The sequence below is a fragment of the Panthera onca genome, chromosome F1 (assembly GCF_046562875.1).
Source record: "Panthera onca isolate mPanOnc1 chromosome F1, mPanOnc1 haplotype 2, whole genome shotgun sequence".
Lineage (NCBI taxonomy): Eukaryota > Metazoa > Chordata > Mammalia > Carnivora > Felidae > Panthera > Panthera onca.
Genome location: NC_138355.1, coordinates 62,924,475 through 63,212,832, shown reverse-complemented (window position 1 = coordinate 63,212,832; position 288,358 = coordinate 62,924,475). Strand labels below are relative to the sequence as shown.

The 288,358-nt window shown below is 49.1% G+C and overlaps 1 protein-coding gene and 3 long non-coding RNA genes across 10 annotated transcripts; 2 read left to right on the top strand and 2 right to left on the bottom strand.

The window, feature by feature from the left end:
• Positions 1–102,275: 102,275 nt before the first annotated feature.
• On the bottom strand, positions 102,276–264,147 carry LMX1A (LIM homeobox transcription factor 1 alpha). Of its 2 annotated transcripts, none has more exons than XM_060644438.3 (9): positions 263,799–264,147; positions 262,947–263,044; positions 260,415–260,601; positions 153,025–153,257; positions 114,935–115,107; positions 112,072–112,149; positions 110,427–110,496; positions 107,618–107,788; positions 102,276–105,980 (listed from the first exon to the last, which is right to left on the bottom strand). In XM_060644438.3, the coding sequence occupies exons 2-9, from the start codon at positions 263,020–263,022 to the stop codon at positions 105,820–105,822; spliced, it is 1,149 nt and encodes a 382-aa protein (XP_060500421.1). In that variant the 5' UTR covers positions 263,023–263,044; positions 263,799–264,147; the 3' UTR covers positions 102,276–105,819. The 2 variants fall into 2 exon arrangements, with proteins under 2 accessions (XP_060500421.1, XP_060500420.2); XM_060644437.3 differs by lacking the exon at positions 263,799–264,147 and adding an exon at positions 263,539–263,752.
• On the top strand, positions 120,131–132,013 carry LOC144614881 (uncharacterized). Its single transcript, XR_013553138.2, has 2 exons — positions 120,131–120,726; positions 131,718–132,013. It is a non-coding gene; the product is annotated as an uncharacterized LOC144614881 (long non-coding RNA).
• Positions 153,201–160,214, top strand: LOC132686580 (uncharacterized). Its single transcript, XR_009613780.3, has 3 exons — positions 153,201–153,432; positions 153,783–153,999; positions 159,259–160,214. It is a non-coding gene; the product is annotated as an uncharacterized LOC132686580 (long non-coding RNA).
• Positions 264,148–264,953: 806 nt separating the features above from the next.
• On the bottom strand, positions 264,954–282,153 carry LOC132686577 (uncharacterized). 6 transcript variants are annotated; one of them, XR_009613779.3, is made up of 8 exons: positions 281,996–282,153; positions 277,703–277,807; positions 276,303–276,474; positions 276,159–276,211; positions 272,921–273,094; positions 269,591–269,745; positions 269,246–269,334; positions 264,954–267,781 (listed from the first exon to the last, which is right to left on the bottom strand). It is a non-coding gene; the product is annotated as an uncharacterized LOC132686577 (long non-coding RNA). The 6 variants fall into 6 exon arrangements; XR_009613776.3 differs by lacking the exon at positions 269,591–269,745 and having other exon boundaries at positions 264,954–267,366; positions 267,516–267,781; positions 269,246–269,513; XR_009613775.3 differs by lacking the exon at positions 269,591–269,745 and having other exon boundaries at positions 264,954–267,366; positions 267,672–267,781; positions 269,246–269,513.
• Between the last annotated feature and the right edge of the window lie 6,205 nt (positions 282,154–288,358).

The window sequence follows — 288,358 nt, the reverse complement described above, 5'->3', positions numbered from 1 at the left end:
GGCTGGCCGCCTTCAGATCACCCAGGTTTGTCCCCAGGTGCAGGGGCTCATCCCGGGCCTGCCTGCATTCAGAGCGGCCTCCTTTACGGTGTAACGGAGGAAAAGCGCACTCTGAACCGCCCCCCCACCCAGCATGTCGGGGGTGGGGGGATCCACAGAGGTATCCAGCCTGTGTGCGCGGAATCTTACAGGTTTGTAGAAGTTCGGGTGCTGGGCGGCGGGGGGGGAGGGTTGGGGGCGGGGACCTCTTCCATCAGAGGAGTGCTGATTTCTACCTCCTTTCCATGTGGGACTTTCAGATCAAATTTAAAGAAATAGTTCTGAAAGTAGGAAGGAAGATGGAGAGACACCCAATGAGGACTGGATACGGCATCGTTGCCCCAAAGGGCAGAGTGCCCCCGCCCCCCTCCCCCCCCTCAGTGGGCAGGTGCACTTCCCCTTACAGCTGCAGGAGGCGAGTCGTGAGGCATTCGGGACAGAGCTAGGGAAGGACTCAGGGCAAGCAGGGAGGCCGTCACCCCTACTCTGGATGGATCTGCCCCGGCCAGCCTCCAGCCGTGCACCGTGAGCGTCTCTCCGGGGACCCGCGTGTCCTCCCCACCGGCAGGGGCTCTGGTGTGCAGAGGAAGGAACAGAGAGGCTCGTGTCCTTGGGTGCCCTCCTGCCAGCACCTGCCGCCTCTGCGGAGGGAGGCCGGGACTGAGCCGTGAGCAGCCAAGGCTCCCAGCGTGCAGGGCACGCTTGTATCCCCAGGAACATCTGTCACGGCCATAACACGTTTAGGCTGGTGGCTCTGTTTACACAACCCCAAGCAACGAGTTTGACTAAGATCTTCACTAAAAGACGGATGGGGTAGGGCAGCGAGGGGACATTGCTTAAATAGCGAATTGGAGCCAGCCTTAAACAGGTACCTTGAGACTTTTGATAGCTTAAGCCACAAGGTTAATCTGTAATGCTTCTAGGGCCTCCCTATGACGTTGGGTGACAGTAAAAAGCAGACAAAAAATGAGTAGAGCCCATTCTTGATGAAGGCAGTTCTTTAAGGATGCAGAAAGTATACTGGATTAACAACGGAAAAAGACACAGATACTGGTGGTCAGCACCCTGGCACGTATAAAACCTTCCCCATCTTCACTAACACGGTCTTCGACTGGCACAGTGATAATTTTTATGGGCCATTATTCTATTACCACCACCGTCATCATTATCCTTATTCTCACTAATATTTTGCAGTGGCCCTCCGCCCTCCCGTCTGCAACAGTCATGCAAGAGCTTTAAAAGCAAATAGACAAGCGAGATTCTGGGGTTGGCCCCACAACCACTGAGTTAAAGTCCCGGAGAGCAGAGCCCAGGACGTAGGACTTTTAAAAAGTGCCCCCCGAGACGCGAATGTGCCAGCTAGGCTGAGAACCCCTGTTCTGGGCACGCAGAGAAACATGCTACGTGATAGCACTTTACCAGCTTTACTGCCTAGGAAAAAAAAAAAAAAGAAAAGATTCCTCCTTCCTTCCTTGGTTTTGTGGCTCCAGTGAGGCGGTTCCCAAACCTGGCTGCACTTTAGAACCGCCGGGGGAGCCTTAAAAAGCGATCGCTGCTCGGGCCCCACCCCGATCCAATTAAGCCAGAATCTCTGGGGGTGGGAATTGGCATCAGCAGTTTTTGAAAGCCCCCTGGATGATTCTGATATGTGGCCAGGATTTCAAACCACTGCTCCAGAGTTTCTCAACCATGGCAGCACATTGGAATCGCCTGGGAACTTAAAAAAATTTTTTTAAAAAGTAGTGAGGCCTGGGTCCCCTCTCCGAGGAGGCTGATTTCACTGGTCTTCTGGGAGGTCTGGAGATCAGGAGCCTTCAGGAGTGGCTCCAGGTGATAAAAGCGTGCAGGCAAGTTTGAGACCACTGGGAGAGCAAACGAGAGAGAGAGAGAGGGAGAGAGAGAGAGAGTGGGGGGCGGGGGGGGGGGAGAATTGCAGCAGTATAATATGATGAGAAAATGCTGAACTGGTTTTATTTTTATTTATTTATTTTTGAGAGAGAGAGAGAGAGAGCACAAGCGGGGGAGGGGGAGAGAGAGAGGGAGACACCGAATCCGAAGCAGGCTCCAGGCTCCGAGCCATCAGCACAGAGCCCGATGCGGGGCTCAAACTCACGAACCGCGAGATCATGACCTGAGCCGAAGTCAGACACGCAACCAACTGAGCCACCAGGTGCTCCTGAACTGTTTTTAAACTGAAGCTGTTCCGTGACATTGGAGAATGTGCCATTGCTTCGTTAAGCTTGGCTCATGCCTGGGTTGGTGGCACGTGACATGTCCATCTGTCACACCTGCACCAGACACATCTACTCCAGTATGGTGGTGGCTGGAGAATCTTCCCAAATGATGTTTCTGCCTACCTATCCCATAGCCCTCACTCTTTACTCACAGGTTTCCGGTTCTACTCAGGATGGTCATGTGTCCCCCCCTCCCAAGAAACCATGCTTCCCAGAACCCCCAGAGGTGGCCATGTAACAGCTCTGGTCAGGAAGAAGTAAGCAGAAGTTGCTAGGACTTTTTGGGCTTGTCTCTTCCTCCCTCACACTCTCTAGAGTGCGGACGCGAGGCTTCAAGTGAAGCAGGCTTGAAGCAAAAATCAAAAGCAAAGCCACGAGCCCGGGATGGCGAAGCAGAAAGACCGAAGGAACCTAGGACATTGATGCCTTCATGGAGCCACAGCATCTGGTCGAGATTGCTTACCTCATGACTTCATGTAAAAGTGAAATATAAGCCGAAATCTGATGAAGCCATTAATCAGATTTTTCTTCATGCAGCCAAACAGCATCCTCAAATAGAAAAAGCCCAGGACATAGTCTGTTCCTAACGTTGTCACTGTTTCCCACTATGACAATGCCATTAGTGAGGGCTCGGTGTCCACTCTCTGTCTAGGTGATAAGCTGCTGGTGTCTACTCACAGTGGGCAGTTCTACTCTCTGAAGGAAACAAGCTCTTTCCATTGGTCTAGCCCTCCATATTCAGTATGTCAGGGATATTGCCCCCCATGATGCAAGATGGCTGCTGAAGCCTCATACAGCACATGTCTTCACATAAAAATGTTCCAATGTAGAAAAGGATGAGAGCACTCTTGCCATGTATCAGGGTGAAAAATACATTCTAGAAGTCTCCAGCAGACTTCCTCTTAGGTTCCATTAGCCCTAATTGGGTTGCTTGCACAGTCCTAAATCAATTGTTGACAAAGCAGCATGGGACCACAAGGATTGGCTTAGACCAGGAAGAGCCCACCAACTGAGCACACGACTGCTCTAAACCTGAGCCAACTTAGGGTTCTTTCAGCAGAGAAGAGGAAAGTGGCTGTTTGGTAGGCAAGCAACACAGGGTCTGCCGAAAGGGGCCAACCTGGTGACAAGGGGGAGGAAGGATGTTAGAGGCAGAATAGGAATACATGAAAGACAGTGTTATGCGTAGGGAGCAGTAAACTATTCACTACTACCTAGATATGAAGTCATAAAAAAATCCCCAAAAAAGGGGATCGTGGAAATTTGGCCGAAGACATTATATAGAACTCATTGATTGCACGTGACAATAAGAGGTTCTTTACTGATTATCAAGCATTTCCAGTGTGCTGTCCCCGAGTGGGAAGGAAGGGATTTTTCAGGATATCTGGCATTTTGTGCTCAGGAAGGCATCAATACCAAAGATAAAGTATTCTTGGTAAGAAGCGAAGCTCACCAAAATGTGTATCAGCAGCTCAGCAGCTTCTACGGGGTCACAGCTCACTGATTAGAGCCATGACTCCCCTCTGCCCCCAAGCCCAAGCCCAAACCCCTTCCCTTCCTGGCCTTCCATGACCTAATGGAATCCTTCCTCAGCCTTGGACAGATCCTCTTAAAACCGAACTTATAAAAATACTTTTTCCCCCAAATAATCACTTTGATTAGCCATGGTCGCGTTACTTCTGGGAATCCATTCTAAATAAACAATCCAAAATAAGAAAAGAATGCTTGTCCCAAAGGTGTTTATTGTAATGTTTTTATGACCATGAAAAATTACAAAGATGCCCCCCTTAGGATGATGGTCCACGGAATTAATATATAACTGTGGAGTGAAGCTTAGCATTAACGATAAGCATTTAACTATTAACATCTAACTATTCAGAAGCACAGAAGGATATCTGAGGTCCAAGGTGAAGCTAAACAGAACATGATCGTGAGAAAGATTGAGATGGCCAGGACTTCTCCACCTGCTGCCACGGATGAGGCAGGTGGGAGAGACCAGCACTCACACGCACTACTCTGCGGGGCTGGGGTGACGAAGTGCCAGGGACTGGGTGGCTTTAAGGGACAGACACTTATTTCTTGCGGTGCTGAAGATGGAAAGTCAGGCTCAGGGAGCCAGCGTGGTTGGGAGCTGGTGAGAGCCCTCCACCAGCAGCAGACAGCCAGCCTCTGAGGTGTCCTCAAGTGGCAGAAGGGCTGTGGGAATTCTCTGGGGTCCTTTTTGTAAGGACACCGATCCCGTTCAAGAGGACTCCACCCCCATGACCTAAACCACTCCCCAGAGGCCCCCCCACCCCAGTACCATCAGTTAGGTCTCAACGTATGAATTCTGGAGGGGACACAAAACATTCAGCCCATGACAGCGCCATTCAAATTCCAGAATGTGACCCATACAATTAACTCCTTGTGATCAGAGAAAAAAGGGGGAAGGAAAGGAAGAGATGAGGGAGGAGCCCAAAGCAACCTATAACAAGGAGGGAGTTCACTTCCTCAATTCCTATTTTTCTTCCGTCTTAAACAGCTAATGTTATATAATAATATTAGCATTTCCAAGCACTTCTGGGAGTTCACTTTTGTTGATCTAATAACAAGGTATATCAAAGTCATACCTAGTATCCTAGAATGGGCAGCCTCTGTGAAGCTGGAAAATTCTAGAACCAATAGACACTATTAACAGTGTGCTCACTTCAGAAAGCCCATTTGAAGTGATTATGAGTCTCGGTAGCAACATCCATGATTTAGACTCAATGAGTTTGAGCAAAAGAACGCTCTCTCAATTGCAGTCCTATGCCATTGAAACTAAAATACCTTAGATCAGGAGATGCATCTCGATTTCAGAGATGTTAACATGTGAAAAAAAAAAGTGCATCTTACCGTCAATGAAATGGGGGACAAATGTTAGTTTTTACCGAGAGTTTATTACCTACCAATTTTATATACGTTCTTTCTAATACTTACCACATTCATATATGGTGCGTTCTGTTGCTTCCACTTTACACATTAGGAGATTAAACTACAGAGAAATGAAGGAATTTACATATCGAGTCGTAGCATGAGTAGGTGCTAGGATTAGGATAGGATTAGGATCCCAACAGATGTCAGTCTGACATTTGTCATTCTGCCACACTATTTTCAATAATTTGGCAAATACTTTTCCCCGGGGGGAGGAAAAAAAAAAAAAACCCAAAAGAGCTGGTGCAAGGTGCCCTTTTAGATACCTGCTGTACAGCCTGGACCACTAGAGGGGGTTCAAGGTCACCATTTCACAACCCCTAGGAATTAATGGATCTAGGCAATGCTCATCAAAAAGACACATAATCAGAAAAATGTACTCCCCAATGGAAACGCAAAGCACCACTTCTGAAGTAGTCTTAACAACAACAACAACAATAAAATCGCATCCAAATTTGATCTGTCTTCTACCTAAGCACTAAGTTTGGGAAATGTAGGCGACTGAATAGCATATTAACCATCGCTTTCGGAGTGGAAACAGAAAAACGCAGACCATGAGAAAAATCTATAGGATAAACAACTTGGTTTCTTAAATGAATTGCAACGGGGAAAAAAGACATAGGGGGGAACCTGAGAAAGCATTTCAATGGCATCAATCAACCACAGTGCATGCACTTTCTATCTTTATGCAAAACAAACTATGAAAAATATTCTGAGGCGGTTGGAGAAATAAGAACACCAATTAAATGATGATATTAAAAAGTATTCCTTTTTATGTGTGATAATGATATTATACTTATTTTTATAAGAATATATTTGGAGGTAGTCACTAAAGTATTTATATGAAGAGGTTTCAAAATAATCTCAGGGTACAGGGTGATGCAGGAAGTAGATGAGGGACAAAATGAAATAAGATGGGCTGTGAATTCATGGCCATAGGAGGCTTATTACTATTCTCTTCGCTTCTGTATATTATTATTTAAAACTATTTTTGCCCAAGGGCCCTACTTTAAAATAAGTCACTTGATTTGCTTGAGCAACTACGTCCAATATTTTCACCCCCCTCCTCAATTATGACTGACCTTCGACTTCTTTCTCACCCAATCTCTGTCGCCTTAGAACTCCCATCATCTGACCCTGGTTACTGCCATCATTTTTCCTGTTGGGTCGCAGAAGCCTCTTATCATGCCTGTCAAGAGATTTTTAAGAATTCTTCAAAACTCCGGTAGAGTTGATCAGCGTGTTTGAACAGGAAGCTGCCGATCTCACCACCTGCCATGTCCACCACTTCTGGTCTCCATCCTGGGCCGCCATGTCTAACCTCTCACCCAGGACCTGAGCTGGAATCCAACGGCCCGTATCTGGAAGTGCTTAATGAGGCGATCCTTACAACCAACCCGATTGGGTCAATTCACGCTTCCTGCAGAACGGAGGCTCAGCCCGGACCAGGGGGATCCCTGGTCCACCAAGGCGAGTCACAGAGACTGGGAAGCCCCAACATCCTTGTGAAATCCCTGCGCTCTCGCAGACATACTGGCAGGGCTGCTGGGGACAGAGCGAGGCAGATTCCTCCAAACTCAGACAACCATGTCTGTCCCGCTTTAGGGAGTTGCTGTTACACATGCCGTCACATACTCCTTAGGACTGTTCTGCCAGGGTTTCGCCTGGTCAAGGAAAGACCCGCTAGTCCATCCGTAAAAGAGCCTGGCAGATGTCACTCACTCTCAGACTTCACAGCACATGACGTGTGGAGCTCATCTTTGGGTTCCAGGCTGGGAGGTACTTCCTTTCTGAGAGCATCATCATGGCCCCAGGGATTTGGGGGAGGTCAGCCAACTGGATCCTTGGGACCAGTCACGTCCTACCCCTAACCTAGTCCAGTGTTGGCCTAAGCAATAGATCTGTGGCCCTTCTTATGCTGCCGCTCACCCGAGAGACCTGGTGCGCAGGGGACAGGGTGTTTGTGGACCAGAAGCCCAGGGCTTAGACTAGGTCTGGAGCTGGAGAGCCCTCCAGGGAGACACTGGGTTGCCATCCAAGTGCACCAGTATCACTGGAGGGTTCATGGAATAGGAATATCCATGTCCTGGGTAACTGTGACTACAGAGTGCCCCCCCTCCGCCCCCCTCCTCCAGCCAGAATACACTGACCTCTCAGTAAGGGGACAGTCACCTGGATCTCTGCCTCAGAGCGGAAGCTACAAAAGTGGCTTTCAACAAGGCTCATCTTTGTTCCCATTGACCCCCTATCCTGCTAGGATCACCGTGGCAGGGTTTCCCACGGCCCGGACCAACCTCGTGGCCATGCTTCCGCAGGTCAAATCTCGCTACAAAGCCATCGTGAATATGCTCCTGGGAAGCCACTTACGTTGGGACTGAGTTCAGCTGTGAGCAAGGTCTCTCAACTCGCACTGATGACATTTGGGGCCACATAGATCCTAGCTGTGGAGGCCTGTCCATATACTGGTTGTGAGCTCTTCTGGCCCCTACCTACAAGATGCCAGTAGCTTCCCTCCAGTCGTTATAACCAAAAACATCTCCTGATATTCCCACGCGTCCCCTGAGGTGGCCACAATTGAAAACCAATGAGCCGTGAATGGCACAAAATCCCAAATAACAGTAGCTAAAATGAGGCAGAAATTTGTTTCTCCCTCCCGCGAGCGCCGTCCCAAAGTAAGCCATCTAACAAAGAGGCCACCAGGAGCTGCCTCTCTGAGGATCACATCAGCCACACGTGGGTTCCCGTTCAGGGTCCAAAGCGCAGCCACCACGTCCAGCTTCGAGCCACAGGAAGGGCAGAGAGTGGAGCGCCAACGTCCCTCTACCTTCAGAGACACGTCCCAGAAGTGACACACGGCACGTGCATGCCACGGGCCAGAGGGAGTCACTTGACTACAAGGAAAGCCAGAAATGTAGTTTGTGTTTGGGGCGGTCACGAACCCAGAGGTTGGGGTTGCAGGAAGGGAAGAGTAGGTGTTGGGGAGAGTGAGCTGCCTCCACTGCACCACGATGAGAACAAGCTGTATCAGATCATCTGCCCCAAACCTCTGGTCCACCTGCTGGGTCCACCCAGGCATATGGACGCCTAGAGCCTCCTCCCTTCCCACCGCCAGCCTCCACCAGACCTTCAGCCAGCCCCCCGTCTCCCGCCCCCTGTGACCCTCTTGCTTTCCTCGCATCCTTTTCAAATGACATCTCGCCTGGATTACACGTTAATGACAGGTCACTTTGAAAACACAGATACAACAGAAGAAGACAAGGACCCCTATTCACACTATGTTGAGGTCATGGCTGTAAAGTGTTAGTATGTATCTGTAATAAGTGCCACACCCCGTGTCAGGTGCTCACCTGTCCCACCTGATTCCATTCTTTTTTTTTTAAGTTTATTTTATTTATTTTGAGGGAGACAAAGAGAGAGACAACTGAGGAGGGGCAGAGAGAGAGAGAGAGAGAGGGAGAGAGAGAATCCCAAGCAGGCTCCACACCATCAGCGTAGAGCCAAAAACAGGGCTCGAACCCACGAGCCATGAGATCGTGACCTGAGCCGAAGTCAAGAGTCAGCCACTCAACCCCCTGAGCCACCCAGGAGCCCCTCACCTGATTAATTCTTATAACAAGCCCACCACTGTTTCTGCAGTCCATAGAGGTGACCCTCGTCTGTGATTCCCCAACAGGGTGAGGAAATCGCTGAGCCAGAACTTGAACGCCGAAAACGGGCTCCCAACCTCTTGCTCTTACGCCCTTCATTCCACCTTTATAATCTGCATCCAGCCATCTACTGCACATGCACATGATTTTGTAAGACTGTCCTTTTCAGATGATACATTGGGAACATCTTTCCATGTCTTTACATGTTCCCTAAAAATAGTGTGGTACACTGGATGAGAGCAAGTTTGGGACTCAAGTCAACAGGGACTGGAGACCCTGTGTAGCCAGAGTCTAACCAGGGTGCCGAGGCTCTCGACACTTTAGTTTTCTTGTCTGTGAGATTGAGATAATATTCGTGTCTGATTACTGGCTTGTTAGAAAGATGGCCCTGACACCATTGAAAATGACTTCATAATAATCGTAGCAGCTAATAGTTATTAAGTAGCTGTCAGGCATCATCAAAAGCACCTCAGGGACGCCTGGATGGCTCAGTCGGTTGAGCATCTGACTCTTAATTTCAGTTCAGGTCCCGATGTCATGATTCGTGGGACTGAGCTCCACATCAGGCTCTGTGCGGACAGCACGGAGCCCGCTTGGGATTGTTTCTCCCTCTCTCTGCCCCTCTCCCTGCTCTCAAAATAAATAAACTTTAATAATAATAAAAAAAAAAGATTCTCTCCCTCTGCCCCTCCAGTCCTCAGAACAAAACAAAAAAAGCCCTTCACCATGTCAGTCATTGTCATTTTTCCATAAAGCCATTTGAAATGTCAGTGTTTCTATTCTACAGAGAGGATGCTCGTTTTAGTTTCCACGCCCATAGCTGGCATCTGTGATAAACCCTAAGGACCCTCCTGGTATGCTTGGGATGTGCTGGATTCTAGAACCCCAAGGCTCCAAAGAGGCTGCCTTAGCCCCAAAGTGGCCACTGCCTGGATGTCAGTGGCTCAGTCTCAGGCTACAGGTGCCTGCCGGCTCCACCTGCCTGGTGAGTCAGTCCTTCTGCAGGCTGACGCCCGGGCGCTCGCCCACCTCCTGCCTAGGGCCACATCCGAAGCGACACCCGCCCTGGCAGGCTGGCTGATTTGGTGACCTTCGTGTCTGAGTGTGACTGCCCACACTCTCTGCCACCCTTTTAGAGAAAACGCGACGCCCACCCTTTTGGCGACGGAAGTCCAGAAATCACACGCCGGACGGCCTCTGACCGTGGCCTTCGTCCTTGTCTTCCGTAACGCGGCAGCTCGTCTCCCAACGGGAGAATGGGGGAAGGAGACGCAAATGACTGAGAGAGAGTTTGCCAGCTGCGGTGGTTGGAAGGCAGGAGGGCAGAGAGCCTTTGAAGGGAGCAGGAGGGAGTTTGCAAGGGGGGTCGAGGAAACCAGCCCCTGGGCTTCTCCTTTACTGTCACACCGCTGCCACACTCACAACACTTCTGACCCCAGATGTGGGGCTTTTCCCCACACCAAGCAATTCTTAGCTGGGTGTCCTACAATCTAATATAATTCGGACACTACTCAGGGTTACTGCAGTCTCCACAGGTCACGGGCTCAGTCCCACGAGACCGTCCTCACCTCAGACTCCAGGGCAAATAGTAGGTCCCCAGGTTACCCACAGCCTGGACGATGGGGTGGGGCCGGGCTTCTAAGCATGGCTCAGTCTTTCCGGTGACCAGCTCCCCCCACCAGTCACCTCGTTAGACAAAAGCACTACTACCCCCCAGGAAATTCTAAGGGACTGTAGGAACGTCAGGAACTCGGGACAGTCCAGATATTACAACAAAAGATACCCCGAGAGCTCTTATCACTTAGGAAATTGCGAGGATTTTAGGGAGCTCTGTGCAGGAACTGGGGGCAGAAGCCAACATATGTTTTTTTCTATGATGTCACAGGGAGGAGGCTGGGGCTGCAGACAACTCGGGCAGTCTCCCAGGTTTGCCTTCAGGTCCACCCGCCCTGCTCCTAGCTGGTTTCTGATTTTGTTCTGGAACGGCTCCGGGGGAGCTGCAGTTTTGCGTGTGGCCACTAGATGGAGACTTCACCTTTTAGACGGAGACCCTTTGCCCAGCGTGCCCGGGTGACAGGCACGCCCACCGGGAGGCTGGGAGAGAAGTCCTCCCACGTTCTGGGAACTTGGCCCATCACAGAGCAGAGCCCGGGGGCACACTGCCCGCCCCGCAATGGCTCAACTCAGTCATTTTTGCTCAGTTTAAATTTTGCCAGAAAGGTCCAGCCTGTCACCTATTTTTTTTCAATCCCTGCTGGATTCTATCTCTGGGATCTTTTTCCTTTCCAGACCAATCCCCCCTCTGTTTTTATTATTGTTTTTACTAAGTTTGATTTCATATTTAAAGACTAATTAGGAAGAAAAAGACCTGTCAAAAAAGTCATCTGGAGGAGCAAGTTGCCTGCCTTCTGACCTCATACTAAGATTTCCTGTTTTTCTTGGGGCGCCTGGGTGGCTCAGTTGGTTAAGCATCCAACTTTGCCTCAGGTCATGATCTCACAGGTCCTGAGTTCGAGCCCCAAATCGGGCTCTGTGCTGAAAGCTCAGAGCGTGGAGCCTGCTTTGGATTCTGTGTCTCCTTCTCTCTCTGCCCACCGTCCCCGCTTGTGCGCTCTCTCTCCCTCAAATATAAATAAACCTTAAACAACATTTTTTAAAGACTTCCTGTGTTTTCGTTCTCAGGAGCAGACGCCTGGTCTCCAGAGTCTGTCAGTAAGAGAGACATCACAGTGACTTCACACACACACACACACACACACACACACACTGTCACTCACAGACATACATGCTCACACACTTCTACACGTGCACACATGCATACGTGCGCATACAAACGCACGCTGCCCCTCCACTCTTGCGCTCACCCACACACGCCTTCTATGAACACATTTGCAGATACACACACACCCACACATATTCTCACTCACATGTGTGTTCAGCCACACCTACACTCATGGTCACGCACACACATATAGACCCAAACACTCTCATACAAACATCCACAAGCCCTCACATGCCCTTCCGTGTACACACACTAACCCTACACCTGTGCACACACACTCACATGCATAGACACACACTTATCACTCACACTTAGGTACACATCCCAAGTAAGAAAACCGGAAATACGAGAACACTTTTCTGCATCCCCGGTCATACCTGGCATTGCACTGGTTATCAAGTAAAAGGAAAAGCAAAAAAAAAAACAAAGAAACGCAACACATTTGAAGCCGGAAGAAAAAATTTTTTAAATGATTGACTCCTTTCTGGATAAAGTAATTTTTGAAAGAGCACACACTGGTTCATTTATTGTCCACCAACACTTTGTTAGAAATGTCCCAAACTGGACAACATCGATCCAAAGCAAGTACCAGAAGTCAAAATGAAATGCATGCCAGCCTGGCTGTTGCTCTAGGTAAACTGTCCAAAACAGAAACGGCATGACCTTGAGACTGGCCTTCCCATTCCTACATCCTGAAGGAAGACATCCATGCCTAGAGAAACCCAACAGCACTGGTCACTGAACAGAGAGCCCTGGGGCAGGGAGCGTGCCTCGACTATCCCTCTGTATCCCTAGTCCTAGCAGAGCACCTGACTCTCTGTGTTCTTAGTTGGGATACAAATGTAGGAGTGGATATGAGTGCACGAGTGAGTGCGTGCTCGAGAAGCACTAGCCAAAGAAGAGAACGTGGCCCAAAGTCACTCCAGCTAAGAGGGCACACTTGAATTCAATCCTAGCCTGTCTTTAACGTATATCTTCTCTCTAGTACAACCATTGCCATTTGATGCTGACAACCAAAGGTAGACTATAGACAAGTCCCAGGGTCAAATGTCCCTGCAGTACGGTCCGGGACTCTGCTGTTGTCCTCACAAACACCAGCTCTAACTCCACCCCCCACCCCACGTACATAATTCTGGGTCAGGGTCACTCTCGGTTCGGGCAATCTGGGGAGTGCACCAGCCATTCCGGTAGGCGTGGTTGTGTTTTCTTAATTTAAATACTTTTTTCTTACACATTTAAGCTACAAATTCCAGTTTCTGACATCTTAAAGTATCACTTATTAGACTTTTAAACCATCTTTTTAACTCTTTTTATATACTTTACTTAGATTTTTCTTTAGAAACACAGAGATACTTTTTTGGGGGGGAGGTTATCCCAAGACCTAAACATTTGGGTAGAGATTTCTTGAAGGCATATTCTCTTTTCGAAGAATATATTCTCCTTTCAGAGCCAGAGACTACTCAGTGTCTTTATCAGGAAGTGAATGATGGCACAGAATCGGCTGTTATTTCAGTGACCGTTGACAGAGAGGCTGGAAACTCCCTCACTTGTTTGTTCTAGAGTCTTCCTTCCACTCAGCCCGACGAAAAACGGAACGAACTGTTTTGTAATCGTCCAGCGCCGCTCCTACCTGCTCATGATGGCTCTTGTCGTGGAACAGGAGGGATCTGTCCTTGCGGAACGATTTCTCTCCCATTCGCACTGAGGAAGAGTTTGGGCTTGATTCCGCACACGCAAATGGCTCCTGGCTCTTAAAATTAGAAAGGAACCTTGAATGATCTATATCCCAATGGAGGCCCAGAACACGCCCCTGCTGTGTTTTGTGTCCCCTGAAGCAAGCAGCCTTGCCTGTGTTCAGTCTGTGAGTGACCAGGATAAGCTTTATCCCAAAGGAGGACTTTTGCCCACGAATAAGCCCTACAGTGACTGCCCTGACCGCTCTGGCCATTATTTCGAGCTTTTAGTGGAAATGGAGTGGACTCCACCCAAGAGTTCCACGAAAGCGGCTGTCAACAACACGAGGTCCCTTGCGCGCTTTGTGGCTGGAGGTGGGGCTGGCGTTTCTCTTGTCTGCCCTCCCCTGTCCCCACCCCGAACCCTGCCGTGGGACACCACAGGCTTTGCCTGGCTGCCGTGCAGTTACCCGGTCTGTGACTATCTCCCCGGCGGACCTTGAGCTCATGAAAGTGAGATGAGGCCTTACCCGGGGAGTCGTTCCGCAAATGTTGCTGAGTACAAAGCTGGGACCAGACACTATGGCAGAGACTGTACTAAGACCGGAGCTGCTCAGACGGGCCTTTGCCTTCAGCAAATAGCCCGTCACAGTTCAGGGTCTCGAGTGCCAGGACTTCGGGACGCAGGGTGCAGGGTACTCTCGGGATGGCCGAGGATGTACCCACAGTGGGTGCCTCCTGGAGGCGGCGACATCTAATTCAAGTCTTCAAAGACCTGCAGGAGCTAGGCCCGGCTCCCTGCATGCCTGAGGAAGGAAGGGTAGGACGAAGGGGGAGGGAGAAGCCAGTGGAAAGAAGGAAAGACAACCCTGAAGATGCAGGGCCGCCTGGTCCCAGGCCCATGCCCCCCCCCCCCCGCGAATCCCTGAGCACCTGTGAACGAGGCCAAGTCACCAGCCCCAGAGAGGGGGCCCTGCCCTGGCTGGCTCCCGGCCAGTTCCGTCTCTGCGCCCAGCTCTGTCTCCACCAATGGGCATTCCGTGTCATTATTTATGGCTTTTAGAAAGTGTCCTCTCTCTTTTCCACCCTTTCTTTTAACCCCAACAGCTTCCAGAAGACTTGCCAGAAGCAGGCCTTGCAGGGCCAGCTGAGACAGGGGCGGCTGGTGGCCGGGAGCGTGGCCGGCGCCGCGGTCCCCGCAGGTGCGGTCCTGCCTCCACGTGATCTTGGCGCCGCGCGCAAAGCGCTGTCACGACTCGGTGGCCGAGGTGATTAATTAGCGGCGTGGCTGTGCGGGGACGCGTGCTGGCCTCCGCCCCGGCCCCCACGACAGCAGGGGTCAATATGCAGTGTCACTCCTTTCCCTCTCGCTCCCTCCAAAGCCTAATTGGCTGTGACACGTGGGCCAGCTGTTGTGAGAGGCGGCGCGCGGCGGGCGTCTCGAGGACAGAGGCAGGTGACGCGCTTGGGCCGAATGTGCGTGCTCGCAGCCGGCGACCACAGCTTTGTTCCTCCGCGGCTGGGCCCGCTGGAGGCTGTGGGCGTTAGCATCCTGCTTCTTCCTTGTCGCCTTCCTCCTCCTGGTCGCAGCCAGGAGGCCGGCGCAGAGAAGGGGGGTTCATGGGGGACATCAGGAAGCGCCCTTGGCCCCAGCAACGGGAACTCTCCTCCTGGACTGAAGCCATTGTGGGAGGAGGGGGAAGAAGGAAGAGGCAGTTTGGGACATCAGGAGGGGGAGACACTGGGGTTGGGAGGGGGTCTGTACCTCCAGGAACCCGATTGAGCACGAGAGAGAGAGAGAGAGAGAGAGAGAGAGAGAGAGAGGCTCCAGGACAGGGGCACAGCCCAGCTTGTGGGGAAGGTGCAAAGGGCTCTGCAGGTTGTGGGACACACGTCATTCCAGAAGGAACACACTTTTCTTTAAAGAATGGCTTCCTCCCTGCCCCCAGGGGTGTCCCCACACCCACTGTGATGGTGAGTTTCTAACGCAAGTATCAGGGCGGCTGCCTGTCCCTGAGGAGGGAGCAGAGGGGAGAGACTTCGCCTGTAGGGCATCCCTACGGGGTGCCAGGAAGGGGGTGACACTTGCCCCTGGAGTGGGGGCGAGCTCCTGGGCCTCTCCGGATCCTGCTCCTCGGAGCTGAGCTAGCTGGGGAACCGAATGGTTGGTTCGTTTGTCTTATTCACTCAACAACCTTCATGGAACCCGCCTCTGCCGGGCACCCGGGGCAGAGCTGGGGCAACACGGCGAGGCTGGAAACAAGACAGGGGTAGCCTGTCCCAACCAGGTGGGGAGGTGGCAGGGAGAGCCAGGCACAGGTGGCCTCCGGGCTCCCATCCCAGGCTGGAGGCAGGAGAAACCCAGGGGGACTTCCTGGACTGAGTGTCGGAGGCCACAGGCGTTAGGCGCTTTCCCAAGCTTACGCCTGGGCGGGCCCGTGTCGCCAGTGCTGGGGCACCCCAGCAATCCTCTGCCCCCCACTTCTCATCTGCAGCAAGGCCAGAAGCAGAAAGCCCCACTGGGCAGACGGAGGAGGCTTTTCCCCTGCAAGTAAACAGGCTGAACCCTTTTCCGGGCCGAGGGCCGCCTACACCCACAAGTGGGAGGTCGGAGGGGGTGAGTGAAGGGGCCCGAGGTGTCCCGGCCGCGGGCAGTGAGAGCCTCCTTTGGGAGGGAGGGCGGCGCAGCCCCTGTGCCTGCACAGTCTGAGCAGCTGTGACCCCCCCCCTGCAGTCCCTGCCTGTCACCCCGCTGCTCGTTAGCCCCCCGCCAGGCTGCCGCTCGGGCAGATGAGGAAGTGCGGCTGTGTCCTCGGCTCCAGGACCACCCCACAGTCACCTTGTCCCTTCGTCCTGAGTCCTCCGGCCGTCCGGGGAGGACACAGGGCTGGAGAAAGTAGGACCTCGGCCTGATCCTCGGCTCCCGGGCGCCCAGCATTCTGACTTCCCCGCTCCCCGCGGTAGGAGCACACATCACCAGGCCCTGCTGTGCCCGGCACCTGTCCCTGCGTGCCTGGCTCAGGGAGGGTCATTGCCTGCGTGCGGGGTCGGGGCGGGGGGGCCAGGAGGGGCATGTCTCCTTGATGAGGAGCAAGTGGAAGGAGCAAGTGCTCCTTCCGTTAAGCAGGACAGATGAGATCGGTGTGACAAGGAACAGAGCTGTGCAGCCAGACATTCGCTCAGCCTCCCGTGTGCTCCTAACCGGAGCCGCCCGGACCACCGGGAGGGGGGTCCCCACAGCCTGCTGGACTGTGACATTGCAGCAGAGCACGCGGTGGGAACAGGACAGAGGGCCGGAGGGTGGGGGCTGGAGTCCGTGTGGGAGGGGCTGCGACAGGGAGGGTGCCCCGGATGGTGGGGCCGGGGGATCCCGGACAGCCGGCCGCTCAGGGGGGGCTTTTCCTGACCTGCCGCGCCTCCACTCCCAGTGCTCTGTGTGCTCTTCTGTTCTCACTAACCAGGGCCACCCAGGGCTTCGCAGAGCTGGGACTGGCCTCACTACGCCTCCGTGTGACCGTCACAGGGACCTTCCTCCACTCCCTCGGCCGCAACCGGCTCTCTTACAGAAGGAGTTTTCATTTCGCCACAGAACAGGTTTTTTTTTTTTCCTTTTAAGGCTTGTGGTCAACCTGTTTGTCTTGGGAACTTTGCATCCAGACGGCCCAGGTTGCTTCTGAAACACCAAGGGGAAATAGTCAGTCATGGTCTGTGTCCAAGTCTGCATGATCAGGAAATAGGCTTTACCGATTTCCCGTCACCCCAGCCCTGGTATCGACACCACCCCAGACTGACGTTTTGATGTAACGAGCTAAGCGGTAGTTTTGGTCTCTGAAGGGCCTGGGCTTCTCACGTCCCGGGCTCAGGATGCTCGTGGCTTCCCCCTGTCCCGCCAAGTGCAGAGCCCAGCATCCTGCGAAGGTGCCGGTAGAATAGCACAGCTTTCTCTGAGCCCTCAAGGTCACCCAGTGGAAATGTGAGGACAGCGCATCAAAGGGGCGTCAGGTGCCACTTTGTGAAAGAGAAGGCGGTACCTGGCGCCCGGGTGGAGTCGGGTCTCCCACTACCTGGCAAGGTCAGCGCCTCGAGCCTTGCCACTCCGAGCCGTGCTGGCCACTGGAGGCAGCGGTCTGTCTGGGTACATCTTTTTATTCACTCCAGCTTGCCTGCCTGCCTGCCTTTCCGAATTTGGCACTTGGCTGGCTCTCGTGGCCCTCCGAGGCAGCTTTTCCTAGAATGTGTTCAGTGAAAATCTAGATCCTTAGGACCCTTAATGTAAAATAATAATAATAATAATAATAATAATAGTATATAGCCGAGTGCGTTCTAATTCTATAGTCATGCGAGTTTGGGAAATGGGACTATGGTATTCCTCTCCCACATTGACCCATTCGACGTTCTGAGAAGTCCTGCCACGAGGAAAACCTGTTTAATTTTACTTGATGTATGTAACTGCCCCAATTTATTTTATCACAGAAGCCCCCTTTGTATCTAACACCTATTAGCGTCTCACGGAACTTGGGTTTTCTAGAATGCACTTGAAGTAAATGTGGCTGGACTAAAGGATCCTCAGTGGTCGCGTGAGGTGTATGATTTTCGCAGGCGACTCTTGGAGAGGCAAAGCCTTCTTGAACCAGAGGAATAATTCCTTCATGACAACCAGTGGGGAGGCAGATGGTGCCTCTGAAATCACATCACGTGGGTGACCTCCTACTCTATGTGGCCAACCAACACAGAGAGCTCCGGGAAGCACGGGGTTGTATAACGTTGGGCATCTCTTCAAAACTCAAAAGCATACCTCTTTAGTGACAGGAGGCAGAAGGTCGAAGCACATCCCCTCGAATAATACTTATCTCATGCAATTTATTTAGGGGGGAAAAATCCATGTGCACGCAGGAAAAGGCAATCAAGCAGAGGGGGACAGGAGAGACCCCTTCCTCTTAATCCAGATTCGCTCTCCAGCATGTACCTTTTTAACCAAAGCGAACGCTGTGCGTGAACAAAAAGAGGTAGGAAATAGTTGTTAAATGAACGGTGCACATCAGTTCTTCCATCTCGCTGCTGAAAATGAAATAGTGAGATCAAATTGCATCAAAAGATTGTTTTTCATCCGTTTTTTTCATTTAACAAGGACTTACTGGGTACATCCCGTGTGCAAGATACTCACGCACCAAGAAGAAAGAGGGTCGAGGTGGAGAAGGGGTCCATTTTGCCCTCGAGGAGTTAGTACATTGCAGGGGAGTTAACACACAGACTCTGAAATCAGAGTCATGGGATCACTTGGCTTTAAACAGAAGGTCCCTTCCAGGCTGTACAGTCCCAACCCATCATGTGGACACCTGAGGAAACTGAGGCTGAAAGAGATTGAGGGATGCAATTAGGGCCACACACCTTTGTGGTGGCAGCTAAAGCGAATACGTTGTCCTCCTGAGCTCAGCGAGACTCTTCCTTCTGTTCCAGCAAGAGCTTGGCAGAGCCCCAAAGAGCAGTGAAAGCGCTAGGGGCGGGGGTGCAGAGGACAGGCCCCCGAGAAAGGAAGCATTTAGGCCAGGACTTTAAAAGTGTGTAGGATTGTGACAGCCTGGGGACGGCATTGAGGATGGGAAGGGGTTCCAGGAGGATGGAACAGCCAACAAAGATTTAGAAATGAAAAGGTATAGAGTGGGCTTGGATAAAAGAGTACGGTTCTTGGTCAGATACTCGCTAGAGAGAGAATATTGCCACGGAATCGACCCTGAAAAACAGGGGAGAGTCAAGACCCTGGAAGGCCCAAAGACTCAGACCATGGGCTGGCTTCGGTCAGCGTGATGTGGTCTGAGCCAAGCACGGGAGCTTTGGAGGCCGTTACGTTGTCCAGGCGGCAGGCGGAAGGTGAGGGTGAGAGCAGCGTAGCCAGGAACAGGGATAGATGGCAGAGCTACAGGATCTATCAGGGGAAGCATCTGGAGTGAGAGCACCCTGAAGGAAACACGTCCAGACCAGGAGCGATATTCGCCAGGGGGTGGTCCCCGGAGTAGAGGACCCGGGTGATGCAGTCTGCTTTCCATCAAAACTTTTATCGGGGGGGCGCCTGGGTGGCTCAGTGGGTTAAGCGACTGACTTCGGCTCAGGTCATGATCTCATGGTTGGTGATTTCGAGCCCCGTGTTGGGCTCTGTGCTGACAGCTCGGGGCCTGGAGCCCGCTTTGGATTCTGTGTCTCCCTCTCTCTCTGCCCCTCTCCAGCTCACATTCTGTCACTCTGTCTCTCTCAAAAATAAATAATAAAAACATTAAAAAAAAACCCATTTTATTAGCAAGTTAGATGTCACCACTGTGTCTCTCATAATAGCTATAGTCTTGTGCTCAGCAAGGGACGATTGTTATTAACCACATGGAAAGGAACACTGGGTACTGACTTGCTCTGCCCATGGGAAGCATCACAGTGAGGACTTCACATTTTCTCTCTTGAATTCATATTCTTTCTCTTCAAATCGAACAGGTGTCTACGCACACACACTAAGCTGCTGAGAAATGTTTCATACTGTGGAACATCTTGGTGCTCAAACCACATCTGATCAATACTTCCATTTTATGCAACTTTTTTTTTGGCATATTTTGCAACACCGTTTTGCCCGGAAGCAGGGAGATTTGCAAATGAATGTTCCAAACAGTCGTCCAAACTGAGCGTTTGGATCATCTCGTGTCTGAATATAAACAGATAACCTGAGTTGAATGAGCTGACTCTCGACGCTCCCAAATATTCAGACATTTGTCACTGTAAGGTCCAGGTGTTCATGTATTTTTACCTGGCGTACGAAACAGATATCTGGTATTATGATGACCCGGGCTCAGAACTGGGTCGCGGTTTAGGTCCTGAGCTGGGTGCTCCCTGCCGCATCCCTTCTCGTGATGCCTGCCTTTCCTGCGCTGTGCTGTTCCAGAAGAGCACACACGCTCTCTCCCAGAGAGGTCTTCATCCGAATGCCAGCAAGGCTGTGAAAACACCTTCCTTCCCCGGGACCACGGGGTCCGCCGCCGCGTCCGGGACTGGGAAGGAGAGCTGAAGGACCCAGCCTTATGTTCAAAGCAGAAGATCAACGAGCTCGTTCTCGCAAATTAAGGATAAATGAAAGGAGGGCGAAAACAAAGCAGGGGGAAAGAGGGAAATGAGGAGACAAGGAGAAAAGAAGGAGAGGGGTGCAGAATCTGTCCGCTCTGTGCTGCAAAGAACTGGGGAAACACATACCCTGTCCCGGCTGTTTGCGGGAATAAAGCAATCACGTGTGTATATCACAGTAGTAATTAAAACCTCTCAGTCAGATGCTATAGAGAGATTAGTTGTCACATTGTGTTAAAGGAATCCTTGCCTTATTCCCTAGAAGGGGACGGACTGCCTGCCGTCCTGTCATCTGTTCCTGTGCTAGAGTAACCCTCAGCCAGAATGCCTCACTGGCAGATTCTGTGCGCAGCGCCTTTGCAGTGGGGAGTGTTCTGTCTGCTAAAGAAGAGAAAAAATGGGCCTCATCTAGGTGCCCAGCGACCCCAACCTTGAGCCCCAACAGCCGTGCAGTTGACTTTGGCTAAGACCCTACAGGCTACTTAGAGACACTCACTTTTCCAGTCTTCCTTTTCAAGAAGGTGAGGCAGAAAGTTCAAGAGGTGACCAGGAAGGACACGCAATGGGGCGACGGGGTGACATCGCAGGAGACACTGCGTCCGGGACTCCGGACCCTGGGCTTCCAGCCCTCCGCTCTGCCAGGCGCTGTGAGACCTCGGCGGAGTCCCTTCACTTCCCGGGCTACAAATGGGACCCAACGGTTCCAAGCCAGCTCTAGTTCCATTCTTCTAACTGAGCAGAATCGATTGTGTGGTCGCTAAGTTGCGAGAAGAGCAGTGAGGTCCTTGGACAGGTGCTCGTTGCCAAATAACCGGTTGCTTCCTTCGATATTCTGTCGGCCCAACAAAAAAGAAAGCCCAGCCAAACCGGCTTTTGGACTGATCTGATTGCTTTTTTGGCTGAATTTATGAGCCAAATAGTTGGTCACTACAGAATGCACACGGACTGCCGGAATCATCTCCCTGGCACCTGTCCTAATCGTGCACATCTTCCACCTGGGGTGATTCTTTAACATTCATTGCGAGCACATCCTCCGTGTATCGTATTCATACAGTGCCTTTATCCGAAAGCCGACAGGGGGGCAAGAAACTTGCCTGCAGTACCATTAAGAGAGTAAAAAGACAGCTCACACAATGGGAGAACATGTTTGCGAATCATGTATCTGATAAGGGGTTTCTATCTGAAATATAGGTGAGGAACTTGAACAACTCAGCAATCAGAAGGCAAGTAATCTAAGTTTAAAAATGGGCAGAGCGTCTAAATGGAGATTACTCCAAAGACAGACACATGAAAACGTGCCTTAAACATCGGGAGCTGCCAGGGAAATGCACATATCAAAACCACAAGGAATTACCTTTACGCCCCCTCGGATGGCTATAATCAAAAAGACAGACACTAGCAAGACTCGATGAGGACATGGAGAATAAGGACCCGGAGGACTGGAGCCCTTGGACACTGCTGCAGGGGTGGGAAATGCTGTGGTTGCTCTGGAAGATACTCCAGCAACACCCCAAAAGGTCCAACAGGGTTACCCTATGACCCAGTGACTTCTGCTCCTTGCTATATTTCCGTTAGAAATAAGAACATATGTCCACATACAGACAGGTGCAGGCATGTCCACAGCATTATGATTCATAATATGCAAAAAGTGCAAACAGTCCACGTGTGCACCAGTAATGAATGGATAAAGAGAATGGGGCGTATCCATGCAATGGATATTATTCAGTAATAAAAAGGAATAAAGTACTGATACATGCTGCAGCACAGATGATCCTTCAAAGTCCTATGCTGAGCAAAAGGTGCCAGACATAAAAGGGCATATATTGTATGACTCCATATATGTGAAATGTCCAGAACAGGCAAGTTCATAGAGGCAGGGAGTAGACTAGTGGGTGCCTGTGGCTGGGAGGCAGGAACGGGGGATGGAGGAGCGGCTGCTGGAGGGCATGGGTCTTTGAGGAGCAGCGATGAAAATGCTTTAAAATGGATCGTAAAGGCGCCTGGGTGGCTCGGTAGGTTAAGCGTCCGACTTGGGCTCGGGTCACGATCTCATGATTCGTGGATTCGAGCCCCACATCAGGTCCTGTGCCGACAGCACGGAGACTGATTGGGATTCTCCCCCTCCCTCTCTCTCTACCCCTGTCCTTCTTGTGTGCTCTCTCTCTCTCTCTCTCTCTCTACAAATCAATAAACTTTAAAGAATAAATAAATAAATACATACCTACAATGGATTGTAGCAATGGTCGTACAACTCTGTGAGTACACTGAAAACCATTGCACTATACATTTTAAATCAGTGAATTGTGTGGTATGTTTATTTCAATAAATCTGCTTTTTTAAAAAAAAAAGAAAAGAAAATTGTTCTCTTTACCTTCTCATGCTTCAGAACCTCACCCAGCACCTTGCCCCTCAAAAATGCTAATCTGTACAAATTGGATTGATGATGACAATAACAATAAAAATCCTACTTCCTTTAGGTTCGAACTTCGCTTCCAGGAAGTGGCTACCCTGTAGGAGAAAAATAAAAAGTTGAGTCCAACCGCTGAGGTGTTAGGGGCACATGACATGAAGAGTCTCCATCTACACAGTTCGGTACAAATCCCACAACCCTGTGGTGATGCAGGCTGGCTCAGCGTGCATACTTCATGGTGGGAAGGTGGACTGTGGTGTCCCTCCAGGATCAGTGGTTTTCTTGACCCTTCACTGTCCTCCTGCCAACTCATCACCTGTAAAACTGACTTCCCCGTAATTCAAGGTGTGATCCTAACACATGTTCAGAAACTAGATCCCATCTGGTGACTAGATATGATTAGACTCCATAGCTACAAATTATGGCCGGGGGCGGGGGGCGGGGGCGGGGGAAGAGGGCTAATGGTTCCAAACCATCTGGTTTTCCTTTCTTCCACAGGAATCAAGCTTCAGAGGGCTGCCTAGCAGCTAGGTGTAGCCATAGGATTAAGTTCCGGCCAGTGGAAAGGAAGTGATACATGCCACTTCCGGGGAACCTTAAAAAGATTGGGCATATGCTGTCCTGCCCCTCCTTTTTAAAATTCTGTTTGAGACAGGTGAGCCCTGGAACAAACATCTTTGCCCACAGAGAAATGACAGCTTTTAAGGGGGCATTGCTATCTATCTCATTTCTATCTAATTGAAGCCAGTGGGCTTTTTGGGTCTCTTGGTTGTAACAACTCAGACCGTACTCTAACTAGCAGAATTAGAATAATAAATGTGCACATGACCGATGAGTAAACCGAATGCTAGTTTGTCATTCCCGCTATCGTATGCCTCCCCAAATGGGAATATATAATTCATTCCACCAAGCATCCTCTTCTGATTGAATAGCATGGGAAACTGAATCAGAAGCTCTGTTATCAGACACATTAGGAATGGTAGTTGTTTGTTAATCTAAATGAGTTGGTTAAAGTGGGAGATCATTTTAAATGATACAAACGTATATTAAACACTGTATTTTAATATATATGGAATACTTCCTGGAAGTCTCCTAAAAAGAAAAGGGTGGGCTCTTCATCATGAGGCTGGAGGGTTGGAGCTCCAGGAGCTATATTGAACCATGAGGATATGGTCACTTTCCAAGGACAGTGGAGCAGAAAACTGGAAGGAGCCTGGATCTCCAGCAATCTCTTGAAATTATCATTGGAATCTGGACTGCTCGTCCCCAGACTTCTGTTCCATGAATGATACTGTGGGCATCAGTCTACACGTTTTATGGAAGGAATGGAAAGTATTGGTCAACCCCATACGTCGATTAAGGGGTAATCAATTAAGAGCATTTACAAAGTAATCAGAGTCTGGAATGAGCAGAGGTTTAGAACAAAGCTACGTAGACATCTTTACAAGACACATCATTTGAGTTAAAGAAAAGCATTAGTGTCTTTATCCCATGGCGAGTATATCTCTTTTGTGACTAGAACCACTGGCTGTATCATTTCTTAATTCCTCTGGTGGTACTAAAAATTGTTGACAATTTTTAAATTTCCAATCCCCGTTTTTTAAGGTACTCAAAGTCCAATGTAAACTAGGAGGTAACATACAATAAAATGGAAGAGTTTGAAGTTGAACTAGTTTTTTTAGTCTCAAATAATTCTGGGGACATTTCCCATATACTGGCTATAGCCGTAGCCTTGGTTTCATCAGCCAATACCCAGAACTGGCTGAAATAGAGTTACTGCAAAAGAATATGCCATCGACTCTGCTTGCCCACGGTCATTGCCAAAGTGGAGTGTATGTAGCTTACACAGGGCCATGTTGGAAGGGATCTGAAGTGCATTATCAGACCCCCGCATTACTTTTCAAGAAAAATTCCACCCGAGCTACTCTGGGACATCGTATAGAATCATTTTGAAAGATGTGCCAGGAAAGGTGAGCAAATGATTAAATAGCTAAATGAGTGCTTATCTGTATTATCCCTTAAAATAATTTAAAATAAGAAATGAAACTGAAGTCATGGGAATAATACAATAATTATGAAGTAAAATAGTCTCTATTATTTACTCGTATCCCTTCGTAAACTCAGAAGATCCTTACCAAGGGCTTCTGATTTACTATATTAAGAGCAGGATGTGGCCGTGACCACTACCTGACCACCGGAGGTTGGTGTCCCCTTTCCGTGGTTTACATTTGTTGCCGGGAAGTGGCTCCCAGCCGGGACTCTGTGCCCCAGCTCCCGTGCATCTGATGGACCGGTCCCAGCCCATGCGATGTAAGTGATGTGTTGCTTCCAAGCCAAGGTTGTTAATATCCAGAGTGCCTTCTCCATTTCTCTTTCCTTCCACGTTGATTTTGGACACTCACTTGAAGGTGGTGGCATCACAGGATGCAAAGAGCCTGAGTCCCCAGGTCACCACTTGGAAAACCTCCCAACAAGAACTACCCAACCGGGAACACTGGGATGGATTTTTCATGTTGTTACCTCACTGAGTTTTGGGGGTGTTTTGCCACAGCAATTAAACTGCCTTGACTAATAGTGAATACATAGGATTGGGAATTAGAAAATCCTCCTTCATAGAGGCAACCAGTCCCCTTATTATGATCTTATGCTATTGTTATGTAACTTGGTTAGAAGACGTTGGGGATTTGTGAGAACTTCTCATGGGGATTCTTTTTTGCTTTTTAAATAATTTTTTTTTAAGTTTATTATTTATTTTGGAAAGAGAGAGGGAGAGAACATGCAAGGGGAGGTGGGGGGGGACAGGAGATCCGAAGCAGGCTCTGCGCTAACAGCACAAAGCTCGATTCAGGGCTTGAACCCACAAACTGTGAGATCATGACCTGAGCCAAAGTCAGACTCTCCGCTGACTGAGCCACCCGGGCGCCCCTCCCTGGAGGTTCTAAGAACCTTTGTCACACAACACACTCTCACCAAAGATGAGAACAACCCCAAATTAAGTGCATTTTGGCAAGCATTTCGTGCATATATTTGCAATGAACGTCTCTTATAGGCAATCGCCTGGTGGACTGAGTGGTATATTGGGGAAGAGAGCCAATGAGACCATGGTGCCCATAACCGTCTTTACTAAGAACGCTCCACAAGGTCTGGAAAATTTAGTGCCGATGGTTTGGGTATCCAGGCCTTCGGATACGTCTGAACCATAAAAAGCTGTGCCACCAGGCCGGGTGTGACACGGTCCACAGCCCCAGAAGCAGTGGAGGTCCAGCAGTCAAGGAACGTGGACTGAGAGTTGGGTGCCTGGAATACAGGCGCCACCTGTCATGCCCGCCTCTCTCTGGAATTTCTGACGGTCTTGAACCCCCAGATTCGTGACCTGGAACAAAAGTTTCACAGAACCTTCACCAAGACCACATGCAACTCAGGAAAGTATTTCCTGTTCTATTTCCTTTTATAAAAGGCTGATGGGAAGCCAATAAACTTTTCACAACCCACTAAGGAACTGGAACTCTCAGTTTCAAAACTGTCCCGTCTCATCTGTTACCCCTCTGCCTTCAAGCACCCTCTCCCGTTGTGATTTCTCCTTAAAGAAAGCCTGCACTTAAGAAGGTCATGTTCATTTCCCTCCTAGTGAGAATTTGCGTCCAATTTTTACTTTCACAGGAAATACTTGTATCTTTAGCCTCAGAGTGGAGAGAAATCCCTGATCTCTCTCTCTCTCTCTCTCTCTCTCTTTTTAATGGCTGAGTTGACAGATAAGTCCAGAAAGGCTAAGTTCTTGGCAAAGCTGTTTGCAGAGTGGGGATCAGAACCCAGGGTCTCGCGATCTGGGGTCCTTCCTTAGTGATTACTCGGCCGCTTCTCTGAACGACCCACTGTGCCCTCTCGTAATCAGCTTTAAGATTAACAAGATGTGAGGTGAGAATTTGGTGGAGACAGGGTATCGAGTATCTAGAAGACCCTCAAACCGCAGGGACGTATGCATGTATGAATGTACGCCTGCCGGCATTTTTGATGATCGAATAAGATATTTCATTTACGAGAATCAATTCCTTCCTATAGTTCTCTGTATTTAGGTTGTGGTGGTGTCAAAATAAAAACAACGTAAAATTTACCATCTTAACCATTGTTGAGTGCACGGTTCAGTGCTGTTAGTTATGTTTATGCTGCTGTGCAGTCTTCACTACCATATATCCAAAGAACGCTTTGTATCTTACAAAACTGAAACTGTGTACCTGGTAAACGATAACTCTGAATCCCTCCCCCCTCCCCTCAGTCCCAGGCAGCCACCCTCTGCTTTCTGTCTCTACCTCAAATTGCATTTGCAGGTGACTTTTTACATCCAGGCCACCCAGCCACAGCCGTGGAGCCGGCTGGCAGGCTAGCCGAGGGGGGGGGGGGGTTCCGCGGAGATGCGCACAGCCTTCCCATTAAATGTCACGTCTGAGCTCAGCAGGTGGCGCAGTCCGACGTCAGTTGCCACTGAAGCAGCCTCTGAGATGATGAGAACCGTTAACCTAGGAAAAGCCAGAGCCCGTGTGGAAGGTAGGAGAGGACAGCGAGCAGGCAGACGCTGATGTGACCACGGAAGCCGCGTCTCTGCGGACAGGCAGAGGCAGACACCGTGACTGACAGCAATAAAGACAGAGCAGCTGGCACGCCATTAATAATCACGGGCTCCCGGGAATTCATCCCCCCCCCACCACAGACGAGGACAAACAGTGCAGGCTGTCATCAGCGTGTGCTAGGAACACCCTTCAGTCACCCTGGAGGCGTGACTTCATGCCCCTCACCTTTTCAACTTGCTTTTCTAGGTGCCTGTGACATTTATTTCCTGACCTCAGGGTGACATCTCATAAAAGCAAAATTATCTCAACCCAGCACTTTCTAAGCCATCGGGCTTAATCCATGTAAATCATTACTGTAAATGACAACGGCTGTCATGGGCAGAGCCTGATGTTGTCCCACCTCTCCTATTTGTCCCAAGCAAAATTTGTTTCTTTTCTATCACGAGCTTAATCTCCTTTGTTAATGGTAAACTCACCTGTAGACAATGCAAGCAATCGACAAAGTCATTCTAGGAGCCAGAGAGAGTGGGGACAATGGTGAATACAAAGGGAGAAAAGACAGCCCAGGACGTGGAATCATCAGCATAATAGTACTTGTAACAAAGGCTACATTTAAGCACTAATAGATGGCCAGGTGGATGTCTCCACCCAAGGAACCAACATGAAATATACAAGAAAAAAAAAAAACCCAAAACCCAACAACAACAGGGTATCCTTCTCAGCACGTCTCACCAAGAAGAAACTCTCAAAGTGGCCAGTTCACAGAAGCAACAACCTCTTTCTTGAGGAGCCTCTGGGGGCATGAACTGCCAGTTGCACCAACTAAGCAAGCCCGCTGCTGGATACAAAGAATCTGGAAACAGGAGCGAGGCATTCAGGCGCCTGCTCTCAGGAGCAGTGAGCTTTGAAAAAGACATAAACTGTCTGGGCCTTTTTTTTTTTTTCACTTTGGCAAAAATGTATATAATCCACCAGCCCCGCCCTTCCTCACAGGAGTTGAGGACAAAATGAAACACTGTAAATAACATTGCCTGAAACATAGGTAGTAAAGGCAAAGTATATCTATGTGGGTGCCCATACGTGTACGTAGTCACATGTGGCATGCACGCACGTGCACACACACACACACACACACACACACAGGCAAAGCGTTTTTATTAGTTTCGTTATTAAGAATTCTTCCACAGGGCTTATGGGAACCTCCGTCCGCCCTTCTGCCCCAGGGATATTCACTATAATGCTAGGAAATAAATGCAAGTCGCAGCAAGTCCAATGCTGTTTGTGGGACGTCGAGGCCACTGGAGCGAAGGACGATGCATGAGGAAGGTAACCACTTCGCAAGGCATGCGTTAGGGTGGGTATTTCTGAATCGGCAAAGTTATACAGAAAGGTTGTTCTGAAACGTGCGATGTGTGCTGTAAATTCCCAGAGTCCAGCAGAGGGTCCTGGAATCACGTTTGACACAGCCACAGCGAAAAATGCCTCGTCGCTTGCCTGGGTGGTGGGGGCCAGGCGGTCTCGAGCAGTTGGCTGATTCTTCTGGATTTAAATATTTGAGATTACAAAGTGGGTCTAAGCTTCTGAAGGGATCATGAGCTCCATTTTTCTCTTAGGCTCTTAGCTAAGAAGCCCCCTTCAGAGACTGGAGCAGGTGCTGGGATGGGAGAAAGGAAGATGGTTTTAAAATTTAAGGTTTAAAAAACGATAAACGAGAAATAAGTGGCATAGAAAGAATTTAGAAAAGTAAATACCAGGAATCTCTTATAGTTGCCTGTAGAAGACAAATGGGAAATTTACCATTCGCTTAAATTGTTCTGTACCCTAAGTTTTTCCACTTGAGTCATTTAGGGAACAGGTGTTATGCCCAGAATTTGTGACCCCCAAAGACCACCAGGGAACCAAAACCAATGCAAAAGCAAAGAGCCTTTATTCAAGCTAGCTCGAGCTCAATCCCCTACCTGCACCGACGCAGCGGTGAGATGCCGGAGAGAGAAAGCGAGTTTCAAAAGCACAAAGGTTTTATAGGGATCTAGGGGCAGTTGGCGGGGTAATGGTCGTGGCCTTAGCCGATTGGCTGGGGAAGGGTCAGGGTCCCGTTGTGCAGGTCATGGCCTTAGCCGATTGGCTGGGGAAGGGTCAGAGTCCCGTTGCGCAGGTTGCCGGGCATGGTTTGAACCGGAAGTTTGAACGGGTGAGCGGGAAGTTACTCAAGGGGAGGAGGCGTGGTCTGAGGTTTGAACAGGAATTTCTGTGGTTTTCCCGGAAAGGGGGCCATGTTGGGGACGTAGTCACTCAAGATGGAGGACACAGAACAAAGTGGAGTCGGCCGGCCTAGGTCCGCTCTTTCACAGGGTTATGCAAGATGTCACGAAGGAAGACACAAGGTCATTGAGGAGGAGGGACTCTTAGTTGCAAGCCGAACAGGTGATAAGCCTTCCCAGGGTTCCCAGTAAGCAATGATTTACGGAGGAGAAATAATCTAGAGCAAGAGGTAGATTGGGCCTATATTTGTGCTACAGACCCACCGAATTCAGTAAAATGTAAGTATCCAATTACTCAGTCAATATTTATTGGATAATAAACTTTGTGAAGTTCTCTGCGAGGCAGTTGTGAGACTCAGATATGAATTTAACTCGGTCCTCATGCTCCTGTAACTTACACCCCCCACCCCCCCCATATCAATAACAGAATTTTGTAGGTCTTTAGAGATTACAAAGTTGTTCCTGATCTATTGGACCCCGGACATCTATATCTAACTGCCTATTCTGCATCGACATTAGATATATATTAGGCATCACTGTCTTCACATATCCAAAATTAAACTGCTTACGTTTCCCCCAAAAAGCGTTCCACTTTAGTCTTCCACATCTTCGTTAATGACAACTTTGCCCTTCTGATTGGTCAGGTCAAAACCTTGGAGTCATTCTTGACTCCCTTCTTATTAGCAACATAAGCAATTCCTATTGGGTTTACCTTCAAAATCTATGCAGATTCTGACCTCCATTGTTACCATGTTGGTACAGACCACGATCCTCTCTCACCTGAACAACTACATAGTCTCCATGCTTCACTCTTAAGCTTATGTGATCTATTCTCAACAGCTAGCTTGAGTAGACAGAGTGCTTCCTTTAAAAAGTAAGCCAAATCATGCCCCTCTTCTGCTTGATCCCCTCCAATGGCTTCCATTTTGCTCAGAGTAAAAGCCTAATCCTTTGATTGTCCCCTTTTCTCCTTCCTGTATCCTCATTTACCCTCTTTCCTTTGCTTCCAGGACCATGTCTCTGTTCCAGATACACAGATCTTGCTACTCTTCAAACACACTAGAAATATTCCTGTCCCAGGCCCTTTGCACTCCCTTCTCTCCATGCCTTAAACGTGCTCCCCTAGGTATCTGTACAATTTCCCCTATGGCTTCACGTGCTTCCTCAAATCTCATTCTATTTAAAATTTCAACCTGCAACCCTTACTCTGCTTTGTTTTTTTCCATAGCTCTTATCATCTTCCCACATGGTATGTAATTTACATATTTGTTAAGTTTGCTATTTATTATTTTCTGCTCCCTAGTAGAATGGAAGCACCATGAGGCCTGAGACTTTTTGTCTGTTTTGCTCATTGAGATATCCAGGCACCCGACACATAGGACGGACTCCAAAAATGGTCACAGAATACACTCTGTATGAGTGACCATACTTCATTGAGAGCTTCCTTTCACATGGACATCTTATAATTCTCACTACAAGCTACAAGAAAGGTCATGTTATCGTCCATGATTTACAAATAAGAGAACTCAATGTTAGAGAGGCTGAGTCCTCAGCTCTACGCCATTAGACGCTAGGGCCTATCCTCTTGGCCATTATGATAGAGTTGGGTTGGGACACAGGATGCTGGGACAGCATGCTAAAAAGGACTAGATTGTAATCTTGCCTCCATCCTCTCACAAGCCTTTCTTCCCTCTGTGTGTGTGTGTGTGTCTTCTCTTCTTATAAGGACACCAGTCACTAGATTCAAGGCCCGCCCTCATGCACTATGACCCCTTCTCACCTGGTTGCATCTGCAAAGACCCCATTTTGAGGTTCTGAGTAGACATGAATCTTGGAGGGACGCTATTCAACCCACTCAGAATGCCTTGACACAAAATCCTACGTCTCAGGGTTGGATCAACCTCATAAAAACATTTCATGAACTTCTCATCACGTACTTGAAACTTTCCTACAGCATCGCCATCAAAACTTGGTCTGTTCTCTATTGGATTATTTCTAGGAGCAGGGTGGCAAGCTGCCCTGTGTTGGCCATAAAGCTCTATTAGCGATCTGTTTACATAATTCTGTCTATGCCAAATAGACAGAAGAATGGCCCACCAAATATGTGCCCATCCCAATTTCTGGAAATTAGGAATATATATGGCAAAAAGGACTTTGCAGAAGTGATTATGTTTAAAATAAGCTTTAGGAATCATCTCTCTTGGCACAGGGAGATTGTACTTGATTAGGCAGCGGGGCACAGCCTAATAATCACCAAGGTACTTTTCTGTCGGCATCAGGGGGACCACAGAATGGTCAGAGAGATGTAACATTGTTGGCTTTACAGATGGAAGAAGGCAGCCATGAGCCAAGAAATGCAGCTGTCCTCTTGAAGCTGGACAAGGCAAGGAAATAGATTCTCCCCTGGAGCCTCCAGAAGGAACCTGGCCCTGTCAACACCTCAATTTTAGTCCAGTGGCCGATGAAACTATAAGATAATAAACTTGTATTGCTCAAGCCACTAGGTTCGGGGTAATTTGTTACAGCAGCGATAGGAGACTGATACAGAGGGGGAACCAACATTCCTACTTCTTCCGTCGGCTCTAGATGTGCTTCCAGAGGAACCAAAACACCTCTGCTTCTTCCTTCCCTGTGGCAGATATTCAGCTATCTGAAGACACATCTCAAATCCACCCTAAATCTTTAGTTTGCTAGTTGAATAGTGTCAGCGTCTCCTCGTATGACGATTTGCAGACCCCCTCATCGTTGTATCTACGCTATCGTTGTATCTACTCTATATTCTTGCGCTCACCCTCACCCAAAAACAGTTGGTGCCTTGACCACACACTGTACTCCAGCACAGAATACAGCCTCTAAAAATGCTCTACTGAGGGTTTGCTGGAGGGGAGGTGGGTGGGGGGATGGGTTAAATGGGCGATGGGCGTTCAGGAGGGCACTTGTTGGGATGAGCACCGCGTGTCGTATGTAACAGGTGAGTCACCGGGTTCTACTCCTGAAGCCTAGACGACACTGTATGTTAACTGATTTGAATTTAAAAACAATTTTTTTTATGTTTATTTATATTTGAGAGAGAGAGAGAGAGAGAAACAGAGCAGGAGTGGGGGAGGGGCAGAGAGAGAGGGAGACACAGAACCCGAAGCAGGCTCCAGGCTCTGAGCTCTCAGCACAGAGCCTGACACGGGGCTCGAACCCACGAACCACAGGATGATAACCTGAGCCGAAGTCGGGCGCTTAACCAACTGAGCCACCCAGGCGCCCCGTAACTAATTTGAACTTAAATTTTTAAAAAACCATTGAAATCTTATATAAGACATAAAAATAAATACAAAGAAAAATGTTCTAGAGTACTGAGGCCTCTCCCAGAGCACAGCCCTCACCACCTGGCCCAGCCCCGCACGGCGGTATAAACAGCCCCACATGGTTTGGTGGGAGCCTGACTGTTGGGAGGGTGAGAAGAACGGAGCTTTGCAATCAAACTGACCCGAGTTTGAACTCTGACATTTCCACTTTCTGGCTACACGGTCTCCCAAAAATTAATTAGCTTTTCGGTGTCTTGGTTTTGTAACTCAGGTATAAAAAACATATATATATATATACACATTTTTTAATATATATATATAAATATATATATATTTATATATTTTTTAATTATATATATATTTTATAAAATAAATAAATAGATAAATAAATAAATACAATGTGAAATAAATAAATAAAAGGAGATAATACGATTGAAAATACTTTGCAGAAGGAAGGCATTAAAATACGTCGGTTTCCTTTTTTTGCCGAGTCCTGAACATTGTATTTCCATCCATGCAGATCAAGTTTGAATTAGCTTTTGGGGTAACAATATCATATTCCAGGCTCATGGTCAAGAAGTTTACAATCCCCTAAAAGCCTTCATTCTTTTTAAGGCTATGCCTGGTGAGCCACCTTTATCCTATGTTATTTTTATCTTGCGAGGTTTGCTTTTTTGGGGATTTGTATTCTCCCACTCAGCATATTAGTTAGCATGCCAAGTTCAAACCATATATGTTTGTTAAATGCATCGTTAAATGCCTGCAGCAGGGCCCTAAGAAGAAAGGAGACGAGCCTGTTTTGTTACCACTAGTCCTTCATACTTTTATACCTGATCTGCGGCCTCACTTCTTTCTTGTCCGAGTACCCACAAGCCAGCTTTTCAAAGACCACTGATTCCAGGATTCCTCAAAAATTACTGCGGTCTTTCCAGCCCACGCTCGTGTGCACATTCTCTGCACTCTGAGAACGCACGGTTCCTCCCACGAGACTCGCTCGCGTGTAGAGCTTAGTTTCTCCTTTGTCACCTCCAGCGTCTCCAGGGCTAAAATCCCCTCCCATCCATGCTGATGTTGACCTTCAGATCTTCCCCATCGTACAAGTCTTCTTAAAAAAGTATAGAACCTAAATAGGTCTCGAGGAGTTCTGCTTTCTCTGTGACCTGTGACCATTTCAATATTGACCTTCAACAGAGGAACATCATTTCCTTGCTGGTTTTTCTTGCTCAAAATCTAAATGGAAAAAGCAAAACTCTTTCTAGGGACACCTGGGTGGCTCAGTCACGCGTCCGACTGCGGCTCAGGTCATGATCTCACTGTTTGTGGGTGCGAGCCCCAAGTCGGGCTCTGTGCTGACAGCTCAGAGCCTGGAGCCTGCTTCGGATTCTGTGTCTCCGTCTCTCTCTGTCCCTCCCCTGCTCACACTCTCTCTCTCAAAAAAAAAAAAACATTAAAAAAATTTTTTTACTAAAAAAATTGTTTTAAATCCATCTTCCATCATCTGATGCCTTTTGCTTTACTTGGAAATTGCCTCTCTTGCCCCCGGGGGCCAATAGCACGGCGTTCTGTCCACCATGGCTTCTAGGCGCTTATCCCTGGGCCTCATTTATGTCTGAACTTGCAGATACGTTCCCTGAGGACCAGTCAGTGTTTCCTAACATCCTTTTCCTCTTTTCTTCTATCTGAGAATTTTTTTTTTTAAACTTCTGTGTAAATGAATCTTCTGCCTTCTGTGTTAGTTTTTGGAACTTTTTCCTATCTTTTCTCTGAGCTTCTGTTTTCGGGAACTTTTCCAAATCAGATTCCCCAAGTACAAAGTCTAACTCTTCCCTACTCCCTTGGGTGCTGTGAACAGTTAAGTGCCCACAATTTGGAGCATGTAGAGTCAAGACTGGTCCGGGGCGCCTGGGTGGCGCAGTCGGTTAAGCGTCCGACTTCAGCCAGGTCACGATCTCGCGGTCCGTGAGTTCGAGCCCCGCGTCAGGCTCTGGGCTGATGGCTCGGAGCCTGGAGCCTGTTTCCGATTCTGTGTCTCCCTCTCTCTGTGCCCCTCCCCCGTTCATGCTCTGTCTCTCTCTCTCCCAAAAAAAAAAAAAAAAAAAAAAAAAAAACGTTGAAAAAAAAAAAGACTGGTCCTAGCTCTTCAGACATGACCTTGGCCTAACACCTCCCCACTCCCCACCACCTAGGTAACAAGGCAACCTGCTCCCTTCCCACAGAAAGGGCTCTCCATCGCTCCAGAGGGAAGACAGACCCTGGGGGGTGGAAAGCCCAAAAGTGATGCTCCCTCGCCCTTTGCTCTTATAGAGTTCTTTCTTTGAAGCTCAGGGGAGAATATTCCCTGGTCAAAAGCCATGGTCCTCTTCTTTCTCCTCTGCACTTCCTTTAGCTCGGATGCCACCTGCAACAAAACTGAGGAGCCACGAAACCACGGCCAAGATGCTTCGTCTGGAAGCGGACAGACACGAGTTCAAATCCCAGCCACTGCAGCCTTAACTTTCTCATCTGTAAAACGCAGTGAATAACAGAACTTGCCACCAAGAAACAGTAGGAGAATTAATTGAGAGAATGCCTGGAAACCACTTAGCTCGGTGTCTAGAAAATAACGCTGGCGATTAATGTGCGCTGTTATCTTTCACTGGGAACACGTCCCTCCCGTGTAAAGACTCAAGCTCGTGTCTGGCAATTCGGCCAACCTCCACGTCAGGTCAAGCCTCCACGAGGCCCCGGGCAGCCCATGAGAAAACGTTCAGCCGTTAACGTGACAACGGAAGAAAACAAAGAAAGGAACAGACCAGAACATGGTAGATTCTGTGGTCCGTTTACAGACGTGGCCTCCAACGAAAGCTGAGCCTGTAAGACCTGAAGGCCAGAACTCCACTTGGCTTTCTCCATGGAACTCGTAGTTAAGCCATCCAAAACACTCAGCGATTCAGTTATTGACTCAACTGCCCAGGGGCTCCTGGGGTAATATATTGCAGATCCTGGTGGGAAAGGTCCCAGGAGAGCTGGCACGCACGGAGGGGAGGGGACGGCGGGGGGTGTTTTCTGTTTTCTAAATCTCAGCACGCGGGCGAACTCGAGACAAGAGTCCGGTCGAGGAGGACAGCAAACACAGCTTCCCTTTGTCCATCTGTCAGAACTGGCACCAAGTCCTTGGCAACCTTTTGGGACCGTCTGTGCCTGGGGCTGGGTTAACTTGGCCCCGTCCATTTAAGAATGTTTGATTTGATTGCACAGCAAAATGCTTTTGAAAAGCTGCGCTATTATCCCTGAAATAGAAAAATTAAAAAAATTTGAAAAGCACCTTTGAAGTCAGCCGTCCAGATGAAACCTGTGACATCAGAGCGATGGCAGATAAAGGGGGGGTGCAGAACAAGGCAGCCATTGACCGCGGGGCAGGCCAGGCCGATGCCACACTTTACACCCCACCAATATAAGTCAAAGATGAAAGATGTTCTGGGCAGCTCGCCTGACCCCTGTGCCTCTGTTATCTCCAGTTGATTGCACAGTGTTTCGCTCTGAACAATTCCTCACTGTCTACCTGGTGCAGGTGAATCTTAGCAGAACGGGGGCTTGGGCGGCTTGGCCGGGTTACGGGCATGCCATGCATAGCACAGGGGGCCAGAGGAGGGCTTGCTCGAATCAAGCACCGTCTTTATTACTCCTCTTATCCTCTGGATGCTGGGGACAGGGCAGCTAAGTGCAAATCGAGGGCAGCAAAGAAAGCCCAGGGCGTGTGTTGGTGACAGACAGGCAGCCCCCTCTCGGCCGATAGGACATCAGAGACTGAGCACGAGCCCCAGCCTCCACCCCCTGCGTATTTACGCACGACGTCCCAGAACCACGTTAGAGCATGACGGATCTGTACAGACCCGGATGGGGTTCTGGCGTCTCTTAACATATGGCAACTACCCACTGAAAAAGTTCCCCTGCTAAGGACTGTCCGTCAGTTCTCAAACTTGAGCTGCGTCAGACTCAGCTGGGGCACATGTTAAAACACCGATTGCTGGGCCCAGCCCAGAGCGTCTGGGTCAGTGAATTTGCGTCCCTAACAAGTTCCCAGGTGCTGCTGGTGCTGTGGATCCAGGGCCCATACCTCGAGGACCGCTGATGTTTGTGGTAAATATCAGCCCGATGTTCAATACGACCATGACGAATGAGAGTCACTTATTAGTACCCTCCAACGGAAGTCAGGTGCTACACTAAGGGCCGGGGGCACCAAAATGAGTAACAGACTGTAGCTGAATAGCTCAGTCCACTCCAAGCTCTCTCTAGAACCACATGGGATCAAAGAAAGCCTGCTGTTAAATACCTCCTACATTGAATCTCCTTTGCCAATAGAGTATTCGGGGAATCAGCAAGGTGGGTTTGCAATGTTAACAAAAGTAAAGGTACCTTGCGGGCGTCATCAAGAAGAGGTGGAACATGCGGTTTAGGAGGACAAGTTGGCAGAAAAATGGCTTACTCTTTAAAAAAAATAGCATCTGGGGACAGAGGAAGCAGAGGGCTGCATACCTAGAAGATACGCTGCAGAAAGAAAACCCGTGAGACTGAGGGCGAGGCCGTGTGGGCAAAGCTGAAAGCACAGAGAAAGGAGAGTCCTTGTCAATGACACCATTAGGCGGGAGAAATGGAGAATTCTGATTCCATCTTCCGCTGGAGTCTGGCTTAGGCACCCACGGAAGAGAAGAGTCTCTGGGACTTGCAGGCCTTCCTCACTGGCGTCATTTTCCCCTTCTCTTACTGTCTCAGATACTCCACACATCCCTGCGGCTGCTCTCAGGTATCTAGGGCAGTTGAGGCAGGAGAGAAAATCCACTCTCAAAGAGCCAGTGACTTGGCTGCTTGCCGTCTTCCTTGCCTGCACTGGCCTCCACTCATTCATCGAGAAACGGCCTTGAGCAGCTCCTGTGTTCCCAGCAATGCGCTGGGCTTGTGGGGGGGGGGGGGTGGGGTGCAGCAGGCGAGCTCTGCATTCACACGCGTGGGACATCACCTCTGTCTTCAGGGAACTTAAAGAAGACAAGAGAGCGCTCTTAAGAAGTTATTTGCCACTGAGTGACAACTTCAAAAGAGCTGTAAGAGACACTGCAAGGTATAAATGGCTAAATGTCCTGTGAGAAATTCAGCGATGGACAGTCCAGCTGCAGAAGACAGGACAGTCTTCACAGAGAAGCAAGAGGGAAACTCAGAGTGAAGCATGAGGAGATATCTATTATACATTGGGGAGGATAAGGAGACGGTGAAGAAAGAAAGAAGGGGAGGAAAGAAATAAGGGAGGGAGGGAAGGAGGGAGAGAGGAAGGAAGGAAGGAAAGAAGGAAGCAAGGAAGGTAGGAAGGAAGGAAAGAAGGAGGAAGGAGAAGGAGGGAGGAAGGAAGGGGGGAGAGTGAGGGAAGAAGAGAGGAAGAGAGGAAGGAAGGAAGGAAGGAAGGAAGGAGGAAGGAGAGGGAGAGAGGGAGGAAGAGAGGGAGGGAGGTAGGAAGGAAGGAAGGAAAGAAGGAGGAAGGAGAGGGAGGAAGAGAGGAAGGAAGGAAGGAAGGAAGGAAGGAAGGAGAGGGAGAGAGGGAGGAAGAGAGGGAGGGAGGGAGGAAGGAAGGAAGGGGAGGGAGGAAAGAAGGGGGAAGAGGTAGGGAAGAAGAGAGGAAGAGAGGAAGGAAGGAAGGAAGGAAGGAAGGAAGGAAGGAAGGAGAGGGAGAGAGGCAGGAAGAGAGGGAGGGAGGAAGGAAGGAAAGGGAGGGAGGGAGGAAGGAAGGAAGGGGAGGGAGAGAGGAAGGAAGGGGGGAGAGAGGAAAGATGGAAGGAAGGAAGGAAGGAAGGAAGGAAGGAAGAGAGGACAGAGGGAGGGAGGAAAGGAAGGAAGAAGGAAGGAAGAAGAAAGAAGGAAGGAAGGAAGGAAGGAAGGAAGGAAGGAGGAGAGGACAGAGGGAGGGAGGAAAGAAGGAAGGAAGAAGGAAGGAAGGAAAGAAGGAAGGAAGGAAGGAAGGAGGAAGGAAGGAAAGAAGGAAGGAAGGTAAGAAGGGAGGGAGGAAGGGGAGGAAGGAAGGAAGGAAGGAAGGAAGGAGGAGAGGACAGAGGGAGGGAGGAAAGAAGGAAGGAAGAAGAAAGGAAGGAAGGAAGGAAGGAGGAGAGGACAGAGGGAGGGAGGAAAGAAGGAAGGAAGAAGAAAGGAAGGAAGGAGGAAGGAAGGAAGGAAGGAAGGAAGGAGGAAGGAAGGAGGAAAGAAGGAAGGAAGGGAGAGAGGGGAGGAAGGAGGGAAGGAAGAAGTGATAATGTATGTAGTATATTGGGGCGCAGTACATAGCTGATCTTGGTTGAGTCAGAGGGTCTGAACCGCATAGGACATGATGAGAACACACCGAATAAGCACTGAAGGCTGTCCTAAGGAATTCTGACGATGATTTTCCAGATAACGGGAAATCAATCATGCATTTCATTCATCCATTTCCCTAATCCACACTCATGGAACGCATACTGTGTGTGGGCCAAGAACAGGGCTCAACCTCAGGCTCAGAGATCAGGAAGACTGATCCTTGCACTTTACGCATTCACTGTCCAGTAGGGAGACTCCGTGGAGTTGGATGACAACACAAAGCAGCAAATGCGACAAAGGGAGTTTGAACGAGGACAGTGGAGACCAAAGGGGGAAGCAGTGGGCTCTCCTTGGGGACACGTAGAAGAAACGTCACAAAGCTGAACTCCTTGAACTGGGACTTGAAAACGGGTAGACAGCAGGAACAAAGGCAGCGAAAGCCCTGCTCGTTGTTCTCTCTGGTCCCCCAAGGCTGCCTCCCACTTCTCCTCTCTGCCACCGATCACGTGTCACCAGCAAATGACGGAATAACGAAAGGAGGAAAGGTAGGAGGCAGGAAGGGAGAGAAGGGCAGCCAAGGCTACAGGAGGGGAAGACGGCGGAAGGATATTTAGAAGGGGTGACAGAGGGTCTGCAGAACCTCACGATGTGCACATGATGGTTCTAGAATGAGTGCATGCGTGCCCAGCATCGCAGCTCTCAGGTAACATCAGAAAGACATTCTTCCAGAAGACGGTAGATTTCCTTCTTCTTTCCAAGCACACTGTGTGTGACTGAACACCTCCTTGGTTCTCTCTCTACTCAGGGACAGATGTCCCCCAGTCAGAAGAGACACTAGTTGATTGGTCTTTGCTCTGGCTTGAGGGACACCAAAAGTCCCCTCAACCACGCTGCCCTCACCCTCCCAGGCTGGGGTGCTCCCCTCGGGCCTGGCTTCACAATCCCAAACAACAGTCACTCACAGGTCAGGGAAAGATCAGGGCTCGTGGTTTCCACGGGGCCACAGGTAAAAGGCGCATACGTCAGCCCAGAAGCTCTGTCAGCTTTCCTCCTCAGCACATTCGCCAGTGTCCACAAGGCAAAGGGAATGAGCTTTAAAACGCGAGTCCATGAGAAAACGTGTCTTGCTGTGAAAGCCAACTTGGGACCACCCTGCTCGTGAGTAATGAGAAGACTAATTTTTTTCAAAGTCACTAACGTCTCAATGCCCCGCAAACGATCTGTCTGAATAGATCATTTCTCTGAAAAGAAAACTTTCAACGGCCAGAAGATCAAAGGAGTGATTCCAGCTCAGAAGTAGATTTCAACTTTCTTCCCTCACTGGTGCGTTCCACGAAGCATCACTCGGCAGTCTCTTACCACCCGCTCCCCACCCCCTCGCTTCCCCCAAGTGTATAATTCCACCTAAGAGATGAACTGCCCTGGCCTGGGACTTTGAATGAAGGTGACTCGGGGGTTACGTGGCCGAAGCACCCTCCACAAGCCATTTTTCCCGTCATTCCGTTTCTGCCTATTGGCGAGGAGGACCCCCAACATGGCTGCTCCTGCGGTTCTGTGGTTGGATTCCAGGTCACCGCCGTGCCCTGTGTAATTTAGGAACCCCTTTGATTATGCAGGTGAATAGCCCCACTTGTTTCCCCAGCAGATGTTTGGTTGAAGTTCCTTCCCTGTGATTAGGATTTGCTCGGGTCAAAACCAGAGTAACTTGAGAAAGCTGGTGTGGGACTGAAGGGCAGGATGGAGGCCGCAAGATGAATTTTTGAACCCTCCGGACCGCATTTTTGACTATCCAATCCCTGAACCAACCTTATTATTAAGTGTAATTACCAGCCCCAGGCATGAGCTACAGGTCCCCTACTGCAGGTGCCACCAAGTTTAACGCTACTTTTTAATGCCAGTTGGGGGTTAGGAATCACTGGGTGATCATTGCATCAGGGAGGCTCCAGATGCCAAAAGACCTACTACGATCCTGAAGAATGTAAAACATCCATTATTAGGACCGTGACAGCTGAGTAGACCCCGCCCCCACTTCGGAATACTAAAGATGTGCTGAATGCAACACATTCTGTCCAATATTCATTACAGGAAAGTAACGAAGGCTCCCCCTCACCAAACATAAGACCCGTATTGGCTCCAGGCTGGGGAATTCCGTGGTCCTCTCTGGAGGTAGAAGCGGGTGTTGGTTTAGGATGAGTAGGCCCCGTTGCATATCAACCACACTCGTCGGATAAATTGTTGGCAACAGGCCGCTCTTTCAACGGAAGTGTGAAAAGTCTACAAATTTCGGCAGTAGCACATTTTCCCTCAGTAATGCACCTCAGATTTTTCCTTGGAAGCATTCAAAGGGCAGGGGAGAGTGAGAATTTGTGCATGGCGGGGGTGGCGGGGGCGGTTGGGGGTTGGTGGTGAAAAGAATGCAAGGAGCCTGAGAGTGTAGGCTGAGCCAGCACTCCACAAGCAAGACATTTCCTTGAAGATTCATATTTTAGCTTGAACATTCATGGGGCTGTTAGAGCCTACTTCGTATCTGCGTTCCACCTCAAACAATGACTTGTGTCACCGGTAACCCTGTAACTGATGCCCTGGAGGGTCTGCTGTGTTTGTCCTGGAGGCAAATGTGTGTCCCCCAGAGGACCGGCATGCCAGCTGAGAAGTATGGTCACAACGGACACAATGTCTTGCTCAGGAGACAGGCCGCCAGCTCCGTTCTTACTCAGTGAGAGAGACCAGCTCAGAAAAGTTTGACGTATGGAGACCACCGTCCCCTAACAGATATCTTAGGTGGTCTTAGGTGTTTTGAGTCTTGGTCACAGATCACCTAGCCCCATTTTGACTGCCCGGAGGTCCAGATGTAAGAAAGTGGTGTTATCCCTTTATCTCGTTATATCAACCAGAGATTCAGAGGTTCCAGAGGGTGCTGAGAAGTTCTGAAGTGTGTGTGTGTGTGTGTGTGTGCACGCACCTGCACGTGTATGCACGCATCCTAAATATGAAATCTGTCACAGCAGTGAACTGGTGGACCACATGGTGAGAAATCAGCCCAGCACTTGGAGGAACTATGAACCCTGAGCCGAGCAGGGAAGAAATGAGGCCTGGGTAACCGAGGAGGAATGGAGAGCGCCATCTAGAGGCTGGAAATGGCAGTTGGAACATCAAGCTGGGGAGAATGAGGGGGACCAAAGGAGGGTCAACGATCATCTTCCAGGGGCGCCTGGTTGGCTCAGTTGGTTGAGTGTCCCACTCTTGATATCAGCTCAGGTCATGATTTCACAGTTCGTGGGGTGGAGCCCCGCATGGGGCACTGCACTAGTGGCCCGGAGCCTGCCTGGGATTCTCTGTCTCCCTCTGCCCCTCCCCTGCTCACACTCACTCCCTGCCTCAAAATAAATAAATAAGCATTTGCAAAATATATATGTATTTTTTTTTCCAGACTGTTGCAGAGATTGTGCACAGAGTATAGGCAATGAGGGCGCAACCTCCCAAGGAGAAGTAATAACAAAAGAATGTGGGGAAATTTCGGAAAAATTGTATCTCCCGAGTACTTACGAAGTCCAGCGTTGGACTAAGCACCTGGAGAGCCATTATAGGGCCCAACAACCCTAGGAGGTAGATACGATTCTTTTTTTTTTTTTTTTTTTTTTTTTTATTTATTTTTGGGACAGAGAGAGACAGAGCATGAACGGGGGAGGGGCAGAGAGAGAGGGAGACACAGAATCGGAAACAGGCTCCAGGCTCCGAGCCATCAGCCCAGAGCCTGACGCGGGGCTCGAACTCACGGACCGCGAGATCGTGACCTGGCTGAAGTCGGACGCTTAACCGACTGCGCCACCCAGGCGCCCCGATACGATTCTTAATCCCATTTTTTGAGATAAAGCAACCAAGATTTAAGACAAATTAGCTCATTAGCCAAGATTATCCTCCTTCCTTTTTTCTTCCTTCCTTCCTTTCTTCCTTCTCTCCTTCTTCCTTTTCTTTACCTTTCAGGCATCAGTCACTGTCAGAGGCACAAGACAGAATGAAAGAGACAAAGTCTCCAGCCCCTTTAAAAGCTCACATTCTGGTGGGGGGATACCATAGTTTTGTATAGAATATAATACACAGAGGATAATGCCGGGTAAGGAGAGCTATGGATAATAAGTAAGCCTGGGACAGGACTGAGAAGCGATGGTGCTGTGCTGGTAAAGGGGTCTCTTTATTACAGGTGCTCAGAGGTGGCCTCTCCGGTGAGTGGAATTTGAGCAGAGACCTGAATGAAGGGCGGGAGGGAGCCATTCAGATGTCTTTGGAAAGAGGTTCCTGGACAAGGAGAACAAAGACAAAAATGTGCTTGTGAGTCTCAGGAAGACGGGGAAGGCTGTTGTCCCTGGAGCGGAGGACAAGAGGGACGCGGATAGGAGGTGAGGTTGGAGAGTAGCCAGGGCACGTATGCATGGGGGTCTCCTATGCCCTGGTAAGGACCTTGGCATTCAAGCGCGATGAGACTGCCTCGGGTTGCTGGGGCAGAGAAGACTGAAAATCATCAAGAGTGGAAGGCAGTGGGGGTGGCTGGTGCTGGTGGGTCAAGTGGAAAGCTGTGCAGTAGTCAAGGCGTGGGCCCCGAGGGGGTCATGATGGAGGTAGTGAGAACTGGCCAGAGGCGGGTTATATCTGCAGGCGAGGCCAATCGGATTGGGCTTTAGGATACGAGGCAGTCCAGATTTAAACTGAGGCGGGGTAGCGCCTGCCACCCACCCCCTACTCAGCCGCTACCATAGACCTGGTCTGAGGGCATCACCCCCTCAGTTCTGCGTGTGTTGCAAGTACCCCGTGCTCTCTGCTGCCCCCCAGCGGTTACGGGCAGCCCCAGACTCTTTCTGGCCCTTGCCGTGAGCCATGTGCACACCAAGGGCTCATGAAGAAAATGTCACCCTATGGACCTCAGTTCCTTCATCTATTAAATGTCAGGGCTGGGATATTTATCCTCTAAGCTCGCTTTCACTTCTTATTTTCTATGATCTGTGTTATATTTCCCTATAATGTAGGGGGAAAAACCCGGTAAGATTATGGATATCCATGAATTGTTTTCCCTACAGGAGTAGATTTTCTAAGACGTTGCCTAGACAGTTCTTAAGCCCCCCGTTCTATTGCACAGAAAGAATCAAGATGTTCCAGAATTGTTGCATCTTGTGGCAATGTTGGGATTAAAATTACGCATTACTTATTTAATGAAATTGTTCATTACAACCATACAAACCCAGCCCTTTAGAAAACAGTTTGGTGGTTTCTCTGAGAGCTAGACACAGAATGATCATATGACACAGAGTTCCTCCCTGAGGTATACATGGTGAAGAATTGAAAGCAGGAACCTGAGCAGAACTTTTACACAAATATTCACAGAAGCGCTATTCACAATCGCCAAAAGTTGGAGGAATCCAGATGTCCATCAGGGGATGAATGGATAAACCAAATGGGGCTGAAACATCCAATGGAATATTCCTCGGCCATAAAAAAGGTATCAAGTGCTGATAGGCGCTACAACACGGAGAAGCCTCAACGACATTATGCTAAGTGAAAGAAGGCAGTCACACAAGGTCGCACATTGGATGATTCCACTTATGTGGAATATCCCAAATAGATCATCTGTAGACACAGAGAGGAGATTGGTGGTTGCCAAGGACCGAGGGAAGGTGGAAATGGGAAGCCATGCGTAATAGATACTTGATTTTCGGAGTGCTTGGGCGGCCCAGTCGGTTCAGAGTCCCAACTCTTTATCTCACCTCAGGTCATGATCTCCTGGTCGTGGGATTGAGTGCTGCCAGCACAGAGCTGCTTGCGATTGCCTCTCTCCCTTCTCTCTGCCTCTCCCCTGCTCGTTCTCTCTCTCTCTCTCTCAATAAATGAATAAATAAATAAATAAACTTTAAAGAAAGGGTACTGGATTTTCTTTCCAGGTGATGAAAACGTTTCAGAACTGCACAGAGAGGCTGGTGTGGCCCAGCAGCGTGAACGCACCCGAGGCGGCTGAACTGTGCAATTTAAAAATCATTCATTCTATGTTGCGTGAATTTCACCTCCATAAAAATAAATAAATCAGTGCCTTAGTCTCGGGAGCCCCCTTTCAAGGGCCCGGTCGCGAGCGGCTACCGTGTTGGGCAACACGGCCAGAGAACGTTTCCCCCACGGCAGGAAGTTCTGCGAGACGGCACTAATTTAGACACGGCAAGGTTTCCGAGGCTCTTGCGGGGAGATTCCTTCGCCCCCCGGCTCTTTACAGCAGCTCCAAGCGCATCACCGTGTGTCCAGACGCCCACCAGAGGGCAGTCATGTACCCAGAAAGCCGCGTGTAAGGATGGAAATCTACTTTGAGCCTCCGGAACTGAATCAGTGGTCACACAAGTACCTGAAAACCAAACACTGATAAGACGGGTGCCCTGCGAACTCTTCCACTGTCACTTGTCAAATTGTTCGTAACCGGGGAGGGGGGGGGAGGGGATTTTCCTCCTTGATCGTGTGGCGTCTCGGCCCAACGTGAATTTGGTGAGCTTAAGCGGACGCTCTGATGCCCGTGAAAGAAACGAGATGGGCACTACACACTTAAGTGCAGAGGTAACAGGCACACGCGTAAAGCAGAGGGACGCGGACATGTCCAGATATCAGTGGAAAAGCTGAAGTCCTGTGGATAGAAGTTGGCCACCGGTAAATACTCAGGGTAACCAGAACGGTGTCCTTGGGGAGCATTTCAGAGTGATAACCCTCGAACTAAGGCAGCAAGCCGTTGGTGAGCAAGTCGTCCGCTTCCAGGGTAGGAACCCGGCGAAGAATACAAGGAAAACATCTTCAAACCATCGTCCCTTCTGGGACCTCGGCCAGCGTGAGCATTTATATTCTGCTGGTTTGCGGGTTCATATGCATCATCCCACAAAGCAGTTGTAATCAGGGAGTTGAGCAGGGTCAGCGCCGGGCTCCGCTGGCTGTCATTTTGCAAATCTAAATGTGGAAAACCCGTTTGGCAACTTTACACGTTACATAGCATACACAGAATAGCAGAGGACGGGGCTCATCGAGTGTGTCTGCCGTGTGGCGCTTTCCTGAATTTGGAAATGTTTGGGGTTAAAAATACAAAGTCTCGGTTTATATTTGCGATCATTACCTGAGATGACATAGAGTTGGACGCTTACCCGACTGAGCCACCCATTCTCCGAGGGGAAGAGCTGTTTCCGTAAGCCCCTCAGGACCGGGGTGTAAATGTTTATAGTGTTGATTGTTGCTCATGTGGTCACAGAGGGTGGGATCTGCTCCTCCCCTTGCTACCCTCTCTCCCTGTATCTGAGATTGATTTATCAAAATCGGAACATTCCCTCCTAATTCTCCACTCTCCTGATAAGGTGGACAAGGCCAGGCTTTGGCCTTGGGTTAATGGCTGCCAGGGGTATTGCAAAGAGAGAAAAAATTACTAGACCTTGTTCAGTGGAATAGTTTTAAGTGAGGTATCTTGAATTTGTCCTTTTATCTAGTGCCTTATAATCTGTATATTTTTATATGTATACAATGTTATATTTACACACTTACGTTGCTGGTATACCTTTTCTTCAGGTCCCTAACACTCAAGGCCAAAACGTCATTTAAATTCCAAAGGGCCGGGGCACCTGGGTGGCTCAGTTGGTTCAGCATCTGCCGTCGGATCAGGTCATGATCTCACAGCTCGTAAGTTTGAGCCCCACTTCGGGCTCTCTGCTGTCATCATGGAGCCTGCTTCGGATGCTCTGTCTCCCTCTCCCTTTGCTCCTCCCCTGCTTGTGCTCTCTCTCTCTCTGTCCCTCAAAAATAAACATTTTAATTTTTTTTAACATTTATTTATTTTTGAGAGACAGAGCATGAGCAGGGGAGGGGCAGGGAGAGAGGGAGACACAGAATGCGAAGCAGGCTCCAGGCTCTGAGCTGTTAGCACCGAACCCGACGTGGAGCTCGAACCCACAAACCGTGAGATCATGACCTGAGCCAAAGTCGGACGCATAACTGACTGAGCCCCCCAGGTCCCCTCACAACTTTGTTCAAAGAACTGGTGGGTGCCCTGAGAGCCTGAGTTCACATTCTCCCGGAAGGCCAAGGCCAGTAATGACTAGGGCAGGAGTTTGGAAGCCTAGCCCCTTGCCTTGAGGTGGGACAAATTCTACCAGATAAGTTAATCCCTGGGGCTTCTTAGGGTGGGGGCAGGGGCCCGAGGCCTCACCTGAGAGGACACCCTGGCTCGGCTTCTTCCTTCCCTGCCCTATTTCCCGCCCCCTCTCCATCACTCAACCCCCCACCTGCCATCCCGCCTTACTGACTTCTCCAGGGACCACTTCCTTCATAAATCCTCGGCCACAGACCCTCACCTCCGGGTCGGCTTCTGGGGAACCTGACCCGCCACGCTACCAAGAACCCCACTTAACTTTGCTTATGTCAGGATTTCACTTACTTATGCATTCATTCAACAATCCTTTACTGAGTTCCTATTAGGTACCAGCACGTCCTAAACGGACTTGACCATGGATGACTGACCGTTGGCTGGTTTGTCCCACCAAGCGTGAGCGGGAGGGTTTTCTCTCTCATGTCACATCTGTCAGATTTCTGGGAAACTAGAATGCCAAGGAGCCCGCTTCGAGAAGTGCTCACCCTCAGAACTGGATTTTGCACCCATGATTCTCCCCCTCAAACCGCACCGTGGGGCGCATTTCCCTGTATCCACATTATAACTGCTCCCAGGACACCGCGCCCTAAGTAGGAGCTCACACCGTCGTAGTAGGAGATGCTCTGGACACGGGGTCAGAGGCTCTGAGTTCTCACTCATCCTTATGAAGTGAGGGAGAGCAGGACAGAGCAACCTGGTGCTGAAGATGGGACCTAGGTAAACATGGGTAGGATCAATTTTGTGGGATGACGACAATTTTGGCCATCTGGCCATTCTGGGAAAGATTTTCAAATGAGTGTTGGGCAGGGGCACCTGGGTGGCTCAGTCGGTTAAGCGTCCAACTTCAGCTCAGGTCATGATCTCACTGTTCCTGGGTTCGAGCCCTGCATCGAGATCTGTGCTAACAGCCCAGAGCCCGGAGCCTGCTTCAGATTCTGTGTCTCCCTCTCTCTCTCTGCCCTTCCCCAACTTACACACACACTCTCTCTCTCTCTCAAAAATACATAAACATTTAAAAAATAAAATAAAATAAAATTTATATTAAAACAAGAGGGTTGGGTACTAAGGTCTCCCAAGAAGCCCATAGTTCATTGCCAGATGCAGTGTAATCTGTCCCCAAACATCCCTGGGAAGCAGAAAGCATTTGAGAAGCTCACAGTGTTATTTGTAAAGGTACATCTGCCCGGTATCGACACATTGGATCGACTCCTATAACTCAGCCATCAGTCCTGACGGTTGGCACCACAGGGAAAAATGACCCAGGTGTTTTCAGGTTGGACAGATGGGTTGAAAAGAGTCTGCAAGTGGGAGTTCAGGCAGGTGACGTGCTTTCTGCCCCCACCTTTTATCTGCCCACCGTCCTCAAGCATCCTTCGCAAACACCCAACGTGATGGGATTGTGCGAAGACAGGGTCTGTCGAAAACCAAGCTTGGGCAGCGAGGGGCAGAGGAGAGAGGCCTGCTGGCTGCTTCTAGGGTAGATGCAATGCCCACAGTGCCCCGTGCTGCTTCCAGACATTTGGACTCTGTGTGCTCCATTAAGTAAGATGCTAAACAAAACAAAACAAAAAACACAAAACACCTGTTTCTAATTCTCCTAATCGAGAGGACTAAGAAGAAGGAGGTGATTGGAGTCATAGGAATAGTGATGTATGTGTGCGTATCCACATTCTGGTCACATCCTCAAAGGTAAGAAGGTAAATGGAGGAGAATGAAGACGGGGAACAGGTCTTTGGACGTGGTCACGGGCCCCCGGTGGATAGCAGCTTCAGCGAAGTCGAAACCTAACTTCTGGGTCCAGGAGTGTAGGATGATTGTGTGTAAGGCCCCAAAGGATGCCAAATGGGGCAAAAAGTGATCAGCATCAAACGAAGGGTGCAGACGATCAGAGCCTCAGGGATCCAGGACAGGAAGAGGGCGGGAGCAGGAACAGGTGTAGGAAGGGCAGGTCTGTGGCTGTCTATGCGGAAAAATCAAGGCTTGCGGTGGGCCCGCGATTAAGTTGGAGTTTGGTTGCAGGTTTAAAAAACCTTATCCCAGAACGTTGCCTGCCTCACTCATCCGTGAGATCAAACCCTCCAAAATTCTAGCCTTGACTCTTTTTAGCGACAGAGCCTGGAACTGTCCTGTAGACACTTTCGAGACCTGCACCGCAACCCATCAGAAGGGCCTGTTGCTAACTCTCCGATGGCCTCATCTCCTGTCCATCCCATAATGCCTTGCACTCGCCTATGACCCTTCCTCAAAGGTAGTTTTATTTCTTGGGATTAAACTTGAAAGAAAGGAGCTGTAGAATTGAAGATGCTGAATGTATCTTTCACTTCATCAATAGCCCAAAGGCGTGGGTACGTGTGAGGGGAAAGGGCCTGAATCTGTGTCGTTAGTAACGTCGGGCCCTGACACTGGCATGACCATCTACCACAGGACAATTAGGAAATAGCACAACGCATACGACGCTTGGCTAGACGAACAATCCATCGTGGGAAGCCTAATCCACGGCAGGCAGAGACGCAGGACAGGCACCGAGTATCCAAATATCTTCACAAGCTAATCGACGTCCTCCCCACTTGAGGGGTAGGGAGCCCACGTGCTGCAGAGGTCAAAGGTGTGACCTTAGTGCAGTGAGGAGGCTTCGTACCAAAAGTTGGAATGTCCGGGGCCAAGTCCTGACCTTAGCACGTTTTACTTCTGTGGCTTTGAGAAACACAGGGCGTCTGACTTTGGGTTTCCCGTAAGATCAGGGCAGTGAAATACCTGCCTTGCTTCCGACAAAAGGCCGTTTGAGAATTAAATGAGATAAAAATGTGAAAGCAGGTTGGTCTAAACTAGTATACAGGTGGAATATTTTTAAAAATATAATTGGATTTTAATTTTCCGCCGAACAGTGCAAGAGGGGGCAAGAATAATCCTTACCAACAGTTCCCGTTTGTCTCTTCTACCTTGTAAACTTTGCATTTGGTACAATTTCAAACTGCAGACAAGTTCTGAGAAACCACAAAGAACACCCATATGTCATTAACCAAGGTACAGCAGAAGTAGCAACTGGTGGGGCGTCTGGGTGGCTCAGTAAGTTAAGCATCTGACTCTTGGTTGCAGCTCAGATCATGATCTCAGGGTTGTGAGATCAAGACCCCCATCAGGCTCCACGCTGGGCATGGGGTCCACTTAAGATTCTCTTTCTCCCTCTGCCCCTTTCTCCCCTGCTCGCTCTCTCTCTCTCTCTCTCTCTCTCTCTCTCTCAAATTAAAAAAAAAAATAGAAGTAGCCACTGGTAATAATTTGCCCTATTTGCTTTATCATTCTCTGTGTCTCCCTCGTCACAACATATTTCTTTAATCCTAAATACTTTAGTGCACATTTCCCAAGACCAAGAACCTTCTCTTACATCATCGTGGTACAATCACCAAAATCAGCAAATTTAACACTTATATAATGCTATAATTGGACCCACAGTCCCTATTGAAATATTGTCAATTGTTTCGATGCCATCCTTTTTAGCTCTTTTTCCTAATTCCACAATCCAATCCCGGATGAAGCATTGCATTTATTGTCATGATACCCGACCCTCCTTTAATCTGAAAGCGCTCATCGGCTCTCCTTTTTCCTTCATGATTTTGATATTTCTAAGGAGTACAGGCCAGTTATTTTGTAGAAGGTTCTTCATTTTGAATTTGTCTGATGCTTCCTCAGGCTTCGATTCAGCTTATGCAATTTTGAAAGAAATACCACAGAAGAAATGTCGCGTCCTTCTCAGCGCATCATACCGGGAGGCCCATGAGGTGGGTTTGTCTTGATATTGGACATGAAATATTATTCAGGCGTGAGAAACGAAGGGATTCCTGCATTTGCAACCATATGGATGGGGCTTGAGGGCATTATGCTAAGTGAAATAAGCCAGAGAAAGACCCTTACTGCATTGCATCACTTATATGTGCAATCTTAAAGAAGGAGGAGGAGGAGGGGAAGGTGGAGGAAGAGGAGGAAGGGGTCATCAAACTCACGGAAGCAGAGAGTAGAGAAGTCATTGCCACAGACTTATTTCCTTATTTCCTTTCTACTATAAGATGTATAAGGTCTGGGATCTAGGGCATAACATGCTGACTATAGCTCATAACACTGCAAGGTGTAATTGAAATTTGTTAAGAGAATAAAACTTAAATGTTCTCACCAAAAAATAAGCAAATCAGTCAATTGATCAATCAATCAAACAATCAATCAATCAGTGAGGTGTTGGGTGTGTTCATTAACTAGACGGGGTAATCCTTTCACAATGGAAAAATAAAAGGTTCAGCAATAATGATTGATGGCTATAGAGATAAGTTCATTGTCCTAATACAGTTCATATATATGCATATATGTACATATATACATATATGTGTATATATGTATATATGTACATATATACATTGTGTGTATATATACAAATATCATATATATATGTATATATATTATATATATATATATATATATATATATATATAAAATATATATATAACACGAAGTACATATAAAGAAAACTTGAGTTCCATTCAGACCAGTCGCATTCAGTCTCATCTGACCAGGGCTACCAGTCCATTCCAGCCCTCCCCCTTCCCATATTTGCATCTCCTTTTTCTGTCAGTGAGATAGCTGGCTCCCACATACAAAATAGTCACGAATTTATGACTACAACACCCACACAGTAGTTTCACAATTGCTAATTCATGCCCCCGTGAACAACAAATCTACTAAGCAAACCTCAACATTTGTTTATAGTTGTTTGGCGTTAGATTGAAGGCGTATCGTGAAAATCCTGAGGTCCAAAATTCCTTGGACTAGTTTTATTTCCTCCTTCGGTGTGAGTGTGTTTTTCATAAGAAATGTAAATAGACCCATTCGTCTCTGTGTTCCATGTTATGCTCTTTCCCTGTCCTTACCGATCTGGCTTTTCAGAGTAACAAAATACTAACAGGGTTCCAAAAGTTAAGGTTGTTCCAAAAAGGTATTTTCTAAAAAAGGGTCACTTCCTGCACCCCATTCCCACCAGCCTCGGTAAATAACCAGTCTTGCTAGTTTTTGGTCTCTCCTTCCTGTGTTTCTTTCGGCAAAAATGCAGATGCGTGTTTATTTCCTTATCAGGGTTAGTATTCGAATCATTGCTGGCTTACAGAAAAGACACAGTCTATACACAGCAGTCCATCCCACCAGGCTGCTTTTCCTACTGACTCCGAGGAGCCTGTAGGGGTCAGCAGGGGACACAGAGCCAGCTCTCCTGAGCTGAGTGGATATTACAAGTTCACTGCCGTCTGAACCCACATCCATCAACCGGCTGCTAATCCCTCTTGACAGACATCCCAGAAGAAACTTGATGTGCTAACTAGTTCCAGCGTTTAACGAGTATGAAAGCCAAGGTTTGAATTTTAGAGGCTGGAAGGAACGTGATTCATTTCTTCCTTTGACCGATCACGAGAATTCACCAAGAAGGTGGCCAGACTCAGTTGCCGGAATGTTCTTCCCCACCCCACTCCCAGAGGAAAAGCCCACATTTTTATGGTGTCTTCGTCTCTTCCCTGCTAAGGCTGTATTTCGGAGACTCAAGAGCCTCAAGCCCCAAGCCCTTCTTAAGATGCATTCGATATGCCACCCTGCGCAGGTGACAATGGCAGGTCTGTCTGCTCGCCCGTCAGTGGGGCCTCTCAGCCCTACAGGTGAAGAAAAAGGACGCTGGCCCCACCTGAGTGCACCTGCGCTCACCTGAGCAGAGTCAAGAATGTGAACAATTCAAGTATTCTCCAGCCGAGAATCTCAGCTGCGCGGACCGAGAGAAGCTGGATGCACTTTGCTCCTTGGGTATTTCTCCTTTGTCTCGGCTGTTTTTCTTGGCAGAAGGGCAAGTCCGTGCTGGATGGCAGGCGGAGAGCCTCAGATGGCTGCTTTGGCTCAGGCCCGCAGGGCTACAGCAAAGGAGCCTGCTTCAGCTGTTCTGTACAGCCAGGAGCAGTGGGAGCCCACCCGGGGAACAGGGAAACCCTCAGGCTCTGCCAAGTGGGCAGAAGTGAGCAAAGCTTTCTTCCCCATCCCCAAATCTCTGTGTTTTCTCATTAAGTCGGTCTTACCTTCCCCTTTGGGGACACTCGGTGGAGAAGTGTAGAGAGATATGTACCCTCAGGGCAAAGAAAAGATAAATTCCTCCCTTTCTTGATCCCAACTTAAACCCTCTTTGGGTTGACAGCAGCTTTCCTCCGCCCCGGGAGGCAGAGAATCGGACATAACGTGTTGAAAGACGGTAACATATACACTGGTACAATAATGTCCCTCTACTGTGGCTCTTTCACAAAATCTTGGGTTCGGAAGGACTTGAGAGGTCGCCCAGGCCAGTCTCCCACCTCCCCAACAATCCCTCTGCAACTCTTCTGACAGGTGGCCATTGAGTCTCCGTCCGAACACTTCTAGTGATAAGGAACTCCGCACTGCTGAATGGCAGACTCCTACGCATCCTTCAAGACCCCGATCAAATGTCATCTGCTCAGTAAGGCTCCCCCCAACCTACCCAGGCAGATTAGTTACTCCTTAATTTGTGATCCCTCAGCACCTTTCCCCTACACCACTAGGGCATATGGCACTGGAGTGTATCTGTTTTCGTCCATATCTGTCTCTCCTAGGGGTCTCTCAGCTTTCCCAGGGAACAAGCTCTATATTGTTCACCTTTGTGTCCTGAACTCAGTCCAACACCTGACACTTAGACAATGTTCCGATCGTGATTGAACATTTAGATGAACGCGTTCTCCTACGACAGCTCAGACCATGTTTAAATAGCTGTAATTATTTAAAACTCCACCCCGACGTTGTTGACTTCAGGTCTCCTTTTCTGCGTGTTCCACACAATCATCTTTATTCTGCCTCCCAAGCAAAGTGACGAAAGGAGAGTAGAACTTATCAAAGGTCCACTATTTGTTGGACGAGCTTACACAAAGTCCATTTATTCCTCCATTAACTGTCTCCCAAGGGTTGTGGTCCTCAGGACCCCCATAATCTTCTTCTCCCCAGGCTAACTCTCCTGGTCCCTTCCATACTTCCTCAGTGGAGATGGCTGTAGGACCTCAGCTCTCCCTTCACCCTGTTCCAAGTGGGTCTACCTTGGAGAAGCCAAGGAAACCCAGGACCATGCATTTACTTCCATGTCTGCCCTTGGGAGATCTTCTTGGGATGCAATGTCGCACAAGACAGTATGTGAAAGTTGTTCAGTCGGGAAAGAGCAGACATGAAGGCTTAGGAAACAAGGGGAGCACTTCCCTGAGTGCCAGCCATAGCCCTTCAGTCGGACAGTATCTCCTGATTTTCCTTCAAGTCAATCTCAAGGGAAGTCCCCGCTAATGAAACAGGAACCCGATCCCAAAAGTCATCTACGCTCAGGAGACTACTGTCGCACCCTCAGGCCTAGGCTGTTTTGATTTGTGGGTCAATGAATAGCATTTATGTCTGGTCTTGCCTGGATCTATGATCTATTATGATTTTAGTTATTTTCAAGCAGGAAATTTCTCTGCAAAATGCTTCTAGAACATGAATACATCTGTGTACTTAGCGTAGTGGGTCTCATTTTTCTGGAGAACACCAAGAGTAGGTGGGGGGACGTGGGTGGGAAAAGGAAATGACACAGAAAACAAAGGCAAGGGTCCGCAAGTCAAACTTGATTGCCTGGACGCAGTCGTCTCTCTCCAACTCCACCGAAATGCACCCAGACAGTATAGACACCCTTTTGTTCCTATCTCCAAAGACTAATCTCTGAAGATGATATAATTTAGTCTCTGCCTCTTCACAGCTGAAACTATACTGCCCAACCACCCCTTAATCAGGTAACCTGGTTTTCACCAAACCCCAGGATTCCCTCCTCATCAAGTTCTTGTTACTGACATTGGCTTTCAACACATACCCTGCTCACCTCTGTGTTAATAGCCCCTATGCCTTTCTATACCCCCCAAGTGACCCCTTCTGCCTTGGGGCGTGTGCTGAATCCTGTAGAAGCCTCCATTCCAACACTTGATCAAAATGAACCATGTCTGCAAATGTCTCCCCCAATAGTCGTCTCCAAGGAATTTGAGAGCAGGAACTCTATTGGTCCATCTTTGTATTTTCAGGATCCAGCATAACCTTTGACATGTAGAAAACATTCAAAATCAGCACTGATGAGCTTCCAGAAAACATTCAATCAGCACTGATGAACTTCTTTCGTAACAGACCCAAAACTGCTGAGGCAAGTTTGTGATGTTCCCCACTGTCACACCAGTTTCCATATATGTAAGACTCACTAGAGAGTTTGCTAGAAATACAAACCACAGATCTATTGGCTTTATTGGATTGGTACGACCTAGACACTTGCATTTTGAGACAAGCACCCCAGAGGGTTCTGATGCTGGGGTTCTTCACAGCGCACTCTGTTAAGCAGTGACCAACCTAGAGCCTTCTTTCCCACCATGCTCTGGGTTTGGAGTAACTTGCCATCGTGCACTCAGATAATTATTGGTTTGGTAGATCAGTGACAAATTGTAAAGATAGCTGGTATGTAGCAAGGCAAATGTCTTTTTATGAGCTCAGCACAATTAAGTAAATTAATAGCTGGTTAGACGCTATCAGTCAGTATGGGACAAGGTAGGCTACAGTAACAACCACAAAATCCTTGTGACTTTGTGTTACAAAAGTGTACTTTTCACTCGGACTTGTCAGGGGACTTGGTTCATTTGTAGAACAAGATGGAAGGGCCACATCAGGGGCGCCTGGGGGGCTCAGTCGGTTAAGCATCTGACTTTGGCTCAGGTCATGGTCTCGCAATTTGTGGGTTTGTGCCCCGCGTCGGGCTCTGTACTGACAGCTCAGAGCCTGGAGTCTGCTTCGGATTCTCTCTCTCTCTCTCTCTCTCTCTGCCCCTCTCCGCTCACGCTCTGTCTCTCTCTCTCAAAAATAAATAAACATTAAAAAAATTACAAAAAAAAAAAAAAAAGAAACGCCATATCAACATGTACTTCCGGAGTGTCACAGCAGGAAAAAGAAGATGGAAAATCTTGCACCCAAGGCTTCTGCCTGAGACTGATACGTGATCACATTTAATCAGCCAAAACAAGTCCTGTGACCCCACCCAAACTCCATGGGGAGCTATGATCCTGCCACATGTCTGGAAGGAAAGGCAGAACTGGAACATTAATGAATGGCAGTCATGACTACCCAGATATTCACATCCAATATAAAACTGGACGGAGGGTGTCAGAGAGGCGGGCACAAAGTAGACGCTTAATAAATAATTTATTTATCTGATAAAATAATAATAATTTATTTATCTGATAAATAAAATGTGGCACCTGTGTGGGGAATCCAGCATCATTATCCCTCTGCTTGCAAAGCCAGTTGTATTCTATTTTAACATATATTAAAATGCATGCTGTATGTTATTGAGTGGGGGAGAAGTAGATTACAGAACATCTGCTCGGTATGATTATGATCTCATTTAGGCAAAGTTATGGATGTAATATACAAACAAGGCGTAGTTACATGTTACACAAAGAGAAATCAATGCCTGGGAGGGTATTCCGCCAAAAATTACTCGTGGGTTATTTCAGGCTGGCGGGTTTTATGTGACTTTTCAGAAGTTATTTTCCTGTTTTGCGTGATAAATTTTCAGGGAGCGTGACAATCAGAAACAAACGATAAAGCAACTTTTATTTTGAGAAAAGAATACACGGGTTCTCATTATAAGGAAACGAGGCAGACGATACTAATAAAAACATGCATGGGAGAAAGTTAAAAGAAAATAATCTATGTTCTGAAATACGAGCAAATTTCAAAAGTGACCTTACATGATCTAAAGATGTCTGTCCAAGGATGTTCAGGGGAGCACTTATGAGAGTAAAAAATTTGAAACGCCCGTTGGAAAATAAGTACACGAAGCGTGTTGTAGAAAGGACGTGGGGACCGGTTGGAAGGGGCTTCCAATGGCCAAATCTGGGACACTAGGAACATTAAAATGAGTCATGATAGTAATGGGTTATCACCCAGTGAATAAAACAGAGAATCTTCTGAGTTGTATTCATGTCAATATTATCGCATATCACATATTAACACTGGTGGTCACTCCCTCCGCCTTTACTTACACTTGTCTTCTGACCTTCCAGAACACAACCCTCTCCTGGCATTTCTCCGCCTTCATTGGTTCCCCCTCAGGCTTCTTCGCTTTGTTTTCCGCCTCAAACTCTTCACATTGGAGTCTCCAGGTCTCGGTCTTTCATCCGCTTCCCTACTCACATGCTCTGGTCGGGGGAATCTCAAAAAGCCTCACGCTCTAAATCCCATCTGTGTTACTAGCTCCCAAATCTGTATCACCAGAGCCTCACTCTCACTCCCAGACTGGAGGCTGTATATTCAGCACCTTCAGCGGGACGCCCAATGGACAGCTCAAGTCCAGGATGCCCAAAACTGATCATTGATCTTTGCCCCAAAACTCATTCCACACTTGACCTTCGCCCGTTTCAGTTATGTCTTCTGAGTCCCCATGGGTGGCATACACCCAAACCCCGGAGTCCTCCGTGATTCCTCTGCCCCCATCCAGTCTGCCAGAAAATCCCTTTCGTGTTGCTTTCTGACACACCCAGAAACTAGTCGCTTTCTGTCTTTCTTCATGCTGCCACGGGCTGTTTCCTCTGCCTGGAATGCTCAGAGCACCGCAGGACTGAGTCGCTCAACTTCAAGTCCTTGCTCAAACGCCTTTTTCTCAGTGGATTCGTTGGTTACAAATGCAACCCAAACCTTATGCTTTATTCTTTTTTTTTTTTTTTTTTTTTTTGACAGAGAGAGACAGAGCATGAACAGGGGAGGGGCAGAGAGAGAGGGAGACACAGAATCAGAAACAGGCTCCGGGCTCCGAGCCATCAGCCCAGAGCCCGACGCGGGGCTCGAACTCACGGACCGCGAGATCGTGACCTGGCTGAAGTCGGACGCTTAACCGACTGTGCCACCCAGGCGCCCCTATGCTTTATTCTTTGGTGGCACATAGCCCCTTCTTAGGTCCCGTATGATTTTCTTCTTGTGGACTGCCTGGCACAACACTGTGTGAGAAATGGGATGTTAGGGACACCCGGATGGCTCAGTCGGTTGGGCGTCTGACTTCGGCTCAGGTCACGATCTCACAGCTCGTGAGTTCGAGCCCCACGTCGGGCTCTGTGCTGACGGCTCAGAGCCCGGAGCCTGCTTCTCATTCTGTGTCTCCCTCTCTCTCTGTGCCCCTGCCCCGCTCACACTCTGTCTCTCTCTGTCTCTCAAAAATGAATAAATGTTAAAAAAATATTTTTAAATGAAGGAAGAAATGGGATTTTAATTTGTTTAGTCCCTGATTTATTACAAGTGGCACAAAGTAGACATTCAAGAAAATTTGCTGCATGAAAAGCTGACATTAAAAGTTATCCATAATATATCATTCTGGAGCAAGGCCAGCTACAAAACTGTAAAAGCAAAGTGATATTATTTTAGGCAAAAAAACAAAAACAAAAAACAAAACCCAGCGTGTATGCATTAACAGAATATATGTAACTGTATAGAAAAACATATGGCCAAGTGTTTCCAATGGCTTTTCTGCGTGAAGGGATTCTAAGTAATTTCGATCTTATTCTTTTGACCTTTCAGGTTTGCCTTTTAAAAATGTATGCTTATGATAAACTCCTAATGGGAAGGAGATTAGTTGGGGTGAAGTGGTGCTGTTGGGGTTTGGATCCAAACAGACCCAGGCACACCTTCTGGGTCCTACCGGTCGGTCTACCTTAAATGGTTCCCTCACCCGTATTTATAACTCACAGGTTAAATGAGAAACTCATGAAGAGCTTTTGGCCCAGCCCCTTAGTACTAGCTGTTAGCAGACATCTTATTTAATCCTCCCTAGGAGCTCACTAAGCAGGCGGCAGCATCATTCCCATTTTCCAGAGGAAAAGGCAAGTCCAAGGGAGTCAGGCTCGTGTTCCCAATAACAGGTAAATCCTAGATTTTCACCGGACTCTGCCTGATACGAGAGCCCATGCTCACGACGTCGCGCCACACTTGATCTCAAACTCTGTACAAACTCTGGGACTGTCATGATTTGTTTCTTGGGCACGGAAGGGCGAATAAAAATAAGGGCATCTCCTCCCGGCTTTTATCTGTAAGAGTAATGAAGGGGGTGTCTAGAATCATCAAGGACATCGAGGTCCAGGGATGGCGATGGACGTTGCTAACGTGGGTGGCTGGAGTTAGGGCGGACAGCCCCTCCCCGCCTCGCCCACCTGAAGCCAGACCTCACCAAGCGCGTCCCCGCTGCCTGTGCGGTGGGTAGGATCGCGTCCCGCGGCTCCTCTGTCCCCAGGCCAAAGAGCACCGCTTCTAACAGTGTCTTCTAGGACCCTTACCTAAGCCTTCCGTCATTTCCGCAGGAGTCCCTCTATTTCTTATTTAATCTTTAGCCTCCGAAGCCCAAGTAAGGAGCAGTTTCATATAAAGAGTAACTCTCGAATCAGGAAAGAAAGAAAAGCGCACCTGCTCATAGGCAGCTGTGGTGGGATAAGAGGGAGGTGCCTGCCAGCCGCCTCCCCTCAGGCCCTCTCTCCTGGGGAGGGTCGGTGGGCACCAGCCGGCCGGCCAGGGGGAGTGGGAGAAGAAACGAAATCTTAACTTCCAAAGAGCCTGGGGACTAAAGCTGCTGGGAAAAAATGTGATCCTTGCAAAGATAAGACAGGCAGAGAAGGTTCAGTAAAACTGCTAGCTTATCATGAAAACATTTGACTGCGTACTCTGCTTTCTATAACAGCTCGTCCCAACACACGTACACGTTCAAGTTCGTTCTCCCTCTCTCTCTCCTCTCTCTGTCTCTCTCCCCCGTCTCTGTCTCTGTATCCCTCTCTTTCTCACTCTCTGTCTCTCTCTCTCTCCCCCCCTCTGTCTCTCTCCACTCTCTGTCTCTCTTTCCTGTCTCTCTGTGTCTGTCTCCCTCTCTCTCTCCTCTCTGTCTCTTTGTCTGTCTCTCTCCTCTCTCTGTCTCTTTCCTCTCTCCCTCTCTTTCTCTGTCTCTCTGTATCTATCTCTCTCTGCCTCTGACTCTCTCTCCTCTCTTTCTCTGTCTCCTCTCTCTCTGTTTCCCCTCTCTCGATCTCTCTCCCCTCTCTGTCTCTGTCTCTCTCTCTCTGTCACACACGCACACACACACACACACACACAAATACACACAAACATATACAATCAGCTGCTATTAATGTCATCGTAACAACACGTTCGACTCAAGGTATTGGAGACCTGTCTTCCATGCTCTTGGTTCAGCTGAGTACCCATCATGCCTGAGGAACTCTTCATCCACATTTCCCACTACCAGCCCCCACTGCTCCTGCCCCCCGTGGAAAACCACTTGATGATGAAGGCAGAGAGCCGGGTTGAAACCAAATAGAAATCGAGGTGACAGGTCAATGGCTGGTACAAAGCTCCCTGAACTAGAAATCACAGACTCCGGCTCCTCATCTAGAGTGTTGTCCTCTCTCCGGGCCTCCCCGGTCTCTACCCTAAAATAAGGACAACCGTGAAGCTTTGCCAGCCTGAAGGCAGGTGGCTACATCAAGTGGGTGTTTTCGTGAATCCCTTCCGGTCTTACGGTTCACGTATCTGGTCAAAAATCTTTACCAAAGTCCTGTTCTTCAGACAGATGGTGAGTTCTGGAAGGAAAAAAAACGGGGTCAACAAATAAGATAAAGGGTATGAGGGGATGCTCTTCTTGATAGGGTGGTCCGGGAAGCCTACCCTGACATAAGGTCCCTCTTGAGCCACGGAGATCCTGGAGGTGGGAGACATTCCAAGAAGCAGAACAAATACCTCCCCTGAGTTTATGAACTCCCGTCGGCACACATTTCCAGAGGGGCCAGAGGTCCTCCCAAAGTCAGGAGAGTTTCTCTTAGAAACTCTAGAAGCATGAAGCCCTGGCCAGCTCGGTCGTGGAGAGGCCAAGCGTTGAGAACCGGAGAAAGGGAACCCCTCCTGTTCCTCCTCGCTCCTTCCAGGACCAGCTGGAAGGTAGCCACCTGTCTGTGGGCAGGGATTTTCCCAGAGTCGGCTTGAGAGGGGCCCCCTGGTTGCCTCACGTCTCTCACGCACCGAGCCGTGGGACCCGGCCCACCACCCCCTTCCAGCTCTTCAGGGAACCAGCGCTCCTTCCAACGCAACTCGGGAAGGAGACCTCTGCGCTGGTGACTCACCACCTGCTTCAGGGACCACATTCTCGTACCTGTGGGGGACCGTGAAGCTTGTCTCCCTCAGGGGCACTTAAAAGAGCCCTTGGTGTGATCGGAAAGGAATAGATGAGCCAAAACTCGTGCTCCAAAATGCTGCACAGGACTTGCCTAAAGGCACGCCCCGAATTTCTACTAGGTTCTTTTGAATCAGGAAACGGGGAAGTTCCACGTTTAAAAATGCAAATATAGCACAGTGTTGATAACACATTCGAGTGTTCTCTGCTTTTAACACCCACAGTGGGTGGGTGGAATCATGCCCCCCCTCCAAAAATATGTCTATAGCTGAACTCCAGAATTGGTAAATGAACCAAGTGCCTTTTTAAAATTTATTTATTTTGAGAGCGATAGAAACGGCGCTAATGAGGAGGGGCAGAGAGAGAGGGATTCAGAGAGTCCCAAGCAAGCCCTGAGCTGCCAGGACAGAACCCACGAAACCGTGAGATCATGACCTGAACCAACCAAGAGTCGGACGCTTCACTGACTGAGCCCCCCAGGCGCCCCAAAGCAAGTGTCTTTATCAGACAGAAGAGAAGACGACACACAGGAGAGGGCCGTGTTTCACAAGGGTAGAGATACAGTAAAGTGACCACAAACCAATGACGGCTGGAGCCACCAGGAGCCACCAGGGGCACAGAGGTGTCCTCCCCTAGCGCCCTCAGTGCTTTCCTGGACCTCCCCTAGCGCTGCTGCTTTCCTGGACCTCAGGGTTGTGGGACCCGGGACACTTCAGGTTCCATCCGGAAGGGAAAGGATCAGCCGGAAGCTTTGGTGAAGGGGTGAGACAAGCATACCCAGGCAGGGCGCTCGACGTGGCGGAGAGGTCACAGCAGAATATATGGAGGACAGGCGGAGGTGGCTGCCCCGGGACTAGGTGGGGCCACTGAGAGGGCACTTGAGGTGATGGCACCCAAGCCCGTTGCCTACGCTTGATGTTTTAAGCCACCAGCTTCCAGCCCAAGGCTCAAAGGATCAGACTCATCCCCAGAAAGGCACCCGGCTCCCCGCCAGAGAGCACTCATCCCCCCCAGCCTCTTTGGAAAAGGCTCTGGGCCGCGCAGGGTGATTTATGAGACGCCTTCTCAGGCTGCACTTCTCTGAAGCGAAAACCTGAAGAACCATCTGACTTGCGCCCAAAGGCAAACCAGGGCTGTTGGCCTCAGATGAAGAAGTCGCCGGCGACCCTACCCCGGATCAGAAGACAGTTGGCCTGTGATTTGTCGCGGCGAAAAGGCTCCGGGGACTCCGGAGAAGTGTCTGTGCTAGTGAGCTGGCACGCGTCCCGCTCTGAGGGGGAAACAGCACACGCGAGAACCCGGGGCAACCGTCTCGCCCGAATCCCTTTTCTGCGCTGCCCTCGACGGCAGTCATCAAGCAGCCTCCTTGGGAAGCACCTTGAGGACGCAGCGGGCAAGAACGCTTCCTTTGGGGTTTCCGAAACACTCCCCTTTCGTGCTTGTTTTTACCCAGTCATTGCCTCCCTCCTGGCCTCCGGCACCGGAGCCCGCCTCCCGCCCGAGCCAGGTAACCAGAGCCCTGGGTGTGCACAAAGCGCCACTATGCCCGAGCGATGTTATCAGGCGGGCCTGGCCTGCTCCACGCGGGGAGACAGCGGCCGGGCCAGGGTGGCCGGGCCGGCGGCTGAAACAGGACTCCCGCGCTGCCGACCGAGGACAGAGCGGCCTTTGTGAGGGACAAATCACATTTAGGCTTGCTCCTGATTAACGTTGCGGTCATTGGAGCATTCTCTTTCCTGACTTCCAGCACCGAAAGCCTCTATCGGCTTCTGTAGGACGTGGATCGACCCTGGAGTTGACGCTGGCCAGAAAGGATGGGGTGGCTCTATTCGGCTTCGGTCGCGGGGCCGTCAGAACGCTGAGCACACCCGATGCGTGACGCAGAGCAAACCTGGTGGCCCAACCGTAAGACTTGATAGGAAGCTTGATAGAGCAGGGTCAGACCAGACAAGGTTTGGTCATCAGAGAGGGAAAGAGTGCCTTTTACAGGAGACGCTGCAGATTGGGGACGCGATAACCTCGGACATATATTTGCCCCCTTCCAAAGTCAGCTGTGTGGCTTTGGACAAGTGTCTTGACCTGTCCGAACCTCAGTTTTCCTCATCTGTAAAATGGAGATCATCGTGCCGACTTGGTAGAGTTCCCGTGAAGATGGCAGACAGAGAACCAGACAAGCTGGTACATACTCAAACCGTAGTAGCTTCGGTACTAAAAGGATTCCTGCCCCCCAGCTTCCAGAACTGTGAGAGTCAGTCTCGGTAGCCCTATCACACGGATGCATGCACATCTTAAGTTCCTAACAACGCACAGCATAGAATTTGGCACAAATTAGGAGAAGATTAGCAAACAGCCAACAAGGGTATTAAAAGCCAGGCGTTGGATTATCATCACCTTTTTAATTACACTAACCCACCCCCATGTCTCATGAGCAGGTCCAAGGTTAGGTCAACACTGCCACTTGCTTTTACATAGCAAGGGGACCGGTCTCTGAGCTTTCCAGTCTCCTGCCTCCAGCTCAGCCGATGAGCCACACTGGCTCCACACCTCCTCGGCCAGGCCCTCCTGGGGAGGATACGGGGACGCACATGTCACGCCCTCCTCGGGCCATCAGAGATCTCACTTTGTCTTGCAATGAAGACAGGGCAGGACAGCACCATGCGGAAGTGCTCAGCCTGGGGAGACAGTCCTGTTTCAACCCTGGTTCCCCTCCCCGGCTGTGTGACTTGGACCAAATTGGGCCACCTCTATCAACTGGAGTCCCCATCAGTTAAATGACGATAGCAAAGGTACCCACCTCATGAGCAGCTGTGACAACGCAAAGAGCCAGGCGCATAGAGCTCAACAAATGGTTGCTAGATACATGACTTCGGAGGTGGTACTTTAGGCTAGGAAGAAGAGAAAGGTCAAAGAAGGACATAAATGGGGGGCAAGAGACGTTTTGGGGCAGAGTGCTCCCCTAAACCAAACTTCTGCACATTTGGGGAGGAAGACAAGGCTACCTAGAAGCTTGACGAAGTAGTGAAAGCTTCATTATGTTGGAGAAGAGGAAATAGGAATGACATTTACTCAGTGACTCCGTACACAGGCGAGTCCTAGGGGCTTTCCCTCCACTTTAGTGCCTCATGTTCACAGCAACCCTGTTAAATCCATTTGAAAGACAGGAAAACGAAGTTGCAAAGATCCTAAGTAACAATAACAAATAATCGTTGAGCATAAAATGGATGCCAAATGGGGATGTCATCACAAAGCCGGGGTTTTTGACATGGCGCCTGGGAGAGCCTGTTATCAGAGAACATGAAGCTCAGCGGTGGTTTGGGGTTGGGGTTCATCGCAGGTGAGTCTAAGGCCACCTCTCCCACCTAAGTCAGAACGGACGCTCCCGCAGCTTTAGCTTCAATTCTCCTGGTGAGGAAAGTGCCAACGTTCACCGCGCGTGTGGACAGGAAACCCACGATCTACTGATGGCTGGGTTGGATCCTTATGGCTATGAGGACCCCCTTCTTGCAGCAGGATCCATTTGTGACTCTAGGAAATGTTCTCCTGGCTAAAGCTCACTGGTAGATAACGGGTCAGGACTCTGAAGGGAAAATGTCATCCCTCATCAAAGCCCAGCTCAAACAGCACCTCCTCCTTCCAACCTTCAGCTCTCCCAGACCACGATAGCCCAGCGTGGCCAGAGCAGATCAGGGTACCTGAGAGGAAGTATACACCACCAAGGAGAGGTCGAGGAGAGGGAGGGCCTTTTTTAAAAGAAAGAACTGGGGCATCTGGGTGACTCAGTCAGTTAAGCGTCCGACCTTGGTCAAGGTCATGATCTGGCTGTCCGTGAGTTCGAGCCCCACATCGGGCTCTGTGCTGACGGCCCGGAGCCTGGAGCCTGCTTCCGATTCTGTGTCTCCCTCTCTCTCTGCCCCTCCCCTGCTCATGCTCTCTTTCTCTCTCTCTCTCCCTCAAAAATAAATAAATATTTTTTAAAAAAATTTAAAAAGAAGGAACAAAACTTATTCAAGTCTGATTGGAAAGTGAATATTGATTTAAAATGATTTGGAAGCAAATTATAAAATTTGAAAAGCCGGCAAGTATAACAAACAACACAAAATCCAGGAATAAAACCACATTTTTAATGAATTAACTGCCAGATACATCTTTATATCTCCCCTACTTTTTAGCTGCATGCTATTTTGCGTGCATCCGTATTTCGCAGGTGTCCATCCACACATACTATTTTATATGCTTACGTCCATCCGCACTATTTTCTACCAGAAAGAATGAAAAGATGACTTAGTCTTCCTTCTAGCATGGTTAATTAAAATGTGTTTGTTGCTATTGGTGGTTGGGACGCATAAAGCCTTACAAGCACACACGGATGGACTTGTGTAGTACAGCCACAGATTTGTCCCCTACCAACACAGGAACTGGAATTCCGTAAGTCTTGCCTTGTGTAATTCCGTGATACAACATTCTGTGTATAGTGTTTGTGGGAGTCGGTCCGTAACTGCATACATTCCATCATTAAGTACATCTATGACCTGAGAAAAGTTCAGATCAGTCATTCTGATCAGCCATCTACAAATGCCAAATCCTCCACTTACGGTATAATATCTGGAAGAATTTTCCAGAGACTAACTTCTGGCTCCATACATGTCAAACCTTCTTTCTCTCCCATGATCTACGTGCTTCTGGTGCCAAGCATCAGGTGACCCCTGGCCCTGCATCTTTGTTTAACCAATGGATTGGAAGGGGGGTGGGAGGCGTGCTCCTGGGAGCCATTTCTATACCAACTTGGCTAGTAACAGATGAACTCTGCACAGAAGTGACTATGAAAAGCATTAATCCCCCCAAATTTTAACCCCAGCTCAACAGCCCTTTAGCCAAATCTCAAAATTGCTCACAGCCTTTGTGGCCCTGCCCCATCCCAGGGGAAGGAGGATGGAGATAAAGCCAGAATGGAAGAGAAGGTCTTAACCGATTGCTTCTGAAGTATCTTATGCAAGTTTCACAAAAGCTCACGACTGCACGCACACGTTGCTAGGACCTCTCCAAGGGTCTTTCAAGGCAGCCATGGAAGTGGGTGGTCCTGGGAGCTAAGATCAGTTTCTGCTTCTTTCTGTGACCTTTTCTGATGCACCTATCCTATAGTCACTTACCATTTTCCTGCACCTGTGTCCCATCTTTGCCTCTTACTCTCGATGTGATTTCAGTCAAGTCTATTAATCTAGCTGAGCTTCGATTTGAAAATCCGTGAAACGGGTCAAATAGAGAATGGCTTATCTATTCCTGGGGCTCTTGGGAGGATGGTGTGAGGCACTGAATAGGAAGGTTCTCGAAAGTCAGACAACAGTTCCTGTGCCCATGGGAGATTTGGTGACAGAAGTGGTGATGGAGGTGTCCTTTACACTCGTTAGTTAGGACAAAGGGGACAAACAATCCAGTGAGTCCTTGAACTGACCTTGGATTGCCCTCAGAAGAATAATCCAGGTTTAACCAAGCTTACGTATTCTGGTTCTGCTTACATCTCCCACGTTGAACACTCCCTCCTGCCCCCCACACCCTTCCATTCTTGCTGCTGGACTGCTAGGGAGTTCTCCGTCATGCGATCTTTCTCTGGCCTCTGGGTCTCATGCTGTCCCTGTGTCTGGGAGATTCATCCTCACACCCCCACCCTTCACTTCCCCAACTTCTGATAGTCCTTCAGGGTGTCGCTTAGCTGACACTCCCTCCAGAACATGGTCTCTGAAGCCCTAGTCTGGACAAGGTCCAACCCTATCGTCATGTGTCCCCGCAGCATCCTGCCTCTGTCTCCATACTTACACTGGATTCTAATGTACCTGTCTCCTCCACCAGCCTTTGGGCTCCTGAAGACTCACAGCACTTAGCTCAGTGACTGGCAAACATAGGTGTTCAATAGCTATTTGTCAATGAATACGTCCGTGAAAATGGGGGAAAGAGCAGACCCTTCAATCCCTTAGTGGCTTCTGGAAGAGGCAGTGCAAAATCGCAGGGAGGATGGGAGCTTTCTGGGGTTGGTGTCTGGGCAGTTGGCTGGCTCAAGAGCAAAGCAAACTTTCTCCTATCAGATGACAGAGGGTGAAAGAAAGCCTCGCCCCCTGAAGGCACGTCTTCCAGGAGCTTGGGCAGCATTTACTGGAGCCATTGACCCCAGACCCCAAAGGGTTTGCAGAGGTTGTTGGACTAAATGGAGGCATCTCATACAGGTCAGGGACAGCTGCTCTGATAACACAGGACTCTCGAGTGCTGGGTGGCCGCACATAAGGGAGTTGCAGGTGGCTGTAAAGGTGTGTTGTTCACTCAATGGCCTGTCCTGGGGCTACTCTGACCAGGAAGGACTCTTTCTGCTCTGTGAGCACAAGGATGGACATAGAGGGAAGAAATGGATCATTAATCAGAAGACCATGGCCTGAGGCTAGTCTTCTTTCAGCCTCAAAATACATCTTTAAGATTCAGGATGTAGCCCACGAATCAACTTTTTTTCTGGAAGTCTAACCTGTGCTTGAATAATGTCCTGCTCTCCTCTGTAGCCAGAAACAGAGCAGGGGGTCTCTTCTATTATGGATTTGTTTTTTTTTTAATTTTTTGTTTTGTTTTGTTTTCTTAGATACAATGGGGAGGCCACTTTACTCCTAACCATCAATTGTAGTCTGAAATTCCACATGCATTCCTTTAACTTAATTTTCCCTCCCTGTTAAAATACAAACATCCCTGGCAACCTGTGCTCTGAGTCGTATCAGTCACTTACACTTTATATCAGTTGATATAATCTGTTCCTGACCTTATGATTTGCCACCTGAATCAGAAGAGTTGGGAGTACTCTAAAGATGATTTCAAACCCTAAAGTCATCATCCACTCCATCTTGACTTTTCCAAGTGTTTTTACCCCTGCCCCAAACCCTACCTATGTTAAATATTACTCATCCTGTGATACTTTTCAGCATGGATACTATTTTTTTTTTCTCTACATTTTCTACCTCCTTATTTCTCTTCTTTCATTCAATGTCTTCTCTGTTTTTCTCTCTAGTCCATCTACTCTAAGCCTGATGAAACGTCCTTTAACACAGGAGCAGTGTGGTGTATGGTAAATAGCGCAAATGCTTTGAAGCTAGAAGGTCTGGCTTAAAATCGAGCTCCTGTTGCCTAGTAGCTACGTGACTTTGGACAGGTCATTAGTCTTTTTTTGCCCTCCTTTGGAAAATAATGTTATATCAACCTAGAAGGGAGTTGTGAAAATTCAGTGTGGTCTCACCAATATGGTTGGATTGTACCAACACCTTTCTCCTTCCCCCCACCCCCCATCTCCTTCCGGACCCATGGGCATTGCTTAAATATTCAGACTGGAGACATTAACCTGTTTTATGAGCCAATCTTATTTTTTTTCATCTTCATTTTCCTTGGCTTTAATCTTTTTCTACTAATGTTGTTCTCAATTAAGTTGTAATAAGACTGCAACATGGCATCCTGGTCTTGAACATACAGATGCTTTTTCTGATCAATTTGCCAAAGTTGAATGGAAATCCCATAATTTCAGAGCAATGCTTCCAAGAACGGTGTGTTCGGTCTGGCTGTATGCATCAGAATCTCCAGGAATGTATGTTACAACTGCAGATTCTTGGGCCCTCTCCCAGACTCCTAAATAGGGATCTCTGGGAGTGTGGCCTGAAATTCAATGTCTGCCAAAGCACTCCAGGTGCTTCTCACGTCCTCCAAGGTTTGAGAGCAATTGTCCTACGGGGTAAGCTTAGTATATAGACTGACTATTGCAACAAAAAATAGGAAAGCACTCATCAGCCCTTATTAACTATTCACATCAGGAAGACAACCTTTTTCCACCAACCATTGAGACCCAAGGAAATGACTTGCCTCTTTCCACTGTGCATGCTGTCTGACCCTCCAACAGTCTTCATTCCTTCCAAAAAGTTCTCACCACCTAATAATGGACCCACAAAAGTCCCAGAATCTACAGGCAAAAGGAGTAAAACAATTGTGTGTCTGGGTATGTTATGAGAGAAAAAGGGTCAGAAACAGACAGAACCAGAGACACAAACAGAAAGAGAGAGGGTTCTCTCTCATTTCCTTCCGGCCCTCAGTATATTTTCTCCTATTTTCAAATTCATCTAGATGTTAGATGTCTGATATGTTCTTTTCAAATTCCTGAAAATATAACTTCAAGAGATGATCGTCATAATTAAATTCCATTATGGGGAAGGAATTTAGATGACTAATGGCATTTTTTTTTAGCACTGAGATTTGATCTATATGTCCATTTAAGTATCTTGTGTGCTTTCTTATAGTTGGGAACTGTTCTATCAAGTTTCAGGCTTCTACCTGATAAAAGATTGTTGGACCAAGGTAATCATTTAAAACTTTAGCTATTATGTGGCAGAGAAATGAATTTAATGATGCCTCAGGAAGTATTCAGTTGAAAGAGCAGTGGTCTGAATGTCAGCACATTTGAGGTTCCAGCCCAAAGAATGAGCTATGGAAGCCTGGCTGAGTCAGTCACCCCCTTGGGTCTCAGGATCTTCACTGAAAAAATAAGATAGAAAATTTGAGTGCTTCATGCACTGTGCCCTGCAGAGCAGTGTTCTTTGATCTGTTGGTCATTATGCAGGAGAAATGCTGCAGGATAGCTCGTCTCATCTTGGAGGATCTTGACATACACTCTTACAATAACGGCCACGAGAGATTCTAAAGGGAAGAATCCAACTGAACATCTCTCAACCCAGCTTTCCCCGAACCCATTTCATTCCCCATTGAGAAGGTATTTATGCAGCACCAACTTTGTCCCAGGCACTGCTCCAGCAGCTGGGGATTTGACAGGGAACAACACGCAGAGAAACGTCTTCTCACGGGGAGCCTACATCCTAATGGGGGAGACACTGCAAGCAAAGTGAAAAATTAAACTATATGGTATATTAGATGATGAAAAGAATTATGGAATATAATAAATCAGTGAAGACAGTTGGGGTAGAAGGAAAGTGTGAGTGACCAATATTCTTTAAGAAACATTATTATCAAAATCTCCGGACCTGACATTGCACAAGAACATAACCCGGACAACCCTATTTGGGAAGGTGACTGAGGGGTTATCTACTGTTAAGCCCATCTGCTTCCTTATGAATGATCACAGTGGGCATCATGCTTGTAAGTAGGGAGGGGCAGAGATAACCTTCGGCACCATAGCTGTTTGTGTAGTCGATGGCCTGCATGATGTTGCATAGAGTATAATATAATCCCCCCACACTTTGTGTGCCCAGCACCACCACTCTGGCACCACCAAGAGAAACTCCCTAGAAACCATTGCCCTTGCCCTGAGACAGCTGGATAAAACAACTGAGAAGATAGTTCCAGGTCACTGTCTGCATCACAGTGGAATACAGTGAGAGATTAGACAGAGACTCTGGAGGTCTGTAATCTGGTGGCCATTCTGTCTCTAGCTGGTGATCTTTGTCGTCATTCCCCCAGTCTGGGTCTCCACTTTGTTAAAAATGTGGACGTGGGACTCGAGGACCTCCAAAGCTGCTTATTTGGGTGAAATGTTATTTTATATATCTGTATGGGATAGATTTATGCATTCACTTAACAAACATCTATTGCGTTCCCAGTGATTCTTGGCTCTGGAGCCAAGGTAAATAATCCAAGAACGCTTTTTTGAAAAAAAAAAAAACAAAAAAAACCCCTCTCATTTAGTAATGTTTTTGGCTAACGTTTGCTGAGCACTTACTATGTGCCAAGAACTGTTTTGAATGCTTTTCGTATAGAACTTACAAACTTTCGAGGTCAATGCTGTTATTAGCCCCTCTGTGGGAAACAGAACTCCAAGGCAATCCCCAGTGACTCTTGCCTTGTGTGTTACCCTTGGGTCAAATGTGGGTGGGAACCTGAATATGATGAGATGTCACTTCCGTGATTACATTATATGATGAAGGGATTTTTGCTGAGGGAGTCAAAGTCCCTAATCAGGAGGAGTGATGTCAGCAAGATGGAGATATAGGGATTTCCAGTACTTGTCTCTTCATAGAAACATCAATTTGAGCACCATCCATACAGGAAAATCCCTTCACAAGAGCTGAGGATTCCAGGTGAGAGATTACAGCACCTGAGTGGAGCACAGGAATGAGAAAAGACACATTCAAGAGATAAGGAAGACAGTATAGAATTACCTCCATCACTCCTCCCCCAAACCCTGAGAGACAGAGAGACACTCACAGAGAGAGACCCTCCTCACGGGGGAAGGAGAGCGAAATGATCATGCAACTTCACTGTGGTCCATGGGGTCAACTAGGAAACAGTGACCACTGGGTGGGTCTTGTGACTGGGCCATGGAGGCTCTAGGTTGGTCCTGAAACCAGGCAGGCTCCCCGGCCCCAGGCTCCTGACCCACCCCAGCGCTAGACCTGTCTGTCCCTGCAGCCACCAGTTTCAGACCAGCCTTGGGCTCCAGAGGAATCGTGGTCCAGTACTGCCCACGTATACCTTGAGGCCAGGCTGGCTCCCACAGACTCTGGCTCCAGGACTGTTCCAGCCCCAGGCCAACCCTTCCAGACTCAGGCTCAAGTTTCCCTCAAGCCCAGGTTGGCTCCTGTGCTTTCAGACTCAGGCCAGCTCACATAAACTTAGGATCCAGGATCCAGGCCTTGCCTCTATGACCCAGTTGCCAGGCCCACCCCAGTGGTCACTGGTACCCAATTGGCCTCACGGACCCAGGAACCAGAATGGCCCATTCGAGAGCTCCATCAAGAAGCCTGCCTATATGTGCAAGTATAAAATTCACTCTAAAGGTAAGAATATAACAAAATTCAGAATATTCCAATACTTAAATCATGGTATATAAGGCACTTTTAATACTGGTATAAAAGTTAAAGACAAAAATATTAAAAATAACTCTAGATCCAAACATTTGTTAACAGATACAACATGTATAAAACATTTACATCGTACAGCATCTTTTACAGAACTAGAAAAAATAATCTTAAAATTTGTATGGAACCACAAAAGACCCTGAATAACCAAAGCAATCCTGAAAAAGAAAAACAAAATGGGTGGTATCACAATTCTAGTTTTTGAGTTATATTACAAAGTGGTAGTAATTAAAACAGTATGGTACTGGTACAAAACTAGACACATAGATCAATAGAAAAGAACAGAAAAGCCAAAAATAAGCCCACAACTACACGATTAATTAATCTTCAACACAGCAGGAAAAAATATGCAATGGGAGATAGACAATCTCTTCGATAAATGGTGTTGGGAAAACTGGACAGCAGCAGCACGTAAAAGAATGAAACTGGACCAGTTTCTTACACCATACACACACACACACACGCACACACACACACACACACACACAAATTCAAAATGGATCAAAGATGTAAATGTGACGCCTGAAACCATAAAAATGCTAGAAGAGACCACAGGCAGTAATTTCTCTGACATCGGCTGTAGCGACATTTTTCTAGATATGTCTCCTGAGGCAAGGGAAACAAAAACAAAAATAAACCATTGGGACTATGTCAAAATAAAAAGCTTTCGCACAGCAAAGGCAACAATCAACAAAACAAAAAGACAACCTACTGAATGGGAGAAGATATTTGCCAATGACACAGCCAATAAGGGGTTAGTATCCCAAATATATAAAGAACTTATACAACTCAACACACACACACACAAAAGCCAAATAATCCAATCAAAAAATGGGCAGAAGACATGAACAGGAATCTCTCAAAGAAGACATCCAGATGGCCAACAGACACATGAAAAGATGCTCAACATCACTCATCATCAGGGAAATGCAAATCAAAACTACAATGATATATTACTTCACACCTGTCCAAATGGCTAAAATCAAAAACACAAGAAACAACAAGTGTTGGCAAAGATGTGGAAAGGAGGAACTTTTGTGCATTGTTGGTGGAAAGTCAAACTGATGTGGCCACTGTGGAAAACAGTATAGAGATTCCTCAAAAACTTAAAAACAGAATTTCCATATGATCCAGCAATTCCCCTCCCAGGTATTTACCCAGGGAATACAAAAATATCTTAAATCAAAAGGATGTATGCACCCCTCTCTGTTACAGAATTAATTATAATAGCCAAACTGTGGAAGCAGTCCAAGTGTCCATCAATAGATGAATGAATAAAAAAAGTGGGGTGTGTGTATATATATATATATATATATATATATATATATACATATATACACACAATGGAATATCATTCAACCATAAAAAAAAGAATGAAATCTTGTCATTTGCAACAACATGGATGGACCTATAGGGTATCATGTTAAGTGAAATAAGCCAATCAAAGAAAGACAAATGCCAGATGATTTCAGTCCCATGTGGAATTTAAGAAACAAAACAAATGAGCAAAGAAGGAAAGAAGACAGAGAGAGAAACCAAGAAACAGAATCTTACCCATAGAGAACACACTGAGGGTTACCAGAGGGGGGTGTGTGTGGAGGATGGGCGAAAGGGGGGGGAATGAAGGATGCACTTGTGAGGAGCACTGGGTGACATACGGAAGTCCTGAAATACCCTGTTGTCCACCTGAAACTAACATTACACTGTACGTTAACCAACTGGAATTAAATTTTTTTTAAAGCACACCTATCATGAGGAACACTGAGCAATGTATAGACCTGTCGAATCACTATATTGTACACCTGAAAGTAACATAACACTGTACATTAATTATACTAGAATTTCAAAAAAAAATTAAAAATAAACATCTAAACTGTGACATTAGTAACAAAATATACAGGGAGGAGAAGTTAAAGTGTAGAGTGTGTGTATGCAGTTGAAGTGAAGTTGTTATCAACTTAAAATTGACTATTATAACTATAGCATGTTTTATGTAAAACTCATGGTAACTGCAAATCAAATACCTATAGAATATACACAAAAGATAGAGAAAGGAATCAAAGGAAGACAACAAAAGTTGAGGAAAGGAACAAAGGAACTACGAAACAGGCAGAAAAAAATTTTAACAAAATGGCAAGAGGGAATCCTTCCCCATTGATAATGACTTCAAATGTTAATGGATTAAATTCTCCAGCCAAAAGAACAGAGTGGCTGAATGGATTAAAAATAAATAAAACCAAAGCCCAGCCATCGCTGCCTACAAAAAGGCTCACTTCAGCAGTAAGGATGCTCACAGGCTGAAAGTGAAAGGATAGAAAAAGATTCCATGCAAATCGCAGTTAAAAGAGAACAGTGGTAAATATCCTTGTAACAGACAAAATGGACGTAAAGTCAAAAGCTGGGACAAGAGACAAAAAAAGTCACAAATAACGATAAAGGGGTCAACTCATCAAGAGAGCATGTGTGGACCCAACATCAGAGTATCTAAATATATGAAGGAAATATTAACAGCACTGAAGGAAGAAATAGATACACTAGGGACCGAATGGACCTAACAGACATATACATAGGATCTTTAAATCAATCAATCAATCAATCAATCAAACTTACAGAAGCAGAGAGTAGAACAGGAGATACCAGGGACAGGGAGGAGGGGGAATTGAGCCGATGTTGGTCAAAGAATGCAGAGTTGGAATTATATAGGATGCATAAGTCTGAAGATCTAAGGTACAGCCATGACCATAGTTAATAATACTTAGGGAACACTGGAAACACACTGAGGGTAGATTTCAGGTGCTGTCATCACACACTTGTAAAATGGTAACTATGTGAGGAGATGATCTATTAATTAGCTTGACAGAAGTAATCATTTATATTTACATTACGTATTTATATTACGCAATTATGTATATGTATATCAAATCACCATGCTGCATACCTCAAACACAGGCGTGTTTTATTTAAAGGTCATTACTTCAGAAAAAATGCGCTGAAAAGTGTGCAATAGACCATCTTCCAACATGCATGTTTGTTGTGTCAAGGGACAGGAAGGGTCCAGTGCCAGCAACTTCCCACCATGTGAAACTTAGCTATTGTTTAGCTTAGCTATTGTCATTTTTGCATGACTGAACAGGCATCTGAAACCACAGAATAAAACCATTTTATTCTGCCTCGCTCAACTACATTTAGTGAAATTTTGAACACAATTGTTCTCAGACTAAAATAAACTTATGTCAAATATCAAACAAAACAAAACAAGGTCCCTAATCAGTTGACCTTAAGAAAGAGAGATTATACTGGATGAGTTGACCCAGTCAGGTGGGACCTTAAAAGAGACAAGGTACCTCCTGAGGAGATACAAAGCATCGAAGATTTGACGACAGGGAGGTTCTCCATTTCTGCCTTTATGGGTGGACAAGACTCCTTGGTGAGGAATGGTGAACAGCATCTAGAAACTGAGAATAATTTCTGATCAGCAGCCAGTAGGAAGGCAAAGATCTCAGCCCCACAGCCTCAAGAATTTGGATTCTTCCCACAACCTGAATGAGTCTGGAAGCAGATTTGTCCCTAGGCAAGCCTCCAGATGAGAACACAGCCCAGCCAACCCTTGATTTCAGCCTTATGCGACCATGAGCAGAGAAGACAGTCGTACTGTGTTTGGGCTTCTGACCTATAGGACTATGAGCTAATAGATTGGCGTTGTTTTAAGCTGCTAAGTTTGTGCTGACCTGTTGTGCAGCAATGGAAAATGAATATACCCGTTTACAGATTGGAACACTGAGACAGAAATGTAAAGGTCAGGGATCATACAGCCAGCAAGTACCAGGGCCAGGATTATGAACCACAGCTACCTGGCTCCAGACCCTGTGCTCTTCCTTTACACTCTGGCGTTCAGCAGGGAACTATGCCAGTAATCAAGTGCCGACAACACAGTTTACTAAGTACAATAACTGGAATGAACGGTTAAAAAAATAGTAGCGTTCGGCTCTATCAGAGGCATACATCAGCGATGTCCTCTGTGGAGAGCCCGTGGTGAGATAGTCATGAATTTTGCTAGCTGGTGGCTAGACTGTTAGCGGCTTGAAATAGGCCATGATGGGAGTAATTTACCGCGTGGAAATTGGCAAACACTACAGATCAGGAATGGGTCAGCACGTTAACCAGCACACCACCGGATCGGTGACTCCTCAGATGAAGTATAAATGAAGACGGAACATATATCGGATGCTGCTAGAATCCAGAGGCAAGGAAGAACCGTCGTGTGATGGGTCGGCGTAGGACAGCATCGTGACAAGCAAGAGTGTGTGGCTGGTTCACGAAATGCAGCCGAGAGTATGGGCAGAGCGTCTCAGACCAAGGGCAGCGCCGTTTGTAGAGTGGCACAGAGGTGGGAAGGCACGTCCTGTGTGTAAGCTCCCGGAGCAGAGGCCGTGCTGGGCACATCATTCTCCATCATGAGAGGCTGGCATAGCACGGTGTCGTGAGAGCAGAGTGTGCTCTGCGTGGGGGGGGTCTGGATGGATCCCAGCAACCTACCAGATGGGGCGGGGGGTGGGGGGGGGGGTGGCGCACTCACAACTGTCCATCAAGCGTGACCCAGAGGCCCAGGGCACAGTCTACTGGAATGGGAAGGGGGAGATCAGGGCCCCTTCAAAAAAGAGAGTGCTAATATGAACCCAGCTGGGCGCAAAGCTGAAATCAGCTGGTGCTGGGCGAGATATAGCTACTTAATATAACAGGCGTATTTACTGGACAATGGAGGCAAGAACCGCCTTAAGGAGTTTGGTTGAATTTCAGCATTTAGGCCACTAGGAAAAAAAAAAAAAAATGCACAAATTTATCAACATTCACTTGCATACCTTTTCTCAGAGTCCTATATGGTGTCCAAACAACTGTTTGAAAAGAAAGTATCTCGGCCTTTTCACACAGGCATATCGTGTTCTGGGTACAATACAAACGTTTATTGGCATGTGTGTTCCGTGTCCTCTTTGGACCCCACTTTTGTGTCTCTTTGGGGATGTCACATGGCTATGAATGGACCGTCCGTCACCTGGGACCTTCACCCTCACCTCCCACCTCTGGCCTTCTCTGTTGACACTGACCACAGAAATCCACCTGGAGTTCTAACCCACCCAGCCCAGAGACACGAGAGAGTTGATACACCGCGAGCCGGGCTTTGGCCAATGGAGAGAATACGGTGGGGCCACGTTTCCCTTTACTCCCTGCACCCCTCACGGACGGTCTTGAGGGGCACCTCGTAAAGCTCCTCAGGGACTGCCCGGTGGGGTCAAGCAAGCTGTCACCTGCAGGGGTGACCCGCTCACACCTCCTGGGCTTTGCTCTGCCCGTGCTTCGCCCCTGCACCCTGGGCCCTTCTCCTCTGTTAAATCTTTGACTCACCTCTGCTTTGAGATGTGTACTAACCGAATGGGCTGTTATCTTGTGCGTGTAAAGAAGGACACCAACCAGGAACAGACTGTTGAGAAGACTAGGAACCTTTCGTAGTGAAAAGTTTTCTTCTGACCCTCGGACGTCCCAGTTCCCCTAACCCACATAATTGCTAAAGTTTAGCTAGCACATAATACACTCCCCATGGTCCGGAAGAGGTAAAATTTCAGAGTTTGTTCAATCTGGATTTGTCTTTTGTTTTAGTGGGTATAAGACATACTTTGTACGGGAGCTGAGGCACCAATACCAGTGGGAAAAGAGTTACATCACCAATAATAACGCCCGGAAATCTCTAATATAACCAATCTAAGTGAGTCTAAGAATTAGCTATTTTCTTTCGACTGTTGTGGATAACTCACTTTTCTCACTGCCTCAGAAGTATACGCGTTTAACGTTAACGAGCTTTCCTGGTGGGCGGTTTTTCTTTCTTTACGTTCCCTGCACCGTTCGCAGTGCTCTACGTGGATTGTCACTTTTAACATTCACAAAAACTCTGAGGTGAGCACAGTAGTGTCGTCATTACCCGTTTTACACACAAGAAAACTGGGACCCAGAGACATAGAGTAACTCCCTCAAGGCCACACGGCCCATTAACACTACAGGATAGAGGTGGGATTTGGACCCAGCGGAGACTGTCTACAACACCTGTACCCTTAACCCAGTCAGTGCCTGTGCCCCATCTCTGCCCGGTCACGTTCGGATGGGAAAGTGAAAGACTGTACAAATATCTGGCGAGTCGGGGATGTGGTAAAATACCCGTGAATAGAGCTCAGAGCCTTGCTACGGTTGTGCCCACGTGACACCAAATTAGTGGATGAAAGTGGGAAATGAAACCAGAGCGGTGCTGCTTGGTACCCAGATGTTTGATGGTCTTCCTACTGAGTTCATGGAAATCAGTTTGACTTCGTTTTGTTTCTTATTGGCTGCAACAATCAACCAGTTGTCTGCGGCTGCATGAGTACCAATCAAGCCAATTTGAAAAGGCACTAACTGATACGATAAGCCCATTTAGGAATGCTCCTGACCAACCTTTTGGCATTTCAGCCAACTATTTGGCTCAAATAGGATGCAGACAGAGACCAATTACTGTGTATAATCTACTCCAGCTTCTGGTCTAACCTGCTCTCGGGCGATTACTGGAGGGCATAAGTTACACAGAACTGAGAAAGGAATCCATCATGTTATGGCTAAGTCACACAAATCCGAGCATGCCTACTCTGGGAAATCGTGGTTTTCTTTCTTGAGAAACAATAGCCTTTAGAAAATTGATTTCCAGAGCAAATCATGTTCTACTTGTGCAACTAAACTCCCTCTACCCAGGACCATGTACATGTGGGAAGGTCAAGGATCAGATCTTGAGGACATTGGGGAAAATGGACTCTCTCCTATGTGCCAGAGGAAGAGAAGTAAGCCGTCTTACAATCACTTGTTCTTAATCTTTCCAAAGAGCTGAGATCCAAGGACCCGGGACTTCTCTTAGTTCTGAGAATCCCCAATATTTGATCGCTGAGCCCATCACACCACGGATCTAGCGTGAGAGAGGGCCTCGGCTATAAACTTATTTGCTCACTAAAGTATAAAGGAAAGAGTCTAGACTCAGCTACAGGGTTCCTGGCTTAGTCATGTGACAATGAGCAAGCCATGTATGAGCCAGCTTCTTCTCTGCACATAAGAAGTGACAGGAGTGGCAATGAGATAATACATGTGGACTCTGTGCCCAGAAGATGACACACCAAGGTAGGTGGCACTTTGGAGGGTATGGTAGCCTGAAGAGTGACCCCCAAAGACACCCATATCCCAATACCCAGAACCTGTGAACATTACCGTATATGACAAAAGGGACCTTGATGAAGCTTAGGATATTGAGCCGGGGACGTTATCCTGTGTAACCAGGTGGGTCCTCAACGTAATTGCAAGTGTCCTTACAAGGGGGGAGCAAAGAGAAGTTTGATTATCAACGCCGATGTGATGACCAAAGCCAGGGACGGCAGTGATGTGATAAGCCAAGAAATGCCAAGGAATTCTGGCAGCTTTTAGAAGGTGGGTTGAGGCAAGGGTCAGATTGTCTCCTGGAGCCTCCAGAAGAAACCCTCCCTGCCGACCCCTTGATTTTAGCCCCATAAGACTCATTTCAGACTTCTGACATCCGGAACTGTCACAGAATAAGCTTTTCCTAAGCCACTACATTTGTGGGAATTTGTTACAGCAACAACAGGAAACAAACACGGAGCGCTTGTGATCTGGTTGTCTGTTCAAATAAAGGAATTCACAACGAGAGTTAAGGGGAGAGAAAGTTAAGAAAAGCCCTAAGTGCTGCCTGTAATACAGGTGGCCAGACCAACCAACCAACCAGTTATTCATCCGTTGGCCAGCGTGTTTGAGCAGTTGTACGTGTAGACAGTCACTGCGTGAGCGGACAGAAGGACGCATGACTGTTCTAAAGAAGGAACCGGTGTGGGTGGGTGTGAGTGAACAGTAACAACAACATAGGAAACGAAATCTGGCTTCTGACCCATCCCATGGCTTTGGGCGAGTCATGACCTCTCAGGATCCTGGTTGCATCTTCTTTTAAAAGTAAGGGCTGCACTGTAGAGGATGTTTGTATTTTTAAATGTCTGGCTTGCTGCGGGGACTTCGCTGAACACCCATGAGAACACTGTGTGTGTTATTTCCACTTCGGAAGCGAGGAGCCACATCCTAAGTCCACCACACCTGCCGGCACAGGTGCTGGTCTGACGGCAGCTGCCCGGCCCGTGCCACTGCTCTGCAGGGCACCGCGTACTCAGTCCCCACACCCCCCTCACCTTGAACGTCCCATAGCTCTCCCGGCTTTTGCCCAAACTGTTGGTTCCTCTGCCCAAAATGCACTTCCCCAACCTCTGCTTGCTGAAGTCTATCATTTAAAACCCAGTTGAGGGGCACCTGGGTGGCTCAGTTGGTTAAGCGGCCGACTCTTAATTCCCGCGCGGGTCATGATCTCACAGTCTGTGAGTTCACGCCCCGCACCAGGCTCTGCGCCCACAGCGCGGACCCTGCTTCGGACCCCCTGTCTCCTTTTCTCTGCCCCTCCCCGACTGGTGCTGTCACTCTCTTTCTCAAAAATAAATGTTAAAAAAACTTAAATAAATAAATAAATAAATAAATAAATAAAACCCAGTCGAGATGCCATGCTCTCGATCGGGATTAATTCTCCCCATCGCGTCTCATAACAACTTGCTTAAATCTCTTTTACAGAACTTACTTAAGTCTGTTTTGTGGAGAAACATTACGTAGGATGCTTGACCACACTACGAGGTCAGAGGGCGAGTCGCCTTGTACCCTCCCGGCACCAAGCATGGTAGTCCCCGCAGCCCGTGTTCATCACCTCTTGAATTACACGAGCAGCCGTCAGGACCAGGAATCAGGGCGCCTAACGTCTAGACCACCAAATTGCACGACTTCTTCTTTGGATCTTATGCTGCTCAGTGTATTCATGGTCTTTGCCAATCCCTCCCCTGACCCCAAGGCCCATGTGTTATTGATTTCCTTTGGAGGGGTGTGTGTGTGTGTGTGTGTGTGTGTGTGTGTGTGTGATGACTAGGTCAGGGGAGAGTCAAGGGCAGCTTATGGTAAACGGGACTAGAATATATTTATGGGAATGAGGGGATAGCCAATTAAAGACTTATTTTTATACCATTCCAGTTGTGAAACCAAGAACCAGTTCTGCTCCAAATGAGTGTTTTCTGCAGAAGGAATACGGACTCACTGGAAATGCGTGAAATAAGAGCACGCGTTACAATTTTCCACCTCTCCCGTCAGAGTACTGTATACACAGACAGTGGAAAGGGGTGGAGAGGGAGGCGTGTGTCCTTCCAGTAGCCAGAGCATCCCAGGCAACTATCTCCTCCAGTCGGACGAGGAAGAAAATCCCACAGGGGATTCCAGGTGGTAAAATCCTAAGGATTGGGCACAGGTCCTGGGGGCGCCAGGGAGTTCCTTCTTTCATGGGGATCACTAAGACTTCTACTACAGAGGGTGCAGGACACCTCCATCTCTGATCGCACGTACTAAACACCTGGACCTCCCTTCTCATGGAAAATAACCAAAAACTGGCAGGTTATTTTTTAAACATCCTGAAATCCACTCAAGAACGTACAGTAGGGATGTCTCTGAGGTGGAAATCCACGGGGACAATGCAAAGAAAGACCAGCAGAGCCCCGAAGCTGATTTCTCTCTGGAAACATCTACCTCACGAGACAGGGAGAAGAGCAGATGACCTTACAGTCCACGGGTTGGTAAGACTAACAGAAGACCCTGAGTGAAGCTGGAAACCCAGACGGTCGTAGCCTCAACGAAGAGTAAATGAGAAATCCCCCCACCTGGGAAGAGGAAGGAAAATTAATGGTCTCAACCCCGGGATGTGGGTAAAGGGAAAATTCTCCCCTGAAAATGTGCAACCATTAGCCAACCCTCGTGAGTGTTTGAAGTCCAGAGCCATATTACCAGAATTGTCTGAAAAATCTTAAAGCAAAAATTGATTTAGAAAATAAGCCCAGGATGGGATTGTACCCTATCCCCCGGCAAAATATTTATATCCTCTCTGAAGTTACTCATCTCCAACCCAGGTCTCAAATAACCCCCACATACATTCTTTATGCTCTAAAAAATATAAGCTCAGAGTTTAAAAAAAAAATACGCAAAACAAAGTACTGTGAGTGAGAGCCCGTAAGAACAATAATAGATCAATCAAACCTGTCAAGATTTCAGCGGCAGGAATTATCAGGCACGGATTATAAAATAAGTATGCTAAATGTGTTTAAAGACATAAAGTAGGAACTGTAAATGTGAACAAAGCATAAGAAACGCTTAAAATTACCAAGCAGACCGGAAAAGGAATAAAACTGAATTTCTGGACATATAATAACTGAGCATTTTAAATGGCTTTCATTTCCAACAGCATGCTGGGTTACATACCTGAACCAATGCTCCCATTAAATACAACCAATAATGTTAAAAAAATATTTTTAATCCTCTTAAATTGATCCATGAAATGGTAAAAATGTAAGGCATAGTCCAGTCAATATCTCAGTGAAGGAATGAGCCCAGATCAGCGAGCGGAGGCCAAGCCAGTCTCAGGAATTTGAACATCAGTCTTCTCCGCTCTTTCAGGGACTGAGAAAAGTTGAATTTCAAGGCCTTCCCAAGTCAGGTAATCTAACAGAAGATGTCTGAATAAAGTGGGGACCCCAGAGAGCTACACATCAATAAAATATAAACTCAACGGCCTCAAACTCTGGATTTGAATAAAGGTGGGGAGGGGCGCCTGGGTGGCGCAGTCGGTTAAGCGTCCGACTTCAGCCAGGTCACGATCTCGCGGTCCGTGAGTTCGAGCCCGGCATCAGGCTCTGGGCTGATGGCTCGGAGCCTGGAGCCTGTTTCCGATTCTGTGTCTCCCTCTCTCTCTGCCCCGCCCCCGTTCATGCTCTGTCTCTCTCTGTCCCAAAAATAAATAAAAAACGTTAAAAAAAAAAAATAAAAAAAAAAAATAAAGGTGGGGGGAATTATTGCTATGAGCCATCAGAGCTCAAGCTGGCCCTCCTACAACCAAGATGGTTCAAAAAACCTCAGGCTCCAAACTCAAAATGGTTCCAGAGTGACATAGGCAAATGCAAATCCACTCCAAAGAGACCCACCTCTATCTCAGGCATCGAACTTTCAAACACACAGTACCGAAGAAGAGAAAGAGCTTTTACATAAAAATTATTAAACCGGGGAGCCTGGGTGGCTCAGTTGGTTAAGCGTCCGACTTCAGCTCAGGTCATGGTCTCAAGGTTCGTGAGTTCGAGCCCCGCATCGGGCTCTGTGCTGACAGCTCGGAGCCCGGAGCCTGCTTTGGATTCTGTGTCTCCCCCTCTCTCTGCCCCTCACCTGCTCATGCTCTGTCTCTGTCTCAAAAAAAAAAAAAAAAAAAAAAGCAGCAGCAAAAAACAGAATGGTGGTTATCAGGGAATCAGGGGAAGGAGAAGTGAATTCTTGTTCAATGGGCATAAAATCACAGTTACGTGAAATGAATAAGTTCTAGAGATCTGCGGTATACCATAGCGCCTCTAGTTAACAATACAGTGGCGTGCACATAAAAACGTGTTAAAAGGATAGATCTCACGTTAAATTGTTCTGACCACACACGTGTGCATGTGTACACGCGCACCCACAGAGACAAGGAAACTCCTGAAGGTGATAGATACACTTACCACTTTGATTGTGGTGACGATGCGATAGTGTTTACGTGTATCCAAAGTCATCAGACTCATATACACGAAATACGTGCCGCTTTTTGGATAGCGGTTATGGCTCAATAAAACTGTAAAATAATTCAGAGTTTCTGTTCACTGATAGATTTGAAAAAGCGAAAGAAAATCACAAGCTGAGAGAAGATATTTGAAACTAACACAAACAAAAGATTATATCCAGATTAGTAACAGTGCTCTTTAAATCCATAGAAAACAATAACACAATGACTCAACACCCTGCCCAGACGCTTCGCAGAACGAGAAATGGCGGACGAACCCATGAAAATGATGTTTATTATATCAGTAATCAGAGAAATGCCAATTAAAATCACAAGAAGCTTTTTCACCGATCGCCAGTTGTAAAAGGATAAAATAAAATAGCACTCTGAATGAGATCAATGTAAATTATAAAATGTAAATGGCATGCGTAACCGCGTTGGAATGTAAGTTTGCATTAGGAAAACTGAAGCTACGTATTCCCCATATCTTAAAGCTTTCGAGATCTTTGAGTTTCAACCATCGTAAAAAAAATCCACAGTGCGTTGGGACCCAGCAGGTGTGCACATTCACACATATGCACTCATGCACACCCATTTGAATACAACCCACTGTCAAGCCATGCCATTAAAGGAGACGCCGCTCATATCACAGTAACAACCCTGAAACATAAGTAACATTCAGAGTGGGGTGTGTTCGCCCATGGGTGTGTCCAGACAGGTAAAGATAACTCAACAAGTTTGTGTAAACAAGTGTTTCAGAAAACAAAAACTTGTACTTAAAAAGAAACACAATACTCATCTTTCCTAGGCAGGGTATGTTCTAGGACCGTCAACTTTATTTTATCCCAGACGCTGATCAGGAAGTGAGCCACCATCGCCGTTGGCCAAACACTCTTGCACACGCGCACCAAGAAACACACAAAAATGTTCGTGGTAGCGTTGCTTTGTAAGCGCCCCAAACAGACACAAGCTAAATGTGCCTCAAGAGAACGGATGAAAATATCGTGCTGTGTTTTTCTAGCACAGTCTTCTTCGGTGGCAATGGGTAAGCTACGGCTACATGTGACAACAGGGACGACTCCCAGGAGGACGGATGTTGAGGGGCAAAGTCTTAGAAGAAAGCACGCGGACAGTGTCGTATCTCACTGCCTATGCTGAAATATCTCCGAGTAAGCTGTCAATGTCGTCATATCGCCTGTGTTCAATTTAAAGCTCATTGGCCTCAACTACCTTAGATAGTTGAGTTACCGGGAGGTAACTAACCGCAGACAGTGCTACTTACAAAGCTGTAGATGCAGGAGGAGCTAAGGTCCCCGGATGCAATTCTCAAGGAGTTCCCTGCCAACACAGAGAACCTCTGCGGCTCCAATCCTTGCGAGCAGTGGTCTTCCTCCCCACTATATCCTCAGCGCCCGTGGTGCCTGGCCCTTAGCATAGGCTCATTAAATATTCGGTGGAAGAGAGAAAGAAAGGACAGGAGGAAAGAAGGAAAGACAGACAGTACAGATCTGTCCCAGCCTTTTGTATATTTAGGGCCTTAAATCTCTACGCAAAGTCTACAGGGATGCAAATCCCGAGACTGAGTCCAGGCTCCAAGCTTCAGAATCAGGCAAATCAATCGACTCAGCGCTGGGAGTCTACTTTCTCCGCTGTAAAGGAGAACAGGCCAGGTCAGGGGGTGGTGGTGGGGACCAGGCGCCTCAATGCTTGGCAAGTGGCTGGTCACCAACTAAAGCTTCATGTAAATGCTAGTTGGTCCCCCTCATGCCTTGGCCCCGAGGTCTCAGACCTCCCTGTAAACATGTTTCTGGATCATTTGCCCCCGGAGGCCTCTAGGGCCATAAACCTCACCCCCTTCTGCCGGCTGCTGGCTGGACCCCTTGAATGGCAGACAAGTCTTTCTCCTACGATCAGAGATAAGGATACAGAAAGGGTGTTGACAATAAGCTTCACCTGCCTCACGGGAGCAGGCAGGGCTAACTTGCTGAATGAGTGTGAATGAAGACAGTGATGAGGTGTAGACACTTCCTTACCCAGGGGGCAGAGCCAGGTCACTAGGGGGTCCAGGTCACGAAATTGAGAGGGCCCTGGGGGCTGGGGGCTGGGCTGGAATCCAAAGCCATTCTTCTCTTTGGGAGAAAGGCCTTTCACCTGGGCTATTCACTACCGCTTTCCTCTCCCTCCACGCCCCCCAGTCTAAACATTTGGAGGTTCAGGAATGTCACCCAGGCCGAGCCTAGCTGCAGTCGGCAGGCAGCTGGACCCCGGGGGACTCCCGTCTTTCCATCCACAGAGCAGAGTCCGCGTCAGAAGAATCGGGGTGCCTGCAGGAGACGCCCCCGTGCCCTCAGGCGGCCCGCCTGAGACAAAGACGCTAGCCTTGCCTCTCTAGAGTGGTGACAGGGACAGTAGCCCTGCCACTCGTCCCCTCCCCCTCCGCCAGCCAGCTCTGGTCCCAGGTCAGCATAGATGCTTCAGACCTAAAGGGCCAGGAGTGGCAACATGGTTGAGAGGCTTCTAGACCCGAGGGGACGCAGGCTGCAGGGTGGGTGGCACCGGGGGCAACAGCTGTAGCCAGGAGACCCCAGGACTGGGGGATATAGAGCCGCTTGGCAGGTGCAGTGAGCATCGACCACACTGATGGGCCAAAGGGGGGGACAGCGGCGACGGGTGACAATAGGAAGAGAGATGAACCGCGAAAGGCCGCGTGTTCTTGGATGATCACGGTGTGCCCGCTGCTTCATGTGCAGGCCTCCTTTCATTCTTGCAACGCTGCCGGTGTGGGCACTAGGATTATCCACCCGTTCTACTGAGGTACGGGAAGTTTCACGAAGCCACGTGGTCGCAGGGCACACAGAGCCGGTCTTAGGGGCCCAGCGTGTCCGACTCCAAAGTCCACTCCCCTCATCACACTGCTCTCCCGCCCACCGGTGACAGCAGTCCGTCTCCGTGGAGGGTGGTTCTCTGAGCCGAGACTGCAGGGTACCAGGCCCGGAGCTCGTATGGAGCCAAGGGCAGGGCCGCCCCAGAGTAGAGACAGGCTAAGCCCCCTCCTACTGACGGAGGGTAGCGCTTGGAAGCGCCTGCCGCGGGCTGGGAGCCGGCATGCCGATGCGAACGGGACAGGGCACGGTCTCTGAGAGCCCACGACCCGGCCCAACGGGGGCCCCGAGGGCCCATCAGGACAGCAGAGGCCTCGGACGCAGGAAGCAGGGTCGCACACGTCCTGGAGGACGCGCTATCTCATCTGAAACCTGGAGGAAGAGTAAGAGAGCCCGGTGCGCGGGGCTGTGCGTGTGTGCGCACACGCGGAAGGGGTGGTGTCGGAGAAATAACCTGTGCAAACACCTGCCCGTGGAGAGAGTGTGGCAGGCTGGAGGAAGCGGGCGGTCTGGGGCCGAGGGGAAGGGGGGAAGACGAGGCTGTAGATCTTTCGGAACGGCAGCAATGATGTCTACTTCGCCTGCAGAAAGATCACTCTGGCTTTAGGGTACACGTGGGAGAAGGACAGCCTTCCCTCCGCCCCCCGCTGCCAATGCGGAGAACAGCACTGTTATTAGGGGTGCAGGGGTGGGGCTCTGGAGAAGGGTTGGGGGAAGGCTAGGACAGCCTCCCTCCACTGCACTGACTCCCGAAGGCCCTAGAAGCATGCCATCTGGGGAAAGACGGACCAGGCCCTTTGGCTAGTGGCTCATGGGGCAAGAACCCACAACTCGCTTAACGCCAACCCATGCGCCCCTTGACAGAGGTATCCACAGTGGCACCCAGGCAGGGGCCACCCAGGGCCGGCAGGTGCAGAGAACAATCCCAGAGCAGGTAGGAGCAGAGCACGTGCCGGTCAGTGGGGACAACGCGTGGCTCTGTCTCGTGTGTCTTCTCCTCCAACCCATCCTTCCCACTGCTGCCAGAAGCATCGGGTAGAAAACGTTCATGTCTCTGCTCTGCTTAATACTCTTTAACGCAATGGTCGGTAAACTGCTGGGACCGTGGTACCGATCAAGACGGGACAGTCCCTCCAAACTGTGCCTACAAGTGGTTAGCACATTCTTCGCTCCTAACACTCCCATTTCAAAAAAAAAAAAAAAGCCACTTTCACTCAAGAATGTAATAGATGAACCAGTAAAAATGATGAACGGTATTAAATTCCAACCCTTGAGTACGCATCTTTTTGAATCTGGTGTGACGCTTGGGGAAGCGTGCACACGGCATTTCCGCTTCCCGGAGCGTGCTTACGTCACAGGCAGCACCTGTGTGAGTGCTCAAGCTGTGAACTGAGCAATCGCTCTTTTTGCAGAATATCAGCGTTACCTGACGAAAATGGCAAACCGTGGTTAGGCAGATTTCGAACTGGTTAGGCGGTTTCTCAAAAATGAGCAAATCCCTTGGAGCGCCTGGGTGGCTCAGTCGGTTATGCGTCCGACTTCCGCTCAGGTCACAATCTCTCGGTCCGAGAGTTCGAGCCCCGCGTCGGGCTCTGGGCTGATGGCTCAGAGCCTGGAGCCTGCTTCCGATTCTGTGTCTCCCTCTCTCTCTGCCCCTCCCCCGCTCATGCTGTGTCTCTCTCTGTCTCAAAAATAAATAAACGTTAAAAAAAAAATTAAAAAAAAAAAAAAAAAGCAAATCCCACCTGTCACTCTACGGGGAAAATACCTGACAGTTTTGTTGCCAATGACCCAATTCCGGCATTCAAAAGAACGTTCGAATTTTGAAAACTCCCATGCGCTTGTGAACTTGCCAGATCCCCACTGCTTCGAACCTTTTCCGGTGAGATCAGTGGTGATATTAGCAAATACGATTTATTTGATACGGTGCAATGAAATGTGTCGACATTGGGAAGGACTGCCCAGCTCAGAGAATTCATATTTCCCCAAAGGCCAACGAATGATGTCACGCAACTATGGATTAAAAAGATCTATTCAAAGTGCAAGACTGGCCACTGGTTTTTTTTTTATTTTTTAATCTTTTATATAATTCACTGTCAAGTTAGCTAACATACAGTGCACTCGGTGTGCTCTTGGCTTCAGGAGTAGATTCCCGGGATTCATCACCTACATACAACACCCAGCACGCATCCCAGCAAGTGCCCTCCTCAGTGCCCATCACCCATTTTCCCCACCACCCCCGACTCCTTCCACCCTCAGTTTGTTCTCTGTATTTACTTATTTGTTTGTTTTTTAATGTTCATTTATTTTTGAGACAGAGAGAGACGTGTTCAAGCAGGGGAGGGGCAGAGAGAGAGGGAGACACAGAATCCGAAGCACGCTCCAGGCTCTGAGCTGTCAGCCGAGACCAACGAAGGGCTCAAACCCACAAACCGTGAGATCGTGACCTGAGCCAAAGTCAGACGCTTAACCGACTGAGCTACCCAGGCGCCCCTGTTCTCTGTATTTAAAAGTCTCTTGTGGTTTGCTTCCCTTTCTGTTGGTAACTGTTTATATATATTTTTTTCTCTCCCTTCCCCTATCTGACCACTGGATTTTTTAAAATAAACTTTTTTTTTTTGCAACAGTTTTAGATTTAGAGAAGCATTCTATAGTTCAGGGAATTCTCCTATAACCCGTGCCTCGTTTTCCCTATGATCAACTCTCGCCTTAGCTTGGTACCTTTTTGATGATGAATGAACCCATGTTGATACTCTATTGTCAACCGAAGTCCCTACTTTATGGGGTTCCTTAGTTTTTACCTAACGTCCTTTTTCCCACCCAGGATACCACATTGTGTTTAATGCTGGGTCTCCTTCCGCTTCTCTTGCTCCGAGAGTTTTCCACACTCACTTTGTTTTTGGTGACCTTGGCGGTTTTGAAGAGTGTTCCTCAACTAGCATTTGTCTGATGTTTTTGTCCTGATGAGACGGGGGTTATGGTTTTGGGGACAAGAGCACAGAGGTGAAGTGCTGTTTTCATCACATCACATCAAAGGGACGTACTACAGACCTGACGCAGGACTGTTGATGTCGCTTCAGTCACCTGGCTGAGGGAGTGTTGGCCAGGTGCCTCCGCTGTGAAGTCACTTTTTCCTCCCTCCTCGTGCTGTCTCCTGGGAGTCGACCACGATCGGCAGCCCACACTTCACGAGTGGGGAGTTGGGCTTCTCCTGCTTGAGGGCTCGGTATAAATTAGTTGGAATTCTTCACACAGGGGATTTATCCTTTCTTCATTTATTTATTCAATCATTCATCTTTATCATGGTATCTATTTTACACTTTGGGTTATAACCCAATACTTCTTTATGAATTGTTTTTGCTTCGGTCTTTCTAGCCTTGGCCAACTCTTTCAGTTCACTCCTGTGTCCCTTTGATATACCCCCGTGTGTGTGTGTGTGTGTGTGTGTGTGTGTGTGTGTGTTGAGGCCTGTTATGTATATTTCCTGCCCCAATCCTTCTAGAATCAGCCATTTCTCCCAGCAGCCTTTTGATGACCGAATGGTATTAGCAACCAAGATCTAGGTGCTACTTACCGATGGAATTTAACATAACAGAGGACATGATTTTAGAATCAAGCAGCCTTTAAGAAACTACAGCTTATGGGGGTGCTTGGGTGGCTCAGCTGGTTAAGCATCCGACCTCAGCACAGGTCATGATCTCTCAGTCTGTGGGTTCGAGCCTCGCGTCGGGCTCTGTGCTGACAGCTCGGAGCCTGGAGCCTGTTTCCGATTCTGTGTCTCCCTCTCTCTCTGCCCCTCCCCTGTTCATGCTCTGTCTCTCTCTCTGTCAAAAGTGAATAGATGTTTAAAATATTTTTTTTCAAAAAGAAACTACAGCTTGCAGAGTTTTGGTGTAATATGAAAGAAAAATAATCACGTAATAAAAAAAACTATTAAAATACTCCTCCCTGCATGTACTTATTGATGCATCTGCATGAAGCCAGATTTCACACACTGCCACAGACAAGTACCAAAGCAGGTGTGAGAACCCAGCTGTCCTCTGTGAAGTGAGACGTTAAAGAGATGTGCCAGCATGTAAAACAAATACAATGCTAAGTTGTTTTTCTTCTGGAAAATATAGTTATTTCTTTTAAAATGTGATGTTTATGTTAACATGCAATGAGTCTATTATTATTTTTAATGAGTAATAAGGAAATATTTTTAAATTTTCTTTAATTTCTATACAGGAAATCCTAACAGGGAGAGCTCAGATAAACCAAAGTTCATGGGGATCCTCAATAACTGTTAAAAGCGGAATGGGTCTCGGGGCGCCCGGTGGCTCAGTAGGTTAAACGTCGACTCTTGATTTCGGTTCAGGTCATGATCTCATGGTTCGTGGGTTGGAGCCCCACATTGGGCTCTGCGCTGACGGCATGGAGCCTGCTTCGGATTCTCTCTCTCTCCCTCTCTGTCTCTTTCCCATTCATGCTTGCATGTCTGCTTTCTCTCTCTCTCTCTCTCTCTCTCTCAAAATAAATAAACGTCAAAAATTTAAAAAAAAAAAAAGCATAATGAGTCTTGAGAGGAAAGGTTCTAAAGCTGCTGGCCGAGCCACAGGGCACAGCTGCCCTCTCCCTGCAGCCCCTCGCCTCCCCGCACCCTTGTCCATCTCAGCTCCACCCGTCTCATGCTCAAGTTCACAGCATCCACCTTTTCCTTCTCTACAAGCCAACTCCTCTCATGTCCCAAGACCAAATGTCCTTCACGAGTCATTCCTTGATTCCCCGAGTGGATTTAAATTTGTCCTCTCCTAGGATTTAAATTTGTCCCTCCTAGCACCTGGATGGCTCACTGAGTTGAGCATCCGACTTTGGCTCAAGTCACGATCTTGCAGTCCATGAGTTCAAGCCCCATCCTGGGCTCTACGCTGACAGCTCGGAGCCTGGAGCCTGTTTCAGATTCTGTGTCTCCCTCTGTCTCGGTCTCTCTCTCTCTCTTCAAAAACAAGTAAACATTTAAAAATTAAAATAAATAAATCCCCCCCCCCCCGCCGCCCCAATTCTCACTGGGCACAAATTTCTAGTTTGACGTGTCTCATGTAGTGATCGCGATTGTATCCGCTTCTCTCTAGAAGGAGGGCGGAGCTTCTCTGATTCATCATCCTAACCAGGTGCAGATATAATGCCAGGTGCAGATTTGGTGCTCAGGGTGTGTTTGTTGAAAGAATACACGAACAGCTCATCAGTGACACCAACCTCTTCCAGTGACTGACCAGGCCACCCTGCTGGCTTCGTGTCTGAATGACATACATTTACTTCTCCGTTTTCACAGGGGCTAGGTGTTCACCTCTTGGATAATTCACTTAACTCAGCATTTTTCCCTCAATGTCTGTTATACACCAGGCACAGTACTAGGAACTGGGGGTAAGCTATGCACATGTGCAGATCACGTCTAGCAGGAAGTAAGAGTCACCTTTACGTCTCCCCTTAATCTGCTGCCATCGTTAAGGGCAATCCGGGGTCAGTTCACACAGAACAGTCAGCTCCATCCAAAATGTAGTCCTAATACCAGAGCATAAATAGGCCCAGGAGGAAGAAAGTACCCAGTGAGTTCAAAACTTGCAGACAGCTACTCGGCAAGGAAGTGTAGAAAATATGTTGCGCAGGCTGCTGGGCAGATTTGCCCAGAGTCAACTATTTGCCATCATTCCTCCTGAATAATGTTGTACAAACTTGGCTAAGTCCTGGTTTTCTCATTCTCCTGGTGTTTTGTTTCTAGCAAGCATTGGGGTCAAAGGAGGTAGAGAGAGGAAGAGAAAGATGATGTAAGAAATTTTAGAGAACTTGGCGTATACAGGCCCCGGCAAGTAAAATGCAGGTAAATGCTAATAAACCTCGGTTGCCGTGGAACCTCTTGTTCAGACATTTCAAGCTACAACTACAAACGCCTTCTTGCCACTGATTCAGTGTTTGAGGTTCTGTTTTGACCCATATTGTGTAGATATGTGCAGTCCAATGCGATAGCTACACCCCACACGTGGCTGTCGAGCACTTGAAATGTGGCTAACGGGGAGGGGTGCCTGGGTGGCTCAGTCGGTTAAGGGTCCAACTCTTGATTTCAGCTCAGGTCATGATCTCACGGTTCGTGGGGTCGAGCCCCATGTCGGGCTCTGTGCTGGCAGTGGGGAGCCTGCCTGGGATTCTCTCTCCCTCCCTCTCTCTGCCCTTCCCTTACTCGAGTGATGGCTCTCTCTCAAAATTAAATAAACTTATATAGCTAGTGGGCCATGTTGAAAAACAGTTGGGATATACTGGGTTTCATAAAATATATTTTTAAAATTAATATCGCTCATTATTTCTTGCCTGTTTAAACATGGCTAATGGGAAATTTAAAATGACATGCGTGGCTCCCATTGTATTCCTGGTGGGCAGCATGGATCTACGTGGCAGACTCAGTTTACCTTCTGACACTCAAGTTAGCAGGGGACCCGGTGGAGTCATCTCTCTGCCCCACACTGTTCTGTGGTGAGAAACCCCTCCATTGAACTCCAAGTCACTGCCTTTTGCAAAGCGAGGTAATTAGCATAAGATCATTCAGGGTAAGCTCTTGCCCCCTCCTGATAACAATCACGGGGACCTCCCCACCTGAAAGGTGATCTCCCAGCAAATCTCGGGCTGGCCATCAGGCAAGATCTGAGGACAAAGGAGGGGTTGTTGATGGAATGTCCCGATCCCTACAGGAAGGTCAATCCTGAATCCCTCCTTTCTCCTCTCTTCACCCTCCTGCACCTGAGGGGACCTCCATTGTCCCTGCCAAGTTTCCCCCAAAGACCCCTCATCGCTGAGCACGCCCCCACACCCAGCCTCCTGCTACGCCAGCATTCTCGTCTGCAGCCCTGGAGGAAGGACAGGCCCCCGAGGGGCCGCCCTGGAAAACCCCCCTTTGAGTGGCTCTGACACGGACCTGACATCTCACAACAGCTGCTTCAAACCCACTTCTGAGTCCCGTGTTTCTATTTGTCGTAGGTGATCTCCCTGGGCCGAGGAGGGCGGGACGAGGCAGGATTTTCTCCGCGTGGCTATTTTTAAAAGGCATCGCTCTGTTTCCAGTTTCCTTGGGTTCAAAATGTTTGTCACTCCTCCTCCTGCCTGTGGCCAAGTCCTGTTACTTTCACCACCAAGTGATTCCCCCCGGCTCGTCCTCTTTTCTCTCTCTTCCTGTTCCTACCCCCACCGCCCCAGGCCATTTACGTTGCCTCTAGAGCGACTATGATAATTGTCACCATGTCCCATGAAGCTACTGATCTTGCAATTCTACTCCCATACCCGTCTGGCAAGCAGGCATCTTTATCCCCATTTGTTGATGAGGAAACGGAGATGGGGGGAGGGAGTGCGTGGCAGTAAGTGGCAGAATGGTAACTGAGGCGCGTCTGAGTCCAAAGCTTGTGCTCTGTCCCTGCTGGTTTCCCCTTCTCTCTGTGTCCCGCGAGAAGAAAGAACTGAAGCCCTTTCTGTCTTGGCTGTATCTGTTTCTCCAACGGTCGACGTCTACCTGGAGAGGAAAATGTTCAATCCGTAAGATGTTTCAAACATCTAACAGTTGGCGGTGGTAGGACCCAGTTTGCTGATATGTCAGAGTCCTGATTTGTTGGGATCTGTGCTTAGGTCTCTGTTACACTCCCGTCCTTTGTAGACTTATTTGTCTTATGTAGATTGATCATTGTCATATATTTCGTTAAATATACTAAAAGTATCTAATGCTATGCCTTATCACCTTGCTAACCTTTAAACTTCATAAGGAGAGTGTCTCCAGCGTTACAGGATTCCCATAGCAATGCCCCTTTCTAGTAGCTGCTCAGGAAATGATTGCGGAGTAATAACTTCTGATGCCCAGTGGGTAAAGTCCAATCTGTTAAGGAGGCGTCTGAGGTCCTTCCCAGTCAAGAGGGCCCTAATTTAGTGCCCCAACCATTTCCCAGCCCCACCTCCCCATGCCTCTGCTGCTCTAACCACAATGGCTGTCTTGCCCTGAACAGGGTGTTCCGCTCATGCTCGAATTTTTCCCTTTCTGGATCGTTCTTCCCCACCCTGTATTCCTGGAATTATCTCTCAAGGCCCAGATCACATATCACCTCCATCATGGCATCATTCCTAACCCTCCTTCTCCACTCTGCCTCTATGGAACTCTGCATGTGCACCTTCGTTAAAAGCCCAATTGTATCGTAACGATCTATTTACAAACCTTTTCTTACCAGCTAGAATTATACTCTGTGGGGAAATATTATTTCCAGAACCTAGTGTGGGAGAAAAACACACATCTCTAAAATATCATTTTATTTTGTCATCAGAGAATTAAAGGCAAAAGAGTAAAGATCCGAGATGTAGACTAAGTGTCTCGACCAGAAACATAAGGAAGAAAAGCTTTCCCCGTATTAAAAAGGGGGTTCCCAGGGGCGCTTGGGCGGCTCAGTTGGTGAAGCATCCAACTCTTGATTTTGGCTCAGGTCATGATCTCAGGGTTCGTGGGATCGAGGCCGACGTCAGGCTCTGCACTGTCAGCATGGAGCCTGCTTGGGAGGCTCTCTCTCTCCCCATCTCTCTCCGTCCCTCCCCTACTCTATGAATTCTCTCTCTCTCTGTCTCTCTGTCTCTCTCTCTCAAAATAAACAAATAAGCATTTAAAAGGGGTGGGTCCTGACCTGATTAGGAGAAGGAGTAAGGGCAGGCTTACTAGTGATGCGATCAGAAGGCCTGAGAGACAGTACTGCAAGGTGAGTCAGGACCATGACAGCTGTGAAGAGCGAGCCATGGTGTTGACCATGGCTACAAGCACCGTGGGGGAAGGGCAGAGGGCCAACATGTGATGGGCTCCTTCCTCCAACCCCTCTGCCACTTTGGCCCTGCCCAAGACCCTACGCTATAACATGGTCATGGGGTTGAGAGGGAAAGCCAGCCTGGCGGGAGAAGGACCAAAAGTCAACCTTTTTTAATGCTTATTTATTTAGGGAGAGTGAGAGCAAGGAAGGGCAGAGAGAGAGAGAGGGAGAGAGAGAAGTCCCAGGCAGGCTCCACACTCAGCACAGAGCTCGATATGGGACTCAATCCCATGAGCCGTGAGATCGTGACCTGAGTCCAAATGGACACTTAACCAACTGAGCCACTCAGGCGCCCCCAAAATTAGACTTTAGGCTGTCATATAGAATACAAAGAGAGACACGTTTCTTACAAAGCTCTGCTTTCAAACTTAAATTCATACTCACTTCCTTCGTTCACCAATTGGCATAAAGATTGTTCTTAAAAAGTTTGTCTTAAGGGCCCCTGGGTGGCTCATTCAGTCAAGTGTCTGACTTCGGCTCAGGTCATGATATCATAGTTTGTGAGTCTGAGCTCCTCACTGGGCTCTGGGCTGACAGCACGGAGCCCGCTGTAGATCCTCTGTCTTCCTCTCTCTCTGCCCCTCCCCAGCTTGCGCTCTCTCTCTCTCTCAAAAATAAACATTAAAAAAAGTTTGTCTTAAATGTTGAGTAGATGAACAAATAAACAATGTATTTAAAGTTTTTTTTTAACTTTTATTTATTATTGAGAGAGAGAGAGACAGAGCATGAGCATGGGAGGGACAGAGAGAGGAGGAGACACAGAATCCGAAGCAGGCTCCAGGCTCCGAGCTGTCAGCACAGTGCCTGACGCGGGGCTCGAACTCACAAACCGCGAGATCATGACCTGAGCTGAAGTCGGACGCTCAACCCACTGAGCCCGCCCAGGCGCCCCTAAACACTTTATTTAGATTCACCATACAATTGCTGAACTTCTTGTGATACGCGTAGTGGGTTTTTAATTTTGGATTTTTAGGGGAACAAAAAAGAACATCACTTCCTAAGTTTGCTTTCACTTCCGTTGCTTGCTAAGTTTTGTGCCTAACCAGCAAATATTATAAAGGAACCAGTCAAATGGAGATTTCTGTTTTTTTTTTAAAGAAACTCAGCTTTATTGGCAAATCTAATTAAAGGTGGAAGCTTAGATCTGTAGCCACAGAGGATCCCCCTAAGCACAATTTCTTGAATGGAACCGTCTACCAAACTCCACTTCTGTCCCCGTTACCCTCCACGTAGATAGACCAAGAACACTGAAGGCTGCGTCCAGACCACTGAGAGACACTACAGACCCACAGACCCAGCAGAGCTGAGTCCGCATTCTGAGCTCCTTTCCCCGACCCACCAATCCGGCACTTTCTCATTTCCTTTGAGGAGAAGCAAGTCAAGGCTGAGAGAAGAAGCCAGGAGCATCTCTCTAGTGGGAATCTCTTCACAGAAACACGAGGCCAGGGGACGAAGGTTCTCTCTGAAATCCCTGAGTAGCTCGTTCTCGGCGCGGCACGGGATTCGTGATGAATCCGCTCCACTCGGCCTCCCAAATGCCTTAGTCTTCTCCCAGCCCCAGAGAACTGGTCCCCCACTCACACCTGTCTGTTCGAGATGGAAGAGGTGGGCCTGGATCTTCCGGTGTCTTGACGTCCTCTTTCCTCTTCAGGGTACGAGTGAGCTTCCTCGGAGTTCTGCTTCAACCTCCGGTCTTCTGCTGTCGTCCCGCAAAACAGCAGATGGCTGGAAGAAGCAGTCTTCAGATCATAGGACACGCAAAGAGCTGCTCGATGCCCTCCAGCCCCCGCCTCTGCGGCATCCCCAACGCACACATATGACCATTCTCAGGCTCCGTCCACACCGCAGCTTAGAGCTCGAATCAAGAGTAAGTACCTGGGGAGCTAGGGCGGTGACTTCTGGCCAAACCTCCTCGTAAAGGTGTGTGTGTGCATATGTGCGTGTGTGCACGTCCAAACTATGCACATATATATGTGTGTGAATAATGTAAATATATATGCGTGTACATACTCCATACTCAGTATGTATATACCACAGTGTGCATATACTATCTACGGGGTATGTCGGAGAGACTGTAGTGTACTTCTGGAGGCTGGGTAGCTGATCAAATTCCACCGAAATAGGGGCTCCTGGGTGGTTCAGTCAGTTGAGTGTCTGACTCTTGATTTCGGCTCAGGTCATGATCCCAGGGTCATGGGATTGAGCCCTGTGTCAGGCTCATAGAGCCTGCTTGGGATTCTCTCTTTCTCTCCCTCTGCCTCTCCCCCCACCACCCCGCACCTCTCATACACATGCTCGCTCTCTCTCTCTCTCTCTCAAATAAAATTAAAATTAAAACTTAAGAAAATGGACACCCAAATATATAAAATATATATAGGGATAGTCAAAGAAGTGTGTTGAGATCAAGCAGGCAAATCAACAAACCACCTTTATTCACTTCCTTTTTCTTTAAGGGATCAGAGGACACAGCTCTAAAGTGAGTGCTTTTCAGATCACCTATCCATGAATTCCAGAGTCACAGGACAATCATTCCACCTTCTTTCCACCGGGCCTCAGTTGACTCCCACCACCTGGGAGTATACGGCCTGGTCCTTTCCCTCTTTATTTTAGCAGCAGGAGGGGAACAAAATGGGCTTAGATTTCTTCCTAACTGGGATTGTATCAGTGAGGATCAGATTTGGCTGTGAGTCAAAGAAACGCAAAACAACAGTAACTTAAAAAAGAAAGAAGTTTATTTCTGTATTTGTATAGGTAGAGAGAAATTAGGATGTAGATCCTTCAGGGCTAGAATGGCAGCTGGGCTCCCAGAAGTCCTCAGGAATCCAGACTCCTTCCACCTGTCACACCATGTGTCGCCTCCACTCCCTGGTCTATCCTCATGACCTAAGATGGTTGCTCCAGCTCCAGCCATCGCATCCGCATTACAGCCACAGGGAAGAAAGTGACGGAGAAGAGGGAAAGGGCGCATGCCAGTTGTCTTTTAGGGAAGGTTACCTCAAAGATGCCATAGGACACTTCTATTTACCTTGCTGGGCAGAACTTGGTCGAATGAACAAACTTAGTTGCACGGGAGTTGAGAGATACAAGCTTTATTCCAAGCAACCTGGTAGCAGCTACAAATGGAAGGTTCATTTTAGGAGAGAATAAATCATGGGAACGAGCAGCCACAATTGCACCTTGAGATAGGGAGCCTTTGATCTGTATTAGTGACTTACTGGCAACATGCTCCTGTCGCCGACACCTTTTACCATCAAGTTCATCCAATCTCTCTAATCCCACCATTAGTCACTTCGTGCACTGACACCTGAACATGCCTCGTGTCCTTTCGTCGGCACTTTTATCCACCCTGATGCTTTTGTTTAGAATGCCCTCCCTTCTCCTCTCAGCACATATATCAAATCATCTATATAGAAAGTCAATGTCTATGGCCTCAAAGCCCATCTTCGAAGGTTCAACTCAAGCCCCATTTTCTTGGTAGAGCCTCTTCTTCCCCTCCTTTGTCCCAAGGGCCTCTTTTCTGAATGCCCTCCACACATCACCCATGCCAGCCATGTGATACTGGGCATCTACAGGCATCTGTGTTGAGTTCAAGGGCATGCTCTTTACTTTCAACTAGGTCGTAAGCTCCTGGCAGGCAGGAAAAGTGTCGTGACTTCTTTGTACCTCTCCCAGTCCCTGGCCGCGCATGTGCTCTGGACCTCCGTGTACCTTGCCACTTAGAAGTCAGGGTAGGGGAAACAAGCAAAAACTGAGAGCCAAGAGAAATGAATTGGAAAGTCAACTCTGAGCCTAAGTAGCCCTGCAAACTTGAGCTTCCTTTCTCTGCGCTACAGGTTTCTAATCTATAAAATGAAGGAAGTAACAACTATCCAATTTAAACCAGAGGACCCACCCACCCCCCATACACACACACTCTTCCTACAGTGTAAAACACCACAACATTTGTAGTTATATAGCTCCTGCCAGGATTTTTTGACTTTAGTCAAAGACTAAAAGGATTTAGTAAGCAACTAAAACCAAAGCAGGCTAACTTGAGCAAATAAGGGCCTCTACTGGATGAGCAGAGAAGATGGCTCACAGAGCCAGAGAGCGTGTGGAGACCAGTCTTGGCAACAAGTGGGGAGTGGGCAGCTCGGGGGCCAGGCGGCGGGCAGTGCGGTCACCTGGGCAGGTGCCCCTGCAGAAGTGGACTAGCTCTAAACAAGTTTACAGCTTTGCGCCCCTCCCTCAGATTCAAGTCCTGGAAAGGGATATTGGCTTAGCTTTGGTTATGCACCGCTGCTCCGTGCATATAGCAGCCCAAGTCACCTGGTTTGCAGTCCCATAAAATCTGCACGTGATAAAGGAAGATCGAGTCCTCAAAGGGAACCAGGGTGACATGATCAGTGTCATGAACACGTGCTGGGTGGCCAGAAAACAGCAAGTGTCCACCACTGTGCTCAATAGACAAGTGTCAGTTCAATTCTGAAGGCGTTTTGCACGACAAGATACTTGAGGCAACTTCTCAAGACCTTATCAACGGACACCTTGGAGGCCATTGGTTGATCATGTTCTTTCCGGCCACGGCAGTTAGAACAAAACCTTACAGAGACGAGAAACGGAGTTACTCCTTGACCAGGGAGGGCGTTAGGAGAGATGAATAAAGTCAGCTGTGTCCTCACTTGCTCAGAGAAACCTCCTCTGACCTTCCGCACGACGTCACACAGGGCTACGCTCTGCTGTCCCAGCCCTAAGTCTTTGTGGCTCTTGACAAAATGCTAGCTCAGTTCGTTCCCGTTTTTGATTAATGGCTCTCCCCCCCCCCCACCCCCCACTAAACTGTAATCTCCATGAGAGCGGGGTCAACATCTCTTCCTGCCTCTACTTCTGTGACCCACAGCATGGCATATTCTAGGTGCTCAGCAAATACTTGAATGAATTCAGGAACAAGGTGCCGAAAGAGGCAAGTTGGGATTGGTCAGCTGCACAGTTGTTGAGGGGGGGGCCCTCCCCCCACCCCAGATCAGGGGCGGGCTCCACCTTTCCCTTCCCGAACACATGGGGGGCCAGGGCTTGCAGCACAGGTAGAGATGGGTTAGCGAATACACAGGCCACTAGGGGCTGGGCCACCCTAGAGTGCTTTGCTCCCCCCCCAGAATCGTCCTCTGGAGGAGACAAGGCCCATCAGGCCGTGGCGGCAGTAACCCGCTGCTGCTGGGGGAGCAAACCAGTGATCTCACTCCGACCTGGAGTATCCCGTCCCCGCTGTGGTCATCCGCCCAGGCGGGAGCACCGCACGTGAAGCCAGGCTCTGCAGGCCGCCCGTCTACGGGCACCTCCTGGGACAAGATGCTGAGACACTCAGCAGCTCACGGCCTACAGAGACCTTTCCTAATTGTTCCCTTTGATGCTCACGGCGACCAACCTATAAGACAGGCAGGTGTCGCTGGCCCCATTTTATAAGGAATGGAGAGCCAGCGCCTTGCCCCAGGTTGCACATCTAGGGAACCTCAAATACGACATTAAGGCCAGGGACCTCCCATCCGGCACGTGCCCCGCCCACAGGGCCTGTACTTCCAGGATAAATACCTCAAGGAGGCCTTCTTTTGAGCTCACCCCTCCATGTCATTGAACATTATGTCACATGTGCTAAATAAAGGGACTCGAGGCAACAATGTATTGTTGGCTTTTATTCCAGTTGAGTTAGCATCCGGTTTGAACTGAATTTATTTGCGCGTGTGTGTTTGTATTGGGAAGGCAGGGAGGGAGAGAGGAATTCTTAGGATTTCATTGCAGCGCAGTTAAAAATGATGTCTTTGGGTTTGGAATTGACAAATTCATTCCGATTTCTTCTTATTTTTTGATTCATGTCAGGTCAGCTCAAAACTCCGCCATTCAGAAAAGGCTCAGATCCTGGGGCCTCCCTCTCATCTCAGTCCTGAGGTGACGACAGATGGCTGGACAAATCGCCTATGACCTGATGGCTTCTCCTTAGGGTACAGGGTTCATGCTGTGTCCTTGGAATTGGAATTTTATCTGAATGCCTTTCAAACAAACAGGGGCGCCTGGGTGGCTCAGCCGATTGAGCGTCCAACTCCGGCTCAGGTCATGATCTCATGGTTTATGGGTTCGAGCCCCGCATGGGGCTCGCTCCTCTCAGCACAGAGCCCGCTTTGGATCCTCTGTCTCCCATTTCTCTCTGCCCCTTCCCCACTCACTCTCTCTCTCTCTCTCTCCCTCTCTCTCAAAATAAATAAACTTTATGAAAGCAAGAAAATAAAAAAACAAAAAACAAAAAACCTGACCCTCCACAACTCCAAGTCAGGCTATATGGAGACCCACACTGAGGTTTAAAGAAGTTAGGGGAAGAAGTGATTATGCTGACCCCAGGGGTGAAAGGGGTAAACCAGGGTGCTTTCTCCTTTTTCCTCAAACATGGTGGGAGACTCCCTTAGCTTTCCATCAACACCCCGGCCTCTGGCGAGGTAGCCGCCACACATCGGGCGCTCGCTGTGAGCCCCACGCGAGGCTCTGTGCTTGACCTGTGCGACCTCACTTGTCCTCGTCACCTCTGCGAGGGACAAGAACCACGTCTGTGCTGCGGACGAGGAGTCGGGATCTTGGCAGAGTCAAGGAACCTGCCCCGGTCAGGCCGTGCAGCTAGTAGGTGGAGGCCCTGGGATTCAGACCTGGACGGGCCCACTTTTAGCCCGAAGTCGTAAAGAGAAAAGAAGAGAAAACCAATCGGCAGGGCCATCTTGGAAGCCACGAGCCCAGCCTTCATTACACGTGGAAGAGAGGGGCCCTCCTGACCCAGACTCCCTCCCGGGGAGCCAAGTAGAAACTCCTATTGTGTTGGAATGATTATAAAATGGGGGGGGGGCATTTATTGCAGCAGGTGCACTTGCCGGGCTCCCCGCACAGACACCCCACCCAGCTCTGCAGGCTTCCTGAGAAGGCCGAGCACAGACCGATGCTGGAGGATAAGCAGATGTCAAGAAGGCAAACCGTGCTGGGGACCGTCTCGGGCCTGGGCTCGCTCTCTCGGGAAGCTGGAGGTGGAAGCAGGGGCGGCCGGGGGAGGGCACAGTGAGACCGCCTTCCCTGGTGGGCTCCCCCTGCCCACCTTCCAGACCTTCGGCAAGAGGCAGAGCCAGCTTCTCACACGGGGCTGAGTGAGCCGGAGGTGGGGGGGAGAGGGCCTTGCCAGGCGAGCGAGAGAACATGGGGAGAATAATGCCGCACTCGCATTCACAGGGTTGCCTCACCTCTTTTCTCTATGGTCGTAAACCCCACCCATAGATCACACCGAAAACCACCGAGAACTTTTGGGGGAAGCTCCTGTCTGCTTGCTCGGCTCCCCCATCCCGGCCAGGCATCTCCCTTCAGTCCCGTGGGAGATTCTCCCGCCCCATGACACCGCTCTGATTTCCCAGCGAACGTTCTCCCCACGCACAACGCAAACCATTCTGCCTCGGGTGAACTTGCCGATGCCGTCGGAACGCGCCCGGGACCTCCTTCCGCAGCTGTTTGTAAAGACCGAGGTCTCGGCGTCCGTCCTGGCGGGAGGGCGAAGGCTCCCTTCTCCTTAGCTTTGCCGGAGCCCCTTTCCCTGCGTGTTAAGCTGCGCGGTATCACCGTATGCTCTTCCCCAGGCCCCTGTGGACAAAACACCCGCGTCCCCCTGGTTCCCTGCCCTCCGCCCCTGCCCCTGAATCAACGACAGCTCATTGGTAAGAGGTTTTTAATTTCATCTCGGTATGCCATTACGAGCGGAGGAAGGATCTCTAATTGTCTCACTCACATAGGATCTGCTACGTTCTCCGACGGATCTCTACAGAAGCCTGCGGAGTGGTAGGCACCTGCAAGACTTCTACTCGCCAGACTGGTTTGGGGTTCTTGGTGGTTTGCATAAATTACAAACAAGAGCACACACAAAAAAATCACACAACACAGACTCTACCGTAAGGGAGCGTGTTCCCTCTGGCCTTGCAGACAATGAAGGGGACAAGTCTCTGTGGCCGAGGCTCTGAAGACCTAGAACGTCCTCTGGAGCGAGGCCAAGCCCGAACGGCCCCCTCAGGGGAGCCCAGGCTGATCCCAACCCTCCCGCCCCCCGTCTTCCCCATCATCTTGTCTGCTTTCTCAGGAGGCATCCCTGCACAGAAGTAGCGGACCCCTAGCACCGCACCTGGAGAACAGGCTGTGAAGTGTCCCTGTGTACAATGGCAGCTGGGGCTTCTGTGCTCTGAGTCGGAAAAGCGAGACAGAGGGAGGAACCCTGCGTCCTCGCTGGATCCCCGCTGCCTCTAAGAGCTCCAGAAGGCTGATTAAGAAATAGACTCTCTAGAACAGAGGCCAGCAAAGATTTTATGAAAAGAGGCGGACAGAATAGGTAGTAAATATTTTCAGGCTTTCTGGGCCACATACAGTCTGCCACATATTTTCTTTCTTTTTTTAAAGAATCCTTTAAAAATGTAAAAGCCATTCTTAGCTGGCAGGCCATAAAACACAGGCCTGCAGGCCGTAGTCGGCCCAATCCCGACTAGAACACCCTAGAACACTCTAGAACACCCTAGAACACCCTAGAACACTCTAGAACACCACAATGCCCTCTTCCATCTGCTCAGCAGTAGCCTCCTCCCCATGGAAGGACCCTGGCATCCCCCTGAGCTGCCCTGACCTGGTATCTCCAGCCGAGGCTTTGCAGAAGGGACCACATCAGGGAGAGTCACCCTTGGGGTTCAGGCTACGGGCGGCCCCACGGAGCCCCCTTTGCCCAGTGACCGGTCTGGTATTTTAAACAAATATGGGATATTGGTTTCAGCCCTGCTCATGTGTCCTGGGGGTGAATTAAGCCTCAGTGTCCCCCAGTGAGGTAGGTACATACTGTCAGTCTCATCCCACACCCACAGATGCTGAAGTTCAAGAGCAGAACTGACCTTCCTACTGCCTCCCACAGCTACGCGTCAGAATTTAAAAGAAAGCTGAAGAGTCTCGGCTTTACGTTTTCTAAGAACGTGATCAAGGAGTTTTCGGTCCCACCCGAGCCCTGTGATTCGGCCCCAAAGAGAGCAAGAATCCGTGAGAGAATACGGTCAGCCGCACAGAGCTGCTTTCCAGACCCCGTGACGCTCTCGAAAACAGAACTCTGTCGAGCACTCAAAGCTCAGCCGAGCACTCAAAGCTACGGGCCCAGGTGGAGCAGGCCTCTGGCCTCTCTGCCCTGCCGACAAGTCTCTTCGAACTAAAAATAAAGTTTATAAAAGTAAATTATCTCATTTTTATAACTTAAGTGCATCAAGCATTTCCTTAAATATAGTTCACACGGAAAATAAAGTTACTTTTTCTGTACAGTTGGTGCCTGTCATAATTAGGAATAAACTTTGATGATAAAGTATGGAAGGTTACACACTCACACACACATCTATCTGTCCGTCTGTCTGTCTATGGGTATATGGATGGGTAGACGTACGCACCTCTTGACAAGAGCTTCCCCAAAACGGTGGGAAGTTGTTAGGAGTCTCTAGGTACCTAGTTTGCATGAGAATGTCTATATTAAAAGTCCCTGTCCTTAATGAGAAACACGTCTTCATACCTAAGCTAAGACTCTTATTGGAAACATGAAGCTACGCGATCATTGTATATTCAGTCTTTGGAAATGCCGAGCTACATCAGATCGTCATACAACAGCATCCCCGACAGAACTCCCTCCCCACCCCACCTCTTCCCTGGCCTCCCCCTCTCTACAGCCGGCCAACCCCTCACATAGTAGGGTTGGTCCGTGTGGGAGCCCAGCCACAGAACTCGAGGGGAAGACTCAAGAGGTAAAGTAAGAATTCTGCATCGAGTACAGGTGGTCAATGGGGTTTCCCACTCTGGACTGCAGGGGCCCAGCTTCTGAGGTTGCTAGGAAACAGTCACCCAGGTTACTGAGGGAGGTGTCGTCACTATCCAGGTCGTGGAAAAGGGGCTCCGCACCTGAAATGAAGATGAGACGGTCATGAGGGTCCAGAAGCAGGGACTCCCTTCAGCGCTGGGAAGTGTAGCGGAGTGCAGCGAGTATGAGCTGAGCACAGCCGCCCCTCCCCCGCCCCCGTGAGGTTTTCTAGTGGATTCTGAGAACGGGGTGGAGGGAGAGCTATGTGGGAGAGTAGGAGGGAGGTAGTCCCCGTCCACAGAAGATCTCCCATGTCCTTAGGGGGCTCGGGTGGAAAGCACGACGACCGAAAACAGTGTAAACGAGGATGTGACAAAGTGAAAACTGGGTGCGGCATGAGCAAACGCCAGAATGTCTACACAGCAAGGCTGGGGAGCGGGCAGGACATAGCATCGCCAGCCAGAGGGGCTGGGGCAGGGCTCCTAGAGGACTCGGCCCCCAAAATGGTTCTTGGAGGACGACTGGTAAGAAGATAAATGTCAGCGTTGTGGATAAGGCTCAAGAGACCTTGGTGGAAATACAAGTCCCCTCAGACATACCGAGGGCCTGCTGCCTCCCCGAATGTGTCCTGCAGAAGAGACAAGGTTAGGGGCCCGCCCTGGACTAATTGACACCCTGGACAGAGAAGACAGTAGGGCAAACTGTGGAACAGCTCGGAGATCTTTGTGACAAGGACCTAGAGGTACGTCTGTCGGACCCTCCACACGTTTTACCTGCACGGATATATCAATGTACGTGCAAATGAGCGGCGTTGGTCAGGGAGGTCCCTACAGAGGGCCAGGTCTTAATCAGCATCTGCTATATGCAGCACGTGGAAGACAGAATTTTTCTTTGATGAAAGCAGTTGTTTGACAAAATCTGTGGGCTGAGGCACGCCGCTCTCACCCTGTTTTGAAGGCCTGCTGAATAAAACTTTAATTGTAGCTCTCAGTGTAACGGATCACAGATTACACAGGACAGACGCATTCCATAGGCCACTGACCTCCTCTGTCTAAAAGTGTATTTGGCCCTGAGATTGAACTTCAGACCTCCGCTCCAGAGCTCGCCCACTCCATCAGAGTGCCCAGGCCCCAGCTGCTGTCCGCCCAGCAAGCTTGACAGTTGGGGAGGCTAAGCCATCTAAACACCTGGCATTTAAAGCAACCCCAGTTTTGGTGGAGTGGAAGTGGCGGGGGCGGGGGGGGGGGGGGTGGATACTTTTCACTTCCCAAGTCAGGTTATGTTTCAGGAGTTAATTGAGAGCACCTAAGTAGTATCAGTTGCATTAGAAAATTTGCTCTCTGCGCTTTTCTGTATTTTCTTTCTTTGTCTAAAAGTTTGCTTAATTAAGGCCTTCGGCCTACATCACGGCCGGCAGTGCTGGCAAACATGTGGTACCTGGTGTGAAAGGAAAGAAGGGAAATTCGATCACAGCGAACAGGTTTACAATCAAAGTACAACCTCCTACTTTAACAAGAATCTTTGAAAAGGAGAATAAGTGGGAACATCACTGATGACCGTGGGTACTGGTCTTTCTTCTGTAGCCGCTGGTTAGACGACCCAGTGGCATCTTCCGGGCACGTATTCTGCTTGTAGCTTCGTTGGGCATCCGGGAACTGCACACGTGTGTTTGGGAGGGAAGGAGAGACCCACGCCAGCGAGCCGTGAGCGGTCCCTGTGGGGCCGGGGCCCATCTTACCGTATGGGTGCATGTGGTCTCCCGGCATCTGAGGGGGGGTGAGGCCCTGTCGGAAGGGGTCGGAGCTGTAGACGCTCTGCTCGATGGCCAGGAGCTGCTGTGGGGTGGGCAGAGCCGTGTAGGGGTTCATGATCCCTTCCATCCCAGCGTTCCCACCGCCATTTGTTTGAGCTGGGGGACAAAGAAGAAGGCAGATCATGCTCCATGTGCAGCCCAGGACCCCAGGCTGGGCGAGAAAGCCGAGCACATCTTCTGAACTTCATACCCCTCACTGCCCAGCGTTCCCGTCCAGCACTGGCCTTTGCTGCAGCTTCATAAAGAGAAGAGGGTGAGAGGGGCTGGTATCTCTCATCTGCCATCCCGTTATTGCCCCATTACACCATCTTCTCCACCTGCTTGAGCATCCTCACAACATGGCGGCCGGCTTCCTCAGAGCCAGGGATCCGGCAGAGCACAAAGCAGAAACCGCCACATTTTTTGTGACCTAGCCTCAGAAGCCACACCCTCGGTCACCCCTCATCAGTGTCCGAGGGGGACCACACAGGGTGTGAACACCGGGTGGTGACACTCATGGAGGGTCATCTTGGCTAGATCTAGCCATGGCAAGATCATTATACGTCCTGAGTCTTGGCTTCCTCATTAATGAAATGGTCAGGAATGAGGTGACATCAGCAGTTTCCAGCCTGTGCCCTACCAAGAGCTATCAGGACCAACCTTGGAGAGTAAGGGCAGGGAGGTGCAGTTGAACTTGGAGAGCTTCCTTGAAAGAGATCACAAAACAAACACGTCTGATGGTACACACAGGTTTGGCAGCCACTGGAGGTGATGGATCTAAAGATCGTTCCAGAATCACTATACTTGGGGCCCGTCAGTTACGTGGGGTTCATGACACTGGCCCGGCTGACCTCAAGGAGCTGACAGGCAGACTCCATGAGACCGTGTGAATGTGTTTTGGAACAACTTGCTACATTGGTGTATAAAGTTTCAGAGAATAGGGGCCTCACTTCCTGCCTCTACCCTGTGGTCCTCTGAACATGGTTCCATTAACTCTCAGAGACTATTTTCCGCCAGCATCTGCCTACTTAAGTCTGGCCTAGGAGCTGCCCTTTGAATTCTTCCAAGTCCCAAGCACTCTGAGTTTGTGTTCTCATAATGCCTCCGTGCATTCTTCCCCCTTCGAGGGTGTTGGCCTATATGGAGCCAACGTGTGTGGCTCTTCCCAAAGCCCTCTCCTATCTGTGACCCTCTCTGAACTTCCCAGGGGCCCAGGGCAACGCTGCTGACAGGTGCGATTATCCCACCCTGGGGACAGGTGGCCTGAGGCTCCAGGAGACAGAAAGGCTGGTCCGAGATCAAACAGCTTTGGGGGTGGAGCTGGGGCAGTATTCAGGTCTCCTGACCAACTCGCCCCTCCAACCTTCCCCAGTGCCCATGTCCTTGTTTTCCCTCTCTCTGAATATCCATCTTGCCATGAAGACACTGTTTGGCCTAGAAGAGAAGAAGCCAAGAGAACTCTGTGCTGCAAGAGCCCGAGTGTAGACTGAGCCTAGCCCAGGTATTAAGCACGAGGCAAGTCCACGAAAGGACAGGGGGCCCTGTCTGGGGGCCTGAGAACAATCTCACAGCCCACGGCCTACTGACTGTGGTCCACGGGCCAGCACAGTGGGAGTTTGTTAAAAATGCAGAATCTCAGCCCCTACCCAGACTTTAAGAATCAGAATCTGAATTTTATCAAATTTCGAGTGACTTCTGTGCACGTTGGAGGCTGACAATTCCTGTTCTGGGCACAAACAGACCCCTCAGGGAATCCCACCGGGTGGCCATTGGGGGCATATCCCTTTAAGAGTGACACGGGTGTAAGAGTAGTTTTTTTATTATTATTTTTTTTAATTCCCTTGAAGGGTGCCACAGCCTGTCGCTCTTGACTCCCTGCCCAGTCCTCACAACCACCCCATTAAAAACAACAGCAACAAACGAAGGGGCACACAGGCGGGGGGAGGCGGGGCAGTGTGGCCTAGACGAGCTCAGAATCAGAGAAACATACTCCAGTCCCGACCCCCCGCCTGTTCCTCTAGGACCACGTTCAGCCCTGCAGCGCCCTTGTTTGCTCATCAGTGAGATGGGGAGAAAGTACTTCTCTGCCCCCCCGGGTGGGGGTGCTGTCAGACTCAGGTCAGCACGAGAGCACTCTGTGATCTACACACGTGCCCGACGAGGCAGGGGGTTCCTGTTTTTACTATTTCTTTTTTATTTTTTTAACGTTTATTTATTTTTGAGACAGAGAGAGACGACAGAGCATGAACGGGGGAGGGTCAGAGAGAGGGAGACACAGAATCTGAAACAGGCTCCAGGCTCTGAGCTGTCAGCCCAGAGCCCGACACGGGGCTCGAACTCACAGACCGCGAGATCATGACCTGACCCGCAGTCGGCCGCTCAACCAACTGAGCCACCCAGGCGCCCCTGTTTTTACTATTTCATGTTATTCTGGGACGGGGTCAACCACACGGGTGTCCTCTGTCAGCTGATTTGCCAGGAAGGAGAAAGATCTGGGTGCATCCTGGGCTCCGGGGGAGTCCGGCCACAGTCCTGGGGGCTCTGCACACAGTCAGCATCACGGGCCTCAGCCGGGTGCCCTCAACCCTCTCCCAGATCCCCCGGGCTCAGTCCCCAGCGGACAAGCCACTCTCTTTGGTGTGGACAGGGCTTCGCGGAGCCCAGAAGTGGCATTCAAAGAGCCAGGCAGTGGGCAAGGCCTGGACCCTGGAAGGCCCGGCTAGGGGCCCCCCCAACCCGCTCCCCCACCGCTTACCGGAACTCAGCCTCTGGGTGTTCTGCTGGTCCTGCTGTTGCTGCTGCTGTCTCCTGGCCAGCTTCTTCATCTGATAAGGAGAGGGGCGCAGGGTTAGAATCAGGGGATGGGCAGCAGGCCAGCCTTGTGTGCAAAGCAGAGGGACCATGGGACGTCCCGCGCTCTGACTCAGGAAGGGAGCCGAGCTGGAGGAGCCCCAAGTTTGCCCGGGGCCGCTGCGGGCTCTGCACCTGCAGCCCTGGGAAGACAGCGGGCTGGGAAGCTGGTCTTCTAGGCACAGGGACTTCCTCTGAGCTGATAAACCTTGCTGCTCATGCCGTGACAGTTTCACGTGCGGTGTAAGCATGGGGATGCGGGACGCAGCCCGGCTTAGATGTGTGGCAAGAGGCTGCTGACTCACAGGGTGTGACCTGGGATGTGCCCCCAGGCGGTTCCCACCCACTCCCCCACCTGCTGGCCCCCGTGTCTGAGATGCCTCCCAGGAGATCCGTGCCTCCAGGTAAGGAGCTGGTCTCCCAAAGCACCCTGTTAATACTAAGACTTCCCAGAAGGAACATTTTAACCCAAAGCTTCCCAAACTGTGTTCTGGGGGAAGTCAGGGCTCCATGAGACCCTAAGAAAAACAAGCAAACAAAAAGGTCTCTCCTGCAACATTTCTAAAGGCTTAAAACTCCTCTGCTTCCCGAACACATTAGGCTATGGGGTCTCTTAATCCTATTGAAACGTGGAGTCCTTTCAGGATTGAATACACATCAAGTGCCCTATTCTAAAGAATTCAGTTAGGGCAGTGCTATCTTAACCAATCACAATCAGATAATGAGATATTAACGGATCACCTACTATGGATTAGGACCCCAAACATATGGGCCATGGGCCACATGCATTTTTAGGGGCAGAAAACCAATAAATGATCGAGGCAGGGCAGTACAGACCTTGGTAGGATCCAGAGGACAATATGATGGTTGGGGTGTATTTGGGGGGCACTGGGAGAGGTAAGTAAAGGCATTCATCCTACTGTACCAGGGTATCACCTTAGACTTGTGTGCTATGTAGGTTTCTCTTCGCAATTTTAAAAGAACTTCGGTATCTGGGTTAAATAAAGGTGAATGAAAGAATCTGCTTTTGTATTCTGGCAGACGGCTAGCCAGATTCATAGTCATGGCCACCAGGAAAATAAAAACCATTTCACCAGAACAAACGCCCTCTCCTTCCCCTTCTGCAGGGCTGCTGTGGCTGACGTGACTGTGGTCAACAGAATTCATTTAAATTTTTAACTTTATTTTATTTTAGACAAAGCATGAGTGGGCGAGAAGGGCAGGGGGTAGGGGCGAGAGAGAGAGAGAGAGAGAGAGAGAGAGAGGGAGAATCTCAAGCAGGCTCCACACTCAGCACGGAGCCCGACGTGGGGCTCGATCCCACAACCTTGGGATCATGACCTGAGTCAAAATCCAAAGTCAGACGCTCCACCGACTGGGACACCCAGGGGACCCTCAACAGAATTTCTGGTCAGGAGACCTATGAGTTCTGTTTAGAAAATCTGTCCAACAAGCTCTGGTTGGAAAACCCATCTGCAAGTACGAAGTCCTATTGTATTATTTCAGGAAATGAGCCACACAGAGATAGACAGCGGTAAGAAGCAGATTACCTTAGCTCTCTGGTTCTGGAACCACACCTGGACGACACGGACGCTCAGCCCTGTCTCTGCGGCCAGGGTCTCCCTCACCTTGAACATCAGAAATACAGAAACATTGGCATCTCAGAGGAGGAGCTGAACATTCCCTACACGGTGCATAGGGAGGCCGGCCGGCTGCATCTTACATGGTTGCCGGCTAGTGTTTAAGGTCCAGCCTGATCCCAAACGCAAGACCATTGCTTCCCTTCAAGTGGAGAGAGGTCCTTCACCAGGCGAACAAAGAGGGGAATAAATAATTTAGATGTGCATTCCAAGAGGCGTTTCTCAGTTTCTCTTACTCTGGAAATCAGGCCTTCGGACGGTTCTGGAACATTAGCGAAGTTCCATGTGGACTAACCTACTTAAGAAGGATGGAGGGTGAGAATCACTTTATGTAACAAATGGCTCTCTCTTGTTCTCCTCCAATGGAATTCATCGACCTGAATATTTAGTTTGGTCTCTCATAGCTCTAGGGGGGTTTGGGCGTTTCATGGCCATTCATACTCCCGTACCCTGAGTGAGTCAAGAGCCTTCTGGAATCTGGCAGAGCGAAGCAGTCGGCTCTGGCACAGCACACGCGCCATGGCCTCGCAGAAACAGGACAGTCAGGGTCCCTCTAATGACGAGATGGGTTTAAAAGCCGCCCTCCGTGCAGGCACGTGGTGAGATGCGGGCCAGGAGGGAAGAGGCCAAGAGCACAGCCTTCCCAAGAAGGAGCCCGAGAGCCGCTGCCCTGTGGCTTACGTCCTGGGGCGGAGAGGGGACTGAAGGCACAGCCGTGAGCACAGCTCCCTGGGGACCTTGGGAAGGGCTCCCCCTTTCATCACACCACTTGGGCCGAGGCTTAGGAGAAGGGAGATGATGAGACGGGATCTTTAAAGCACATCCTTCTGCTAAGCCAACTAAGAGAGCAGTGGGCCCCAGCCCCACCTCCACCTGCTGAAACCCCATCCGTGTTTCAGAGGCCCGGCTCAAAAAGCCACCTGCTCCACAAAGCCTTGCCTGATTCCCCCGACAGAAGAGACCTTTCCCTTCCCCGGGCTCCCACGGCTCCCGGCTGCCCCTCCGGTATGGTCCTCACCGCTTCCTCCCCGGTGTTAGTTATGTGCACGTGCGTCTCCTCCCCGCCGGCGGCCTACAGCCTAGCCTGCCCGGGGACAAGCACTGGGCACAGGGCCACACAGAGGCTGGGAGTCTAGTACATGGAGGATAAGTAATAAACGAGGGAGGTGATCATTTGTCCTCGGGCAAGCCTACTTTGGGGCTATTTCACTTCCTGCCAGCACCGCCCCTGAAGCCCAGGGAGCCACAAGGACACAGAAGGAAAGTGGTCTGCAGGGACACTTGTCAGAGGTCACACGTCATGGCAGACGATATTACCGTTTCGCAAAGAGCCACCCTCCCTCCGCTGCTCCAATTGGTGGGCCTTCCCCACGCCTCACACGGAGTTAGCCACGTGACTTGCTCTGGCCCACGGGATGTGCGAGGAAGTGGCACGTGTGATCCAAGGGGGTGGGCTTGCCTGGTGGGACGTGGCTCCCGCCATCCTCATGAGAACAGCCTGGTCCCTCAGCCTGGAGCCCCAGAGAGACAGGTGGAGAAGGCCTGACCCTGAGCCCAGCTGGGCCACAGCCAAGCCACCGTCCCGGGGCAGGAAAGCCAGGTCTGCTGGAGCCACTGAGATTTTGTTTGTTATTACAGCAAAAGCTGACTAAGAGGGACACAGGAGAAACAGTGCCAGATTTTCAAAAAATGTATTTCCTCCACGAATTTCAGTAAAACAGTTTTCCTATTTGTACTGCGTACGTAACATAACTGAGCATACAGAAGGCAGTCATTAAATGGTGGGTGCTTAATAAATGGGTGTGGCTCTTTGTGGGAGAGACTGCTTATTGTCTCCAATATCCAATCCCCCCACCCTCCTATTAGCAGGTGGATCCCAAGCTGCGCCAGGGCACGTGGTCACCCAGATAGACTCATCTCCCAGTCCCACTTGCGGGAGGCGCGGTCACGGGATTCAATTTTGGCCGCCACGGGTGAGAGAAAGTGATACAGAGGATCTCGGGGCACGCCTTCAATAGGCAAATGCTTGCCCTCTACACCCTCCTTCTCCACCATGGTGGCTGGAAACGATGGTGACAGCTAACGCGGCCCCTTGGAACCAATGACAGATAATACAGCTCCCTGCCAGTCTCAGACTGCTCACCTCTGGACTGTGACAGACGATGGAAGTGAACTCCCACCTCCTTAAACCACAGACGTTCACGGCAGCCCCATCTGTAACGGCCCCAAACTGGAAACAACTCAAACATCCATCAACAGATGACCGGACAAACCAACCGTGGTACGTCCAGCCACGCGGTGGGATGCCGTTCAGCAGCGGAAATGAACGAACTGAGACGTGGATGAACCCCCAAACCACCACTCCAAGTGGAACATACTAGACCAAAAATAGGTAAATAAATACATTCCACAAACCACTGTGTTTTTACTGCCTTTGTTATAGCCTCTGGGTCTATACCCCCAACTGGTACCTGTTCCTATCCTTCCTGCTGCTCTCCGTGTATTGAGCAAGCAGCCAAGCGAAAAGGGTACACGTGCACACAAGTACAGGGAGGTTCCATCATGGCCCTGGCCACAGCATCAGGGATCTAGAATCTCCAGGAGGGCCGCAGGCTACCTGCACAGGCTCAATCTGAACCGCCTCCCCCACCGCCCTGACCCCCAAGTGCACCCATCAACACCCCAGAGGAGTGAAGGGTACACACAGACCAGGGGGGCCCGGCCCCCTTTCCTCCTTTCTTCCCGCCCCCCACCCCCACCCCCACCCCCGTACCTTCCTGCACGGCTTGGAGGAAACTTCAAATGAGGCTTTGAATGCTCTCCTCTGTTGGGTGGTCAAGATGGTCCTAGGACGTTTGGGGCGCTTATGGTCCTTGCCGTCTTCAGCGGCTCCTTTCCCTGCACCATGGACTGACTTGCAGAGACTTTCTTCATCATCACTTTTGCCTAAAAGCAGCAGAGAACAATGTGTTAAGTTCTTCGAGGCCGCTTCCTGGAGCTGTATGTTATTCTATAACAAGGCGCTTGGGTCCACGTTCCCAGGATGGCTTTGTACGTGAGTGCGATAACCTGCGTGGGGTTGACTCGAAAGGCAGGGGCTAAGGAAAATACTTCTGAAATCCAAAGACAGAAACCACAAAGCCCACCATTTCAGCTCAGAACTTTCTCCCGGAATGGCTCTCCTAGCTCCACACTTCCTAACTGTGCGACTTTGGGCAAGTTACTTAACACTCTCTAACTCAGTTTCCTTATCTACAAAATTGGGATTGAAGAGAACCTACTGCATCGGGATTGGAAGGTCTAAATGGGGTCACCCACAAAACACGCAAAATGCTACTTGGGGGCACCTGGCTGGCTCGCTCAGTAGAGCCTGCGACTCTTAATCTCAGGGTTGTGAGTTTGAGCCCCATGTTGGGCATGGAGGCTACTTTAAAAAAAATACTGCTTGGCATATAATAAATGTCCAATAAGCACTGTTTATTATTTCTTAGATGTCTTTTTTTTTTTTTTTTTAAGTCCGGACCTGGAGAAATTTTGGATAACTTCCTGGACACTGTGTCTGAAATTCGAGCCACTGTCAGGAGACAGAAAATACTACTGTTCCAAAGGCCGTAAGAGGACCAGCGTTCGATTACCTGCGGAATGCACGCAACACGGGTAGATAGAACTGCTCCGGTATAGAATAAGTAATTACCAAAGGAACTGTTTATATTTATGTGGATTCCTTGATGAGCAGTGACCAATACAAAGAGAACTTCGGAAGCAAGTGAAGCCTTCAGCGCGTGTCACGTTCTCTCCCAGGCTACCTCCTGCAGCCCACAGACCTCACACTCCAGAGAAGACGCTTCAGGGTCCGGGAAGTCCCCGTGTGAAGGAGGCATTTTCCTTCTGTCAGCATTAAAAGCCACTGGCAGCTATGCGCTCACGTCACGCAAACAAGAACCTCGTTTCTGTCCGGGTCCTCACACCGCTCAGCTGTCTCCTTTCCTCCAGCAGAGAGCCTCGTCCCAAGGGCTCCGGTCTCCTGACGCTGCTCCCGTTCGGGACCACCCCCCCCCCCCGCCCCGCCCCGTGTGGGAGCTGCACATGCTTGTTCATCCCACCGTCCTCCGTAAAGGATACTCATCTGCACGTGCCATCCCGGTTTCGACTTTTGTGGAATGTTCCAGGACAACGGCCTTTTCCGTCTACGAACATTTAAGCGTACACTTGGAACATGAAGAAGCATTAAGCTTTGAGCCCCTTGAGGGCATGGCCCTTTCAATGTCATTGCACGGGTCTGATGTAGGCACACCTGGGGCTCCATCCAGCTCGGCCCCCCAGTGTAAGCACACGGCGCTATGGGAGTGCCATCACGCGCTGTGCCTCGGTTTCCCCACCTGCACCCCTGCGGCGATAGTGCCCAGCCGTGGGCGACTCAGGGGCAGTGTTGCTGTGGGCAAAGCAACTAACACGGTCCTGGTGCATAGGAAGCTCGACATTGAGGGGAAGGAACGCCCTTTCCTTTCTGCCTCACTCCCCTGGAGAGTACAGGGGAAAGGCCCAGAAAGACTGAAGAAGAAGACACCGCGTGACAAGGAGTGGCTGGCTACTCTGGCATCTTCCCCTCGGAGGTGGCTCTTCCCAGGGCAAATCCAGTCAGCGGACCTCAGCCATCCCTCCATAGCAAGGGGTTTGAGGATCTTTCGAGAAGGAGATTTTCAGAATGGCAAGGAAAAACCAAGCACAGAAGAACTAAAAGCCACAGGCAAATAAAAAGACCCCACAAGAAGAGAGACCATAGGAAAAAAAGAAGCCGCCGACTCCCCACCTTCACCCTTGATGGACCCAACATCCACTGCTCGGAGACCCCGCAGAGGCCAGTTCCTTCCACGAGGCCAATAATTCTGTCTGCTGGTGGATTCCTCAGGGTCAAGAGGGTGCTCCTCTGGTAACAGGGAGGACTTCGGTGAGTTTTCTTTGCAAATGGGCCGACACCCCCACCCCCACCCCCAGGATCATACAGATCTCCTCTAAGTCCAGAGACTAAAAGGGGTTAAGTCTGGAGCAAACGACTGGCAGATCCAGAGTGCGATTGTACAATTCACTACATAGTACACCGGAAACTCCTAGAACACTGTACGTTAACTATACTGGAATCAAAAATAAAAGCTTAGTATTTTAAAAAAAGGGAGTTGGAAAATATAAACCATTTTATCCCAGATTAAAAAAACATCAAATCCAATTTTATAATTTAGAAACCTCCTATCTTATTCCAGTTTTGTCCATAAAGCGGTATTTGCAAACGTCTTCTGGAGCCGGGCTGATTCTCCTGAAGCCATTCCTCACGCAGCCTGACGCAGATGTTTGTTGATAACTGGGAAAACATAACTACTGAACGTGTAAAGTCTAAAGTCATGCTAGATTCCTTGATGATGGCTCATGTCCGCGGCCATCATTTGGGAAAGCAATGCGGTATAGGTAACACATGGGCTCGAGAGTCCCAAAACTCAGGCTTAAACTTGGGTTCTACCAGTTAGGATGTGTGATTTGGCCCAAATTTCTCAAGGCTCCATTTTCTCATCAGGGGAAGTGACAGCGTCACTGGAGTTCCATGAGATGATACGTGTGTAAAAGGTTTAGCGCGGTGTAGAAGGTAACAGGTGTTTGGTAAATCATCATCGCCATCATCATGACCACTACTCCAACATAAGAGAAGTATTCTTGATCGAGACACATGTTTTCTGTTAATAATAGCTGCCTGTTTTCGGGAGTCTGAGTTAAGGGTTTACGAAGCCAGCATTCACTTCTCTCTTGGCAGACGTGACCCCAGCCAACGCTGCGAGTTGGGTTTTGCAGAATGTGAGTGTGTGCTTGCGAGAAGGAAGGTGAAGGGAGGGAGAGCGGTTGGGCTGGTTCCAGAAGGAAGACGTTAACCGCTGAGGTCTGTTCGGAGCCCCAGAGGCAGGGCGGCGGAGGCCCCCCCGCCCCGTGTCGCTGAATCTGTATCTCCGCTTGTCTGGGATACGGGCACCTTCCCCAGGAGCGCTATTCTATCCTGAACAATGGGGAGGGGGAAACAGAACTACCTCCCAGGATCACCCCGGCTGCCCACTTCTGGAGAATGTGGAGAGCACCGATGGTCTCATTCATCCTCCCCACACCCCTGTGAGAGGAGAGACGAAAACATCTGTCTTCAGAAGAGGAAGGAGAGGGGGGCCGGGGGTGAGGGAGGACGAGCAGGAGGGGGAGGACAGAAAGGAGATTAAGATTTGTCTCTGGGGTTTCTATTGCTTTTGTGGGTACACTTTCTCCCTATTTTATTCCTCCTTTCTGCTACTAATTTCTCTCTCTCTCTCTCTCTCTCTGTTCCCTCAGGTCCCACATTTTGCCTTCCGAGAGGCCTTCATGCTCTAGGCCAGGGGCCTACAAACTTTTTTTTTTTTTTTTTTTGGTAAAAGACCAGAGAGTAAATATTTTACTCTTCGAAAGCCTTAAAGTCTCTACTGCAATGACTCAACCTTGCCATGGTAGTGCAAAAGCCACACTACAACAGGTGTGGCTGTGTTCCAATAAAACAGTATTCCAAAAAACAGGCACCAGGCCAGATTAGGCCTGCATGCCACAGTTTGCTGGCCCCTCGTCCAGACCTCTCTTGACCTCCTCCTATTTTCCATCAAAACTGACATACCCTACGTCCCAGTCTTTCGGGTTCTGACTCTGGAAGCACCCAGGTGACACGGAGGAGTCCATGATTAGCAGAGCTTGATGTGTTTGTTCTCTCCCACCGTCAAAAACGTAGATGCACTGAACACAAAATGCCTCCAACCAAACAGTCACCGCTGTGGAATTTCAGGTGTCCTGGCAGATCCGAGCGAGGGAGATTATGAAGACCGAGCACGGAGAGGCCTTTTGGCACCTCTCAAAGTGCCGACAGGTGCCACGACCCAGCTGCCAAGGGGAACTCAGGCCATCGCTAACCACCTCCCCACTTTTATCTGCTGTGTTGTAAATATTGCGGGCAAAACGGTGCCCTCTAACTGTCTTGGGGAATTTCCAGGTTATTCCTGGGATGTTCACGGAGGCTCCCTGCCTCCTCCTGCAGCAAGGCCAGGCCTGTCTGACTCTGACCCCAACTTCTCCATAAAAATACACAATGCCTGGGGCACCTGGGTGGCTCAGTCGGTTAAATGTCTGACTTCGGCTCAGGTCATGATCTCATGGTCTGTGAGTTCGAGCCCCGCGCTGGGCTCTGGGCTGACAACTCAGAGCCTGGAGCCTGCTTCGGATTCTGTGTCTCCCTCTCTCTCTGCCCCTCCCCCGCTCACGCTCTGTCTCTATCAAAAATAAAATGTAAAAAAAAATTTTTTTAAAAACACACAACGCCTGAAATACACCCTTAATCGATTTGTCCGAGAGAAAGAAAAAGTTCTAAGAGAGCTAGGAAATTCCTCCCAGGACCCGCAGGAGCACTGGGGAGTAGAAGACGGAGAGGAACCTTCAAACAGCAAAGCCGTGGGAGGAGAGGCAGGAGGGCCCCTCTCTGTTGCCAGAGGCTCCCACACCCAGATGCAGGCCAGAGCGATCCCTCATAATTTAAGCTGACACCCCTCAGTGGAGATGAAAGGAACACTACTCGCTGTCTCCGACAACAAATGTCAGCATCCCTGGAGGCCATTTAGACACAAACACAGCATAAATCTGACTCCTAGTGGGGAAGGCCAGAGATTAAGTCTCCTCGCACAGCCTAACAGAGTGAAATGAACTTGCTTGGCATAAAGTTTGAACATGTTTCTCAGGGTCTTTCTTTCCCTTTTCTCATAAAAAAAAAAAATCTGGAATGGTTCAGGGCTGTTGCTTCCCCCTTGCCTGGCCCTCCCACTCGTTTATGACATAAGCAATCACAGATGAAAGCACCAGCCATGGTTTATGGCCCCGAGACGGGCTGCCCTACCTGTGGGGCCTCGGAGATTCATTTCAGGTTGTTGGAAAAATCCCAACGGCCCATAAACAGGGAAAGAGATATCTGAGCTTGGCCCGGGAGGTGAGGGTGAGGGAGGGGGGCAGAGACCCTCATGGTAGGGAAGGGAGAGGCAGGAACGGGCCTTAGATGCCTCCCTAGCGATGAGCCTCATAAATGTCCTTCAAGCCGGGGGAGGAGAGGAAGGGTCTGGGACTCGCTGGGGGGGGGGGGGGGGGGAGGGAAGGAAGGGAGGGCGGAATTTATGAAGACAGGGTGTATGAAGACAGGAAGCTATCTCGGTCACTGCCCTGCACTACAGGATTGGAACTGCATTCTCCCCGAACACGGCAACAGTTAACTCCAGATGCCGCAGCATCTAAAATCCAACAGGCAAGAAGGAAAGTCCTCTAGAAAAGTAAAGTCCCTCCAGCTACTGTTTGAAACCGCCTTACACGTGGCTCTTCGAGGAGGTCTCGACTCAGACCCAACTCAGGTTCCTATGAAAGATCTGACTTGGAACTGGTTCATTTCGTCAGGCACTGTAGGGGGACCGTTCTGGGACACGCAGATGATGAAGATTCAGCCTCTGTCTCCCACGGACATTGAAAGGTCAGGTGCATCAGGTGAATATACAAAATATAGTAAGATGTAACTGTGGCCATGAAATAGGACAGCTGGATGCTAGCCTTAATTTCGCTCCTCAGCTGTATCCCCTTGGATGAAATTCCCTACATCTCTAAGACCAAATTTCTTCATCCACAAGATAACATAAGAATCCTTTCCTCGGCATGCAGTCATTTTACAATTGCATTGGTTCATTGTCCCTATCACAACACTATGAGGCAGGAAACGTATATGTATATGTGTGTGTGTGTGTGTGTGTGTATACATATATATATACACGTATATATATATACGTATATATATACGTGTATATATATATACATATTATAGATGAGTAAACTGAGGCCCCAGGCAGAGCATAGCGTTGCCCGAGGGCACACAGTGGGGATGCTCTGTCTGGTGCCCCCACGCCCCCTCTCCCTGCCTAAGCTGCCTCATGGGATTGTGACAAAGATCCAAGGGTGCCTGGTATTTGCAAAATATCAGGTACTGCCCAACCGCAGCCGGCGTCCCTGTTATTAAAGAGTGAGGAAAGAAAGGCTCACGGGCAAGGCTTTCTCTGGGGTGGGTCATCCACCTGGAGCTCCTGCTGGAAAGCCATTCTCTTCAGTCCAAGAGGGACGGAGCCTCCCCTCCCTCCCCACACGTGCCCCACCACTGCGATCCCCACAAAGATCTCCAGTCTTAAGGCGCTAAGCCCTTCCAGAGCAGAGCACACAGAAGCCAAGAGCCCTCCTGAGTCAGGCCGGAGGTAACGTGTCCCAGAAAGGCACCTTTGTTCAGCGATGCCCACGACGGGTGGGGGGCTTCTGTGCCAGGCAGAGGGAGGGGCCAGCCAGGACCCCGGAGGGAGGGACATCTCCACTCCTGGGAATTACCATAGATTTGCATCAGTTTGGGGTCTTTTTACATCTGAATAGGCTTTATGCTAATACCTACCCTGCCTCTTCTCACACACACACACACACACACACACACACACACACACTGCATCCTTTCCTCTGAGTTCCTCCATTGCTTTCCCCGTTTTAATAAAAGCACATTTACATGCCATCCAAACTGTTAAGCACTGGTGCAAACGTTCTCACTGCCTCTATGCATAGATTTGTCGTATATGGAGAGACGAATAACCAGGATATCAGAAGACTCCTCGATACCGACATCACTAAACAAAAGCCATAACTTGTGTAGTTTTGATGTGGCTAGTACCAGAGAGGGGGACTGGAAGCTTCTAACAAGTCAAATCAGGTATTGGGGGCTCAGCGCTCAGCCTCAATAAAAGCTCATTAATCCAGCTGCCCAGTGATTCACTAGGCGAGGGATGTGATACGCATAACACTGTCCTAGGTTAATATTAATAAGGTTGGAGGGCATTTGCTCTGGTTTAGGAACAGACTTAGGTGGATCGAATACTAGATCTCTTTGAAGTAGTCCAATTTTGCTGCATTAATTATCTTCAGGAGGATAAAGTTATCTGAGAAAATGAAATTGTTTAAGTCAGGGTCGGGAGATAAAGGGTTCTCTCTCCAAATTAAAAAGAGAACCAGACAACAATCCTCGAGGCGACTGGGGAGTTGAGTGAGTTGGATGACACTGTAAATGGCCTCATTGTAGCAGGGAATCCTCTCTGGACAAGTTCATTGTGGACTTCATCATACACAGAAGTTGCCTGGATGACCACGGCTGATCTGACTGCCTGTGTGCCCTTGGCAGAGACATCCCGGTGGTGATTAGGCCCTCTGCTGGTTTGAAGAGGCAGGCTGAGGCCAGTACCCACCCAGGTCTGTGCCTTCAGACTCCAGTCCATTCCACAGACCAATGAGAGACTCAAAAGAGCAAAGTGAGGTCAGACACACAGTGTCTACTGACCTCCACCACTCACTGGCTACGTGATCTAAGGTAAAGGACCTAACCCCTCTGAGCCCTACCTTCCTAAGTTGTAAAATCAGGGGAAGAAAGACCTGCCACGCCTCCCTAACAGGGTTGTAAGAACTCAAAAGCAGAAGTAGGTAAAAGCCCTTAAAAAAATTGTAAAATGCTATAAAAATGCAAGATATTTTCAATATTTTCATTTTTACTATGTCTCTTGACTGCTTATGAACCTACTGCATATCCCCACTGTGAAACCCACACTCCCTATATGGGATGTCCCATCATTCCACAACTACATCTGGGTGTGTGCCTACCACACCCGGGCTTTTTTCCAGACACGGGGTGAGGAGGAGTGGACAACAGCAATAAAGTCTCTGCCTTCCTACCTCTATTGGGAGAAGACAGACAATGAATAAAGAAAGAAAACCATAAATCAGTCCACGACCATGTTAAATATGCCAGGAATAAAACAAAAAAGAGCAACAGGCTAGAGAATGACTGGGGAGGGGAGGGAATACTTCTTTTAGTGCCAGAATTCTGTACCAAAAGACTCGAATCTCCTGAGGACACCCTCACCTGTCTTCCATGACAGTTCTTTTCTTTTCCAAAAACCCTGAGCCCGTGTTTGTCTGCCTCAAACATTTTAGATACCCAAGAATATTCAAATTATATATTGCTTTACATTCTCTAACCACTGGAGCTGAAAAGAATACTATAAACTCTTAAGTGCGGATTTTTTGAAACAAGTGCTGCCCTGGGCTAGTAGGAGAATCCTGTCAGGCCATACTTCTGGAAGTAGTATAGCAAAGGGGTGAAAAGCATTGCTTTACATTCAAATATTTTACTCCATCATTTTATCATTTAGCTGGTGCCCTTGACCAAGATGCCGGCATTAAGTCTTGGTCTTCCCATCTATAAAATAGGGTTAAACGCACCTGCCCAAGAGGCTAGGAATAATAAATTAGACCACTGATGTATAGTATTTATGTACTAAGCTTATGGTAAGAACTTGATGCTCGCTAAATAAATATTATCATTAGAATTTTGTGTATCTTCCATAGAGCTAGAATAAGCTTCTAGAAAACAGACACATTGAAATAATCTTCCGATCCTCTGTGACAGGCTGAGCACTCAGGAGATTAACAATTAGTTGTTAAATAGCTCACATCTGATTAATACAGAGCGGACAGAACGAAGCCAAAAGTCACAGTCGCGATGCATGGCACACCGCACAGTCCTGTCTTCCCATTTTTCACAAATCCATTCACCAATGCCAACCAACTTCCTGTGGCTATAGAAATTACTGGAGAATTATTAGTTACCTCCGTACTGGAGGGCTCAGCGGGGATGAAAAGTTCGCCCCTTAAACTACGATCTGAATTTCTCTTTCACACTGATACTGACCCCACAGATGGCCCTCTGTTCCATCAGTACCCACCCAGTATGTTTTCATGAGAAGAGAACAGGCCATTAAAAAAAGAGAAACCCAAAATTATGATAATTAGGGATAAAGGCCGGAAGAAGGGAAACCAAAGAAAAGAAAATGGAAATGTGGACAGAGAGGGGCCAACATTGCAGAGCAGGGACCACAGTATGATTTGTCCTCCAGCCAGTCATCCGGTGACTGGAACATATGGTCCCCAAGGACAGCTGTGGGGAGAAACGGGCACTCGGCCAGGAGGCCCTCGGCCCTCTCGGGTGGGGCTGCCCTTCCTAAGTGAGAGATCTTCAACATTCTCATGGCCACGGTTCTTCGCAGGTGAAAACATAAGATTAGGTGAGGAAACCATATTTTTTGCAGAAAGAACTTGCCCTAAATTAACTATAAATACTACAACTGTGTGCAGTGAACTCCACTATAGCCATTTAGAGAGGATTTATGGTTATCACCCTTAAGTGAAACTGGGTGTCCAGAGGTGATCTTGATGTTGAGGAAATCACTGCTAATAGCACCATCATAAACACTTTGCGTAATGAGCTAGCTTTGACTTTCTTAACATTTTTTAACGTTTGTTTATTTTAGAGAGAGAGAGACATAGAGCATGAGTGGGGGAGGGGCAGAGGGAGAGGGAGACCCAGAATCCAGAGCAGGCTCCAGGCTCTGAGCTGTCCGCACAGAGCCCGACGCGGGGCTCGAACTCAGGAACCGCGAGATCATGACCCGAGCCGAAGTCGGACGCTCAACCAACTGAGTTACCCACGTGCCCGGCTGGGTTTGAGTTTCTAAGGGTAAAAAGTCTTCTGGATACTGTCACTACTGGTAAATTATAAAGTTTATTGTTGAAATAAGGTAAGAGGAAGAATACCGGTGCTCTGAACATAAGACCACCATAATTAAGCTACTTAAGCACAGATTGCTGGGCCTTTCTCTCTGGGACGAGGGGCCTTCTCCCCAGTAGGTCTGGAAGGGGTCTGAGACTTTGCAATTCTAATGATCTCCCAGGTGATGCTGATGTTACTGGTCCAGAAACCACGCTTTGAGAATTACTGACCTAGAACATTCCTCCCTCTCTTTCCCTACCCCTACCCCTGCAGGTATAATACACAGGGAGGACCAGCAATCATAGTACATTTCTTCCCAGTTTTTATCAGGAAAAAATTGACATCCATTGTTGTATAACTTTAAGGTGTACACACGATGATTTAATTTATGTATATTGTGAAATTATCACCTCGATAGGTTCTTCTAACATCTACCTTCTCTATAGATGCAAAAAAAGGAAAGGAAAATACTTTCTCCTTGTGATGAGAACTCTCAGGACTTACTCTCTTAACAACTTCCCATGTACCACACAGCAGTGTTAGCTGTTGTCATCATATGGTTCATTCCAGAAGTTGGTACCATTTGATCACTTACCTTTCAATTCTACTGACCCCCCAACTCTCCCCTCTGGTATCCACCAGTCTGACCTTCTTTTCTATAAGCTTGTGTTTTTGTTTTGTTTTTATTTTTTTTTTAGATCCACCTATGAGATCATACAGTGTTTGTCTTTGTCTGACCCATTTCACTTTGCATAATGCCTTCAGGGTCGAAAACCATGTTGTCACAAATGATAGGACTGCCTGGTTTCCAAGGGCTGAATCATATTCTATTGTGTATATATAGCTCAACCTCTTTGTCCATTCACCCATCAATGGACACTTAGGTTTCCATGTCTTGGCTACTACAAATAATGCTGCTGTGAACACAGAAGTCCAGAGAGCTTTTCAAGATCCTGATTTCAATTCTTTTGGATAAACACCCAAAGATAGAATAACTGGACCATAGGATAGTTCTGTATTTAATTTTTTGAGGAACCTCCAGTCTGCTTTCCATCGCGTCTGCACCAATTTACATTCCCACCAACAGTGCACGAGGATTCCCTTTTCTCCACATCCTCACCAGCATTTGCTATCTTTTGCCCTTTTGATCATGGCCATTGTTACAGAGGTGAGGTGACATCTCACTGTACTTCTGATTTGCATTTCCTCAGTGCTTGGCGATGTTGAGCAACATTTCACGTGCCTGCTGGTCTTTCACAGATCTTCCTTGGAGAAACGTCTATTCAGATCATTTGCCCATTTTTAAATCGGGTTATTTGGGGATTTTTGCTATTGAGTTGTAAGAGTTCTTTATATATCTTGAATATTAACTCCTTATCAGAGATATGGTTTGCAAATACCTCCTCCCATTCCGTAGCTTGCCTTTTCATTTTGTTGATGGTCCCTTTTGGGGGGTGCAGCAGCTTTTTAGTTTGAAGTAGTTCCCTTGTCTATTTTTTATTTCATCGCTTGTGCTGTGGTGTTCTATCCGAAAAATCATTACCAAGACCCATGTCAAAAAGATTTGCTCCCGTTTTCTTCTAGGAGTTTCATGGCTTCAGGTCATGCATTTAAGTCCTCCAATCTATTTTGACTTAATTTTTGTGCGTGGAGTAAAATCTGAGTCCAGTTTGACTCTTACAAATGTGAATATCTAATTATCCCAGCACCACTTACTGAAGAGACTTATCTTTTCTCCGTTAAGTATTCTTGACTTCCTTGTCAAATATTAGTTGACTGGATATGTTTGGGTTTATTTCTGGGTTCTTGATTCTGTTCCATTGGTCTATTTGCCTCAAGCACGATAAACAATCCCAAGCAAAAGCCTGCTTGGCATTCTCTCTCTGCCCCTCCCCTGCCTGCTCTTTTGCTCTCTCTCTCTCTCTCTCTCTCTCTCTCTCTCAAAATAAATAAACTTAAAAAAAAAAAAGATTTTCTAGATATAAAATCATGTCTTCTGCGTATGGAGACAGTTGTATGTCTTCCTTTTCAACTGATACATTTTATTTCGTTTTCTTGCCTGACTGCTCTAGCTAGGACTTCCGGTACTATGTTGAATAGGAATGGTGAGAGTGGGAATCCCTATCTTGTTCCTGATCATAGAGGAAAACTCTCAACTTTTCACCACTGAGTATTATGGTAGCTATGGATTTGTCATATATGGCCTTTACTGTGTTGAGATATGTTTTTATGCCTGATTTGTTAAGAGTTTTTATCATGAATGGATGCTGAATTTTGTTGACTGCTTTTTAAGCATCTACTGAGATGATCCTATCATTTTTTTCATTATATTAATATGGTGTAGCACACTGATTTGCATTTGTGTAACGATCCTTGCATCTCAGGGATAAATCCCATGTAATTATGGTGAATGATCCTTCTAATGTGCTAGTGAATTTGGTTTGCTAGTATTTTACTGAGAATTTCTGCATCTATCTTCATCGGGAACATTGACCTGTGGTCTTTACGTAGTATCCTTTTCTGGTTTTTTTGGTATGAGGATAATGCTGGCCTTGTAAAATGAGTCTGGGAATGTTCCCTTCTTGTCAATTTTTTGGAAGAGTGAGAAGGACTGATGTTAATTCCTAAAATGTTTGGCAAAATTCACCAGGGAAGCCATTTGGTCCTGAGGGGTTTTTTTGTTTGTTTTTTTTGGAAGATTTCTGTTACTGATTCAATCTCCTCACTAGTCATCGATCTAGTCAGATCTATTTCTTCCTGACTCAATCTTGGTAAGTTACATGTTTCTAAGAATTTTTCCTTTTCTTCTTGATTGTCCAGTTTGTTGGCATAGAGTTTTTCACAGTAGTCTCATCATCCTTTGAATTTCTGTACTATTGCTTGTAATGCCTCCATTTTCATTTATAATTTTGTTCATTTGGATTTTTTCTTTTTTCCCTGATTAGTTTAGTTAAGGGGTTGTCAATTTTGTTTGTCTTTTCAAAGAATCAACTGTTAGCGTGGTTTATCTTTTCTGGTTTTTTATTTTTCGTTCTCTATTAATTCTGCTTTAAGCTTTATTATTTCCTTTTTCTGCAAACATTGGACTCAGTCTGTTGTTTTTCTATTTCCTTGAGGCATAGAGTTAGACTGTTTATTTGGGATCTTTCTTACGTAATAGAGGGGTTTATTGCTATGAACTTCCCTCTTGGAGTTGCTTTTGTTGCACCCCATAAGTTCTGAGGTGTTTTTTCCATTTTCCTTTTCTTCAAAAAAAAATATTTCCCCATTAATTTTTTCTTTGACTCATTGGATCTGGATGTCCATTTCTCAGGTCTGGAAAAATCCAGCCATTATTGCTTTAAGCATGCTTCCTGTCCCTTTCTCTTTCTCTTCTCCTTCTGGAATTCCCATAATGAAAACATTGTTTCTTTTCATTGTGTTCTATAATTCCCACAGGGTTTCTTTACTTTTTTTCATTTTTTCTTTTTGCTCCTCTGACTGGGTAATTTCTTTTTTTTTTTTTTTTAATGTTTATTTATTTTTGAGAAAGAGAGACAGAGCATGAGCACGGAAGGGGAAGACAGAGAGGGAGACACAGAATATGAAGCAGGCTCCAGGCTCTGAGCTGTCAGCACAGAACCTGATGCAGGGCTTGAACTCATAAACCTCAAGATCATGACCTGAGCCGAAGTCGGATACTTAACTGGCTGAGCCACCCAGGCGCCCCTGACTGGGTAATTTCTAATGTCCTATCCTCCAGATCACTAATTCTTTCTTCTGCATGGTTGAGTCTACTTTTGAAACTTTCTATTGAATTCTTCAGTTCAGCTATTGTATTTTTCAACTCTCGAAGTATTATTTGGGTTTTTTTATGGTTGCTATTTCCTTGTCAAACTTCTGGTTCTGTTCATGCATTGTTTTCCTAATTTTGTCACATTGTCTCTGTTTTCCTTTTTTTTTTTTTTTTTTAAGTTTAATTATTTTGAGAGAGAGAATCCCAAGCAGGCTCTGTGCTATCAGCATGGATCCCAACGCAGGGCTTAATCCCACAAATGAACCATGAGATCATGACCTGACCTGAAATCAAGAGTCAGATGCCCAACTGACTGAACCACCCAGGGGCCCCTAGTTGTCTGTGTTTTCTTGTAGTTTGCCAAACTTCCTTAAGAGGTTTATTTTGAATTCTTAGTCTGACAGTTTGTAGATCTCTGTTTCCTGAGGGTGTTTGCAGCTTTGTAATTTTCATTTGGTGGTGTCATATTTACTTGTGTGTGTGTGTGTGATCGTTGATTCCTCACATCAATACCTTGTGCATTTGAGAAATGAGGCTCCTCTTCAAGACTTTACAAGTTTGCTCTGGCAGAGACAGTTTTTCACCAGTTAGCTCAGTTTCAGTTTCTGTGTGTATCTAATGGTAATGTCTTTGGACAATTGGAACCCGCTACTATGGTCTATTCTGGGGTGAGGCAATTGTTTGAACTCCAAAAATGGGGGTGTGGGGTGCCACCAGCTGAGAATAGTCGACTGGGACTGCTCATTTGTTTCCCTGCCCACATGAGACTGTAGGCTGGACTTTGCAGTTTCCTGAATTTTCTGGTCAGGCTTATTAAAGTGTTGGGACTGGGTACTATATTCAGCAATAAGCAGAATGATTAATTGGCTTCCCTGCCCTTGTAGGGCAGTGTGAACCTCATTGTTTGCAGGGTCAAATCAATCCTGAGTGCGCACTGAATTACCTGGACAGGCGAGGCCACTGGTTTTGCTGTGAAGATGGGGGAAGCTGCAGGCTATGCTGTTCAAATGCCCCTATGCAGTGCTGTTGGATGATCTATGCAGGTTTCTGTGTTCTCTGGTTGGGTCCCCTGCCATGGCCAAACGTGCTGAAGGCTGTACTGAGCAATGAGTGGGATTGTGAATTATATTCCCTGCCTCGGCACAGCAAGAGAAGCAGCTCTAAAACCAGGAAAGCTCTTTGATTGTTGTCCTAACTCAAGCCGGCCCACACCCCAAGTTCCCTAGCTGAAGAGGGCCACGAGTTTTGCCCTGCAAACGATTTGCTCTGTCTGCCCTTCTCCTGGCTTGAATGTCACTGGGCTGAACAGTTTCCAAGAGTTGTCTCCAAGTCTTCTGGTCACATGGGGCCAGAAGATATTCTCCACAACGCATGGAACTACGTCTCAACCTCCTTGCATGGGTGGGAAGGGGAAGGACCACTCCACGATACTCTGTTTCCCAAACATGCTCTCTGGGAGGATTCAGGAGATACCCTCAGCCTTGGCCATGAATTAATCCCTCCACCTGTGCATAGCCTCCATTCCCAGTAGTGACTTTTGCTCCGGACGTGAGCAGCTCCACCTGCCCACCTCCTGTCTTGAGCACCACTATGCTTCATAGCTTCCAGGAGTAGTCACCTGCCCTTCTGGTCAGATGGGGCTGTGATTCAGCACCTTGCCTGAGTGTGGGCAAACTAGGCTCTAGGGAAAACAAGCTATTCATTTGAGGATCCCAATCAGGAGGACCTACATCCCACCAAGTTCTCTGGTCAGAGTGTGCTCCCAACTTGGTTCTGCAGATGAACAAAACTGATGCCTGGGATTACTACCTGGGCACAGTGGGTATGAACTGTGAGTTATGAACTCCAGAGTAGGAGGCTGGTTGTCCCATCCTGGGTTCTCTTTTCCCACTTGAGGACCCAGTGGCTCAGGGTAGAACTCCCTTCGTGGTGCTGTGCTGTTCAGGGACAGAAGCAATGTGGTCAACATTTAGTCCCTGCTCTTACCCTTCTAATGCAGTCTCGGAAGTGTGCGTGGGGGTGGGGGGGATGGTTTCAGCCTCACTCTGTGTTCTAGAATTCTCCCAGTGGTGTGTTGTCCTTGAATAGATGTTAGTTGTTCTTGTGAGAGGAAGTGAAGTCAGAAACGACCTGTGTTGCCATTTTGGGTTGTCACCCTCTCCATAATGCATTCTTACTTTCAGTCAACAGAGGTCTTCATACGTTTTCAACTAATCTACATCTTCAGAGTGATTCCTTCTAGTTTTGATAATTAGGGGAGAGTAAAATTATATTTAAAAAATAATGGTGTGACTGGATGAAAAGTATACAGTGACCTAAGACTGGCACGAACAGGACAGCCATTGGCATTCATCATCTCCAAGTACCCTACCAAGCACGAGGGCCAGTTCTCTGTCCTTTCTGTCAAGTGTAATGGCTACTAAACACCCAAGCCATGGATACCTAGGCTGGTAAGAGAATGGCGGGCCTCTGAAAGGACTCTGCAGCATGATTCACCTTTCTTTTACCCTCACATCAGGTTGCTCTCTACTCCTCCGTTCGTTATCACCCCTTGGGATTGAGGCAAAGTGCTGAGCAGTGCTTCTGCCTGCAAAACCCAAATGACTCAAACTAACGTCTCTCACAAAACACAAATGTTAGCAAGTGGGCCCATTTCGCGTATTGTCTTAGACCGAGTCTTAAATGAGCCCTCCCTTGCACTGGCTGTTTCCTCTCCACTGACACCAGTGAGAACCAGAGCAAGAGGCTCTCAAGAAGCTCGACAATGGGAAATACCTTACCATCATAGGTACGGCTGAGCTTTGGGGACACGTAGGTGGCGAATGTGCTATCTCAGTGGCTGCAGCTTAACCTTGCTATCAGGTTCTAGGTTAATGTAGCTTCTCTTTATATCATGTGGGTTATTCTACATGATGGATGTGCACCAGAGAAGTTATGCATGGGTCCAATTTCTGTAAAGCTGAATTTTATTCTCCCAATGAAGGCGCTTTTAGACTTATAGGTGCTTTACCTTCAAGGATAAATACTTATTCTTCAATATACAGAGGAGTCCTAATACTTCCATCATTTATGTGTTTACAGGCACTCACAAGGAAGTCAGAAGAAAGGGAAAAAAACCAAAGTATTTCCTCAACCCCCCTCTACTTGGGTCGTGCCTCCAACAGCTGTTATACCTCCTCCATGGCTCCGAGTCACACGTGAAAATCCCACCGCGGTGGCAGCTTCCACCAGATGTCCACAGAAGCTTTATCACCTGTCACTCTGCAGCTTTCCTCTGCTGCAAAGTTGTAGACTTTTTCACCATCCTGATCTGTTCGCATCTCAACGATCCCATCACTGTGTGACGAACGCTCTGTATTAAACCCCATTTTAAATAATGACAGTTGTTTCTACTCTCCTCGTCGGCCCCTGTCTAACACAGTTCTCTAGACTGACAAGGGATGTTACAGGTCTGGCAACTGTGCCTTCATTTGCCAGGTGAGCATCTCCAGACACCCCATTTCACTAGCCATACTTAAACCAAAGTTAGCTCAAATCACCTTCTCACTTCCTTTGTTATTTTTCTTTGACTAGTTTTGAAGGCTTATGCCACAATAGCAGTTAGGTAATGAGACATGACAATTATCACTCCAGGATTCAGACTTTGGGCACCAGATTTGCTGGAAATCAGTACGAACGGTCTATGAACAGTCAGCACCATGGCCAGATCCTAAAGGCCACAGACAAAACTGGAGGCCAGCAAAGACTTTACCGGAAATTTATTCCAGGGATGGGACACAGAAATTGGACAGCTCGTCAGTTTTGCTTAGAGCACCTCTCTTCAATTTGTCTCCAATATCTGTACTGCTTTGTCATACGCACACCAACCAACTAAGAAGACAGGTGTTGCCACACGCGGCAAACCTCTGGGAATTGTTCAAATTGAAATGATCTTTACAACCTGTCCTGGCAATCAGTTACCATAATCCATCAAATATAAGATACTTTAATTATAGAACATGTCATTTTATGGGCCACCAAGAAAAAAAAAAGGTGACAAATTAAACTTTGATACAGCGCTTCCTCACCACATCTCAACTTTGTGAGTCACACCCCAATTTTGCATATGTTAAGATGCAGCCAATAAACATGATCGTGAAATGTGGCCTTTGCTCTGTTTTAGGCTCCTAAGCCTTCCTGAACCGGATAAACCATTTAAGGGTCTGGCCATTCTAGAAAACCCCAAGGCTCAGGACCTCGGGGAGGGCCATCCACCAATGAAAGTTACAGCCATTTCCATTATTAGTCCCAAATACGTCTTTGGTATTTGGGGGAGCTCTCTCTGAAGTGGGCGCAAGAGAGCCTAACACTACATGTGCCTTCCCCAGTAACTATAACGTGGTCTTGGACGAGGCACTTTACTTCAATTCCCTCAACTATGGAGTAAGGGAGTTGTGATAAATGACGCCTTAGATTCCTTTCAATGTGGTCTTCTGAATGAATGGGGAAAATACTAACAAATATGCTGTCTGGTTATGATCACTAAATTAACCAGTGGTTCTCAATAAGAAATCTTTTGTCCCCAGGGTCCTCTGCGAATGTATTAAGGCTCTTTGGTTGGTACAATGACCGATGACCTTCCTGGCATTTAGCAGAAAGAGGCCATAGATGCAAAATACCAAACTGTCTCACCCAAAATGTCAGTAGGGCTCACAGTAAAGTATCCTGACTATGACCTTCTGAGAAAGCATTTACGATGGTGAACAGAAACCTCTGAGCTTATGCTCTGTTTCCATAATGATTCTCCTAATCTTACTATAATTATTTAATGTCAACAGCATAGAAGGCAGACAGCAAGAATGTCACTTGAGGCAATGCCTTAAGGAACACCCCCGCCCCTCCACCATTTGCTATCTAGATGATGATCTGAATCTTAACATTCTCCCGTGAACTTCTCAAGTTTCATTTTTCCTGGTGCTGGAACTGGTCCTATGCACAAGGCAATAACTCCCCGCATGGGCTGACATAAAAGGAACCAACAGGTTTCCTGTTACCCTGTTACATTACTTACAAATCAGCACATAGGGCTCTGACAACTTCCAGCTGCCTCTTGGTAGAGAACATGCTGAGAAGAAGGTAGCTCCAAAGAAATAAAGAAGCCTGATGAACCTTTAGACTGACGACCTCGCATTACAGGTGAGGAAACTGAGTTCCAGACAGGTGAAGGAGCTTGTCCAAAAACATACACCTGGCATTAGCAGCTCCCAATCCAGGCTGTCAGCTTGTTGGCCCAGACTCCAGCGCCACACCAAGTGTCTGTCATAGGTGATGAGAGGGAAGAAATCCTCGACAGTGCCGATCAGACAGGTGAACATCTCACTGTATGTAAAACTTTACTGACCCACTGTGGCCCAGAGAAGGAGCTATGCTTTTTCCCCACCTCTACCTACTTCGGTATTTCCTACGAACAACATCTTTACACAACCACAGTACAACTGTCAACATTAAGAAGTGATATCGTTACAGTACAAATTTGGGTCTTTATTTTGCTACCTGTCCCTAGGGTATGCTTCTTGTGATCCAAGATCCAACCCAAAAACTCACACTGCAACCAGTTGTCGGGTCTCCATCTCCTCCAATCTGGCCAGTTCAACCTTTTCTTTTCACGGGCCCTCATGTTTGAAAAACACAGGCCAATTAGCTTGTACAACACCTACCAATTTGGGCTTGTCTGGGGTTTCCTCGTTATTAGTTTTAAGTTCAACATTTGAGGCAGGAACCACAGCTGTGAACAGGGGAAATTCTTGCTAACTCTATACATTCCATCTATGGGGTTAAATACCAAACTTCAATATTTGTTGATAAAACATTTTTTTCTAAAGCAAATTGTTCCATCTTTCTGGGTCACTAAGTAGAGTTTGTAGACACAGGTTTTTTTTTTTTTATTTGTTTGGTTGGGGGTTTTTTTTGGTATGTTTCTTCATCTTCTAGTAAATCCTGAAGGTACTGTTTTAAACATAAGCAATTGCTTTATACAGCCACTCTGCAAAACACTTTAAGGATCCTGCAGAAAATAAATCTTTAACATCAGCTTATTTTCTGATTAATTCCTTCTTTATACTAAAGGAGGGCTTCAAATGACATACTCTGCTTCATTGAGAGTTCTGGTTAGTTGGGTTCCATGAGCCTACATTTGATGCAAACTTAGAGATACTCTATCTGAATAATCCCTGTTCTCCTACTGAAACTAATCTAATAGCCATTTTCACCTGTTTTGAAAATTATAGATCCTAAAGCTTATATCTTGAGAATTCTAGCCGTCAAGATACTCTAATACAAGCTTCTCCCACTACTGGAAATTTGCCGACACAGACCATCCAGATGCGTTGAGGGCATCACGCTGACCGAGGCCAATATGTCATATGCATAGGACAAACACTCTCAAGAGGGATCTCACAGACAAGGAGAAAGAAAAACCTCCTTCTTCTGTCCTGCTGATCCTTGGGCACATCCAAGGTCAAAGAAAATGAACAGGGTAGTGGAAGGCTCTGTAAAGCCTGCCTCCCTGGACCACGGTGGAGGGAAGGGTGGGGATAGACTCCTGTGCCAGAGCAGCGAAGGGTCTCAGATGAGGGTGTAGAGAGGCCCACGGGAGCCTTGACATTCTGACAAAATGTGCTGCCCCGCCCTGAGACCACCCCATTGGGAGTGACTGTGTCCGGGCTCAAAGACTCAGAGTTCATCAGACAGAAGGAGGCATTTCCATGTGTTTTGTCAACCTAGGAAGAGCACCAGAAAGGGCCAGTGCATGGTTCTTCAGCCTTGTGAAGGGAAAACCAGGTCTCCATGGGTCTCTCTTACGTAGAACACAGACTAGGCTTATGGCAGCCCACAGAACCAGGAGACGCTAGCAAAGGAAGGAGGGGTGGAGGGTGAACACTTCTCTGTGTTTTTTTTTCAGGGGAGGAGGTGGCTGGTGTCATTACCTCATCTCCTTTTGAGGAAACCCTTCCTTCTGCCAAGGTGAGGAGCTTCCTAAGTTGCAGTTCGTTGTTTACAAAGACAATAAGCACAATTCAAATAAACGGACTGTCCCCCGCACATAATTCTAGACAAATTCTCCAGGAAAGTGCTAGAACCAATGTCACCTTCCCTTTGGCACGTTCCACCGTGCAGCGATTGTGTCTGGCGTCCTTTGTCCCTCCTTCAAGAACCTGAATTCCCTCTCGTCACACCCCAGCTGTCAGGTTAGGTAACACCAGCTGTGGTTCCCTACACCACTGTCAAGTGGCCCAACACACAGCTTCGCATCCATACGAAAAGGGCACTATAGCGAGTCAGGAAGGTGTCCTTCGAGTGTCACGATGTCTTGGGCTTCCTCATTCTCCTTTGCCGGTGTACAAATCAGATGTCAGAAAGGACCAGCAGAAGCCCCTGGGGCTTACGTGCAATGAAAAACCCTCTTTATTGAGCACTTACTTTGCGCCATGAACCACGATAAAGACTTTACGTGTATTAGCCCATTACAAGCATCGCAACAGGCCATTTTGCAAGTGAGGGAAGGAAGGTCAAAATGCTTGCCCGAGGTCACCAGCCATCAGGTGGAAGAACAAGAAATTAAACGCACTGCCCATAACCCCCAAAGCCTGCGTTTTAAAACAACGTATTAACCGAATCACTGACTACTCCTGTCCTCATTAATTTCTCTCTTCCCTAAAATCATTTCAACACTTAACATGTACACCCATTCACTGTCGGTTTATCCAAATAACGTATTGCCCACTGATAGATTCAAAATTGTGTCAAAGTCCATCTGACTCCAGAGACAGTGTCTTTTGTATCATTGTGCTCTCTGGGTGAGCAGTCTGAGGCTGAGCACAGAGGACAGGCTCAAGTGTTGCCTGAATGAATGACTTTGGAGGTGATGGTAATAAAGAGGGACTTGTAGAATAGGGGCGTCTGTATGTGTGTCCATCGGTTATTCCACAGAATCTGAGTTGAAAGGAATTATTTCAGAAACAGTTTTGTCCAAGACATATCTGATGCCGATGTCCTTTCATATCGAGCCACTCATAGTGTGGCTAGAGATACAGCAAAAGTATGGACAGACGAAAGTCTAATCTAAGGCAATGGAATGGGGTAAAAGCCACACAATGTCATAGGATTATTCTAGAATGAAAAAAAAAAAAGTTGGGAATCACTACATAAACACTTCAGGGCTTAATTAGGGCCTGGGTCCACACATTCCCTGGTGGAATCAGAACACTCGACAGCTGTCCCAGTATGGGATTTAGATCCGTTTCTGCAGACCATGGTCATTAACAAAGGCAGATGCCCACTGCCCATGCGTGGGCTATAGTCATTATGACTTGTATCTGATGAGCTCTATGGGCTGTTCATACTTCTCAAACTTTACAGATTTCTTTTTTTTTTTTTTTAATGTTTATTCATTTTTGAGAGAAAGAGAGAGACAGAGCGTGAACGGGAGAGGGGCAGAGAGAGAGAGGAAGACAGAATCCAAAGCAGACTCCAGGCTCTGAGCTGTCAGCACAGAGCCCAACATGGGGCTCGAACCCATGAACTGTGAGATCATGACCTGAGCCACGCAGGCACCCCTCAAACTTTACAGATTTCTGCCTCCTATCCTCAGAGGGTCTGATCGAATAGGTCTGAATAGGACCTAGGAATTCACATTTCTAACACATTTCCAGGAGACACTGATGCTGCTGATCCTGGGATACTCTTAGAGAGTCACTGCCCTACTTGATGTTTGTTATTCTTGTTTCATTTATTTGCTTTCCCATAACCACGTGAACTCTGATGACGACATCAGTGAAGACATTGGGGAGAAACCACCTAGTATTAAACCCTCTGTTTTTCTGTGATTCTCAAGTCCCTGTCTGACCTCCCTGTCGAACCCAAGACCGATGGGTTCAACTTCCCACCAGACACCCACATTGTCCACCAAAAACTCCAAACTCAACATGCCCCCCCCCCTCCAGCCCACAGCATCCATTATCTAGATCTCTCTTTTCTGAGCCTCTATCTCTGCTTGTGCTATATCACCATTCATACAGGTTAGAAAGCCCCAAGTCACCTTGACTTCTACTTTTCTTCCTGTATGCAACATCATTTAATTCTAGAACTTAAGCCCCCCAGCGGCAGATGCCTGGCATATTTTGTTCACCACTGTAACCCCAGCACTTAGAACGATGCTGGGAATGATGTAGGAATGGAATCAGTAAATGAAAGAACGAATTCTCCGAAGCCCCTCCTTAATCTGTGCCTGAGTTCAACCTTCATGTCTCCACGGAACACCGCAGCAGCCCCCTGCCCAGCCGCCCCCATCTGCAAGGTCACCCCGACTCTGCTCTACCCGCATTCCTTCTCCGTCAGAAGCACAAATTGAGAAGCTTCACGACTGTGTTTACAAACGTCTGGTCAGACTCCCCTTAACCATCAGAATACATCCAAGTAAGACATGCCAAACCCTTTACACACTGGCATCAATCTTGCCATTTGCACCAGCACCGGGATCTCAGGCCCCCAGAGGAACCATACATCCCAGCCCCTCGTCCCACGCAGAGATACAACCCTACACCTGTATCCCTGCACCCACAAAGCTGTGCCATTCTTCCTAACAACCTACTCATCTGCCTTTCATCGTCTGAAAATGACCTCTTCGGCCAAGACCCAGCAGCAATGTCACATTCATTGTGAAGTACTTTCCCATCTAGTCCCCTGACTCCTCTGCCCCCATATACAGACACACACCCCAAAGGGAATTACTGATCCCATAGCTGGGATCCTAGCACCTTGTCGTCCCTGAAACATACGTGCAGATTATATTTTGCTGTAATTATTTTGTTACAGGAGATTCTTCTCCACCGAGGGACCCGAGTGTTTGTAACCCAGAGGTCTGTTTCCCGTCCTGCCGTACTCACTGGTATCTAACCCAGTGTGACAGGCCCTCAAACGTCTGAGCTCGCCTCGGTTTAATTCAGTTAGCATCAATCAGACAGTAAGGAATAAACCAACAGCCGCGGCCTTAGCGGGACTAATTCTCTGAGGTCTTCGCCAGCCAGGCCAAACTAAAAACTAAAGTAATTACTTGGGCAGATAATTCATGAAAGGAAGAGCATTTGCATTTGAATGATCTGGCCAGGATTTTCTGCTTGTTGATGTTTCTGGAATTTTTCACATAATGCCTTCAATTCTTTGATTCTTTCATGGTGTGGAGAGTAGGCCAGAAAGTTAATCTGTCAATCACTCTCCCATCTGAAACCGGGCAACCTTCAACCGGTTTTGCCGAAAAAGAAAAAAAAAAAAAAAAAAAAATCAATAGGAACCAAGTTTTAGAATGCCTCATGCAGAGTTTGCAGGGTTTGCAAGGTTCAGACTCCGCACCCTGGAGAACTCCTGAACACTGGGCTCGGAGCTCCTGGAGGTCTCTTCCCGCCGTTTAAATAGCCTCACATCTGGCTACTATGTATTCGTGCCCTTAGAATCCTCACCGGTGGGGCAAGACAGACAGACAGGCAGGCAGGCAGGCAGGCAGGCAGGCAGGCAGGCGGGAGAATGCAGCGATCGCCGGCGCACAGCGTGCCCAGAGTCTCTCAAGCAAAACCCTAACGGGACTCAGGGGCACCAAGAGCCAGAAGGAAAGCACAGTGCAGGTGGCACGCATGTCTGTGTGTCTGTCTGTGAGCGCAGGTGCAGAGCTGCAGGAACGGGAGCGAGGAGACGGTAATCTCAGCCCTCCCCCAATCAACAACATGGCCCTCCCTTTTAAAACACACACGAGGGAGCGCGCAGGCACACGCGCACGCACACACGCACACACATGCACAAGCACACAAATCCCCAGCACCTGCTTCAGAAGCCCTGTCTCCGCGGCTGGCCCGGAGGCGCGGCTCCACCAGAAACGACGGGCGGATTTACCGTGGCATTACTTTTAATTAAGTCCGCGGCGCGGGCAGGGGGGGCGGGGGGGGCGCGGGGTGGGCCCTAATCCCGGGGCCCCGCCTGACGTCACCTGGGAACGGGCGGCGCGGGCGGCAGGGACCGCGGCGACCTCGCCGCGACCCGGGCCGCGCCTCCGCCCGCGCGGGGCTTTGCTCCGCGGGAATTAAGGGAAGGAGAAATGTTAGTACACTTTTAATTGGAAACCGAGTTCTTCTTTCAGGGCGGCTTGTTTACTCAGGATCGGGCATTAGAACTCAGGGGAGGCTCTAATTGAAGTGACGGCTTTGGAGATTATGGGGAACATATGGCCCCACCGCCGGGCTTTTTAGCTGCATTTTCTCATCAAACTGCCCGGCCGGGTGTGCGGCGGCGCCCGCCCTCGTCCATCTCCAAAGGGCCTTTGATGAGCGGGCGGGCTGCGCGGTGACTGCGGCCCAGGCTGCGCCCAGGGCTCCTGGCACCGAGTGCCCAACGCGGGCTCCCGCGCGCCCCCGGAACAAAAGCAGTCGGACTGCTGGGCACCTCGCTGGGCTGTAATTCAGGCTGTTGGGAGCTAAGGGCGGGAGGGAGTCGCCAGGGCAACAGGGCGGATTCGACTCCTGCCTCCCTGGCCCGGCGGAACCCATGCACCGAAGGGAAAGGGGAGGAAACTCGGGGGTCGTGGGGCAGAATTCCATTTCTCCCCATCTACCAATCATCAACCCACCCACCCACCCAGCCACCATCTTTCTATGCACCTCGGCAGGCTCCATCCAGCACAGACCACCATCAGGTGATCCCACCCCCACCCCCCACCAGATTCTCTCCTATGTAGAGCTGCGCTTAACTGAATACAATACGCATAGTTAAGTTGGGATTTCCGTTGAGCAATAATTTCATGTTGCATGGTTTATCTAAAATTCAAATTCAGCTGGCTTTTGGCTTGCTAAATCTCACAGCCCTGCTCACTCTAAGGGAACAGCTGCCTTTCGTTTTAATTCCAGAGCCTCTCTGCTTCCGCCATGGGGGGAAAAAACCCTGATTGAGTTGCCCCAACCAACTCTGTCCCCCTGAGCTTCACCTTCTGCAAAGGCGAAAGTAGAATTAAGTCTCGCGGGGTGACTACTTTGAAGAGTAACTCTCAACTGAGCATAGAATGTGATCGATCTATTTGGTTATTGACTGTCTCCCTCCCCCAGGATAGAAGATTCATGAGAGCAGAGCTCATCCCTGCACCTAGAGCAGGCCTGGCTCCAAAGATAGTCCACGCTCCAAAGATTCACCCATTAGCCAGATCTCATACACTTCTATATGACCCCCCTGTACCCCAAACCCAATCCTTACCCAATGCAGATGCTGACCAAATGCCTATGCATGGAACAGATGGTGAGTTGGTTCAAGCCACTATTTACCACCCTTACAGATTCCTAAGAAATTCCTGGACACTTACCTTGAATACCAGCAGGGTCCACTGACCCCATCTCGTAATGCATGCACATGAACTCGAATTCCTGCTCGGAATCACCAAGAAAAAGCCAGCATGCCCCTGGGTCCCGGCATGCAAACCTGGGCGTGGACCACCAGGAATCCAAATGGTTCTCAAATCACATGGTTTTCCATACACTTTTACAGCACCGAATACCAAAGTGCTCAGAAGAAGCTATAGCCTGGTTTGCCACCAAACCTTAGTCAACTAGGGTTTCTCTTAGGGCTGATGCCAATGCACACTTGGTTCCTTCTTCTGCTTGTTACATGGTCTAAAACATCTTCAGATCCATCGTGAAATCTCTGGGTTGGAAATCTAAACGTTGACGGGCTTGGCTGGAATGTCATTGCAAGAAAACCAGTATCTTCCCTGCATTTGCCTCCTCCCCCACCCCCATCTTTACTACACAATAGTAAAGGACATGGAGTTTCTGGTCATTTAGCTCAGGTAGGAGAAGGTCAAAGTCTTAGGCTGAGTCTCCAGGGCCAGAGACTTCACTCCTAACGTTCACCAGGCACACTGCAAAGTCTTGCCATTGTACTCCAAAAGGATCCAATAGAAGGATGGATAGATAGAGGCACAATGTCAACACTATCACTGGAAAAACAAATCTGAGTGCATTTCTCCTGAGAGCGGGGTCATAACAGATGGCAGGACATGGCAGATCAGCGAAGCCGATTAGAAGTTTTGATATTTACTGATTTACTCCCTTGTTGTACTTTTATTCATTGAATTAATGAGGACTGTGGGTGGCACAGCTGATACCTCTCATCTGGACCAAAAGGTCAATTTGTTTTCCTAGAACCATCAGATAGCTGCAGAGCAGAAGAGAAGTTTGATGAACAATTGTAAAAACCAAAACAAAACCAATCGTGTGTGTGTGTGTGTGTGTGTGTGTGTGTGTGTGTGTGCGCACATTTTAAGGTATTTCCGTATTTACATGCCATGCTGTCTTTGGATCCTTCAAAGCCTACGTCCTTATAGGAGATGCCCATGAGAAGTATAGTGATCGTGATTAACTATTAAGGAGGGTCCAGAGTTAGAACAGAAGGTGAACTGTTGACTGATTTGAAAGGGAGTGTAAACTTAGTTCGAATCACCTTGTTTTCATTGCTTTAATTATACGTGAAAAGGTTCTTCAGTTGGGGTCTGTCAGGTAGTAAGTCCCACCAAGTACCTGGAGCATTGCCACAGGCAGCCAGGGAGAGCTGTCAGTGACACATGAGAACAAAACGTGAGGTCTCTTAAAATAGACCTCACATTTTTATCAAGTGGACAGCACAGCATAGTGCTTAATGATGCAGGTTCTGGAGCTGGACTGCCCTAGTGTGAATTCTGTCTCGTTCCGTTACTAGCTATAGGACCTTAAGCAAATTACTAATTTTTCCATGGTCACCTTCCTCAGCTGTACCGTGGGAATAATCATAACATGGCCTCCCACATCAGCTTGATTTGAGGTTATTTCATTTATGTAAAGTGCCTAAAGCAATGCTTTGTGCAGAGCAAGGGCTCAATAATTATTAACATCATCGTCATGCAAAAATCACAACGGTCGACTGTCCATTTGATATTTTTTTCTTACAGGGGTTGTGTAAGAGAAATAAATGCACACAGCACACTATGGTAGCTGAAATATACTCTGAAGCAATTGCACTCATTTTAAATTATGATTTCTACCAAAATAAGGACCCCAAATTAAATTACAGTTGATGGAAAAGAGATAATGCATTGTCTGAGTTTGTACATTGCCTGTAACTTTTCAAGCATGAAAGATAAACTCTACTCAACTCACAATTATAGCAGAGGCTGAGTATCAAGTGTCCTGACTTGGTAATTGGTAGAATTAAGTTCTTATTCTGGCTTATCCCTGACTCAAGTATCCTGTGTCCTTATTTCTCCATCTATAATATGAAGACAAAACAAATACACTGGAAGACAAAGGTTCAGAAAAGAAAAGAAGCACTGAGCCCCAGACTGAAGGCAACAAATAATTCTGATAGTCAATTTCATGGCTGTGATACTAACAAGAGACAAAATTTGATTCTAAAAACAACTTAAAGGGCTCAGGCAATTACAACTTTCTCTTGTCTGCTATCCAGAGATGCCAGATTAAGAAATCAGAAAATGTCCACGAAGACTTTTGTGCTAGTCATGATCCAGGTTTTTCACGTCCCCTTCATAATGCTAACAACAATGAAAGCAGGTGATAGTTACTTCATGTTTACTCTGTGCAGGGCACTGTGCCAAGTCTTTGGGGCCAGATGATCTCCTCAGTGTCTAGTCTTATTCTCAGCACCTAACACAGATGAGTAGATATAGAAGATTAAAACAGAGGGGCGCCTGGGTGGCTCAGTCAGTTAAGAGTCCAACTTTGGCTCAGGTCATGATCTCGCAGTTTGGGAGTTTCAGCCCCGCATCAGGCTCTGTGCTGACAGTTCGGAGCCTGGAGCCTGCTTCGGATTCTGTGTCTCCCTCTCTCTCTGCCCCACCCCCACTGGTGCTCTGTCTCTCTGTCTCTCAAACATGAATAAATGTAAAAAAACAAGCAAACAAACAAAACAAGATTAAAACAGAGCTATTGGCTTGAAATTTGAAGAATTCATACCAATTCTAAAACCTGGGGACAGGTTTCTAAGTAATTGCCCTTAGAAGCAGTATTTTTTGAACTTTGGGCCATGATCCAATGGTGGGTTATGACATTAATAAAGATAAGACTATAATTAAAAAATAAAGAGAATAGAAAATATCATCACGCCAATGTGTTGAAACGTGATTTCATACACACACGCACAAAATGTGTATAACAGGTCATGATAAAAATACGTATATATTTTACCAATCTGTAGCTAGAATTTTCTGGAAAATGCTATTTAGAGGAGTCTTCTGAAAACACTGCTTTTAGGGGCGCCTGGGTGGCGCAGTCGGTTAAGCGTCTGACTTCAGCCAGGTCACGATCTCGCGGTCCGTGAGTTCGAGCCCCGCGTCAGGCTCTGGGCTGATGGCTCGGAGCCTGGAGCCTGTTTCGGATTCTGTGTCTCCCTCTCTCTCTGCCCCTGCCCCGTTCATGCTCTGTCTCTCTCTGTCCCAAAAATAAATAAAAAACGTTGAAAAAAAAATTTTTTTTTAAAATAAAACAAACAAACAAAAAAACACTGCTTTAGAGGAAAACATAAAATATGATTGAAATATTTTTTTAACAACTATACTATTTATCAGAGTATTTTAATACCTGAGTAAGGTTCTTCTTGCTGTTTTTTACAGGCTCGCCCCTTTGTTTCTTAAAGGAAAGAATAACAAAACCAATCTCCAGGCTGTCCCTTTCCCAGCTCTCAGCCTCCTTATATCACTTTATATCTGGGCCTCCCTGCTCCCCAGGCGTTAGGAGGTTGGCTTTGGGACATTTCCCTGACTTGCGTTGTTCTGTGTTCTCGAACTCCTCTGCCCTTCTTTTCCTGCAACTAAAACACAGCATTTAGCAGAGATCCTGAGACAGTGTAGGCATCTGTAAGAAATATCTGTTGGATTAAAGGTTGATAAGGTGACTGCCTGGAAGGACACAAACAGATGACGGTGTCTCACAGAGCAACCACAGCAGGCCTATTCACCAACAGGTAACTGTCAGGTTCAAAGGTCCTTCGTGGAGTCCAAGACTAGCGCTGCAGATGCGAAGAACAATCCATTCCCAAAGCAATTCATTTGAAGACAGGAGACATGCCACCACCCTCGGACCAAGAGGCATGGAGAGAGCCACCCCCCAGGATAGCCACATTCCAGAATACGTCCCATTCAGGAATAAGAAGATACTTGGGCGCCCAAAAGAGCTCAGAGCAGAATCACTCTAAACCTCAGTTCCCCAGTCTATAAAAGAACAGTAGCTGAGTTCAACACATGCTTCCTATTCTTGCTTGAAATCCCTATGAAATCCCAGAGGCGACTGCAAGATGGTTTCCTCCTGGCCTGCACTGACTTTCCAAGATGCAGAACTACCTATAATTTTCAGAGACTGGGGAGCACCTCTGAGACCTGCAGGCCAATGGTGTAACTCAGTCCATCTCTAGCCCATACATCCTAGCCATGCAAAATGACAGACAGACTCTCTGTATGCCCTGACATGGCCCCAGGTCAGCTCTCCAGAAGCATCCAAAACAGAACAGCAAAGACAGAAGACGAGACTTTTGTAAATGATGGATCTTTGATGAAAAATAAGCATATGAGCCATGAGCTACCAAACCCTTGAGCCAGGAGACAACAACAATGCCTGCCATTTACTAAACATGGACCAAGTTTCAGGCCCTTGACCACTTTTCACTGATTCAGAAGGAGAATCCCGGACAGGGGAAGTAATTTTCCCAAGGTCGCACTGCTATGAGTATGGGACAAGACTCAAATGCAGACCTAACTTTAGACCCAAGCCCTCTGCACTACTATAAGGAAAATGACACTCCCTCATACCTCCTGCTCACTTTTTCTTTCAATCTTGCATCCTGAAATTCATGACTATGAACCAACAGGGATAATCCTATAGGACAGTCAGGCATTTTTCCAAACTTGTCAGGTAACCACTGCCTCTCTACGTCCCAAGATACGTTGGAACCAAGATAGGCTCATTAGTTCTGTAACGATTTTTTTTTTTACAGTTTATTTATTTATTTATTTATTTAGAGAGAGAGAGAAAGTTGGGGAGGGACAAAGAGAAGGGGAGAAAGAGAACCCCAAGCAGGCTCCACACTGGCAGCACAGAGACCTATACGGGGCTCAAACTCACAAACCTTGAGATCACGACCTAAGCTGAAACCAAGAGTCAGACGCTTAACCGACTGCACCACCCAGGACCCCCTATAATGAATTTAAAAAAAAATTCCAAGGTTGTGGATGGAAATTAAAACAAGTATCTAAACCTGACTCAGAAAGGAAGGAAAAAGAGATGTATTGCACAATTAGAGTAACAAGAGAAGCATCTAGACTTCCTAAAGTGGCAATAACCCACATCCTAAGGAAAATTGAGAGAGAAGGACCCCCAAACTTCAGTATGTATTCGGAATCTGCATTCCAGATCCTAGTAAGAGTCATATTGGAGACTGGTGCTTCTCTGCTAAGGACCTCAGAGGCTAGTAAGAACAGGACAAAGTTCATTTATTCACACAATAAGCAAATATTTACTGAGCACCTGTTGCATGCCGGGCACTGTGCTGGGGCCAGGGGGGTGTAGACCATGAGGTGAGAAGGGGTAGAAGCCTTCCCAAGCAGTGCGTACTACTGGGTAAACAGAGGCCATGGAATTGCTGTATTTATTTGAAATCTAAAACCTCCTTTGCAGAAAGGCATCCTCATGACGGGGATCTTGGCCCAGGCTTCCTTTGGGAAAATCCCTCTACAAAAGCAGAGCATGGAAAAGAGCCCTGCCTTACCCTGCTGATGGTTGCAATTCTCAGAAAAGGAGGAATGCAGGGCCAGCTACTCTTGGACTTTAGTTCTGATCGAGGAAGTGTTGGTAAGCCAAGAGGAATTAATAATGGTTTGAACTCTGGAAGAACCTAACAGCCAAGGAATCAATTCTGGGCATAATCTAAGATGCATGCTTAGGGGTGCCTGGGTGGCTCCGTCGGTTAAGTGACTTTGGCTCAGGTCACGATCTCGCGGTTCCTGAGTTCAAGCCCCACGTCGGGCTCTGTGCTGACAGCTCAGAGCCTGGAGCCTGCTTCGGATTCTGTATCTCCCTCCCTCTCTGCCCCTCCCCTGCTCACACCCTGTCTCTCTCTCTCAAAAATAAATAAATATTTTAAAAATGTTAATGCACGCTGCTCTTCAGGAAAGAAAGCCTTAAAATGGTAAACAAGTCACAGAACGGACAAGCAAAAAACACAGTTTGAGTCGATGGTGAGGGCCGATAAAAAAAAATGAAACATAAAGATATTGTCAGAGGGAGGGGCAAGAAATGAAATTCTGACTAGACATCAGTGATCCCAAAAATGGGGGAAAAAAGAAAGGCAATATAACGTAAAAATGACATAAAACGAAACACAACCTGGTAACCTGGATTGAATATGGAATGAAATGGATAAAGACATTAGTAGAAAATCTAGTGAAATCAAATAATAGCTTTAGTTTATATAGTTGAGTTAATAGTACTATACCTAGGTTAATTTCTTAGTTCACATGATATATGTATCAAAATGTACACATAAATGTGAAATGTTAACATTCAGGGAAACCATATGAAGGCTATATGGGAACTTCTGTCTTATTTTGCAATTGTTCTATAAATCTAAAATTTTATTGCAAAATTAAGAAAAAATAATGTTTATTTATTTTGAGAGAGAGAGAGAGAGAGAGATCAAGTTGGGGGGAGGGGCAAAGAGAGAGGGAGAGAAGAGAGAATCCCAAGCAGGCTCCAGCATGGAGCTTAGCGTGTCAGCTCAGAACCGGACGCAGGGTTCGAACTCCTGAACCATGAGATCATGACCTGAGCTGAAATTAAGAGTCAGATGCTTAACCAACGGAGCCACCCAGGAGCCCCATCAAAATAAAAAGGTTTTAAAAACTGCTGCACAAGTCACTCTCAGATGACCTCTGATGCTGAAACATGAAGGTAAGAGGGGTAGATAACTAAGAAATGCAACATGGACCAGCCAGGAGCCACGGTTGCCTACAGGCAGCCCCGAAGCCCCCACCACGGTCAAAAAAAGCCAATGAAACCACGGGGACACATCAACAGAACGAATGTGACACCCATGACAAGTAGTAATAACAACACTGTGCTACTTCAGACCACATGTGGAAGATTTCATCCCCTTCTGGGTGGTACATTCTAGAAAGACTGCATATTTTTAGAGAGAACAGTCTTCTAAGTGAGAGTTGGAAGAATGGGAAAGAACGAGACAGAGAAAAGAGATCTTGGACCCTGGGAGTGTGACGCTCTCCATATGCAACTCAAAGGACTGTCCCATGTTAGGGAGACTGGCTGATTTTGTTCCTACAAATTCCATTTTTCTTCTTGGGAGCTTGCTTCCAGGCCCCTGGCACAGCTGGACCAGGATAAAAGAAGCTTTTCTGGCCACACTAGAAAAGAGATCCAGCAGCTAAGTATCTCCAAATTTGGTGTTCCTTTTGGCTGTAAATATGTCGCATGCTCTTGTGTAAGTCAGAACAGTCAGCATCATAAAACCATAGATTCTAGAACCCTAGATTTAAATAGCCCTAGAGGTCACTGGCCTCGTCTTCCGCCCACTGCAATTAAAATGTTGAGACACAAGTCTTTTTCACTTCTCATAAAGGGTCTGGTCGGTACCCCTGCTGGACACCAGAATCTGTTATTTCACCCCCACGTAATGGGCAGAACTCTCCTGTTATCCCTTAGCCTTACTTTCCCAAAACGAAATGCACTGCGTTTCTTTAGCCACCTATTGTTTAACAAGCTCATCGCTGTCCTCCAGACCCTCTCTGGGTTGTCAGTGACGTCCTAAAACGCATCACTTAAAATTAGACCAAATACGCTAAATGTGCCCTAAGGAATGCAGAGCTGGAGCTGCTATTACGTTAGGGACATGGTAGGTCCATTAAGACAGCCTCCCTGGGGGCTCCCGTCTACTTTACGGCCAAGTAAACCCCATGTGGGATTCCATCAAAACAGGCGCCATGCCATACGACTACCAGTGCATTGTGGAACCCAATAGTTAAATTTCATCTTGCCCACTTTGTGCTATTCTGTGAGCGCGTCAAAATCTTTTTGACCGTTGAGAGTGTCAGCTGCCACACCGGCCTTCCCGGCCAGCTTTGTGTCATCTGCACATCGAATAAACCTGCCCTCTGCGTCTTCATCCAAGTCATTGATAAAAACGTTAAAGACGACAGCCCATTTGATCATTCCCTCGACAAATATTTACCAGGCACCTACAGTATGTGGAGCGCTCGGGACAGAAATGAGAGGATGAATTGTATTTGGACCGTGACACCTCCTAAAAATGGCTTGGTCTCTCTAAACCCCTAATGCGAGGAGGACTTCTTTCCCTGAAATGTAATTCAGCTCCTTAGGGACTTACTGATCACTCACTCTTCCGTTGGCCCCACCCTACACTTTGTTTGGGGAACAAAGGAAGTTATACGTACCATCCTGTTGCTCAGAAGCTTGTCCTGTTAGCGAGGCAGGATTTGGCACACAAAACACTTTGTTTTTAATTTTTTTTTTAACGTCTACTTATTTTTGAGAGGCAGAGAGAGAAAGGGCACAAGCAAGGGAGAAGCAGAGAGAGAGGGAGACACAGAATCCGAAGCGGGCTCCAGGCTCCGAGCTGTCAGCACAGAGCCCGACGCGGGGCTCGAACCGACGGACCGTGAGATCATGCATGACTTGAGTCAAAGTCGGACGCTCAACCGACTGAGCCACCCAGGCACTCCGGCACACAAAACACTTTGTGACGTAAGACAGGTAATGTTTATGTAATTGACAAGATGAATGCTACAGAAAATACAGAAACTGGATTCCAACTGCGACTTTGTCATTTTGCTTATAGCAGCAAAACAATGATTTTTCAAGTTGAAAGGGACGGAAGTCCTCTAAAACCACTCTCCTCCCCCACCACACGGATACTCTATACTCGATACTCCTTTCAACAAGTGGGAGTCCTTGAGTAGCCCTGCTCTTTGTTAGCTCTAATAATTACAATGACACCCTAACAGTCCCAACGTGGAGTCCAAATCCCTTGCCTTTACCTTTGCATCTGTAACGTGAGTGCTCAATGCTTTTGTTAAATAATTAACAAAGTTAATTCTCTGCTCTCTGAAGTTAGAAATGGGTCTGATCCACCCATTTGAAGGCAGCAGCTATGCCTTTATGTAGTCTTTACTTTTCTAATTTCTTCACCTGACGTGGTTTTGAGATCACCCCACCCCCACATCATTCTTACCATTCACATTAGGACTCCTTCCCCAGCATAAGGCAAACACTCAGCCTACATCTACTGAATGAATCTGTACACAGATCAACCAGAAAGCTCTACTTTGTCATTATCAGCCTCAAAAGAAAATGCTCAGAACTGAACATATGGCTGAGAGTGGGGTCAGAAAAGTGGGTGTCTTGTAGTTCCCATGCTCTGGAAGTTATACTTCTTTTTTTTTTTTTTTTTAATTTTTTTAATGTTTATTTATTTTTGACAGAGAGAGACAGAGCGTGAGCAGGAGAGTGGCAGAGAGAGAGGGAGACACAGAATCTGAAACAGGCTCCAGGCTCCGAGCTGTCAGCACCAGAGCCCGACGCAGGGCTCGAACTCACGGACCGCGAGATCATGACCTGCGCTGAAGTCAGACGCTCAACCGACTGAGCCACCCAGGCGCCCCTGGAAGTTATACTTCTATTAACGCTGCTCAGACCCAGCTTCTTTTTTTTGTCTTCGCGTGGGGCGTGGGGTGGGGACACGATACCTTAATGCCTCGTACTAAGTCTGGAGCCAATTAAAATCTGTGAGTCTTTAACACAGGGGCCAACTGGATAAATTCATCGTCAAGCCCCACGTACCAAGAAAGGCTCAACCACAGCATTTCTTTCCATGTGAGAAAGAATGGTATGTCCCTTTGGATGTGCCTATCTTTATGAAGTCATGCTGGCATTCTGATCACCATGGCACCTAAGCCCTTTGGGAATTTGAAGATTTTGCAATATTCCGGGAAGGAGGCCTAAGTGGGTGGGCCACAGCAAGACTCCTAAGGGGTAATACCGGGTGAGCTGACCTTTGTATACCGAGTGGAGGCCACGAAGCTTGGTTTAGAATGGGCCCAATTAGCCCAGAGGAGATACTCATTATGTCAGTGGCAGTGTTCCTGAGAAGGAATTGCTTTCAAATGAAAACAAATCCAGGAAAACTTAAGACTGGCAAGCCCAGTAGGAGTGGGGATGTCCTAGTGTTGGCTTACTTAAGGCTGCAAGCAGAGCCAGGCGAGAAGAACCAACTGGAAGGTGCAGGAAGCAAACACACTGCTATGAAGAGCCCAGGCCGGCAGGCATTCGCTAAGGACCAGCATTTACCGCACAGCAGGCTTTTAGTGTGCATGAACTGTCAGTTAGCCATGATTATCACTTTACGGCTGTGGAAACTGAGGCTTAGAGAGGTTCAGAAAGTTGCCCCAAGTCACATCGCTATCCGTGGTGCAGCCAGGGTGAGGCCCCCACCCGCCCCCACACCCCGTGGACTCAAGCGTCTTGCCGCAGTGCTTTTGCTTCATGAGTTTATTCCTTCCCTCACAAAGATGTCGATCGAGCACCCTCAGTGTTCCGGGCCTGTGCTAAGCCCTGGGGACACGGTGGTAAAAAGAGACACATGCTGTCCCTCCCGGGGCTTAGCACTTGGCAAGAACAACAAACAGCCAGACAGGCAACTGCAATAAAGTGGGATCCGTGGCCCCGTAGGAGAAGTTAAGGGTAAACTCACCCGCACGAGGGATTAAGAGTCTTCCTTGGTGAAAGAGCCCCGAGACAGAAGCTGCAAGAATGTGCCAGCAAGACCCCAAAGTGCGGGAGAGAGGCAGAGAGGGAATGAAAATTCAAGGTGTGGGGGTGAGTGCTGGAGACGCTGATGTGCTGGAATCCAGCAAAGTCCAGACGAAGAGTGGGAGGTCTCAGAGGCCCCCTGACAGCCTGAAGAGGTGCATGATGTGAGGTCACAGCCATGCTGAGGGGACTGGAATTGCATTGGGATCAGCGATAGCAAGACGGCAAGAATTTAGTAAGGCCATGCGGCTCTCGTAGATTTGGAGGGGTCCGGGGGGGGGGGGGGGGCAAGCCAGACAAATGCTGCCCTGGGGGAACACGTGCTCAGCCTCGACACTTTTAGTTCAACTTCTCTGGCTTCCTGAAACCTGCTGTATACAATCTCGGGACCTCTCCAACCCTCCCTCTAACCCCTGCAACACACACACACACACACACACACACACACACACACACACACACCCTTCCAAGGAAGGAAGGGTGGGGGTTGGGTCGTGGTACAGATATTTTCTAGCTCCTTTCTCTGCGTGACCCACGGAGCCTCAGACAGATTCCAGCTTTCCCACTTGACAGATGAGGAAACAGAGGCTTAGAGCAGCTCAGTGATTATGGTAGACTGAATTACTGGTTCCAACTCATCACACCCTGGAACAGTATCACATAACTATACCCGCGGAGGGATCTGAGGTGCATGTAGTGTACTTCTCCTCCCCTGGACTTCGGGCTTGAGCCTTTTATTTTTAAGTTTTTAAAAGTGTTTTATTTATTTGAGAGAGACAGAGACAGCATGAGCAGGGGAGGGGCAGAGAGAGAGAATCCCAAGCAGGCTACACACTGCCAGCTGCGGAGCCCGATGCGGGATTCAAACCCACACACCTCGAGATCGTGACCTCAGCTGAAACGAAGGGTCAGACGCTTAACCGGCTGAGCCACCCGGGCGCCCTTGGGCTTAAGCTTTTAATTTGCTTTAGCCGGTGAACCATTAGCAGATATGCTATGAACCGAGGCCAGAAAGGCACAGGTAGGGTCGGGTGTGCCCCCTGGCACTTTTGTCATTGGCAAGAGAAGACCACGCCCTGGACCTGCCGCTTCTCAAGCCTGGAGCCTGGCGTGAATCACGCAGAGCGGACTCGAGCCTGGTCTGCGGCCTAGAGCTGAGCTCAGCAGATCCCAGGTGAGCTGCAGACCCTCAGCCTGAAGCGGAGTCACTGCCGTTAACCGAGAGGCTTGGGAAGCATGAGTAAGCGTTTACAGCTGTGACACGTGGAATCTGGGGGTAATTTGTTACACGGCATCGCCATGGCAATTCCTGACCAGTAAGAGATCATGCCAACCTTACAAAGGTACTGCCTGTGATGCACAGAGCTGCTTTGCTGTGGAGCTGGGCTGCCCCGGTGGCTGGTCCTCTAGGGCAAAAGCAACGCAGACCAGACCGTCAGCCCACCCAGCTGCCCCCCACGCCCCGCCGCGTCCCGCATCCCCGCCCACGCCTCACTCACCTGAGTCTGACGCCGCTGGGCTCACCAGGCTCAGTAGCTCCCGCTCCTTCTCATAGTCCCCTTTGCAGAGCAGCTGCCCCTCCTTCAGGACAAACTCATCGCCCTTCTGGAGCTGCCGCTCACAGACACAGCAGCAGAAGCAGCTCAGGTGGTACACGCTCTTCTGGGCCCGCATGACGAACTCATTGGGCGCGATGGCCTCGAAGCAGCCCCCACATTTGACAGCAAACAGCCTGGCAGCAGGGGAGAAAGGGAAGCAGGGTCTTTGAGAAAGGTCGGATGGGGGCCAGCTGGCCTCAGGTCGACAGCACCCGAGACTCCAAGCCCCGGGGTGAGGATGTTTGGGAACGAAATACACTTGAAATCCAGATGCTGGGTTCCTGGAGGAGGCCGAACCAAGGGATTCGGGTGAGTGACGCACAGAGGCTTACAAAACGCAGGGGCAGAGGCGCTGGGAACAGTCTGAGCTAATGCCCAGGGTGTAACTGGGGTCATCCAGGACATGGTCCTCCCAGAGGGTGGTCTACACACACAGCGCCAGGCAGCTGCCCAGAATCCCTGGGGAGTAACCCAAATGTCCGGGCCCGCTCCCATCAGTGTGCAAAAGGGGGGGCCCCAGAACGTGAATCTGTAGCAAGCCGGCCAGGGCGTGCCGACGCGTCATCTGGTTTCGGAGGGATAAATGGCACCCCAGCTTCCCAGCGTGGCGTTGGGTGAACGCAGCTCTCTCTCAGGCCTTCGTTCTTATTTCATTTCAGTTAATTTCAACAAGCCACAGAAGGGGGTGTCTGTCTATGCCAAACCAAAGCAGTAGGGACTAGTGATGTGAGATGAATAAAAGAAAATCCCTTTCAGAAATGAGCGCAGGCTAACGGAAGAGAGAGGACACATCTAAATGACGGCGGCGGGACCCGGAGGAGGAAACAAGAATGATCCGATCGGGGGCGCCTAGAGTCAGCTGCCTTTTATCATGAGGTCAGTGCATCTTGGTGAAAGGAAAGACAGGAAGGCTGGCAGGCTGACGGCCTAAAGGGGTGGGGAGGAGGGGACCCCCTGTGTGAAGGTCTGAAGTCGCAACAGTGCCCGGGTGTGCTCCAGCAGGCTGGAGGTGGGGCGCCTCAACAGTGGGGGGGCAGGTGAGGCCAGTCGTGACCGCTCACACGCTCAAGCTGAACAGCGTGTGGCAAGCAGTGGAGAGTCCCTGAGCAATTTTTAACACGGTAAGAGCCCTGTTTAGGAAAAGCAACTCTTTGTAGTACGAAGGGTAGAGCAGAGACAAGGGTCACTGATACGACAGCAGCAGGGAACCAGAGAGGAGGGGACCAGAACCCCCAATCTGGAGACGGGGAAGCTCCCGGGCTCCTGGTGGGCACAGCTCGAGGAGGATGATGATGACGATGATGTCTCCACTCCTGCAAACACACCGTGCCTGATTCGCTTCTGGGCGTATTTACACCATTTACACCAATCCACCCTCCCGCAAAGCCCGCCCTTCTCTGTTTGGTCTAACTGAATCCAACCCAACCTCAGGACAAGGCACCAACCACCGTCTTGGGTCCAGCCAGCCTCCCCTGCCTCAATGTGAAGGAACTGCCTCTCCTTTGAACACCCTGCCATGAACAGTCTGAGTGGCTCACTCGGTTGTTTCCTGGAGATGTTTCAAGACACAAAAAGCTGCAAGATCCACCGGGCTGGATCTACCAGCTACGCTTACAACCGTCAGCACAACTATGGGCAGGCCATTCCCCCCACCTTTGCACTCTTTTCCTGGCTGTCCTTAAGGAGTTAGGCCAATTCCTTCCAGCTCCAAAAGTCTTCCGGGGATTGCTTCCTACTGCTAACTTGAAACATCTTAATCTTGCCTTATCATTGAGATTTTCCTATGTTTATAACTTCTCCTGCCAACAGCCTGTACTTGAAGAACAAGGCCTGTGGAATATAGCCCACAACCTCTTGCACATGGTGGAGACTCCATAAGAGCGATTTGACCCATGGATCTAACTTGTTCTCCTAAAACGACCTGTGCAAAGAGCCTCACGTAGGGACTGCCGCACGGCGGGTCCCAATAAAAGCCACTTGTTTCTTCGTCCCCCCACCCCAGGCCAGTAACAGTTCAGGGCAGTCTGGGACAGACTAAAATTTACAGCAGATCTATTTGTTCTTCTCTTTTTTTAAAATTGCCTCATGATGACGTAATTGCCTTCATCGACGCCTTTGGCATAAGCGCAGAGATGATATGCCCTGAAAACATCTCAGGGATTGATGCATTATACCACTCACTTTTGTATCTCCAAAATAAAGTTGTTTTGTTTTTTAAGTACTAGCACAACAGGGAGAAAAGAATCTCTCTCCGAACCGATCTCTCTGTTTGTCCTCACATCCAGCGAGGTCAACGGACACCGACAGTTCAGATGGCGTAGGGCGGGGATGGTGGCAGGAAGACGAAATGGCCAGAGGGTATAAAAACTCCAAGACCCCCCCCCCCCATGAAGACAAGACACAATGGACTCAGAGCACATCCAGGTAGCCGAGGCCACCGTGTTCTGCTAACAGGCCTCGTGCCGGCAGCAGCTAAGGAAGCAGAAGGAACTGAAGGGCATTTTTCTATAGACAGGCCGACCACCAAAATGGCTTCAGTGTGGCCAATCCCAACACAAAAGCTCTTTCCCACATTCACTTAGTCATTCAGTCTTCTTTTTTTCCCATTCATTCCAAAAGTTCATTCAGATATTCATTTACAGTCTACTCTTCTTTTCACTCCCTCATTCAGAAGTACCTACCGTGCACTAACACCATCCACTGTCTGTCTTAACTGGGAGGGGAAGAAACCACCACCCGGGCAGCACTCGTGTGTGTAAACAAGTCTACACGGAGTGTCTGTTAGGTGTGGGTCACCGTTGTCGGCACAAAATTATACAAGGTCCTCAACCCCGTGGAGCACAGCAAACAAACAAACAAGAATCAAATAATGTCTACCCATAGAGGATTACCTGTGGGAAACAGAAAACACAAACAGTACAAGGCAATGTCCAGTGAACAGAAAACAGAATGGCATAAAGCCATAGTTTGTTGGTAATACAATCAATCGCTTCCCAGCTCTGAAGCCATACTGGTTTATGGCGTGAAGTCTGCATGTTTGTCTTAGAAGCTTCCTGGAAGAAGGGAATCGTTTTGAGGGTGGAGAGGAAGTGAAGGAGGGGTTCCCAAAGAGGCATTGCACATGGATTGGCGAAAGCAAAACGGAGGCCATTCAGATTCTTCGGGCGAAGGAAGCCAAGGCTTGGGGAAGAGAATGAGGCTGCCTCTGGTGAATCCATGATGGAGCAGCCTCCCAGGACAGAGGCCAGGCGGTAGCTGATTCCAGCACAGCACAGGATCAGGAAGGCATGAGCTCGCGGTCTCTCAGCCCAGGCCCTGGGTCACCACATCGGCCCCTACGCCCACCCTTGGCCATCAAGAGCACCTTAGAAACACCCATCCTGATATGCCTGCCCGCTGCCTCTCAACTTCCAAGGGGCTGACGTGGCTCCTTTACCCCTGACGACAGCCCAAAACCAGAATTCCAGATGCCAGCAGCCCCGCCTTTTCCTTCTCCACACCAGTCCCTTAAACATTTGCTTTTGCTTCCCTGCCTCCATGCTGGATTGCCATGCCCCCGGGCAGAAAATCACCCAGTTCATCCCTGGCCCCGAGTCCCGAGTCCCGAGTCACTGTTTGCCAACCTGAGCAAACTAATCAATGCTTTTCCAGGACCCGGTCAAAGGCCCTTTGTCCCCAAAGCCCTCCTTCTCCTCCCCTTCCCCTGGAATGAACTGTTAAACAGACCCAAGGCAAACGCTCCCAGGGAGTCAACAAGCACTTGAGAATCTGCGGCCGCAGGTGGTAGCATCTGTGCTTGTCTAACTTCCACCCTGTTAATCTCCTCCCCTTTCTCCGCCCTTCTTAATTTCAGCCCCCGCTCCAAAAATCTCCCCCACGTTGGAGACGGGAGGGTCAGGGTGAGCTCAACAAAGAAAGCCCGCCATGTTGACTCAGGAGTGGCTGGAGTTGTCTGGGCTCAAATGGTCACGGTCAGCGGGGGATTACAGACCAGGAAGAGGGGGGCAGCCCTGTTTCTCTCCCTTCTCTCCACCCAACTCTCCCCCTCCGGGCAAAGACCAGGTCAAGCTCACCTCACCACCTTGACTCTTGTGCCCACCCCTCCCCCCCCACTCACCCCCAGAGCAATTCAAGGAGAAGAGGCACATGCAGTCCACCACCTGTGTGCCAGATGTATACACAGCTGTACAGGCACCAGTGTGGACCCAGCTGCCGACTACACACCTCCCACAAGTTGTTTTCTCTAAGGCTCAGACAAGCAGAGAAAAGGATTTGTTCAGAAGTCCAGGTCGTAATTAAAACACAGCCTGTCTCTTCCCAATGCCCTGGATGGCGTCCCCCACGGTCACTTCCCCCTCTGAATGCTAATGAGACCTCACTCTGGGTTCAGAGCCTGGCAGGCTGGCTGTGCCCTTGGAAAGCTAGACAAGGTTTCCCAAAACGTCCAGCTCTTCTGGGCAGACATAATAACTCCCAACTTTTCCTACCATTATGAATTCTCCTACCCGTGAAAACCCTCCGAATGATTCCTTATCTCCTCTTTGCGTCTAACTCCCTCACCTGTGAAATGGGAACAATACCCTCCAGCTCACGGAAAAGCCCCCAGAGTAGTGCCCATCCCAGAGACTAAGTCTCGTTCAGCGTTCTTCCCCGGCTGGTGAACGCCCTTGGCATGGAGACACTGGGGATGTGGCGGTCCATGGGGCCACCCTGGCCTCGGGGAGCTCCCGGTCTCCAGCAGGAAGCAGGCTCTAGACCAAGACCACACTACCGTGTATCCGGAGTATACAGGAGGGCAAGAGCCAGAGTGGCACAGAGGAGAGACCCACCCACTTGGCTTAGGGGGGCACAGAATCTTTGGTCTTGCCCTCTCCCTCTGCCCTTTCTCTTCCTCCTGCTAGCACTTTCCCCTGCCCTCTACCAGGCAGGCAAATGGCCTGGCTGCAATCCCATTCTGTGTCCCGCTCGCACCTTTTCTTGGGGGAGCCCCAAGCTGGGAGACGGGCAGCCCTCAGCTTTGGTGAGAGAGCCTGTGTGGGCAGGTTCTGCTGCTGCCAAGCAGTGAGGAGGACTGGGGGCCCATCGCTTAATCTTTTGCGGCTCCCGTTTGCTCAGATACAAAAGGCAATCATGATGCCGACACGTTGCTGGATCAGTGAGGACCGTATGAGCACGTGGATGTGCAGTGTTTTGCGACCCGTCAGGGATAGCACCAGTTTTAGTCGTTCATACTCACCCTGCCTCTCCGGCTTTTGCTCATTGGGGATATTTTTTGCCCCAAGGGGGCAACGTATGCTTAGGAGTCCTGTCCTGGGAGAGTGCTTCTTCCTTAGCTGTGTGAGCTGCCCTGATGTGGGCACGACTTTGTCTCTTAAGAGTGCGGTGCGGCCCAGGGGGTGGGGGTGGGGGGGTGAACCCAGGGGGCTCACTGCTCACAGAGCTGCGGGACAGAGCACAGGCCTGGGACTGTCCCACTGCCGCGGGCCAGGACCCGGGAGAGAAGCCCAACCCAGCTCCCGCCTCCCTGCCCTGTGCTGGCTGCCTGCGATGATAGCAGACAAGAAGAGAGGTGGGTGATGGGAGCAGCGAGACCAGGCCCCGAGGGTTCTTCTTCTACCAACGGGCCTCAGGAAAGCCACTGTCCTTCCCCTTTCTTGGCTGCAGAGGGGCATGTCTATTCCTCGTGTCTCCTCATGAGGAGGCCACACCTGGGCACCAACACAGCCCTCTCTCCAGAAGGTGTTCTGGCATGACACGGCCATGCTCTGGTAATTCTCCAAAGTATTTTCCAGAACCATATCGGTCACATCCACAGGTTTATATAGATGTAATATACGTGCATATATTACATACATTATCAATGTGTACATAAACTAAGGCCAAAAGAGATTGTATAGGGACTCACAAACGCATACCTGTGTGCACACTCCAGCTAAAACCAACAGCTCACTTGAATGCTCTCCTATCGTTCTACCTTTTTACATACAGATTTCTAGAATATATTTCTAGAAAAGATTTTGCATGAAGAAAACAATTTGCCCCAAAGGCATGTCTGAAAGCCATTAGGGCTGGGTCATTTCTTAATTCATTCCCATTTCTCTAATTCATGCTTTTTTCTTTTTTTTTTTTTTACAGGGTTGGGAATCCCTACTCAGCAGCTCAGGAGACAAGGGCATTTCAAAAGCCCATATGAAGGCATGACACCTGAGAATGTCCTCGAGAACAAGTCTAAGGCCACCAGGAAAGAGGCTCAGGATGTATATTTCAGCCTCCAAGTTATTTTACTTCAACGGGAGAGAAGCCCGTGGAAGAGACAAAAGAGGGAATGAGTCTTTCTCCAATACTCACTGGGTGCCAGCAACCGCCATATTCCTTCTATCTAGCACCTCGATGAACTTGTGAGGCACTCTAGTTCTAGAGGACGTAGAACAAGTTTGTGAACTCAAAGGCTGTCTCACCATGTTTCAGTTCAGCCTCGTTCATGATGCTTCTCTTCCCCAGGAGAGAGACTCTGAGGTGTGTGGTTCATAGGCTCCTTCTCCCATTTTTCTCTGATAACCTCTCTAGCACTGTTTTCACAGGAGAAACAAATAAAAAGATCAGGCAGCTGAGATGGCTACGTCACGGGACCCATGACTGGGTCCTGAGAGGCTGCCAGGGGATGTAGAAGAAAGGCAGGGGTTAGGCACCAAGTTGGTTCCTTCAGGCTACTCAGCCCTTGGGCCCCAATGTACCTGAAGGGATCCCCAAAAGGGGTCTGTCCTCCACAGATTTAGGTTAAGAACAAGCAATGTCTGGGAGACCCTCTCTGACCCAACAGCAGCATGCAAGGTCTACGCTGATTCCGAGATGAGATCATTCCTGCTGGAACCCCATTTGCTAGGAAACCTGGTGGGGGGGGGGGGTCGCTATTTTCAGGGTATAGACAAAAATGTAGGCCAATGGGGTTAGACCCAGGAAGACCCAAGGAAGCCCAGCCACAGACTGCATTGTGGAAACAGGGTAAGGAGGCGAAACGATGTAACCAAATAAACTTAGGTCCCAGTCCCTACTTCCCCACTTATTAGCCATGGGATCTTGGCCAGGCGATGGTGGCATTGGGTTTTTTTTTTTTTTTTACTATCTAATAAAGTGGGAATAATAAAAGCACCTGTCTCACAGAGTCCCAAGCAGAATGAATTGAACGAATGCACTGAAACTGCTTAGCATAGTGCTTCACACTATAGTAAATCCTCAATAAAATGGTAACTATTACAATGGTGTAATGATGATGATGGAGAAAAAGAGCGGAATATGGATAGGAGAGAGAAATCCGTTTTTAAAAAAAAATGAGGAATCACAGTGTTAGAGACCAGGAGAATCAGGATCAGAGAAAGGAGTGTGGAGAGAGAAGGATTAGACAAGTAGTTCAGGACCAAGGCCGCGAACAATGCGAGAATGTCAGAGGATCGGCTTTCTGGCGGTGCTGGCTGTGGACGTGGGGGTCAGCCCTGACAATCCAGCGGAGCCAGGGACTGAGCTCCTACCTGCTGAAGGGGCCTCGGGCCAGGGTTTGCACGCAGCCTGTCCACACGGGATTTGTCCGGATTCACCTAACAGCCCTGGCATGTGGTTAGATGAAATGCCTTCTTGCTCTTTCTATCAAGGTAAAAAACCAGAGGCTGACTGAGGCTTCATTTTCTTCCCAGTATACCTGACTTTTTCACCCATGAATGCCCATGGCTTCCTCCAATCTCTCTCACCCATCCCCCCTGCCCACTGCTCCATCATCCTCTAGACCCCAGACACTAGATGCTGTGTCGTCCCCACATCAACCCTGAGGCTGATGATACAACTTCCCATGTACAGCAGTACCGTGAAATATGGCAGCCTCACGCAAACCGAGAGCTATCCCTGGCCCTGAGGTCCGTGAGGATTGAGCAAGAATACAAGGAGAAGCCCCCATTATGACACTCCAGAAGGTTCCTGAACAAAGGGTGTGTTTGGAAAGACCGAGATCTTCATCAGCCTTGACCCAGAGGCCTGCACACCTCACAGGGAGCTTCTCAAGGCTTCCACACCATAGACAATTAAGTGGAAGGAGGGCAGAGAAAATAAGTATACGGAAAACCCCCGGTTCTCACTAGAGGCCAACTGGTTGTGTACTTCTTTGGTGACATAAGAAAGCAGAGCTGATTTTCACCTCGGACAGCTGGCAACTACCGACCATGCTGCCTTTCCACGGGCACTACCAAATCTAGTTTTAATCAGGTACGCGAACCTTCAGTTGAGAGAGCAGGAGAGGGTCTTTGCGTGGCTCCTGAACAAGAAGGCCGTCATCTGTGCGTCACTGTTTCCACCCTCTCCACCAGGGGGCAGCATAGCAGCACTCATTAAGTGCCATGTTGACTTGGTAACTGAGGTCATCCAGGCACAGAGACAGGGATTGGCCATAAGCCAAAACTGTCTGTCGGGGAAATCTGCTGCTGGGAGTCTGGGAGACCATGTGGCTAAACTGAAGGAGAAGTGGTGAGAGAAGAGAATTCAAAAGTATTGGGAAGCAAAAGCATGGCTTGTGGCCTTAGAAGTAGTGACAGAAGCAACCTTGTCGGCTGGCTCAAGGTCTCTGTCCTTGAGGCTGAGCCAACACCACCACAATGAGCAACTGAGCCTGTGGTCCTGGGGCGGTGGGAAAGTCTGCGAGGACAATAGAAGTGGCAGGATCTTCTATAGGAGACAGTCTCAAGGCTCTGCAGTGGGGAGAAAATGGAAAACAATAAGTGGCGGGCAGAGCCAATCAGAGTCTCTGTCTCCTTGGGGCTCCTGGGGAGCAGTGAGGAGGACCATACAATGGGATGAGAACCGCTAAGTACGACGTCTGCACGTCCTGGAGGCGCTGGGCTCACCGAGAAGCACAGGGTAACATACGAGGCTCGTCGCCTATCGAAACTACTGCTGGCAATGGGCAGCTTCCATCTCGAAATGGTGGCCTAAGTACTTTCCTGGTCCTTACAAAGCGTCCATTCCAGAGTCAGGAAGACCAAATGACCACAGCATGGCGTCTGAAGTCTGATAGACCCTGGATTCAAATCCTGGTTCTGCCTTTGAGAATTTGAGTGAGTTACAGACTCTCTTGGGGCCTCCGCTTCCTTATCTATAAACGAGATCATAACTATCTTACAAGATGTTCTGGAAATGACACAAGACAACGTATTTGAGGTATCGGACAATACTAGCCGCTCTCAATAAGTAGAAACTGTGACCTCCCCTTATTGAAAGCAAATTCACCAAATCTGCCCATGTAAATATCTGGATAAGATCATTTATTTCAAGACAGCTGACTGAGCCAAAAATAGAACTTCATGTGTATCTCAAGGCTTTGTTCTTTGTTAGTATGACAAAGTAAATCAAAATTTAACAAGTCTTTCATATGCTATTGGAGAATGGACCAACAGACAAATATGAAAGGGCAAATACTCGAGAGGAAACTGTGAATTTCATTCAGGCAACTATGGCTATGGTCAACCCTAACTCAAGGTAAATATTGACATCAGCCAACCAGTGTTGACCAACGCCCACTTTCATTGCCTAACACCCAGCATATGTTCAGGAAGTCGGCAGCTCCGTGTTTAACCAACCACAGCCAACAGTTGCTATTTAATTAATGCTGACATTATCTCGCAAATATTTGGGACAGACCCTTGCCCCGTTATCATTTTAGCTCTCAGATGACTGCTTCTTACTGAGGCTGCTGATCACTGTGTGGACCCGCATTGAGACATCCTTATTTTTGCCTTGCTCCCCTAACTGTGAAATCCCCCCCCCAAAAAGATCAGTCAACCCCTCCCTCACTTTATAAATGGAAAGCAACCAACGCCAAGGAAGGATCAATGACCTACCACAAATCACAGAGAAAGCTGAGATTACTGAGAAAACCATCCAGAGCTTGAGGCTCGGTCAGTGATCAAGAAATAGAAGAGGTTACGTATGGCCCAACTAGGGATGGAAATGTGTTCCTCCAGCCCTTAACCAGTACCCTAACCAGCTGAACGTGTGGAAAATGTGTGTGAGACAGTGGTCTGCTGCTTAGGAGCTCTTTCTTTTCCTTCCCCTCTTCTTTACCAAACCCTGGAATGCAGTCTACGAGTCAGACCATAAAGCAAAAGACTGTGGTAAAAGCACGGATTCCAATAATCCAAGCCAAGGTGGCACAACTCATATTACAGACTTTCCATATTGTCACACAGGCATGCAAAAATGGCAACAAACAGAAAACAGACCTACAGAAAATATATGTTTCCCTTTTAGGGAGTTAAAGGTTCGGTTTCCTTTGAAATTGTCAGTTTTCCTTTCCCTTCATCCTCATCAGCCTCCTGGGACACTCTTAAACATACGCAGGAAACAACAGAGCAGAGGGAATGGGGTATTTTTAGCTGATAGTCCAGGCACAGATTCCTATTGTTCCACAATTTTTGGCTTGTCTGGATGGCACGTGGCCAATACAATGTATACTCTTACAAAGACTGTGTGCTTCCTGGGCTCTATGAGAGAGGGAGCGAGCGAGCGAGAGAAAAGTATGAAGGACAAGGGCATTATTGATGATGTTTTGACGGGAAAGATTCTGAGATCCCAGCAGGGGGCAACACGGAGCTCTCTATGGATTCTGTTCGCTTTTGTCACCATCACTTTTCATTATTACCGCTGTGTTATACATCCAAAAAAAAAAAAGACATCCTGTCACAACCCAAGAACTCCTTACTGAATCAACGGAGTCCAATGTTGAATACTCCAGTATTCTGAAGACCAATGATGATGTCCCTCAATCATCCTCTGGTACAGCGACTAGCACAAGACAGCGTTCAAAACATTGACAGTTGTTACTGTGCTCTTTCTTCTCATGTTCAACACCTGTTCTCAGGGATCATCCCGTCTTCCAGGGCAGACAGGAAAAGACACACGTTGACTAACAATCGGAAGAAAACATGCCCCACCATGGCACAGAAGCCACAAAGAGCTGCCATGTGGGACTTTCCCTTTCCATATCAGGGACGGAAATTATCTCTGGATAGTCTAAAGTTCCAGAATGCCTTCGGTTCACAGATCTCAAAGCATGCGCGATCTTGTGTGATATCTCAGCTCTGACAGAAGTGAGAAGAAGGGAGTTGGATTTTATTATCCTCCTCACAGAGAAGGTAAAACTGGTAAACAGCGTGCTGTGTATACTCCCCAAACCCAGCGGGGGTGGAGGCTCGAGTAAAAAACAGTCAGGTGTCCTGAACTTCCAATACAACCTCTTTGTCATTAAATTGTGTTGCCTTCCCCTTCCTGTTAGGGCCGGGGTGTACTGAGAGCCCCAGAAAGGTTTGTGATGTCTGACCCAGCGGAAATGAGACTGTTCTGATCTCTTATTCGTATTTTTACCCTTTTCCACTCTCCCCATCCATTTCAAGTCTCTCGCCATCCCTTGAAAACCAGAAGACACCCCAACCAATTAGGACAGCTACTATCAAAACGAACAAAAAAATAAAAAAAATAAATAAATAAACAACAACAAAAAAACAACAGAAAATAACAAGTTTGGCAAAAATGTAGAGAGACTGGAACGCTTACGCACTGTTGGCTATAGAAAACAGTATGGGAGTTCCTCAACAAATTAAAAATAGAATTACCATATAATCCAGCAAATCAACTTCTAGGTATATACCCCAAAGAATTGAAGGTAAGTACTCAAAGGGATGTCTGTATACTCACGTTCACAGCTGCATTACTGACAACAGCCAAAAAATAAAGGAAAGCCCAGTGCCCATCAACAGATGACTGGATAAATGTAATGTGGCATCTACACTGGAATATATTGGAATGGAATATTATTCAGTCTCAAAAAGGAAGGAAATTCTGGCTCATGCTACACCACAATAAAAATAAGCCTCTTATAAAAGGGCAAATACCATAGGATTCCACTTATAGGAGGTAACTTGAAAAGCCAAATTCCTGGAGACAGAAAGCAGAACGGTGGTTGCCAAGGGTTGGGGGAAGAAGGGAACCGGGAGCTGTTAATTAGTGGGTAGAGTTTCGGTTTTGCAGCATAAAAAGTTCTGTGGACACATGGTAGTAAATAATGGGAATGTACTTAATGCCACTGAAATGTGCCCTTAAAAATGGTTAAGAAGGCGGGGTCCCTGGGTGGCTCAATCAATTGAGTGTCCAACTTTCATTCAGGTCATGATCTCATGATTCATTGAGTTCGAGCCCCGCGTCGGGCTCTGCGCTGACAGCTCAGAGCCTGGAGCCTGCTTCCGATTCTGTGTCTGTCTCTCTGTCTCTGTCTCTCTCTCTGTCTCTCTCTGCCCCTCCCCTGCTCACTCTCTGTATCTCTCTCAAAAATAAACATTTAAAAAAAATTTTTTTTTTAATGGTCAAGACAGTGGGGTGCCTGGGTGGCTCATTCAGTCAAGCGTTCAACTCTTGATTTCAGCTAAGGTCATGATCCCAGGATCATGGGATCAAGTACCGTGTCGAGCTCCATGCTGAGCGTGGAGCCTGCTTAAGATTCTCTCTCTCTTTCCCTCTGCCCCTCTCCCCTGCTCATGCTCTCTCTCTCTCTAAAAATTAAAAAAAAAAATGGTTAAGATGGTAAATTTTCATACGTTTTTTTACTACATTCTTAAAAAATAAAAAAATCAGTTAGAAAAACTTCTTAAACTGAAAGAAACAATGACCTTCCGTGTTCTGCCTCCTATAACCAAAATTTAGACGGCTGGGCTCCCAGTTGAAAATCTCACCTGCCAGATTCCCTTGCAGCTAAGAGTGGCCAGAGGGGGGCAGCACATGGGATTCCACTAAGGGTAGGGACGGGAGCGGGAAGTTTGGGATAAAATGACACAGACTCGGCAGGTACATACATTTTGTTGCTCTTTACCTTTTCCCTTCTTTCTACCAGGAATTAAAATGTAACACCTGGAGGTGAAACAGTCATCTCGGTATTAAGAAAGTGAAAGTCACCTGTTAAGGATGCATCGCAGAAGGAGAAAAGCCTGAATCCTTGAAAACCTTCTTGAGCGGTTGCACTTGGCCTTTTTGACTTCTCATAGGCGACAAAAATGAAAGTCTTTAAGTATTTAACGCGCTGTAGTCAGGATGCAGTTATATGAAGGACTTTCCCTTGCCATCAAGGTCTAGTGCCTCCTGTACTCCTACCCGGGGCAACTTCTCCATTCAGGCTCTAGACTTCAGTCAGCACTTACCACTTACTCAAAAGCAACATCATTTATTCTTCCTCTTATAAATTTTTTTACATGACTTTTCCTTATTTCTCCCATACGGAGAAAAAAAAATACCCTTCTTTTTGATCCCACTTTCTCTACCAAGTACTTTTCCATTTATTTGATAGCCTTTGTAAAAAATCCAAAAAGAAATCAGTTCTGTTTTCTATCTCCAGTTCCTCTCCTGCTCTCCTTTGAGGCCAATGGAGTCAAGCACTTGCCCAACTCCTTCCCACAAAACTTTCTTGGGAAGGCCACTCATGACCTCCATGTCGCTCAGTCCCCATCAGCCTGTGCCCATCAGCAGCATCTGACCTCGTGACCACTGGGTTTCCAGGATCCCTCGCTCTCCTGGTTTTCCTCCTTTCTCACTAGTCACCCCTCCTTGGTCTCCTCTCCCTCACCTTGAAGCGTTTCATGTTCTCTAGTCTCACTACTCTTGGAGAGCTTATCCAGTCTCAATACTTGAAATACCATGTATGTGCTAAATGACTTTGAAGTTTCTATCTCTTCAGGAGATCCCAGATCTCCTTCCCAAATCTAACTTGCATATCCAACTACCTACTCAATATCTTCACTTGGTTGTCTAACCAAAATCTCAAACTTAATAAAACCAAGATAGAGTTCTTGACGTTCACTCCCTGACACCTCGTGCTGGTTCAGATCTGCTCCAATCACAATCTCCCCTTTTCTGTTGATGGATGGCACCCCTACCTTTCTTGCTGCTCCCAGCAGACATCTCAGAATCATAACCGTCAACAAGACATTTCTGCTCCATCCTCAAAATAGAACCAGAATCTGATCACGTCTTGGGAGCACCTGGGCGGCTCCATTGGTTAAGCATCCAACTCTTGATTTCAGCGCAGGTCATGATCTCACGGTCTGGTTCGTGAGATTGAGCCCCACATCGGGCTCTGCATTGACAGTGTGGAGCCTACCTGGGATTCCCTCTTTCCTTTCTCTCTCTGCCCCTCCCCTGCTCACACTCTCTCTCTCAAAATAAATAAATTAACATTTGTTAAAAATTCTGGTCGTGTCTCATTATCTCCACTGCTTCCGCTGTGGGCCATGCTCCTACCATATCTTCCCGGGATCACCTTAACAGCCTCCCAATGGACCACCGGCTTCCTCTTGCCACCTGCAAAGTTCGTCTTCCATACAGCTTCAGTGCAGGGTGATCTAAGAACTACATTAGATTGTGTCACTCATCTGTCAAAACTTACTCCCATTTTACAGATGAGAAAACAGAGGCTCGTGAAAGTCTAAGTAGTGTGTTCAACTTTACACAGCTAGTAACTGGGAAAGCCAGGATTCAAATCAAGTCTGTCTGTGCCCAAACCCACCAAAGATCCACTATATCACTGCCTAAGCTAACTCTGAGGGCTGTCCTAATCGAAGGGTAGGCGAGTACTGTTTTTTGCAAATTAAAAGTTCTATATGACTACAAGGCAATACCACCACGATTGTCAACCCAAGCTCCTGGTAAGTTAGAACAGGACGACTGAATTTATCAACTATATTGAAATATTTTACCTAGGAAGCAAAGGCCAGAAATTGCCCACCACTTATTATTTTTTTTAATGTTTATTTATTTTTGAGAGAGAGAGAGAGAGAGAGAGAGAGAGAGAGTGCATGGGTGGGGGAGGTTCAGAGAGAGAGAGAGGCACAGGATCCGAAGCAGATTCCAGGCTCCAAGCTGTCAGCGTAGAGCCCGGCGCGGGGCTTGAACCCACAAACCGTGAGACCATGACGTGAGCCGAAGTCGGACGCTTCACTGACTGAGCCACCCCACCCACCACCACTTCTTTAAGGAGAGCCGAGGCTCTGAAATCAGTGTCCCAGGGTGGCTCTAAACCAGGAGAGCATCAACCTTGGAATTTGCATGCAAACAAGCAAATGGGAGCTGGGTAGAAGTGGAAAATGCTGGAGGAATGATGGCAAGTGTGTAACGCCAGCCAGCAGACACCCCCACCTCAACCACAACATTCATGTGCAAGCCTAGGATAGAACTTTCACCTTGGATGCCTTTCATATGCCTCTGCTCCCCACATCCAGCTCCACTCAGGGGATTAGAGAGCAGGGACAGACCTGAGGAGCTAGAGAGCCACAAAAATCTCTGTGAAACAGGATTCCTGGTTTGGAATCACGGTGACGAGTTATGTGTACAGATGTGCGTGTCTGCCCCCCCCCCCCGAGGACACATGCACGCCCCCATGCACACGCACACACGCACCCTTAGGTTGGAGATGAAGTTTGGTTTCATCGCACACTACAGCCAGAAGTTAAAAAAAATAATAGTAATTTACAACAACCTCTCCCCACCATGGGAATGGGGAATAAATGATGACAGACCAGGGTGTCCCCAAGCCAGTGTCTTGAAGACAGCATGAGCTTTTAGGAACGTCTGTTCCACCCAGGAAGGTGAGCTCTCCTATCTATAAGGCGGGACCAGCGGGAGAATGATCTCACCCTGCTTCTCGGAGACGTCCAGGTGCCCAGTTACACTTTTAAGAACAATTGGGAAGTTAAAGACCTGTTCCTTTCACCAGATCTAAGAGAAATGTCTGCCTTCGTCCCTGGGTGTCAGGCAGATTACTTACAGCTAGGCACAAAGGCAGAGGGGCTGGTTGTGATCTTTTGGCAAAGGAGCTTTCGTGAAGCTACCTCTCAGGAGGCTTGCAGACCCTGCCCCTGTCTGCCAGGAAGAAGAGACTTCTCCGGCAAAGGCACTGAAACCTGAGTGGCTCTCTGAGCCCTGCACACTCCCTCACCGTGAAGAACCACATGCACCGGCATCAATCTCCATCCAACCTCACCAAGAGAGCCACGCTGAAAGACAGCGCGGTAACTGTTACCCTCCCTGAAACGTACCGCTATCTCGGCCACAGTCAGGCACCGAATTCCTTCCAGAATAGGTCAGTACTTCCATGAAGAAAAACGTTCTTCCCCCCCCACCCCCAAACTGCAGTCATGAGACAGACAAAATGAAGGTAGACACAGACCACACTGCATTTTCACCAACTAGCAAGCAACTTAAAGGTCATGACCAACTAACTTGGGGGGAAAGGTTATGAATTTCACAGCATCCCTCACAAAGAGGCAGAGGGTCCTTATAACTAGCACATAATGGAAAGAAAGCGGGGAAACCCGGATTATAGATTGTTTAAGGAACGGGTTTTATTCATACAGAACCAATGACAATCATTTGTTAAGTGACTACTCTTCTACCCGCCACTATCGAGGCTCAGTTCCACGTGCTAGGAATGTAACAGTGACTATCCCAGGCAAAATCCCAGCTCCTGGAGTTTCCCCTGATGGAAAACAAACGGCACCAAATAAAATGTCAGATGAGTGCAAGGAGTAAAAATGCAGGCGTAAAAGAGGATGGGAGGGGCTAGGGGTGGGGACTTGTAATTTTCACTGAGCAAAGATCTGAAGGAGCCGGGAAGGAGTGAGCCTTGCCACTGGGTGTTGGAATAGCATTCCAGGTAGAAAGAACAGCAGGTGCAGAGGCCCTGGGGTAAGAAGCACAGCTAGCATGCTGGGAAACAGCACAGAGGCCAGTGCAGCTGGGCAGAGGGGGCAAAGGGAAAAGCGGTAAGGGTTGCAATTGGGGAAGTCGTGGGGAGAGGCCGGATCGACCAGAGAAGTCCTTGCACATGATAGCGGGGACTTTGACTTTTCCTCTAGAAGCCAGTGGAGCAGGGACCTGGACTTTTCCTCTAGAAGCCAGTGGACGGTGTTTGCAGACAAGTGACATGCTGGATGAGGGGTTTTTTGGCTTTTACATTGAGGTAAAATGAGCAGTACATATTTCAAAGGGAACAATTCAGGGGTATTCAATATATCCGCAATGTTGTATAACCACCACCTCTCTCTGGTTCTGAAACATTTCCATCACTCCAAGATAAAACCCCTACACATTAAGCAGTTTCTCCTCCATTTTCCCCACCCCCCCCCAACCCCGCAAATGTGGGTAAACACCAACCTGTTTTCAGTGTCTATTGATATACTTATTCTGGGTATTACACGTAAATGAAATCATTATACTATGAGATCTCTCGTGTCTGGCTTCTTTTACTTAGCATAATGTTTTTTTTTTTTTTAAGTTTATTTATTTTTAGAGAGAGGGAGAGCATGTGAGAGGGAAAGGGGCAGAGACGGGGGGAGAGAGAATCCCAAGCAGGCTCCACCCTGTCAGTGCTGAGCCTGACACAGGAGTTGAACTCCCAGACTGTGAGATCATGACCTGAGCTGAAATCAAGAGTCAGATGCTTAACCGACTGGGCCACCCAGGTGCCCCAGCATCATGTTTTCTAGACCACCCACATTGTGGCAAGCATCAGTACTCCATTCCTTTCTGTGGCTAAGTAATAGCCCACTGCATGGATATACCACATTTTATTTATCCATTCATCTACTAATGGATGGTTGGGCTGTATCTGCCCTTTGGCTATTGGCTATTGGCAACACACTATGAACATGTGTGGCCATGAACTTATCAGTTCCTGTTTCCAATCCCTTTGGGTATATTCCTAGGGTGAAGTTGTAATGGGATTGCTATCACTGCTGGGTTGAGAGCTACCTGTGGGGAGAAAAAGGGCAGGATAAAAGCCAGTTAGGAAGTTACTGAAACACTCCAGGTAAGACAGAGAGTGAGAAGTGACCAGGGAGAGAGGAGAACAAACAGGAACACAGAAGGGAAGCCAAGGGAAGCCAAGGGAAGCGACGTTTGATGCTTGATGAAATCCAACAAACAAGATCCAGCAAGATGAGGACAGAGCCCTGCCCATTAGCCTCGGCCGTGCAGACGTACACAAAGGTGGATGGCTGGAAAAGCCGTGGTAAAGTGGAAGGACGTGGGTGGAGACACAAGAGTAAACAGCTCTTTCTAAGAGCTTTGTGAAAAGCACAGGCCGATGCAATGCTAGGCAGAGGAGGTTAGCAGGTCAAAGGACTGCTTTAACGGGAGTAATTCTGGAATGGGTGCGGATACAAACGATGTGGTGGGAGAGGAATCATTAGGACGCAGGTGAGATGTGGGTAGAAGTGCTGGGGGTTGGAGCGACCCAACAAGAACATGAGCGGGGAGCCCACGGCATCCGGGGCACACACGGAGCGGTCCTGGGCCTTAATCAAGGGGAGGATAAGCCTCCCCGATCCGGTAGGGAAAATTCTCAGGAAGGTGTACAAGAAGGAGCCTACGTCTGGACCACTGTGGATTATCTGATCTAGTGATGAGAAGCCACACTCAAGTCAAGACATCGCAAAACCACAGCACTGATATTCGATCCAAATAATTTTCCTTTGCCTCCCATTTATCCTTCTTGTGATGCTCCTGGGCTACCATCAAAGCTACCATCATTGAGTAGGAGAACGGCTGGCTCAGGAGCGAGCAGAGTTACTGGTTGAGCTCTGCCCCTTGCACAACATGCAAAAATACTGAGGCCTTGGGTATGGTGCTGAGACAGGTGGTTAGTGTCTTGGTAGGAAGGCTAGTAAATGTTCCCACATGTGCCACCAGGTACAAATAGGAAGCAAGCTGGAAGCTATGTGAAAACGTCTTTTTATAAGATCATTTAAGGGGCGATGACACTGCAGTGGAGACAGCATGGTAAGGCCTGAATTCAAGACCCTAATCTACTGTTTATTAGCCGTGGGACCTCAGCCACCCTAATTAACCTCTGTGAGCCTGAAAAATGGGGTAATACCCACATCAACCAGTCATCAACAGCAAGTGAGGGGATATCTCTAAAAGTAGTTTGTAAAACAGTCCATGGTTACCCACACAACCTGGCTTTGCTTGTCTCGACATGCTTCACATTTTTACGAGTTTCTGCACGCGCCTGCAAAGACCACATAACAGGCAACAGTAATCCCCATAAGAAGAGCTGTACTTTCTATGTACTAGACCCAGAGTCGAGGAACAGGACAGAGAGAAATCCCAACAGCTTGAGCATGTGCCTTCTTCAAGGGTCTGGGCTCATTACCTCATCTTTGGCTAAGCCACCAGAGGCTCACCAAGAGCTACCCAGAGGTCACAATTTCCTGTTTCATCATTTATTCCCATTATCTCGCTAAGCACACTTCAGCCCTTTGGAGGGCTCAAGACAACAGAGGCCAAGATACTGAGTCTAGACTCCTTACTGGGGGATTGCCACCAGAGGGCTTTAGCTATCCCAGTGCTGAGAGCAGGTCGACCTGGAAGCATCCTGCTGAGCACCAGTTCCTAAAAGGCCTGTTTTATACGGCTCTGAATTTCCATCCCCACACTAGAAACTACCAGCTCAGAGTTCAGCAAATTAATGGGATAGATGCGGGAACTGCCCCTGTGCCCATGTACCTCAGGATTTCAGCCCCACGAGAGACATCCCCTGGTCTAGGTCAGTGCTGTCCAACAGAACTTCTGCAAGTGACCTATATCTGTGCTGTCCAATATGGTAACCATGCACCAATTTTACTTACTCCTGGAGAAAGAGTGTTAAGATGCTGGAAGGCGAGACCAAAGTGGGAAAGTGAACACCCTGGTGCATTCTTTTTTTTTTTTTTTTTAATTTTTTTTAATGTTTATTTTTGAGAGAGACAGAGGCAGAATGCGAGTGCGTTAGGGGCAGAGAGAGAGGGAGACACAGAATCCAAAGCAGGCTCCAGGCTCTGAGCTGTCGGCACAGAGCCCCACGTGGGGCTGGAACTCACAAGCTGTGAGATCATGACCTGAGCCGAAGTCGGACGCTCAACTGACTGAGCCACCCAGGCGCCCCGACCCTGGTGCATTCTTAATAGATGGTCTCATCCTGTGCCCCAACTACCTGGCATGACATCTGTCCTCTTAGCCAACCCACGTCTTCCCAGCCTTCAAGGGTCAGCGCAAACCTTACACCCTGCTCTAAGATCACCTGTGCCCACCCAGCACTCTCTGTGGCTCGTGTGGGTTCACCAACCACAAGGGCTGCAGACATTCATAGGACACTCAGGAGATTTCCTGTTGGCGCCATCAAGGAGGTATTTTCCAAAGAAATGAGGACTTTCATGAGAACGTCACACAAGAAGCAGAATCACAACAGGCTGAGTTACAGAGTCAGATATGCCAAATGGAGACTCTAGAAGGACAAGGTTTTGGAGAACAACAACAACAACAAAAAAAAAAAACCCAAGGTGAGTTACACAGGCAGAAAGTAAACCAGTTTGACTGCTGCCTGCTTTGCACAAAGAAACACCAAGAGATAAAACAGGAAATGTGTGTTTTCTGCCAGATGTGAGGCTATTTTGAGCCGGATAGAGAGGGCCTTGAATGCTAAGCTGAGTTTGACCTCTATTTCATAGGAAATGGGGAGTCTTGGTGCATTTTTGAACAGAGGCATAACTTGAAGAAAGCGGGACTACAGGAGGATTGGAGCTAGGGCCCGCACACAGGATAGACATACAAGAACCCTGGAGAGGCATGGGCCACCGTACTCTCGTATCCCATGGTCTTGAGTCCCCGGGAGTAACTTCTCCCCTCCCACCACTTTCAAGCATCCCAATGATCATTGCTTTTTATGACAGTGGGGGATCACCACACCATACCAACGGCCACTTACACCTTGCGAGAAGAAGCCCGGACTTGATTGGTCAGCCACAGGCCCCATTCCAGGGATGAGTCACAAGTTCTCTAAGCCAGGCAGACTGATCTCTTTCCCATTTGCCAGTGACTACCCTGAGGGGTGGGCATGTGGCCCAGTTATGGTCAAAGAAATACAAGGGGAAGTCTACTAGGGAGTCCCGAGAAAGACTTTCCTCTGCATAAGAAGCAAGCAATGAAGAAAGCTCTGATCCCAGCCCTCTCCTTCTCACTTCAGACCCCGTCGCATGAGGACGGGAAACTATCTTGCAGGCACTGGCTGACGAGCTGGTCGATGAGGCCAGCACACTATAGACAGTGGGAATCTAGAGAGAGACAGGATCCCTGATGGCATTGTTGAACTGCCAAACCAACCCGGTAACTCATACCCCCCATTTCCGGTCAAGCGAAGATCACTCTCCTATTGGCTTAAGTGCCGGTTCGTTCGGTGTTGTGTTACTTGCAGCCCAATGGGAACTAAGACATCAAACTCACCTGGGATTTGGTCGCTGGACTGCTCTATGATCCCTACTGCTATGGCCGATCGAAGCATGTGGATTCTGCAGGACATCTCTCAGTAGAAGGCATGTGTACCAAGAGAACAAGAACTAGGCAGGGGCCACAAGGCCAGAGGCTGCTGGGCCCCATCAGACAAGGAAGGGAACCACACCCTACCCTGTTGCCGGGCAGGTAGCAACATCTGGCAGGAAGAGGATGTGGCAAGCCGGAGAGAGGGCTCAGGGCCCCAGCTGACCCATCAATGACCGCTTAGTTCACCGAGTGGCTCGCGCTCCAAACTGAGTGGAAAGATCCCGCCCACAAGCTAGGCCCAGGGCGTGACAAGCTGGGCGCATTCCCTGCCAGATCTTCACTGCCTATCATGCTTTACGGACACAAAAACAAATTCCACCATATGTTAAAGTTAATTGCAAACATTTGCTGCTGAAGAGAGCTCCATTTTTCAAGAGCCCACAGAGATCTGGTTACACTGGTGGCTGAAGCATCAACCAGCCTCCATCACTCTTTGGAAGTAGCAATCAAATGGTGGATGGACCCTTACCCAGTGCCCTCTCCCCTCCCATCCCATCTGTCCCCTACCTCCACCGGGCTCAAACAAGTGCACACCCCAGGTCCAAGACTGTGCAGCCCCTCCACGAACACAGGCTGAAAGCCACTGTCGGGAAGCTGGAAGGACCGGTGGTGGGAGCCAGGAGAGATGATAGGAAGGGGCAGAAGGACGGGGACGGACTAAGAAGTCTGCTGGCTGTGTTCCATTGTCCAGTGAGTGCTGAAATGGGAGGCAGGGAGAACCCCAGAAGCCCCGAGGAGGCCCAGAGCAGTCAGGCTGGTTTGCTAAGGGTCTGCATGGGGCCTATGAGCAATCGTTATTGATGGTGTGGTTTAGGAAGAGGCCAGGGAGGGTAAATCTGGGGCCGACAGGCCCTCAGCCGAGAATGCAGCCAAGGAAGTCCCCAAACAGCATGGCTGGCTGGGAAGAAAGCAAGACTCAGATCTTCCTTGAACACTCTTCCATGGGCCATGGAGAGGCGTTCGTAAGCACATCCCCGGCAGCACCAAGAGGAAAGGGAGGACTTTCCGCGGCTCAGCCCATGCATTGCACCCACATTCCAATTGGTCCCAAGCGAAGCATTTTGTGGTTTGGATTTGCACCAACACAGCTGGAGACACGAGCTGGGAGGAGCCGCAGCCCTAAGTGCTCCGGCCCAGGTGAGAGCACCACTGAGGGTGTGTCCGGGGCAGTTCTTTGCACTTGCCATTTAGGCAAATTCAAGTGTGCTGTGTCTGGCTGACAGAGAATTCTTTCTGAGCGAGCTCTTAATGCAGCCATGGTGAGGCCATCACGATCACCGAGTGGCCTCTTATGCCCAGGGACTCATTCCCAGGCCTTTCTAGAGGGTGAGTATGATGAGTGGCCTACAGAGGGGAGCCCACCTGGCCAGCTTCACAGGTAACGTAACATCACCCAGGGGGCACCTCCTAAGAGAACGGTCCCAAGACACTCAAGTATGCGTATACACATTAACCCGGCAGATGCAAGTATACGATCAACTCGAAGGGAAGAAATCTGTCCAGACAGGCAAGTCAACCGATCAGGGATCCCTTGGACCCTGCCTGTCCACAGAGGCAGACTTCACCTTCCTGTCTGGGCGCCTGTACGAGGAGTACTTAGCCAAGCTCCCTACGTCCCTGGTTTGTCTCTTTTGATATGAATGGTGCTTCACCGAACACACTGAAGCAGTTCGTTATATACTGTTTTATTTGTAATAAACAAATATTTATTAAGTGCCCACTGTACTGAGTCACCCGTGCTATGAGTATCACAAAAATATACATTGTCTCTTGCGAAGAGAAGTCTGACATCTAGTTTGAGGTTCAGAGCACGTACGCGAGAAAAGCTAAGTGGCTCTACGGGAGTTAAGAGTTCCAGATGAGGGTGCAACAGGGCACTGAGTGCCGACCAAAAGTGCGGCACCACTGGGAGAGCGCACAGGGTCACGGAGACACATGCCAAGGGAGCACCAAATGAAGACAAAAGACAACAATCACCAGCATCACCATGCTCGCTTACCTGCCCGAGGCCCCCCTCAAGGTGCGACTGCTGCTGATCCTTCATGACCACCCAAGGCAGACACGATGGTAATTCTCATTTTACAGATTAGGCAGTTGGGACCAGAGAGGCTAAATGACCATATAACGTCATCCGAGCTTGACGGGTCCTGGGCAGTGCACACCGGCCCGGTTCCTGGAAGGACCTTTTTTCTCTTCTCTACCTTTCAGTCCAATGATGCCCCCCTCCCCCTGGCCAGCCTCCATTCCTGTCCTCAGCACCCCTGCACACACATGCATTTGTACTTCCAACTTGATGTTCTAAGAGCAGTTGCACACGTCTCCTTTGGTTTATGTCACTACATTTATAAACACTGGTTTATACTGGTCTCCCTCACTATTCTGTGTCCCGAGAGACACAACATTCGTTCTTGTATCGCCAGCTACCTTGCGTACAGTAGGTGCAGAATCACTCTTGGTCAGGCTGAATTAAACTGAAGTACGCTCAAGTAATTTGGGGGGTCAGGTTTGGGGACGGAGAACATTCAGGGCTTATTTGCTGATTCTAAGAACCGGGGAAGAGCCAAACCGCCCTTAGCCAGCCTACCTTCCCAGTGCTGGACTCCAGGGGTGAGTATTTACTGCGGACACCAGAAGTGGCAGCGGGACTGATGGATGGCCACCACCCTCATAAAGACCTGTGGGATGTAGTCTCCAGCCACAGCCCCAGGGCTGCTAAGTCCCTGGAAACTTTATGGCATTGTTACCATGGCGGTCACGGATGTAACGCGCCATGGAGGCAAAAAAATGAAATTCCCCTAGAGGTGAAACATCGGTGGGAACTCATTCACAGGCAGGAGTGAGTGACTTCACCTCTCCGAGCCTCAGTTTCCCCATGTGTAACGCGGGGATGCCAATGCCTCATGAGGTTGTCGGAAGGATTAAATACAGTCATCTACGGGAAGCTCAGGGCCTGGAGCATACAGGCCCTGGATGAAAACACGGCCAGGCTGACGTCTGAAATTGCCAAGGCAGAGCTACAGAACTCACGGCTCCCAACTTCACGTGGCCGGACGGCCCTGAGTCCACGAGGGAGCCTCTACCAGGCAAGTCATTTGCTTCTGGGACCCTGCAGTCATTGGGTTGGCTTTCTTCGTTAATGCATTAATGGCAGTTATTCATTAGCAAGTGTGAATAAAACCCCGGACAAGCAGCCGGCTGGGCTTTGCTAGAGAGCCCGGGGCAACTGCTCATTAGTGTTTGTGAGGGACGCCCCAATAAAAACACCCAAGGACGTCACACTAAACCCGAGGAGGGACGACTTCCAGTCACCTCACAAACACCCCGGGCCGGGCCCCCCTCCACCACCCTCTGTATCTTCCCCCTGCCTCCAGTCCAGCCCCTCAGCCAAACCCCCTCCTTTCCTTTCTAGAATAAATCCAGGTGCAAACACCAAGCTGGGAAAGAAGATGGTCCATGTGGCCGCTGAGCCAAACATTCTCAGGATGGGGAGTGGGGTGGGGGCAGGGAAAGGAGCAGGGATGAGAAAGTGCAGCATCCAGGGAAGACAACTGGGAGAACTGTGCTCCCCTCCCCCTGGCTTCTAGAACATTCACAGTGCGGGACTGTGTGTGTGTCTTCCTCCCTGCGAGTCTGAACGCTAGCCAACTCCGAGGAGGAGAACAGGCTGGGGCTAAGCAGGAGATAACCACACTGCGTTGGGAACATCCCTGAGGTTTCACAAAGGGGAGCCCGGCCGGAGGAACGCCCTCACCAGAGGCTGGGGGTGAAGCGGGGAGGGGCACAAGAGATGTCGGGAAGGGCAGAGGAAAAAACAAAACGACACCCGCCCCCTCAGAGGAGTCACCCCCACCCACCACAGTCCTGAGAGTGCATTTTCTGGTTCTCCCTGCCAAGCAAACTCCCCAGGTCACAGCATATTCTAGAAAACCCTCTGCCTTTCCTGCCCATCAAGAGATCTTTAATGCTAAAACACGCCTCTCCTCTTCTGATAACGAGTGTGCTGAGATTTTAAAATCAGACCCCTGCCAACTAAGGGCTCTTTAAACACAAAAAGATTGCAGCCAGACAGCTCTGCCCCCAAAGCAACCAGCCCTCCAACCTCACCCTTGCAATCCCAAGCCCCTGTTCCTGCAGGTCCCAGGGAGCATCAGCCTGTGTCACCCACGAGGGTGAATGGCCAGCAGCCCTACGCTCTCATGCTCTAGCCCAGGGTGAACACGGCACTCAAGACATGAGGTTATAATCACCCTTCTGACTTGGCTACTGAAATCGGCTCAGACCACATTATTCTCTATCACTCAGTGTTTGTAAAGCAGAGCAAGAAAACTTTTTTAAGTGTCATCGAAGGAAGGCAACCTTCACAGACTGCAATAAATTCCTCAGCTCTTAGGAGAATGGCTGGAAAAGAGAAAACGCTCGTGAAGAGGGTAAAATAACCCACGTGAGCATACTTTATAAAGGACGCAGGAACCCTGCACAGGAAATTGGATGTTGCTACCTTTCTTGTATCAACTTACAGGGGGAGAAACCGGGCACTGAGCAAGCACACCGATGCAGGGAAGTGTGGGTCCGCCCAGCCCAAGGTGTGGGCTACAGATCCCGGAATCCGTCAAATCCGAGGCACGCCACGACCGCGCTAAGGATTCGCCACGGACGGTGAGGGTTGGAAGGGCCCCTGGGGGCTCTGGCAGGGGGTGCAACAGCGTAGCAGCCCCGGGGGCCCAGGTCTGACTGCCTGGCACAAGCACACGAGGGCCCGAGGACGGGATCTGTCTGGGCTCACTGGTGAAAGCCACGTGTGGGGAAGACGCGGGGACTTGGCCGGGCCTGGAGGGATCTCAAAAGCAGGGCAGGCCAGAGCCGGGGAAAACGCCGGTGACAGCAGGAGGTAGGGGCCAGAAGGGCTCTGTGGGTGGCACGTCGAGGCGATGAAGTTGTCTTGGCATGTGCCCACCTCACTACTCTCCGCCAGGGCTCGCCAGCAAGAGCGCCAGCCTCAAGAGGACTTCTCTGCCAAATCCTCCACTCAGGCAGGGGCATTCCAGGGCCACGCCTGGGTCGGGGAGACTGTTCGGGGACCAGAGGCAGGGTATGCAGCCCTGGGATAGAGTCTCGCAGGGGGTCCGCCTTCCTCTCCCAGTCCCTCTCCCCACGGGTGAAACGTATGCTCACGGCAGAGACAGATTAGCCCAGGTTGTCGCTACCCCCTGTGAGTCCTGCAAAGCACCTGGCCGTGGGGCAACCAAGTCTTCCTTTGCTCCACTAGCCACCCCTGGGCTTCAGACCCCTTGTATCCCCTATTCTGTCCACTGGGACCACAGGCAGGTCTGATTCTCTGGTGGATGCACCCCATGTCCCCCCCACCCCACAGACAGTACCCAATAGCACCTATGATACTTCCTACTAAAAGAGCGGAGACAGTCGGGGGGTGGGGGTGGCTTTTGTCTTATGGGGCAAGAATCCAGCTTCTTCTGATTGGCTGGTTGACATAAATAAAGAAAAAAAGTGGGGGGCACCTGGGTGGCTCAGTTGCTTAAGCGTCCGACTCTGGCTCAGGTCATGATCTCACAGTTCATGAGTTCGATCCCCGCGTCGGGCTCTGTGCTGACAGCTCAGAGCCTGGAGCCTGCTTTGAATTCTGTGTCTCCCTCTCTCTCCCTCCCCTGCTCATGTTCTGTTTCTCTCTCTCAAAAATAAACAAGGAATGAAGGGAGGAAGGAAGGAAGGAAGGAAGGAAGGGAGGGAGGGAGGGGGATTCTTATCCAAGAGTCTTCGATTGAGCATCAGGAGGTCTATCACCCCCCAGAAATCATACGGTTTTGTGTATAAGTGCTTATGTAAATTTCTGGGAATAAGTACAATAGCTAATAATGTCAGTATCATGTGCCAAGCCGCTATTCTAAGGGCTTAACATATATCAGCTCATTTAATCCTTAAATAGGAGATATAAACTGTTTAACTCTCCATTTAAAGATGAAGAAACAGGGGCACCTGGGTGGCTCAGGTGGTTAAGCATCCAGCTCTTGATTTTGGCTCAGGTCATGATTTCACAGTCGTGAGATGGAGCCCCACATCGGGCTCTCTGCTGAGCCTGCTTGAGATTCTCTCTCCCTCTCTCTCTCTCTGCCCCTCTCCCCTGTTATTCTCTCTCTCACTCTCAAAATAAATAAAAACATTTAAAGACGGAGAAACAGTGGTACCAGGAGGCTAACGCACTTGCCCAAGGTCATACAGCCAACAGGTGGGGGGGGGCCAGGCTTCAAACCCAGGCCATGTGACCCCGGAGCCCCCGCTCATCAAACCACCTTGACTTACTGTCCCAGTTTACCTGTCTTCTCAGAGAGGTCAGCACTCAACTTACCCGCCTTGAAGGCATCCAGCTACCAACGTCCAGCACGTGGCTAGGACCTGCTCATCTTTGTTCACCAACAATCCCGAACTGTGCCTGGCCCCCAGGAGCCACTCACCAGCTATTCTCGGAAAGAACAGGGATGCTAACCATCTCTCTCTTCGGCAGCGACCTCCCTTTCGAGTACCCTCCTTCTCACATTCTTTCACTTCTTCTTGGTGCCTAACGCCAAGTCCTCTAGCAAACGCTGGATTCTTGCGGCCACAGATACTTCTGTCTCCACCTTCCCTGTCTGCCCCATCCTCCCTCCTCACGTATGATGTCCCCGAACCTCCCTGGCCTCAGAAACCCCACAGGGCAGTCCACACTGGCTGCTTTGGAACTACCTCCTGCTGTGACCGGCAGCTGGATGGGAGGCGGCAAGACTATAAGAAATTCAGCACGCCTTGGGCGGGAGCAACACCTCAAGGGCTGGGTTACAAAAGCCAGGTTCTCACCCAGAGAAAACTCACCTGCCAGGCAGCTGCACAGAGGCCCGAAAGGCGGTCCCGGTGCGTGAACCCTGCACCCGGCTGGCGCCGAGGGCAGGAGCGTCGCTGAGGGCTGCACCTGTTACATGGCGCCCCAGGGAACCTCAGCCCCAGAGGGCCCCACGCAGCTGTACGCCCTGTGGGCACTCCATGCATATCCATTTGTCAATGAGTTCCAGAGCAGAATTGCGAGCCTCGTCTGTGGGTTGCAGAATTCACCAAACTCATCCAATAGAGGCCAAACTCAGTTATTCCCTGGTAAGTACTCTGGTCTGTGAGAAGGGCGCGGATGGAGGCTGTGGCCAGTGTGGGGGAAGAGGCCCGGTCCCTGAAAATCACCGCTGCGGTCAGCAAGCACTGGCCTGAGTCTGCTTCCCGCTCCAGCGTGCCCAGCTCAGTGCCCGGTGCACAATAACCGTCACCGTTAAGTACTTCCAGGATGGAAGTACACGTTAGCTCTTGTGCACGCAGGCTGCTTCTCCTACCAGGGGACGGTGAGGGAAGAGCTAAGCCAGCAGCTGGCACTAACTCCATCTGCAGGGTCCCTTGAGAGGGAGCCGGGGGGTGCGGGTGCTTGCCAACAACTCAGTGCTTCCCGCCTCAGTCTCCCCTTCAGTTAAATGGGGTCAATGCCGCCTGTCCAGAACAGCAAACACGTAACACCCCCCTCCCCGAGTGGCACAGGGCAAACACCTTCCTGTTAGCATCTCGAGAATGACAAACATCATTTGTATTATTAGTTCCAACAAGTGGCCACAGTTCGGGCCTACGCGGCCATGCCTCTCCACATCAATAAACATATCAACTGGCCCAAAGACTCTCCAAGTGGAGATTCGGGGGGGGGGGGAGGGCTCGAGCAGTCATTTACATGACCCCTTTCCATCTCGCGGTCCCCCTCTCCCCGGGGCGGGCAAGTGCTCGTTTTACTGCCTGGCAACGAGACTGGGACTAAGCTTGCTAAAATATGAGTGTTTTTTTGGCCAGAGTACCAGAGAGCCTGCAGCCCTATGGAGAGAGAAAAATTGAACACACCAGGCCGTGGCTCCAGAAAGGGGAAGAATTAGGCTTCACACCGAGCAGGCTGAACCATGGCATTCTTTAGATAATGCTTAACAAACCCCCAAACAAAGGCAGCCAACTTCGCTGCATGTTCGTAAAATGTATTCTCAGCAGATTCGGGCTTATTGAAGCCCCGAGCTGTGCTCTGCAACCAGGGTCCCCGTCCTAAGCCTCCCGTTTTTCCGTGCTGCTCCCCTTGTGTAAGATCCTACCGACCCTGCCAATCAGAATTCCTCACCTCGGGCTCAGGGGGGCTTAGCAACCAAGGTGAATGGTGGTGCTTTTAAATTTGATCCTAACCCTTAAAACACAGCCCCCCCCCCACCCCAAAGTACCCTTTCCTCATGAGCCATCACCCAGGGCCGGTCCTCAGTGGTTGGAGGGCTGACTTCTTGGAGATGAAGAAGGTGTGGGGTTGTGGGGCTCACCTCCACCAACTCGAGTGACGCTGTTCATGTTTAGTCACTGCTCCCCAGACCACTTATTACCATGGTCCCAGATGTTCAACCTTGAGGTTACTTTCTTTCTTCCTGTTTTTCCCCCTCTTTGGCTACGCCAACTATCACCGTTAGTTTGTAAACCGTGGTTATCATTAGCATCATTAAGTATGTGTGCACCACAAGGAAAGCCAGCTTGATAAACGGGTAGGCATGCTTTTGTGGTTCAGACTGTCCTTCTGAAGGACATAGAGGGCTGGGTGGAAACGGCAAAGGGACAGAAGCAGGCTGATGTATGGGAGAGTAAACACAAACATTCTTGAACTCCCTTATTACTAAATGCAGCTTTCACTTCTTTTCACCCTCCTGTGGTGTCCCACTGACCCTTTACCCAAATTCCCCAGGATCTGTGCGTTGGATGGGCCCTTTGTAACACTTACGAGAGAACAGGCATTTAAGGTCTGCAGCAAGATTGGGGTCCTTACACACGTACCGCCTGCAAATTTAATGAGCCCAACGCTTTTCCTGCAGAAGAAGGCCCCTCTCCTCTCCAGGATGTAGAGAACCGGACCGAGGGCCCCACCAACGGCCCTTGCTAATAACTCCGTGACCTCAGGCAGGATTCTCTGTTAAGGGCCTTCTCCTCCATAAAACAAGAATGACAATTCCTACCCCTCACTGAACTCCCAGGGCTTTGGGGGTGAAAGGGATAAAAAGTAGAAAACGCTTTAAGTGCCTCTGAGAATGAAAAGGCAGACACGCAAGATATTGAGCTTTCTAAAAAAAAAAAATTAAAAATTAAAAAAAAAATAAAAATAAATCTCCAGGATTATCTAGTTCTTGAAGATCTTTGCATATAGCTGCTCTGAACCCTCATCTTCATGGAAAAGCGGCCCCAGAGGAGGAAGGCCCAAAGCACAGACCAGGGCCTCGGCCAGGGCTGGGAGCCACAGTCGTCTCGCACTTGTGGCCGATACGTTCATGGATTCTGATCCGGCAGATTTAAGCGGTGGCCCCAGCAAACACGGGAGCCAAGAAGCATGCCAAACACAGCGCTTGATGACAGAGTCCAGATCCATCCCCCAAAGACCGAAGACTCCAGGACTGCTGGAGGGGAGAATGGGGGAATGTGCGTTAGCTAAAGAGCAAGGTTTCAGGCTGACCGCAGAGCAGAAAGCAGGCTTCGCAATGATGGCTACAAATGCCCATGAAAGATGTGTATGGCAAAGGACCGCCCACTCAGCCAACCCCACCCACAGGTAATCGTGTCCACCTACATTCGTGTGTGCATGTGTGCACACGCCTCTGATGCCACAAGGCACTGTCCCCTGAAAACAAGGCTGGACTGCCCAGAATAGTGCCTAACGGACACTGCACCCTGAGTAAGTTACCTGTTGACTGCTCAGAGTTCTACCGACTTTTGCTTTTTAATTTTTTTGCCATTTAGTCATTTTTGAGAAACAGAGCGTGAGTGGGGGAAGGGCAGAGAGAGAGAGAGGGAGATGCAGAATCCGAAGCAGGATCCAGGGTCTGTGCTGTCAGCACAGAGCCTGACGCAGGGCCCAAACTCACGGACCGCAAGATCATGACCTGAGCCAAACTTGGATGCTTAACTGACTGAGCCGCCCAGGCGCCCTGAGTTCTACCAACTTTTAGATCATCCATAGAACTTAAGGGATTTTTTTTCCCCTCCAGAGATGGCAATGAGTTTTCACTGATAAATCAACCTCCCATTCAGCTCCCTTGTCATCAATGGCCCACAGATGTGAAGAGCTGACTGGGGTTAGGAGCACAGACACCTCACGCATTGGACAGACAGAAGCACGTGACGTGCCCAGCCCCCAGCCTCCACACTTCTGCTTCCTGTTGGTCCCCTAAGCCCGGGTCCCAGCCTCTGCTTCTCCCCTCGACACACACTGTCCAGGCCATCCATCCGACCCCATGCTTTTCAATACCATCTACAGCTGAGGACCCCTAAGTCCTGTCCTCAGCTCTCCCTCCAAACCCACACCCAGCCAGACAGAACTCTTGGCCATGCCCCCCATCTGCTCACCAAATCGTCCCCACAGCAGCCAGAGTGACCTTTTGAAAAGGTAAGTCAGATCTCACTCCGCTGCGCGGAGCCCTCCAGTGGCTCCTCCAATGGACTGAGAATAAAATCTGAAATCCCTACTTGGATTTACTAAACTTCCAGTCTGATCCTTGCCACCTTTTCGAACCCCAGGTCATGCCACTCCCTTCCTTCATTCAGCCACGGCTACACTGACTTCTTTTTGTGCCTCAGATAGGACTTCCCCAAGCTCTTCCCCAGCGCAGGGCATTTCCACTGGCCTATTTCCTGCCTGGAACAACTTCCTCCTCCCCCCTCTTTACATGGACAGTTCCTCCTGGCAGTCAGATCTCAGCTCAAAGAGCCCCCCAGTCACCCACCCTAAGTACCCATCTGGCCACCTGATTCATCACCCAACACAGCATTATGTTTTCATATTGGCATCTTCATTCCAGATTTGTCTCCTCTGATTCTAATGTAACTCCACGGGCAGAGATTCGTGTCTGAGTGGCTAGAACAGAGCCTGGCACATAGCAGATTTTAAAGAACATTTTTCAAATGCATCACTCTTCTAATGAATAAAATACAAACGCTCACCTCAGTCACAAACGTTTAGGTGGGATTTTCCTCATCATCGTCCATGAGACATCACGAACCACAAGGCTATGCTTACTTTATATTTGATATCCCTTTGTTGCCAGGAGAGAGAAGAAATTGCTGAAGAATCATCACCTCCATCAGCAGGAAGTAAAGAAAAGATCCAAATTCACTCCCCGCCCCCCCCCCCCACCCCACAACTTCACAAACCATCTCTGGTCCATAAGAATACCTGTACTGGGGGCGCCTGGCTGGTTCATTCGGTTAAGCATCTGACTTCAGCCCAGGTTATGATCGTATGTTTCGTGCGTTCCAGCCCCATGTTGGGCTCTGTGCTGACAGCTCAGAGCCTGGAGCCTGCTTCAGATTCTGTGTCTCCCTCTCTCTCTGCCCCTCCCCCGCTCATATTCATTCATTCATTCTCTCTCTCTCTCAAAAATAAACATTAAAAAAAAAAAAAAAAGAACACCTGTATTTGAGAAAAAGTGTTGAGAGCAAAAGACCTAGGTCTGAATCCCACTTACAGCCACTTCCAACACAGGGAGGCCAAGCAAGCCGCTGCCCCCGCCCCAGCCCCCAGCTTGGTTTTTTTCTCATCTGATAGATGAGTACACTACCACCTTCGCCACCGACGGGGTTGTAATGAGGAGCAAGTGTGTGTGCAAAAGCACTTTTCACACTGTGAAGCGTGAGCTCCACATGCAGAGATGGCTAGCGTTCTCGAGATAAAGGGAATTTTTAACGACTACAAAAATCCGCCTGGCGATTCATTCCATTCGATATCATCTGATCACCTTGGCTCCGTGTGTGGGTCGGGGAGGGGGTTGGAATCGAAGCTACAAAAAGGCTGCTGAAGAAGTTTGAAGAACCCATCCCAACAACAGGCACTGAAGGCTCGTTCTGGGAGTCCAAGCGAATATTAAGAGCGCGCGCGCAGGCGGGGAGGTCAGAGTTAATTACAGCCAGCGGCATTTTACACGGTGCCTACCCAGGCCCTCTCCGCTGGGAGCACCGCACTCTAAATCCGAGCTGGCTGATATTAGCCAGCAGTGATTAGAATATGCCCACAGGGCCTTTTAAACTTTCCTTCTCTAGTTAAAGCATTTGTTTTCAGCAAGATTTATGGACTTGTCTGCTGAGCGCAAGTGGGTTTGCCAACACGGAAGTCCTTCCGTTTACAAAGCCTCGGCCGCTGAGCACCCGCCTGGCACCCGTGCGGGAAGAAAGGCGGCCTCCATCTGGGTGTTCTTTCCCACAGGAAACGGCGGCGTGTGGAGAGATGGCAGGAAGTTTTCAGATTTCTGACCAGCCTTCAAAGGCCCCCATTACCAGGAGCCACAGATACGGGAAAACACCCTGACAGGCCCCTTCAGGAGAGCCACAGTGCCTCAGTCTCTCTAACTGCGAAATGGGTGGCAGGAAAAATGCAAGTTGGCCTTGCCAAGCTCTGACACACAGGAAGTGCTTGATGTCTGGAAGAATACCATTTATACCTTAACCACACATCCTCAGTGCTATTCTGAAAGGGGAGAAATGGGTGTCCTTCGGTTCAATGTTAATATGAAAACAGGCTGTGGGGTCTCTGGTCTGGATGCAGGAATTTATTAGGAGAATAAAGGAATTCTTGCCTCCAAAGATATGGCCCATCACAGACTTGGAAGAAAACTCTCAGAGGGAGAAAGTTCTGCGGGAACTCTAGATCTCTAGTATCTACTTACTGACCACCCATGCTGGGGGAGTGTGGACACTGTGGGACAGTTTCATTGCAACACGACACAGTCGGATGAGACTGCATTTCATATCCCTTCCAGTTCTAAACTCTGTGATTCCATCGTTCGGCTTGTCCTTTACCACAACAGCTCAGAGATGCTGCAAATCTTTTCCGGTCTAAGACCCACTGTCTCAGGGCTGCCTGGGCACACGGTCCTCTTGCCCAGAAGAGGAAAAAAGGCTCAAACATCTGGTGCTTCCTCATGAAGGGTTAGGACAGACCCTGTGAGACCAGCTGCTCGCCATCCCTACTGAGGACCAAATGACAAGGAATGGGTTCTGCCTGAGGACCGCGGCTCAGGCTGGAAGTGGAGAAGCGATCCTAGCCAGGGCAGGCTGTTAAACACAGCAACTAAGAGAAGCAGTGTGAGATTCTTTTCCAAATGCCTTCATTAGCCTGACAGGCCCACATCTACGTGGAAGGGCTCAGTTGTCTGGGGATGGGAATGGGGTGGAAGGCAAGGGTGAGGAGACATCCCAGCTCGTGTCAGTCTCGTGACCCAGCTCACTGGTGTTGGTCAGAATAGGGACTCGCTCATTAGAAAAGTACACCTCCTCTCCTTGGCCAGTAGAGAAAACACAGCGCAGGACTGGTCCAGACCTGAAGGCTGAAATCCAAGAGGAGGCAGGACCCTGAGCAGTCACTGTATGGGGAGGTGGGGGACGCACAAAGGCCGGGAGCTAGAGTCCAGGGGGCTATGTTGTCCCCTACCTTCATGGCTTTCGTCATCTCTGTGACTGTGGACAAACTACTTCCAACACCTGAACCTCAATTTTCTCATCTGTAAAAGAGGGTCAATAATTCCAACCTTGAAAGGCCCTGGTATTAGATAACTTATGCAAAAGCACCCAATAAAACAAAGTCCTTCTTTTCTTCCTGGAAGGCCCAGGACTCTGTGCAGGAACTTGCCTGATAGACTGTGTAAATCTCACCTACTGAAGACAGGACCCAGGGAAGAGCCAGCATGGCCCAGTGTTCCTTGACTTCATGCTGGACCAACCGGTCTAAGTTTCTGAACTTCTATACACCTGGACAGTGAAAGCACATGGCTTCAAAAACCAGAATCCGAGACGGCTACAATTAACAACTCAGACAACAACAGATGTTGGCAAGGATGTGGAGAAAGAGGATCTCTTTTGCGCTGCTGGTGGGAATGCAAACTGGTGCAGTCACTCTGGAAAACAGCATGGAGGTTCCTCAAAAAATTAAAAATAGAACTACTCTACGACCCAGCAATTGCACTATTAGGTATTTATCCAAAGGAAACAGGAGTGCCAACTGAAAAGGGCACATGCATCCCAATGTTTACAGCAGCGCTATCGACAATAGCCAAAGTATGGAAAGAGCCCAAATGTCCATCGATGGATGAATGGGTTAAGAAAATGTGGCATACGTATATATATATATATACACACACACACATTGGAATGCACATATATACAGCGTGTGTGTGTATATGTATATACACATACACGATGGGATATTACTCAGTGATCAAAAACAATGAAATATTGCTATTTGCAACAAAGTGGATGAAACCAGATTGTATCATGCTAAGCAAAAGAAATCCGAGAAAGACATAAATAATGTCATTCATATGCAGAATTTAGGAAACACAACAGATGCACATCGGGGAAATGAAGGAAAAATAATATAAAAACAGAGAGGGAGACAAACCATAAGAGATTCTTACATACAGAGAACAAAATGAGGGTTGCTGGCGGGGTGTTGGGTGGGGATGGGCTAAATGGGGGGAGGGGCATTAAGGAGGGCACTTGTTGGGATAAGCACTGGGTGTTATATGTAAGTGATGAATCACTAAATTCTATTCCTGAAGTCATTATTACACTGTATGTTAACTAACTTGGATTTAAATAAATAAATAACACAATCTGAGGATTCCACGTCAGTTTGGCCTTGATCAAGTTACTTTACCTGCTCCGTGCCTCCGTTTCCCCTGATTCAGCAGAAATGGAATAAGAACACCCAGGGTGGAGGGGAGAGTGCCCACCACGCACGAGCCACCTAACTTTCTATACGTTCTCTCCTTCAATCATCACAAGGATCTTGCAAGGTTATTACTATTGAGTCATTTTACAGATGAAGAAATGAAGGGTCGGGGAAAGTAAGTTGCCTGAGACCAACCACACAGATCGCGTGTGTGAACGTCTGTCTAAGAGGTGTTCTGAGGGCGCCTGGGTGGCTCAGTCAGTTTAAGCGTCCGACTTCGGCTCAGGTCATGATCTCACAGTTTGTGAGTTCGAGCCCTGCGTCGAGCTCTCTGTTGTCTCTGTCCCACTGCCAGCCACCCCCCCCCCACTCTCTCTCAAAAATAAATAAAAATATGTATCTTTTAAAAAAGAGGTGTTCTGAGCACTTGTAAAATTGTGTCTAGAAACAGAGAAAAGTCAATGATAACACCACACTATAAAGAATGTCTGGTGCCAGAAGGGAGCTGACAATTCTTAGATCCTGCAGGGTCCAAGGTACATCCACCTTAAGTCACACCTCTCTGCCCCACCCAGCGCCCATCTAGGTTACAATCCAGGAGGCAATTATGATGGGAATCACTATTAAGATTAGCTTAATATGAAAAATAAATCAAGGCAGTCCCGTCATATTTGTCTTGATAATAGCAAGCATATGAGCTTTAGAAACGCAAACTGCCAATTGCCTGAATGACCTCCTCGTCCACTGTCTAGCCAGCTGCCTCGAGGTGGGGTGGACTTCCTCCGCAAGAATCCACCTGGCCCGGCCCAATTCATTACACCCTAAAGATGGTTCTCTGGGCAGAATATGATCGGTCTTCTCACATGAGAGAATCCATTTCTCTAAGGGGCTCAAAGCACGACTCTTTCCCACTCTGTTCCTAATAGGTAAATTCCTCTTAACAAAGGAAGCCCAAATGCAGAAAGCAATTTGCCTAGAAGGAGGCAGTGACAAGATGTGGCTGGAACCGGGCCCTCTGAGCGGGTCACATCTGTGAACTGTTTTGTTCACTTGTGTTCCAGCACACTGGTGTTCTTTGTCCAGGAAGGATGAGGACAGGTCCCTTTGCTCCGACAGTCTGACGTCTCCCGGTATTGCTTCTCTCAACTCCCAGGCAACGGCTCCCACAAGGGCCACGGACCTGCCCCCTGAGCCACCGTCCCCACGCTTCCAACCAAGCCTTGCCGAGGAATACTCTATTCCCAGCAAATCCATAAAAAGTCAATTAGAGAAAGTCAGCCATGATCCAAAATGCGTCTTGGCTTTGTTTAAAAACAGAAACACACACACACACACACACACACACGTGCGCACGCGCGCAAACAAAAACCCTCAAAAACAATAAGCCCACTCACTGCTGTATTCCTCTCAAGACTCTTATTTCACAAATCTGATGCAGAGACAATTTCCCAAGGCTTCTGCTATTGTGTAAATCGAGGCATGCCTGTCCTGAGAATGAACTCCCAGCCAGGGTCCCTTGTTTGCTTGTATAGCTATAGAGCCGCCCTGAGTTATTCATTAACTTCCTGTATGAAAACCAAATAATAAAACTGAAGTGTGTTAAACAAATCCAGATGAGGGGGTTTAAATCACCTCCAAGTCACTAGGCTTAAAACCGCTGTCACTTCCCCTGGAACAAATACGCTCTACCTAGCTCCAGCACTGCGTTATTACATGGAGATAACAATATTTATGCCCATCCCAGGGGGTGACTGGATGGACAGCTCCCCGGGGCCGGACCGGCACGAAGGAAGAACTGACAGGCGGTGGCAGGGGGAACGGGTAGGTGGCCCCCTGAGTCCCCTTCCGGCCCCGTGATTCCAAAACACGCGCAGAGATTCGGGGCGGAAAGGTGTCCGGGGAGGAGACGTGTCGTGTGGAAGGCAGAAACGCTTCTGTGACTAGCTGCGAGAGCCAGAGTCTTCACCCCCTCCCCGTAACAACCACTTAGCCCTTATTTCTCCCCAGGGACTGGTGTGCGAGCAAACAGCAGGCAGCTGTCTGGGCCGCCGCTGGGGACCACGAGGCGATGTCAAGTCCACACCAGCAAAGGCCCTCCCGGGCCCGGCCTGCGAGTAGCCAACATGTGGTTAAAGAGCCCAATTCTGCGGGGACCCCGCGTCTCCTAGGTTACCGCCGAGGACTGTGTTTTCCTTTATTACGACAGAAAACGTGTGTTCTCCAGGGACCGTTCAAACATCCGTACGGGGTCCACCCGCTAGTGTGCATCTACACTCGCACACACACTCCGCCCGAGTGGCAACGGCGACCCGGCTCTTCAAACGACCCTCTCCAGATATTTAAAAGTCACGGGGCCTCGCTACGGTCCCGGCAGCCTGCCTGTGGCGGGCGGTGCCCTCGGGCAGACGCATCGGGCAAACAGTCTCAGCCCTCTAATTAGAAGGGAGGAAGTGATCGCATCCTCGAATTTCCTTTAGGTTGGACGCCATAAAAATCACGAGGTAATATCCGATCGGCCGAGCGAGGCGCACCTGAGTGAGCAGCTGGGCGCGTGGACACGGCAAACAGACCCGTGGCCCCCGCTGGGGCGACCCGCACACCAGGCCGGAGGGCCAGGCCTGCACCTGCGTGCCCCGTGCCTTCGACCCCTCTTTTGCGGTCACATGACGAAGTCACGGAGAGGGCACGGGGAGGGGTCCTGCTGATGTAACTTAAAAACCGCCGACCCAAACCGGTACTCACACAAGCAATATGGCGCCGCAGGCCTGCTTCTTTCCAGGGGGTTCCCTGTGCTAGCGGGCATTGTAATAGGCGTTCGGGGCCATCTGTCTCCCCAGCCCGGCCCAGCGGTCAGATGCAAAGTCCCCCAGGAACAGACGTGGGGTGGGACATGAAATTCTTCCGGAGAAATGTCGCTAAGCTCCCTGGCCTTGAATCTCACCTACCTCTCCCCCGACCACACATCTCAGATGATTCAACGTATAAAAGTGTTCACGTTTCCAGCGTCCCAAATCCCAGGACTGACAACCCATGTGACTGGCATTAGGCGCACGCCATCGCACACGACTGTGTCCACTGGCACAAAAGACGCTTAGTGTGGGACCAACTTCTAGGCCCCATCACGCAGCCAGAAAAAGAGAACAGTGACCAGCCTGCCTTCCCCAGGCGGCCATGCAGGGGTAAATTGGAGAGGAGAGCTTTTGCAAAGTCTCAAGCCTTTGAGACTCACATATGTAAGGTCTTAGCTGTCACCACAGGGTCAGCCGGCATCCCTGCCGAATTTGGTCTGGGTCCAGCCCCTGCTGCATACCAGAAGCACCTGACAAGCTTTTTTCTTTTCTTTTTTTTTAAATAACAAAGCATAGGCAAAGGGTTATGGGGCTCCAGTTCAGTTGTTCTAACGTGTGGGGATGGGAGACCATGGGGCTAGTATAAAAACAGAGGGAGGCGACAGTCCTGGGCCTCCCTTTCAGTAAACGTGTATGTACACCTGGCCCTGATCTGTCAAGCCCTCAGTTTATGCATCAATTAAATGGACATCGTAATACCACCATCTAAGCCCCCCTATTCATCTCGCTGTTTACCGAATACCTACTGTGCTCATTGCTTCTGGCCACAGTGAAAACTTACCACAAACTTGATAGCTTCAAACAACAGATACCTCTTCTTCACAGTTCTGGGGGTCAGAACTGTGTCACTAGGGTGATATGTAGGGATCAGCAGGGCCACGTGCCCTCCGGAGGCTTTGGGGGCAAATCTGTTCCTTGCCTCTTACGGTTTCTGGTGGCTACTGACATCCCTTGGCTTGTGACCACATCACTCCAGCATCTACCTGTATCTTTACATGGGCTGTGTGTGTGTGTGTGTGTGTGTGTGTGTGTGTGTGTGTGTGATTTCCTCCTGCCTCTCCTTAGGACTCACCTGGATTCCTCCAGGAGAATCTCATCTGAAGATCTTTATTCACATCTGCAAAGGTCCTTTTTCCAAATAAAGTCACATTTACAGGCTGCAGGGGTCAGGAACTGACATCTTCGTGGGGACATCTTCAGCCTGCCACATGCAGACACTGTGCTATGTGCTGGGAACACAGCCAAGGAGAAGATACTAATGACTTGCGAGGAGTGGTAGGGATTACAGGCCCCCAGACTTGAAAGAGGTTAGAGCAGTGGTTCTCCAAGCATGCTTTGGACCAGCAGCAGTGCCTGGGAACTTATTAGAAAACCAAATTCGGGGTGCCTGGGTGGCTCAGTTGGTTGAGCATCCGACTTCGGCTCAGGTAATGATCTCACAGTTGGTGGGTTCGAGCCCCGTGTCAGACTCTGTGCTGACAGCTCAGAGCCTGGACCCTGCTTTGGATTCTGTGTCTCCCTCTCTCTCTGCCCCTCCCCCACTTGTGCTCTGTCTCTGCCTCTTGAAAATAAATAATTGTTAAAAAAATTTCTTTGAAAACCAAATTCTTGGCCCTCCTCTCCACCTTCTGAATCAGAAACTCAGCAATCTCTAGTTGTCAAGCCTGTTTTACCAAGGTGATTCTGATGCACATTAATGTTTGAGAACCATTGGACTAGAGTAGATGGAATTTCTTTATTCTAGTCTTCTTTCCCCAGTACCTCTGAATTCAGATCTGGTTTCTACTTAAATATCACCACGTTAGCCACCTGTCCACTCCACTGCTCACAGTCAAGATGGAAAGAAATGGCTTGGGACACCTGGGTGGCTCAGTCGGTTAAGCGTTCGACTCCAGCTCAGGTCATGATCTCGCGGTTCGTGGGTTCGAGTCCCACATCGGGCTCTGTGCTGACAGCTCAGAGCCTGGATCCTGCTTCAGATGCCGTGTCTCCCTCTCTCTCTGCCCCTCCCCTGCTCATACTCTCTCTCTCTCAAAAATAAACATTAAAAAGTTTTTTTTAAAAAAAAGATGGAGAGAAATGGCTTAAAGTTACTAATGTAAGATCTAAGGATCTTTATGAGTGACATAGAAAACTCCAGACATCGCCAACACTCCCCACCTTCCCAATAGTTCCAATCAGCAGCTGATGACTGAATGCCAACTTCTGGTGTATGGCACTACCCCGGGCACCGAAGGGGACACACAGGGATAAGACACACAGGTGCCAGTGTTGAGGATATGACCATCAGAATGGAGGAACTGATCCAAGGGCCGTAAAACAGTGATTAAGTTGCAGCAGGTATACGTCCCCGGCTTAGAAGTGAAGGGGGTGGTTCGAGGCTGGGTCTGTCCCTTTCCATCTGCATGACGTAGCAGCTGGGTGAATTTGGGCCCCTCACTTTACCTCTCCGGGCCTCGGTTCCCTCATCTAGAAAACGAGGCAGTTGAATGGGACCATGTCTAATCATCTGTGACTCTTCCTGGGGCCAAAAGTGCTATCTGAATTCAGAATGAGGACGGCTAATCTTGAGTGCTTACTGTAGCACGAGCTGCCTTAAACATTTTGATACGTTTGGTCCTTATTCCAACCCCAGGAGGCCGGTTCTGTCATCTGAGGAGCAGGTCAGGGATACATCTGCTATCACACAAGTAGTCAATGGCGGGGCTGGGATTTAAGCCTGTCTTCGGAACCACTATACTACACGGCTGTTTGCAGCGGACGAAGCCAGGCAGGGATGGCTGGCAGGGGCAGACACACTTGCTTCTGGCTTTGAAAGACAGCCAACAGAAACCAGCTATAAAAAGCAGAATTTGGCATCGTGTTTCTATAGGATTCTTAGGGGTTTTTTTTTCCTTTAACAAGTAGGGGGGAAAGAGCACAGCTCCTGGGGAACCTCATTTCGGTGACAGCTCTGGACTCATAGCTGCCCATTCTGGAAACATTGTTTTCATTTTCACAGGTCTGAGAACCTCACAGAGAGGTCTGCCCCCCAAGCAAGCCTCAGAAGGTAAGTCAGCGGCAGGAGTAGTTGTTACATAGTAAAAGGCAGAGGGGAAGGGAAAAGCCAGTTTAGACCCTTGAGATGGTTCTAAGGTCCATTCAGACCAGAGAAGCCTGGCCTCCCCCCTAGAGAGCCACCTTTGTAGCAGAGTGCTGGGCCGTGACATCCACCTGTACAGCCGCCAGCTAAGAGGCCTGACTTACACTTTAAAATGCCTGACAGGCACCTGGGTGGCTAGGTCGGTCAAGCGGCCCACTTTTGGTCTTGGCTCAGGTCATGATCTCACAGTGTGTGAGTTCGAGCCCCAAGTCAGGCTCTGTGCTGTCAGCACAGAGCCTGCCTGGGATTCTCTCTCTCCCCCTCTCTCTACCCCTCCCGCACGGGCGCGTGCGCTCTCTCTCTCAAAAATAAATACATTTAAATAAAGAAAAATAAAACTCCTGATGATGAAACTTAGTCTCCTTTATGTCTTCCAGGTAGGCATCATTCTTTTGCTCATTCCCTCAAAATGTGTGCAAGGTGTTGGGTCTCAGACATGAACAAGATCAAGGGGGCGGAAACCAACACACCCAGGGCTGGTGGCATCCTCTCAGCCTGGGGCACTTGCCACATTCCCTGTCAACATCGAAAACACTTACTGGAGCCGAGCTGTATGCAAGACGCGGGACTAGATGCCCTCAGGGAAAGAAAGGGCTTAGGAAGAGTCCAGTAAGCCAAGGGTTCCAGATAGCCAATTTCTACTTGAGTTTTACTTCCAATGGGCCATGTGGACCTCGTACAATTATTTAACCTGGGATCTGGGCGCCGGGGTGGCTCAGTTAAGTGTCTGACTTCGGCTCAGGTCATGATCTCACAGTGTGTGAGGTCAAGCCCCGCACAGGGCTCTCAGCACAGAGCCCACTTCGAGTCCTCTGTCTCCCTCTCTTTCTGCCCCTCCCCAGCTCAAGCGTGCTCTCTCTCTCTCTCTCTCAAAAAGCAAACAAACAACATCAATTAACATAGGATCAAGGTGTGCAAGTTTCAAAGAACTTCCCCAGTTGAGTGTAGGCAATGTGTCTCTCACCCACAGAATGAGAGACCTGGGCTGAAAGATCATTAGGACCTTTTCCAGCTCTACAAGTTGTGATAAGGAGAATCACAACCTAAGACTCGGAGGGAGGGAGGGAGGAGGCGACCTGGGGAGTGGTACGCGTGTAACCGTGACAGCCAATGATGGCGAGCACGTGCCGTGTGCTGGACAGCCACGCAAGGGTGTTCGCGCTGGTCTTCACCAGAGCCCTCGTCTAGGAAGGAGGGCACGGAGCCACAGGGCTCGCGCACCTGTGCAAGGTGACACAGCTAGGGGCGCACAGGGGCCAACGTGCAAACACAAGCAGGTCTGAGCCTGGTGGCTGAGCTGCTGACCACCACCCCGTCTGGTGAGCCCGGCGAGGGAGGTAGCTGTGCTCTCAGATCCTCTATTTATAAACCCTTTCAGCCGGACCTCGGCAACCCCCGCAGGTTTTGGGGTGCCCAGGACCCTGAGAGCAGCGCTGACTCTACAATGCTTTAGGGTGAATTGCAACGAAGAGTCAGTAATCACTGGCTGGTAAGTTTCTAAAGGCACGATGCCTAGGGCTGGGGGTGGTTGGCTGGGGTACAGGGACCCAGGCACCGTGGCTCCTGCCGGGGGCAGGATAAACCGCCAAGGGCTTCCCCGAGAGGGCAACCTGGCAAGTTCATCAAAACCCTTACAAATGTGCACCGTACTCAGACTCAGAAATTCCTCTTCTAGGGATTTAACTGGAGTACATTTATTCATTTTTGACCCTTCAGCAGTTAAACTTTTGAGTACCTAATAAGAGCAGTGGTACTTCTCCCCATAAAAATTAAATGCACGTGAATGTTGGCATGTGGTTACAGAGGATGTGTGGATGCCAGTCTGAAACCTACCTGAGTTCCAGCTTTGAATCCCTAAGGGGCGGCGGGAGGGGGATCAAGGATGCCCAACACCTGGATAACATGGTACATAAATCCAATTTAATATCCCGCAGCCATTTAAACTGATATTGGAAATGTGAAAGAACTCTTAATGCAGTGGGAAAGTGTTCGTGACAGATGGCTGACTGCAAAAGGAGTTTATAAGATATTATGTACAATATGATCCCTACAAAAATACATAGGCAATGGTGGGGGGGGGGGGGGACAAACACAAGGCCTAGATAACAAAACATTAATGGTGATTATTTATAGATCTTGTGAGGACGCATTATTTTCATTTCTTTTCTATGTACTCCAAATTCTCTATAATGAATATGTATTCCTTTCATCATCAGATATAATTATTTTTTAGTGTTTATTTTGAGACAGAGAGGGAGAGAGAGACTCCAAGAGAGTCTCCAAGAGAGAGACAGGCTCCAAGCTGTCTCAACACAGAGCCTGACGTGGGGCTCAAACTCATGAACCATGGGATCATGACCTAAGCCGAAGCAGACCCTTAACCGACTGAGCCACCCAGGCACCCCAGACATAATTATTTGTTACAGAGAAATCACCTAATGACAGTACCTCAAGAAACCTGAAGTTTTCTTTCTTTTTTTTTTTTTTTTCCTTCTCCAATATAAGCTCCCAGCCCTCCTCCTAAAGACAAAGATATCAGGGTCAAATCTGAAATCGAAGTGTGTGATCAATGGATACATTCTACCTACTTGTGTATAAACATGGAGATACTTTTCTCCTTGCGAGACAGAAACAGGAATGTCAGGCCTATCATTAGAAAGGTAAGAGGTCCTGGCCCTTTAAGGAGAACAGCCACAATAAACACAAAGTTCAGGTCACTGGTAGAGGCAAGTCGAACAGATGGGCCTGGAATCTGAACACCACGTCTGGGGCCCCATCCCGAACAACCAGAGAGGATATTGCACGTTTACTCTTCTCTCCTTCTCAGTATTTCTTTGGCCACAAAAGGTTGGTTGGAAACAGTTGTAACCTTTTGAGAACTGATTAAAGGTCCACTTTTAAAATCCCATCCAAATTATATACATAAATAGAAACCGATAAATCCAACTTGCTTGTGAGTTCTTTACAACGCTTAAATATACACACACACAACCACATAATTGATAAGGGACATACATTTGAAAGCCTCTTAGAAGTTAACCCCCAAATTTCTTCCCCATCTATGGGGATGTGTTGAGGCAACGAGATGTTCCACATTGCCATCAAAAGTGCTTGTTTTTCCTTCTAAAACAGATTCGGGGAGCCTGGGTGGCTCAATCGGTTGAGCATCTGACTTCGGCTCAGGTCAGGATATCACAGTTCATGAGTTCAAGCCCCGTGTCGGGCTTTGCACTCGCAGCATGGAGCCTGCTGGGAATGCTGTGTCCCCCTTGCTCTCTGCCCCCTCCCCCGCTGGCGCCCACGCGTTCTCTCTCTCTCTCTCGAAAATAAACAAACATTTAAAACAGATTTGATCACACTCCAGTACTGTTGAAAACCCCACACCGGAGCCCCACATCCAAACTTAGCCTACCAGACCCATCCCGGCCTCAAATGCCACCCAGACCAAACCCCGTGCCCTGAGGCCTGCCGGAGCTTGCTGGTCCTTGAGGACAGGCTTTCCTGTGCTGCTTACACTCCTCCCTTTGCTGAATGCTACTTTCTAACTTCCCTCACCTGCCTCTGTCAAAGTCTATCCGTCCTTAGACACTTTCCCAAAAATAGGGTGAAACAGCATCAAACTTATATAGTTTGTTTTATATATTTTATATATAGTTCTCACCAATCGCAACATCTTCCTGAGAAGGAAGGGGTCTGCGCTGGGTTTGAACAACAAATAGGAATCGATCAGCTGAGGGAGAGGGGGAAGGGCATTACAGACGGGGGGAAAGCACGTGCAAGGCACAGAGACCATACCAGGGCATGAAGGGTAAGGCGCGAAACGGCAAGAGAGGAGACCAGGAAGGTCCCACTGGAGGTTACCATCTCAGAAGAGAGGTACCAGCATCCCCGGCAAAATGCACCCATGGCGTGAGAGCTCCGTAAAGGAGGTGTGTGGCCCAAAGGAGGAGGGCCAGTTCCAAACATCACCTCCACTGCGAAACCCTCTTCACGGTCTCCACTCAGAATGACCCGTTCCTTCCCTGATCCCCGAGAGCATTGTCTCCGTCCCTCTAGAGTGGCGTCGCCGGCGGATGCCCGGACCCCGCCACAGCTACTAGGTCAGATCTGGTACGCTGAGGTCCAGGCCTGTGCCATTCTTCCCTCTCACACGCCCTTTTTTTCTGATATGAACCAGGAGACACTGCAAAGAGCAGGGCCTCCTGAACTGGCTGGAGTTGCAAGCAATGTCACTTTCTATGTTTTTGTTTTTTTCCAAAGAATGTGTGTTTCCTCTCCATTATGGGGTGGGGGGGGGGGGCGGTTACAGGAAAGGCTGCGAGCTTTGACTTTGCTTGATTCAGCAGGAAGAGCAAATCCACATTTAGCAAGTGTGTTGGCCAAAAGGGCTTCCGCGTTTCTAATAAGCTGCTTGGGTGTTGTGGATACCCAAGGAGGTTTGCAAACCAACACTTTGTGCCCTGGTCTGGGCTGACTCAGTTAATTCCCTCCCTGTGTGTCTCTTCCCCATCGGACTATGAAGAGGGTGTCTTTGAAATCTCTAGTGCCCCAAGCACGATGCTTAGAATATGAAGCCCTGAATAAAAGAACATGCAAACTCCCCTGTCTACCCCCTGCTCAGTCAGACCCTTACCCCTTCTGCCCTGGGTCCCCTCGGGTACTGGAAATCTCCTTCCTTCAAAGGCTAAAACAAAGGTTTTCTAGAACTTAGAGAATTACCAGGGAGGTTTAAAAACTCAGAAGCTCAAGCCATACCCCCGCCAGTCCCAGTATAAGTGGTCTGGGCAGGACCCAGGGATCAGAATTTCCTAGAGCTTCTCAAAAAGGACTGCCGTGTCCTTTGTCTCAGCAGGCAAAGCCACTGACAAAGCCAGGCTAAAAGCAAACCTGGAAGTCTCAGCTCCCCATGAGGCTGAGATGGTCTAACATAAAGTCTCTGGAGGTCCCCAGCTTGCACTTGAGCAAAACACTCAACAAGGAAAATCAACATGGTGGGCAATGATCTTAAGGCCTCTACATTCTGGATGGAGACAGTGGTGTCAGGGAGGACTGGTGGCCGGACATTCGTAGAAACAGAATGGGGCTCCCAGGAGACTCCAGCCCAATGTCAGGCTCTTATTGTGCCCTCCAAGGCTAAATGCCAAATGACCCCAAGACCTTGCCGGCCTCTTTGCCAGGAAGAAGCCTCGCCTTGCTCCACCCCTGCCCCAGCCTTGGGGTCCATGGAGCTGCGTCCCGCTGTCGGCAACCCATTCAAGCTTTCAAAGCCTGATTCCCCATCTGTAAAATGGGGATAATAAAACCCAGCCCGCTGCACCCTGCTGTGTGAAGCTTCAGTGTGGCGAAGTCAATCAATGTCACGTGTCTATGCCATTAAAAACCAGTTTCCATTTCCTAAACCAGGAAAGCTAGGCCATAGGACATAAAGACAATTCCAGGGAAGAAGCAGCCTCACACAGCTTGCGGGAGTTAAACCTGAAATAAAGACCGAAACGCAGAATGTCCCAGCGAGGCATCTCCACGGTGCAGGTACTAGGGCCCCTGGGCTGACCTTTCCTTTCATCAGAGCATGCACGCGTCTCGGCGTGGGGGTGCTGTTCTCCGGCCCGGCTGGCTTCTACGCGGCCACTTGGGGAGACGAGAGCTCCTTTATCGCCAGCAAGGACCTCTGTCACTTGAAGACTAACGGACTCTGCGGGCTCCAATGCCACTTGTAGCTAAAAGGCATGTGGCCCAGACAGTGTTCCCACCGAGGAACAGTGGGAACAGCACGGCTGGGGCGGAGGCCACGGTCAGCAGGGCCAAAGGGAGGAATTTCCGCGTGACCGGCCAAAGGGTTCTAAACAGAGAGAGCATCACGTCCGTGGTGCTGCAGCCAAGAGGCCCAGTTCTAAGAACAGATCGATTAACATGGGGCCCAGAGGGCTGGCAGTGACACTCTAAGTGCCATTCTGCACTTTGGCGGCTGACCTCTGGCCACAGCCGAGGTGGCTGGTCCGTGTGAAATGCTACCATGCCATCTGAGATCACCTCTCATTTCAATGTTCCAGAAGGAACAGAGGCAGCATGTTCCTTAGACGAGAGTCTCTAGGGCCTGTGGCAGCCGCTTTGGGAAACAACCAAATAGCCACAAGCGTAAGTGTAGCAAATTACCACACGTCCTACTGGGCAGCCAGTAACAACGAAGAGGAACTCACTGAGGGCGACACTATGACCTCAGCGGTGTGAAGGGTGCCTGCACGCGGAGGGGAACTTCTAAGCATCCGTTGTACGCTGGGCTCATCACAAGAATAACTTTACTTAACCCTTACAACACCAAGAGGTATTTTTATTTTTCCCATTTTGCGGATGACTAAATGAGACGCACAGGGGCTGGAATCACTTGTCCAAGGGGTAGCCGGGTTCAGACTCGTGGCTTTCACAAAGCCAGTGTCCTTCTGGTAGATCTCAGCCCCAGACACCCCATCCTTCCTCTTCCCTTCTGTATCTGCTCTCTGACAAGAACGTGGTGATCGACCTCTACACATCATTACGAACTTAAGCCATTGCTTCTCTCGGGGTGTCTTCCGACTAAAATGAAAAGGCGAATTCCCTTGTTAATGGATCCAAGGTTCCAAAAAGCTGCCAGAGGAGGCATCTGCCAACCCAGGAGTCCAGTACCTACCCATCCTCAGAGCCAGTCCCAGCTCTACGGCCATCTGGGGATCAGGCAGGGGAGGGCACCAAAGTCCTCTGATTTCCTGCCTCGCTGCCGGCCATGGGGCCATGCTCTCTATCATGGAAAGCCCTTAATACCACAGGATGGAAGGTATTCTCTGCCTGAAAGATATCATTATTGAATAAAAGGGGAGGGAAAACAGAAAAAGGGCATCAAAGCCTAAACAAATAACATCAGCATGAAATCTTTAATGAATGGCTCATCCAATGCGATCTACTGAAATCCAGAAGGTTTAGCGAAAGATGCCTTAAACCCAGTTTATACTGCAAATCAGCCATGAAGAAAAGTCAACACCAAGTTAATCCCCATTTAATAATTCAGTTTCAGGATGTTAAAACATATTTCTGTTGGAGCTCCTGCAAGTAGGAGTGATAACAGGGCAACCAAGAAACACGCTACGAAAAAAAAGAAGGCGGAGGAGAAGGAGAAGAAGGAGAAGGGGAAGAAGAAGAAGGAAGAAAGAAGTATTCTTGCAGGAACTCTGCTATTAAAGGTGGCAGTCACCTCTTCCTGACTCCTGACTTCACCTCCCAAATCCTTTCTTTTTCCCCTCAGACCTTCTCCCAGGCAGATTTTAAGCCCTGTTTTGGGGCCTGGCCTTGACCAGTGTGACTGTCAGGTCATTGGTTCAGGTACCTAAGACTGACGGCCCAAGAGCTTCTGTGGGACAATAGCCATCGGACCCGAAAATTCTTCCCTCGGTGCCCTATGGGAAGAGTCAGTTACGTGGTGACTGACTCATCAGAAGCACGGCTAAGCATAACACCAACAGGCGGTGGCTGGCCATCCCCTCACGGATCCATCTTCAGAGCCCATCCCATGCTCAGCGGACATCCACAGCTGTCGCCAATTCAGAGCTGACCAGAACCCGTCATCGACGGAAACGTGCGCACAGCCTTAGACCTGCACACTTAATTCTCCCCCTCGGCTTTCTGGAAAGGGCTTCCTCGTCGCTAAGGGACTGGGGGCGACGTCCAGGACCTTCCTCCACAGAGTTCCCCAGACACAGCGGCAAGTGCCCAACACGTCCTTCTCCCCCATCAGAACCCTGACCTGACCCCAGCTAAGCCCTCTTCTTCCTTCTCCCAAGGTTCCCTCGCTTCTAAGTGCAGAGAAAGCGGTTTCTCCTCAGCTCTCCTCAGAAGAACCGCATTTTGGGGGCGCCTGGGTGGCTCAGTCGGTTGAGCGTCCGACTTTGGCTCAGGTCATGATCTTGGGAGTCCGTGAGTTCGAGCCCTGCGTCGGGCTCTGTGCTGACAGCTCGGAGCCTGGAGCCTGCTTCGGATTCTGTGTCTCCCTTTCTGTCCCTCCCTCCCCACCCCCACAAAAAAAAAATTAAAAAAAAAAAAAAAAAGAACCGCATTTTATGCATACATCAAACGGGAAGACCCACATTCCAGTCCATCCCTGGCCGCAGCCAGGGAGCTGTCTCCCCACTGTTCCCCGCTCCCACAGCAGCTCCCTGGATGCCCCTGTGGTGCCCACCGACTGCTCAGAAATTAAAAGCGAATTTGCATCACCTTTGCTCAGCGCTCAGTTTTCATTTGCATTTTATTTGCACAGCACTTGCATATAATATCGTAGAAATGCACAGAACTCTCCCTGCCCCCTTCCCACTCTGCCTGCTCCTCCTTACCCATGGATCCCAGGGTGCCTGTGAACCCAGGAAAATTCCAGGCAGACCCTGGCACCCTGAGGAACCAAACCAGCGAAGCTCTCCAGTGGCATCTCAGGGGCAGGCGTTTGATGGCAGTAGGTTCTGATCGAGAGTGACTTAGAGCCCCGGTATCTGCTTCCCTTATATATGTAATCGGAGTAAAATTCTCCCCGGTGTGCAAAAGTGAGGAGACGGAGGAGGCGACCTGGGGAATGATACACACACAACGGTGACAGCCGACGATGGCTGAGCACGTGCCATGTGCTGGACACTAAGCTGAGCGCCCGATGGGGACCCAAAACCACCAACTCTCAGGACCGGCTTAACACAATCCCACGCCTGGGGGGAAGCTGTAGGACAGCTACCTTGAGCCATCTGTGGAAACCCCGATGATGCATCCCATTTAATAGCCCTTCCTCCTTAACAAGGGAACTTTCTGCAGCTCGGCTCCGGTGGGTGTTCCACCCACCTGCCTGTCATCCCACCTGGCACCTGTATGTTTGCACACCGCGACCCCAGGGCCCCCCACCCTGACACGTACACAGCATCTGGCTCACCCCAAACCAGCATGCGTCTAAGACATATGCCCCCTGAATACACCCTTCTGCCAGTGCGATACCAGAAGGCACCGGGATTTCTCGAAGACCTGAAATTTATCTAAAACACGCACACACAGAGCAGGGGGAGGAGCAAAACAATACCCTGCATGCAGCACGCCACCCGAGCCAGCCTCTGCTCGCTCAGTACCCATTCGAACAAGTACCCTCCTCCCTGTTTACACAGACAAGCGGCTTCCAACCTGGTGGAATTCGGTGTCAAAAAAAAAAAAAAAAAGTCAAGAACACTTTGCTAAATACGCTCCCCCAGTGTCAAAAATGACAGCCGGGTTCCAAGATGCACTCTAAGGAGAAAACAAAATCAGGTGCCGAGAGCACTGGGACCGTGAAGACAGAAAGGACAGACAAAATGAACACAGACTGAATGGGTTCTGGTCTTTTCCCTTTGTTTTCAACTGTTGCCAAGTTATTTATCCCTAGAAAGCCACTGACTTATTCAAGGTGAAGTGTTTCTTTGTGAGAGGACTTATTTCGCTTGGTTTTACTTAAGTATCTGGCTTTCAGGGACGGAGGGTGGGGGTGGTGAGGGGGAAATAACCAAATCACAGAAACGCAGGCGAGAGACCTTCAAAACATGATTCGCCTTCTTCTTCTACAGTGGAGGAAACCACAGGGCCCACGTGTCACACACCCACAGTCAGGTGACTTTCCCAAAGTCGTGCAGACAGATGCACCAGCAGCAGGGACCACAGGCAACCCCTGGCCCCCACTTCCCGCTTCCCCTCACTCACTTTTCTCCGGAAAGAAGAGAAGGTTCTGAGATGCTGGTGACGTCGACCCAGGCTCTCCTCCTAACTACCCTTGACAATGATGTTCCAAGGTCCTGCCCTCGGTGTCCCCAGCTGTGCATCGAAAATACCTGTGCCCAGGGCACCTGGGTGGCCCAGTCAGTTACGTGTCTGACTTCAGCTCAGGTCTTGATCTCGCGGTTCGTGGGTTCGAGCCCCACGTGGGGCTCTGTGCTGACAGCTCAGAGCCTGGAGCCTGCTTCCGATTCTGCGTCTCCCTCTCCCTCTCTCTCTCTCTGCCCCTCCCCTGCTCATGCGCTCTCTCTCTCTCTCTCTCTCTCTCAGAAATAAACAAACATAAAAAAAAAGAAAATATCGTGCTCACTTTTTACCTCACCCGGGTACCGTGAAGGCAAGAGACCAGTATGACTGAATGCTTGGCCATCATCTTGTACAAAATCACTGCCCACAAAGTTGAATAGTGACCCTAAGATGACCATTCCCATGATTCTCTTTAGAGAGAGGTACCAGGGGAGCCTCTCTCTCCAGGTGCGTGGGGAGGCTGCCAGGGTGCTAGCAGTAGAGACCCCGGGAACTCAGAATTTTGTTGCCTTCCCCCCCCTCCCCCAGCTCCGTGGAAGCTCAGAACAGTTTCACACGTTTTCCCGAAGGACGCTCTAAGCCTGGGTTTTTTTTGAACACCTCCTGCTCCACACTATCCCCTTCATTACTTTGCTCCCGCGTTCTCGTTTCAACCACTTTATTATACCTTTGTTGTCTCAGCTCAGGCTCCTACAACGAACACCCCAGACCGAGGGGCTTAAATCACAAGCATTTATTTCTTAGGGCTCTAGAGGCTGGGAGGTCTAAGATCAAGGTGCTGGCCGATTCGGTTCCTGGTGAGAGCCTGCTTCCCGATCTGTAGATGGCATCTTTTTGCCTCCTCGCATGACAGAGAACTCAGTTCTCCTCCTCGTCTTATAAGGGCACTAATCCCATCGTGAGCTCCCTCCCTTCATGACCTCATCTAACCCTAATTACGTCCCAAAGGCCCCATCCCCAAACACCACCACACTGGAGAACGGACTGCAACGTGTGGATGGGGGGAGGGGCACAGACCTCCCGTCCGTAACATTTGTCGTTACTGTAAATTGCCTTAAACCTTCTTTGGAAGGGTGTAGTATAAATAACAATAATGAAATTCTCAAGCTTTGAAAAGAAAGATAACGTATAATTTTTATACCTCTTGGGCCCAAACCAGGAATGCGGAGCTAGTGAGAACACTTGTTTCCGTGCCAAGATTACAACACCAAGCAGAGACCTCCAAGAGGCTCCCACGTGCGCAGGTAAATCTAGGATGGGCCGCCTCTGCCTCCGCCTTTCCACAGCCCACAGCGTCCCCGCTGTGCTTGTCCGCGGACTCATCGTCTCCTTTATGGCTCACAAGTGGCATCTGACAGATGTCGCATGTGCTGGGGGCTGGGAATGCTTTGTGGTTGGCTGACCTTGTACCCACTCTGGTGCTCTGGGTTGTTCATGGATCCTCGTCAAAACTTACAAAAGCACAAGACATATGAGAAGGGGGAAGCACATTCCTCAGCTGGAAGAATGGCCAAGTAACCACAAGCTGCTGGCCCTCCTGGGATCGTACCGGTCACGGACTTGGCTTCGGCGGCCCAATGACTTGTTCCTCAAGACAGCGCCTACGCCCACGCCTTCTGCACGCCGACCACCGGCCCTCTGGGTCCCAGGGAGGCAAAGCATCATGGGGAGTAGGTGGGTACCCACGGGGCTAAGGAAGGACTGAGAAGGAAGCCACGTCCTCATACTCAGTGCCCCACGGGGTTCCAGGACTCCTCTGCCCTAACAGTAGTCTTGCTAAATGGCCTCGGTGCAAACTATGGCGCTCAGGGTGTATTTCAAGGCAGCAGCAACAGAGCATAAAACTTTCCATGTTTGCAACACAGGATGTTCCGTCTGCTGTGCGTGCGAGTTAGCCCAGACCAGATGCTGTTGTTTGCTTTAAATGCAGAGCTTATCACTACTTTCTTCCAAAGCGTTCAGATCCTGGGTCTGGGGGGACGAGTCGGGTAGACACTGGGCCACACGCCTACTTAAAGCTCAGTTCTAGAAGCGGTCAGAAGCAAGGTGGCCAGCCAAGTTCCACTCTACTAACTAGCTCACTCTGGGAAAGTTACTTAACCTCTCTGGGCCCCAGTATCCTCATCTAAACTAAATCATAATAATAATAATGGAGCCCACCTAAAGGTATTTGGGAGAATCGTAGTATGCCATATAAACTTGGCCTCTCCCTCCCAAATTAAGCCTCGTTCTTCAAGACTACAGCCTGGTCTTAGAAAGAAAAAGGAACTCAGTGACCATGAGGGTAGTTCAGCCTTCTTTCAACTACTACATTTCGTGTTTGGGATCCTGTCACCCAGGACATGCCTCCTCTAAACCTGGTCATCGGGGGCAGGCAGAACTGGTTTGGACAAGCAGTGGGGGGAAAAAAAAAGGAAATTATCTGCTGTGCATCTGTGCTTTTTTCTACTCCCTCAACCCCAATAATTAAGAATTAACTGCACACAGTTGTAAGCGCCATTGCAAATCTCACCGTGTCACTTGCCTGCTTCAAATGGGACTTTCAATGGGTCCCCAAACTCAAGCTCCTTATGTGACCCCCAGGGATCTCCATTATCTGACCCTGGTCAACCTTCCCTCCCTGATCACCTGCCACTCCCCATCTTGATATCTGTAATCTCGCAGCACTGACCTGCTTCTTCCTCCCCTGAACACCTTGCCTGGTGCCTCTACTTATCCCATCCCACCAGCCTGCAAACTTTCTCCTCTCCATTTCTGCCAACTCTTCTCAGGCATCACCTCCTGCTGGACACCTTCCATGCACCACTACCAACCTCTGACCCCACCAGCAGGCTCGGGGGCATCTAGTCACGTTCTAGTTATAACTTGTATACTCTTTCACTGCTAAACGTACCAGCTTGCATTATATTGATCTCTATTCTTTGTCTCTTAGGCACTCCAGAGTGTGGGCCCCTGACAGCAAAGAATGTGCCTTTATTTCTTTTGTGTGTGTGTGTGTGTGTGTGTGTGTGTGTGTGTGTGTGTGTGTCTCAGGTGCCCAGCACATAGTAGGTGTTTGTGGAAGGAAGGAAGGAGACAGGAAAGTATAGGCAGACGGGTCTACAGGTAGGGGTGACTTAGCTGAACAGCACACTGACCAAGTAAGGGGGTCCCACTGACACATATTGCCACCCAGCAGGGACAGGGCCCTGTAGAAAGCGTCCTTCTCCTAGAAACACATGAGCAAGGGGAAGAGGAGGAGGAAAGAAGGGAGAAAACTCCTGACGTATGACATTATCTGTACTGGAATGTTCTCAAACACTAGCACAAGGGGAAAAAGACATCAAGAGGAAAACCTTAAACCTTAAGTTTTGAAGGACCTAGTAGGCTCAATATTGCACCTAAAAATCAACCTCTCCACTCGGGACTGAGGCAAGAACAGGGAGCTGTGCAAGTGTCGCGAAAAAGAGAAGTCCCTACAACCACTCTTCCACTCTTACCACTCTTCTCCAACCACGGCTCCTGGGTGGAGCTGGGCAACTGCACATTCCACAGCAGAAAAGTCAAAACGACTTTTCCCGGTCGCTCCAAAGAAATATAGGCATACAGAAATCTAACCTACGTATTGGCAACATCCAACTCAAACCTGGTTCTTCTCTCTTCATCACTGGTCTCAGGGACAGACATAAGCCCATAGTCACAGATCCCTGAAAACCACAGCAGGACAGATGGAGTCCAGAGTCAGGACCTAATGAAGTGTGGAGGGCAGGACGAGGACTGAGCATGGGAACCAGCATAGCCCTCTCACCCAGAGAGGCCAACCTTCTCACTGCCCAACCCCCTCCCGGACCTGGACCGCCCCCAACCCCCCAGCTAGACCAACCCACTCATCAGACACCTGTCACTCCTGAGGCTTCCTCCTCTCTTCCTCTAATTCTCAATCTTCAGAACCTGAGTCAATGGAATTTGTAGGTGCATGAATTTGCGATACTTTAGCTCGTAAGTTACTAAGTGTTCACTCTCCTCCTCCTACTTCCATTTGAGAGTGAATTTCCCTTCCCCATTGACTTTGGGCTGCACCACGGGACTTGTCTGGCCGATGGAATGTGGGTCCATGTGTCTGTGTGGTCTGGCTTTTGTTCTCCCCCACGAGAACATGACTTCATGGCTGCTGATCCGAAGGCAACACAGAGAAGACCTGAACCCAACCTGAAGCCCAGCACGAAGTCCAGGTGACCCACAGCTTAAAAGAGTAAGCATGAGTAAGCTTACTCATGAGTAACATGAGTAAGACAAAGAAATGCTTGGGTTTTTTTAAATCCCGAGTTTCAAGATGCTTTGTTACGCAGCGCTCCCGTGACTACAGCTAACCAACACACCCTATAAACGCCTGACTTGATTGTCAGCCTGTACCTTCTCCATTTATCTGTATCACATGGTGACAGCTCCTTCCCCAACACGGTCAGTGCAAAAGGTCCCTGAATCTCACCATTAGCCTGTTGGTGGCTCTCACACCATCACACGTCCAGGAAATGGCTCTTGGTGCTTCCTGGAGACAAGAGGGCCGGTGGTTTTGCAGCCTCTGCCTGGCTTCCCACCGTCCGCAGGATTTTTGCTCCAGTCCTTATTGGAAACAGTGTGTGCCATACAGCCCTCCTCCTCCTCCCCGTCCAGGCAGCAGACAGAGGGAGCTGGTCAGCAGGAGACAGGCTAAGCCCTGAGCTTCTGGCAGCGTCTCTCCCTGTGTCCTCCTGGGCAGAAGACAGATGCTGTGTCTGTGCATATGGGCTGTGGTAATGAGAACTCCCTGGGGCTTCGTGCAAGGGAATCGGGCGTTGTAGGCAAGGCAGGCCAAACTTTCCTTCTTGTTCCAGAAAATCGCAGTGAAACAAATGGCAGGAAATGCATTCTGCTGACCAACACGGGAAGCAATGCCAGGGCCCCGCTCTGGAAGCGGAGGGAAGGCAAGAGGAAAGATAACAGGCGGCAAGAGACAAAGAGAGACAAACTCCAAATCAGCGTATATTGCATGACCGGCCCTCACAACTCCGTCCATCCAAACCTTCCCAAATCCAGTTCCAAAAAGGCTTAAATCTTACAGATAACCCACTACCTGGAAAATGTGATTCCACGAGAATTCTGGATAGCCAAGATACCAGATAGAGAGAAGACAGGTTGGGAGGGCTGGTTCGAGCAAGGCCAAAACCATGATACAACTTGAGACGGTTATTAAGCACAAATGTGCCCGTGCCGTGGACAGAGTAAGGAAAACCACCAGGACCTCCATCCCCAAGATCACACTGGGCCCAGAAGGAATGCTGGGTGCTGTGCAGTTTGCACATAGTGAAGATGCTGTTAGACGCTGGTCAATTCACCTGTAACTTCCGGACCTCAGCGATACTCTTATAACAGACCCATCTGAGTTTCCAGGGAAGCAGCCACCTTGACCTAGATCAGCTGGTCCTGCACACATCTTGAGGGAATCTGCATCCATAGGAGCCTGGCCCCCCGGTGGGAGGACTAAGAAGGAATGTGAGGAGTTATCAGTGCGAACCTCACTCGGCCATCTGTATTTGAACTAACAGTTGGACTCAGGTCTTAACTAGAAGGTAGTGGCCTGAGTACCAGCACATTTTAACTTTTAAGAAAAGACTACGAAGGCCACCAACCATGGTTACGAGTGCTACTCCCCACGTCCTCCTTGGTTTGTTCCTTAAAAGTTGAGACATAGAACCATTTCGAGAGGTCAGATAGCCAGAGAAGGGCTTCTGGCGCCTGCTTACCGATACAGGGAAAAAAGAAGGCATCACCTATGGAAGAAATAGTTCTGGGGAAGAACCAGCAGCATAATCATAAGGAAAGGATTAATCCAAGTCTGAAATAGACGCATCAATGCTATGGTATTCAATGCATCCCCAGTGCCGGAAGGCAGTCCAGTGGCCACCGGTGGGCTCTCCCTGGACCCCATGGTGAGCCCAGGAAGAGAGCCCGGAACAGTCAGGACACCCTAAGTACGAGCCATGTGGCCAAATCACTTCAGCCCAGGTCTCAGATCCCCAGCTGCAAATGGACACAGTAAGAGCTGCTGTAAGAAACAGATGAAATCATTGTGAATGCAATAAAGCGCTCTATAAATTTTAGACACGATGTTTTTGCGTAATGCTGCAAGGTCCCTGGTAGGAACCGAATGAAGACAGCAAGACTTCTAAGGTAAAACAGTAGGAAAGACACTGAATCTCATCAACAGAACTTTAATACAATTTTACAGAGTACCTATTTGCTGATTCACATTTTCGCAAAAGTCAGATCACCCAGTCTTCACAATCCTGTACAAGAGACATGATAACCCCCATTGTACAGGTAAGAAAAATCGAGGCTCAGAAAGGGTAACTGACTTAATGGAAATCACCTGGCTAGTAAGTGGCAACGTGACTGGCGGTTTGGAATCCCTTCCACTAGGTTCTGCGGCTCGGGTCTGTGTAGGTAACGAGCGACTTCTCCTGTGCCTGTCTGTCCGTTTAGAGCCAGAATGGGTGCCTACACACACTCTTACGATCGTTCCGCAGAAGACGCTGGAGAGGGAATGTGTCATTTCTGGAGGAATGAGCACCTCGTCCTGAAAGCACCTCCCAGGTCAGACGATGGGACGCGCCATTATCCTGGATTATTGTTCCCTCCCCCTCTGTTGGGTTGACACGGCTATTATAATGGATGATGCTCAGAGAGGCTCATGGGCGTCTCATATTCTACAGTTGGTCCCCTTTGGAAAGAGGAGCTGCTTATGGAAAACCTCCTCTTCCGTCCCGAGTCAAGACATTCCTTGGGTGATGGGGGGGGAACCCCTCCTCACCCCGCCGCCATTTGGAAGTGATTACCACCGTGCTACCCTGACAGAGTGAATGATGTGGAGGGCTCGCTCCTGGATGCTGAGCGAAGAGCCCGCCGCACGTCCCCACCCCCAGCCCTTGGCACACACTGCTACAGAGAGCCTCGAATCCCCACTTGGACGTGGATTTCCAAGGCTTGCTTTCCACCCTCTGATACATGGGATCAACGTTAATAACAAAAACCTGGCAGGGAAGAAGGGCCCTCTGCCTAGCAAGGGCCCCCGGTGGCAAAACCGAGGAAGTCCTGGTGGGGGGCTGGAGGGCAGACTGTCAGCTCATTTGTTCCCTCTCACCCCAGATGCAAGGGAACCCCGTGATCCGCTCCCAGACCTGCCACCTTCTCTCTACTGAGAGCAGCAACCCCCTGCGTGGTGGCTTCTTCCTCCCCTGCTTTGGAAGAACCTCCCTCACCACCTCCAGCCGAGTTCCACCCCATCCTTCCTGTAGGTTCAGCTCATGCCACAGACTGTCTGGGGTCATCTGCATCCCCGCGTGGCTCTCAGCAGCTCCCCCAGGGAGGAACTCAACCACAGGGCACCTCACATCACCAGGCGCTCAAGAAGTGAACCACCCACCTTTCCCGCTACCCCCAAGAACCATCACCTCCTGGTGTCTGGACGAATGAGAAAAAAAATGCTTGCCGCCTACCCTGAGCGGTCATGTCCTCGAAGCTGTGCCGTGCAATATGCACAAAAATCTCCCGGAACAAATATCCTCCCCGAGTTGCAGATGAGCAGAAGCTTCAGGAATACGAAACTCTACTACCGGTAAGCGGCGGTCACCGTGTGAACCCAGGTTTGGTGACTAAAGGCCACTGCCCTCTGCATTCAGAGTCTCAGGCTTACAGTGGCCCGATAGGATAGTTCTTTGAAGGCAGGGACCGTGGACACCCCACCAGTGCATCCTCGTTTTTTGCAGTATGAATTCGAATTCTTCCTCAGGGACAGGTGAATACGATACTTGCTCTCCGACCCAGACTGGGTCTCCTGCCGCCTTCCTGACTCTCTACCCCCCTCTGCCCAAACTCTCTCTCGGGATGAGAAGATCCGGCCTGCTTCAGATGATAAAACACAAGAGTCGGGTGAGGGGTTAAAAAAGCACCTCTTCTGCCTGCCCCTTGGATTCTTACTCAATAGAAAGTCAGCAGATGGAGCACTGCAAACTCAAAGCTGTCGCTCTCAAACTCGACAGGGGACCCGAGGCAGAGCCGGGAGTAAAAGTGAGTTTTTGGGCATAGCCAGACATCATCACACCCACCGAGGGACCTGGAGACAAAGCAGATCAGTCTCCGTGCAGGACAAGCAGGTGACACAGGGGTCCTGTACCCGGCAGGGCAAAGACGCAATGTGGCCCACGTGCTTTCCTTCTCCTCCTTTCCCTCACTGCGCTCCCACGTTTCTCGGCTGCTTTTATCCTAGCAGATGATTTGGGGAGGTCTGCAGACACTGGTGTCACAAGTCCCCAGGACATGTGAAGGGGGCATCATAAAGATCCATCAGGAAGCAATCACAGCTGAATGACAGAACCCCCTTGCTCACATTCAGGTACCTGCAAATCGGGGGTGATGCCGACAGAGCAGGACCTGGGAAGGATACTGTATTTGATGAGGAGTTCTAGAATAATCTTGGGCGAGTCTGATCATCCACAGGACGATGAAAGAATTTTTTATACGAAAGCTGTCATTGTGCCAGTACGTGCTATAATGTCCCCAAATCTGAAGGTCTATTTCCAGTCCGACTTTCCCACTTCTTTCCCACATTCAAGGAGGTTTAGACTTATCTGGAATCTCATCCGCGGATGTAATGGAATCCCAAGAACTAAGCATTTCAGTCAACAGGATTCACATTTTTTCTTCCCCCGGGGCCCCTCACTCTTCCCCAGGAATGCCTGACTGGAATCAGAGTAGGCAGAATAAACTTCATCTACTCATCGGCGTTTTTCAAGACGACAGGCACACGGGCCTGAAGTGATACATACTTTGTCGGAGGTTCGGAATCACGTGGAAAACAATCCCCCGGGTGTGAAAACAATCTTGGGCCCGGTTCTCACACACACCCAGCTTCATATGGGTTTGCGTGGCAAGAAATCTCCACTCACCTGGGTCCTGAAACCACCGAGAGTCCCCAAACCCATTCTGTTTCCACCTAAGAGGCCGCATGCCAGGAGTGACCCTACCCCTCACGACCCTGGGGACAGCAACTGACAGATACCCCAAACACTGGCTGGCTCTTAACCGCCTCATGTCCCCGCAGAGGCACGCCTGAAGACAGAAACGGGTCCCAGGTACCACACCGGAGGCCTGCGCACTCCAAACTCTGAGGAGCATCCGCTTTTGTCCCAGAATTGTCATCAAAGGGTCAGGGCTATCACCCTGGGTGGACCAAGTTCTAATCTGTAGACCCCGCATTCCAGGGAAGGGAAGGGTATGCGTACCCCAGAGGCTCCGGGGAGAGTGGCTCTTTCTCTTCCAGCTCCCTGTGCACGCGGGCATCCAAGCTCTTTGCAAGATGGGGACAGGTGTCGGTGGAAGGGGTCCAGTCCGCCTCGGTGCTTCTCTGGGGGCCCTGGTGAGGGGCACGTCGTGCATGATGGCTGAGCGCTGTGCAAAAGCCTTCAGTCTTAACTCTGCCTCAAAGTGACCCAGAGGAGCACTCCTAACACCATGACGGCCACGCAGGCAGGTGGTCCTGAGCTACCCACTCTTCCTCTAGAACAAGAGGCCACCACGTGCTGTTCTATCCCCACACCCCCCTATCAACCGAGACAACGGAGAATTGCTTCCGTTTTTATGGTGTGGATGCCAACCTCAGTTTTCTAAATAAACAGACTCTTTCAGTAGGTTTGTTTTGTTTTTTTTTTTTTAAAGTACTGGAATAACTCCCTTATTACTATTCCAGTGTTGCGTTGAGGTTGAAAACTGAGGCCATGAGGACAGAGAAGAATTACTTCTGTTTATTAGATTATGCAAAATAGCAGTATGGTATGCTAGACGGAGCACAGTCTGGGAAATCCGGAGCTTACCGACCGAGCCCAGCTCTGCCCCATATTTGCTGTTGCGCTGCGATTTCAGTCCATGTTGCCTTTGATTTTTTTCATATATAAAAATGGTAGGCGTATCGTGGCAGATTAGATAGCTGATCATAAAGTCCTCGACTTCCCATCGACGGTGGGATTATGTCCCCTCACCACAAATCTGAGTGGGTGCTGGGACAGTGGAAGGGACAAAGGAAGATGTGCTGTGCCAGTTTCTGGGCCCAGGTTTTAAGACTGGCAGCTTCCATTTCCTGTCTCTTGGATCATTCACTCTTGGAAGCCAGCCACCGTGCTGAAAGGACACTCGAGCAACCCTGTGCAGAGGCCCGCGTGGAGAGGAAGCAGGACCCCCAGGCAACAGCCCAGCTGAGCCCCCAGGGCAAGACCAGGACCGGCCGGCCAGCCCACCAGGTGTGGGCCCTCGTGGAGACAGGGCCACTGTCCCTGGCCGAGCCACCCCAGCTGACGCTGGGGACATCCTACAGCGACAAGCCGCCCTCACGGAGCCCTACCCAGACTGCAGAGCCGGCGGCAAAATAAACGGCTGTTGTCGTTTCGAGCTACTAACTTTGGGGTTGGTTTGTCACGTGCCAAGAAATGATGGAAACTTATTCCAGAGAAAATGGAGCCGCATACAGAGGCATTATCTCTCAACAACTGCTCTCTGGCTCATGCAAAGAGGCTGCACACCAGGAAAGAAAAAGAGGCCCCCAAAGAAGCAGCCCTCTAATCTATGGCCTTCTAGCCCCAGGGTGGGCAGAGGGTTAGTCCTAGTCAGGCTCCACTTACAACAGTGGAAACAAAGCAGAGTCCACACCAAGTTGCTACCAGCAGGCCCAGCGTAAGTTAGGGGGCCCAGTGGCAAAGTGAAAATACAGGGCCCTTATTGGAAAGTTAAGAATTACAATTTTATAATATATATTAGTACCTTATGGTGTGTCATATGCATATATTCTTATATGTGTGTATATTCTTATATGTGTGTATATTCTTATATGTGTGTATATTCTTATAAGTATATATTCTTATATGTATATATTCTTATATGTATATATTCTTATATAACCACTCATACCTTATGGGTATGTAAGAATATTTGTTATATTCTAATTATTAAGAATTAAGAATTTTGGGGCACCTGGGTGACTCAGCTGGTTAAGTGCCCAACTCTTGATATTGCCTCAGGTCACAATCTCACGGTTCCCGAGTTCGAGCCCCGTGTCTGGCTCTGTGCTGACAGTGCGGAGCCTGCTTGGGATTCTCTCTCTCTCTCTCTCTCTCTCTCTCTCTCTCTCTCATAAAAGAACTAAGAATTTAAATTTTTAAATTATTAAGAATTATTAAGATGGGACAGCAGAGGATTCATCCAAGCCTGGGACCCTTCTGAGTGCAGGCCTCTGTGTGACTGTATGCGTCACACGCCCATGAAGCCACCCTGTTTCCCAGCTTCATGGCCTGGCCAATTCACATCACAGGCACACGTATCCTAAACCCTAAAAACCCATCTCCCCCGTTCCTTACCCCAACCCATTCTGGTAACTTCACTTAGAGCAAGCCGCCCGTGTCATGAACCATGTCAGAAAGGACAGAGCAACTTTATCCTTAGTCACAGACCCCTATCCTCTCCTGGTCGCTGTTGCTCGTGGGCCAGGTAATAGGAGTTTTTAAAAGATATTCTTTATCTTTAGGGGCGCCTGGGGGGCTCAGTCTGCTAAGCGTCCAACTTCAGCTCAGGTCACGGTCTCACGGTTCGTGGGTTCGAGCCCCACATCAGGCTCTGTGCTGACAGCTCAGGGCCTGGAGCCTGCTTTGGATTCTGTGTCTCCCTCTCTCTCTGCCCCTCCCCTGCTCAAGCCCTGTGTGTGTGCTTCTCTCTCAAAAATAAACGTTAAAAAAATTTTTGGGGGGGCACCTGGGTGGCTCAGTCGGTTAAGCGGCCGACTTCAGCTCAGGTCATGATCTCACGGTCCGTGAGTTCAAGCCCCGCGTTGGGCTCTGTGCTGACAGCTCGGAGCCTGGAGCCTGTTTCAGATTCTGTGTCTCCCTCTCTCTGCCCCTCCCCCGTTCATGCTCTGTCTCTCTCTGTCTCAAAAAATAAATAAACGTTAAAAAAAAAATTTAAAAAAAATTTTTTTTAAATAAAATATTGTTTACCTTTTTTAATTTTTTTAATGTTTATTTATTTTTGAGAGAGAGAGAGACAGAGTGTGAGCGGGAGGGGGAGGGGGAAGCAGAGATTGGGAGACCCAGAATCCAAAGCAGGTTCCAGGCCCTGAGCTGTCAGCACAGAGCCCGACGCGGGGCTCGAACTCACAGACCGCAAGATCATGACCTGAGCTGAAGTTGGACGCTTAACCGACTGAGCCACCCAGGCACCCCTAAAATATTATTTACCTTTTAAAATTCAAAGGGCTTAGGGAAAGCAACCAAGAATGGCTCAGTACCCTGGGCTGGGAGCTTCAGGGAGCCACCCATCCTGAGGCCTGTGGGGAGGGTTGGGAAACAGGTACAGACCCAACAGTCGTGCGGAAAGAGGCACCTGGGCAGCTGAGTCTCTCGGCGAAAGGACACCGCCAACACAGCGGGGCTCCCCAGGGAAGGAGCCAGGGGACCAGACACCCGGCCTGGTTGCCCTTCTGCCCCCAGTTCCCCTTCCAGCGCCTCTTGCTGGTCAAGCCCAAGAGAAGCCAGAGGCCAAGTGTGAGTTTACTGCAGCAGAGCCTAGAAGTCAGTCTCATGGAGCATACGCGAAAGCTAAGCTTATTTATAAGGAAACTGGAAACGCTCTCTTTACAAAATCTCAACATTTTCCCACTTTTGCATCTGACAGCAAACGCCCAGAGTCACAGGAGGGAGCCCTTGGGGCCATTTCCCCAGCTGCCCTCAGAAACCAGGGCTGGACCTGGGGGCCGAGGGGGGGGAAGGTGGCTGGGGGCTACACCAGGACTGGCCGGAGCCAGCCCGCACCCCCACAGCCACCGTGACGCCCAACAGAGGCCCCAAAGCCAGCCACCTGGGCGAGGCAGCAAACACGTCCACAAGCGGACACCTTCTTGAACAAGAACTCCTGTCTCCGCCATCTGTGGGGGGGTCTGCCTGGGGGCAGGGGGGACAGTCACCACATGGGAATTTTCTGAGCTGCTTGTCAGCTTTCTTAGCTTGTCCCTGGAGGCCAAAGCAGTGAGTGTGGCAAAAGTGAATCAGCCTCTAAGAATCAAACTTCCCAGGACACCTCCACATGGACTCCAGCAACTCTGGTTCCATGCATGCATTTTTTTATATATATATAATTTTTTAATGTTTATTTATTTTTTTGAAAGAGACAGAGCATGAACAGGGGAGGAGCAGAGAAAGAGGGAGACAGAGAATCTGAAGCAGGCTGCAGGCTCGGAGCTGTCAGCACAGAGCCCGACGTGGGGCTCGAACTCACAGACCGTGAGATCACGACCTGAGCCGAAGTCGGACGCTTAACTGCCTGAGCCACCCAGGCGCCCCTCTGTGAGTGCATTCTAAGTGTTGGGGCCTCCGGGTCCACGGTAGCGTTTTCACGAGTCGCTCCCTCCTGATTCTAAGATCTGACAAAAGACAGGGTGCAGTGCCCGAATGCTGAGACAGGCCCCCTTTCTAGCTGGTCCTGCCTGCCTTTCATTTTCCTTCCTCATATCTTGGCTCCTCTTTCCCTTCATGTTATTCTTCTAGTCTCTCCTCTACATTTAAAGATGTTTTATTCCAGCTCTCACTCCAAAAATTCTCTCCCTGTTCTCTTTAAGTCTCTCAGTGCTCGGGGCGCCTGGGTGGCTCAGTTGGTTAAGCATCCAACTCTTGATTTAGGCTCATGATCTCAGGGTTCATGAGTTCGAGCCCCACATGGGGCTCTGTGCTCACTGCGTGGAGCCCACTTCGGATGCTCTGTCTCTTCCTTTCGGGCCCTCTCCCATTCACGCATGCCCTCTCCCACCCTCTCTCTTAAAAATAAATAAATGGTGGGGCGCCTGGGTGGCTCAGTCAGTTGAGCGTCCGGCTTCAGCTCAGGTCATGATCTCACAGTTTGTGGGTTCGAGCCCCTCATCGGGCTCTGTGCTGACAGCTTAGAGCCTGGAGACTGCTTCTAATTCTGTGTCTCCCTCTCTCTGCTCCTCCCCCCGCTCATGCTCTGTCTCTCTCCTTCAAAAATAAATAAAAACATTAAAAAGAATTTTTAAAAATTAAAATAAATAAATAAATAAATGGTTAAAAAAAAAAGTCAGTGCTTGAGCAGACAGCACAGATGTCCAAGATCTCCAGACTCACAAGACTTCTAGAATCTTCTCTCTCAATGCAAAACTGGAAGTTTCCCTTTTCTCTAGCAGCTGAGCATGTTGCCTTTCCCTGGAAGACGCACCCAACATTTATGGGATTTACTGGACTGACACACAGCCGCAGGGAGCACTCGTGGTGATCTGTTCACATTGGTTAGGAGCATGGTGGCCACAGGCAGCCCCGCGCCCTCCCAGGCCAAAGCGCTGGACAGCGCCACTCCGGAGGCTCCTGGCGAACTGGCTACATCACTCCTTCGTCTTGCGTCACCCACCCCACAGACTGAGGCCTGACCAGATACCCATACAAGAAAGGACAGTCTCCAATTCTACCGTCTGTCCCTCTTGACATGTACAACAAGACATATCTATCGATTATTTCTCTTACCAGGCCTGTGGTCTCCATCTTTCCCCCCTCATTCTATTCGCTACCCCTCCCCAGTGAAAATCAGGGTTCTAGTAAGCCACGGCCTTGATGTTTACGATGTCACCACGGACCACGTCCACAGCTCCCGACGGGTCCTCCCTCCGGCCATGCCCCTCTGTGGGCTGGCTCCTTCCACCTTCCCTAAGCTCCCCCAGCATCCACACTAACCCAAGCGCACTCCGGAAAAGCCCGACTGCCTTTCATCCCCACCAACTCCAACCTTGGTTTAAAGCCTTCTGGGACACCAGCACGGGAAACTCTAACCATGGCTTTGAAGTATGTGCTAACAGCTGTAATTGGCATTATGGAAGGAGGTTAGAATAAATTACTCGTAGCTAAGGAGCCGGCAAAGAGAAAATTATCCAAGTCCTCTCGTATTTGGTCCTTAATCCAACACTGTACAACTAAATCCTTGTCACCCTGACTCCGTGTTCGTCTGCAACACAGCATAGGGCTTCACCACCCTGCGCTCGGTCTGACGGCCTTGAGATGTGGCCCCTCGGGCGGGCAGGGCCCTTGGCAGAATCTCAAAACCATTGAACAGACACAAGAGGCTCTGGAGAGCCCCATACAGCTCTGACACATCCACAGACACATGTGACCCCCACACACACTTCTGCCCCTCTCCTGGGAGCCCATCTCCACCAGCCCAGAGCTCATCCCCACCAAAGTCCTGCCACCAGAACCCTCGAGGAGCGCCCCTCTTGATAGCACACGTATAAATCAAGGTCCTGAAAGTCTTAGAGGCCTTACCTCCCCTCTCAAGAGGCAGATGAGAGCTGTTCAAGCAAAGACCTAGCATCCATCTCCGGCCCCCGTATCAGAGGCACCCGGATCAGAGCAGGGCTGTTGGCGAAAAGACACCCCCTTGCCCCGTCTGTCTGCGTGACATGGTGGCATGAGGCATTCCATTTTTTATAAATTTTTTTATGCTTATTTATTTTGAGACACAGGGAGAGAAAGAGAGAGAGACACAGAGTGTGAGCAGGGGAGGAGCAGAGAGAGAGGGAGACACCGAATCCGAAGCAGGCTCCAGGCTCTGAGCCGTCAGCACAGAGCCCGACACGGGGCTCGAACTCACGAATGTGAGATCATGACCTGAGCCGAAGTCAGATGCTCAACCGACTGAGCCCCCCAGGCACCCCGAGGCATTGCATTTTTTGATAGGAGGAGGAAGGTTTTCCTCTTTCAGTCAAGCGGCTCAGTCAGTTACGGTGGGTTTATCTTTTGTATGTACATGAGTGTGTGCAAAAGTGAAAGGGACCCGGAGAGACAGGTAAACACTAGGCACTGGAGGGGGTCACACAGTGCCTGTCCCCTCCCCAGTCCCACAGACTCGTCCTGAGAACTGACGGGGAGATGGGGGAGGGTGGGGCCGGGAGGCCTGGGGACCTCGTGTCACCCGAGGCTGGGCAGTCTGGGGACACTGGCCTGTGCCTCACCCTCAAGCTGCTTACCCGCGTAGACAGCACCGCAGAGAGGAGCTGGAACGGGAGAGAAGGGCTGGAGGAATCTGCCGGGATGTCAGGGCTGACAGGCTGCTGTAGAACCATATACAGAAATGCTTGGGGGATGGGGAAAAGGGAGGCGGGGTTTGCAGAGTCCTAAAGGTCCCACACAGGTGACGGAACAGACCAGGGAATCGTTTTTTTTTTTTTTTTTTAATGTTTATTTATTTTTGAGAGAGAGAGAATAAGCTGGGGAGGGGCAGAGACAGAGGGAGACATAAACCAGAAGCCGGTTCCAGGCTCTGAGGTGTCAGCACAGAGCCCGGCGCAGGGCTCGAACCCACGAACGGTGAGATCGTGACCTGAGCTGCAGTCGGATGCTTAACTGACTGAGCCACCCGGGTGCCCCGAGGAATCTTTAATGTTAACATGCTCTTGCTGGCAGGCACATGCAGGGGGAGCCCCAGGGACACACACCTGAGCTACACATGAAGCCAGCAGTGGAGACAGGTGTAGTTGCCCCTTGACAGCACAAAAGATGGAACAGAAGAGAAGGAGCCCAGGGCGCCTGGGTGGCTCAGTCGCTTGAGCGACCGACTTCGGCTCAGGTCGAGATATCACAGTTGTGAGTTCAAGCCCCGCGTTGGGCTCTGTGCTGACAGCTCAGAGCCTAGAGCCTGCTTCCGATTCCGTGTCTCCTTCTCTCTCTGCAACCCCCCTCTCAAAAATAAATATTAAAAATTTTTTTAATAAAAAAAAAAAAAAACCTTACCCTGTAGACTCATTTACGGAACTGACCACTTGATAAATGCCAAGAAAGTGAACTCTCCTGCATTTCTGAGCCCCGCCCTGTAGCTCGCATATACCTTACACGCAGCCTTCAACTAACATTCATTATTCTGTTCTGCAAGAGGTGCTCTGAATTTGTCGAACCCGTTCAGAGTGAGGGGAGTCAGGAGACGGGACTCCCACATAGTTCCGGTTCTGGTTTTTATAGCCCAGAGAAATGCTGTTCTCCACAAATACACTTAATGCCTGCACCCCAACTCTCCCAACTGTGGGACACCCAGGGAGGGACACCTTGGATATTCCTAAAGGGGAAAATCACAAATACGGCGGCAGGATTCATGGACTGACATATTGAACTCACCCTTCTCCTGCTATGTTAAAATCTCAGGCTTTGGAATAAGGCAAAAGTGGAATTTACTTATTAATACAAAATCACCACAAAAAGCAGGGAATGCCCGCACACCACGACATTTCCCATGTGTCGGCTCGGGCTCACACCATGCTGGGAAAAAATAAAGCCATTCTGGGAACGACTGGGACACAGGTATCACCCTACAAAGGAAAGCATGATAACACTACACGATAAAATCCCTCTGAGTGGGGCTCCAAGCCCAGAAGATTTCTGCAAACTATTATCTAATTTGATTCCCCTCATTGCGTTACAGGGGGATTTAAAACACATCACCTCCAGCTGAAATGGGTTCTGGTAAATTTCTCGAACGCTCTCGCGGATCTAACGTCATCCTCTGGGTTCAGGGTCAACACTGCATTAATGACCCACCATTTATCCACTGGGTAATTCACTCCCTGGCAACCTACTTTATTTATGCTACATAAATTCAGGAAGCAATTAATAGTTGCCACAAAAGCAACATGATTGAGGGTGCTTTTCCCAATCGAACTGTGAAGGCAGGCATTTCTCTCGCCTCAAGGCAGAGAAGTGAGAGGAAAGCCGACTGGGGAAAAGTCCTAAATCGCAGCGTTACGCATTCTGTCTTCCTGCTTCCCCTTGTTGGGGAGAAGCCGCGATGACTTTCTGGCTCCATTTTTTTTTAAGTTTACTTATTTTGAGAGAGAGAGAGAGAGCGCTTGCGAGTGAGGGGGAGAGAAAGGATCCCAAGCAGGCTCCACGCTGTCAGCACAGAGCCCAGAGCCCAACGCGGGGCTCGAACTCACGAACCAGGAGATTTTTTTTTTTAATATAATTTATTATCAAATTGGCTAATATACAGTGTGTACAGTGTGCTCTTGGGTTTGGGGGTAGATTCCCATGACAAACTGTGAGATTACGACCTGAGCCAAAATCAAGAGTCAGATGCTTAACTGACTGAGCCACCCAGGCGCCCCTAGCTTTTTCTCTCAGCACCTGATTTCCACGCCTTTTCAAAGGCGGCATTCCTGTCGCTAACAGCTGTCCGTGCTACCCTTTTTGACATCCTGTTCACCTTTTGGTTCTGTTCAGGCAAAAGTAATTTCATAATAACACCATAAAAATCAGGGAGAAAGGACAGTGTACTCATTAACCAAAGAACAAACAAACGCAAAAATTATCCCAACACACACAAAAAAGGCACGACAGGAGCTCTTTCAGGATTTGACTTTATCCACACTTTATACCATGCTTCTAGATAGCCAAAGCAACATGGCGCCCTGGACGGAGCGGTTAGGGGCCTTACTCACGCCAGCGCAGAGGGTCAGAAGAGAAGTTCGGCTGGCTCCCTGTTCAGAGCCCTGGCCAAGGTATCACGGTTTCTCTTCTCCCATGGTTCTGAGTCACTTGCCTCCAAGCTGGGGCAGCGGCTGTTGGTTGGCCCATGGGCCAGGACACTCAGGCCTCTTCTCCCCATCAACTTCCGCTTTTAGGAACCGCCCATCGGGCTTAATGAGATGCCGGTAGTAGAACCTGAGCGGCTCCTCGGAGAGCTCGTTAAAGGAGAAAAGACTCAGCTGGTGTGATCCTTTGGCCTTTTCCCTCTCACCTTGAGGCCCTGCCCTCTTCTTCCTGCCTAGAATCTACTTTCCAGGCTGGGGCTACAGTCTTTCGGTGGCCAAGAGGACAAAGGCCTACGTGTTAAGGATGGAAAGAAGAAATGCAGGGAGAGCTTGACTGCTGATGGCATTGGCCTCACCTCACCTCTGCACTGCCTACCCCCAGACTTCTTGTAACGCGGAAAAACCAACTCCCCTTCTATTTCAGCCAGGGTTACTTGGGTGTGCTGTCAGCTGAAGGTGAATGTAATTCAGCTAAGATCTCTCTCTCTCTCTCTCTCTCTCTCTCTCTCTCCCTCTCTCTCTCTCTCTCTCCCTCTCTCTCTCTCTCTCTCTCTCTCTCTCTCTCCACACACAGGCACCAATGCACACCAACCTTGTAGTTGGGAACAGAGCTATTCCTTAAGACTGTCGACTTAAACCTACAGCCAACATCATACTTAAGAAATCAAAAGGCATTCATTCCCCCCTTGAAATCCAGAGAAAAGACAAGAAAGTTCCCTACTACACCTCCACTATTTAAATACTTAAAAAGTTCTGTCTAAAGAAACAGGCAAAACAGACACATACGTTTTGAAAGCGAATCAAACCCAGAAAGCAATGAAAAACAAAATTAAAAGACTGGGTAAAATAGAGAGACAAGACAATACATGCAAAGTAATTTTTCTATATGTAAACATTTAACTTTTCAAACAAAATGTGTGACAAAAATTCATGCACACAATCTCTAGAAATAACCCTACAGAGGAATATGTGGGACCATCACAATGAAAATACAACCTCCCTGAGGTGCCTGGGTGACTCAGTTAAGCATCTGACTTCGGCTCAGGTCATGATCTCATGGTTCCTGAGTTCAAGCCCCACATCGGGCTCACCGCTGTCGGTGCAAAGCCCACTTCAGATCCTCTGTCTCCCTCTCTCCGAGACTGCCCTTCCCCTGCTTGCTATCTCTCAAGAATAAATAAACATTAAAAAAAAAAAGAAGAAGAAAGAAAGAAAATGCAACTTCCCAGAGGCATCGAAAAGATTTGAATAAATGCAGAGACGCATCCTGTTCCTTAATGAGGAGACTGGTTTACCAAGGCAATCCTTTCCCAAAGTTTAAGACAATTCCAATCCTAATCATATTTTTTTCTCTAACTTGACAAAATTAAAGTACAGCATAAAGAACAAATTGAAAACAAAGAGTCTTTATTAAACAAAAAAAGAAAAACTATGGGGCACCTGGGTGGCTCTGTCGGTTGGGTGTCTGACTTCAGCTCAGGTCACGATCTCACGGTCCGTGGGTTCAAGCCCCACATTGGGCTCTGTGCTGGCAGCTCAGAGCCTGTAACCTGCTTCAGATTCTGTGTCCCCCTCTCTCTCTGGCCCTCCCCTGCCCGTGTTCTCTCTCTCACAAAAATAAATAAACATCAAAAAAATATATAAAAAAATAAAAACTATGGTGACAAGGGGGCACCGTACTCCACTGAGGATATTAAAACAAATTACAAAGCTACAAAAGTTAAAATAGCATGGCTCTGGCAGCCTTCGACTTGGCAGAAAGTCAATGAAATAATTTAAGCTCCCCTGAAAAACCCTCTGAGGTACAAGTCAGCATGTAACAAAATATAAATAACGGGGAAGACATAAGCTCTTCTACAAAAGATGTCAAGAAAATTGGATATTGGGGAAAAAAAGAATAGAGATATCGCCTCACTTGGCAATACATGGTAGCGTAATTCCAGATGGGCAGAAGAATTCAACATTAAAGAATAAAAGCAAGAATAAAGTGTCGACAATCTCAGGAATCCCAAGTTCCATGAAGAAGGAGCCATGCCTGCCTTTCACAATTATTTCACAACACTTTGCTGCAGTTCCTGGCACAGACATGGAAGAAATCACAAAAGGAAAAGGAGCCTTTCATTATAAAAGAAAACGTATGTATGGAATAAAAAAAAAATTATAAGGCTAGTGACAAGCTAGGAAAAATATATCCAATAAAGATGACGAGGTGTTAATTCATATATACACAGGAAGGAGAAGAAGAAATATGCTATAAAAGATACAAAGCATTGGGGCGCCTGGGTGGCTCAGTCGGTTGAGCGTCCAACTTCGGCTCAGGTCGTGATCTCGCGGTCCGTGAGTTCGAGCCCCACCGTCGGGCTCTGTACTGACAGCTCGGAGCCCAGAGCCTGCTGCGAATTCTGTGTGTGTGTGTCTCTCTCTCTGCCCCTCCCCCACTCATGCGCTCGCTCTCTCTCTCTCTCTCTCTCTCTGTCAAAAATAAACATTAAAAAATTTTAAAAAAAGATACAAAGCAGAAAAAAATGTATCCATTAAACCTCCGAAAAATTATTCAAATTCACACATAATCTAATATCTGATTTAACACTTTGAGTCAGCAAATGTTTGTAAGTAAAACGTGGTCAATGACAAACAAGATACCACTGCACAGTTATCAGAAAAGCCAAAATCCAGTCACCGACACCACCAAATGCTGGCAGGGATGTGGAGCAAAAGGAACGCTCCCTCGTTGCTGGCGGGAACGCAACATGGTGCCACCACTGTGGAAGGCAGTTTAGTGGTTTCTTACAAGACGACACGTACTCTTACCACACGATCCAGTAACTGGTATTACCCAAAGGAGGTGAAAACTTAGGTCCACGCAAAAACTGACAACATGGACATTTATAGGAGCTTATCCGTAACTGCCAAAGCTCTGGGGTACCTAGATTTCCTCTGGTCGGTGGAAGAATAAATGAAACTGTAGTACATCCAGCAACAGAATATTATTCAATATTAAAAAGAAACGGGCTATCAAGTCATGAAAAGCCACAGAGGAATTTGAAGAGCATATTACTGAGTGAAAGAAGCCAACCCGAAGAGACTGCGTACTGTTTGGTTCCACCTACGGGACATTCTGGGAAAGGCAAAGTATGGAGACAATAAAGAGATCAGTGGTTACCAGGGGTCATTGGAGGGAAAGGGGTGGATAGGTGGAGCACAGATGTTTTTAGGACAGTGAAGCTATCCTGTGTGATACTATCACGGTGAATACGTATCATTATAAATTTGCCCAAACCCATAGGATTTACACCAAGAGGGAACCCTAATATAAACTATGGGCTTTGGGGAATAATGATTTGCCTACATAGGCTCATCAACTATCACAAATGGACCACCACTCTGGCAGGGGATTTGATAATGAGAGGGGCTGTGCACACGGGTACAGGGAGCATAAGGGAACACTCTGTACCTTCCATTCAATTTCTCTCTGGACCTGAAATTGCTCTAAAAGACCAAATCTATGGGTGCCTTGAGTGGCTCGGTCGGTTGGGCATCTGACTCTTGACGTGGGCTCAGGTCACGATCTTACGGTTGTGAGATCAAGCCCTGCGTCGGGCTCTGTGCCGAGTGTGGAGCCTGCTTGGGATTCTCTCTCTCTCTCTCTCTCTCTCTCTCTCTCTCTCAAAATAAATAAATAAACATCTAAAAAAAAATAAAAGCTAAAAGTCATTTTTTAAACACTGGTCAGCGAAGGCAAGATGAAAAGAGCCTGACGCCTCCACATACTGTTAACAGGAATACAGGCTGGTAGAACCTTCCTGGAAAGTGACTTAGATGCAGACAACTGTCTCAAAAGCGAAACAAAAAAGCCTGCCCCTTCATCACTTCTCCTTGAAAAGGCTGCATTAAGTTGATAGGGTAACGTAATATTCATGGCATCCTAACATTGGAAAACTATAGCACAGAAGCTTTCCCTAAAGTCCCAACAGAAACCAGACTGTGCATACCTGTTTATGAGCTGGGGACTCCATCTGGAAAGTAATGGAGAGGCCGTACAGGTATTTTAAGCAAGGAAGCAAGTAGACTGGATTGGTTTTACTACAGTAACTAGTCAAAACTGGTAGAGAGAAAGGACCAGAGAGAGCAACAGGAGGCAATGAGCAAGGTCAACAATTACATAGGTGTGTCTGGCCAGTGCAACATTTTTCCAGATGAGGAAAGGGAAGCAAAAGCAAAAATAAACTATGGGGATGACACCAAAATAAAAAGCTTTAGCACAGCAAAGGAAACAATCACCAAAGTGAAAAGGCAACCTACTGAATGGGAGAAGGTATTTGCAAATGATGTATCTGATAAGGGATTAATATCCAAAATACATAAAGAACTAATACAACTCAACACCAAGACCAGAAATAATCCAATTAAAACAGGCAAAGAGGGGCACCTGGGTGGCTCAGTCAGTTGGGCGTATGACTTCGGCTCAGGTCATGATCTCATAGTTCATAGGTTCAAGCCCCGAGTCGGGCTCTGTGTTGACAGCTCAGAGCCTGGAGCCTGCTTCGGATTCTGTGTCTCCCTCTCCCCCTGCACCTCTCCCGCTTGCACTCTGTCTCTCTCTCTCAAAAATAAATAAACATTAAAATTTCACATTTAAAAAAAATTTTTTTAATTTTAAAATTTAAAAAAAAATTTTTTAATTTTAAAATTTTAAAAAAATGGGCAAAGAGCTGAATAGATATTTTTCCAAAGAAGATATACATATGTCCAACAGATACACGAAAAGATATTCACCACTAATCGTTAGAGAAATGCAAATCAAAACCACAATGAGATATTACCTCACACCTGTCCGAATGGCTAGGATCAAAAAGACAAGAAACAACAAGTGCTGGCGAGGATGTGGAGAAGGAATTCTCGTGCACAGTTGGTGGGAATGCACACTGGTGCAGCCACTGTGGAAAACAGTACGGAGGTTCCTCAAGAAATTAAAAATAGAAACACTACATGATCCAGTAATTCCACTACCGGGTATTTACCCAAAGAAAACAAAGACACTAATTTGAAAATATATATGCGTCCTCATGTTTACTGCAGCATTATTTATAGTAGCCAAGATATGGCAGCAATCCAAGTGTCCATCAATGGATGAGTGGATAAAGAAGTGGGGTGTGTATATATATATATATATATATATATATATATATATATATATATGAATGATGGAATAATACTCAGCCATAAAAAGATGAGATCTTGCCATATACAACAACATGGATAGACCTAGAGAGTATTACGCTAAGTGAAATAAGACAGAAAAAGACAAATACCATAAGATTTCACTCATATGGGAATCTAAAAAACTAAACAACTGACTAAACAAAAGAAATATTGAAACAGATTCAAATACAGAGAACAAACTGGTGGCTGCCAGAGGGGAGGGGTGGGGGACGGGCAAAATGGGTGAAGGGGAGTGGGAGGTACAGGCTTCCAGTTATGGGATGACCAAGTCACAAGGATAAAAGGTACAGCCAGCACAGAGATTACAATCGACAGTGTTGTAACAGTGATGTATGGTGACAGACGGCAGCTACACTTTTGGGGAGCACAGCCTAACGTACCTCGTCGAATCACTATGTTGTGCACCTGAAATTAATGTAACATCGTGTGTCAGCTATGCTTCAGTTAAATAAATAAACAGCTGTTTCCACGGGACCCAAAAAGTCAGAGCAAATCCAAGGAACATTTCAGCAACGGAACATACGATAAGCACTTGGCATTTTACTATATGGCTGACAGGAAAGGGACAGGCAGGTGAGAAAACCACACTGATCCTATGATTCAAACCTAGAACCAGAAGGGAGAAAAATGATTGGGCTTCACAAGCAAATTCTCCAAAGTAGCTCGTATTCAAAAGCAGGTACACTGCAGTAAAGAGAAAAGAAAGCAATGTCACTGAAACACGACGTGATCACACCTGGATTCAGGTTGACATGGCACGGCCCCTTTTACTGCTCTTGACCCCTGACCAGCAGCAAATGCCCAGGCCCTACCCCAGCTTACCACCAAAATGGATTTTCACTGCTATCTCAACCTGCCCCTTTCAAGGCAAAGGAAGGGAAGGGAAGGGAAGGGAAGGGAAGGGAAGGGAAGGAAATGAGGGAAGGAAGGAAGGAAGGAAGGAGGCAAGGAAGGAAGGAGGGAGGGAGGGAGAGAAGGAAGGAAGGAAGGAAAGAAGTAAAGGAAGGAAGGAGGGAAGTAAGGAAGGAGGCAAGGGGGGAGGGAGGGAAGGAAGGAAGGAGGGAAGGAGGGAAGGAAGGAAGGAGGCAAGGAAGGAGGCAAGGAGGGAAGGAAGGAAGGAGGGAGGCAAGAAGGGAAGGAAGGAGGCAAGGAAGGAGGGAAGGAGGGAGGGAGGAAACAAAGGAAGGAAGGAAGGAAGGAAGGAAAAAAGTAAAGGAAGGAAGGAGGGAAGTAAGGAAGGAGGCAAGGGGGGAGGGAGGGAAGGAGGGAAGGAGGGAAGGAGGGAAGGAAGGAAGGAAGGAAGGAGGCAAGGAAGGAGGGAAGGAAGGAGGGAGGAAGGAAGGAGGGAGGCAAGGAGGCAAGGAAGGAGGGAGGGAGGGAGGGAGGAAAGGAAGGAAGGAAGGAAGGAAAGGAAGGAAGGAAGGAAGCAAACAAAAGATCTCAAGAACCTTATGGGGTGCCTAGTTGGCTCAGTCGGTTGAGTGTCCAACTCTTGATTTCTGATTTCGGCTCAGGTCATGATCCCAGGGTCATGGGATCGAGGCCCGCATCGGGCTCTGGGCTGAGCATAAAGTCTGCTTAAGATTCTCTTTTGGGGCACCTCGGTGGCTCAGTCAGTTGAGCATGCAACTTCAGCTCAGGTCTGATCTCACAGTTTGTGAGTTCAAGCCCCACATCGGGCTCGCTGCTGTCAGTGCAAAGCCTGCTTCAGATCCTGTCACCCTCTCTCTGCCCCTGCCCCATTGTGCTCTCCCAAAAATAAATAAAACATTTAAAAAATTTTTTTAACAAATAAATGATCCTCTCTTTCTCTCTCCCTCTATCCTTTCCCAGCTCACGCTCTCCCTCAAGATAAAATTAAACAGAAAAAAAAAAAAGATCTCAAGAACCTTAAAAAATGTTAATATATTTTATGCTATAATCCCCCCTTCAGCAATCTAAGGAAATAATCTAAGATATAATAAAATATGTATTATCAGGAAGGTCAACTAAATGTTAATTATAATAACATAAATGTTTAAACAAATTACGCTATAATTAAGTTTCATAACCAGTGAAACCATACTTTCAAAGACTAATGATACGGGAAACCGTTCACCACATAGCGTCACATGAAGATAGCTGGTTCTAAGAATGTACGAACAGTATGAATAAACAGGCAAAAGGCAATCAGACAGGCAGACACGCATTAGCACCCACGAAAAAAGGGAGGAAAAGAAATGGAAAGAAAGACACCAAAATACTAAGACAGTGTTCTATGAATAGCGATATCATAGGTGATTTTCATTGTCTTTATGTTTTTTAATATTTTCCAAATGTTCCCTGATAAGCATTGAACTACCTCATAATTCAGAGTCTTTGACCATTACAACCTTGTAACACTCAACCACATGGACCCCTTGTTTTCCAGTTAAAACAAAAGAAAGACTAGATCACTGGACTGCAATACAATTTAAAAGTTTTGCGTATCAGAGGACATGATCAAGACAATGAAAAGACAACCCAGAGAATGAGAGAAAATATCTGCAAATCACATATTGACGAGGATCTACTTCCAGATTATAGAAAGTGTCTTCCAATTCAACAACAAAAAGACGAAAAAACACAATTTGAAAAAAAAAAAAACACAAAGGACTTGCGCCCAGACATCTCTGCCAAGAAAATTTGCAAACGGCTAATAAGCACATGAAAAGATGCTCAACATGATTAGTCATCAGGACAATACAAATCAAACCCGCAATAAGATACCACTACACATCTACGAGGGCGGCTATAATCAAAAGAAAATGGGAAAATAACAAGTGTTAGTGAGAATATGGAGAAGTTGCAACGCCCATGCATTGCCGGCAGGAATGAAAAATGGTGTGGATGCTGTGGAAAATGGCTTGATGATTTCTCAAAAAATTAACTACAAAATCACCACGTGGCCCAGCAACTGCATGTCTAGCTATATAGCCAAGAGAATTGAAAACAGGTGTTCAAGCAAAACTCGTGTATGAATATTCACAGCAATATTACTCATTATAGTCAAAAACTAGAAACGACCCAAATGTCTATTAACGGATGAATGATAAGCGGAGTGTGCTCTATCCATGCAATGGAATGTTATTCTTCCATAAAAAGGAATGAGGTACTGCTATTTACCACAGCATAGACGAACCTTGAAATATTACGCAAAGCGAAAGAAGCCAGACATAAAGGCCCTCGATTCCATGTTTCAGTTTCTCTGAAATACCCAGAATGGGCAAGTCCATAGGAACAGATAGCAAAGTAGTGTTTGCCAGAGGCTGGGGGAAGAAGGTAGGAAGGGGGTGTTGGTCTAGGGGGTACGGGGTTGATACGGATGATGGCAACGTTCTGGAATTAGATAGTGGGGATGATCGCACATGTGAATGGACTGAACCCCACTGAATTGTATACTTTAAAATGGTCAGTTTCATCTTAACGTGACTTTTACACTTCTACTACTACTGGTAATAATAATAATAAAGAACGCAACATGTTTCCTTAACACCTAGACTTTGAAAACCCTCTTTCATTATTCCCACCCTTGCCTCTCCTGATTCTTCAACTCACACGTAATCATCCTCTAATTCAGTTCACCAGCTCCTGGCTGCGTCCCTTAGATTAAGACACAGTTTGCCAGATAGAACTCTATTTCTTCAAATCGCATTGCCTCTACCCAGAATACCCCCTTCCTCCTCTACAATGGAATAATGGTCTCAGAATTAAAAGACCCAGGATAGGGGCACCTGGGTGGCTCACTCAGTTGGGTGTCGAACTCCTGATCTGGGCTCAGGTCATGATCTCACAGCTTGTGAGATCGAGCCCCACATGGGGCTCTGCTTTGAGAGCGTAGAGCCTGTTGGGATTTTCTCTCTCCCTCCCTCTCTCTCAAAAATAAATAAACTTTAAAAGAAAAAAAGAAAAGGCCCGGGATCCAACCCCAGTCCATGACTCGCTAGTTGCCTCACCTTGGGTAAGATAACTTCTCCGAGCCTCATTTCCTTATACATAAAAATAAGGAGTCAAAATTCACTTAGCAGAAAAACATCAGAATTCTAATTTGCGCCAGGGTGACGGTGTGCCAGTCCAGCCTCTGGAGCAGTGATGACGACAGACCCCATAAGGTAGATGAAACCACATCAAGTTTTAAACTCGAAAGCACCAAACCGAGGTAAAGTGGTAACATCACCCCTGCCAGTATTTCCTAAGCTTCAGGAATTTTCATGTCACAGACATGGCTGATGCCAAGTGTCCCACCCCCTGCATAATTGTAACGTACCATCCACAACGAATTCACTTGTTTTCCTTAAATAGATCTGTCTGATATCTATTTGATATCACTTTTAGAACACCATTGGTCTGATCCCATCATTTTTCTGTACACGTTAGAAGACACTATTGCCACGATTAAAAAATGTGCACGATGTGCCGGGCAGAGTCACCATCTGTACCAATGCTGGCACCACACCCAGGGAACACTGATCTCTGCCAACCATCTTCTTGAAGACCTGAATCAAGACTTACGTCCCCAGAAAACCTTCTCTGATGTACCTTCTACCGTGTTTTAGAGACTCGTTCGTGATAAGCCCTTGCACGTTTAATTTAGACCTTTGCACTTGTTGACGTCAGTATTCTCGGTTCACTCCCATCTGTGCTTTCAACTCCAGCATCAGGTCACAAGACACCTTAAAAGGCAAAGATCTTGTTTCTTGTTTTCCCTTCCATTCGCCCAACCACAGTACAGCGAACATTTGCTGAATGGATAAGGTTTAAGTGAATGGAAGGTGCCCACCAAATGCTCCCAGTTATCCGTTTGTCATCGGTGTTCTAAATAGAGCAAAGTTCACCCACATCATCTCCCAGTCTCCGGTGTGGCCACATCAGCAGCCTAATTCAGATGTCAATCGGTGAGAAGGGTGGTTTGTTAAAATAAGGCCAGTGCCTGGCACATAGCAGGCATCCGGCAGATCTGGGGGAATGAGTGGTCAGTGGGGCCGTTACTCAGAAGGCCCCGCCTCCTTGGACAGACCACCTGCAGAAGGTGACAGGCGTGAGCACAGATGAGTGAGCACGGGGACACCGAGGCCCACCTGGGGCTGAAAGCTGGGGTTTTGTCGGGCCCGGACCACACAGTCCACCCAGGGCTCCAAGCTAAGCCTCCTTCCACCAGCCCAAGAGTGGCTCTACCCTGATGAGGGGCCCGGCTCTCAACTTGATACTCTCCTAATTAGAAGTAAATCCCCGTAATACAGGGGAGCCTCTGCGTGTCCACAGTGCATTTTGGCCAGGAGTCTCAGCACACGGACAAAAGAAGCTGCAAGTGAAATTACTGATTGAATACATCCAGACACAGAGAAATCCCTGTGTCAATGTTGACAGAGTAGCTCTTTATCGTCCAGCACCAAGAGGGCGAACAGTACAGCAAACCCACCAGAGAGGCTGGGAGAAAAAGAATGTCTGCTACTACAAAACTGTGGAGGCTCGTACGCCTAAAACAATGATAAATATTCATAATAACAATAATCACTCTTAACCTTAAAGGTATAGAACTCTTCACAGTATACAAAGCAGGACTCAGATTTGCTCATCTCATACAATCCTTCTACTAACCCCGCCACACATCATCTGCCCCATTTTTACACGTGAAGAAACACAGGTTCAAAGGGTGTCTTAAACCTGGTTTCCCGCTTCCAGATCCAATGCTCTTTTGATCTCCAAGTCATCGAGTTAGGCCAGCTGAAAGACAGCAGACAGAAAATATTTTTTGAACTCAAGGATTTGGGATGCCTTCTATGCCTCCATTAGAATAAGGGACTCACTCTCTCCACGTTCAAAAGCAGTGTTAGGAAGTCTTCCTTAAGTTGAGCTGAGTGCCTCTGCAAGGCGCCCGTCCCAGCCCTGAGCCCCCAGATGGCCTCCACAGATGGTTTTCACTTCTAAAACCCTCCAAAGGTAACTGCACCGCCCCCCCCCCCAGAGGGAACCCAAGGAAACCCAGTCTACCGGGTTCCTAAGCCCAGTGCCATCATGTGAGTTTCAAAATAGTGAAATTTCTCCCCCAAATCATCCTCCTCACCACAATCCTCATCAACAGCTTTCTACCTGACCTCTCCAGACCTGCCTAATCAGTTTCTTCCCTTATTTAGTGGATCTTGGATTATCTGTACTAGTGAATTACTTCAGAGACAGAAGGTGAATTTCCAATCAGGCCATTCTATCTTTTTCATTTGATTTTGTTCCTTTTTTTGTATTTTGCACCAGTGGTAACTAGGGGGAAAAAAGGTACACTGCCTTCCTACCTTGTTCAGTTGAGATCTCTATTTTTAAATAAAAACGCTCCTTCCAACACAGCCTTCCACAAGCTATCCAGTGGCCCCAAGATGAGGCTAATCTCTGACAGCCCCACGGTCCTTGGATGAGAGAGAACAGAGCATTCTCCTCTCTCAGTTAATTACCATTCCTTGCCCGGGCATTTGATTTCAATAAAGTCTAATTACTTCAAATATCACCGCTCCTGCCCCTCCCCTCTCTCCCGTGCCCCTCTTCCTCTTAGAGAGCCTGAGACTGATGAACTCAAACACACCCGCAAGCCTCAGGCAGATGCTATGACGAGCAAAGACTTCGCAAAGTTAATAAGCCAGGAGAGTTAATAAACCAGACTTCCCAAAGTTAATAAACCTGGAAAGCACAATTATTACTATTTTTACTATTATGAAAATATCGCCATTATTATTGTTGTTGTTATTCTGGGCCTCGTAGGCAGCTAGCCTAAGACCCTCCCCCTCGCCTGCCGCCCCCACCTCACCGGTGGCAGCAATAATGTGTGAGTAATCCCAGAGGGGCTCCCCGGCACTGCCCTGCTAGAGGAAGCAATATTGGAGCTCGTGCAGCCCCCGGTCCCTGCAGGCTCAGCTCTGCCCTTTTATATTACACACTGTTCAGTCAAATCCATCACCAGCCTCCCAGATCTTTCCAGTAGGCTGGCTGGAAATGGTGATTAAAGGGGCTGGAGACGGGGAGGAAGGAAAGCGGGCAGATGAGCTGGGAGGGAAGGCACTTGGGTTTTGGATGTGCCTGAGCCGACAGTGAGCCCCATTTCCATACGACGGCTTCCGAGGCTCAGTCTTTCCCCGCACCCTCTGGGTGATGTGTGGTTCTCTGAGGATCAGCTAGGAAGACCTGAAGACGGGGACGATATCCGCTATGACTGTCCCCAGACCCCCAGCCAGTCTGTTCTCCCTTTAACCTGCTTTCTGCCCCTGTGAAGGGACAGCTCCATCCATAAGGGCAGCCTTTTCCAATTGGTCAGTGGTGTGAAACCAGTGCGGAAAGAGCCACAGGCAGGAGAGCCTTGCAGTTCACCTGGGCCAGCTTCTCCTCTGGGGGCCCACCTAAGTCACGTGACTGGGGCAGGCATTCAGAGGAGACCCTCCACCGCCCGGCCTCCTGATCCCCCGCGCGTCCTTCCACGGTGATTGCATCCTTTTCCTCCCTGGCCCTTCCCAGGCCCTCCTCGTGCTGTTTTCTGCCAACACGCTCAGTATCGAATCTCGAACACCTAAGTCCTCTATTTCCCCGAACTTGCTCAGTGCCCTGTGGTTCCTGGTTTAGTGGCCAGGATCGCCACACCCCAGTGGTTCTCACGTGGGGGAGATTTTGTCCCGGGGGAAGATCCGGCAATGTGGCGTTGTTAAGAGATGGCCCTGACTGCCGTGACTGAGATTGGATCTGTCTAGTGGGCAGAGGTCAGGGAAGTTGTTAAACACCCTCCAATGCCCAGGGCGGGCCCCCTCCCATGACAAACAGGCTGAGATGCACGACCCCAACGGTAACCTCTGTGGCCCAACAACTCAGCTTCAAATCCCCTTGCTAGGGGGCGCCTGGGTGGCTCAGGAGGTTAAGCATCCCACTTCAGCTCAACCTACAGATTCACGGTTCGCGAGTTCAAGCACCACATCGGGCTCTGTGCTGACAGCTCAGAGCCTGAGCCTGCTGGGGATTCTCTCTCCCTCTCCCTCTGCCCCTCCCCAGCTCGTGCGTGTGCTCACTCTCTCTCAAAAATGAATAAACACCTATTTTTTAAAAATCTCCTTACTAGGCCATTGAAAACACAGCTCTAGAGGCTAGCGTAGAGGTGGCCTTGGGAGCTTTCTGAGTCAAAAGTCACTCTCCTCGGGACACCAGCTGAAATTAGGGGAGTGGATGAATTCACTGGTGGCGAGAAGGTAGGTACAAGAGACACAGGGATTACGGGGAGAGACCGCAGAAGGGCCAGAAGGAAGAAGAGGCAGCACCCCAAGGAGAGAAGAGATCCCGACCCAAATCACGGGCTCATGCTCGCTACCTTTGCATATCATCCCGAACAACTACGGGCACCAGCCATGGCTCAAGGAGCTGCTGCGATGTGGACACCCCGAAAAAGCTCCGGGTCATCCTCTCCTCAACAGAGGCAAGCCTGACTTGAGAGAGAGAGAGAGAGAGAGACAGGTGCCGAATTGTCGTGCCAGCCCTCCAGGTGTGCAGGACACCCAGGAGGCGGGAGCAGAGCCGTGGCTATGTCCTGGAGCTGAGCACTGCCCTCAAATCCTGTCCCAGCGCCCACTCGAGGAGACACCAGACGCGAGGGCGGCCATCCTGTGTTGCCGCAAACACTGCACTTGGCAGTGACTGCCCACGGGCCGGCTCAGGTTTCCTTTGGGCAGCACTCCTCGGCCAGGGAGGGGACCTCAGACCCTGGGCCACGCAAGGTCTGCACACACACACACACACACCGCCCGCCCGCCCGCCTGGAGCCTCCCTCACGGGGCTCAGCCCAGATCCCGTCCCTTTTCAGCAAGGTAGCTCCTGCCAGCGGGAGGCTTTGGAAGGAGTCAAGTGTGATTAAAAGCTGTGAAAGCAGCATTGTCTCAATTGTAAATCCTTCTCACTCAGAGGCCTTTACTGGGGATTTCTCAAAGGTGGGGAGAGGCCAGAGCTGCCTCAGCAGCCACCTACTCTGCTTAGAGGGCCCAACAAGGAACTTTAATGGAAAATATTTCCACCGGCTACGGAGGCCTGGAAATTGTGGGGCTTCGTGTGCTCTGGCTCCCGGGTCCAGAGGAGGGGAAGGAAAAGCAATAAGAGTGGCCAGGAGAGCAGAAAGAGCATTGGACACAAACTGGTGGGGGGGAGACCCCATAACAAAAACACCAAGCTGTGCCCTTGCTTGGCACTTTCTCACAATTTCACACAGAAACCTCTGGATTTTGATCAGTTGCCCACGGGGCCAAGTATCTGCTCCCGCGATGAGTGCTGGGGAGAGGGTGGTGATTGTTAGTCCCAGCCCCAGCCACGACCTGTCAGCCTGTGACAGCAGCAGGGCGCAGAGCTAGGAAGGTCTCCCCTTCTGTCGCGGGGCACAAAGGCAGCCCCATCATGCCACCTCCCGAGAGCGGACAGTTAACACATGAGTCTGATACAAGCCCCACAGCTCCGGAAACGCGAGCTCCCCATTGTACCTCTGGAGCGTCCCCACCCGGATACAAATCTGTCCCGACACCTGGCCGGGAAGCCGGCAAAGACTGAGAACAGGTGATTCGGCTGGCAGGGCCACCTTCAGGGTGTGTGCACCTGTGCCCGCGCTGGCCAGCAGCCCGAGGGAGGTGCCGCCACGCGGGGGAACCTCAGGGAAGGGGGCCAGCAGAAATATTCGCCTTGTGCCCGTCTGTCGCATTCCCAGAGACGGCCAAGGCAGACCTGAATCTTCCAATGAGTTCTAGGCTTCCTGTTGAATAATGAAGAGAGACGCATGCCATATTACCTCACTCTCGTGGGCCTCCTGTCTTATCTCAAACCCCCACAGAAGGAATACAGCTCCCCCAGACAATCTTGGCTCACGTTGCAACTGTCAGGGGAGAAGAAGCAATCTGTCTCTCTGGGGCAGAAATCTCACAAAACAAAATGATGCTCATGGCCGTATCAGTATGCATCAAGCATACACCTGGCCCCATGGTGAGAGACAGTCCTGTTGGGGTGACCCACCCACACCTCTGCAGCCAGATTGGGCCTCTCTGTCCCCAAAACATGTCACCAACCACTCAGTGAAGGGCAATTAGCGCGACGCGGGTCTGGAAAGGCTAATTCATGAAGGAAGGAAAGGGAGTGAAACTAGACAGTCCCGTGAAATGGGACAAGAGGACAGAGCAATGTAGTTGAAGGTAGTATGTGGCCACAGGCCAAAATAACTCCCCCCCTCCAAAGAGCCTTACAGTGATGCAGGTGAATGAAAGGTAATAAAACGGGGGGAAGAAAAATTCTAGTGGCACTTGACAGAAAAGGCTGTTAGTAAAATCTGTCAGACTGCCCTCTTACCTCCCCAAAAATCAGGTCCCATGGAAACAGAATAATTTATAAAGAGTTAACTCTTTATAAATTCCAGTAAACTGAGTAGCTCTTCCTGACCAACCACCCGCCCCTACACATCACTAGAAACTCTAGACAAAATATAAAAAATAACTATGTGAAGATGCCAGATAATGACCAAAAGCAGACACTGAAGGGAAGTCGGCACATGGAAGAAAGGACTACAACTGGGTGATGTTCCTGTTTTGACAGCTTTTAGTCACACAGAGTGACTAAGAACCTCGGATGGAAGAACCCCCGTCTTACTGACAGAAAGGACCAGAAGACAGAATCTGGGGCAACCACAGCAGCTAAAAGTGGGAAAGAAAACCTGGAGAGACCCACAGGGGGAACCCCAAATTCTAACATATAAGCTCTGCCTAAACCTCTAGGTAGCCCCTGGATCCCAGGGGCACTGGGTAGACTCCAAGCAGCCCAATTAAGGATCAAAATGCTGAACTGAGATCCTAGCTGTAGCTCACCATAGAACAGTCGGAGTTTACAGCTGGAGTTCAACCAAGCTAGCTGCCCATCGGAAACTTCCTAAAATACAACTACTCTTTGAAGGAGCATAAGAATTCGGGTTACCTATAATGTGCCATTTTCGGGGCACAACCTAATATCATTAACATGACCCGTACTTAAGAGAAAAGAGAATCAACAGAGATTAACCCCCAAATGACCCAGATATTAGTATTATCTGACAAGGATTTTAAAGCATCTATTGTAACTATGCTCAAGTATATACAAAAAAACAACAACAAAAAAAAAGCTTAAAAAGAGGGAAAAGACAGGAAATATCAAAAAAATTCAAACTATAAAAAAGAATCAAATAGAGATTCTATAATAAAACTGTTCGATACAATTTTCTGCAATTATAGAAATTTTTTACATTTCTGTTGCCCAATATAATGCCCCCAGCCACATGTGACCATTGAGTACTTACCATGGGGCTAGTACAACTGAGGAACTGAATTTTTCACTGTACTCAATTGTATTTCATTTAGATTTAAATAGCTATATGTTGCTAATGGCTACTGTTATTGGACACATGAGCTTCAGAACTGAAAAGTACCATATCTGAAATTTAAAAATTTACTGGATTGGCTTAACAGCAGCTTGAAGATGACAAAGAAAGTGCTGACGAACTTACATACAGATCAATAGAAATTACACAATCCAAAGAATAGAGAAAAGAAATCTGACAACTATAGCAAACAGAATAGAAGGAGAGAGTAAATGGGCATACACAGTTGCAAGGTCCTTAAGTATTATGTGCAATGGTATAATATCAATGGTTAGGGATGCATATTATAATCCTGGGAACAGCCATTTAAAAAATCAATAACCTAAAGAAATATAGTTAAAAAGTCAATAAGTAAATTAAGATAAAATTCTTTTAAAAATCCATTAAATGAAAGATGGCATGAAAGGAGAAATGAATTCAAAAAAAAACAATAGAGTGCATAAATAGAAAGCAAAAACAAAGCAGAAAATAATATAGCATAAAAATAGCAAAACAGTAGACTGAAATCCAACTATATCAATAATTACAATAAATACTAATGGACAAAACACTTCAACTAAAAGAAAGAGATTGTCAGAATGGATAAAAAAAAGAAAGACTCAGCTCTATGCCATCTATAGAAGATTACTTTAAAAATAAAGATTAGAGGGGTGCCTGGGTAGCTCAGTCAGTTAAGTGTCTGACTTCAGCTCAGGTCATGATCTCATGGTCCAGTCCATGGGTTCGAGCCCCATGTTGGGCTCTGTGCTGACAGCTCAGAGCCTGGAGCCTGCTTCGGATTCTGTGTCTCCCTCTGTCTCTGTCTCTCTCTCTCTCTCTGCTCCTTCCCCACTCACACTCTGTCTCTGTCTCTGTCTCTCTCTCTCTCTCTCTCAAAAATAAATAAACATTAAAAAAAATTGTAATGAAGATGAGAAATCAGGCAATCTTGTCTCCTGTTTTTCACCATTATACCATCCGTAATCTATGAAGTATCTTCCATCACTAAAATCTAATTATTCCACATGTTTACATGTTTATACATACATATCATATATACATATACATAATATACAAATATTTCTTATGCTCAAGGTAAATTACAGTAATTAATGGTCAGATTTATGTATGCAAACCCAGACAAAATGATACAAGGAACCACTTACCAAGTCAACACATTCATCCCTGCTGATTTTGTTTCTCCATCACTGTTCTGTCAGCTTTGTGCAACTGTATCCAGGCTAACCATTTAACATATTCTTAGGGTGACTTAAACCCCAGAACTGTCCCAGAACTGCTTGAATTTAAATTTCCACAGAAGGGACTGGCATGACCTTTCCACACAACCTGGCAATGAGAACACACAGCATCTTCAGGGCTTTGCCACACAGACAAAGCATCTGTGACATGTGCAGAGAGCTCTGGAAAGCCTGAGCCTGATTCCCTTAGAATCTACACCCCTTAGAAACCAGGTGATACTGGGGCCACTGTGCAACCTCTGTGAGCCTCAATTTCCTCATCTTAAATGAGACTGGGATGGTGACTATATGCCATAGTGTCTGTTATCACAGGCTCTCCAGACTTTTCTCTCTTTTATGCTCTTAGTGTCCATTGCCAGCAGTTTTCATGGTGCCTTCAGGGTAAGTATTAGGAGACTTGAGAGAAACTGTGACTTTAAAAATAAAATACAGGGGCGCCTGGGTGGTTCAGTCGGTTAAGCATCCAACTTTGGCTCAGGTCCCTGTCTCACAGTTCATGAGATAGAGCCCCGCATCGGGCTCCATGCTGCCAGCATGGGGCTGCTTGGGATTCTCACTCTCCGTCTCTCTCTCAAAATAAATAAAGATTTTTTTTTAAATAAGGGATAATCAGGGGCGCCTGGGCGGCTCAGTCGGTTGGGCGGCTGACTACAGCTCAGGTCATGATCTCGTGGTCTGTGAGTTCCAGCCCTGCGTCAGGCTCTGTCCTGAGCACTCAGAGCCTGGAGCCTGCTTCCAATTCTGTGTCTCCCTCTCTCTCTGCCCCTTCCCTGCTTTCTCTCTGTCTCTGTCTCTCTCTCTCTAAAATAATAATAAAAATTTTTTTTAAAAAAGGGATAGTCAATACCTTAATAAGTCTCATCATTATGGGTATCTTCTGAAAAAGACTAAGCCTCTGTTAAATATGAGACCTAGAAAGTTCACACGTTTGTGAAATTCAACTGTATTATTTCCTCCTGACAGCTGTGATTAAGTCAGAAGGACTCAGTTCAACCTTCAGTCGCCAACAGATGATCATAATTGTTGGCAAAGAAGGGCAAACATAAGCCTACTTAACAAATTTGCTAATTATCTTTCAGTTTAGGATTAATGTAACAAATAAATACTGGATGCCTGCAGCTTAAGTTTATCAGTCAGTTTATATAAACCAACAATGGGAAATAGGTTTTATCTCTCTGAAAGCTCCTGTTCTCAAACCAAGTATTTTTTGCTCTTGATTTTTCTTTCTTGCATCTGATGTGTTTTTACTTTACAAGGCAATCTGTCTGCCTTTATGTCCTTTTAAAATATTAGGTATATCCACTGAGAATTCTTAGAAAAGTGATGCTGAGGTTTAAAAGTAATGAAAGAAACAAACCACTGGTAGGAGAAGAAAATTGCCCATATGGGCATAACCTACAATTGGCTGGCAGTGCTGAACATTAGTGAGTAAATTATTAGTATAATTAGCTGCCATCTACTGAGAATCTTTACTAGATGCTGTATAAACACACATAATCTTTAGTCCCTGAAACATAAAGAGATAGTTTCTGAAAGAGACTAAGCCTCTGTCTCGGTTTCTGAGGCAGATTCCTCAGAGGTTGATTTGCCAGGTAACAGAGCTGACATTGGAACCCTTATCCATGTGGGGAGATGGGGGTGTGTCTGACTTTCTGCCCTCCACTCTCATAACCTCCATATGAGAATGTGCCTCACACTTTCCTTTCTCCCATGTCACTAATTCTCATCCATTCGGGGATCACAGGCAGCTTCTAGGATCTGACAAAATCTACGGACCCAGAAAAGCACACGTGCACATATGCGCGTGCACACACACACACACACACACACACACACACTTCTGGGAAAATAATTCAAGGGACTCACGGATATCCTGAAACAAAACCCAGGTTTAAAACCTCTACTCCAGAGTCTCCAAGTATCAACACTCTTAGATTTTTCACTCACTTGTCCCCTCGGCACTTTCCCCTCTTTTCTGGCTTCTATGGAATAAAATAATGGAGCTTAGGAGCCAATACGTTATCTTGTCCACATCCAAGGAAAGTCTTGCTGCTCCCACGGCCCCCTCTGCCCCCTCTCCCCTCGCGTCTTTGCCAATTCAGTGAAGTACTCGGCTCAGGGGAATGTCCTGGAATCTCCTCCTGTCTGCCCCTCTGTTTAGCGCTGGTATGAGACAGCTTTATCAACGACTCACTCTGAGCCTTCTACTGTGAGCATACGGTACCTATTATGTCCCAGGCACTGGACTAGTAAACAAAACTATGTGCCAGGCTCTGTTCTCATGAGCCTCACATTCCAATGGGGGAGATGATATACTGACATAATAAAAACGTAAATTACAGCATATGCTGGAAGGTGGTTAGTGGCTGGCAAAAGAGAAGATACAGACACGTTATGCGGTAGTGGTGATTGTAGGGGTGGGTTTCAGCATTAAACGGACAGGTATTTGGGCAAGAGGAAAAGTCAAATTTGTGGACATTAGGAGGAAGGTGTTTTTTGTTTATTTACTATCTTCCTTCCTCTCTAGAACGTAAGCTCTGTTAAGTCAGGGGCTCTCTCTTCGTTGTTCACAATTCTCTCCCAAGGGCCTGTACCAACGCCTAGCATAGAGTAGGTCTGCAATAAATATGCTGAATAGGTAAATAAGTGAATGAGGTAAAATTTACTTTTCAGGCTGGCCAAAACTGAGGGATAGGACCACAGTTCTAGATGCTGCCCTCACTATAACAATATTCTTAATTAAATGGAAAATTCAGAGCAGAGATAACAGAAACTGAATCAAGGCAGATGTACCTCTTAGAAGGGAAAATTGAAAACTATACCTAAAAAATGATGATGTCCTGAATCCCAACTTTAAGGGGGCTTTTCTTGGTTTTTTGTTTTGTTTTCTTTTGTTATTTTAGAGAGAGAGTATGTGAGCGGGGGAAAGGGGCAGAGGGGGAGAGAGAGAATCTTAAGCAGGCTCCATGCTGAGCGGGGCCTGATCCCACAACCCTGGGATCATGACCTGAACCAAAATCAAGAGTCAACCGACTGAGCCACCCAGGGGCCCCTGAACTCCAATGGTAGAGTAGCCAAATAAGGAATGGGATTTAAAAGAAAGAAAGAAAGAAAGAAAGAAAGAAAGAAAGAAAGAAAGAAAGAAAGAAAGAAAGAAAAGGAGGAAGGAAGGAAGGAAGGAAGGAAGGAAGGAAGGAAGGAAGGGAAAAAGAAAACAGGAGATCCTATACGAAATAGGGCTTTAAAATTAGAAATAACCCTTGAGATAGAGGCTTCTAAATGCTGGTTCATCAACTAGGCTGTCAGTGAGGTACATGGAGACATGGCACTTAAGACAGGTGCCACCAACCTGGAAAGTGCCAGCCACTCACCCCTCGCTGCATCCCCAATGCAGACCCGACCCGCACATCCAGAACACTCACTGCGCACTGATGTCCACGGATTTGAAGCTTCCTCAGGGCTGTCAGCTCACTATTTATCCACTGATGCTGATGAGTCTGAGGACATGGGTTGGGTCCCACAGAAACTACAAAGGGGTGACTCCGTTCTCCCGCCACAGGTTACACCTCTGACTTGGTCCAGTGATCTCACATATGCATATCCCCAGATATACAAGGGGACAGTGTGTCACACACGTGTGTGTGTATTACTACCGCCCCCCCCCAGAACAAGGACAACTCAAGGGGCGCCTGGGTGGCTCAGTCAGTTAAGCGGCCAACTTGAGCTCAGGTCATGATGTCACGGTTCGTGAGTTCGAGCCCCACGTCGAGCTCTGTGCTGACAGCTCAGAGCCTGGATCCTGCTTCAGATTCTGTGTCTCTCTCTCTCTGTACCCCTCCCCCACTCGTGTTCTGTCTCTCTCTGTCTCTGAAGAGTGAATAAACCTTAACAAAAAGAAAACAAAAGCAGAAGGGCAACGCAAAGCCCATGCTTCATGTTCAAGAAGGCCAAAAGTGACCGCTGAGAACAAAATGACCCCTTAAATACATATCTCTCCATTAACTTCTCCTAAAAACACTATTCAAACCTGGGAAAGAGTAAGTCCTCTCTGGACGGAAGACCACAGGCAGGACGTATTCTCCCTCCATCCTGTCCACAGAAATTGGCTCAATCTGGCAAAAAGTCAGGGATATGAGCTGCCTAGACGCCACAGCATGTGACTTTACTGCTGGTGGGTCTTACCATATTACAGGTAGTGTGAGCTTTGGAACCTTCTCTTCTCTCTGATTCACCGGCAGTATCAGGACAAAGCTGAATCACTGCATCGTAACAGTTCGACCCCTGCAACACTGTACATCATTAAATTTTTAAGGGAACTCATTGGGGAAGTCCTGTAATCCTTTAATAATTGAGTTGAGGGAAAGGGGCCAGTGAGGAAGAGCATTCACCTGAGCTGATATCAACTAGGCTTGGCTACTAATGGCTTTCCAACAATCCCACGGTGTCCATTAAAAGAATGCAGTCCATTTGGCCCTTGCTCTTTAACTGTCAACAGGGAAATTGAAAAAATGATACATCATGAAGCGTCGAAATTTGTATTGCAGCTCTCCACACCGTGTTCCCTTCTAGCAGTGAGGAGCTCGGTCTAAACCAAGCGCGGCAACCGGCTGACAAGCAGAAAAATTCATTCTATGAATCAGCTGAGTAGCTATGATATCAAATGACCTGTCACTGACTTTTCCCACCGAATTGACTGGCCACAGAGGCAGGGCCGTTGAAAAATACTCAGCTTCCTTGGTAGCATCAGTTTTAGTTCAGTCCTCTACTAAGTTGAGGGGTCTAGCCCCTCATGACCCTCACCTTTTCATCCCTAAGGTCATAGGGGTGTGACAGCCCGAGACCCAAGGAACGATTTGTACCGAACCTTATACATTGCTCTCTCTCAAAAACGTTACCCCTCCCTCACTGCACACCTCAGACAGTTTGTGACCATGCTCCACGCGTCAGAGAGCTCAAAGTCAAGGCACTGGGGCAAACCATAAAATTTCAAAGAGATCAAGTGATTTGCCCAGGCCCACCCAGCCAAAGGTAGGATTATGGCTGAAGGATTCTGGGGGAAAAAACCCACCGCTGTCTTCCAGCTCACTCTAGTCTCCAGTCTAAGTTAACACACCAACCAATCATGTGAATGAGACTATGATCAGCGATGGCCAGGTGGAGAGACCGGGCCGCCATGGCCAACAAGGAGGACAGCGTCCCCATCCTGGATGCTCTTCTCTTCGGGTTTCTCCTGAGTATCAGCAAGCAAAGGCCCTTCAACTGCCAGGCATGTGGAGGGTCTAGGTGCCAAGCACAGATGCCCAGCTCCAGGCCTGGGGAGGCTTGCACACCTGTCCCGGGGAGCCAACCGCACGGAGCAGACCTTGGACCACACTGTAACCAAATGGAGTTCTGACTGATGAGGAGCGGAGACAGAGAAATGATAGATGAGGGCGGTTCACATTAAGACAACTCGTGTCTGAAAAAGAAGGACACAGGCTGGAGCCTTACTCGGCTCCCACCTCAAGCCCACGAACCAGAGTGGCCTTGGGAAGGAAGCAATGTGGGAAGCGACGGTGGCTACCTGAGGAGTGACAGAAAACAGACCCACCTTCTGTCGGCCTCTGTTCTGGGGTGTCACTTCCAGCTAATTCACAGAGAAGGGCACAAAAGGACAAAGGGAATCAACGGTTGGAAAAGAGGAGAGTGGGGCCAGACACCATGACCCACATGCATCCCTGCCCCTTTCCCAAGCTTCTCCTTTGTCAACTGGATGCCCCTCACTCTCCTGGATCCCCAACCTCCTCCTTTTCCCAGCTAACCTCATCTTAGTCATCACGGAGGCTCAAAACTAGCCCATCCTACAACACCTTCCCCTCATTCTCGCTCCACCCCAGGTACTGCCTTTTTTTCCTTCTGATCTTTCTTCTGCTGTCCACCTTCTCAGAAGAACTGGCCATATCACTCCCTTCAACTACTGTTTACTCTACAGCCCATTAAAATGTTGTCCCATCCCTTCTATGCCTCTGATGAAACTACTCTTTTTTTCCGAGAGAGAGAGAGAGAGCATGAGTGAGCAGGGGAGAGGCAGAGAAAGAGAGACGGACAGACAGACAGAGAGAGAATCTCAAGCAGGCTCCACGCTCAGTGCAGAGCCTGGCACAAGGTTTGATCCCACCACCCTGGGATCATGACCTGAGCCAAAATCAAGAGTCGGACGACACTCAACCAACTGAGCCACCCAGGCGCCCCGAGAAACTACCCTTGATAAGGTTATCAATGACTCCAATTCCAAGACCAAACAGGCAGCCCTACTTTTGGAAAGTCCCCACCACTGCCCTGTCTTCTAAAACCCCACTCATTCTAGCATTCTTTCTTGCCTCTGCCATCCCACCACAGATAGGCTCCTTGAAACGCCAGTGGTCTTCTCTTTCTGTGTGGCCTCTCCTTGGGCACTCCCCTCTTCCTGTGACTTATAGGATACTATATCCACAAGCCTGGTGTCCCTTGGTTCTGTATTACTATCTACCAGTCATCACCTCCTTGGTGCTGACCACAACTTGAAATATGCCTGTTATTTATTGGTTTCTTGTCTGTCACCTCTTCCATGAAGCTCTTACAACACCCCCAAGGAAGTCACCCACTGATTAACTTCTCCATGCAAACAACACATATTTGTCTAATGCCTACTCTGTGTCAAATACTGTGCAAGATGCTGGAGACATGGGAATTGAGAAACAAAACACGAAACAAAAACAGGAAGGTCCCTGCCCTCACAGAGTTTAAGACCCAGTGACATAGACAATAAAGCAACAAATAATATACTTCATATTGTGATAAGCTCTACGAAGATAATGAATAGCACAGAGTAATGGAACCAAGGGGCTTAAGTTAGTTCTCTGGCCTACGGGCCACGCCTCTTTCAAAACAATCTTATTCTTCTCTTATGCATCTGTTTAATTTATGTCTCCAAACGGTCTCTGCTAGATTGTTAATACATCGGTGCTTCATTTTCTCACTTTTTACATACCTGGCACATAGAGAACTTTAATAAGTCTGTTTGATTAAGTGAATGAGTGATTTATTTAATTAATGAACCAACTGCTTATAACATTTCGTTTAATTTTCAATTTGAGAAATTCACATACAACTCGGTAAAATGCATGCAGTTACTCGTGTAGTACCTGAGCCCTCTAGTCTCATCGAATGCCAGTTTACAGAGATTAAATTCAGACATACATTCCATCCCTCTAAAAATCCTGGAACTAGTTTTAAATGAACCCAGTGTCCGCCCTGGCAAGTGAAATAATACCATACAGGAATATTTAATTTCCTTAAAGAGATTCCATGATCCCTGTTTTAATCCGGCCAGGCCAAGTAATAAACAAGATGCAGTCAACAATTCTGAAAATCAGCCTCCTACCAGGACACAGCGGGATCTTTTCTAGCTGAGGCCGGGGCTTGCTTGGAAATACAACACAGTTCAGGAGAAACCTTGGAAGAGGGTTATCCAAGGAATGGATGGACAGCTGTTGGCTAGTCCCAATGGAAGTTATGTTTGGAAGGCTCCAGATCTGATATTTAACAGTTCTGCTGCCAAATGTGCAGACAGGCTCCCAGAACAAGCCACCAATAGCAAACTCTGGGAGCGGGAGAGAAGGAAAATGGATGCTTGTCTGCCTTTTTGTCATTCTTCCGGTGGGGAAGAAGAGCTAAGCTTAGAGAAAAATGGCAACCAATGCATATGGGCCGGGCCAGGAAAGGATGGGGGCAGGACAGCTCTGTGTGTGTGGAGTTTGATAAACAGGAGTGATGGGTGTACCCTAGCAGCTTTCTCACTCACACACATACACACACACACAGGCCATCCCCAAATCCAGAAAACTTCCTTTAAAGCCAGGGAATCTATAAACAGCTGACCGTCAGAAGGCTGCCTGAAAGCTTCAGTATCTAGCAGGTGGGGACTTGTTTTCCAAGAGCTGGTTCAACAGGACAAACTGAGAACTGTGATCTCACTGGGGTGTGCACACCAGAATTCAAGCAGCAGATGGTGTGATTTAGAGGAAAGGCCATTGGACCAGGAGTCAGCGGCTGGGGACAGCATCCCAGCTTCCCTCTTTACCAACGGTGTGACCTTAGGCAAGCTCTTAAACCCTCTGAGCCTCAGTTTCCTCGGCTATAAAATGCAGGGGGAGGAAAAAAAAAAAAAAAAACACCTCTTCTTATCTAACTTTTAAAATTGTTGTGAGGTCCAGTACAGATAATACACGTGAAGGCTCTTCCAAAATGTCAAAGAAGAGGTTGTGCTCCTGGCCGGCTCAGTCAGTGGAGCGTGTGGTTCTAGATCTCAGGGTTGTGAGTTTGAGCCCTACGTTAGGTGTAGAGATTGCTTAACCATGAAAAAAATCTTAAAAAGAAACAGAAAAGGATACACTTTTCGTAACACACCCCTTTATGGCACTTCCTATGAGAAAAACACTGACCTGCACGCTTCATAAATAATCCTAAATGACCCCATGAGGTTGGTACTATCATTATCCCCATTTTAGAGAGAGAAAACAGGAACAGAGAAAGTTAAGACCTTCATACAAGGAAGGGGCTAGTGAGTTAACAGAGCAAGGATTTGATCCCAGATACCCTGTGTCCACAATCTATGCTCTTAGCCACTAATCCACACAGGGCTGTCCTGCACAGCTCCTGAGAATCTGTATTAATTGACTCACATAAAAAAAAAAAAAAAAATCAACAGTAATACCCAACTTGTATAGCTCTCTTTATTTTACCAAAAAGCTTTTCCTATTCTTTTTCTGATTTAATTATCACAATAACACTATGAGGTTGTTAGCGTCTTCCTTCATACAGATAAGGACGTTGTGGCTTAGACATCTCTTGCCAGTAGGACATGTGTGCCCAATTATTCTTCCAGTAATGGAGGGAGCTGTGCAGTGGCCAAACCATCCATAGCCACCTGTCCAACCCCTTCCATCTATGGATATGGACTTCTGAAATGGAGGACCCCAACCAACAGCAGAGCATGGAGAAAACAAAACCCAGAAGAAAAGGAGTGGGTGTGTAATCACAGCCCAGCCTTACATACAGACAAACAGGACGGCGCCCTACAAAGTGTTACAGTATTTGCTTTCTGCCCAAAATTATCTCCATATACTGGTCCCGTTCTATGACCTAAAATTCTACTGAAAGATAGTCATTCCTTTTTGAATGAACACCCTTCGAGTTAAAAAAGTATCTTTGAAAGAATATCACGTTCTCATGTACATCCCAACGTGCATTATTTTATAATATCCTGCCCACTTTGACAGCCAAGACCAGGCTCTAGCCTGTACACAGGATAATATGAAATTTAAAAGGTCACAAGATGGGTTCACAGCACAAGATAGGCAAGAAGGAAAGACTGAGCTGAGATCCTGAAAATGGGTTTGTGTCACTAGTGCTCTGGTTGAATCTAGGGAGGCCAGGTGCACAGAGCCCCAAGGGAAAGAGAGACACAGGGACTAAGAAACACTCCTGCCAAAGAAATGCAAGGGAGGGTCTTCTGGAATGTTCTTCCCCTCTGGGTTTCCAAAGTATACCTCATGGCACTGCCGACTGGTTTTCATCTCTGAGGAGCTGTGCCCGTATCCCTGCGAAGATGGCGGCCACGACTGTCTGTGTGTACAAAGGAATCCCTGCTACAATGTGAGGAGGGGCAGGAGGAGAAGGGGTGAGAGGAGCCAGCAGCAGGGGAGGAAACTCTCGATGGTTATGTTAAAAAGGATTTGTTCCACTGTCAAAACCAGAAAGCTCTCCCCAAGAGCCAGCTTTAGGGAAGGAAGCCTGAAATGACAGAGAGGGGGTGGGTGTATTATGGAGGCTTGTTGGAAAAGAGGCTGAAGTAAAGGGGAGAGCATCGAGCAAAAGGCAGGTAGGGCCCTAAAAACCCACCTCTGAACTGTGACGATCCAGAAACTGGGCTCTGGCGTTTCTACTGGGTCCCAGAAAGAGGGCTCCCAAAGCCAGCCTCGTTCTCCAGGACGAGGGAAGTCCTTTCAATCTGGGCCATCGGAGCACTCATCCATCCTGGTTCTCCCCAGTGACGGAGAGGGGCCCAGTGACTACCAAGCTCCTGAAAACTGTACAAGCCACGTCTTCTCCATTCACCTGCCCATTCCCCTCGTGGGGCCCCATCTTATCCCCAAAGACACCAACCTCCTCTCCAGCGTGGAGCTGGGGGCCCCAGGCCAAGCTGGCATCGGCTCATACTTAGTTAGGTTCAGGCTATTCGAGTACTCAGACAAAGACATATTTGGACCCTCCTGCAGAGAGAGAGGGGACCGTTTCTGGGCCCAGAGGGAGCTGCCCTTGATCTGCTGCACAGTGAATGACAACAATGTGAAGAATGAAAATATGGTTTGGGGGGATAGTCCCCAGGAGCCCAACATTTTGGTATTTAAAGGAACTTTAATGAGCTTAAGAGGCTAATCTGGAGTTCAGGAGGGGGTGTTTTGTTTTGTTTTGTTTTCAAAAATCCTTTTAAAGGTTCCTGAGGCTCCATAGGGAGGAGGCACCACAACTGTGAGTCAAGGCGTGGCTGTGGTGTAGCTGAAGGGCCATAGATCTGGAGAGGGGGCTGCGGGAAAGATCCGTCCCCACAGCAGCAGCAGCAGCAGAACCTGGTGCTCAAGAGATAAAGGATGCTTCCTTCCAGGCTGGAGAAGCGCCACGTGCAGAGAAGCAGAAAGAAGCAGACGAGGGGCGGTGCTTGTACATCCCATCACAATCCTAACCGGCTTCTCTCTGACCCGCCAAAAACATCCATTTAGAGTGCCAGGGCATAAGGCGGCATCCACGGAGGCACCAGGCACACTCAGCAGATGGTCAGGGGCCCCTAAATGGTCACCCAAAGAGCAATGGTCATGGGATCATGCAAACCTGAGGGTTACGCCCCTTGCCAACTACTGAGCTGAGCCCTGGTCCGTAACTGGGTGGCCGTGTGACAGGACTAGGACTTTTATGTCCAGAAGACTGATTACTTTCCTCCAAGTGAGCAAATCAAAAGAGGACCAATGGTCCATAAGGGTGGCCTGGGGGTTGGGGTGGGGGGGGGAGAGAAAAAAATGAGGCAGTTGATGAGATGGTATTTAAGTAATATCTGATGCTGGCAAGAGTCAAGTTACTAGAATTCCACAGGGCATAGGGGAGTGAGGGGGAGGCAGGATGGGACGGGGCCAGATGTGAACGCTAGATAGAGCATGCGGTCCAATCCCAGCAATGCTGGATGCTACAGATATGTGTTACATGCACAGAGTTTAATTGGGCCTGTCAGGCAAGGTAGGCCGATCCATAGTGGCCAGGCATCTATCAGGACTGGTCCGTGATAGGATAATAATGATAAAACGCAAACCTAACAGGGTGGGGAGACACTGGAGTCACAAAAGCCAGACATATTTGCTGTTATCCAAAAATAGGATCCCCCAAACTAGAATCTCGAAAGGCTGGGAGAGACCAGACTAACTCCTTCGCGGAGCTTTAGCTCAAGGACTAGGAAAAGCACGGTCCGTTTTGTATTTTTAGTTGTTACGACATGATGGTGCGCTCATGGGGAATCTGGCAATGGTTTCCTTCTCTTCTGGCTAATCCAAGCAGGCCAGCCGGGCTCCACAGGTGACTCAGCTGCCCTGGTTCACCACCGAGGAGAACAGCACAGAGGTAGGTTTTCAAAATCTTTTCTAACTACCCAGATGGGGTTATTTGTGATGGGACTAAGCAGACACACAAGGTGGGAAGCCGATGCAGGGCCCCAGTTTGATTCCTTCCATAATGTCCTCACTAATACTTCAGTGTTTCTGCCGCATTCCAATTGAATCTGCTGTCTAATGCCAAAAGAAACTTAATCCCTACCCTAAGTCTCATTTTATTTATTTTCAGGAGTGTGAAAACAAACATGTAGCAAGATTACGGTGTTTACACCTCCTTTTTAGCCGATACAGATCTAATCCTCCTGCTAATTAATGCCAGGGCCACAGCAATTTTATTAATTTCGTCTTGGTTAAAAATATAGAGACAGATAATTGTGCTTGACTAAAATAACAATTTGACATTTGGAAGGTGTTCGCTTCATTTCAGCAAGACAGTTGGCTGAGTGTCATTTAATATGTGACAAAGAGACACAAAACGGCAGCCGACACTGGGCAGCAGTAACGTAACTAATTCTAATTGTGATAAACTGATGAAAGCGTCCCACCTCATGCTAGTCAAAAAGACTAAGGAGGTGGGGCGCCTGGGTGGCTCAGTTGGTTCAGCGACAGACTTCGGCTCAGATCACGATCTCACGGTTTGTGAGTTCAAGCCCCGTGTCAGGCTCTGTGCTGACAGCTCAGAGCCTAGAGCCTGCTTCGGATTCTGTGTCTCCCCCTCTCTCTGCCCCTTCCCTGCTCATGCTCTGTGTCTCTCTGTCTGTCAATAATAAATAAATGTTAAAAAAGAAAATTAAAAAAAAAAAAAAAAAAAAAAAAAAAACACTAAGGAGGCACTGTAAATCCTAAGGTGCACCAAGCCAGTTTTCCTGTAGGTTCCAGCAAAACAGGCACACAGGAGGTAAGGGCCTCTTTTCTCTGCCCTCCAATGAGATCAGAACCGTTTCTACATTTTGCTCCTGAAATCACCAACTTTCCCAAACCAGATCTGAAAGGGCTGCAGCCAATAGTGCTGTCCTACACGTCACTAAGAGACTTACAGAAAAACCCAGGTATTCCTAGGGGGGAGAAAAAGAGGAGCCCCTTGCTCTGTGCAGAGAGTGAGAGGGGCACTTCCAGCCCAGAAGCCCCCAGTCCTCTCATCCCAGCCCACAAGTGTCTTCCTAAGAACCTCCCTCTGAAGACGCAGAAGGGCACTGCAAAATCCACATTGGAAAGATATTAAAAAAAAAAAAGAAAAGAAAAGAAAAGAAAAGCACTAAAATAGGGCTGATTTCATAGTTATGGTAGAAATTATTTTTTTTGTTTCTTTTTTTAATGTTTATTTTTGAGAGAGAGAGAGACAGAGCACAAGGGAGAAGGGGCAGAGAGAGAGGGAGACACAGAATCCGAAGCAGGCTCCAGGCTGTGAGCTGTCAGCACAGAGCCCGATGTGGGGCACAAACTCAAGAACCGTGAGATCATGACCCGAGCCGAAGTCAGACGCTCAACCGACTGAGCCACCCCGACACCACCCCCAGATATTATTTTTAATATTGTTTAAGTTTATTTCTTTATTTCGAAAGAGACAGAGACAGCATGAGTCGGGGAGGGGCAGAGAGAGAGGGAGAGAGAGGATCCCAAGCAGGTTCCATGCTGCCAGCCCAGAGCCTGAAGAGGGGTGGGGGAGGGCCCAAACTCACGAACCCGTGAGATCATGACCTGAGCCAAAACCAAGAGGCAGATGCTTAACTGACTGAGCCACCCAGGCGCCCCACAGCAGAAATTATTTTCAAATCTTTCCATGTGATTGCACATTTTTTTCCTAGTGTTGTACAAGCGTACCTAACAATCAAGTTAACGGGATTCAGTATGGGTGTTATTTTGCACTTGATATGATCCAACAATGGCATTTTGCACATGCATTTACTCTAAGAAGCTTCAACAAAGTTCTGAAAACATAACGAGCATTTTAAATCCTCATCTCTTTGCTCACTTGTAAACACTGTGACCCAAATAATTTCTTTGACCGTAAAAAATCATAGGCTGATAATTTAAGAAATGGAATCGTTCTCGTTAGAGAAACAGGCACCTGCTCATTATCTCCAAAGCAATTTTTCCCGAATTAAAAAGCAACGATGACGAGGCTCCTCCAAAATCAGTCATGGGATCTTGGTTAATACAAAGGTTGGAAATAAGAAAAATGAAACCGAAAAGCAAGGCAAGCAATGAACTTTCAGGAAAGCTCTTGTCCCTAAAATCTGAAAGCAAAAGCAATCCCTTGCCCAGGTGGATGACAAAAGTCCCAGGACTCCAGAGTGAGTAGAACTGGATCGGATACATAACTTTTTATAATGTGCTCCACGCACTTAAGGATCAAAAGAATCCCATAACCTACTCTGAAAAGCAATGTTCATATCTAATTCCCAGAATACTATTAATATCTACTTGTGCTGTCTAATTTTATTTCAAAATGTTAGGTCTTAGATTCCAAGGAAGTCCTACCCAGGGACCAATACATATAAAAAGAGAAAACACCTCTAAGCAAGGACTGTTTCCAATCACCCTTGAAATAAAAAAAAAAGAGATTACGCGGCCTGTACCAACACATGCCACAGCCCATGGACGGTGCTTATCCCGAGCTAAAACCGCCCTGCAATTTAATGCAGACATCAATTTATTACCTCGCTGTGTTTGATTTTTATATTCCTTATATTTCATTATGCCAGGAGTGGGGCCAACAAAAGATAAAGTGCGGAGAAAAAAAAAAAAAAACAAAACCCTAACAATTGCCTCTGTAATTTCATCGGTAGGCTCCTTTTATGAGGAACTGCATGCCCAATTTTGATCTCCAAGTCATGTCCCAGTCATAAAACCACACTAATTCTCCTCCCTACACACACACACATCCTACGCTACCTTGATAAAATGCAGAATTAGTTCATTACTGGTCCTAATAGAGCTCATTACCTCAGCCATTTTTTTTTTCCTGAGGACCTGCCAATCAGCAGGTCGAAGGCAAGGTACGGGGAAAGCTCTAAACGTGATATCCACTTTGTCCCATTCCAGTCCCTGTCTTCAGAAAATTGGTCCGCTCCACAAGAAAGGGGAGAAAACATGGCGCGGCCCTCTGAGGAAAGGTCTCCCGAGGCCTGGGATTTGCTGACATGCGAGGAGTTGCGATGTTATGAGAACAGCTCTGATGACAGCAGCTATCCCACACTGCTCCTAGGATGTCCAGAACAATCTAAGGGATAATGATAAACTTCATATGTGAGAGGAGAGGGCCCCGGCTGACGCACCGAGCTGCCAGGCACATGAAAGAAACAATATAAACTTGATTTAAATGTGGGATCCCTTCCAGAAGGCTTAATTATCTATTGTATTACCACATTCCCGTGATTCAGCAGCCTCTTCTGTCTCCAGCTAAAGTCCGACTACACTATTTGTTTGGAACAAATTCAGGGAAAACTCCAAACTACCCAGATCATAGAGGACTCAGTTAAATAGGGAACAACAGTTATATAAATAGAAGTCCCCTAGGCTGGAAAATATTTTGGTTGTCTGCTAACTTTCAGGAACGCTGAAAACAGTTGAATTCAGTTTTTAAACGTCCACACCTATAGAGTACCCTTGTGTTTTATATTGCTTAGTACAGCTCCACCAATTCTCTAAATGTATTTGTTTTGGATGATCAGAAGATAAATGATTCCTAAGGGTGTCATAATGTATGAGACAAATATTTAGCAAAACATCCCGAGGTTTTAAATGAATGGCTGTGTCTAAGGTTGCCATTGTCAATTCCATTTTTTTTTTAATTAGACAAATTTGGTGTTTGACACCAAGAAGGTGCAACAGCTAGTTGACAGGGTAGAATTTCCACTTTCTAGATGGCCACCTGACATCGAGAAGAGGGGGGGCTCATAATTCAAATGCAAAACTGCCCCACAGCCAGAAATGCACAAATGGCCAAAATAAATATAATAAACTCGCTTTAATATTATGTTTGTGACCTTCACTGAAGACTGCACGTGAGCTATACGTACACGCTTTCATTTTAAGGTGTAGGAAAAGCACTCAAACTTGTGGATTTGGAGAGCAGGGCACTGCCCGATCTGTGTTTTTATGACATGCTTCCTCGCTGACCCCCATGCTGTCCCACCACCTCTCTCCCATCTCATTTTCCTCCCCATTGGCCCAAAAGGGCAAAACTGTTTTTAAGTATCTATTTATTAAAGAGGAAAAGTGCTCTCTGTGACTGTCTCGCGAGGAGCATCTGAAACGGAATGGTCCCTCTGGAGGATAAAGATCTGGTCGTGCCAGAGAGCTTCTAGGCAACACCTAGTCTGCACTTAGGAGAGGCTTCTGGGAAAGTTGATAGAACACAGAAGGCCAAAGGGCTGGGCTGCAAGCCCCCTGAAGGCAGCTCTGAGATCCAATCTCAGAGCCTCTCACCACCGAGGCAGCCGGGGGACTTACCTAGGGAAGCCTGAAAACAGCTTGCTGAATAAAGGACTTTGTCTTGAGCCACATTCTGAAACAAATACACCAACCTCTTTCCTCTCCTACAGCAACTACCCTGCGTGCGAATGCCATTCAGATCATCAGACATGTTAAAACCCCATTTTGTTGGAAGAAGAATGGGATTGGGATGGAGAACAGAGGAGAAACAATCCTCATCCTAAAAAAAAGAAAAGAAAAGAAAAGAAAAGAAAAGAAAAGAAAAGAAAAGAAAAGAAAAGAAAAAAGCGAAAGAAAGAAAAGAAATTGAGGGGTAGGCACAGACCAGTGCTGACAGCGTGCCGTGAGTTAAAGAGTACAAGCAACCCCACTCTGACGTCTGTGTTTCCGGAAAATATGTTAAAATTAAAATTAAAATCCCTCATCGTAACACCAACGTCTCTCCCAACAATGCAGCTCGCTCCCCTTTACAAAATCTCCTTGGTTCTGGCCAACAGCTGGCAAGCTGATCCCTGCAATTTTCCCTTTGCAGAAATAGCTGTGAGGGGAGAACTGACCCTAGTGGGCTAATAAGCCCAAACGGAGGCCAAACCTGGGGGCTGAAATGGAAGGGACATTGTTGTGTTAAGTACTTTACAACAACTGTTTCTTCCCCTCTTGACACAGCCTGACTTCCTTAAAGAAGATCTGACTGGCCAGACAGCTGTGTTGACCCTCAGGCCTTCTTTGATTCGTGATTTTTTTTTTAACAAACAGAATAGAAATTCACAACCCAAATCCTTTCCTAAGCTCCAATACTTTTGAGTTCGCTAGTGTTGTGCCTGAAGGATGTGGACATTTCAGTAATCTATAAGCAGAAAGATAAAGATTGGGTCTACACAATCCCAAAACCTTTAGATGAAAAGCAAGATGCGGGAGGCGGGGCGGGGGGAATCCAGCAATGCACCAGAAGCTTTATCCAAAGGTGATACTTGAAGTTCTGTGGGCAAAATCTGCCTAATTCCCCAAAAATTGCACTTTTCACTCAGACACCCTGGCAGCAAACAGACAACCAAGAACAGATACAGGCATGTCTTCTTTAAAAAATGTTAACCATAATTACCACTTTGTAAAGTGGTCCGTGTGTTTTCATTTCTTTATACGTTTCTGGATTGTCCAACTCGCCCCACATCGAACATGTCTTCTTTTTAGGGCTAACAAACGTAAAGTTATCTTTCCAAGCATGAATGCCCAGTACCCTTTCCACGTGAGGGTGAAATTCAAATGTACTATGGCAAAGGAGCACCGGGAGGCAGAAAAAACACTGTGTGTGTGTGGTCACTGGGTATAAACGCCGTTGCCAGTTTTTGGTAAACCTCATAGCCCAGGAAACACTGGGGGAAAAAAAAAAAAGATCTGTGCTCGTTCTCAACGTTTTGTCGTTGTTGCGTGGAGATTTCTGCACAGCCCCCCTCACTGCGTTTTTAACAACACGATAGACACTGCACTTCATGCACACTGCCCCTCCCTTGATTATCCTCAGTAGTGCGGGCCCCTTTTATGCACCAGTAACGAATGCGGAATTTTCCGCGCGCACGCGCATCCGCTCACTCACAGATACCAATCCTAGTGTGCAAAAACAGAGGCCTGCGTTTCGGCGGCTTTGCGTTCCTCCGATGCCGCCCTGCGCAGCTTTGAGAAGTCGGTGTCCCTATGAACTAGCCATTGTGACAAGGCCAAGTAGTTCCCTCTCCACGGACCCACTCAGCAACTCCGGGCCTGCCTGGTGAGAACCAGGAAATCCTTCTAACTCCCTCTTCCCTGCCGCATCCAGGCTTTAGGCATTACAGAAATCTAGGTTCAAAATAATCTACTTTCTTAAATACCTGCCGCCTAATTCTCCTCAAAACACACTAGAACGTTCCCGTGGGCAGGAGAGAACTGAATCCGCTGCAAGGCTGCAATCCACACCCACAAGGGAATTAGTGGGGGGAGGGTGGTGGAGATGCGGGACCTAGGAGGGCGCCTCAAATCAGGCCCCGCTTCTGGCCTAACTGCCCCTGCGCCCCAGAGTTTTTGAGAACCGGGGCCGGGAGGGTCGGGGACAGTGAGAGAAAAGGCACACAGGGTGTGCGCGGAGCTCAGAGGGACGGCAGCGCCCTGAGCCCAATCTGTCGGGGACCGCCAGTGGACAAAGCCGAGCGGGTAACGCGCGCCGCGCGGGGCACGGAAGCCGCGGGAGCACCCGGGGAGCACCGCATGAACACCGCTCTCCCGAATCTCGTGCGCGGCGCGGACACGCGGGTGAGGCGGCGTGGGAACCCGCGCGGAGACCTGAGCTCCTGGCAGCCCCGGGGGCACCCCCGTGAAGGGGAGAGATGGGAACAGGCTTCGTGGGGGTGGGAGCCCCCACGGAGGTGCGTCAAGTCGGAGTCGGAGCCCGCGAGGCCTGCAAACCCGGCCAGCACACGGTGGAGGGAGCCGTCGCTCGCGCCCCCGCCGCCAGGGCGGTGCCTGGGCGCCCGGCGCGCTGCCCCGCGGCCGCGGGGAGTGTACAACAAGCTGGGGGTGGATGGGATTTCTGCGCCTCCGGGTGTGCGGGCGCCTCTCGAGCCTCCGGGAAGCGGATGGGGGTAAAGGAGGCCCGAGGCTCCCGCGCTGGCTGGTGACTGTCTGGGGGGCGCGCTCCGGCGGCGCGGACACTTACTTCTCGTAGTCATACTTGCAGTAGAGCTTCTTGTCCCGGTAGAAGCAGGTGGTCTCCAGGGGCTCTTTGCAGGAGGCGCACTGCACGCACTGCTCATGCCAGAAGCTGTCGTTGAGCCGCAGCAGAAACCTGTCCGAGATGACCCGTTGACAGCCCTCGCAGACAGACTTGGGGCTCACCGCTCTGCCTACAGCAGCAATAGACGTTGGCGGGTCAACCACGCCGGCCCAGCATCCCGGCCAAAGGCGGCCGGGACGGGCTCCCATCACTGATCACTCCACACCCGCCGATTTCCCTCGCGTCCCCCACCCTGCGAAGCCCCCTGCTAAACCACTAAACCGAGTTTTGGAGAACAGAGGAAAATCAAACCGAGTGTTGTATCTAATAAACAGCGACTACATGGGAAGGTTCCAATTCTCCGGGGTTGGGGGCGCGAATCAGTAAGCGGCCTCAAAGATCAAACCTGCCCAGGTAGTCGGGGAAATGTGTGCGCATCCAGTAAAATTAGACCGCAAATACCTTTGCGCTCCCAGGTTTATCAGGTAAGTATTAAGTCACTCACTGTGCTGGTCTCTTTCGACAATGATTAAAACTGGGAGTCTCTAAAAAAGAATTGGGGGGACTGGTTTTGTCTTCTGCTAAAACGCAATTCTCTCCTATGTTTTGGGGGAAATTTTTAAGATTGTTTATTTTCTTCCTAAAAAGTATCATTCGTGGAGAAAAATGCGATCTCCCTCCAGGCAAACTCAGTATTGTTCAAAGCAATGAACCCCAGACTTCTGCCTCTTGGCTGAAACACAAACTTCAGAGGGGTTTATATATATATAATTGTATATATGTGTGTATATGTATATATATGTATATTACATATATGTACACATACACACACATATGTAATTAAGAAGCATCAAAATAGTAGGGAAAAGGGAGGAAGGACGCAGGGCGCGGAGATGCCAGGGGAGTTCCGGGGATGGGGGTGCTGGGCTGCGGCTGGAGCGGGCAACACCCACCCCAAACCCACTCCGCGTGCACGGGGAATCCTCTCTACCCTACCCCCTTGGACTTTTGCCTGTTTGGTTCCTTTCTTTTGCTGGGTAGGGAGTGCACTTCTTTACGATGGAGAAACGCTTACCGCCTTTGTCGGCACATTTCACAGCTATTTAAAGAAGGCCTTGTCCCCTGGTAACAATACTCCTGCGCGTGGTGTCCCAAAGGGCCTGACCCTTCCCCATTTCCTTGCTACACTCCTGTCGCTTTTCCCTTGGGGGATCCTGCCACCAGTTCCTGAGTCGAGCCAGTCGCGTTGGGGCACGGCAGGGAGGGCTAAGAAAAGTAGCCAGATAGTTCTCAACTGTAAAATGGTCTATTCTTTCTGCCCTGTCTCGGCATTCAGGGCCAGGACCCGGACGTTGGGAGCCGCCGTGAACCGGGAGGGGCGAATCCCTCCCCTGCCAGCCGCGACGCCCGCTGTAGGTACAAAGTCGCCAGCGCTAGGTGCCAGGGCAATGCCAGCTCTGCAACCCGCACCCCCCCCCCCCATCCCCGCACTCTTCCGACGCTGTACGGAGCCGAGAAGTTTCCGAAAGCGCGGTTGAAAGAGGGGAGCGCAGCGCGCGTGATTTCGTTTCATCTGGGGAGTAGGGAGAATTCCTCTCTGGATTTGGTTTCTCCAGGCGAACTGCCTCCTCGCCTTCACCCCGCTGTAGCGGTTCCGAGTGAGGGAAAGAGGCAAGAGCTTTAAATGTCAGAACGAAAATCTCTCCCGCTGAAAGATTAAAACACCCGCGACCCACACCTGAAAAACACCAAGGTCTGGGTGAGAGGCGGGGTTGAGAATCCTTGGCCTCAGATCAGCCAGACCCTCGCGTGCAGACACCCTTTTGAGGCCCTTGGCTCGCAGCTCCTCCGCGGTCTCAGCGAAGGGATTGGGGAGGCGGGGGGGTGGGGGGGTTGGGGGGGGTGGGGGGAGCCGAGAGGGGGAACCCGCCGGCCTCGAGGTCCGGCTCCAGTTAATTAAAACCGAGGCGAGGGTCCTGTGGCGCGGGCTAATCCCCGCGCTGCGCTGCCCACCGGCCTGGAAAAGCCTTTGGGCCGTGCCCGAGGCTGAGGACTGGGGCTGGAGTCGGTGGGGACCAGAAGCCGCCTCGAACTTGGGCGCTCCGAGCCTCGGGTTTCCTTTGCTCGCCCTTAGGCCTCGGAGAAGCGCACGGCGTTTATGAGATGTCGATCAGCTCCGTGATTAAAAATCCATCCCCGGGTATCTTTAATCACTTGCCACTCACGCCCGCGAGCAATCTCGCCCGCCCCTCGCGGCTTTGGGGAATTCGGTGGCCCGCGCGTGAGGCCTGGGGCGGCTCGTCGGTTTGGGGTGGGAAGGACCCGAAGGGACGGACGGACGGACGGACGGACGGAGCGTGGGCGCAACTGAGCGCCGAACGCCGGGCGCTGGCTCCCGGTTCCGGAAAGCTGGGCTGCAGAGCCAGGGCCCGGTGGAAAGAGGGTGCACCCGGGGCACACGGCCTGAACACTCACCCAGCAGCGAGGAAAAGGACGCCGAAGTCTCGATGGCGCTTTGGAAGTTCTCCTCCATCTTCAGGCCGTCCAGCATGTTCGGGCTGGGCCGGGAGGACCTGTAGAGGAGAGGAAACGGTGCTCCTGGGGTCCGCGCCCTCTGGGACCGGGAGCCCGCAGCAGCGGCACTCCTGGGAAAGGACGCAGGGAGTGTCCAGGGTCACCAGATTGAGCCGGGAGGGTAGAGTCCAGCCAAGAGAAACGTGGGGAGGGAGGAGAGAGACGAGTCACCGCGAACTGCTCTGACTGATCTGATTTCACTTGAAGTCAACGCGTTTTGTACTTAGACCTCCGCCCCCCGACTGCGCTTCTCCTTCCCTTGCCCCCCCCCCCCACACACCCACCCCCTCCCCAGCCCCAGGTTTCCCATCCCGAGTCCGACTCCGCCCCAACCTATACGAATACGGGCCCCAGGGACAGCTCTGCGGGAACCCGGCGACGTGGGGAGACGGGGAATAAAAGGGGTGGGTGTTCCCCTCGCGGGGCCGGGCCCAGGCACGCGGGACTGCGAGGTGAACCGCCCGCGCCCGGCCCGGCCCGGGGCGTCCCTCACCTGCCCCGGCCCAGGAGGGGCCGAGAGAGCGAGCCGGAGCGCGCCCGCCTGCTCGCCGACCCCGGGCGCGGAGAGCCGCTGGGGGCGCGCGGGGCGGTCCTCCCGCCGGTCGGCTGGTGCCGGGAACGTCTGCAGGAGCGAAGAAGTCGCCTCGGGGAGGAGCCGCGGCTGGCCCTGCTCACTCTTGGATGCATTTCAAATCAACTTTCCGAAACACGCCCGCCCGAGCCGGGAGCCCAGGAACGCGCAGCCCTCCTTACCTGGTGGGCGAGCTCGCTCCCCGCCGCAGGGGCGGGAGGAAGCGGCCGGGCGCCGCGGGGAGCTCCGGCCGGGGGAGGCGTAGGCCCTCGACGCTGCGGCCGGCGCGGCCGGGAGGGAGCCCGAGCGAGCGCCGGCCCCTGGCTCCGCTCCTCGGCGCGCCCGGGCCGGGCCGGGACGTGGCCGCGGGCGGCCGGCCTTCTCGGGACGTCCTGGCCGCCCGCGTCGCTCCTCAGGGTGCGGGGGGGTGGGGGGGAGCGGGGGAGGGCCGGGGCCGCCCCGAGGCCAGGAGGGAGGGCGGAGGCCCCCGGGGTCGTGGGTGCGAGTCGGGCCCCGCCGCGCCGGGGCGGATCCGGCCGCCGCTGACAGGGGCCGTTCGGCGCGGCGCGCGGCGGAGGGAAGGGGTGGGGTGCGCGGGGAGGCGGGCTGCGAGCGCGCCCCCGGAGCGGCCGCCGAGCTCCCTTCCCCGGCCCGGCCGCGCGGCCCAGCTCGCCGCGGCCGCCCCGCAGGCACGCCAAGGTTCCTCCCCTCCACGTGCAGGGGCTCCCTCCCGGCCCCCGCGCCCCCCGGCTCCGCGGCGCTCGCGCGCGGCGTCCCCGGCCGCCCTCCACCTCCGCCGGCCACCGCGGCACCGCGGCCCCCCCCCCCCCCGCGCCGTCGGAAGCGCGGGCAAGCTGCGGCGCGAGGTTGCTCGCGGGGGAGGTGGGGGGGCGGCCCCTGCGGCGCCGAGCTCCTCCGTCCCCTTCCCCGTCGGCGGGGGCTCCCGCAAAGTTCCCGACTTCCGCTGGGCTCCCACCCCGTTGACCGTTTCAGATGGAAACCCATTCGCGGAGGGGAGGTGGGGGGGGGCGGGTTGCAGATGCCATAGGACCCACGCACGGTCCGGGCTTGAATCGGGCTCCTGGTAGAGACGAGGTGGGGTCCCCCCCACCCCCACCCCAGGCGCTGAGCAGGAAGCCGGCTAAGGGGGCATTCTTCGGGGCGAGGAGTGCTGGGGGGCGATGTCAAGTCACTACACCCCCTCAGCTTAGCTTCCAGCGGCAGACCTCTGGCCCCTCCGGGAGCAGCAACGGGGTCTTAACCGTGTGTGGAGTCCAGGAGGTCAGCACGGGGCCCGGCCCCAAGTGGATACTCCACAAATACATCATAACGCAGGCTAACATTTATCGAACATTTTATTTCGTGCCGGGTTTGGTCGCACAGTTAACTCGTTGAATCTTTACAGCAGCCCCTATGGGGGGGGGGGGGGAGACAATGGTTATCCCAATATCACAGGTGAGGAAAATAGCACAGAGTAAGTCCCCCCACGCACGGTCAGTTCCGCGGGATTCTCTGGGGGCCCCCTCAATCCCTGGGCCGAAGGGAACTAGATTGGAATTGCCAGGCGCTTTGGCACAGTGAACTGGGAGCAGGCGGGATGCCACATTGCGAGCGCTCCCTATTCCCTTCTCCAAGGACAGGACCACTTCCTCATTTTTAAAGAAATAGTGTTGGCAGCTCTTGTTCGGATGTGCTCGGAAGCCTTGACCCCATTCGCCATTGTAAGTGCTTTCTGCCAGCAGACCCAAGCCAAACACTGAATGTGACTTCAGGGAAACAAGGGAAAAGGGCAGAGAGTTTAATACTTTACATCTGAATGCTGCTTTAGACTTTCCAGGATACTTTCACCCTACATGATTTTGCTTGCTCTTTACAACAAACCTGTGGGGTACGCAGAACACAGTTTTAGCCACTGTTTCTGACGAATCTTTGGGGCTTAGTAGGGCTGGGAGATTTCTCTGATGTTGCCCAGATGGCTAGTGGCATGCCCCCGACACCTGTCCTTTGTCCTCTCTGCCACCCCCGGGCAGACTGTGGGAAAATAATATGGATTACAAGTATCCTTAGGATAATGTATAAAATAGAAGTCAGGCAAGGAAAAAAAATGGAGTCGGGCAAATACAATCATAGGGAATAGTTTTAAATGCCCGACCGAATTTTGCTTTCGCTAAAGGTCTTGAGTGCATGAAATATGTTTAACTAGTGGTAAGAATATTCCTTTTAGAGAATATCCTGAAAGTGTGTGGGGTCCCACCTGACCCGGGACCCAAATCCCTCAAATGGTCTTTGCATCTCTGGAAGGCAGGCAGCGTGATGGGTACAGATCACTCACAAATGTTCGGTAGGAACGTCTTTCCCCAGCTCTTGGGCTCCTGGGTACCTTCACAATGGAGACTGTGTCTTATAATCACATTACAAGCTGTAGCGCAAAGCCCGGCACATACATGTGATTAACAGATGCCATTTACTTCACTGATGGATGAGTGCCGTGCTCGCTGTGTGGGGGGAGCGAGGAAAGGTGAAGGCACACGGGGGTCAGGAATCCAGGGACCTCACTTCCATTTCCCAGCTCAGCTGGGCCACGTTCACCTCCCTGTGCGACTGTACTTCCTCTCTGCGATGAAGGCGCCATATGCAATGGTCTGAGAGGCCTTCGCCGTCTGAAGTCTGTGCAACCAGACTAGACTGACGGTGGACAATGGGGTGGGCTGTAGAACAGCTCCTCATCACATGTTTTGCAGAATGTGTCCAGGTGTAGACGCTGAGGTAGCTAAGTGTCCAAAGCATTAAAGATACACCTTGTTTATTTGGGCTTTTCTCTTTTATGCTTTATTTTACCTCGCTCAATGAATCCCGCCCCAGACCCATTATCATTTCACTCTGGCCTGGGCCAGCTCAGTGACATGGTGGGGAGGTAGACAGGCAGCTTTCCCCCTGACAGGTTCTCCTGACCATGCCACATGGTTTTTCATTTTCAACTCAAATGCTATCATTTCACCTTTCGGATGACAGAAGATGCCACAAAGCCACTGTCCAGAAGCTCTTTATGAAGAACCAGACATATTGTCCCTCTCATCAGAAATATTGTGTTCTGAGCGGTTGTGGAAAGGACGTAATCGGGCTTTAGGAGAGACACCCCAAACTACGGACTTTTAAAGGTGGAAGTGACCTTCAAGCTCATCTGGTCCAAGTGTTAAGTTTATATCGGGTCCAAATTCATTTCCCTAGCCAGCCACATCTGGTCCATTGACTGCTTGGGGCTTGGCCCTTCGTGATGTCAAATTCTACCTCGAAGAGCTGCCTGCTCTGTCCTGTTCACTTTGTTTCTGAACCTACTCCAGTCTCTCTCTCTCCAGACCTGTTGCAGCTTTGCAGTGACCGTGGCTTCAGGGCCTCCTCTCCTTCCTGTGGCCATAAAACACCCATTGACGCGGCCTGATTTGGCGTTAGCCTTTTCAGTGGCCGCCGTTGACTCAGACCGCGTACGTTATTAACAAAACCTCCTCAGTCCTCTTCCACACAAGCTGCTGGTAGGCCACATCTCCCCCGAACTGCAAATTGTACGATTGGTGTTTGGCCCCAAGTGTGGAAACTTAACATTTATCCCCGTTGAGAGATAGGCAGCTGTTCCAAACATCAGGGATCTTGCAACTTCAAGCAGATTCCAAGAGATCCAGGGACTGTGTCTTAAGCCTAGTACTTTGCTTTGAGCGGGGGAAATGCAGGGCCCTGGCCAGTCTGGTCTGGAAGCTGCCGTCGTTGGAGGAAGGCGCACCACGGGCAATGAATAAAAAGCAACAGTGAATAAGGGGCCCCAAGAGGGTACACAGGATCCCTGTAACCTGGGGGTGCTTCACGGAGGAGGTGCCCCTGGGCCTGTCCCAATTCTCTGCCCTCACCTGTCCTCAGCCAAGTAGCAATGTGTAGAAGATGGGGTGAGACAGGCAGACTGACCTTCCTTCGGCCGGAAACACAGAAGCACCACCCCCGGACTCATGAACCGCTCGTGGCTGGGGTTTGGGGAGAGGAATGAGGACAGGGGAGGCGGGGGCTACCTCGGGCGCAGTGGGAGGGAGACAGCGCGGGAGGAAGGACGTCCTGGTGCAGAGTGGAGATGACAGGAACACGTTTTTTTACTTTCCTTTTCTTGCTCTCATTCCTGTGTCTTATTAAGGGAAACACAAAGGGAAAATTGTGTTATTTGTTAAAAAATGTCAAAGTGTGTTTCCAGCGAGAGGAAGAAAAGCAGACACATTGCTGCCTAGACAGAGAAGGCCGTCTTCTGGCGGGGGCGGCCAGAGACCAGGGCGGTGGGGGGCACCGGGGCTGCGAACTCTGCTGACCCCTGGACTCTTTCCCCAGGACTCCCCCTGGTCCCGCACTCACGTTCAGGAACCGGGGCACCGGGTGCCTCGGAACTTTCTGGGGCAAAGGAGGCCATCCCAAACCAGCTGCTGGAATGGGAGGGGAGTCAGCTAACAAAGGCACCATTTACGGCCCCACATTCTTTGGATCTTGTCTAGAATCCTTTACGTGGCCCAGTCCGTCTCCCTGTTGGGACTGTGTGGTCCTTCAGAGAAGGACCCAGGTCAGACCCATCTGTGTTTCTCAACTGTGCCCAGCACCATGCATTCCATGAGCCAGAGCCCCAGCGAATGTTTGTCGACTAAACAGACAGTGCTCTTAAGTTTTAGTCCACCCCATGGCATAACTGGGTGTGCTAGAAAGAACATGCCTGGCTTGAGAAACACCAAGGTGTGAGTTCAAATCCCAGCTGTGACATTTGTTTCTTTTTTTTTTTTAAGCTTATTTATTTTGAGAGAGGGAGAGGGAGGGAGAAAGCAAGTGCAAGTAGGGGAGGGGCAGAGAGAGAGGGAGAGAGAGAGAAAATCCCAAGCAGGCTCTGAGCTGTCAGTGCAGAGCCGGATATAGGACTCGAACCCATGAACCGTGAAATCATGACCTGAGCTGAAACCAGGGATGCTTAACCAACAGCCACCCTGGCGCCCCCTAGCTGCGACATTTGTAAACTGTTAAAGCTTAGGTCCGTCAACTCCTCCCCCTCCCTGTTCCAGAGTCCTTATCTGTACAAGGAAAAGAATAATATTCTTCAAGAGTTAATAGAAGGGACGGATGCGAAACACCTAATAATCTGTCTGGTTTACTTAATGTTCAAATATCCTTTACGGCCCCAGCTAGCCTCCCCATGAATGAGCATAGTTCCTCAAGGAAAATCGTCCGGGCTTTGCCGTCATCTCATGAGCTAACAGGAGTCAGGCCAGCATTCGGATGGAGTTCACCTGTCTAGTGATGGCACCTAGACCTAGACATGTGCACCTAGACCTAGATGGCACAGGTCTAGACCTAGACATGTCTAGTCGCTGGGTAGTTGAGGTGTCTCGGTGCCCCGGATAGGCTGTGCCCTGTGACTGGGAGGGTGGCATTGCTGAGCAGTGAGAAGATGGGGCCCTGGGGCCTCACAGACCTGGGACTGATCAGTGACTCCGCCACTTATGGTGGCCTTGGGTACGTCCCGCCATCCCTTCAAGCCTCGGTTTCCTCATTTAATGGATCAAGGGAATAACTGGGGGCGGCATTTGTGCATGTTAACTGAAATAACACAACATACCTAGCATGGGAACAGGCACCCAGTAGGAGGTCTAGGAGCTGTTATCACCACCCTCGTCACCGCCAACCTCACCATCAGACAACAGGCACCTGTAGAACCACGTTGTACTTTGCTGAGTGGCCCCAGTACCTCGCGTTTGGGCGCAAGTGTCCAGAGAACGTGCCTTGAATTAAATGGAGCTGAACTGGATCGAAGACCACCTTTGGCGCTGAGTGAGGTTCAGGGGGAATCTGGCTCGTGATTCAACCTCCAACCTGAGGAGGGATGTCTCTCGGAAAAAAAAAAAAACCCCACGTGCTCGGTAACAAGTCCCCAGATGGCAGGCTTCCTGCACAAGCTTCTCACCTGTGGGCCCTGACAAGCCCCATCTTTGACATCTACACGTGATACTTCGCACCGAATACCGGGAGCCTGGCAACAATGGGAAGGGGGAGCGGTCGTCGCGGTCACGGTCACGGTCACGAGGAGTGAACTCCCCAGGCACCAGCACGGAGAGAGATCTGGAAGACGTGAGGTCTGCTAAAATCCTGAGCCTGCTTCACTGACTCCTATGCCCACCACACCGCAGTTGCTATGTAGCAAACGTGTCAGTGGATTTAGGCAGAAGTCCCTGAACACAACATCTGGTGGAGCCGTTGGAGGCCTGGCTACAGCTCCCTGCAGCACCGGGGCGCCCAGTGCTGGGGTTCAGCAGCTCAGAACGTGGCCCACGGGCAGACACCTCACAGCACAGAGAGCCGCCTCTGTGCTGAGCAGGTGCAGGGACGGCTTCTACCAACCCAGTAGCAAAGACCCCAGCTACTTCCGGGCGTTTTCGGGAAGGAAGGGGCCTCGTGCGTCTCCACCCACCAAGTACATTAAACCAGAGTGGCTGCTGAGAGGACAGCCCTCATCCCTGCCCCACACTCCCATCTCTTCCGATGGCTAGGCCACGTTTATCAAATGCCAATTTATTTACATAATATGCCCCACCTAGTTTCTAAAAAGGATTTGAGGTGACATACGAGTATTATCAGTATTGTAATAGGGTTTTTCTTTTAATTTTTTTAGTGTTTATTTTTAAGAGACAAAGACAAAGAGAGACAGCGTGCAAGTGGGGGAGGGGCAGAGAGAGAGAGGGAGACACAGAGTTAGAAGCAGGCTCCAGGCTCTGAGCTGTCAGCACAGAGCCTGACGTGGGACTTGAACCCACGAACCTCGAGATCATGACCTTGAGCCGAAGTCAGACGCTTAACCGACTGAGCCACCCAGGTGCCCTGTAATATGTTTTTTTTTCTTTTAATTAAAATTATACACTGGGAACAGAAGAGGAAATCATCCCCCAAAATAACTTGGGGACAATATTTTAATTGTGATAGAATGAATGTTAAGTGTCACCCCGAGTTTACAAGAGGAGACAGAAGAGCGAGGCCCTACAAGATTGCTATGATCACATCAAACTTTGTGTCAGTTATATTGACATGACCAGCTGGCCTGTGGAGAGACCCCACAATAAAAGAACACACATCGAATCCACGAAGGCAGAGATCAAATCGGAGAGCTCGTTCACAGCGTTGGAACAGTTTTACTTTTATATACTGACTGTATTTCTCCTCTTCCGAAAATAATTTCAGCTCACATGAAACTAAAGAGAGATTCAACAAACTGCAAAATCAGGAGGAGAGGAAACAGAGATGAAGATGTGCTAACTGTAAGAATGAATAGTGGCCTCCTGGGGGCAGAAATTACGTGTATTGCCTTGCTCCCCGTAGTTGGATCTAACATAGCTCTGAATACCTACTTGGCACCTGTTATGTGTGAATTTTGGAATAAGCCAATGAATACTGTGATTGGGAGTGAAATTTGCCTTTGGGCTTCCTAGTAGCCAGAGCAAAAAGGGATACCGCCACCCCACAGATATTTTTGCACGAGTGCTGGAGTTGCAACCGTGGCTTTGTCTGAGGAAGCAAAAGAGAAAGTGTATCCTTAGTCCTCATAGCTCTAGATGCCTTTGCCCAAGTGCATACATGGTGAACCTTTCCACCCCCATCCACAGCAGTGTCCTGCACAAAATGAATCCATTAATGAGATCAGTAAAAAAAAAAAAAAAAAAAATTCTTCGATGCATCTAAAGTATAATTATTCCCACCTTTCTTATCCCGTACATGATTTATCTACCACCCTCTTTGCACCTTGAATACTGGAGGGGGGAAAAAAAAAAAAAAAAACTTGTCAGGAGGCTTTTGAAAGTGATGGCGTTCCAGGCAGATTGCAGGGCTTGGGTGAAAGCATGAACGGCGAAAAGCTGGACGATCTCTACGGACGTAGGGAAGTAGGCCAGCCGGGAGGTTTGAATACTGGACCTCAGAGTTTATCGCTCACTCTGTAGGCCACTGGCCACCTTTGAACGTTTTGGACGAGAGTAAAATAATCAGGAATATGGTCTGAGTTGACAAGATGGTCTGGTAGCAGCGGGGCTGATAATTCAAAAAGAGAAAGAGGACGTAGAACAGATAAACTTTATCACTCTAGTATAAGCAAGAAATCCAGGGCCTGGACCAGGGCAGGGACAGCAGAAATGACATCGAGGGGGATGAATGTGAACGACCTCTCAGAAATCGAGCCAACAAAGTTCCACATTGTGAGGTGAGGGCAACAGAAGGAGAAGAGGAATCAAAGAAGCTTGGGGGAATGGTGGCCCCGGAACAGAAGAGGGAACAGCAGCAGGATGGGGTACCAGAAGTTTGGTGGCTTTTCACAGTGTTTTCACATTCATTATCTCATTGATTTCATCTGCCAGTAGAGAGATCCGCCCTGAACATCAGCCTGAAAAATACTCTGCCCCAGCCCTGGAGCTGCCAAGTTTCAGTGACTAAATCTTTGCCTCGGATCCTGCCGGTGACAGCAGGGCACCCGCTTGAGGTGTCTTGCCCGTTCCGGGCCGCGTGGAGTCCTCGCAAGGACTGAGCCATCCTGTCCTGGTTCTGTGCCAGCAGCAGCTAAGAGCCAGGTAGCGAAGCACTCCGGCCTGCGACGCTTGCCAGGAACATGATGGGTGTGCCCCAGTGGGTGTGCCCCAGGGTTCAGCCAGAGTCTCCTGGAACATCTGGGCAGGGTGGAGAGGCAGGAACACATCCATCACTTTCTTTAGCGACTCATCTTTCTTCCCACTGGGTAGCGGGCTTTGGCTTTGCCACTGACTCACTCCCAGGCCCAGGCAGTGGCTTCTCCCCCGGACAACAGGGCAGAGCACTGATCACCTCCTGGAGGCAGGACCTCCAGGAGAGGCCTCCACGTGTACCTGGCTGAGCCTCAGGGGGATGGGTCCACCGATTTCATAAAGAGAACAAACACTGATCTAGTTGCTAAAACGTCAGCCCTGCAAGGGACTCTGGGCACGCCTAGTCCAGCCCCCATTTGCCAGCCAAGGTGCCTCCAGTCTGTAGCCTCCACTGTCCCCATGCTGTCCTTGCCCCCCTGCTCACACACCGTCCCCAACTGACTTTCCAGGCCTCATCTCCCCCACTCCCCTTCTCTTCTCTGTCCTCGCCCACTCCACACCACACATGACCCCTGCCCCTAGAAGTCACCCTGACCTTGCCCAGATCCTGCAAGCACGCCCCTGTGCTTGGGCACAGACTGTGTCCTCAGCCAGGAGTCCCCTTCCCTTCCTCCTCTGGCCCATTGAATACCTACCTCTTCTGCTCCTAGACAGGTAATTAGCACTTCCTCTGGGTCCCTTCATGGGCTGTTTAGCATTTATCACTTGATATCACCAGTTTTCCTTTCGATGCCTGCCTCCTTCACTGGAAACACACACATCTGTGTCTTATGGAGCGTTGTGTCCTCAAAGGCTGGCAGAGCTGGGTCCTGCTGACAGGTGGGGAGGGAAGAAGGAAAAGGCAGATGCTGCTAAGGCTCACAATCCAGGGAACAAGGACAGGTGCAGTCAGGTGTCTCCCCCCACCCCCCAATTCTCCCCAACATCTACTAGGTATTCAGTTCTTGCTTTCCTTCCAGAACCTCCTTCCGTACATCAAAGAAAACACAACTGTAGATCCACTCCCCACTTTGTAACCCAAAAGGTAACACTGCTCTAAACTTTTTTTTCCCACAAAGCCCTTTAAAACCCTTCCGAGTTTCTCATATGTATCCTGTCTCCATTTGAGTCTCCAACTTAAATATCCAAGAGGCAAAAGAAACCACACACTGAATGTAAGTTAAAGCACACCGCCTCTTGCTTTTGAAAAAGACTGAGTTTCTGGGGAAACCATGTAAGAATCACATTGTCATTAAACCCATCATATTTTCAGTGCATTGAGGGAGGGGCGTTGCTTAAAGATATCTGGAGTGATTCCTTTTATCAGTGATGGAATGATCAGTGAATGCTACACTACTGTTCAAACTATGTATTAGGTTCAGATCAACACCCCAGTTTGTCGGAACCCAGCACCACACACGTAAGCGAGAACAAGTTTCCCCGTCTCGCTAGAAAAAGAGGTAGAATTTACAGCCAGAGTTTCTCCCACAGAAACCTGGCTGGCCCCACGGCCTGTGGGATCCCAGGGGCCGGATCCTGCAGGTACACGGGTACTTTCCGGGAATTGTAATAAGGTGAGCAGAAGCCGCTTCAATGATTTGAGCTCACAATGGCACCACCTAAGGACCTAAACTGTTGAAGACTGTATATCAAGGGTCAATCAGTTTTAGCCACGGGCCCAGTCCAACCCACTGCCTGTTTTTGGAAGGCTTGCAACCTAAGAATGATTTTCGCATTTTTAAACGATCTCATAAAATCAAAAGGAGAAGAACATTTCACGAGAGGCGACCGTCATGTGAAATTTAAATGTCAGTGTCACTAATAAAGTTGTATCTGAACACAGTCTGCTCTCCTGTTCCGTTACCATCCACGGCTACGATGGCAGAGTGGATCATTGAGACAGAGGCAGTAAGGTTGCAAACCTCAAGGGTCTACTCTCTGGGTCCCTTACAGAAAAAGTCTGTCCCCAGCCCTGCTTGAAAGGACATGGCAAGACCCAGAGCAGATGTCTAGATGAGATGGGCTTGTCTTTTAGGGTGTTGGGGTGTCTATAGCTGGCCAGGGAGGCCATGAGGTTCTTTTGAGCAGTGGATCAGATCAGATTGAAAGCGGTTGAGACTTTCATCCCTTTTGAAGAAAGGCATCGTCATCATCATGAACCAGTGCTGACAGCTCCCTCATGGACATCAGAGGATCAAACTGACTTTTCCTAGCCAATTCCCATGTCATTCCTGGAGTTCAAGGTGAGCAGGTGAAGTCCAGCCAACTGCAAGGTCACATTACCCTCCTGCAGGACCACAGGTGTCCACAAGGGGGCGGCAGCTCTCCTGTTTGCAGTTAGTCTGATGGCCTTCTCAAGTTAGGGGAGCAGCCCCAGAGACCTCTGTGCCTCGCTAGCCTCCACAGAACCTTCTCTCTAGACCGGTAGTCAAGAATGGGGCCTTCTTACCATGCAGGAACCACATAAGCCTCCTACCCCAGGCAGCCAGTCTGACATCTTGGTGGTTGATCATCAAACCTATTAGTCTTGAATATCAGCAATAAAAAAGAAAGAAAGAAAGAAAACAACAACAACAAAAAAAACTGGTTGAGTGTCTCTCACTTGTCCTTGTCTGCTCCTGACTCCCTCTGCCATTCCAGTCAAGCACTCTGTGCCAGATTTTAGCCTATGGTCTCTCAGCTCTCAAATCGCCTTTGCGATGCTGGGGCTAGGGTTTCACGCACCGGAGTTGTGTTTTTTTCCAGATGATTCCATGTGAGGCTCTGCTAGGTGAAGATGGTGGAAGAAGGGATTTACCTCCTGCAAGTTTGCCTCATTGGGCTCCCCCTCTGTCTGTGGCTCTGACGGAGGCCCCAGCAATGTTTCCTCACCCTGGTAATAGCAGTCCCTTCCCCCGATAGCAAGTGCAGCCCGCCCCCGTCCTCCCTAACACCACACAGCGATCTTCCCAGTGTCTGCTTCAGAGACACTAACACCAGCTGGTCATGTCCTATCCTCAGAGCTCTGAGCCCCAGGTCCACCAGGCCAATCCTCCAAGGTCCTAATTTTTATAAATTCCATCTTCTGCCCTTGGTCCCCCTAAGTCCTATGGGTGGTAGGGTCTCCTGTGATTGCTACATGTATTTATTTATTTATCTATCTATTTATTTAATTTTATTTTGAGAGAACACACACACATGCACGAGCAGAGGAGGGGCAGAGAGAGAGGGAGAGAGAGGATCCCAAGCGGGCTCTGCACTGTCAGCACAGAGCCCGATGCGGGGCTCGATCTCACAAACGGGGAGATCATGACCTGAGCCAGAAACAAGTGTCCGAGGCTCAACCAACTGGGCCACCCAGGCGCCCCTTACTACGTTTATGAAAACCTAGTGTTCTCCTCCTGCCTTTTCAGCGACCTAATTGACAATGCTATGCCTGGTTAACTATTCTTTATGTTAGATTCTCACTGTTTAAAGTAACTAGGGCGGCTTCTGTTCCCCAACTGGACTCTAACTGATACCCAACTTTTCTCTCCAAAACTAACAAGAGATTCTTGGATTACGGATGCTCCTAGAGCCGACCTGGAAAATTAAGTCTATAAACACCTCATGCACACGTACAGGTAAAGACACTGGGCCATTCTGCACTTGTGCCTGCTGGGAGGGGGGGGCGGAGAGGCGGACTCTCACCCAGTCCCTCAACCCCATAGTCCAGACAAAGGAACCGGGAAAATGAAAGTACCCAGTGCCCCACAGTGGCCTGGTGAGAGAGAGCCGGACCCTTCACAGATCTTCTCAATTGTGTCTGGTCTGGCAGAGAACAATCCTCAGACACAAATTCTTTCCAGACAGCAAGATGCCTGGGAAAAGAGAAGCCACGTGGAGCACAAGAGAAGGGAGCACAGCACGCCCTACCTGCTCAGAGCTGTTTAAAAATGATTGAGGGCTCCCAATCAAGAAAGTCCACCCTGCGAAGAAAGAAGACGCCTTCATGTTGGGAGCTGATTGTGCAGCCGATGGGATCCCAGTACAGATGATCTTCTAGTGGGAAAAACTCACCTTAAAAATTAAAATGCCTGGCGGCAGATTTGGACCCGTGCAGGGGGCCGAGCGGGACGAGAAGCGGGCGGGCACGTTGGAGGGAGAAAGAAGGTTGATGGTCCAACGTGTCTCTCTCTGCTCAACACGGAGCTGGACCCTGGGCGGACCAACAGCGCCTCCTCAGGACCCCCTGAATGACACAGAGCGCTGGCCACGGCGTTTAGAAAACAGAACCTCGTCCCCGCCGTCACCGGGAAGCACAGATTCGGCCCAGTTACTTTACTGGGATTCCCTTTAACAAAGTGTCTGCCCTCCTTTCCCAGAATGCCACGGACCCAGACCCGGCAGGCCCTGGCCGTTGCCGTGAACTCGGGCGCCCCCTGGCGGCCAGAGCCTGAAAGGCACGAGGGTCGTGTTCGCCGCCTCCACGCCCACCTGCGTGCACAGCCGTGTTGGAGACTTACTTTTACCTACATCTTTCTGTCCTCTTTCCACATTCCTATGGGGCTAAGCCAAGGTCAGCACCCTCGTCCCCCTCTCTGATTTTTATATCCAGCTCTTTCTTCATGTGGCCGCTGCCCGGCTTGACCCGCCTCAGTCCCCTTTGAGTCGGAAGGCTGCCTGCTTAACCCAGTGAAACCTTGGTTCCTCAAACTACCAGGCGTAGCTCTTGGCGGAAGTGACTGTGAGTATTGGAGGGGAGGGTGGGCCTGGGGAAGGGGGGGGGGGGTCTCTTCCAACTCTCAGACCACCTGGGTGTAGAGGCCCGGAGGAAGAAAACCAGTCCTAGGAACGAGGGCACGGAAACGAACTACTTTGGACAGATCGTTGCCGGCCACTCCTCCAGCTGACCTCAGGCTGCCGGATGCCAGGACCCCAGAAGCGAACTGGTCAACCGCGCTCACCTCTTCTGGGGACCGCAGACCAGAGTTCGGAAGACGTGTGTGTCTGAACAAACACAATCCATGTCTAGCAGACGTAGATACGGATTCCTGCTTTCAAGAATTCACCTCATTTCCTAATGAACTATAAGAACTCAGCTTCCTTGCTTTGGTCTCCTCCCCCCCAAGAAACTTTGCAGGGGATGCAAATAGTTTTTGAGAACCTCTCTGCCCTTCCTCTGTCTACCCTCTTTTCCCTACCTGTCAACACCCAGGGTGCAAGCGTGAGGGGAGGTCAGATCAAGGCAGGGCGGGCATGGTCAGGACTGAAAGGGCAGGAATTACTAGGGGTGCATCTCCCAGCTCTCGTGCCAGGGTCCGCTGACAAGGAGATCTCTTGGAAACCGGGAGGCACATTCTCCTGAAGCCAACCGACTTCCCAGATGGCAAAGAGGAGGCCTCCACACCATCCCACCCGACCCCCCCCCCCCCACCCACATACACTTGCTCCCATGGACGACACAGCTAACTGATCACCTCGGTCAGCTGAGACACCATTCCAATTCCTGCTCCACAGCGAGCTCCAAACAGCCACTTCAAATCAATCGGGTTTGACAAAGGAGACAAAACCTTCTTCTGGTCCTGCGTATTTTAAAACATAAACATAAATATGCGATTTATTGTCATCTGGAACATTCATTCTTCCCCAGCTGCTTAACTCCGACCGTGTAAGTATTTCATAGCCCTCCCCGCCTTTTGAAAATTTGAGCCTCTTAGTCCCTTCAGTATGTTCTTGAACATGATCTCTCACCTCAGGGCCTTTGCACTTACTTCCCTTCTGCCCGTCTTGCTCATTTCCTGGACACCTTCCTGCCTCATGTCTCCACTTCTTTAGGTTTCTGTTCAGTCACTGCTTTATCAGAGAAGGTGTCCCTGGCCCCTCTCTAGATAAACAAACACCCTCTGCTTCCAGCCTCACTCGGCGTCTGCTGCCCCAGTTCTCCTTCATGGCATTTATCACCAGCAGACTGATCACTCAGTTATTAGTGAGTTGATTTTTTTGTTTCCACTACCAGAACGTAAGGACCGTAGATCAGGGGCTGTTTTGCTTCTTGCTGTGTCTACAGCGCCCAGAGGGAGCCATCAATAAACACTTGCTTCGTGAATGAAGGAATGCGTCCATAAATAAACAAATAAAGAATTTGCGATGGAAAACTTCTGAAAGGGAACCACCTGTTCTCTGCCCAGAGAGGCTTGCAACAAAGACAAGGTGTCGAAAGTAGACAACCTCTGAATAGGTGCTCCCCACGCAAAGCTCATAGGAGGAAGTTGATCGTAAATGGAAACACTCCTGTTCCCTTTTACTGATATAAACACCATGTTGGACAGTATATGCCAAGATACAGAGAATATCCCCTCCGCACGTATAAAATGCCTCACCAACTCAGACTCATTGGAAATAAGGCAAAAGTGAACTACTGGAAAGTTCAGACTATTAAAGTTGTTAATGAAATACACTTTTATTATTTTCAAATCCGGGGGCACTTTCCTTATTCAACATTTGGACACTTAATAGCTCAATTGAATCTAATTCATCTCAACTGCCCCCCCCCCCCCCCCCCCCCCGGCCAAAGCCACAAACCCAGAAGTAATCAAAGAGTCCTTCAGGCATCAGCAGCAATGGGGCTGAGGCTGAAAATATCCAAAAATAGCCCAAACCAGGAAATTTGCTGAGATTCAGTTATTCTGCTAACCAAAAGAAAGTGGGACTCGCACTGACAATCGATGCCTATAGAAGTGAAACTCTGCCAACATCCAAGTCGAGAAGAACGGGAGGAAACAGATATAATAATAATCATATCAAACAACATCAACAGCCAATATTTATTGAGCACTTACTACATGACAGGCCTGACTCCAATTGCTGTACATGTATTACTTATCTAATCCGTACAACCACCAACTCAGGTAGGTATAATCATGTCCTCATTTCACAGATGAGGACACGGACACAGACAATACAATAATGAAGGGAAAAAAAAACAGAGAACAAGGAACCAAATTTTAGGCGGTTATGACCCTGGAGAGCAGAGGAGACCGAGTGGGAAGAGAAATGAAAGACACCGACAGAGAGCTCAGAGCCGGGCACTGGGTGCGGGCATGCCTCAGTAACTCAGGGCACCTCTGTCCTGTGAGACAGGTCGGTGATGAGGCTGTAGGTGAGCCCCGCTCCCATAAAACCTCCAGCGCGATTACCAAGGAGGGAGGGGACTCCATTTGAATCTTCATGAGCCAATTGCCCAGAAAACTCGCTGGTCTAGAATTTCTCATCTAGATGTATTGACAACTCACGTTATCGCAGAAGCTGCTTTAAATTTTTGAATCATCGGAACCAACACATGTTGTTTTGTGCAAATACCTTGGAGAGGCCTCCAACGTTACCTGTGCTCAAGGAGTTTAAGCAATCCCCGCAATAAATCTGTTCTCACCATCCACCTGCATTTTCTTTCCTTTTTTCCCTGTGGATGGGGTTTCACATTGGCACACTTGGGCAGGATCGCGGGTTCGGAGTCAGGAGACCCCGTGCAGGTGCGTGCATTTCTCCCTCAAACCCCGGCCGTGCGCCATCCTCCAGTAGCTGATACCTGGTCTGCACCCGGGAACCACACGCACAAGTGAGTCCCCCCCCCCCCCCCCAGCTCTGGAGGGAGCGCGGGCAGGGGCGGGGTGGTAACTCGGGGTTTACGACCTTTTCCACTCACACATAAAATCTGTCAGCGCTCAGCCTGGAATCGTAAGCAAGACAAGTGAAACTTTCTAGGTTGCCACGGTTCTTTCCAAGGGGTGCGTTCGCAGCCAATGGGATACTCGGGCTACAGTTCCTGGAAAATGTCTTAAACAACCCCTAAAAGAAGCCAGCTTGCCTCGTGCGTTGTATCAACTCTCCCACTGTATGAGTGGAAATTGAGACTTTATGGAGTTTTTATATGCTGTAATATTTTTTTTCAAATAAATCTCTCCTATAAATCCAAAATAAACCCAAGACAACTCACCCCCCGGCCCCCCCGGCCCCAACGCCCTTATGTCTGGCCCCTGGCCTGCTGAACATTCTTGCCCAGGCCTGATTTTTTTTCCTCCAGGTTTCATTGAGTAACTCGTGAGACGGCTCTCCGTGATTCTTGCCATTCACAAGTCGGTCTCAGCTGTTCCTCTGATGTAAAGTGTGGCCCCAACGGACCCCCCTAAGCCCAGCCTCTCACTGCCACAGCCCCCAAGCACTCCGACCTCAGAGCAGACCCCAACCTAAAATATTTCCGCTTGCTCTCAGGACACAGTAAGCGCAGACAGGTCTGCCGTGCGACGGGGTCTCTGGTGGCTACAGGAGCCCAGCAGGGCCTCAATCTTCCTGGTGGGGATGCCAGACGGAGTCCCTCTCCAGCCACCAGCCAGGATTTGGGATTTGCCCTCCCACGGCGCCCACCGGTGCAGCTGAGTCGGCTCATGGGTATCCCAGGTGGTTGCCCCTTGGTACCCAGATGCACAGACGTTTTCCCAGAGGTCTGTGTTTCTTTTTCAGATCCTATGAGCTTGGGGTGTCACCGCCCACTGCCCCTTCCAGTGGCACATGGCCTTTGCCCTGCAGTCTGTCTTCTTCAGGTGGCCTGGCAGAGGCCAAGAGAGCCTCGTGCGCTCCCCAGAGCCCCGCGAGCCCCGCTGTGGACCCCCAAACTCGCGCAACCTCCAAAAGACAAAGCCAAATGAAGTCCTGCGTTCGGGCTTCCCGTGGACCCCACATCGGTGACGTTTTGCATCAGTGCAAACCTCTGCACGGGATGTCAGTCACCTCAGGTTAACAATGGTTCGACGGTTAAGAGCAGCGCGGTCTAGGACACATTGTTTTTCCTCCCATCTACCTTCTCTGTGAGCACCAGTTTTTCACAGAGCCGCATGGCCCTCAGAAAGAAAAACATGGTTCCTTGATAAAAAGCAAGAGAGTTTAGATGTGATATGAACGGATCTCCCGTATTTTTTTAAAGTTTAAAACAATGCGTAATGGTTTGCTCCAAGCGTGTGTCGTTTAAGAGTGATACTTAATATTTAGCAAATTGACCCGGAACAAATTGAGTGGGAAGGTCCACAGTCCAGCTCTGTGCACGTCTGTCATCGACTTGCTCCCCTCCATCCACAGGAGGGGGAGGCCGGCACAGCCTCCCCTTTTGCTGACCGGCTGTCAGTCACCAGAGAGCAAAGCACCAGGCCTCAGACTTGGCATGTTCCCTCAGGAAAGCTCCCAGCGGGAAATTTTAGAAGTTCATATTTTCCCTCACCCTGGGAGATGCGCAAAGGCCAGACACAGCAGTTTCGGTCTTTCAGGTGAGAAAACTCAGCTCCCGGGAGTGAAATCCCCTTGGAATTTCCAGCTACCCGAAGGCCTGAACGCAGGGTTGCGAGTTCTGTCTGTGAAAACCAGTCCTCTGGGCGCGATCGTCTGATAGATTTCTCAGACTCCCTTTAGAGACATCAGGGGTGACCATCAGCCCCACAGGAGAGGGGTCACCGACATATTTCAAGAATTCTCACAAGTTAATTGGAAGAGGAAGTCACCCAAACTGATCACAAGATAAGCCTGACAACAATTAGATATTGTTTCCTTTTAAGTCAGCCGCACCAGCAGAAACCTCACCTTGCTGGGAGGTATCAGCCCTGCTGCGCCCCGTGGAAAGCAGAGAAGGAGAGGAGAGGGGATGGTTTAGGCAAAGGAGCCCTTGATCCCATCCACCTCCGCGGTGCGCCCCACCCCCACCGTAGTAGCTGGCCACGCCCACCCACCTGTTCAGTAAGTACAGGCAGGGTCTGTGGCTTCCGGTGAGACGGCCCAGGGGGCTCCGAGGATGTCTCCCGCCAGCCCTCGCCCTCAAGCAGCCTACAGACCGCTGGGTGAGCCGGCCAAGGCAAGCGGAGGTTTCTGGAAGGTGCCTTGCAGGCTTGGAGATAAGCACTGGTGTGGTGGAAAACCCCCGGGGCAGTGACGACAGATAAGACCTAGTCACAAAGTGTGCCACTGAGTCATTCCCAAGTAGCATACAATGACGCTCCCGGAGAAGATGGTCAAAAGTTTTTTTAAAAATGGGGCGCCTGGGAGCGCCTGGGGGGCTTGGTCCATTAAGCTTCTGGCTTCAGCTCAGCTCATGATCCCACGGTCCGTGGGTTCGAGCCCCGCGTCGGGCTCTGTGCTGACAGCTCAAGAGCCTGGAGCCTGTTTCGGATTCTGTGTTTCCCTCTCTCTCTGCTCCTCCCCCGCTCATGTTCAGTCTCTCTCTCTCTCTAAAAATAAATAAATATTTTTAAAAAGAAGAAGAAGAAGAAGAAGAAGAAGAAGAAGAAAGAGAGAGAAAGAAAGAAAGAAAGAAAGAAAGAAAAAATGGTCAAGGAATCCCTGAAACGTGGCTGTATCTTCTATAGAGCACTTTTGCACTAAAATTTCTTCCCTGGTATTATGTCTCCGCTTTTCAACTGTCCTATCCATCCACTTGAATTTTACAAGCCTATTAGGCAAGGCTTTCTACTTTTGTGGTTTTTATTGTGCTTTGTTTGTTGCTGCTTTTGAAAACATGAAAAGAGTTTTATTTTTGTTGGCCTCTAACACTGCGCAGAGTCAGTGGAAAACAGTGTCACAGACGGTTCTAAACTATGGCAACATGCAAACCCCTGGTCGGGACAAGTCAGCGCGGGGTTGCAAGAATGTTTGAGAAGGCAATCGCCTGCTGCCTCCCTCCAAACCCCCTAACGCAGGGCTGGAGCACACTCGTACTCCTAATTAATAATGTTAAATGCTAGTATCGTATAATGCACATTGCAAGCGCCTATCCTGCATCCGACAGCAAACCAGTAAGGAGGGCGGGTGCTCTGACTCCCGTTTTACAGAACAGGAAACTGAGGCTTAGGTAAATTGTGGCTGGTGGCCCATGTGCTCGCCCCCGCCCCTGCGCCCCGCGCGCGCGCGCGCGCGCGCGCGCACAGGCACCGGCTCCGGGGGCTCCCGCTGCGGGGACGGGGACGGGGACCGGGCGGGGGAGGGCGCTGGCGGGACCCTGCTCCCCCCTCCCCGGGGGCGCGCGGGCCCGCCCGGACCGCTGGTCCCTTAGCACGCGGCGTTAGATAATCTCCGGGACAGCCAAGGCGCAATCCCTGCCAAACCGCAGGGAGGGGCGAGGCCGGTGGAGGGAGGGGGCTGGGAACTGTTTGCTGTTGCTTTTTTCTGAATTAAAAGAAAACTGGGGAACGGAGCAAGCGAGGGAGCAAAGTTCAAGGGAGAATCTGGCAACTCACCTTGGGCAGACCCCTGGCCTGCTTCCAGAACTCTCTCTTGGAATGGGTGAGGCCGCCGAGTGTGTGATGAGTGCTTAGTGAGTATTCATTGTGGATGATGGATGACTGGCCTGGAATTCGTCCACACCACAAATTTGTTCCTCTGTACACCCAGGCAACCAAGAAGCCAAAAGAGGTGGGGGGATCGGGTGCCGCTTTAATGGCAGTCTCCCTAGGCTGCTGGCACCCGGGCCTCCCAAGCCCTGGACCCCGCCCTCCCGCATTGTCTCTGCCTCTACTCTTTCCTTTCCTGGGCCCTAGAAGCACAGCCCCCAGTGACCCTTTCCTCTCCAAGTGCCAGCGGGCGCTCCTAGAACAGTCCCAACCCCCTTCCTTCCCCGGGGCGGGGCGGAGATCGGCGCTAAACTAGGAAGTTCTCTAGGAAGTTTCCAGGGCAGCCTCTGGCCTCCCTGCCTCCAACCCCTTCCCTCTGCTGCTCCCCTCCACCCTCAAAGCTGCCAGAATCACGTTTCGGTTCCCTGGTTTTGATCATGTAACATCCCTACTTGCAAGGCCAGAGTGAGTCCCAGTGGCCTTATATGTCAAATCTCAATTTCTAACCATGAGCGTTAAGATCCTCCCCTGTGGCCCCCCATCTTGCCTGCCCCACCTCAGGGACTGTCCCTCCTAACTCCGGCAAAGCAGAACTTCTGCTCAGATGATGCAAAACTCAAGAGCCACTCCCACCGCAACCCCCACCACTTAGTCATTCAGCAAGCATTTATTGAGCATCTATAAAGTGCCAGGAGCTGGGCTGCGAATACAATAAAGAACATGAAAATAAACGTCTCTGCCCTCGCAAACTGTACAGTCAAGTAAGAAAGACAGTTAAAAAAGAAATGACATTTTCTTGCTCCCAATTGCCACCGAAATAGCATGGCTCGTATTTAAACCTGAGCACGACTATGTAAAATAAACCAATAAACGGACCGTGCACAGAAAGGAAATACAGAAAAATAGTTGTCCCTGGACAGCTAAGTAGGGAGATTAGAATAACTATTTCCTTCCTTCTACTGTTAGTTTCCAAAATTTCAGTACTGATCGAATATTAATTTTATAATAAGAAGCAAACTGTTTTGTGGTATCTCTTACCTTTTTCTTTTCTTTTAAGAAAAGGTGGAGATTAGGGGCCCCTGGGTGGCTCAGTCGGTTAAGCGGCGGACTTCGGCTCAGGTCATGATCTCGCGGTCCGTGAGTTCGAGCCCCGCGTCGGGCTCTGTGCTGACAGCTCAGAGCCTGGAGCCTGCTTCGGATTCTGTGTCTCCCTCTCTCTGCCCCACCCCGGCTCACACTCTGTCTCTCTGTCTCTCTGTCTCTGTCTCTCTCTGTCTCTCTCTCTCTCTCAAAAAGAAATAAACGTTAAAAACATTTTTTAAAAATATTAAAAAAAAAAGAAAATGTGGACACTATAGAAAGCATAAACAAGGAAGAAAAAATCACTGACAATTCCATTTAATACATAATGAGAATCAACGTTTTATTTCATTAGCACCCAACCGCGGTCATATTTTTTCACAAAATCAGGGCTCACGCTGTACAGTGTTCCATAACCTATTTTTTTACTTAACATGACATATTATGAAGAGCCCTCCATGGCGAACTGTCGCACATCAGTCTTCATGACTTCCTCATACGTATATGATGTATGAGCCATAATTAGTTTAATCACTATACATAAACCACGCATGTGTTCCTAAAAAGGGAGAAAACTGCGGAGGTTGGAAATAGGCTCTGGAATCACTCAGATGTGGATTCAAATCCTGGCTTCACTGTTTACTCACCCTGACTTTACTCAATTGACTGAATTTATAAATTGACTAAATTTTCCTAGGTCTCATTTTTCTCATACCACATGGTAATTATAATGTCTTCTCTACAGGTGATTGTGGAGAACAAAAGAAACTAATATATTGAAGTTGTTTGGGCCACACCGGGCACACAGAACTCAATGAATGGTGGTCGTTAGCCCTGATTCTTTCTTTGTGGGTACAGTTTGTGGGCGACGGGGTTCAACCGTTTTGCAGTTTTTTGACACAGACTGCCAGGCTGCACTATAAAGAAGTACATAAGTTTCATTTAAAGGAAGGCAGAGACAGGGAGAAATTTTTTTAAAATCATGGTTGTATTAAGCCCTGTGTGCCTATGTTGTAACGGGCTCACCCAGGGACACAGACATGAGCAAAACCCTCCAAACCCTCCACATGTGATAACTCAGCTGTTCACCAGCCTTCTTTCCACCAGTGCTAACCCCTCCCTCTCCTAGGAGTCTTCCTAGATGAACCCCCTACACCCTCTACGGCTTACTCCCGGGAACCCCTCCCGAAGAATGAAATCACTTTTGGGATACCTGCGTGGCTCAGTCGGTTGAGCCTCCGACTTCGGCTCGGGTCACGATCTCATGGTTCACAAGTTCGAGCCCCGTGTGGGGCTCTGTGCGGACAGCTCGAAGCCTGGAGCCTGCTTCGGATGCTGTGTCTCCCTCTCTCTCTGCCCCTCCCCTGCTTGCCCTCAGTCTCTCTCTCTCTCTCTCTCTCTCTCTCTCTCAAAAATAAATAAAAACATTTAAAAAAAAAAAAGAATGAAATCGCTTTTAGTTCTTGCCATTTCAGAAGAGGAAAAGTTGTCCCCGGGTCAGAAGTGTCTAAGAAGGTCTGAGACATGGAATGCCATGCTTAAAGATGCCACATCACAGGTGACAAAACTGGGGCTTCAGCAGAGGCCGCGCCCCCTCCCCCGCCCCCGGAGGTCACGTGTAAGCAATGAGCCCTCTCCTTGGACATTCCTGGTCACTCTGTACACCTCCCGCCACGGGGCCACCCCCGACCAGGTTGCGTGTTTTATGCTCAGTCTCAGCCCTGAGTTATCCGCCATGCTATGTCAATTTGAAAAATCTTGCCCTTGACTCTTGCTTTCATGCAGCCCGCTGCCCTGCTATCTGTCCGGATCATGTCTGCTCTCGGATACCACACTCCCACCCACCGCCCTTCCTTGAACCGGGGAGATAACGGAATCTGTGCCCACCCCAGCATTCCTGCACATCCCAGACATGAAAGCAGTTGAGAAACATGCAGAATCCTCCCCGATCTATTTCTTGTTTTACCTTGCATCCCCTTCCACTTTGATGTCAGGAGACGACTTGAAAGAAAAGAAGCTAACGTGACCTCCTACCCTGGAATGCCAAGAAAAACAATTACCAGGGCAGTGGAACGCCGGGAGCGGAATGTGGACACGGATGAGCTGGGCGAGAATGGGTGGGTTTCCGGAACCCGGTTCCGCCGCAGGACCGACCGGCGGGACCTCGTGCTGGAAGTCCCCGGAGCGCCCCACTTCCAGAGAGGGAGGGGCTCCTGTCTTTCCCTTTCCCTCCGACGCTTCAGGCTCTTAGCAGAGCTCCGGAAGAGCCCTGGAAACTTCCTGGGAGTCAAATAGACTCCCAGCCCTGAGCACTGTAAGGATGGGGAGTGGAGCCTGGTGGGTAAAAGCAAGTAGGGGTGGGAAGGAGGCTGTCTACCTGCCTCCCGGGCCCGCTGCTAAGTGATGCTAACCACCCCCCCCCCCCCCGACCCCCAGGACACAGTGAGGCTCATCAGAGAGCCCAGACCACTGACCGGGAGCCTGTGATGCCCAGTGTCTCCCCAGGTGCAGTAATTATGGCCCTGTGCCCCTTTCTGCAGCGGGGCCGCCCTGCGGGCCGTGAAAGGCCGTGGGGGCCTTGAAAGAGGCTGCTTTGAGGCAGCAGAATTTCACCCTTACTGTGGACAACAAGGGCTGTCTTGTTGTGGCCCTTTATCCCTGCCCTCTCCTCCCCTTGCTTACCAGGTCACAGTTACCGTTGTTCTTCAAACAAGCCAAACTACTACCTGCCGCAGGGCCTTTGCACGTGCTGTTACCCCGATCCGTATTGCATGGGGCACTCAGCGCCCCATGTGTGTACCGACCTGCACAAAACATGAAGGCCTATAGCCTGTCCTGCCTTCGCGCGCACACACACACACACACACACGTGCACACACCCCTCCTCTCAATGGAACACCCGTGTGTTGTAACATTGCTGGCACTTTCTCCGCGTTCACTGCTCTGATCAGCTGCCCGCTCTTCAGAAAAGTCCTCCGCAGCCCCTCGAAGGTAGCAGCGTCTCCTCCCCAGCCCAGATCATCCTTTCCTCCTGCGCCGTGCACGCTTTTCTTTCTCCCGTGCTCCGCCTGAAAGAGAACTTCTTATCTGTGGGCTTCACTGTCTGTTTCTCTATTCCTCCCGCAGAAGGTAAACTCCGCGAAAGCAGGGGACTTTTTCACTCGCTGCCGAGTCCTGAAATCCAGAACAAAAGCTGACTGGGGCAGGAGCTGAGGGCAACATGCATCTATAACCAGTCACGAAAAGACCTTCAGATGTGCTTCTAGGAAGACACTCTCTGTAAGCCGGGAGAGGGAGGCTTGCTTGCACACACCCCCCCCCCCACTGTTCTGATTTTACGTGAATGGATCAGCGTTTCAGCGGACCTGCCCCCAAATCCAGGGCTGTACCAGTGAGAACGGTAAGGATTCTTCTGAAGGAGGTAGGCTGAAAGAGGAGGTCCTTGCAAACGACTGCTCGGGGACCCAGAATGTAAACTTACACCCCCGCGTCAAAAGCACGCATTGAAGACGGATACGTCTTTTCTAAGTCATACCTCAAATTCCACCGTTTACAGAGGAAGTATGATTGCTGACAAGCATAAGCCACTCAGAAATACGACAGGAATTATGAAGCCCGGTGGAAGGAGCCATCCTTGAGCTGGAAGGCTTGACAGTGGAATCTCGTTCTGTTTGCTCCCATAGTTTTGTA

Coding starts and splice junctions, on each gene's coding strand:
- LMX1A (XM_060644437.3), bottom strand. CDS start 263,732: ATGCATCCAAGAGTGAGCAGGGCCAGCCGCGGCTCCTCCCCGAGGCGA. Junction 153,258..260,414: donor TGCAAGTATGACTACGAGAA/GTAAGTGTCCGC, acceptor CCCTGCTGCCAG/GCTGTTTGCTGTCAAATGTG. Junction 105,981..107,617: donor AGACCACATGCACCCATACG/GTAAGATGGGCC, acceptor TCTTCATTTCAG/GTGCGGAGCCCCTTTTCCAC.